Source organism: Mustela nigripes, chromosome 8 (assembly GCF_022355385.1).
Source record: "Mustela nigripes isolate SB6536 chromosome 8, MUSNIG.SB6536, whole genome shotgun sequence".
Taxonomy (NCBI): Eukaryota; Metazoa; Chordata; class Mammalia; order Carnivora; family Mustelidae; genus Mustela; species Mustela nigripes.
In genome coordinates this window covers 28017092-28299784 of record NC_081564.1, presented here as the reverse complement: position 1 = coordinate 28299784, position 282693 = coordinate 28017092, and the positions used below count along the sequence as shown (strand labels likewise).

Below are 282693 nucleotides of genomic sequence, written 5' to 3'. Positions count from 1 at the left end.
GCAGCGAAAAGACTTGCCAGAAAGCTCCATCTGTAGCTTTAAGTCACCTCCCACCCCCCAACACACACACACACACACACACACACCCCTTTTCTATGCTTGTTAATGCCTCTGAGGAGTTTTGTCAATGGAGTCACGGGGTGAGTATTTTGTAACATCTGCTTTTCAGACTCAACAGCAGAGAGCAACTCAGCCCGCAGCTGCCATCTGGGCGCCCTCGGTGGCGCCGTGTCCCGACTCCAGCAGCCACTGTCCACACACGTTCCTTATTGAACTAAAACCCCTCTTTCTCTACCTCTTTCCTGGGGCTGCTCCTTTTCAGAGTGTTATCCTTAAGCAATTATTAGTGAAGAATTGTAGTCTTGAGGGTGATTCTTAAAATTAATGTGTAACTATTGGCTATGTTATGAAAGCCAGGGCGAGAAGAACAAGACATAAACTTCTACAGCAATCCCAGCGCTCAGTGATGCCACCCTGGGCCTGGACATCCTCCTCCATCCAAAGGGGGCGGTGAGACCCTGCCACAGAGGGACTGGCAGAGGCACACAGAGCTGTCCACAGTGGGGCACCCAGGTGACTCGGAGGTTCTGTGCTCCTCCCGCACAAGCCGATGGCGGAGCTCAGGAGCAGGAGTGCCCGGCCAGCCCTGTACCTCCGAATCCTGGGATCCCTTTCTCCCCCTCAGTTGAGAGCTGCCCCCTGGGCAGGGCTGGAGACTGGAACAGACGGGTACAGATCTGCTGTGCTCAGAGAGGGCAGTGCCTTGCCCAAGGCCACACAGCTGGGAGGGCCGTCTGGCGGAGGTGGCCAGGGCTTGCATTTGGCCCACTACCCATGTGGGGACTCCGGGCAGAGGAGAGGCCCCACGAAGGCCCCTTGCCGACTGCCAGCCCCTGGGCTGCACCCCACTGCCCCACTGCAGCACAGGGTCGGTCCTGGAAGGACCCAACAGCCGATGCCTCCTCCCCCCACTCCCAGTGTCAAATCCCACAGCAGCTCCCTGCCCAGGAGAAGGCCCGGTGACTGCAGGGCTCTCTGGAGGCACAGTGCATGGACCAGGAACCAATCCAACAGACCCCCGTGATTAAGAGGATTCAGAATAATCAATCTGAGTTGCAGACTGGGAAAGGAACCCAGGAGACAGAGGGGAACACTAAAGACCACTGTTTTCTCCTCCCCGAAGCTGGTCTCTAGCTTTCCCCAGCACGAGTCTGCTAGTAGTTGGGGCCAGCACAGGGCTACGGAGTTCTGGGGGAAAGGCAGGCTGGGACTCCAAGGCCACCCACCTGCACCAGGAGCAGTCCTTCACATCGAACCGCAGGAGGTCATTGAGCATGGTCTTCCTGAAAGACAGCCAAGGACAGGTTGGGGTCGGTCCTGGGTTGGTCCCGGTCTGCTCTCCAGGACCCAGGAGATGGACACTGCAGCCCGGGTGGTGGGGGTGGGACCATCATGGGGACTCAGCCCAGGTCAGGCAACCAGCTGATGCCTGAGGGACCAGGGAGGGACCACAAAGGGCGCGCCCCCACTGGTGCGGGTACCAGGGCAGTGATGCATGTGGGACCCGCCTGCCTGGGGTCAGATCCAAAGCATGATCCTGACTGCTTGAGGGCCCACACCTCACGACAGGCTCCAGGACCCCCTACTCTCACTCCCAAGTCTCAGCGCCCCCTTCTCTGAGGTTGTGCTACAAGGCAGAGCTTCCCACGTCTCCGGGGAGGCCCTTTTGCTCCTCTCTAATCTTCCTTCCTCCTCTTTATTGGAAAACCAATGTAACTACATTCAAGATACAATAAAACAGGAAACAAATCCACTGGCCATGTACCAGGACCTGCAACGTTACCACCGCATCTGTGTCAGTAAGAAAGAAAAAGGGAGTCAATTAACAGGGGCCTGGCACCCCTTGCAGGCCAGGCCGGTACAGGATCCCCCCTGCACCCCTCCCTCAGTCTATAGCAGGGGGCTGTGCTCCCCACCTGCATTTACAGAAGAGGAAAGGGCCTGGAAGATAAAGGGTTTGTCTAAGGCCATGCAGTCCGGAAGCCAGGAGCCAGGAAGCAGAGATGTGACTGTCATTTCTCCCCTCTCCCATCTGCCCCTCCTCCCCCTCCCTTTCTCCCCCCTCCCCCTATCGGACACTGCAGGAAGCCATCTTCCTTTGTACCCAGTCCATCTTTGCAAAGTTGCACCCAGAGTGAGACAAATCTGTACCCTGTTTCTTGGTGCCACATTGTAGCGAGTCTTTCTGCTCATTGCTACACAGTTGCCACGACAACGCTACCTGCTACAGAACACTCCTAGGGATGCTCCCCGCTACTGCCCTGGACTGGACCCCCCACCTTTTCCAGTCTGGGGGTTGTCATTAAGCCTGCAGTGAACATCTCTGAGCAGATGCCTCTTCCTCTTTCATTCCTTCATGGAACACACATTTACTGAATTGTCCATGTACTGGGTACAGGTCCTGCCCTGGTGGAGGACAGAGTTGTGTGCTTTGAGATAACACTGAGATGATCCCGTGAGATCTGTGCTCTTACCATGGAGCCAGCAAGAGGTGCAGAAGGGGAGAGAGGGCCGACAGCTGGCCCAGGCGGTGGGGAAGGCCTCACTCACAACATATTCTGAAGAGAGGTGGGAAGGGCGGGAAGGAGGGAACCACCAGTGCAAGGGTCCAAGCAGGAGATGCTTGGTTCACTCAGAACACAGCGAGGCAGTGGTGTGGCCCAGCACCATGCAAAACAAGGGCAGAGGAGCAGGGCAGGCACAAGTGTATAGGGCCTTGTTGATAGCCAGGACAGCTCAGGCTCCTAGTCAGAGTGAAGGGAGCCATCCCGGGGCTATGGGCTGAGGAGGAACACAATGAGACTTGCATTTGCAGATCCCTCTGACTGCTCATGAGGAAGAGGCTGTGGGGGAGACAGGATGGAAGCCAGGGCCATTCTGCCTGGTCTGCAGGTCCTCATAGGGTCCTATGAACCCCACCAGCACCAAGTCACACACACACACACACACCCCAGGGAGTCCTGAAAAACCAAGGCTGCAGAACCAATCAGAGGCCAGCCTTTCTGGGCTTCAGACGAAGTCCTATAATTGAAAGGAAGGGATGGACTCCTGAGTAGAACAGGTCAGGTGCAAACACTATACCAGCAGAAAACCTCCATCCGGAGCCCTTCCCAGCTTGGTGCTCACTGACCCCCAGGAGCACGCTGCAAAAGCAGGGCGTATGGCCATCCCTTATACAGAGGAGGAGACCACAATGCAGTTAATGCTGTTAAGCCACCTACCCGAGCCCAAAGTCACAAAGCTTTGACTTAAACTGAGCCGGGTCTATCCAGGAGACCAAAGTTCAAGCCTCAACCCCACATCTAGCAGGCTCCTGAGCCTCCCAGAGCCCTGGTGGGCATCCCCCGCCTTTCCTGACCACATCAAAGAATGAATGGGGGGAGGGAAGCCCTGCCCAGACTCCAGGCCTAGTGCCATTCTGCATTCCCCAACCCCGGGCCATTGCCCATGCTGATCCCTCTGCTTAGAACATTCGTCCTCTTACCCGTTTCACTCCGACTTATCTTTCAGGTCATCAACCCCTCCAGGAAAGCTTCCCAGCCCAGACCAGGCCCCCTTCTCCTCTCCAAGCACGTAGGCTATGCCCACACCCAGTACTTAACAGGGCCCAGCCCATGATAAGAGCTAAAACAGTTCTTTCCCTCTGGGAATGGGTCTTAGGGGAATGCCACCCAGGGGAACCAGCTGCACAGACCAAAGGTTTGTCTCTGCCATTATCTCTCACCCAAGGAAACCAGCCACAACCTAACTGGGAACAGTTCCTGGCATGAAGGTGTCCCAACCAACAGAACACCAGGTCATTGTCAGGAAAGCTGTTGCCCAGGAATTTCTAGCAGTGTGGGAAAACCTTTACAAAAAGTGCGAAATAGGAAAAATAAATAAAACTGTCCTCTAAACGCTGCCATGTGGGGCATGTTGATAAAGCCCAGGGAGAAGGGCAGAGAATGAAAAGTGTCTGGGGAGGGTGGCAGCCAGAGCGGATGTCTTTCTTTCAAGGCCGTGTCCACTCGCTCAGAACAAGAGGCACATTTGTGTGTCCCAAGCATGTGCTACCCACTGAATGCTGTGCAGAGGGCCTTTCTCTCATGTGGAGAAACAAAGGCTGAGGACTTAGCTAACCCAGTTAGAACTAACCCAGTTAGAACCACCATGTTTCTCCCTCCCTGGTCCAAACACCCTGATGCTCACGCTCACTCACCCATTGTCTCCACCAAATACATAGATGGCGTCTTTATAGGCCACCACTGTGTGCTTGCTGCGCCTGGAAAAGAAAAAAGGGGTGGCTGGCAGTGAGGCTGGGACCCTCCTGGGGGCAGCCAACAAATGAGACTAAGCACCCAGGCTGCTGCAGAATTCAGGTATCACCTCCCAACTGCCCAAGATCACTAGAGATCCCCAAATTCCACAAGTACCCCAGGACCCTGTATACAGGGACCCTGACATTGCCCTGGGACTCTCTGGACTCCTTGCCCCACTGCAGAGCACCTGGGAACCCAGCTCCAGACCCATAAACACCCTCTAGTACCCTGCCCCAGGCCACCCCGCTCTGAGACTTCCTCAGAACACCCTCCTAAGGCCTCGACATCATCCAGGACATCACCACTTCCTCCCCACCCCCCATTACCAGATACCACTCCTGGACACCACGCCCCGGCCTCGGCCCCTGGACCCCGCCCCGGGACCTCCTCACACACACCCCCATCCCCAAGCCGCCGTACCGGGCCCCCACGAACTCGTCGCAGGGCGGGAGGCGCCGCCAACGATGCACTGTCTCGAAGGGCCCGAAGTTGAGTGTCAGGTACTCAACACTGTCCGAGCAGCTGTGGTCAAAGTCCACACTCGGGGCTACCTTGGACCTTGCGCTGCCTGCCAGGGCCCCGGCCCCAATCGGGCCTCCCGAGCCCCCCGGCCCAGCCATCCCGGGTCCACGCCCGATCTGCCACCGGGTCCGCGGGACGTGCAGCCACCGCCCCAGGCCGCTCCGAAGGACTACATTTCCCGGTGAGCCCTGTGCCGAACGCGCCGCACTTCCGGCCTGCGCCGCACTTCCCGGCAAGGTTAGCGCCCCTCGTGGCTCCTCGGGCCCCGCAGCCTCTGGGAAGCGGGGAGTGAGTAACCCTCTGGGAAGCGTTCCCCACAAAGTACGCGCGCCAGATTCCCTCTTCCACTGAAGACAGCATCCAGGCTCCAGCCCCGTCCGGACTGGATATCCCCATCACCGGGCAGGCCCACGCCACCCGGAGATGGGCCACACTTCCCGGCATGCCCGGTGTGCCCGGAACTCGGCCTTGACCGTCTGCTGCTCTTGGGATCGTGGGTGGAGGGTTCCGGGCTTTCAGCGGCCTGGGAGGGAGCCCGACTATCCCCTTACTGCCTGCGCCCCCACTTCTCCCCCTCAGCATTCCTCTTGACTGAGAGGCAGAGTGGTAGAGAGGCTCTAGATTCTCGTTCTTACTTAACAGCAGAGCCTCATTTTCTTTACCTGGAAAATGGGGATTCGGGGAGTTCTGACTACCTTGAAAAGCATGGGATCTGTCTCAGGACCCGGCCCCTACAGCCCTCCCCTACAGCCCTCCGTAGGCACATGCCCCCACACCGCCAAGCACCAGCTGTCTCTGACTTCTGAAGAAGCACTTCCCATCTCAAACCCTTGGCATGTGCTATCCCTTCTACCAGGAGCGCTCTTCTTTCAAAATCCAGATTCAAGACTCTGGTTGGAGAAGCTTTCCCCCCAAGCTTTCTACCCCAGGGGCAGAATCAATCGCTACCTCCCCTGAGTGCTCATAGGCCAAACTCATGTCTTACTGAGCATCGTGTGGTTGTGCTTTCTCCCTCATGAAAATCTGCCCAGTTACAATGGAAGTCACACAGATCTGCAAATGTGTGCGTTTTAATTTTAAGAGAATATCTAATATTTTTCAGGGTCCTGCAGGGGACCAGTCTCAAGAGAGGGAGAAGAGGATAGGCCTGTCCTGCCTCCATTGCCAGCCCTCAGTGGCAGCTGAGGCCTTGGGGGGTAAGCATCTCCTGGAGGAAGCAGGAAGCCTCACTGGAGGTGAGCCAGGCAATCGAAGGCAAGCACTGGGAAGGCTCAGGTTCTGCCCTGGGAGATCCTGGGAAATTGGAGGTTGGCACCTGCCCCCAGGGCTTGGCCTCTGTCCCTGGTGCCCAAGCGTGCCTGCCCAAGTCTGCTGCATGCGAGCTCAGGATCCTTTCCCTGTGAGCCAGGACATGTCGCCGGTCCTGCAGGAATGAGGGGAGGAGGAGTCAGGGTAGAAGATAGCAGGTTACCCACTTGGCACCACGAACAGGTGATCCCTGAGGACAGCAGGGGACCTGCTTTGTGCCAGGCCCCAGTGCCCAGGAGAAATGGGTACTTAGGCAGAGAGGGGAAGTCCATGGGGTACAGGCTCTGGGCTGAGGTGGAAAAGGCTCAGAATGGTCAACAGGAGGGACAGAGGACCACGTACTTGCTGTGCAGCACAAACAGCCTTTTCGAAGGCAAGGGAGAGAGAGAGAGAGAGAAGGCCAGGGAGAGGGAGAGAGTATGTCATTCATCATGTTCCCTCTTGGTTCTCTATTGTTTCCATCCCGAGGCCTACTCCTGTTCCGTGACCTCCAGGCTTTCCCCAGTCCCTGGACAGGGGGAGGGGGGCCTCTCTGTAGGCGCTTTGAGCCTACAGGGTGACTCCCATTGCCACCCTCCTGGGGTGAGGGTAATGGCTGACATCCAGTGTCTCCCAGACACCAAACAACCACCCAACATCACTAGCTGCCTGTCCCCCCCCACCCCTAGCTTCTGCCAGTCTCAATATAACCAAATCCAGTTGGGTGTCCCAGGCCCGATGACTGCCCAAAGAGTGGATTTGACCAAGGGCTTTGATCCCCTCCCCATAGCACTGGCTCTGCCCTGGGACACGGCCTCTTTCCCTCCCTCTATCACCCCAAGAACACAAATAACCAGCCCATTCGTAAACTACCACCCTTGTCCCACACCACCCCATAGACCTGATGCCCCATAGACCGATGTGGACCAAGAACAGGGGAAGGGGTCTGTAGGGCTACAGGAGTGGATGGCTACCAAGGGCCAGTCCCTTGGGGAACCTCTCCCTCCCCCCACCAAACCTCTGAAGCCCACACTCACTCCACCTCCCGCTTTCGGATGGCGCGGCCGGAGGCTAGCACCTCAGCTACCTTGGACACGATGGGATCGTAATTCATGCTGGCCACAGCAATCACCTCATCGCCTCTGCAGGGACAGAGTAACTGAGCCTGAGGACTGCCCAGAAATAACCTTCCTTCTTGGAGACCTTCAGGTACTCCTCTTCAGCTGGGGCCCAGGGAGGGATCTTATGCAGGGTAACAGGACCGTCCTGAGCACCCAGCCCTCCTTGCTTTGCTTGGCTTGACGTGGGCTTGGAGATCCTGTCAAAGGCCCATGGAGGCTCTAGCCTTCCTCCTCAGTGGAGTTCAGGGCTGAGCACTTGTCCTGGGATCACCACTCTCTACTCGTGTGACTCTCCTCAGTGTAAAAGTGGGAGTCCACAACCCCTACTCAAAGAGCTGTTCTGAAAATAAAATGTCCTGCCTCAAGACGTGGCTGCTGGACTTAATACTACCCGGGCTCCTCACTTGGCCTTGGAGGGTCTCCTGCCTAGCTGCCTCCTCTGTCCACCTTTCAGGTAGGTCCCTCCACTGGAGCAGAGCTCCTCTGGGATGGGCTCCCCCTTCCCGACCTTCCCGACCGCTGCTTCAGGCCGCCTTCCACCCCGTTGCTCTCACTTGGTGTAAAAAGCCACGAACTTAAGCTCTTCCAGATCCCCCTGGATGATGACGTCGTCGAAGCCTTCTCCGTACCCTGTGGGCCGAACAGGAGAGGATGGGACTCCCCCAGGTCAGCGCCCAGTACCTTCCTAAGTCCTCCCTGGAGCCCCCCACCGTGCCCAGCTCCTTTGTCCTTGTACGTGGTCCTCAGTGCCGCCCCCATCCAGTTTTCGCTCTTCTTACGGCGGAAGAAGTGTGCTCACGCCCCTAGGATGCTCACAGCCACGTCCTAACCCCCAGGCTCCGCCCCCGCACACACCTTAGCCACACCCCTAAATGCCCTTGGCCCCGCCCCTGCCCAGCGCCCCTCCGTTACCAGCGTAGCGCAGACTCTTGCCAAACATGGCTGTCCACAGGTAGGGTACGGTGCTGATCTCCGCCTCCTGCGCCAGCATGTTCTGCGCGGCCACCCGCCCTGTAGGACCCAGGGTCGTGAGAGCCCCGACCCTAGCCCTCACCACCCCTACATTGCATGCCCGGGCTCTCGGAGGACCTCTGACATGTGGGGCTACTCCCCTTCTCTTACTCCTCACCTCCCCAGAGGTCAAGTAATGCATCATTGCTCAGCCCACTGCCCACCCCCCGGTTGCAGCTGATCGGTGCAGAGGGGACACCTGGCTCAAAGCCAGTCACTCAGATCGCTTCTCTAGAGAATTTGAACCAAGTGCTCCAGACCTGGAAGGTCTGCTTCCTGGGGTTGGGGGATTGCCCACCATTTCTGATGCACACACAATGAAACAGACACACCTGGTATGAAGAGGATATCTATGGATGGCCACAGGGCTTGCTGTGTCAACTGGCTGCTCAGACAGGTCACCCCTGAGCCTTGAAAGGGTAACCCAGAGACCAGGACCCAAGGCCAACAACTGGGGGGTGGGCCTGGGGGAGGCTGAGCCCCTGGGACAGCCTCCCACCCCTCATCCTGCCATGGGGCGGGTCATACCCTGGGCGTGAGCCATCTGCCAGTGTGGGATATTCACTTTCCGGTTGTTCCTCCAGGCCAGGGGGAAAGTGACAGCATCGCCAGCGGCAAACACACCTGGGACGTTGGTCTGCATCATCTGTGGGGAGTGGGCCGGGGTTCTATGTGTGGGACAGGGACCTTGGCCTGATCCTGCCACCACCCCCACTGAGCACCCTGCCCACCCCGCCCGGCCCCACCTTGTTGACAGGAATGAAGCCTCGGGAATCCAGATTGACGCTGCTCTGCCTCAGGAAGCCTGTGGCGGGCACGGCGCCTGACAGGACAGGGCCACCAGTGTTCATTCCCCAGTCCCTCCCTTCTCCCGCCTCATTTGTCCGCCATGACCCATACCCTCCCTCACCAAAATCCAGCCCCAGACCAATAGTCCAAGGAGCAGCCCACCTAGTGGCTTTCATGCATCCTGTCCCCTCTGGATGGACCCCCCCCACCACCACCAGACTGCCCTGGCTCTCACTTCCTCTGAGAGACTCCAGGAAGCTCCCCCATCCCATCCCCCCATGGTTGGCATGGTGTACCTCCCCAGCTCCTACACTGCCATCTCCCAGCTCTGTCCCTCCCCAGGCTGGCACCTGGAGGGCAGCAGGGCCCAGGTAGAGAGTTGTTTGGGTCCTGCAGACCATGTGGGGCAGGCCATGGAGGTATCTGTGGGCAGTGGTCACTGGGCGCGTCCTCCACACCAAACCCTGGCTATGAGCGATGTCCACACCCCCCACCACAGCCCTGCGAAGTGGCCCTTTTGTGGATATGGAGACCGAGGCTCAGGGAGGGGAAGGGACAGGCCCAGGGTCACTCTGGAGCACGTGCAGGTGCTTGCTGGTGCCTGCCCGCCCGCCCACTCACCGATGCCCACAACACAGACGTCAGCCCGCACAACCTTGCTGCTCTTCAGCACGACCTCCTTCAGCTGTGGGGAGGAGGCGGGTGAGCAGGGCGGCCCAGCTCCTGGGAAAGGGTGAGTACGGAACAGGGGAGCAGGAAGAAGGGCTCACCTTTCCCTCCTGGGCCCGCAGCTCTGACACCTCCGTCTGCATGTAGAACTTGACCCGGTTGTTCTCAAACATCTGTCAGGGCAGGTGGGCAAGGCCATGAATGAAAACATGGCGGGGCTGGCCATGTGCCTGGGGTTCCAAGAGGTTGGGTGCTGGGGGCCAGGGTGCACTCACCTTCATGAGGGCGCGACCAACACGTTCCCCCAAAAATCTCCTGAAGGGTGTCTCCTCCAGCTCCACCACAGACACCGAGTGGGCTTTTTCGGTCAGATAGGCAGCCACTTCCATCCCTGGGGCCAGGGTGGTGGATGGCAGGCTGGTACCCTGTGCCTCCCTGGGACCAGCCGTCACAGACCATCGCCCCCACCAGCCCTGGCTGCTCACCCAGGAAGCCAGCTCCCACGACCACCGCGTTGCGGCCCCGGGCCAGCCTCACCACACGATTGGCATCTTCAGGCGTCCGGATGGTGAACACGTTCTCTACCTCTTTGCCTTTGCAGCTCAGTGTCTTAGGGCTGAGTCGTGGCCAGCATCAGTGAGGGGCTCCCGGCACCCCAAGCCCTCCCATCCCGGCTGGTGCCCTGCCAAGCATCCGGGGTGGGGACAAGGGGAGACACCTTCCCACCTGCTCCCTGGCGCAAGCAGCAGCTTGCTGTACTCCAGCTTGAAGCCATCCTTGAACACAACCTTCTTGTTTCTCACATCCACTGTGACCACCTGCAACCCACGTCGGGCAGAAGGTGGGCCTGGGCGTGGACTTGAACCAGGCTGCCCCTCCGAGCCCCTGCCAGACCCTCTCAACTGGAATGTTCCACCGGGGCCATTCCTGACACCTGGGTCGTCCTTCCTCCTGGCTTTTCCCCTTTACATTTCAGACACCACCTTCCTCTCAGAGCCATTCTTACGCTCTCCCATCCCAACCCTAAGCAGATCTCTGCATGTGCCCCTAAGCCTGCCGGGAAGGAGATTCAGGGCTGTTTTCCAGGCCTGGAGTGCGCCAGGGTGCCTGGACAGCAGGGCCAAGAGGGCAGGACACACTCCCCCCACAAGCTTCCAGGGGCCCTCATGGCCTCACGTCATTGGTGGTTCCCACTAAGCCTTCCCTAGCCTTGGCCCCATACCTGGGCCTCAGTGAGCACCTCGATACCATAGGCTCGGAAAAACTCCTTGGGCCTCAGGGCCAGCTGCTCCGGCTGGGCGTCCAGGGACTGCAGGAGATAGCTATCTTGAGATAAAGCCAGGTGGCCATTGTTCCATTTTACAACAGAGGACCCAAGGCCTGGGGAGGGTGGCACTGGGCCCCATTCACAAAGGGGCTGTGGATAGAATTCAACAAACCCGCATCTTTTTGGAGGTACCACAGATAGGACTGTTGTGAGCAGAGAAATGCCAGACGCCCAATGGGCACTGAGAGGGCCTGACTGTGCCCAGGGGGCTGGGGGCTGGGCCCTTCCTGGGCCTCCTCCCACCTTGCTGAGCTTAGGTCGGTCATAGGGGAGGTGCCGGTCCAGGGTGCACAAGACGATCCTGTCTGAGAACCCCTCTTGCCGCAGGGTCTCTGCACACACTAAGCCAGCTGCACCTGAGGGGAGGGTGCTGTGTGTCAGGGACCCCCCTTCCCCCCCTACCCCCACCCCTCATAACCCCACCACCAACCTGCGCCTACAATGAGCACGTTGGTGCTGCTGCTGTGGCCAGCACTCGTAGAGATACACTTGGCCATCACCTTAGTTCTTCGCTGGAGCTGCAAGGCCTAGGGATAGCCGGAGAGCAGAAGGCAGCTGGGAGCTAGAGTTGTGGACATCTTCCTTGTGCCATCATCCCAGCAGGCCAGGTCCTGTGGCTGCAGTCCAGCCTCATCCCCACCAGGTAGCCTTTTACTCTGTTCCCCAGCCACAGGGCCTTTTCACATGCTAATGCCTGGGTCAAGATGCTATCCTCACTTCTCCCTTTTGCCTGAGCCCCAAGCCACACCCTCACCTGCTTGCTGGCCCGGACGTACACCTTCTCCTTCTCAATCTTCACCTGCAAGGGCTGTGTTGCTCAGGACCAGGTTTTCGGGTGCTCCAACCCCTGCCCTGCACTCCCAGGCTCCCACCCCACTGCCCAACTAGCCCCACCTGGAATTTGTGCAGACTGTCTAGGCCAGGGAAGTCCTCCAGGTCACCAGTGCTGATGTTGAAGCAGGCACCATGCCAAGGGCAGCGCACCCGGCCACGGGACAGCACGCCTGGGGGAGGGAGTTGCCAGGTTGGGGCCACCAGCAACAGTCCCTCTCCCCTGTGTCCCAGCAGCTGCTGGCTCTTCCCCACAGCCCAGGCGACCCCACTGATAGATGAGACCCTGAGGGTCCAAGGAGGACCTGAGCACCCTTCAGGGAGGTCCCGCTCCACCACCTGTGTGGACAGCTCACCTTTCACCAGGGGTGCGCCATAATGTGGACACTTGTGGCCCAGAGCGTGGAACTCCCCGTTGTCCTTCACCAGCAGCACCTTCCCCCAGCCCAGCTCCACTTCCCGCATCCTGGGGAGGGGCTGCGCTCAGACCACAGGCTACACACCAGGCCCCACTTAGGGTGGGCACCTCTTCCCAGAGTCCAACTTTCTGGGGAGCAGGCCCAGACCAGGAGAGGCCATGATGGTGGGAGCTGGTGCGGACGCCTGTGAAGGCCCCTTCCAGGCCCCCCGGCCCACCCCTTCCATGGCCTGCATCTTGCCTTCCCATCTTGGGCCCCTGGGAGCCCCCGCCCCCCAGGCCCAGCACCCACTGGCCATTCTCGAGGTCCTTGACATGGCAGACAGCGGCCTCCACACAGTCCTGAGGGCCGGGATAGGGGTGAGGGGCGGTCAGGCGCTCCTCAGCGTGGAAGTGGCGGGCTGTGCCATTGCCCTGGTAGGCCCGGGGGCTGCCCTTCCCGCTGGCTGACAGCTCCTCCTTGCCTCGCTCCTTCTCCGGCAGCACCACCTCGATCTTGAGCTCCACTGTGGGTGGGCAGGGCAGCACAATGAGCCCCCAGCCTGGCCCACTCCCTTCCCCACCCCACCAGCTCCAGGGCTGGCTCCTTTGAGTGAGTTTCCTCCCATGCCTCCACCTTTCCAGAAAGCTCCCTGCACCAGCTTCAGAGAGCCTTAAAACAGGTGAGAAGGAGAACAGAGACAGGAGGGTAAGCTGGGTTGTCTTGAGTTCATCTCTGCATGTTTTCTTTTTCAGTAACAAATGAGGTGGGGGGGGCACGAGGGGGCTCCTTTGACCCTGACATTGCCTTTTGTACAAGAATCTATGTGGGAAGAAAGAACCCTGGTGCCCTGAGCCCTGCTCAGACTCCAAACGCGTGGTCCCGGATGGCGGGGGACATCCCTAAAGGGTCAGGTCACGTGTATAGTCAGACCCAATGAGAGCAGGATGTCCAAATCTGGGTGCGGCTCATTTCCTGGCCAGTGAATCTGGGTGATGGCAAACAGAAGGTCTGTTGGTCTGTTTGCAACTTTCCCATAGGTTTGAGAGGTTTTTTTTTTTTAATTAAAAAAAAATGTACACAATTTATTTTCAACCTCTTAAAATAGTTATGCTCACCAATGTAGGAACCCATCATTTGCCAAGCCCTGGGTTTTCCATGTTTTCATGTGCAGGGGTCTGGGGTCTTGGGTGTGAACCCCACCCAAAAAGGGTAGGTGCAGGGGCGCCTGGGTGGCTCAGTGGGTTAAAGCCTCTGCCTTCGGCTCAGGTCATGATCCCAGGGTCCTAAAGCCTCTGCCTTCGGCTCAGGTCATGACCCCAGGGTCCTGGGATCAAGCCCCGCATCGGGCTCTCTGCGCGGCAGGGAGCCTGCTTCCCTTCCTCTCTCTCTGCCTGCCTTTCTGCCTACTTGTGATCTCTGTCAAATGAATAAATAAAATCTTTAAAAAAAAAAAAACAAAAACGGTAGGTGCAGAGGGTGCGCGGGGCCCACCTCTCGAAGCTTCCACGCAGAAGACCCTTCCCCAGAGTGCCTATGGGACCCGTTCTAGCAGGCAGTTAGCTGGTTTTCAGTCTTTATATTTCTTTGCATTTTCTAAATTCCCTACAATGTGCCTGGGGTGTTTTTCTAATTAGAAGGGAACAATAAACAGAATTTTTAGCAGCGATAATCCGGCCTCCTGGGCCGAGTGATGGAAGCTAAGCCCTTGGCCCAGCATGGGACCAGGAGGAAGCAGGAGGGGCTTCTACCAACTCCCAAGGCACCAGAGCCTCCAGGCCTCTCCCCATTTTACCTCTCGTCCCCTCCACCGCAGACCTGGCACTCCAGAAACAGAGAACACGGAGTCGCGCCTCTGGGCCTTCTGCCTATGCAATTCCCTTGGCCTGGGTTGTCATCCTTCCCGGCCCTGGCTCACCCCTACCCATCCACCTGGACAGTTCAGCTGCTGCGTCCTCCGGCTGCCCATTCCTCATCTCACGCTGTGCTAATCTCCCACCCTGGCCTGGCCCAGAGCCGGGGAAGGCAGGCCCACACCCCTTATCCTTGAGTCCCAGCTCTTAGCCTGGCCCAGGCACAGCAGGGGGCAGGGGTGAAGGTCTGCTCCTTGATTCCAACTGCGCAGGAAGGGCCCTAGAGCCCACCACCATGCTGAAGCTGTGGGGTCAGGTGGTAGGGGAGAGGGAGATTGAGGGTGGGGTGGGTTCTTTGCCTCCACTTTCCATACTTTATGTAATGGTGTTAGAATGTTTTGAAAAGAATTAAAAAGGAAAATACTCCCAACTCAGCTGACACCAGCTATGTGAACTGTAGAGAGGAAGCTCACAGAACAGCCTGGCAGGGGCCCAGATAACAGCCAAGCCAGATTGTTTGTATCCTCCACGTCCTTCCAGAAGGCTCCAAGGGGCTTGCCAATGCAGTCTAACGGGAATCCATTAAGTCAGAGGCAGTAGTGGAATGGTGGATGTAGAGGGGGGTCTCTGCCCACCCACAGAGCCAGATCAACCCTAGCCTCATGATTCCCGGGAGCCCATGTGACCATGCACACTTGCCTTACCCCTGTGGACCTCAGATGCCTTCATTATAAAACAGAGAGAACAGTGCCTACTTCCTTGGTGGTAGGGAATGCTGAAGGATTTAATATATGTAACTCAGACTAGAAACTCAACAGATGAAGTTGGGGAATAGCATTGTATTGTTAGCTCTGAGCCTCCTGGCAGCCATGGCACAAAGGGAAAGCCTTTAAGTGGCACTTGTGGCCCCAGAAGAGGCAAACGACTAGATGCTAAGAGAGCTGTGCTTCTTCCTAGTTCTGAGCTTGGCAAGGGTCTGGCCCAGAACACTTCTTATCATGGACCCAGAGCCAATGGAACATGGGGAGTATAGAGCGAGCTCAGGAAATGTGTGCTGATGTGGTCCAACCCAGAGTCAAGCAAGATGGTAGGTAGAGTTTGCACAAAGACCTTTGGTTTGCTCTGGTCTCCCTGTAGACCCTCTTGACCCCAGCTGAACTTTTATGGCCCAAATGCTCCCATTCACACATGCTGACATTCTCTGAACCTCACCCTTGACCTGCCCAGTGTAGGTGCCTAGGGGTCTAAGCTCCAACCTAATAGCCATAGCCCCACAGGGGAGTCCTATAAGCAGGGAGCCTACCTCCAAAAAGAGGAGTAATAATGTTCTACACATACCCCTTCCTGTGTGCCAGGCCCTGTGCTAAGCAAGACAGTGTGCATGGGGCAGGACAGGGGAAGGGGCAAAATTGCCCCCTCTTAGCCCCACTTATACATGAGAACGCAGAGGCTCAGAGAGGTGAAGTCACCTGCCCAAGGCTACACAGCCAGAAAGCGGCAGGGCTGGATTTGGGCTCAAGAACATGTTCTCACCACTGCCTCTGGGACAGTGAGATCTGTCAGCTCCTGACCTGGGAGCTGGGGGCCAGGGGTCTCAGGCAGGCCAGCCTGCTGAAGTCCTTTAAAGGAAGCTGCAGGTGGCATCCTCTGCTCTTGGCCTCCTGCCAGACCAGCTAGCATTTTCCTGCCCACTTCTGATGGGGGGGAAGGCTGAGGTCAAGACAATGGCCATTATTCACCCAAGTCATACATGGAGCCAGGAAGGGTGTCAGGATTGGGCCCAGAACTGGGTACCCACAGGATGGGCATGGGGGGAGGGATAGGTGGTCCCTGGGACAGGTACGGGGCGGGGGGGGGACGTCCATTCTGCCTGGCAGGGCATTAAAGGTCTCCTCTTGCCCCCAAGTTCTCCCTCAGACCCAGGAAAAGGAGAAAAGTCTCATGTGTTCCAAGGTAATGGAGCCGATGGGTATCAGGTATAAGGGGAGCTGGCCAGGGAAGGGTGGCCTGGGTGGCAGGTGGGCGGGGCACTGACTGGGCACGAGAGAGAGAGAGAGAGAGAGAGAGAGAGAGAGAGAGAGAGACACCTCTCTGGGCCTCCATGTCTTCACCTGTGACAGGCCTCCATTCTTTTGCCTTCCTGAGTGTTGTGAAGAGAGAGAGGGAAAACGGGGGCTGGAGAGAGCCCAACAGGCAGAAGTCTCCGTGGAGAGCACATCCAGGCCTCCCTTAGCACCGGGGAAGCCCCCACCTCAGGCCGGAGCCCCTCTGGCCAAGCAGGGTAGGATTTCCTGCACAAATGGGGCAACTCAGTTCAAGGTCACACAGGGCATCAGAAGAGGGCTGTGATCTGTCCACCCCACCCTCATGGCAACTTTGATGGGTCAGGCTTATTTTGCAGAGAGGGAATTGAGGCTCAGAGAGGTAACGTGCATGCCCTGGGTCACACAGCAGCTAAGGGTGTCCTTGGAGTCCCTCTACCCCAGCCCTAAGGGGAAGGCCCCCCTGCCCTATCCTGGAGCAGGAGGAACCCTAAATTCTACTTTCTGAGAGAGGTTCAGCTGCTATTTCCCCCAGAAGCACCCAAAGCCCCAGATAAAGAAGGGGACCCATTGGAGGGGGGCCAAGAGAAGGCTCCAGGCCCCCCACCCCCTCCTGCCTACAGGGAATTAACATTCTGAGCAGCCGGCCGCCCAGCCTGACCTACTTCGGAGGCAGAGGGGGGAGGGGGAGGAGGAAGGTGGCTGGAGGAGGGAAGGAGGGAGGGAGAGGGGAGGGGAGAGGGAGGGGGGAGGGTGGGGAGAGGGATCGGGAGGATGAGGCAAGAAGAGAGGAGGTACCTGGCTTGGGTTTGGAGAAGCACCCACCCATGGCGAATGGCCCACAGCTGATGGGGGGGGCAGGTACACAGATGGTGGGCTGTGGGAGGCCTAGGGTGCCCCCGGAGGTGGGGCTGGACTCCCCATGGCCCTTAGAGATGCTGGAGCTGCCATCCGGGCCGGAGCTGCCTCCAGGACCTGCAGGGGAGACAAGGGGCATCTGTAGGGACCAGGGCTTTGATGGGGGTTGTGGAGAGAGATGCAGAGAGATAGAGATAGATGGGGGCAGCAGGGGTGGGGGGGCGCTTCGGGAAGACGCGCACATTTGAGTTGGGATCCACTGCCTATGGGGGACCCTGGAAGTCACCTCCCCTTTGAGGCCCTCCCGCCTCCCTACTCTCACTCTCCCCTCCCATTTTTGCCTGTGGGCTGTGCTTACTGCCTAGGGGGCCCTCTGCACTGATCTCAGCCTTTTTGGTCCAGCCCCACAGCTGCCTTGTCTGATAAAACCTGATTTCTGTAGCCCACTGGAAAGCCAGCAGCCTGGGAGCCCCCACCATGCCTGGGGTCCAAACCCAGGTCCTCTCAGGCAGATCAAAGCCCTCCTGATTCTGTAGTTTCTCCTTCCTACAACGGGGATGACATTTAGTTCTCCTGGGCCCTGGCCCCCACTCTGGCTGGCAGTTCCTGGATACCCACCTCCCCCAGGCAACCCCTGGTTCTTCCTCCTGGCCCAGCAGTGGATGGAGGCTTTCCAGCCCTGGAAGGCAGGGCAAAGGGGGCAGGGGTCCAAGAGGTGGCCCAGCCTCCAGCCTCTACCCCTCCTCCCAGGGTGAGTGAGGCCAGGAGACACTGGAGGGTGTGGGTGGGTGGGGGTTGGGCTGGGCCAGTCCACTGGTCCCCAGGGAAACCCAGCTCCATGGTGAACAGAAGTAGGCGGCTGGCCCAGGTCTGATGAGGTTGGGGGAAAGGGAGCCCAGGCACACAGCCCATGCCCAGCAGCCATGAGCTCCCACCCTGTACACAGGCCCCCCACTTCGCAAATGCTCTCCAGGCCTATGGTGCTGAGATGACATCCAACAGCAGTTGGAGAAACTGAGAGGCCAAGGGCTTCCCAAGGTCAAGCAGCAGAAAGGGGCATCCAGGTGACCTCCCACCTCCCCCCCTGCCTTGGTTAGTTTCAAGATGGGCAGGGACCCAGGAAGCCCCCATATCTCCCTGCAAGCCACAGGATTGGGCGAGAGGTCACCAGATCAGAGTCCTCAAGGCCACAGGGTCAGCCTCCTGGAAGGTTCGGCTTATAGACCGGACTTTGGAAGCCCTGGGACAAAGGTGTAGCAGCCCTGTTTATAAATGATCTCCCCCCAGTCCATTCCACAAGAACTTCCCCCTTGTTTCCCTGGAAGTTCTTCCTGAAGTCTAACTTGAGGTGGGGCTGAGGCCTACTTGGTCTTGCCCAGATCCTAGCAAAGGCTTTGAGTGGGTGCCTGAGAGCAAGGGGGCCAAGGAGGAAAAGTTGGGAAGGGCCATCTACGGCCTGGCATCTGATCTTACCAGCCCTAGAGGCGCGCACTTACAGTTCGGGAGATGGTGGCAGCCAAAGGTCACTGGCCACATGGGGCATACTGGTACTTGGTCCCCCACTCATCACCAAGGCAGATCAGTAAGACTGAGCTACCACCTGCCCTGCCTGGCCCCTCCCTGGGCACAAGGGGCCCTCCCCAGTTCCTGGCTTCTCCTCGGGCTCAGCCCGGTCCACCTCCTTCCTGCCTGGCCTCAGGTTTCACCTGCTGGGCTACAGATGTCTGAGAAGGTGGGCCCTCCACTTGCTGTTCAGTCCCTGTCTGGGCGGTTTCTCCCTCCCTGGGGTGCCTGGGGGTCCTAGACCCTCCAGAGCCTTGGGCCTGGAAAGAGATTTGCTGGGGATCGAACCTTCTCCAGGCCTACTGTGTGCAGGCAGGCTGGGAGCCCTGCTACCTCAAAGGCAAAGGTTCTTGCTTGTGGAGCAGCAGGCGGCATCCCCAAGATTTTGTGGAGTGCTGCCCCTTTCCCAGAAATTAACCCAGTGCTGAAAAGTTCTAACTTTCCCACCAGGAGCATGTGTCCTCACTCACCAGGACACGGTCCCCCTAGGCCAGTGCAGGCTGGGCAGAAAAGGGAGCGGGGTGGGGGGGTGCTGTTCACTTGGGACCCTCAGTGGCTTTCAGCCTTCTTCAGGATAGCAATCAAGTTAGAGGGGTGCCGGCCCTCACCTGCTCCGCGGCAGGGCCCGGCCGCAAGCCTCCCGCGAACTCTCCCTGCTTTTGCACGTGCAGTCCCCTCTATCTGGGAAGACCTTTCTAGCCGCCTTCCAGCCGTCCAGATGTCCTCACCACACCGGGCGGGGAGGGGGGGCGGAAGGGGGACAGGCACACAGTGGGACGCCGAGGGTAGTGGGGAAGGGCCCCGGGCCGGGTAGGGGAGAAGGAATAGAGGCGCTTCGGCCCCAGCTTCTCTCTCTCCCTCTCCCGCTGTCTGCCCCAGCCCCCACCGCGCCGGCCCAGGGTCCGAGACCTGCGAGCGCGCCCGCTGGCCCCGGGGGCGGAGGCAGCGGGGCTGGGACCCGGCAGCAGAGCCTGCGTGGCGGGGTCGGGGTCCGGGGTCCTGGGGGCTGGGGTTCCTGGGGCGGGAGCTCACCTGGGCTCGGCGTGGGCCTCCGCTGTGGAACCGCTCGGGGCCGCGGCCGCGGGGGGGTGGGGTGGAGCGGGCGGGGGCGGGGCCGGCGCTGCGGCGACACTGCGGCCGGGGAGCCCGCGGCGCCCAGCACCGCCCCGCCGGGTCCCTGCTGGTAGAAGGGGGTCGGTCCCGGGTCAGGGACCGGGCCGGTGGCCTCGGAATCCACATGCGGTTCGTGGGGTGTGGGGAGGTATTGGGTGGTCCTTCTGGCCGTGGACGGCCCCAGCGGGGTCTGGGTTCCCGGGGATTCTCTGGACCCTAGAGGTGTGGCCAAGTTGGGCTGCGCACCGGGTCTGATTCTTGTTTCTGTTTTTTCTTTCCTAAGTCTTCGACTCCTGGGCGGCGGAGTGACTTTTGGGGTGGGAATTGAATCACCCGGAGTAACCTCCCCAAGAAGAAAAATCCCAATCACTCGGGACTGTCCCATAGATAGCTTGACTGCCTTTGGGGGCTCAGTCTCCTCTGTCTCCTAGCTCCCTCCCCTTTCCCCACACTTCACAAGATGTATCTTAAATTATATTTTATGATATTTTCTTTTTCCCACCTGTCATTATATCAGGAGGACTTCCTGGGTCCCTCTAAATCATGACGCACCCTGGTGTTATGTCCCCTCCTCCAGGAAGCCCTCCCTGACCGGCCTTCCTTGACTCAGAGGTGATCGGGCACAGAAATTCTGGATCCTAGTTACCTCTAGTATCACTGTCCTGACCTTCCCAATCTTTGCGCTCTGTTCAGGTAGAGCTTATACCTGTGGCAAACCGGGACTCAGTGACTATGTAGGAAATGAATGAAAGACACTTTTCAGGGAAGCTGTGTCACATCTATAATTAAACAAACACATCAGGGCCCACCAACTCTGTCCTATTAGCGCCCCTTTAGCGGCTCCTGTTGGCTTCTGTTTTGGGCCACTTCTCCCCTTTCTGGGCCTTGCTCTCCTGTAAGGATGACAAAAAAGACAGCAGTGACAGTCACCTGCACCAGGCAGGTCCAGCCTTCAGAGAAAGTCCTTATCACCCACCCTGCCCAGAGGGACAAGCACAACTCCCCCCCATCTTACAGGTGTACAACTTCAGAAGGCAGAGTCTTACCCAGGGGCAGGACCAGGGTCTGCATGGGTCACTCCTCTGCAGGTGGGTGTGGGGCCCAGACTTTGAAGGGGACGAGTGGTTCTGCTCAGACCATCCCTCTGTGGCCATGTGTGTGGTTTCCACAGTGTGACTGTGGTCACTGCCACAGGAGAGGCCCCATCAGTGGACAGATGGTGTATGGGGCCTGGTGCCCTTGGCCTCCAAAACCAGGCCCCATTCCACACACTTGCTGACCTTGCAGCTCCAGCCCCCTTAGCCAGGCAGATAGTGCCATGGCTCTGGCTTCACACACATTGATTTCTTTTCTTCACAACTGCTTAAGAAGGAAGTTTCTCTGTGCATCGTCTCCATTTGACAGTTGGGAAAACTGAGGTTTCGAGAGGTTCGGAACTCCCCCCAAGGCTACCAGCTGGTGAGTGGCAAAACAGAGACTTGAATCCTGGCAGGCTGGCTAGGCTATGCTGGGCTTACCAGTGGAAGGGTAGCTAGCAGTGGGAGGGGAGAGGCCTGCCAGGCCTGGCCAAGGCCCCATAGTCTCCAGGGCAGAGTTTGAGTCCTGCTCAGGGACCCATCTGCATCAGTGAACCCCTGTGCCCAGGTTCCCCAGAAAAGTGGGGGTGACTACAGTGCCGTCCCGAGGAGGTTGCCAGGTCACCATGCAGAACCATAGGAAATAGAGGACGCTCAGGATATGGGGTAGGGGGCTGCTAAGTGTGGGGTGCCAGAGATGAGATTGGGGAACAGGTCAATGTGGGGGCTGTGCAAAAGCCAACAAGCTGGGGATATGCCCTGACATGGGGCAAGTGCTGCCCTGACATGGGGCAAGCCCACTGTGGCACACTTGGCATGAGAGATTGGGCTCGAGACTCCAGCTGCCCTGTAGTGGGGCAGAAACTGCAAGATCATCAGGGAGCAAATGCTAATACCTAAGGTAGGTGAGGAGTGCTGCCTTGGGGACGCCTGGGTGGCTCAGCTGGTTAAGTGGCTGCCTTCAGCTCAGGTCATGATCCCAGGGTCCTGGGATTGAGTCATGCATGGGACTCCTTGTTCAGCAGGGAGCCTGCTTCTCCCTCTGCCTGCTGTTCCCCCTGCTTGTGCTCACTCTCTCTCTCAAGTAATTTTTCTTGAAAGTTAAAAGAAGATTTTATTTTATTTAATTTATTTTTTTTAAGATTTTATTTATTTATTTGACAGACAGAGATCACAAGTAGACAGAGAGGCAGGCTGAGCAGAGAGCCTGATGCGGGGCTAGATCCCAGGACCCTGGGATCATGACCTGAGACAAAGGCAGAGGCTTTAACCCACTGAGCCACCCAGGCGCCCCTAAAAGAAGATTTTAAAAATAAAAGGGAAAAAAAAGGAGTGCTGCCTCATAGAGGCCCTCAAATTTGGGGGTGGTGCATATGAACAAGAGGACTTAGGGAGATTCAGGAGGCCTCTGAGCCTTGGACAGTCTGAGGTCCTGATCTTGCCCCAAGGATGATTCTGACAAGGCAAAAACATCTGATCTGGAGAATACCCACAGGGCTGATAGTGAAGAGGGAAATCGAGCCCTAGGTTGAGATGTAGTGAGGTGACCTGGGGTGGCTGAGAGACCCCTAGACCCAACAGACACCCCAAAGGCAAGGAAGGGGGTTGCCAAGGTTTGAGGAGGTTGGTGTGTGTATGTGTGTGTAAGAGAGAGGGAGAGATCCCTGCCCAAGCTTGTCTCTGTTCTCCTTTCCTCTGCCCCCTTCTGTCAGTTTCCCTTGTTCCCCATTCCCCCTCAGCCTAGGGCCTGGATTCCAGGGTGTGTGTGATGATGAAAGTGACACAGGCTCCTCAATGCTTAACATTGGGATTGACACTGGCGCCCCCTCGAGGCCAGTCTGAGGGCCAGCTGGGCCTCTGGGAGCTTTGGGATTCTGAGGGCAGCTGCTGAGACAGTAGAGCCCTCTTCCCTGCCAGATTTAAATAGATTTTCAGATCCTGAGACCCGAGTTTAACTGATTCCCAGGAAATACTGGAGGGGGGGCGCGGATACAGCACAGCCAACACCAAAGCTGAGGACAGCTGTGCCCACAGCTGCACAGTGATTCAATCACATGGAAGCAGAAGTTGGAGGATCCTTAGGTTGAGGAACCTGGGCCAAACCTTGCACCCTAGCCTCATTCCTGACTTGCTCTGGCTACTGCAGCCCAGCCTCCCCCAGCCCGATTCGGTCTACACAAACCGTGTCTGAACCCTATGTTCCCAGCACCTTCTGGGTTCTCTGTCTCTACAGTCAGCTCCAGTTGCCTACTGACTTCTTCAGCCCCTATCTTGCTACACTGACCTGTTCCCAGGTTGTGGGGTAACCAGTTCTACTTCCAGTGTAAATGGAGGGAGGGAGGTTCAGAAGGGTTTTCCTAGGAGGTGGCAAGGACTGAGGACAGACAGGTCCTTAGGAGTTCACCAGAGAGAACAAGGGCATCCAGGCAGAAGGAATGTCCAAGCAAAGGCAAGGAGGTGAGATGGCAAACTCCACGGAATTCAGAATGGGCCAGTCCAGTCTGATGTGAGTGCTGAGTTCTGGGGAGGAGCATAGCACAGAGGTATGTTATGGGCCCAAAGAGGAGTTGGGTGAGAGATTTTCATCACAGGGTCTTTTGTCACCATACCAGCAACTAGGACTGTTATTGGACTGGAATGAGGCAGATGGACCAGGAAGTCAGGAGACACCTGGGGTAAGGACTGGGCCAGAGTCAGCGGAGGGCTGGAAGGTGGGCCCTTAGACCAGAGGGTTTTCTCTCATCAGAAGATTGGCAACAACTTCCACACCCTCAAGACAAATGTGCTAGTTTAAGCTCCCTCAGCCACATGAAGGAACATTGTTCAGTCACAAAGGGTGTCTTCAGAGCATTTGTACAAATGTTATAAATATTTTCTTATCTGTTGCTGGCAAAAGTGTAAATTAAGGCACTCCCTACAGAGGGCAATTTGGCAACACTTTTCAAAATTGCAAATGCCCAGAGCCTTTGATCTGACGATTCCACTTGGAGCAGCTCATTTTAATGCATCTGACCACCTTGGAAAGGACCTACATGTCCATCACTAGTGGACTGTTGAATGAGTGGGTGGTTCAGCCATATCATGGAGTACTATAGATTGGTGAAAAAGAATAAAACCTCCACACACGCATTCACGAAAATCTTGAAAACAGATTGGGGAAATAAAGCGAGGTGCACAACAGTAAGTGATCCATGCTACCTTGGTGTAGAGAAAACATTTAGAAAGGATATGTACAGGGGTATTTCAGTATGCTTGTACGTTACAGAATAACTGTGGAAATGTATATAATATATAATAAACTGGAAACAGAGAGATGCTGGAAAGTGGAATGGACAGTGGAAGGATACATTTCATCAGATACCTGTCTTTTGAATGCTGCGTCTTACGGATGTTCTTCCTCCAACCCTGATGCCATAGGGGAATTCCCCAAACTCTTGGAGCTGTTGTGGGGAGCTCAGGTGGGCTGCAAACCACCATTCCCGAAGGGCTGGCACTGGGACTTGCGTCCCTTTCCTCTGCTCACTGGATCAGGTGTACCCCTGCCCAGGTCTCCCCTCCTCTTGGTGCCTGTCCTCAACGCAGTTACTGGACACAGCACTCCTTCTCTCCCTCCTTCCAGGCCTTGGCTGCTGGGTAGCTCCTGGCGCCACTCAGAGAGCCGTCCCCCTTGCCCCTTCCCGGAGCCACTTCCTCACACCCTTAGCCTACGCGGCAGGTTCCGCGGGGCTCTCTCCGGCTGGTGGTGCTGGCTGTCCCGCCCGCGCACCACCTTGGCCACGCCCCCAGCCCGCCCTCCTCCGCGAGTGCCCGCCCCCACTTCCGCAACCAGGGTGCTGAGACGCTGCGGTCCCACTCCTCCGCTCCCGGGCCGCCAGGACACAAGTTACCTGTTAGGGCCCAGAGGCCAGGAGCACTGGGAGCCGTCCGGAAACGGGCAGCGCTGGCGGCCATCGAGCCTCACGCCCGTCTACCCACCTCCAGCCCGCCACCCCACGCGAGCCTCGGTCTCGCCAGGAAGCCCCCGACCGGCGCCCGAACCTCGCAGCCAGCTAGCTCGGCAGCCGTCGGGGCCCCGCAGAGGGAGGGCTCACCCGGCTCACCGGGGAGCCATGCGTTCTGGACAACGTCTGGGAAGGGGCAAACCGTTTCTGGGACCTGAGCGAGAGGGAGCCTCCGGGGAATCCAGAGCTCTAGGTCCTCCAACTTCACCCCGCGCGGGGTCCTCCCTCTCTCCATCCCTAACCCGTGTGATGGTCCGCCTGCCCCGGGGACCAACGGCAGCAGCCCGGCGTGGGGAGCAGTGAGACCGGGTGTAAGGGGTCTGGAGGACGCGGCGGTAGTGGTCCCAGAACCGGCCAGCGAGGCGGTGGACTGGGGTCTAGGTGTCCGGGCTGGGGGGCAGCCGGGCCTGGCATCGAGGACGCCTTCTAGTTCCAGGCTTGTGGCGGCCGCGCCTGCGCACTGCTGGACGGTGCTCGGGGCCCTCCACCCCCCCGGGTCATCCCTATAAAGGAGGGAAGGTGAGTGCTCACAGACCCGCAGTACTCCTGCCCACTCGGGTCCGCGCCCCGGCGGACTCAAGCCTCGTTCCTATTACAGGCAGTCAAGATAGACCACAGCAACTTGGCCTGGAACTTCTGAGAGCCGGAAGCCCAGGAGTGAGGGGTTCACTGGCACAAGCAGTTCTCAAACTTGACTGCGTAACAGAACTCCTGGAGAATTTTAAAAAGAAGAAGAAGAAGAAGAAACCCTGGCCTCCAGACCCATGAAATTAGAATCTAGGATGGGATCCCCGAGGTCTCCACTCTGCAGCGCGGGTGGAGGGCCAGCGGTGTTGATGAAGGATCGAGGAAGGGCTGGTCTCAGATCAGCAAGGGATCACAGGCAAAGACAAAGGCAGGCCCGCTCCAGCCGCCCCAGAGCTGCTCCCTTGCCCCGTATTACGCTTATTTCCCTTCTCTCAGGCAGTCAGGAAGGCTTCCCGAACCTGAACGTGCCCGGGGCTCCACAGTGGCTCCCATTGTTGGGAGCCATCCTCACCACGTCTGCAGGATAGGGATCCCCTCTGTGTATCAGCTCAGGTTGCCAAGACCCGGGAAACCAGGGGTGTATGTAGACTGCAAGAGCAGGGTCAGGTCTTTTTTTAAGACTTTATTTGTTACAGATAGAGACAGTGACAGTGGAACACAAGCAGGAGTGGGGGAGAGAGAAGCAGGAGAGCCCCGGGCTCCCCACTCGTGGGGAGCCCCACTTGGGGCTCAATCCCAGGACGCTGGGATCATGACCTGAGCCAAAGACAGACACCTAATGACTGAGCCACCCAGGTATCCCAGGGTCAGGTCTTGACAGGGAGCTGGGGGTGAGGGTCCATGACTAGACAAAAGAAGGGCCTCCCAACAGGAGCCAGGGAGGAGACTGTGTGCAGAGCCCAGTGATGTCCTAGTTTTTGCTGTTTCCTGAGGTTTCAAGATCTGGGCAGTGGCCTCTGTCGGCCTGCATGCAGGCTAGACTAGCAAAAATGTGGAGGGTTAGCCCCCACACCTGGCCCCATTTCCAAGGGTTTCCCTGCAACGGAGGTACCCAGCTGGTACTGCTGATCAAAATGCACCTTTTCAAAGTATTCTTCAAAAGTGGCTGCTTCTAGGGCACACTTTCTTCTAGAATGGCTTAAGTTTTGGTATTTCAAGACAAACTTTTCTTTTGAAATTCTGCAGAATCTTGAAAGTAGGAGCCAGAGAGTACATTTTAGCAGCATAGTTCTATATACATATGGATTGGTGTCACTTCCTGAAACTCCTTGTCAGAGGTTTCACTACAAGGAAATGTGGACCTCTCAATACACACACAGAAATATGCATGGGAATGGGGCTCTGGCTGAGGCAGATGTCAGGAAAAATGTGTTGCCCCCCCGCCCCCCAGCTGTCTACCTGCAAGTCCCTGGAGTTCAGGGGGAAGGCAATATACAGACAGGAACAGAAAATAATGTAAAAAGTTAAGCAGGTATCATGCCCCTAACTTGTGATGAGGCTGCTTGTTTTCCAGGACTTTCACTCAAAACCATTTACCTGGGGTAGCTTGTGCTGAACAAGTATTTAACAGAGGCCTTCAGAGACAGGTGCATGAAGGGAAAACACCCAGGTTTTCCTTGGTGGTGTAAAGCGTGGAAACTACCATTCTGTCTTCCAAAGGCCAAGACTGAGCACCAGGACCCCACAGCACCCACTGCACCTGCACACTCTTCTGCAGGGGGGCCCCAACTGTGGGGAAGGGCCAGTGTACCAATGCAAGACGCAGCATCCCCAGAGGAATTACCAGCTGTTTGTGTGTTTCACAGGCATTCACCAGGTATTTAACTGTTTGGGAGGCTGATGTGGACTGAGGAGCCTGCAGGCAGCACTGAGGAGACACCGAAACACCAAAGCCGCCGCTGCCACCACCGGCTGATGCAAGTTTTATTGAGACAATGTACAAACAGGCCAAGGAAACAAGGGTTCTGATGCCGGGACCAGTAACGTAAAATGAATACAAAAATAAAAAGGCACTAATCTGTTAAGAAAAGACACTCGATGTTCTAAGAATATAAGTCATTTAATACTGTTAATTTTATAGCACAAAATAAAACAAGCTATGATCCCCAAAAATAATTTTAAAAGCTTACACAGAAAATATTATTGCCTGAAGTTTATGATCTTTAAGTTACAGGTCAAAAGTTTTGTGTTGTTGTTGTCATTTTAAAACACACAGTGAAGACCGTCTAGAAGCAAGGCCACTGTTCCTCCTGCAGAGACAACGACCCTGTCTCAGGGAACTGTCCTTCTACTCCTTTAGAATATACAACCAGCTCAGTTTCCACACTGATAGCAGTTAACCAGGGACAGAGGTCTCTGGTCCCAGAGGGTGGAGTTTGAGGCAGAGCTCAGTGGTGTCCACAGAAAGCATTAGTCTTAGGTACTGTGTTAAAACAATCAAAAAGTCACTCATTTTAAGAGGTTAATGAACATAATATTAAAGGATTAAATTATAAACACCTGGCACAAAAACACATCATCCCTTTTCAAAAATAAAATGGTAATATTCCTCTGAGCAAACATTATAAGAGCAGTGGCCGTCTGCCTTGGCCTGTCTTGTCTGTAAACAGCTGTAAAAGAAAGTCAGCACGGAGCCAGGGATCCTTGAGCTCCAAGGAGGGAGCAGCTGTCTTTCCCCTCTTTCCGTTTTCCAACAGTGAGCACAGAAGGTGTCTTGTCCGGGTGACCAAAGTTGTCAAATGGCAGCTTGTGGACACGTGCTCCTCTTCCACCGTGCCATCAGGTGGTACCACACCACAAAGAAATGACAAGGATGACTCCTGTGTTGGGAGGTCCTTCTCAGGATAAATAAGTTTTGAGTTAAACCACCAATGCCCTAGAGTTCATAATTTGTTCAGTTCCCAAGTGAGTTAATTTAACATCCAAGTATTTTCTTAAGTGACACACAGTAGACCAGAACAATTAGCAATAATGAACAATCCTTAAAGGAGACCAACCAAGGAGCAAAGGCAGCTCCTCTGAAAGATTCGCATCACTTTCTGAAACAGGAAGTCTTCCCCAATCACTGGGGAACCCAGGCACGAAGCTGAGGCGAGGATTTTTTTTTTCTTGTATATTTAGTGTGATGAAGAGAATCTCCCTGCCTGATAAAAAAAACTAGTAAGGTCCTAAGTCAAAAAGGTACTACTTTTGGCACATATCCCAAGAGTTCAGAACTCAAGGCTCACCTTATTTTGGGCTCCCAATCTCCTGGGCAGCCCTGGAGACATGCACACGGGCTGAGTGACAAGCAGGCTATTATGAAGCCAAAGTAGGTTTGCAGGTGCTCGGATTCTGAAGTGGTCCACGTGAGGTGGGTCTTGCTATGGGTCCACAGACATGGATGAAGGGAAATCGTCCTTCCCAAAATGCCCATACATTTCTTGTACTCCAAACCAACTACTGTCACCAAAACGTGCCAAGCCCCTCAGTTAAACTTGGTTTTAAAAAGTCTTAAGGTTTGTGTCCTCTTTGAGCAAGGCACAAACTCCACCTTCTGCTGGCCGGCTCCCTCAGTACCGGGTCACCAGCTGCAAGGTGAGCGCTGTGTCCAGGTGGACAGCAGGGATGCCACCATGCATGTGCCACTCGCTGTGGGAGCTGGGCTGGGCCTGAACTCAGAATAAGAGGCAACTACAATGGAGAGGCAGCACCTTCAGAGCAAGAGGTGGCCACAGTGCTCACTGATTAGGGAGAGCAGACTGCATTTTTCCCAGGAAAACCACAGACAGGCAGCCACAATATTTTTCTCAACTGATTATTAACTTTGTCACAGAAACACTTTCAAGATTCTTTAATACGGTAGTTACCTGCCTAATGGAATACTGATTTAAAGAGAGATTGAAAAAAATGGTTGCTCTGCTGGTTCTGTCACCACAAAAATATACATCACTCTAACTCAAAACCCAAGACCTCTGGGAGACAGGGCCATGGTTAGAGCAGACGCTCAGCAAACGATGCAATCACTCATTAGATGGCTGCTACATTTCTAGGTCTGCTGTATTCATTCTGAGCTGAGGCCTGTCTTCAACAATTTCTAGAAGGGAGAGCAGACTGAATTGCATGAAGGTTCCAAAATCCTAAACTGCTATATGCACCAGACAAGGGATCAGCCACACCTTTGTACCAAGCTGGCTTGTATGAACAGCCCTCTTTTAGCTAACAAGGAAATGTTAACATCAAATTGCTAAATGGTTAATGGTTCTCGTAGTCACTAAAATTTTAGACATCAAATGCATGAGTCAATTTCCAGAGTCTGCATTTTCTCTACCTCGGAGCATCACGGATACAGAGACCGGGGAACCAGTATTAGCAGCACCATCTTTCTCTGGCAGCCTTGTGAGCGTGGGCTGCGGCAGTGAGGAGTGGGCCTCAGTGAGAAGAATTTTTAAAGTTTCATTAATGAATTCAATGATTCTATGAACAACCTTTTTAAAGAAACTTAATTCCTATACCTTAAAGGGGTGTATTCACTAAAAAGCTGTACAGAAAACTGGCCATGTGCTTCCCCCCATTGCTCCTGTCGTCACGGCCAACAAGGTAAGCAAAGCTTTCCCCAAATCACCCCCCACTCTGATGCTTTTGAGGACAACGTAATCCAAGAGGCCACGCACACAAGCTTGGCACACTATGACTGATTTTTCTGTGTGTTGTTTGCTATATGGCAAAACAGGTACAACTGGCAACCAAGGGCTGGTGTTTTTGTTGTTTGTTTTCATATTCCTTTAGTTACAGCAGCTTCAGTTTGGAAGCTCAGAGGCACGTGTCATTCCTTACAATATCACAAAAATCCAACCTGCTACTTAAAAACCTGTTCAGAACACACAAGTCTAATTAAGTCTTCCAAAACCAAACCAAAAAGGAAAAAAAAGGAGCCAGATTTGGGGAGTTTAGGACAGAATTCCCTCTTCTTTAAGGTTCATTTGCTCTGTTCTTCAAAGGAAAAACAAAGTGGTGCCTGAGCCACTGCTTTGTGGAACAGCGACGGCAATACCTCACCACGGCCTCAAGCTCCATTTGGTGAACGGGACAGAATCAGTCACAAGAACAAACAGGGCAGTGATGAGAAGACAGACCCCTTCCTTGTCAACTTCTCTCCACTTGTGTGCTTCCACCAGTATTTCCAGTTTATGATCCAAAAGAACTCTAAAATCTGCTACTCTTTGACAATACAACTATGATACAAATGCCGAGGCAGCCACTGTGTGCATTCCAAATGTGTATGAGAGACCGCCACTCTGCAGAAAGCTGGACATCGGCAATGCAGTGTAACTTGCCTATGAGAGAGAATGCTTTCCCACTTCAAAGGAGACTATGACAGGCAGAACAAGGAAGCAGCAGAAAACAGGCAACAGCAATCACTCGTTTTCATCAGGGTTTTGAGGGTCAATGATTTTGACATGTGTAAAGGGGAAGAGCCCTTTGCGCCCGTTCACTTCGCCTTCCCACTGGCCATTTATATTCATCCTTGTGACTTTCACAATGTCACCAACCTGTAAGGATGGAGAAAGAAGACAAAGTCAGCATTTTCTCTGCAAACTAAAAAAAAAAGTTTACTTTATCTTACTTATTTATTGAAAGGCTTACTTTAAGCCATACCCACTGTTCTATCCAAAGGAACCTACAGATTTTTTTAAGGATTTATTTTTTTCAGTGCTCAAACCAAAATCAAGCAGTGCCAAAGACACAAGGTGCTACCAATAAGCCTAGTGTTGTTCACAGCTGGTGAGAGTGTGTATTTAAAAAAAAAAAAAAAAAAAAAAAAGGTTTTATTTATTTATTTGTCAGAGAGAGAGAGAAAACACAAGCAGGAAGAGTGGCAGGCAGGCAGAGGCGGAGAAAGCAGCAGGTTCCCCGCCGAGCAAAGAGCCACATACAGTACTCGATCCCAGGATTCCAGGATCATGACCCGAAGGCAGCGGCCCAACCGACTGAGTCACCCAGGCACCCCTGAGAATGTGTATTAAATGAAGCAGCTTCTGAGCACAAAAGCAGCTTTTTTTTCCTCCCTATATTGGTCACTAACTCCAACAGGAAAGAAATGAACACAACTCAGAATGGTGAAAGTGAAATCGCACAAAAAAGTGTAAAAAAAAAAAAAAAAAAACCCCACAAAACTAGGGGCACCTGGGTGGCTCACACGGTTAAGTGCCTGCCTTCAGCTCGGGTCATGATCCTGGAGTCCCAGGACAGAGTCCCACATCAGGCTCCGGGCTCAGTAGAGAGTCTGCTTCTCCCTCCACCCTCACCGCCCTGCACCCCACTCCTGTGCTCTCTCTCATTCTCAAATAAATAAATAAAATCTTTAAAAAAATTTTGAAAATCTATCTCCACCCCAATTTACATGGGGGTGGAACTGCTGTCACCAAGACCTCACTCACCATGCCATCTCCCCCAATGCCCAGCAGCAATAATGTCTCCCTGAGTTGTTCATTCCCTGGCCTCTCTATGGGGCCATCACAGGGGAAGGAAGCCCAGGCCTGAGCATCTTTTTAGGACTTTAAACTGCAGGGTGAAAGAAATCCTAGTTATTGTCAGAGGACAGGCACCAGTTAGGGGCTGCTCAACTCATCAAAGGGAAGGCAGGAATTCTGTTTCGGAAGTGGTTTTCAAATTGTTCTGCAGACCCACAGAGCTTTAGAGAGGTGTTTTCAGGGCCCAACAAATGTCTGATTGGGATTTCAACTTAAGCCTGTATTTTATAAAGTTATAAGAGAAGACAGTACATGGGAATGCTCTACTGCTACATTAAACCGTGCTGCCCCAGCTGCTTTCCATGCACATCTTCCTTGGGATGAAGCTGCCTGTGCCATGTGTCTGACTGAAGACTCCCCAGATGACAAGGTAAAGGCTAAAAAGGCTAAAAGAGACCTATCATTACTTGCAACAAAACACATTCAGAAATAAGCTGGACGCTGAAGTGGATAGCAGACTGCATCTGTCATTCATGTTATTTCCAGTTTTTTCCTTCCCATTCTGTCAACTGTCCCAATTGCCTTTCTAGCTATTTCTTATAAATCTCAACTAAAAAATACATTTATACTTATAAAAAATGTTTAATCTCACAACTAGGTTTCACACATTATCTCATTTGGAAAAAAAGGGTCTTCTTTCTGCTAAAGCTACTGTCCTTGGGGCACCTGGGTGGCTCAGCTGGTTAAGTGTCTGCATTTGGCTCACATCATGATCTTGGGAGTCTCAGGATCAGCCCTGCGTTGGGCTCCTTGCTCAGTGGTGAGTCTATTACTCCCTCTGCCTTTCACCCCACTTGTGCTCTCTCACTCTCCCTTTCTCAAATAAAATCTTACAAACAAACAAACAAAGCAAGCTAGCTACTGGTCCAGCAAGCTGACTGCTGGCCTGGAATGACCACAGATCCCAGAGATGACAAGGCAGCTTTATAAGTCTACCTGTACACAGCTCTGGGCTCTAAAGCCAACCTTGGAGCCCTATCTGCCTCTCTTGGTTACTAGGTGAGCCACTGCCTTGTGAGAAAAGGAGGTATGTTTTCTGAGGAGAACCCAGAGAAGGGAGGCTATGTATGAACTAATTCATTTGAATTAGTATGTAAGATGGCATGAGGCTAGCATGTGGGGTGCCTGGGTAGCTCAGTGGATTGAAGCCTCTGCCTTTGGCCCAGGTCCCGCATCGGGCTCTCTGCTGGGCAGGGAGCCTGCTTCCCTTCCTCTCTCTCTGCCTGCCTCTCTGCCTACTTGTGATCTCTGTCTGTCAAATAAATAAAATCTTTAAAAAAAAAAAAAATGGCTAGGACGAGCAGAAACTCTAAAACCTGGTGATACGGTCTATAAAACAGAAGTAAACAAGAAACAGAAAGCCAAAGAAAAAAACAAAAGGGGCTCCTGGGCAGCTCAATTGGTTTGGGGGGGGGGGCGCAGAGGGTGTCTGACTCTTGGTTTCAGCTCAGGTCATCGAGCCCCCGTGTCAGGCTTCCCACTCATTAGGGAATCTGCTTTTATCCTCTCTCCCTCTGCCCCTCCTCCAGCATATGCTTTCTCTAAAATAAATATATCTTGTGGGGGGGAGGTGGGGAGTAAGGTGCCTAAGATGAGAAAAACTTCAGAGACCCAAACTCCAGACTTCAACACTTATTTAGACCATGGCCCAAACAGAGGATAGCCATTTCTTTCTTTCAAGATTTTATTTATTTGAGAGAGAGAGAGCAGGACACAGAGAGAGAATCTGAAGCAGACTCCACACTGAGCACAGAGCCTAACACAGGGCTGGATGCTTAACCAACTGTGCCATCCAGGCACCCCAAGATCACCCATTTCTTTCTTTTTTTTTTTTAGATGTTATTTATCTCAGAGAGAGTGAGAGCGAGCGAGCATGAGAGTGGGGTGAGGGGCAGAGGGAGAAACAGACTCTACGAAGAGCAGGGAGCCCAATGTGGGGCTTGATCCCAGGACTCCAGGATCCTGACACCTGAGGTGAAGACAGCACCAAAAAAGAAGTCCCTTTATAGGGAGGTTTGGAGATATGTTGCTTAGATGACTGAGTGCCTCTCTACACAGGCCACTGGGAAGCAGACAGCTTAAGGTTTTGTCAATGTCTTCCAAGTTTGTAAACTTTGTGATTTTGTTCTGATGTAACTACATACCAATATGAAAGTGGTTCACGCTGCTTAGAGCCAGTGGGAAGGTCCAAAGAGGACAGAGAAGGAAACATGCCCCTGTGGAGTATGCTACACAGACCTGGTTTCCAATTCAATGGATAGCAGGAGTCGGGACCTGTTTTCACAGAGGTTTTTACCTGCAGACCTTCTTCAGAGATGTTACCACCTCTCGATCCCCAAGGATCCCTCCTACAAGGCAGGCTGGGATAACAGATCTACAGTCTGGAGCTCTCCAATGTCACAGGCTGCTGGTTCACTACAAAGCAGAGGTAAAAGCCAGCAGCATCCAATCCTGGCCATCTGTGTCCCTGCCACCTTGCATAGTGCAAAGGCAGCATGCCCAACTGTGCCTGGGACCACTCGACCTCCCGCTCTCAGTCTCTGCTCACCAAGACAGCCACTGTTTTTCATGCTCTATCTTCACAACATTCCCCCTTGTGAACCTAGACTGGCTGCTCTGAGTTGTCTACCTCTCCATCCTCCAGTTTTTTATTTTACCATTTTACTTGTGATTCTCCAAACCTACTGAGAAAAATGCAGTCACCACATTTAGGTGGAAAACAGCACTATTAACAAATGAAACTTCTCACCTTGTGGAAACCAGCCTTAATACTTGGTAAAATGAGAAAATAAGGCTCCCTGATTAGAACACAGTATAAATAAGAAAAAACAAATTGCCCTAAGTTCCTGCCTAAATTCTGACTCAAACTCTATTATTTAGGAGCACCATTAATTCAACTCAGTGGTAGGATGGCTTATAAAGAGTTAATCTGATGGGCGCCTGGGTGGCTCAGTGGGTTAAGCCTCTGCCTTCAGCTCAGGTCATGGTCTCAGGGTACTCAGAGCCCCACATCGGGCTCTCTGCTCAGCGGGAAGCCTGTCCCCCCCACCCCCAACCCGCCTGTCTCTCTGCCTACTTGTGATCTCTCTCTCCCTGTCAAATAAATAAAATCTTAAAAAAAAAAAAAAGTTAACCTGGTAAGTAAGAATTAAGATTCTAGGGCGCCTAGGTGGATCAGTCTGTTAAGCACCTGACTCTTGACTCAGCTCAGGTTGTGATCCTGGGGTCATGACATTGAGCCCCATGTCAGGCTCCACGCTTAGCACAGAACCTACTTCAAATTCTTCTCTTTCTCCCTCTGTGTGCCCCCCTCCTGCTCACGTTCGCATCCAACTCTCTCAAATAAATAAATATATTCCTAAAAAAATTCGACTCTTAAAAATTTTTATTTTTTAAAGTAAGCTCTAGGTCCAGTGTAGGGCTTGAACTCATGACCCCAAGACCAAGAGTTGCACTTCCACAAAATAAGCCAGCCACGTGCTCAAGAATTAGACTTCATATGATGAAAAGTTCTGAGACAAAAATAAAATGCCAAATACTAGATATGTAAAGGAGAGAGTGTGTAAAAAGCAACTCATGTATTTACAGATTACATTATTGTAATTATTTTCAAATTTATGTCACAGGTTCAACTGAAACACTGCAGTTGGTTGAACAATTAAAATTACCATTTTTTTTTATTTTTAAAAAAGATTTTATTTGTCAGAGAGATAGAGGGGAGTGTGCACAAAACAGGGGGAGTAGCAGGCAGAGGGAGAAGCAGTCTCCTCACAGAGCAAGGCGCCCGATGCAGGACTGATCCCAGAACCCTGGGATCATGACCTGAGCCAAAGGCAGATGCTTAATGGACTGAGCCACCCAAGTGTTCCAAACAATTAAAATTTAAAGGTAAAGACTGAGAATTCTATTTTTGAGATCTGCATTAAAAATAAAGTTAATAAAAATTTGTAAAATACCCAGTGGAAAAAAATTACAACTAAAAATACATTTTCTCAGGCACCTGGGTGGCTCAGTGGGTTAAGCCGCTGCCTTTGGCTCAGGTCATGATCTCAGGGTCCTGGGATCGAGTCCCACATCGGGCTCTCTGCTCTGCAGGGAGGGAGCCTGCTTCCTCCTCTCCCTCCCTCTGCCTGCCTGTTTGCCTGCTTGTGATCTCTGTCTGTCAAATGAATAAATAAAATCTTAAAAAAAAAAAACAAGAAAAAAAACCCCCACATTTTCTCTGGTGTTGCCTTAAAAGGAATTAACAATTAGAGGGAGAGAATCAACAGATTTAATAGTAAAAACTGAGTTTTAATATATTTGGGACATATTAAAGACTTTTGAAATATAGGTTGTTAACAGATAATTAGTGCTTGGAGTCCAAGTACTGCTCTTTCTCCAAGTCATAATATTTTCATTTATAGATAGTAGAAAGAGAATGTCTTTTTTATTCCTATCTGGGAAAAATCATACAAATGTTTTTGATAATTATGAAAAATTTCATGTTCTATAAAGTGGACCAAGGAATTAGTTTTATTATTATTATTTTTTTTTTTTGAGAGAGAGAGAGAGCGCGCACGCATGGGAGTGGTTGGGCAGAAGGAGAGGGAGAGAGACTCTTAAGCAGGCTCCACATCCATGCAGAGCCTGGCACAGGGCTCCACCTCACAACCCTGAGATCATGACCCGAGTGGAAATCAAAAAATCAAAATCAAAAGAGTTAACTGACTGAGCTACCCAGGCAAACCCAAGGAGTTAAGTATAACTTAAATATTCTTCTTCTACCTTACAGAAATCACAAAACAGGAAAACCCTAATTATGTTACTTGTTTCTAATAATGAAAATTTTCAGATCTGTTTATAAGGGAATTTCTAATGTGAATAAAGAACCTTGAGTTATAGTACAGACTTTGTAGAAATCACACAGCTGGAAGCTGAAGTTGATGGAAACCTGGAAAAATGGCTTACAACCAATCTTATTCCGTTAAAAAGTAGTAATGTGGGGCACCTGGGTGGCTCAGTGGTTAAGCCTCTGCCTTCGGCTCAGGTCATGATCCCAGGGTCCTGGGATCGAGCCCCGCATCGGGCTCTCTGCTCAGCGGGGAGCCTGCTTCCTCCTCTCTCTCTGCCTGCCTCTCTGCCTACTTGTGGTCTCTGTCTGTCAAATAAATAAATAAAATCTTAAAAAAAAAAAAAAAAAGTAGTAATGTTTAAGCACAAACATAAGATACAGTAAGAGTGAACATGCAAATTAAAATCAGGTCTGCTCAGCGGGAAGAGAAAAACCTGCAAGCAGGAGCTACTAGGATGCTACAATCTAGACCCCTGCATAAGGGCCACATCTCTCAATTTCCTCGAACTCTTCAGTTCACCTGTTCTAGACCCTTGGCCTCTTTGAGCCTTTCAGTGCAGGAACCTGCTGTCTCATGTCTGGAGCTCAATGAAGCTGATAAGATGAGGTACTTCACTGTCTGGCCTTTCCCTCCACCGTACAATTCCTTCCTTATCTCCCTTTCATCTAAGAAAACATACTGCCTCTGTCTTTATTTTTAAAATAATGAAATGGGCGGCGCCTGGGTGGCTCAGTTGGTTGGGCATCGGGACTCTTCATCTCAGTTCAGGTCATGATTTCATGGGTCATGGGATGGAGCCTGCCCAGATCTGGTTCCCCTCAATCGGCTTGAGGATTCTCAGCCTCTATCACCCCCTGCACTCACATGCACTCCCCCTCTTTCTAAAAATAAATACATAAATCTTTAAATAATGAAATACGAAAGAAAAGTCATGGACAGAAAACCATTGGTATCATTCTAAATTGACTTCTAGTTGTTATTATTAATATCACAAAGAAAATACAATTAATGCATTAAAACAGACAACAAGGCAAGGACAAGTAAGAGGATGTGTGAGTATATAGCTGTAGAGAGAATTCTGTGAGGAAAGGGAAGGGGAACCAGGGGAGCAAACACCCAGGTGGACTCTGCTATACAAAGGGACGATGCCCGGGGCACCTGGATGGCTCAGTGGGTTAAGCCGCTGCCTTCGGCTCAGGTGATCTCAGGGTCCTGGGATCGAGTCCCGCATCAGGCTCTCTGCTCAGCAGGGAGCCTGCTTCCCTCTCACTCTCTCTGTCTGCCTCTCTGCCTACTTGTGATCTCTGTCAAATAAATAAACAAAACCTTAAACAAACAAACAAACCCCACAAAGGGACGATAGCCTTAGGGCATCTGTGCAGTATGTAAGTAGTAGGCTGGCACTCAGAGCCAGATCAAATTCTGCCAAGGTATTGTAAAAAAAAAAAAAAAAAAAAGGCTAAGGCCAAGAATGAGCGCAAACTGAAAAGAAACAAAGCTACAGTTTGGGGCCAATGAGTGTTGTTGACAGGTACTGGGCCCTGCAACTTCAGTTTTTGTTTGCTCTACTCATTTGATGTCCTACAAAAAATACTTTGGAATTCTGTCATTTCTACCTATGCTTTCTCTATCTTCAACTGGACTCCAGATGCCCAGAGAGAGTATATTTTGCCTGAAGTCTGCAATCCTAGCTTGCCCTGGCTGACATTTAATAAATGTGAAAGAAAACAAAGTCTCACTTTCCTGAAAACCTGGCCTGGGGCAGCCCTCTCCCACATCTTGGGTGAGCGCATCCCTCAAGCCTGGGGGCGAGAAACATGCTCTGACCCTCTGCTAATGCCCCCCTCCTTGGTTTCCCCAGCCTCTTACTACCTGGCTCTAAGTATAGCCATCCTGCCCTGATCTGCCTTCCGGCATCTAATGTTACCCCAGCCTAACCAGCCCAGCTCCCAATCACCCTACTTTCCTACAGCCAGACCGTACCTACCACATTTGACTACTGCTCCCACCATTTCAGTGAGGAGCACCTGATAGTCCGAAGTCAGTAGCGCAAGTCCAGTTCTCTCCCTCCAATGCTCCAAGGCATCTGAAGTAGGAGACTTCACTTGCCCCTTCTCACTCCCTGCTGCTCAGCTCTTCTTTTTTGTGGTATTCTATAAAATAACACTACTATCAGGTGGGTACTTCCCATTTGGCATTTGTGGAAAGCAAGGCTTTGTGATGCCAGGTGCCTTATTCTCCAAGATTCTGGCAGACTCGCCCAAGGAGCCTCCATTCTCTGCTCTGCCACGGTCACCTCTCCACCCCTAATACACACCACACAGTACTCTCTGAAGGAGGACATTTGTTTTGCTTATTTTGCACTCCATGTCACAGGTCTTTTGTAAACTACTTTCTGGAGAAGTCTGCAGAATCACAGTTAAAGAGACAAGAGAAAACTATAGGTTGATGTCCCCCATCTGATAGATGGCCAAGCAGAGAAGCAAGGTGTTGGGAGAACCGAAGTGATAGGCACAGGATCTAAAGACAGTAAAAGACCTTTAAAAAAGACAAACAGAACTGGGTCACTGCTTTTAAACCTCCAAACACCTTTTCTCTGCCTAAGAGCAACATCCCAACTCCAGTCTTCAAGGCTCTGCCTCATCTGGGTCCTGACTCCTCCCATCTCTGACCTCAATTCATGCCTCTCTGCTCCTCTCCTCCAAGCTACACTGGCTTTGTTTTAATTTTTCAAACTTGCCAATCTCTGCCCCAGATATGGACTATACGACAGACACAAGGACATGATGTAAATACAATTCTACAACTCCACATCTTTTTTTTTTTTTTTTGAAGATTTTATTTATTTATTTGACAGAGATCAGAAGCAGGCAGAGAGGAGGCAGGCAGAGAAAGAGAGGGAAGCAGGCTCCCCACAGAGCAGAGAGCCCGATGTGGGGCTCGATCCTAGGACCCTGGGATCATGATCTGAGCCAAAGGCAGAGGCTTTAACCCACTGAGCCACCCAGGCGCCCCCAGGAGCTACTGCTTTGATCCAGGGAACCCTGACTAGTAGAGATAAGTCAGTCAAGGTTCAGGCTAGGAAGAAAGAATGAATAGGAGAGACATCTGAGGGTCATCTGACCATTAATGTTCATTCTGGCCTTGCAAGAGCTCTTACATGTCAAAACATAACATGTCATTCCTCATGCTATTGCTAGCTTAGTCCAAGGCCCTTCCCATGGGGAACAAGCCCTAGAACACCAACACAGGAAAGATGCCCTGGCTGTGTTATGTTACCAGCTGCCCACAATTACAGGCCTGGATGTGGACCAGCTTCTTCACAGATCCACTAAAGAATGCTTAGGCTCAGATCCTAAGATGCCATCTTGCTGCTCCTTTCATCACTCCCGATTCTGGTACCATGCCTTCCTTTGGCTTCAGAGTAGGACTGAGCCCACAGAACCACTCACTTCTGAGAGCAGATTGATCAAACTCTGCTCGAAGTTGGTGGATATCAACTCAGTTCAAGGAGCACTCTAGGCCTGAACAGGAACATGTGGCTGATCCTATCAACAGATCAAGAGGAGACACATACCTTACTAAATGTCACCCTATGACAATCCTTATCATTACAAGAAATGCCACACTATTATCTTTGTGCCTGGCTACACTCAGTACTTGTGAAGTACACACATCAACTCTAAAATTAAGCACATACCAGTAGAACACTAACCAGTCCCATTCTGTGTCTAGTGAGACCACGCAAGAAGGCAAGAGGGCACTTCCTGAGGCTAGCAATAATTTCCTATCTTTCTGTTTGTCCAGAGCATACACAGAAGGGCTCTGGCAAAAACTCTACTGCTTGACTTTTGGCACCTGATTCCAAGAGCAGTCAAAGCCCTGGAGGGCCCAAGCGCTGGCTGTCAGTAGCTTTTTGCCTCCCCAGTCTCCTTTCCCAATTAGGGTATCTGCAGATTATACTCTCAGGTTACATAAAAATAAAATCAGGAGCACAATGGATTAAAATGGAATCAGAAGTTCTAACTTGGGGGGTGCCTGGGTGGCTCAGTGGGTTAAGGCCTCTGCCTTCGGCTTAGGTCATGATCCCGGAGTCCTGGGATTGAGCCCCGCATCGGGCTCTCTGCTCAGTGGGGAGCCTGCTTCCCTTCCTCTCTCTCTGCCTGCCTCTCTGCCTACTTGTGATCTCTGTCAAATAAATAAATAAAAATCTTTTTTTTTTTATTAAAGATTTTATTTATTTATTTGACAGAGAACACAAGTAGAGAGGCAGGCAGAGAGAGAGAGAGAGAGAAGTAGGCTCTACACTGAGCAGAGAGCCCGATGCGGGGCTCAATCCCAGGACCCTGGGATCATGACCTGGGCCGAAGGCAGAGGCTTTAACCCGCTGAGCCACCCAGGTGCCCCAATAAATAAAAATCTTAAAAAATTTTTTTAAGAAGTTCTAACTTGGGTGACATGAATATATCTCAGAAATCAAAGAACATCCTGAAAGTATACACAGAATTGTACGTAAGTGCATTAATGTATGTTGTTTTCCTGTAGAAACTTTCATCAGATTCTAAAAGGGGTCCATAACCCACAAAAGGTATAAAACACAACAATCCATGTCCTGCAACCACCAGGCAGTTTTAATTCTGTGATATGTGGCTTTCATTCATTTACTTGTTCAGCAAATAAGAGGGCTGCTTACCAGTTAACACTTCTTATGAAAACAGGGTTTTACTTTAAGATGGGCCAGGGGTTAAAGGCCAGTATGCTGTGATTCAAGAGAATGTGGGCTATGGGAAGAAAGAAGTAAAACTTATCTTCATTTGCAGAAGATGGGATCCTATATATAAAAAATTCCAAAGATTCCACAAGAAAGCTATTAGAGCTAGTAAAATTCAGCAAAGTTACAGGGTACAAGATCAACACACAAGTACCAGTTGTGTTTCTATAAACCAGTAATGAACAATTCCATTTAGGGGCACCTGGCTGGCTCAGTTGATGGAACATGTGACTCTTATTGATCCTGGGGCTGTGGGTTTGGGCCCCATGCTGGATGTAGAGATTACTTTAAAAAAAAAAAAAAAAAAACGTAAGCAACAAAAATACAGGGGCACCTGGGTGGCTAAGTAGGTTAAGCATCTGGATTGAGCTCAGGTCACCATCCCAGGGTCCTGGGACTGAGTCCTTTATCATGTTTCCTGGCTCAGCAGAGATCCTGTTTTTCCCTCTGCCGTCCATTCCCCCTGCTTGTGCTCTTGCTTGCTTGCTGACAAATAAAATATTTTTTAAAAAAACCCCAAAACACAATTCCATTTACAGTGGCATCTAAAAGAATAAAATAACTGGGAATAAATTAATAGTGTGTTTTTCCAGAGGAAAACATGGAACACTACAAAATGTTGCTGAAAAATATTAAAGATTTAAGTAAATGGCAAGACATCTTGTGTTCATAGACAAGAAGCCTTAGTATTATCAAGATGTCAATACTAATCAGAGATCTACAAATTCAACACAATCTCTATCAAAATTCTGTTTTTGCAGAACTGGAAAAGCTGATCTTCAATGTGTATACATGGAATTCCAAGACACCCTGAACAGCTAAAACAATCTTGCAAAAGAACAAAGTGTAAGACCCATACTTCACAACTACTACACAAAGCTGTAGTAAACAGAAACAGTGTGGTATTGGCATACAGACACATATATAGACTAACGGAATAGAGAGTTCAGAAGTAAACACAAACATTTATGACCAAATGATTTTTTTTTTTTTTTTTAAAGATTTTATTTATTTATTTGTCAGAGAGAGCGAGCACAGGCAGACAAAGTGGAAGGTAGAGTCAGAGGGAGAAGCAGGTTCCCTGTGGAGCAAGGAGCCCGATGTGGGACTCGATCCCAGGACGCTGGGATCATGACCTGAGCCGAAGGCAGCTGCTTAACCAACTGAGCCACCCAGGCGTCCCAATTTAAAAAGATTTATTAGAGAGACAGCGCACAAGCACTTGAGTGTTATGTGGGGGGAGGGGAGGGGCAGAGGGAGAGAATCTTCAAGCTGACTCCCCACTGAGCATGGAGACTGCCATGGGGCTCATCCATGAGATTACAACCTGAGCCAAAACCAAGAGTCAGTCATTCAACCAACTGAGCCACCCAGGCGCCCTTATGACCAAATGATTTTTGACAACAGTGCCAACTTCATTCAAACGAGGAAAGAATAATTTCTTTTTTTCTCTCTCTCTTTTTTTTTTTTAAAGATTTTATTTATTTATTTGACAGAGATTACAAGCAGGCAGAGAGGCAGGTAGAGAGAGAGAGGAGGAAGCAGGCTCCCTGCTGAGCAGAGAGCCCGATGCGGAACTCGATCCCAGGACCCTGAGATCATAACCTGAGCCGAAGGCAGCGGCTTAACCCACTGAGCCACCCAGGAGCCCTAGGAAAGAATAATTTCTTGAACAAGAGGTACTGGTGGCTCAGTGGGTTAAGCCGCTGCCTTCGGCTCAGGTTATGATCTCAGGGTCCTGGGATCGAGTTCCGCATCGGGCTCTCTGCTCAGCAGGGAGCCTGCTTCCTCCTCTCTCTCTGCCTGCCTCTCTGCCTACTTGTGATCTCTGCCAAATAAATAAATAAATAAATAAATAAATAAATAAATAATCTTTAAAAAACAAAAACAAACAAACAAAAAAACTAACTCACAGTGAAAAAACAAATTACCTATGAGAGCCATACCCATAAAACTCTTAGAAAAAAACAATGGGGTAAATCTTTGTGACCTTGAATTTGGTAAGACATTCTTAGATATGACATCAAAAGCATAAGCAGCAGAAGAAAAATCAGGTAAGTTGGATTTCATCAAAATAAGAATACGCATCGGGGCGCCTGGATGGCTCAGTTGGTTAAGTGTCTGCCTTTGCCTCAGGTCATGATCTCAGAGTCCTGGGATTGAGTCCTGCATCGGGCTCTCCTCAAGGGGAGCTTCCCTCTTTCCCTTTTCTTCTCCTCCCTGCTCATGTGCATGTTCTCTCTCTCTCTCAGATAAATAAAATCTTAGGGAAAAAATGTGCATCAAAGCACACTACAAAGAAAATGAAAGGAAAACTTACAGAAGGGAAAAAAATTTGGAAATCATGTATCTAATAAGAACTCAATATCCAGAATATATAAAGAACTTTTCTTAAAGCTCAACAACAAAAAACAATCCAATTAAAACATTAGCAAAGGGGGCTCCTGGGTGGCTCAGTCATTGGTCTGCCTTTGGCTCAGGTCATGATCCCTGGATGCTGAGATCAAGCCCGGCATCAGGCTCCCTGCTCAGCAGGAAGCCTGCTTCTCCCTCTGCCATTCCCCCTGCTTGTGTTCCCTATCTTGCTGTGTCTCTCTCTTGTCAAATAAATAAAAATTTTCTTTTAAAGATTTTATTTATTTGACAGAGAGAGATCACAAGTAGTCAGAGAGGCAGGTGGTGGGGTGGGGAGCAGACTCACTGCTGAGCAGAGAGCCCATTACGAGGCTCGATCCCAGGACCCTGAGATCATGACCTGAGCCTAAGGCAGAAGCTTAACCCACTGAGCCACCCAGGTTCCCCAAATAAATAAAATCTTAAAAAACAAAACAAAACAGGGTGCCTGTGTGGCTCAGTTGGTTGGACAACTGCCTTTGGCTCAGGTCGTGATCCTGGAGTTCCAGGACTGAGTCCCGCGTTGGGCTCCCTGCTCAGCGGGAGTCTGCTTCTCCTTCTGACCTTTTCCCCTCTCATGCTCTCAGTCTGTCAAATAAATAAATAAAATCTTAAAAAAAACAAAAACAAAAACAAAAACTAAAATATTTAAAACAAAAACAGAAACAAACAAAACACGGGCAAAGGACTTGAGTATTTTCCCAAAGAAAACATAAAAAATGGCCAAGAAGCACATGAAAAGATGTTTGATATCATTAGTAATTACAGAAATGCAAGTCAGAATTTTAAAAATGGAAAAACAGTAAGTGTTGGTGAGGACATGGAGAACTGGAACCCTTGTGCACTGCTATAAAATGGTGCAGCTACTGTGGAAAACTATGGTGGGTCCTCAAAAAGTTCAGTATGGTTACCATATGACCCAGCAACTCCTCGCTTAGGTATATACCCCAAAAAACTGAAAACAGGTATTCAAACAAAATATGTACATGAATATTCATAACACTATTCTCAACAGCTAAAAGGTGAAAATAACTTTGAGGTCACCTAAAGAATGCATAAACAAAATGTGATGTATTGGGACGCCTGGGTGGCTCAGTTGGTTAAGCAGCTGCCTTCGGCTCAGGTCATGATCCCAGGGTCCTGGGATCGAGTCCCACATTGGGCTCCTTGCCCTCCGCAGGGAGCCTGCTTCTCCCTCTGACTCTGCCTGCCATTCTGTCTGCCTATGCTCGCTCTCGCTCACTCTCTCTCTCTGACAAATAAATAAATAAAAAAAAAAATCTTTAAAAAAAAAAAAAAATGTGATGTATTGATACAACGGAATATTATTTGGCCATAAAAAGAATGAAGATACAGGCTACCACATGGATGAACCTTAAAATATTATACTAAGTGAAATAAGCCAGTCCCTTGGGGTACCTGGGTGGCTCAGGGGGTTAAGGTTCTGCCTTTAGCTCAGGTCATGATCTCAGGGTCCTGGGATCAAGCCCTGCATTGGGCTCTCTGCTTGGCAGGGAGCCTGCTTCCCCCCTGCCTCTCTGCCTACTTGTGATCCCTCTCTGTCAAATAAATAAATAAAATCTTAAAAAAAAAAAAGTTAAGGGAAATAAGCCAGTTCCGAAGGACAAATACTATAGGATTCCATTTATCTGAGGTATCTAGAATAGGCACATTCATATATACGGAAAGGTTAGTGCTTACCAGGCCCTCAGGAGATGAGTAATGGGGAGTTATTATTTAATGGTTACAGAGTTTCTGTTCGGGGTGATGAAAAATTTTGGAAGTAGACAGTGGTGACAGTTGCACCATTATGAATCTAACTAATGCCACTGAATTGTACACTTAAAAATAAATTCCAGGGTGCCTGGGTGGCTCAGTGGGTTAAGCCACTGCCTTCGGCTCAGGTTATGATCTCAGGGTCCTGGGATCGAGTCCCGCATCGGGCTCTCTGCTCAGCAGGGAGCCTGCTTCCTCCTCTCTCTCTCTCTCTCTCTGCCTGCCTCTCTGCCTACTTGTGATCTCTCTCTGTCAAATAAATAAATAAAATCTTTAAAAATAAATAAATAAATAAATAAATTCCATTATATATATTTTACAATTAAAAAAAAAAAAAAGAATGTTACATGCCAAGACCAGTAAATTGTATGGTTTAAAATGAGCAAATTGTGTAATATAAAAATTATATCTCAATAAAGCTGCTTAAAAATAAGAATGTGGGGGGGGGGCGCCTGGGTGGTTCAGTGGTTTGGGCTGCTGCCTTCGGCTCGGGTCATGATCTCAGGGTCCTGGGATCGGGCCCCGCATCAGGCTCTCTGCTCCGCAGGAAGCCTGCTTCCCTCTCTCTCTCTCTCTCTCTGCCTGCCTCTCTGCCTACTTGTGATCTCTGTCTGTCAAATAAATAAATAAAATCTTAAAAAAAAAAAATAAATAAGAATGTGGGCTGAGTCCTAGCTCTGCCACATATTACCTGTGAGACTATCAACAAATTTACACAAACCTTAAGTTCTAAGGGGGTAAAAAGGGACTGGTGCCACCTACCACATAAAACAGCCATAAAGACTAACTAAAACACTCTCTGGGAAGCCCCTACCTGATGGTTCTTCTTACTCAACAGCTACTATCACATACAGAAAACTAAGTAAGATCAGCATAATGACCAGGCTCAGACAGGCCTTGCCTGAACCATGCCAGGGCCTTGATTTCATGATATTCTCACCTAATTATACATTAAGGAAGCAGAACAAAAGTCTTTTAGAGATTATCCTCTCTAATTCACAACCCAATGAGAACATGATATGTTAGAAGAAAAAAATGTTATTAAAAATACAAGAAATTTCTAAAATTCTAAAGGATTTTCTAAAGATTCCTACTTTTGATAAAGCATTGTGACTAAGGAAAAAAGACACTTTTGGTACACAGGTAGAGTAAATCGAATTCATAAAACTAGGTATTTTTTTTTAAAAGATTTTATTTTTTTATTTGATAGAGATCACAAGTAGGCAGAGGCAGACAGAGAGAGAAGGGGGGAGGGAAGAAGGCTCCCTGCTTAGCAGAGAGCCCCATGCAGGGCTCGATCCCAGGACCCTGAGATCACAATCTGAGCCGAAGGCAGAGGCTTAACCCAATGAGCCATCCAGGTGCTCCAAAACTAGATATTGTTAAGCAAAACCAACAAACAATGACAGAAGGGTGGAGAAGGACCCTGCCAGTCATAATGAAAAGCCGAGATTCTTACTTAACAGATGAATATGAGCTTGTGGGCATCTCTAACAAACCGTGGTGAGAAGGGAGATTATTGCTAGAATTGACAGGAGGTAAGACAGAGTGGCCTTGTTATGTTAGGAGGCTCTGACCCTGAACAGATCTCCAGAGCTGAGTCAGATGTTTGATGATGAACATGTATAGACCTGACATCACTGTGGATATATATATACTACAGGTGATTAAGCCAGAGGAACTCACAGATGATCCCTGACAGGCTGAAAAATACAGCTAGTACTACTGAAATCTAGTTTTGCTTTGCACATAACTTGATCTCAGCTGGTAGAACTATCAATGAAGAAACTGCTAATGTGAATTTAATTCTAACCAATGAAGCAAAACCAACTGGTTGAAGTAGAAACCTGAGAACTCCAGGCCAGTCAGTGAAGGAAGTGGTGCCATGGGCCTTAGAAAGATTCAAAAGATCTGGAAACCAGATGTAATCCAGCGACTAGGGGTTTCAAAATGGGGAGAAGACAATCAAGAAGAAATATGAACACAATCACAGATGACCCCAATAGGAGTCAATAGAAAGTATCTTGCGAATGCTGGTGAACTCACACAAAGAACTCTGAGCATCATAAAAAAAGAACAAGCACCAAAGATGAAAGGATGTCCTTATACTGATAAGACAGATATCTAAGTACAGACCAAACACACCGGCACGCAGGAATGAGAGTCCAACTCTGGTCACCTGCCACAGAACATTACAACACAGGACACTGGTAGACCTACAAAGGGTCAAGTTTCCTGGTTTTGTTAAAACAGGGACAATGATGGATTCTATAAAATGTAAAAGGCGAGCATGAAATCAAACCTGGACAAAATTCTGAATGTAATTAGCAAACAGATGGTATCTAGAAGGCAGTATGGGCTCAATCAAGAACAAGTCATGCCAAACAAGCCTCATTATCTTTTTTTAGATATGCGACGTAGATCACGAAGGACTGCAGAGGAGGACTTGAGTACAAAGATCTGGATCGTGCTTTTATGAAACCTGCAGTTAACATGAAACTAAGGGGGGTGATTAATATGCCAGATGACATAGTAACGATTTTAAAAGATTCAGATAACTGTACAGATGGTGTATGACAAAAAAAGAAACGCAACCTCCTCCCAAACCTGAAAAGGGATAACCTTAGGGTCACACACTGGGCTAAGCAAACACAGGAACTGGACTCATAGTTGTTTCTCCCTGATGGGAGAGCTAAAAGGAATCACACATGAGACTATATTCTAGAACTTGCACAAGGACAGAGACCTTTGTTTCTTTCACTACTGAACTCGCATGTCCTTAACAATGTTTGCCACAAGGGTGCCTGGGTGGCTCAGTGGGTTAAGCCTCTGCCTTCTGCTCATGGAAAGTCATGATCTCAGGTTCCTAGGATCGAGCACCACATCCAGCTCTCAGCTCAGCAGGGAGTCTGCTTTCCCCCCGAACTCTGTCAAATAAATAAATAAATAAATAATCTTTAAAAAACAAAAGCAAGGGGCGCCTGGGTGGCTTAGTGGGTTAAAGCCTCTGCCTTCGGCTCAGGTCATAAACCCAGAGTCCTAGGATCGAGCCCCACATCGCTCTCTGCTCAGCAAGGAGATTGCTCCCTGCCCCGCCCCCCGCCTGCCTCTCTGCCTACTTGTGATCTCTGCCTGTCAAATAAATAAATAAAATCTTCTTAAAAAACAAAAACAAAAAACAATGCCCGCCACATTGGTAAGTACTCAGTAAACCTTTGCTAAAGAAGTGTTTTTGGAGGTGCCCAAGCTGAGACCAGAGGGCCAATGGATTTAGATGCTGCAGAAAGCTAAAAGCATTAGGAAGCTGGGTGGACTGAATGATCCATTACTTCAACATGCCTTTCTTCCTCTTCCTGAGTCACCTGAAGTTTCACTTGAAGCCAAGAAAATGTTATTCTTCCCCCACAGAATCTGTTCCACCAACTCTGATTCCCACAGATCCCTACTGTCACCAACTTTTTTTAAAACTAAGTAGGCTCCATGCCCAGCATAAAGCCTAATGTGGGGCTCAAACTCACGACCCTAGGGTTCAAGACCTGAGCTGAAATCAAGAGTTGTATGCTTAACTGACTGAGCCAGGCACCCCTCACCAACTGTTTTCTTAAGCCATACCACAGGGGAAAGTTCCACCAACGTTCCATTTAGATGCTTGGATACAGGGGCACCTGGGTGGCTCCACAGGTTAAGCAGTTGCTTTCAGCTCGGGTCATGATCCCAGAGTCCAGGAACCAAGGCCTACACTGGGTTCCTGGCTCAGCAGGGAGCCTGCCTCTCCCTCTGCCTGTCCTTCCTTCTGGTTGCGCTTGCTCTCCCCGCGACTGCCATGTCAAATAAAATCTTAAAAAAAAAAAAAAAAAGATGATGCTTGGATTCAAATTTTCATACAGCAAATAATCATACAGGTGTGCAGCCCCAAAGTTAAGGACAATGCTAAGAAAGCTCCTTCCATTCTTTTCTAGTCAGGAAAGTGTACTGGAATTCAAGTGTGTGAAAATGATAATGATAGGGAGGGAGATTCAAGGATTTGCTTTAAATTATTTAAAAATCAGTAAAAAGGGGGCGCCTGGGTGGCTCAGTTGGTTGGACGACTGCCTTCGGCTCAGGTCATGATCCTGGAGTCCCAGGATCGAGTCCCATATCAGGCTCCCAGCTGCATGGGAAGTCTGCTTCTCCCTCTGACCTTCTCCTTGCTCATGTTCTCTCTCACTGTCTCTCTCTCAAATAAATAAATAAAAATCTTTAAAAAAAAAATAAAAAAATAATTTAAAAAAAAATCAGTAAAAAGGGGCGCCTGGGTGGCTCGGTGGGTTAAGCCGCTGCCTTCGGCTCAGGTCATGATCTCAGGTCCTGGGATCGAGTCCCACATCGGGCTCTCTGCTCAGCAGGGAGCCTGCTTCCTCCTCTCTCTCTGCCTGCCTCTCTGCCTACTTGTGATCTCTCTCTGTCAAATAAATAAATAAAATCTTAAAAAAAAAAATCAGTAAAAAGGTAAGTAGTTTGCAAACTTCAGAACTGCCATCAGTTGTGAGAAATTGGCTATTTTATGCCTCGGTGAAGGCAACATAAGAAAACTGTTCATCTCCTCAGCCTAGCCCTTTGATGACATGTCCACAGCCCCCTTCCTCTCCTTTGTGCTGCTTTTGCCCAACATACTGCACACTTACACCAACCTGCAGCTACTTGGAGGTATCAAGTCTTGTCCGCATAAGCTCTTCCCTCTGCCAGGAATGTCTCTCTGCACTTCACCCAACTGACTTCTATTCATCCTTCAAAATTAAGTTCAAGGGTCACCTCCTCCAGAAAGGCTTCTCAGACAAATACCCACACTTCCATCTTCTACTCCCCCATTACCCACTCTCCCTCCTACTCTGTGTTATTAGAGCACTTACCACACCACTGTCTCTAGTCTCTCACTAGGTGGTAAGAACCTTGGTGGTAGAACCCTACAACAAGATGTCCCTCACAGGCTGGTTGCATGAATGATTAATGAACCAACTCACTTCAACTTTTAGAACAAGGATGCCTTTAGACTCTAAAGAATTTAACTTGCCCAAGATCACACCACAGAAAGCCACTACTTGAATGCAGGTGTGTGATCATTCCCTGGCCATCTTGCTTTTCTGCACCACAGGTACCAAGTATTCCTTTTCAAATTAAATCCCAAGGGTCAACTCACTTCTTGAAAAGAGGTAAGCAAGAGAGAAAAATAGCTAAACACAGACCTGTTTTACAATCTCTCTTTATGGGCATCTGAGTGGCTCAGTCAGTTGGGCGTCTGCCTCTGGTTCAGGTCATGATCCTAGAGTCCCCGGATCGAGCCCTTCATCAGGCTCCCCACTCAGCAGGAAGTTGGCTTCTCCATCGCCCCTCACCCTGTCTCTCATGTGCGTGTGTGCACTCTTTCTCCCAAATAAATAAAATCTTTAAAAATAAATAAAATCTCTCTTTACTTGCAGGAATGTTCTTTTCAAAGTCAAGTTTTATGAAAAAAGTGTGAAATAATTCATCAAATAAAGTTCACCTAAGCCCTCATCGTTCTCACTAACACCATCAAGGGAAATAAGGAAGCTTCAGTTACTGGCACATTTTGTCCTACTTATTTCACCTTTCTTATTTTAATACTTTTCCTGGTAACCTAATTGCAAAAATCTCAAGAGAGTTGTTTTTAACAAGATCAGACAAGCATTAAGTTCTAGAAGATAATGTAATTCACAGAACTATTTACTTATGCTACAGCCAAAAGTCTCATTTAAATATACAAAATAAGAAATACCATTAAATGGAATTTGGCAAAAGTATATTTCTCAGGTCCTCCTTACACTCTTTGTGAAACACCAAAGCAAGTCTTTGATGAGACTTACACAGCTGGGGTAGTGTCACGAAGAGACTCAGGTATGGAGACCTCTTTCTGGAGTCTGAGAAACAAGGAGAACTGCCTAATGGCCAAATATGTGGGTTATCTTAAAATATACATCATTAACCGGGCTCTTAATCCTCATCTAGTCTAAGGCACCTACCCACATATCTGCTCACCAAGCTCTGAATGATCTCCTTTATGGGCACCTGAGTGGCTCATTCAGTTAAGCAGCCAACTCTTGATTTCAGCTCAGGTCATGATCTGAGGGATCTGCGATCTCCTGGGATAGAGCCCCATGTTGAGATTCCCTGTTGAGTGCAGTCTGCTCAATGATTCTTCCTCTCCCTCTGTGTCCCCGTCCTGCCCCAGCTTCTGTACATGTGTGCACTCTCTCAAATACATAAATCTTTAAAAAAAGGAAAAAATAAATGAAAGATCCCCTTTATAGTACCTGGTCTCCCACTCTACAACCCCCCTGCCCCCATGCACAGTCTGAGCAAGGCAAAGGACATACAGGTTTTCTTTGTTTTTTTTAAAGATTTTATGTATCTGACAGAGAGACAGCCAGAGGGGGAGTGGGAGAGGGAGAAGCAGGCTTCCTGCATGACAGGGAACCTGATGCAGGGCTCAATTCCAGAACTCTGGGATTATGAACTGAGCTGATGACCGACGCTTAATGACTGAGCCACCCAGGTGCCCTGAGATACAGTTTCTGAAATGCGCGCACATCTTAGAGTGGAGGTCAACAGGCAGGTGACCTAAATGGAGTAAGGCTTTAAACCCTAGCTCAAGTAAGAGCCCAATTCCTGGATTTCTCTCTGAAACCTGGAATTCTGTCTGGGTGCCTTGACCCCCATGTGTCTAACACATGTGAGTCACAACAACTCTCTGAGTCCTAGCTCTCTATTCCTACGATGAGACAAGAGATGTGAAAGGAAGATTTTTAGAGCCCAGAACACCCCATGTAATTTTAAGGTGCTGATGTATGAACTAGGCTAAAGGTGTATACACGTGCAGGGGCAGGTCTGTGTGGGGATGAGAAGCTGGAAGGCTTACTCAGCCAGGATTCAGCATGGTTTCTTTCCTGTTCCTCCACTGGGAAGCACTGAAAGCATGTGGGTCCTCCCTAGACGTGGTTCCTTGCCAAAAGCCTCGGTAGCTCACTCCTCCTTTACAGTCAATGTGAGAAGGAGAAGTAATCAGACTCTGAAACAAACCTTCAGGTGTAGTTCGCTTGGACATTACTCTTCATCCAGAGAAAATGGAGGATAACCAATGAAAAAAACACACACACAAAATCAATGCTAGCTTTTATCTGTGGACAGCCTGCTCTGTGGGTTAAGTTTTTTTTTTTTTTTTTAAAGATTTTATTTATTTATTTGACAGAGAGAGATCACAAGCAGGCAGAGAGGCAGGCAGAGGGGGAGGGGGAAGCAGGGTACCCCACTGAGCAGATAGCCTGATGTGGGGCTCTATCCCAGGGCCCTGACATCATGACCTGAGCCGAAGGCAGAGGCTTTAACCCACTGAGCCACCCAAGCACCCCTAAGTTCTGCTTTTTTGAGGCAACAGACTCCATTACTTCATCCTTCCATCATATATCTAAGCTGTCTCCAACCCTGCCCTACTCTGACCTTGGGGTGAATACAGAGAGAACAATCCCTAGCTTAACCTCAGCTTCTCCAACATATATGCAATTTGATAATACCAACAAAGAGTATTCAACTGTAATTTTATGATACTTATTTACCTAGTAGTCTGCAGCTCACAAAGCATTTTCACAACTTATCAACAAGTGAAGAGCTAGGATTTGCGGCATCAAATTCCATGTTTTGACACGTCAGTATTTAGGGCCCATCCCACTGCACATATTTTATACCTTACAAAAATAATATGAAAAATATACTGGACTGTTCTAAAAATACGAATTTTTTTTTTAATCTTTTTTTCCCCTTAAATTGGCTCCACACCCAGCATGAAGCCTGACATGGGCCTGAGATTGAGACCCAAGCTGAGATCAAGAGTTGGACACTTGGGGTGCCTGGGTAGCTCAATTGGTTGGGCGTCTGCCTTCAGCTCAGGTCATGATCCCAGAGTCCCAAGATTGAGTCCTGTATCAGGCTCCCAGCTCCATGGAGAGTTAGTCTGCTTCTCTCTCTGACCTTCTCCTCTCCATGTTCTCTCTCTCAAATAAATAAAGAAAATCTTTAAAAAAAGAAAAGAAAAGAAAAAGAAAAAAGAGTTGGGACATTTAACCGAGCTATCCAGGCACCCAAAAAAATCCATTTTTCAAATCCTTCTGTTCTTCCTCTAGGGTTTGTGCTCATTTATGGCCGTCACTCTAGGTTTATTAGAGGTCTCATCAAACTTCTACTTTCTGTGATACAGTTTTATGCCCTCAACAGGCTTATCAACATTGATCTTCAGGACTTCTTGGTTCAGAAAGCCACAGTTATATGCTAAGCTTTGCAAGAATCTCCAAAAAAAAAAAAAAAAAATCTAGTAAGTAAGGTCTGAGATGTTTTTATCTTATTTATTTATTTTTGGTGAAAGATTTTATTTATTTATTTGACAGTGAGAAAAGGAACATAAGCAGGGGGAGTGGGAGAGAGAGAAGCAGGTTTCCTGCTGAACAGAAAACCGGATGCAGGGCTCAATCCCAGGACCCTGGGAATATGACCTGAGCCAAAGGCAGGTGCTTAACAACTAAGCCATACAGGTGCCCCTGAGATATTTTTTTTTTTTTTTAAAGATTTTATTTATTTATTTGACAGAGAGAAATCACAAGTAGGCAGAGAGGCAGGCAGAGAGAGAGAGAGAGAGGAGGAAGCAGGCTCCCTGCTGAGCAGAGAGCCCGATGCGGGACTCGATCCCAGGACCCTGAGATCATGACCTGAGCCGAAGGCAGTGGCTTAACCACTGAGCCATCCAGGCGCCCAGCCCCTGAGATATTTTTAATTAAAGATTTACTTATTTATTTGAGAAAGAGTGAGCGTGTGGGTACAAGCAGGGGGAGAGGCAGACTCCCCACTGAGTGGAGCCCCAACATGGGGCTCAATCCCTGGAATCGTGACCTGAGTAGAAGGCAGACAGGTAACTGACTAAGCTACCCAGGCACCCTGGTCTGAGATATTTTAAACTTATATCTTCTGCCTAGCCGAAGAGGAATTCTAAGACACTTATTTGTATTTCTCCTCAATTAATCATGGTGTTAGAAATATGGAACTTTCAAGTGGCTATATGTACACCTGTATGCTGATTTCATCTCTATGTCATGCGTTTCTATTAACCATGATCTATTCTTACTGGGAAGAAAACCAACTACTACAAGAGACTACACCTTGGGAGAAACAAGGAATAGGAAAGGACAAAAGAGTCATGTGGGACATTCATAGTCGATCTTCCAAAATCACCCAGCCATCTTACTCCCCTGAACAGAACTTTAAATGAGCAGTTGTAACTCTGCAGAAACAAAATTTAAAAAAATGAAAACCGAATGTCAAAGGACCCAAAAACCAACCCTGTAAAATTTACCTCTAATGCCAACGCAGTCTTGTCATAAGCACAGGGTACTCTTTTCTGGATGGCTTTTGCAAAGACAGGTCCATTCTGTGTGGATGGCAAAGGGTTGATCGCTGCCCCAGGAGTATTGGAAACTGCAGGTAGAGGAGTTGTGGTCTGAGGTTGAGCATAGGCATGAGCAGGTTCCGGGATCCCGTAACTATTGGAATTCCTATTCCCATGCTTTCCATGTGGTGAGGATCTCACAAGCTTTTCAACATAAGGAACAGGAATCATCCCAATCCGGCCATCCTTGTTCCGGGCGCTCCACCACTGTTCTTCGGGCTTCTCTATTATCACCAGGATCTCACCCTTTTTAAAGGGCAGGTCTTCAGCATCGTTCCCAGGAAAATCATAGAGAGTCCGTACATATTCCAAATTTTCTTCTGCTGTAGGCAGGTTGGGTGCTGATACAGATCCCATTGGTGGGCTTGGGTACCTTCAGAGAGAAAGAAAATTAACTCTAATAGGAAAATCTTAATACCAGTGTTTGTCAAACTTTTATGTAAACCTTTCTTCTCTATGATGAATTATTTCCCTATCTTCTCAGTAGTTAAGAAGGTTCTGACACTTTCATGCTCTGAACAGACCTTGTTAAATCACATATGTCAAGTACACACACATACACACCATCTCTGTTTCACACTCACTTTTTGTTTACACAGAGATACAAGTGATCTGAATTTATTTTAAAAATCCTGAATAAGTTCAGTAGCTGCCCTCCTTAGGACCCTGTCAGACATTTTTCCTCCTGGTTGTAATCTATGGCATGCTTCCTGCACACTTTCCTGGGCATCTGTGTCCCTCAAAATACAAAAACCAGAAAAGGGTTTATACACCATACTGCATTTTATGCATAAATCATCTGAGCAAAAACACAGGGAACTTTTCACAGCAGAACTCACCAGCAAGAGCTCTCATCAAAGCGTCAGTCCATAGACACCACCACACCACTCTGCTGTGCTCAGAAGATCAGCATGTATTTGCCAAGTAAGCTGCAGAATGCCCTCCCAGGGTCAGTTATAAAAGTGCAGTCCCTGTTCTCCAGTACACCCTTTCGTAATGCCTCTTCTTCAAAAGAAGTACAGAAGTCTCTATTCACCTAAGAAATGTTCTGAGAAGTTGCATATACATGAACTTTTCGGAAGAAAAAATTCTTTACCATTTGGTCCCTCCCACCACTTAACTTTTCTAAAGCAGAGAATCTACACCAGAGTTATAAACCCTGGGCTTCATCCAAAGAGTCTGCACCTCTGAAGGGACTACACCTGCAGAACCATCACCAGAGCCCAGTTCTAGAGTAGTCTTGAGAGAGAGTAAGCCAGGATAGGAAATACATATTTAACCACTGACCATGCTTTCCACTTTATCTTTTTTTTTTTTTTTTAAGATTCATTTGTTTATTTGACACAGAGAGATCGATCGATCACAAGTAGGCAGAGAGGCAGAGTGGTGGGAGAAGCAGGCTCCCCGCAGAGCAGAGAGCCCAATGCAGGGCTCAGTCCCAGGACCCTGAGAACACAACCTGAGCCAAAGGCAGAGGCTTAACCCACTGAGTCACCCAGGTGCCCCAGTTTTATCTTTTTTAAAAAGATTATTTATTTAAAAAAAAATCATTTATTTATCTACTTACTTAAGAGAAAGAGCCCGCAAGCAGGTAGAGGGGCAGGATTATGAGAATCCTCAAGCAGTCCTCCTGCCGAGAGGGGAACACAACACAAGCCTCAATCCCAGGACCCCGAGATCATGCATGACCTGAGCCAAAATCTAGAGTAGGCTGCTTAACCAACTAAGCCACCCAGACACCTGTTTTATCGTTTTATCGTCTATTAGCTCATGTCCAGTCTTTTCCTTCCCTCCAATTAATGATCTAAAAAGTTACTTCATATATCAACATGATCTCTTATGTTTAAATACTTTAATTAATGTTTTATTCTTTATAAAAAAAGCTACCATGTTACAACATTCAGCAGAAAAGGAAAAACAAGGGATGCCTGGCTGAATCAGTTGATAGAGCATACAACTCAGTCTCCTGGTTCTGAGTTTAAGCCCTGTGTTGAGTATAGAGCTTACTTTAAAAAATAAAATAAAATCTTGGGGCACCTGGGTGGCTCAGTGGGTTAAAGCCTCTGCCTTCATCTCGGGTCGTGACCCAGGGTCATGGGATTGAGCCCCACATCGGGCTCTCTGCTCAGTGGCGAGCCTGATTCCTCCCTCTCACTCTGCCTGCCTCTCTGCCTACTTGTGATCTCTCTCTGTCAAATAAATAAAATCTTAAAAACAACCCCCTTCCAACAAAAGAGAAAAAAAAAGTCCTACAGCTCCTGCCCCATCATAGCTACCTTTTCATCCCTTCCACTGGCCAAAATTAAGATTTATTCATTTGAGAGAAAGTGCTCGCACTCAGGGAGAGGGACAGAGAGAGAGAATATCTAAGCGGACTCCCACTGAGCATGGAGCCCAAAGCCAGGCTGAATCTCATGACCCTTGAGATCAGGACCTGAGTTGAACCAAGATTTGGACGCTTAACAGATGGAGCCATGCAGGCACCAAACTTTATGGCTTTCTTAAAAAAGAGTCTTGTGTATGCACATGCTGGTTTTTCTGCCAAATACCACACCACAGGTGTCTCCTTGTATCACTGGTCTACATGATCATTTATTTACCTCTGTCAGGATGACATGTCAGTCTGTGAGCCTGCAGGAACTAAGCATCCCTGTGTCTCTGGATATTTAGTTTTTCTTTCTCCCTATTTGATCATCAACATCACAAAGTCTTTTTAACATAGTTTTTTGATATTCAATTTTTTAAGGGGTGGGAGGGGGAGACAGAGAGGGGGAGAATCTTAAGCAGGCTCCACACCCAACACAGAGCCCAACCTGGGGCTCAATCTCAGGATTCTGAGATCATAGTGGAAGCCGAAACCAAGAGTCGGATGCCCAACCAAATGAACCATCTCAGTATTAGATTTTTTGTAAAGCCTAGATTTCCAGATTAAAGAACAGAGCCATTTTCATGGCCCTTGGTACACACTGCCACACTATTTTCCAAAAGGCAGTCTTCATAATTTGGCAAAACTTCAATCTTTTAAATGTAAATGTAGTTTAATATAGTATACTGACAACTGAATTAACAACAGTCTATGTATTATGCCATGGTGATTAGGAGCTTGATCTAAAACCTCTAGAATCTCTGGGGGGGTCTGCTTCTCCCCCTCCTTCTGCTGCTCCCCCTGCTTGTGCTCACTCACATTCTCTCTGTGTCAAATAAATAAGTAAATAAAATCTTAAAACCAAACCAAACCAAACCAAACAAACAAAAAAAAACACCTCTGGTGCAGCTGGGCATTAAGCATCTGCCTTTGGCTCAGGTCGTGATTCCAGGGTCCTGGGTCCAAGCCCCACATCAGGCTCCCTGCTTGGCAGAGAGCCTGCTTCTCCCTCTCCCACTCCCCGTTTATGTTTCCTCTCTGCCTACTCGTGATCTCTGTCAAATAAATAAATAAAATCTTAAGGAAAAAAAAAAAGAGATAGCAGGAGTAGCAGCAGAAACAACAGTAATAAGAGTTGACACTTACTACCTGTACCAAGCACTGTTTGCAGTCCGTATAGATTTTAAATTATTTCATCCTCTCAGCAATCCTGTGATTGCTGTGATTGCTGAGATCCATCTTACATATGAGGAAGCCAATGCAAACACAGAGTTATTAGATTTGCACTCAGGCAGTCTGGTTCTAGAGTACTCACTCATAACCAGAGAGCTAGTCAGCCTTAGGAATAAACCCTGCGTGTTTTGGGTGCATGGGAATTAACGTCAGATTGTGCGTGAAACATGCACAACAGTTCCTGGTTGTTGCTGAGCACCCAGATCAGCTCCCTACTCCTACCCTCTTTAAGGTACACCTTACCTCTATTTCAAGGGCCACAGACAATCTGTAAGAAGTTTGGGTAATACTGCATAAATCTCAGATACTTTACTAAAAGCACTATCAGTTCCATCTCAGACCCCATCCAAGGGTATTTCATTGTTCGTATACTTAAAAAGTTAAAAGCAGTTAGGTTTTGGGTTTGTTTGTTTTTTTTTAAAAGATTTTATTTATTTATTTGACAGAGAGAGAGATCACAGAGAGGCAGGGAGAGAGAGAGGGGGAAGCAGGCTCCCCGCCAAGCAGAGAGCCCAATGCGGGGCTCAACCCCAGGACCCTGAGATCATGACCTGAGCTGAAAGCAGAGGTTTAACCCACTTAGCCACCCAGGTGCCCCCAAAGCAGTTAGTTCTACAATACAAACTAAGAGGACACTAGTACAGTTTCAGTGGGGATTAAGAGTAATGAAATTAATCTACCCAGGTATCCACTAGAATCACTACATACTGAGAACATGGGAGACAATGAATTAAAACCAAGTTCTTGCTCTTAAAAGACTGCCAATTTAGCATAGTTAGAGACTGGAAGACAAAAACACAGCAAAAAGAGTAACTAATGTACCATGACAGAAGCTGAAAGGGTTGAGGAGCACTCAAAGGAAGGAATGAGTTCTGTTAAGGAGCAGGAAAACAGGCAAAGAGGCAATGCACTAGAAGCTGAAAACTAGCCCTCTTTGGAATTGAAAGATTTTGTTGAAGACAGGCTTACATATATTTGGGTTCTAAATCAGAACAAGACTAGAGGCCCAAAGGTTCAAAATGCTCCCTTTCCCAGGCTCCCCACAACTCACAGGGCACACTGCTCTTTCCTATAAGCACAAACTGGTAAGGCCCTCAAGGTTGACAAACTTTTTAAAAGATTGGTCTATGTTTGAGGTTTTGCGGAATACACATATGGCTTATGTTATATATTCATCTTTCTTTAAAATACAACCTTTCAAAAATATAAGAACCATTCTTAGCTTCAGTACACTATACAAAAACTTGAGTCTGGCCTAGGAGTCTGCAAACTACGGCCTGTAGGCCATTCAGCCTACTGTATAATTTTATTAAGTTTTATTACACCACAGCCAAACTCACTCACTCATTTACAGTATTGTCTATGACTGCTTTTGTGCTGTTAAGGGCATAGTTGAGAAACTATGAGAGACTATATGGTCTAAAAGCTTAAAATATTCACTATCTGCCCCCCTTATTGAAAGTTTGCTGATTCACTGTCTAGATTACTGGGTTAAAAGAGCAGAGCATGCTTTTCAACTTTCAATACATCCCTGGTGAGAAGATGTATGCAAATCTGACAACAATGGAGGGATAGCTTATACTTTCTCCATCATTATACTGCTATAATGACAATAAGGCTCATTTCCTGATTTAGTACATGCACAGATATCCCTAAATTTCACATCCATCTCCCAGCTGCACATCCCTGACATAAATTCCAAAGTCTTTCACCTGATACCCTTAAACTCCTGTATTCATCAAAATTCCCTGCAAATTACAAATAAATTCCACTGCAGACATGAAACCATGATGCCAGGGCAGATTATCTTGCCCTTTCTATTAGGTCTCACAGCCCAAAGTAATATGTACATAAAACTGTAACAATTCATTGTTTCTCATTTTGACTTGTTCAAGACTGTAAAAGAGCACCTGTAAACTCCTCTTTAAATTTTACATACAAAGAGGGGTGCCTGAGTGCCTCAATCAGTTAAGCACCTGCCTTTGGCTCAGGTCATTATCCTGGAGTCTTGACACTGAGCCCCACGTCAGGCTCCTTGCTCATGGAGGAGTCTGCTTCTCCCTCTGCCCCTCACCGTGCTTGTGCTCTCTCTCTCAAATAAATAAATAAAATATTTTTAAAAATAAAATAAATTTGACAGGGCGCCTGGGTGGCTCAGTGGTTTAAGCCGCTGCCTTCGGCTCAGGTCATGATCTCAGGGTCCTGGGATCGGGTCCCGCATCGGGCTCTCTGCTCGGCAGAGAGCCTGCTTCCCTCTCTCTCTCTCTGCCTGTCTCTCCATCTACTTGTGATTTCTCTCTGTCAAATAAATAAATAAAATCTTTAAAAAAATAAATAAATAAATAAATAAATAAATAAATAAATTTGACATACAACGAGTTTTCTAAGCCCATTCAAATACTCTAAGACCCAGGCTTCTCCCTGTCTTATGCCTACAGTCCACAGCGTACTGAGTAGGAAGGCCCTGGATGATTAACTGGAAATTGGCTTTTCCTACCTCATCAATTAACCTCCTCTCCTTTAGGTAAAAAGCACTCTCAGCTTCATGTATGAAGCACAGATAAAACACTGTCTTTAAACCTAAGCGTTAATATCTTCTAAGCCTAAAATTTCCCTCATGCAAAAGAAGGAATACAACCTCTGAGAAGAGAATTTCAAAGGTACTGGTAATCTAGTTTTTTAAAGGGATCACATGGGGGTGCCTGGGTGGATCAGTGGGTTAAAGCTTCTGCCTTCGGCTCAGGTCAGGATCCCAGGGTCTTGGATTGAGCCCACCATCGGGCTCTCTGCTCAGCAGGGAGCCTGCTTCCCTTCCTCTCTCTCTGCCTAATTGTGATCTCTGTCAAATAAATAAAATCTTTAAAAAATAAATAATAAAGGGGTCCCATGGGTATTGGTGAATTGTATTATATACACGTATATACATATTCTCTTGTATGTATGAAAGTATTTCACAGTAAAAAGTTGGAAAACAAAATTCTTTTTAAAGATTTATTTATTGGGGTGCCTGGGTGGCTCAGTTAGTTAAGTGCAGACTTGATTTTGGCTCAGGGCATGATCTCTCGGCCCTGGGACTGAGCCCAGCATCAGGCTCCCTGCTCACTGGAGTCTGCTTGTCTCCCTCTCTCTCTGCTTGCTCTGTCTCACTCTCAAATAAATAAATCTTAAATATATATATTAACATATATTTATATTATCCTTATATATAATACAAATATATAAAATATTTTATATAATATATAATATAAATACATAAAGCTTATAATATAAATATGTATACACATAAATATATAAATATAAATATACAGACTTGAGAGAGTGTCACAAGTTGGGGGGGGCAGAGGCAGAGAATCCTCAGACAGAGCTGAGCCCCCACCACCTTTTTCTCCCCTCCTCATCTCTTCTTTCAAGCCTTCGCTAACCCCTCAGTTGATCATTCTTGCTTTTAAGCTCCCAAGGTATTCTATTTTAACTTGTTCAATATACTGAACTTTTCAAGAGCTAAAACCCAAGATAACTCCCATTACATGCCTTAAGACTAGTACTAGGCTTTGGTTTAACTCTGGCTCAAATACAGTGAAATTCCTGCTAAGAAAAATAAAATGCCAAAGACCTAGGGAAGCATTTCCCACTCCTGTTTCTATCCTTTTTTCCCCTCCTTCTGAAAACACAGAAACTTCAGCACCCCAATTCTCTATATCCGGTTTAATTCTGTTATAAAGACAAAGAAATCCTGTATGCTGTTCGGTTTGCTGTCCAAGCCTCTTCAGCTCACCACTGTTCCATCCATGCTCTCAGTCATCATTCCAGACTAGTTGCCACATGCCTAATGGCCCCACCTTACGTGGTGTGATCTTAGCTCTGATTCTAAAATAATGTGAACTCCCACTAATAAGCACTGTCCCCTTTTACTTATCAGGAACAACTAAAATATTTTAGCCTGAAGGAAACCTAGAAATAATCTAGTCCAACTCTTTAGGTCAAAAGAAAAAATTCTTGGGGCGCCTGGGTGGCTCAGTGGGTTAAAGCCTCTGCCTTCAGCTCAGGTCATGATCCCAGGGTCCTGGGATCGAGCCCCACATCGGGCTCTCTGCTCATGGGAAGCCTGATTCCTCCTCTTTCTCTCTCTGCCTGCCTCTCTGCCTGCTTGTGATCTCTGTCTTGTCAAATAAATAAAATCTTTAAAAAAAAAAAAAAAAAAGAAAGAAAAAAAGAAAAAATTCTTTCTACAGTTAAAAAAAATATATATCTGCATTTGAGTTTTAAATAAGAGAAAAGTCACAAATCAAATGGCTACCAGTACTTTACATACCCTGGGAACACAACTCTTAACTGGGCAAGCTTCCACTCCCAGCATAATGACCATGTTCTTGTATCTTATCTGAATCAAATTCAGATGATTTAAACTACTGGTAAGAGGAAAATCAAAGGTTTATTCACAGTGCCAAATTCTATGCTAATCAAAATTACTGGTAATCTCCTCCACTCCTAATTCTAGAAGTCCAGATTTGAGTTCCCTCAAATATTTAGAAAAGGTGATGTGGGTGGTATGAACATGTGGTCAGTGGCATCCTCTGGTCCATGCAGGGTTTGGCTTCTGCTTCACAAGTGGGAGGGCCCTCTTCTGCGCACTCAGGTTAAGCTGGGCATCCTTTTTCAACTATTCTATCATAGTAGACAGCATGGAAATGGCCTTTTAAAAAAAAATCTCAGCACCAGGGATGTCTGGGTGGCTCAGTCAATTAAGTGTCTGCCTTCAGTTCAAGTCATGACCTCAGGATGCTGGGATTGAGTCCCACACGGGGCTCCTTGCTCAGAAGGGAGTTTGCTGTTCCCATTGCTTGCGCTCTTTCTCTCTGACAAATAAATAAATCTTAAACAAACAAACTCCGCACCAGTAACCTTCTCAAGAATATGACAGGGATTGTTGAGTCAACGTTAGTTCCGTGTTACTAAGTACACGAGATTTGCAATGTCTGTTGACAAAAATCAAAGATTTTCTCTAAGGGTCCACCTGCCTCAGTTAAAAAACTTTACTTTTCAGCTTTTCCTCCTAGCCTTCATATAGTTGCATAAGCTAAAGCTAGAGAATTATATAAACAAAGCAAGCTATGCAAAACACAGCTTCTAAAACACAGGAAAATGGCTTTCATATCTAAACAATTTACTTAGGAAACTTCTGAAACATTCTGTTGTTAAACTGGAAATCACCTCCATTAAATAAAAAACACCAGCACTTACCTAAATGTTTTTTAAAGAAGATTTTATTTATTTGCCAGTGAGAGAGAGAGAGAGAGAGAGAGAGATAACAAGCAGGGGAGCACCAGGCAGAGAGGGAAAGGGAGAAGGCTCCCTGATGCGGGGCTCAATCCCAGAACCCTGGGATCATGACCCCAGCTGAAAGCAGATGCTTAACCAACTAAGCCACCCAGGAGTCCCTACCTGAATATTAACTGTAACTTAGTGAACAGATCTTAAAAATATTTATAGTCAAATAAATTGGAAGTGAAAACCACCACAGGTTTTATCTACCAGAACTATAACAGAAAAATTACCCCTACATCTGGGATGCCTAGGTGGCTGGGCTGGTTTAAGTGCCGAACTCTTGGTTTTGACTCACGTCATGATCTCAGGGTCTGCCTGTCCCTCTCCCTCTGCTCCTCCCTGGCACTAGCTCCCCCTCTTATAAATAAAATTAAAATCTTAAAAAAAAAAAATTACAACCACATTCTGCAAGAATCCTTTAGGGCCATTCAATCAACAAAAGCCATCTGACATGATATTTGACACTTTTTTGGGGGTTAAATTTAAAATCCACCACAGGAACACCACAGACAAATACAAAAAGCAATTAATAAGATAAACTGAGAGGACACAAAGTTACAAATGTACCAAGTCATCTTTGTTTCTTCCTTTCTCTTCCCTCACCATATTCCCTCCCATCAGCAACATCAATCAACTCCAAAACAGGCACCTCCAAGTCACAGCTCTAGATCAGTCTATATGACCTGTGACAAATACATCATCAGCCACCATCCTTTTGCACCCAGATAACAGTGACAACTCCAGATCACTCCTGTGCTTCAAACTCCTTCAATGGCACCCACTGCATCTGAAATAAAATCCAATTGCCTTGGGGCACCTGAGTGGCTCACTGGGTTGAGCCTCTGCCTTCGGCTCAGGTCATGATCTTGGGGTCCTGGGATCAAGTCTCGCATCCGGCTCTCTGCTCAGCAGGGAGCCTGCTACCCTCTCTCTTTGTCTGCCTCCCTGCCCACTTGTAATCTCTCTCTCTGTGTCAAATAAATAAAATCTTAAAAAAAAAAAAAATCCAATTGCCTTATCTTCACCATTACATCCCCTAACTCTTCTTATAGAACCCCTATATTTAAGCACCACACTTCCAACCCAACAGCTATCTTTCTGACCTCAGGACTTTGTGTAAGCTTTTTCCTATTACTGGAAGGCTCTTCCCCCCTTCTTAGCCCAGACTTTACCAAGGCTTGCCTCTTCTCTACCCTTAGATAGATAGCTTCAGGCTTTCCCTGACCACACTGTGTCAGGTAGGTCCCTCCTATTATATTCTCTCTGCTCAGCCTCATTTCCTTCACAGCATTTATTAATGTTGTATTTCATTTATTTTCCTATTTTAGTTTGTCTATTCCAATAAAAAGGAAGTTCTATTGTGGAGAAAGTACGTTGGCCATCCATTGTTCTCAGTCCCCATCACTGGGATATAACTCTTGTAAATATCTGAATAAAAATATAAAACTAGGGGTGCCTGGGTGACTCAGCTGGTTAAATGTCTGTGTTTGGCTTGGGTCATAATCCCAGTGTCTGGGGATAGAGCTCCACACTGGGCTCCCTGCTTAGTTGGGAGTCTGCCTCCTCCTCTCCATCTGCCTCTCCCCCAGCTCATGCTCTTTCTCCTGCGCAGGCTCTGTCTCTCTCAAATAAATGAAAAAAATTTTTTTTAATTCATTTGACAGAGAGAGACACAGCAAGAAAGGGAACACAGGCAAGGAGAGTTGGAGAGGGGCAGAGAGACAGAATATCCAAGAAGGGCACCTGGGTGGCTCAGTGGGTTAAAGACTCTGCCTTCAGCTCAGGTCATGATCCCAGGGTCCTGGGATTGAGGCCCACATCGGGCTCTCTGCTAAGCAGGGAGCCTGCTTCCCTTCCTCTCTCTGCCTACTTGTGATCTCTCTCTCTAATAAATAAATGAAATTAAAAAAAAAAAAAGAATATCCAAGGAATATCCCCAGGACCCCAGGATCAACAACCCAAGCTGAAGGCAGATGCCCAACAACTGAGCCACCCAGGCACCTCTCAAAATCTTTTTAAAAAAATATAAAACTAAATGTTGCGGAACATTCCAATAAAAAAGATCAGACTGGAAAACAAACACCAGTCCTTAAGTTCCAAGAAAGTCATACAATTCTAATTTTTCAATAAGCAATATTTAAAAAATGAACTTTTAGCAAAAGGGTACGAAACTCTGGCCTAATGAGCTCAGTTTTGATGCCTAAACCACTTAAAGTATCTTGTTTGAGGTGTGAAGAGGCATTAAACTGACTTCCATTTGGCCAAGACTTTACAAGGTACCTCTAGTTTTCTATAAAGTCTGAAAACCTATCAAACCAATCTTCGAATTTTAGGCTGGGGGAGAAAATCCAAAGATTAAGAAAGTAAATTCAGTCCAGATTGAATTCAAACAGAATTGTGATCACAGTCCTGAGATACCGGTGGAATATAAAAACCTAAATTACAGCAACATGCCTGGGGCAGAAAGTGAAGAGGAGGAGAAACAATTACAGCTGCATGTAAGTGGGAGGGTCAGGGAAAGGCCCTATTATTTGAGTGGCCTGGAATGGCACTTAAGATTTCTTTTTTTTTTTTTTTAAGATTTTATTTGATAGAGATTACAAGTAGTCAGAGAGACAGGCAAAAAGAGAGGAGGAAGCAGGTTCCCCACTGAGCAGAGAGCCTGATGTGGGGCTGGATCCCAGAACACTGAGACCATGACCTGAGCTGAAGGCAGAGGCTTTAACCCACTGAGCCACCCAGGCGCCCCAGCAGTTAAGATTTCAATAGGTGAGGTGAGGGGTGGGGTGGGGTTAAGCAGTCAACCTAGAGCCAGGAGCCCAACCAACAGCTGGAGCAAAGGTACAAAAGTGTGAGAAGGTAGGCAAGAACTGCTACCAGGGATTAAATGAGTTGCTTAATGGGACTGCACTAAAGGAAGAACAAGGTGGGGACAGGGAGGAGGACAGGCATCCAAAACAGAAAAGTTATGTCTGGTATCTGGAAAGGCCCATGTATGAAAAATGTGGAGTTGTTTTTGTTGGTAATGAGGGCCACCGCAGCATACTCCTTTTTCTCTCTAGAAGGAGATCAAATAATTTACTCGCACATTCTGAAACAGCAGTAATACCTGTCACCTCAAAGCAAGCACAATGCCTTGCACATAGCATGGCTTAATAAATGCCTGAAATTAATGCTATTAATTAATCTCCATGAGTTGGAAAAGTAATTCACTGAAATATATTAAAAATCTCATAGCTGGTTCTAATCTTTTCTCCAACCCCTCATATTAGAATATACTGTGCTCAAAGTTGACTCCAATTACCAGCATCTCTGGGGACCTGGAGATTTCACCAATCAGATTCTTGATGCCTAGGTCTTTGTTATACACTATTTGATTTATATTCACTTTCTCCCAGTTTTTAAAGTCCATTTAGTTCAGCAGTTAATCTTACAGTCATTATACTGTCATGGCTTTTGTTTCCTCTTATTCCATGGAAGCAACACTTACCCATCTAGTGGGTGCTCCTTAATTATCATAGCTCTTAATGGTTAAAGCTCAGAGGACTATCTTCTCAGCAAATCTATAAAGTCAGAAACACCTCATTCCAAAAATGAGCACCCTAAACTTCAAAAACATAAGTTCAAGAAGCAAAATGGGCAGTAAAATACCTTTCATTTAAAAAAATTCCAGGAAATTTCTTCAGTTCAAATTTGGCATAATTTAAATAAAAGAAACGTAATAAAACACTGAAGACAAGTTAAAGCAAATCATCAAATAAAATAATGCATTCTACTTGGAAAAGAAGACCTGGATGCTTAACTTTACTAAATCATTTAGACTTACAAATGTACAAAACGTACGTCTTCAACTAGGATAGAATTAAGAAGGTGTAGCTCAAAAATTTCCCTTTGTTATTAACATTCTAGCTTTATTACTCCTTAGAACTTAATCAAATGGATTTCTGGCCTATTAATGGTCCAGCTTGGGGTCAACTACAAAATAAAAACTCAAAAATATATCCTCGCTGAAGCCGGTGCACCTTCTGTAACTACAAAACAAAAGGTGTCTGGTGTAATTCAAACCTGGCACCAAGGTATCAATATACAGTTCTGATATTTAAATTTTTTTTAAATACAGTTCTGTTATTTCACCGTTAAAGGTTTGTATCTATAAAGACTCAGGCATTTCCATTTGTTGACTATTTGTTCCAAAGGCTGCAGACCAAGAGTTCTCAAACCGGAGCAGGGAGCCCAAGAACCTTGAATGGTGTGTAAAGTTGTGTGTACGTGCATTTTTAGGGAGGGGGAAATGCCACGGCTACCTTAAGAGAAATGCCACAGCTACCTTAAGATTCTCAAAGAAGTCTGTGGTCCAAAAAAGGTTTAAAAACAAAAACTCTTTAGTAGGATACCCAATAGATAACGTGACTAAAGGCAAAAAGCGGGCATTTTAGCTATGCAACCGCCGTTTAACAAATTTAAAACGCATCCCCTCATCCAGTGACCCAGATCCTGACACTATTCTTCCGTTCAGAACGCCTTCTGGAAAATCATTTGGTTCAGAATGGGGTGAAACGGGTTCACTCACCCCCCCCCACCCCCTACTCTTCGATCCCAAGCGAACCGTTCTTTACCCTCCTCGGCGGTCGGAGCCAGCTGTGCGCCCGGGGAAGCGCGGGCGCTAGCGTACCTGGGTGCGGGCTCTATTAGCGTGGTGGTGTCCAGGTAGTGAATCTTGTAGAACTCCAGCAGGGCCGGCAAGTGATCAAACTCCTGGTCCCCGATCTTAAAACGACGGTTGGGCAGCGAGTTGATGATGTAGTGGGAGACCCGCGAGTTCTCGGACACCGACAGCACATAATCCCCGGGGCAGGTGGAGGAATCGCGAACTAGGAACATACCGTGGCGCTGCCCCTGGAGCCGGGTCTGAGCCTCCTGGCGAGACACCGGCCCCATGTACCAGGCAGAGCGGTCTGAGGAGTCGAACCTAGCGGAGGACATGGTGTCGGACCGCGGCTCTGCGGCGATTCGGGGCGGCGGCTGCTCTCGTCTGTTCTGGACGCCTTTGCCCGACAGACGGCTTTGCGGCCAAGGAAGGGCCTTTTGGCACACCTCGAGGCGCAATTACAGGGCCGAGCCAGCACCTTCCTCTCGGCTCCGGGCCCGCAGCATCCTCCACCGCCGCCCGCTGCGCCGGGACCGCCTCACGGAGGGAACCGGCCCGGGGAATGCAGGGCACAGCCCGAGGTCGGGACGGGAGAAGCCGAGCCGCAGCGGAGGCCGCCCCGGGGTTCTCAGGCTGCCTGGCGTACCGAGGGTGCTTTCAGTCACTCCTGGCCCGGAACGCGCCGACTTCGCGCCCCCCCAAGTCTCTGCAGTGATCCCCGCCGCCACACGAAGCACCGGACTCCCAGGAGCGTCGCGCCTCCGGGGCGGTTTTTGCCCAGCCCGTTCCCAGGAGCCACAGCAACAAAATGGCGGACGCGGGAGAAGCTGCCGGCCACCTCCCCCTCCGCCCAGTGCTCTCGATCTGCGCACGCGCGGGTTCTGGCTCCCAGCTGCCGCCCGGGCCCTCCCCGTGACGTTACATGGCGCGGCCAATCAGGAGCACGGTAGTGACGGTCGGGGCGTGCGCCGCTTTCGGCCGCTCCCGCGTTCCGGCAGCAAGGGAGGAGGTGGAGGAGGCCGAGGAGGCGAAGGAGGAGGGGGAGGAGGCGGAGGAGGCGGGGGTGGCGAGGGTGGCGGGGGTGGCGGGGGTGGTGGAGGAGGAGGTGGCTGCAGCCACTCCCTTCCTGGGCTGCGGTGCGCCGCCGGGGGCGCTGACGCTGCGGGCTGGCCCCGCTCTGGCAGGAAAACAGCTGGAGTCGAGAGGCAGCGGCATTTCGAAAACCTGATCAGCGAACAAAGCATAAAGAGCATGCCGAATCTCTCTGGCCTTGGAGGCGTGGCACTGAGGTGACTTGGCTGGCAGAGGGGCTCAGGGGGTCCCGTGCCGCGGGAGACAAACGGGCGGACAGGCCTGAGTGGGTCCAAGGGGCTCTGGTAGGAGATGGCCGTGGGGACTGCGGGGACCAGCAGATAAGGACCAGCTGACCTAGACCCGAGGTGGCCTGATGTAGGCCAAGGGACCCAGAGTGGCCAGGAGACTCAACAAGCACAAATGGTGGTTTGTGAAGGTTGGATCAAAAGGATTAAGTGATCTAGGAAGTCTACCGTAAGCTGCAATCTGGCTATCATTAGCTCTTAAGTGATAAGTAAAATGCAGACTCCTCTGGGCTTGGCCTGAAGACCTAGTAGGCTCCGGATTCTGCTGTTTCTCTAGTTAATCTTCTCGCATTCCCCCTGGCTGACCCTGTTCCCACCAGGTCCGTGTAACCTGTCTCCACGCCCTGCACCCCGCACTAGAATGAAATTACCAGAGAGCTGGGATCTTGTCTGTCTTGTTCACTGCTGGGCCTAGCACAGCGTCTGGACCTGACCTGATGCTGAAATATTTGTTGAATGATTGACTATTGAGAAAAAAACACCAGGCTATTGGTGCCGGGTTATTGGTAGCACCACCCCTGGAACTGGAGAGACAGGAAAGCATGTCCAAGAAGGGAGACGCAGGCAGTACAAACCTATACTTAGGTTCCTTTGTCAATGGAATTTCGTTTTGGCCGTTTGCATCCCTCACGTTGGACATATACTAGATTCTAGGTTGGTGGGTGATATCCATCATAGGGTAAGCTAAAGGAGAAATGTCAAGGTTTAGTGCCTTTTTGTGGCTCATCCTAAGTAGATTTTCATCCCCCACCCCTATACTGTCATGTTGTATTATTCTGAGGTATAATTTGAACAACTCAAAATTTGAAGCTGACTGTTTGGATTCAAATCCTGCTCCCAGCTGACTACCTGGGTTACCCTGGGCCAGTTACTTAATCATTCCATGGCTCATATATTAAACAAGCTAATACACATAAAATGCTTGGAATAGTGCCTGATACCTGCCCCCCTCACCCCATCTCTCAAATAAATAAAATCTTAAAAAAAAAAACAATGCTTGACATTAAACATCATATGAGATTTTTTTATTGCTCTCTCTAAAATAAATAAAATCTTTTTTAAATAAAAAAATAAGATTTTATTTATTAGAGAGAGTGTGAAATGAGTAAGGGGCATGGGCAGAGGGAGAGGAAGAAGCAGACATGTTGCTGAGCTCCATGTAGGTTCATCCCAGGACCCTGAGATCATGACCCGAGTGATGATCTTAAGCAGGTGCTTAACTGAGCCATCCAGGAACCCCCAGGAAGCTTATTTTATTTTTATTTTTTTTAAGCTTCTAGCTCACTAACATAATTTCTTCTACCTCTCTAAATACACTTTCTTGGGGCGCCTGGGTGGCTCAGTGGGTTGAGCCGCTGCTTTCGGTTCAGGTCATGATCTCAGGGTCCTGGGATCGAGTCCCGCCGGGCTCTCTGCTCAGCAAGGAGCCTGCTTCCCTCTCTCTCTCTCTCTCTCTCTCTCTGCCTGCCTCTCCATCTACTGTCAAATAAATAAATAAAATCTTTAAAAAAATATAAATAAATAAATAAATAAATACACTTTCTTGGTTTTTTTGTTTTTTAGATTTTATTTATTTATTTACTTGTCGGACAGAGAGCACAAACAGAGCTACAGGCGGAGCAGGCAGAAGGAGAAGCAGGCTGAGCAGGAAGCCTGATACAGGACTCGATTTCTGGACACTGGGATCATGAACTGAGCCAAAGGCAGATGCTTAACAGACTGAGCCACTCATGGGTCCCTTTCTTGGTCTTTTTTTTTTTTTTTTTTTCAAGATTTTGTTTATTTATTTGACAGAGATCACAAGTAGGCAGAGAGAGAGGAAGGGAAGCAGGCTCCCTGCTGAGCAGAGAGCCTGATGCGGGGCTGGATCCCAGGACTCTGCGATCATGACCTGAGCAGCGGCTTAACCAACTGAGCCACCCAGGCACCGCTCTCGGTCTTTTTGATAGCACCTTTCTCTCCAGCCTTTCTGTGTAGAAGCTCATCCCTTAATCTCTCTACAGCTTCTCCTTTGATAGGCTAATCATGAACCCTTTAGGAGTCACCTATTGGTGACTCTGAAACACATATTCTAAAAGTAGAACAAAATCTGACCACCCCCTATGATTTCTGTGCAAACCACTGTGGTCATAGCTTAAGTTCTTACCGCATTCCATTGTGATTGCTTATAAGCTTCTCTCTCTTCCTAATTCGAGCATCTGGAGGCCAGCCTACTTTACTATTACTTTTTGTATTCCCGGTGCCTAACACAGTGCCCAGCACATATTATATGCTTAATAAATAGTGTTTGAGGGGTGCCTGGGTGGCTCAGTGGGTTAAGCCGCTGCCTTCGGCTCAGGTCATGATCTCACGTTTCTGGGATCGAGTCCCCCATCAGGCTCTCTGCTCAGCAGAGAGCCTGCTTCCCTCTCTATCTCTCTCTGCCTCCCTCTCTGTCTACTTGTGATCTCTCTCTCTCTGTCAAATAAATAAATAAATAAATCTTAAAAAAAAAATAAATAAATAGTGTTTGAATGTAGGTGGATAAGGATGAGAAGCCAGGGAAAAATGAAGATTGATTGTCGTGAAGGTAAAGAGAGGGTGTTACTATTTCCTGTTAATTAACATAATAACTATATTTCAAATAGTTATTTGGACCTGATGTTTAGCTCTATATCAACCCCTGTGTTCAAGGCAAGCTTCCATTTGGATTAAATTGTGCCTTTCAGCTTCTCCTTTCCTGTCAGTTGTGTCAGTATTTTTCTAATTTGCAGGGTCAAATCTGAGGCATCTTTTACTTAACTGAAGAACTCAATAATACCTAATTTATATAGTGCTTTCCAATTCACTAAAGTTCACATAATACATTATCTTACTTACTCCAACCAATATCCCATGAAGTCCTTTTTTATAAATGTTCCAGAAGCTCAGAGAGGTTAAGTGACTTGCAGCCATAAACTGTTATAAATTATGTAATTTGCAGGGGGCAGAGCTAGCACTCTTTTTTATTTTTTTAAAGATTTTATTTATTTGGCAGAGATCACAAGTAGGCAGAGAGGCAGGCAGAGAGAGAGGAGGAAGCAAGCTCCCTGCTGAGCCGAGAGCCCGATTCAAGGCTCGATCCCAGGACCCGGCTCGATCCCAGGACCCTGGGATCATGACCTGAGCCCAAGGCAGCGGCTTAACCCACTGAGCCACCCAGGCACCCAAGAGCTGGCACTCTTAAGGCAGGTCTTCTGACTCAAAGTCTGGCTTTACTGTCACACAACTGCCTATAATTCAGTCCATTTTCTTTATTTCACCTATCAGGAAACTGAAGTCTTCCCAAAGTAAAGTTTAGTACCAGGAAGGAGTATCAGTCTCAGAATATCAGTCCCAGAATACAGAAGGGTGGTTGGATTTGTCCCCAGTTTGGATTTCAGATACCACCATCCTTCTACTGCCAAAGTGCCATGATCCCCTCTTTTTTTTTTTTTTTAATTTATTTATTTGACAGATAGAGATCACAAGCAGGCAGAGAGGCAGGCAGAGAGAAAGGGGGGAAGCAGGCTCTCCACTGAGCAGAGAGCCCGACGTGGGGCTCGATCCCAAGACCCTGGGATCATGACCTGAGCCAAAGGCAGAGGCTTTAACCCACTGAGCCACCCAGGTGCCCCCCATGATCCCCTCTCGAAAATTTTCTCTTACAGATGGATCAGATTCTCTCCTTTTGCTTCAGAAAGTCTACTGCGGAATGGACTGAATAAAGGTAGAAACAAGAATGTCCCTGTGTTGGAGGACGCCTGGGTGGCTCAGTGGGTTAAAGCCTCTGCCTTCGGCTTGGGTCATGATCTTGGGGTCCTGGGATCAAGTCCCACATCAGGCTCTCTGCTCAGCAGGGAGCCTGCTTCCCTCTCTCAGTCTCTCTCTGCCTGCCTCTCTGCCTACTTGTGATCTCTGTCAAATAAATAAATAAAATCTTAAAAAAATAAAAAGAAAAAGAAAATGACAATCTAGACTCAAAGGACTGACAAGACTTTTCAAGCACCTTGTTCAGATTCACTAAGGCTCCCTCTGTAGAGAGGGCGCAACCTCAGGACCTACTGTTGACTTTGTTCTGCTCTGTCTGGGCAGGTCTAATCCCTCTAGTGATGGTTAAGGCCAGGCAGTGTTCCTATGTTGTTGCTTTACCAAGTTCATGAGAACAAGTGTCTGTCCCTTTGTCCTGCCCTCGATTCTTTGCCAGCAATAATTCTGAGAGTAGAAGAGACATGACCATGTAGGTGTAGATACTTGATAAATTTACTTCATTGACTTCATAAGGTTAGCGGTTCTCAGATGCTTTCTCTACAAGGACTGGTTGACCTGCTGAGTTTCCTTTTTTTTTTTTTTTCTTTAAGATTTTATTTATTTATTTGTCAGAGAGAGCTCATGCACGCAAGCAGGGAGAGCGGCAGGCAGAGCAGGCAGAGGGAGAAGCAGGCTCCCTGCTGAGCAAGGAGCCAGATGTGGGGACTTGATCCCTAGACCCTGGGGATCATGACCTGAGCCAAAGGGAGCTGCTCAACCGACTGAGCCACCCAGGCATCCCACCTGTTGAGTTTCTACTGGATTTATTAACTTTTTTTTAAGCTCTTTTCTTCCTATGCAATAAATTTTCTGTTATCAATTTTTCTCAGTCACTCTTCTCCCTTGTTTTACATGTATTTCTTTTTTGTTAAGGTTTTATTTATTTATTTGACAGAGAAGATCACAAGGAGGCAGAGAGGCAGGCAGAGAGAGAGGGGGAAGCAGGCTCCCCGCTGAGCAGAGCGCCTGATGCAGGGCTCATCCCAGGACCCTGAGATCATGACCTGAATGGAAGGCAGAGGCTTAACCCACTGAGCCACCCAGGTGCCCCTTTACAGGTATTTCTAAGTTTACCTCCCTAAAACAAAAAAGGAGCTCATTGATGATTTCTCCCTCCTATTACTTTGCTACTACAATGTTAATAATGTTCATATCCCCATTATAATTTTCTATACCAAGCTATTTAAAATATCAACTTAATCATCACTTCTTTCCAAAAGTGATCTCTCTGAACTAGGCTTAGCTGCCATATCCAGAAGCTCTACTGACCACTACAGAAAGCATTGTCCCACTTTATTCTAGTGATTTTTTTTAAGTTGTATTTTTATTTTTTTTAGTAATCTCTACACCCAACATGGGGCTCAAACTCATGACCCCAAGATCCCAAGTCACATGTTCTTCTGACTGAGCCAGACAGGTGCCCCTATTCTAGTGTTTTAAAGTGTGGTCATGTTCTCCTTGCCATTTTCTTTTCTTTTCTTTTCTTTTTTAAGATTTTATTTGACAGGCAGAGATCACAAGGAGGCAGAGAGTCAGAGAGAGAGAGGAGGAAGCAGGCTCCCTGCTGAGCAGAGAGCCCGATGTGGGGCTCAATCCCAGAACCCTGAGACCATGACCCGAGCCGAAGGCAGAGGCCTAACCCACTGAGCCACCCAGGCACCCCTCCTTGCCATTTTCTAATGTAGTTGTAATTGCTCTGTCACCTCTTTTATATAAGTTCACTTTCTTATCATTTAGTTACTTGTGGGCTGGATGGCATATTTTCTTGTTTCCTCTGGATTTTAGAGCACTCTGGAATGTCGTTAATAATATTCTGAGCAAGATGATCCTTCCACGAGAGGACTTAGCTTAGTTCAAAGAAATCAGTTCCATTCAACTCTATGGCATGGGGAGTGGGGGGGTACCATATTTTTCTGTAAAGGGCCAGATAGTAATAATTTAGGCTTTGCAGGCCAAGAGGAAAATCAACAGTATTATTTATGTAGGTACTTGTATAACAAGAGAAAAAATTCCTACAAATATGTTAAATCCAATTCAAAATATAACAGTAATTGAGGGGGAACCTGAGTGGCTCAGTGGGTTAAAGCCTCTACCTTTGGCTCAGGTCATGATACCAGGGTCCTGGGATCCAGCCCCAGATCGGGCTCTCTGCTCAGCAGGGAGCCTGCTTCCCTCTCTCTCTCTGCCTGCTTCTCTGCCTACTTGTGACTGTCAAATAAATAAATAAAATCTTTTAAAAAAAACAGTAATTGAGTATAACTTTCTTATCATCCATGTATGTAAATGAGAAGAATGAAATTTTATGGGATGACATTTTGCTTAATTGGGTTCAAGGTTGGTGTTCCGTATGATCAGATATTGAGCTATTAATGCCGATCTGTAATGAGACTTTACATATATCATCTTTGAAAACGTCTCCATCCAAATGGTACAGCCCATATTGCTATCAGTCCATGAGCATGATTTTAGTTGAGCATATTTATTGTTGAAAGGCATGTACAGAATTCTGTTACATTCTTCTCCCTGTGTTTGCCTTTTAGGCTATTATTACATTGCAGATTAGTAATTTGCATTTGAAGGTTAGGTGGAAGCTCCTCAATTGCACAATTAAGTGGATTTTGAAATATGGAAATTTCCATTGCACTTGACATCAAGGTCTGGAGATATTGCTTCTTGTTTTAATTTTTGACATTACAGGAAGTGTATAAAGCTGTTTCACATTCTTTGTGATTCAAAACATTATTGGCAAAATGATTGCTAATGTATACACTTCACATATGAGCACTCTTCTGCTCTGTAATTTTAGTTTGAATTCATTGACAAACACTATCAAGCCTGTAGCAAAAGCCAATTTCCAGTTATTCAGTAATGATGGTTTGGAATATTTCTGTGTTTTGAAAAATTTCAATCTTGGCTCTGAGCTGGGGGAAGAAAACTGCAATAAAACTTTATCACTGCTAAGCCATCAAAATGCTATAGAGTAGAGCAAGTCACAATATTCAGCTTCTATCTCTGACAAAACTTCATAGACCTGATGATGGATAAATACAACAGCAAATGAAGTTCAGTGTTGATAATTCTAGTTCAATAACATATGATAGATTCAAATATTTTCTGCAAGTTAGTTCCTGATGAGTAATTTGAGTCCAGTGAAGAACCATAGGCTCTAAAGTTCTTATCTCTTCTAGACCTTCATAAATTTATCCAGCTAAGCCTTCTGCTTCACAAAGTTTTACCTCCATCAATTAACACATCTTAGCAGATTCCCCTTCAGGTTATATCTTATTAGTGTTTTCTCAGTTTTTTCAAAGGTATTCTTGCCTGTTGTTGTTCCATGCAGATTCCTCAAAGAGCCTTACTTTTCAGTGACTTCAGACTTGGCATTGACACCTCAAACAACAGCAACTGAGCACTGTTGGTAACATCTCTCATCCCATTGGTAATCATCAAGGAAAATCACTTAATATCATTGGTTTTTTTGGTTTGGTTTGTTTTGGTCAGGAACATCTTATCTGTGTCCTTCCCTTGCCCAGAAGGACTTCAGTGTTGCTATAGCTGAATATAATCTAGATTTACAGATGACTTCACCTTTCCTTCTTGTAAGCAACATATTTTGTGGGGGGGGGGTTTAAAGTTTTCTTTTCTGATACTGTCAGAGTGACAATGTGAATAATTGTCTCATTTTTCCAATTTTTAAAAAATTTATATTTATATTACTTATTTAAGTAGTCTCTACACAAAATATGGGGTTTGAACTCTCAACCTCAAGATTAAGAGCCAACTGAGTCAGCCAGGCACCCCCATGTTTTATGTTTTTGATGTCATATTTTACTTTTTTCCTTAAATTTATTTTTTTAGAGGGGGAGGGGAAAAAGGAGAGGGAGAAAGAGAACCCAAAGCAGGGTCCACCCTTGGATCCTGACATGGGGCTCGATCTCACAACCCTGAGATCATTCCCTGAGCTGAAATCAAGAGCTGGACGGTCAACCAACCCAGCCATCCAGGCAACCCACATTTGACGTCTTTTTATCTTGTGTATCCCTTAACCAGTTATGGTCATCATAGTAATTTTTAATACTTTCCTGTTTTAGCCTTCATAAGTGCCCTTACTATATATATTTACCTTTCCAGTGAGATTTCTTCTTTCATGTTTTCTTATATTAATTAGGGTCCTTTCTTTTCATCTTAACATTCCTTATAAGGCACTTTTTAGTGGTGGTGCTTGTGCTTTAGCTTCTGCTTGTCAGGAAAACTCTTCATCTCTCCTTCAATTCTGAATAACTGTGCTGGGTAGAGTGCTGTTGGCTGAAAGGTCCCCCTCTCCCCCGCCCTTTCTTAAACATATCATGCCAGTCCTTTCTGGCCTGCAAAGCTACTGCTGCTGCTTTTTTAAAAAAAAAAAGTTTTTATATATTTGAGAGAGAGCGAGAGGGAGCATGGGCAGGAGGAGGGGCAGAGGGAGAGGGAGAAGCAGGCTCCCTGCTGAGCAGAGAGCCCCATGAGGGGCTCAATCTCAGGGTCCTGGGATCATGACCTGAGCCGAAGGCAGATGCTTAACCAACTGAGCCACCCAGGTACCCAGGCCTGCAAAGCTTCTTTTGTAAAATCCGCTGATATTCTAATGGGGTTTCCCTTGTACAAAACAAGTTGTTTTTCTCTTGCTGCTTTTAACATTTTTTTCTTTAATTTTGACATTTTAATTATAATGTGTCTTGGTGTGAGTCCCCTTGAGTTTATTATATATGGAATTTTTAGGGCTTCTTGAATCTGGATGTCTGGTTACTTTCCTGGGTTAGGGAAGTTTTCAGCTATTATTTCTTCAAAAAATATTTCTGCCCTTTTCTCTTCTTAACTCCTTCTGGGAGTCCTACAATGCAAATGTTAGTCCTTTGATGTTATCCATAACTCCTTATGCTGTCTTTACTTTTTTCTTTTTTCTTTTTGCTGCTCTGATTGACTGAGTTCTGCTGCATTGTCTTCCAGTTGACTGATTCTTTCTTCTGCTTCATCTAGTCTGGTGATAAACCCTGGTGTAGTTCTTATTTCAGTTATTGAATTCTACAGCTATTTGACTTCTATTTGGTACCTATATTTTCCATCTCTTTGTTGAAATTCTCACTGTGTTCATCCATTCTTCTCCCCAGTTTGGTGAGCATCTTGTGACCCTTACTTTATACTCTTTATCAGGGAAATTACTTCTCCCTGTTTCATTAAAGTTTTTCCCCCCTGAGGTTTTTTTGTTTTGTTTTTTTTTTTTTTTTTTTAAAGATTTTATTTATTTATTTGACAGAGAGAAATTACAAGTACACTGAGAGGCAGGCAGAGAGAGAGAGAAGGAAGCAGGCTCCCTGCTGAGCAGAGAGCCCGATGCGGGGCTCGATCCCAGGACCCTGAGATCATGACCCGAGCCGAAGGCAGCGGCTTAACCCACTGAGCCACCCAGGCGCCCCCCCCCCTGAGGTTTTATCTTGTTCTTTCATTTGGTATATATTCCTCCATTTCTTCATTTTGCTTGACTCTGTTTTTGTACAGTAGATGAAACAGCTACCTCGGACAGTCTTGAAACAATGGCCTCATGTAGGAGGTAGTTCTTGTCATTCAAACCTGCCCCAGTTCTTTGTTGTCCCCCCAAACCTTTGTGCTTGGACAGGCAATGTATTATATTTCTAATAGCCCCCAGTAGTTGAAGCTGTGTCAAGACCTGTCAGTGTCTCAAACTGAGGGAGATCTCAGTGCCTAGATGCAGGTTGTTTGAAATCCAGACTCTCAGGCAGCAGCTTTAAAAAATATGCACATATATATATATGGTCTCATGGGACTACACCCATAAGTGCTACTGGGCAGACAATCTGGCAGTGACTTCTGGGCATCAGTTGCAAAAATCTGATGATTAGCTACTAGGCCTCCTTCACAGGAAGGCAGCTCCTGCATCCCTTGCCTCTTGCTGTGCCCAGGGTGTGGTAATTTTTTAAGAACTCTTTCTCCATTGGTTACAATCCTGTGGGATCCTGCACCATAGGTCTCACCAAAGCCAGGCAATGTAGAGGTGTCCCTGACAACAGAGACAAAAATCAGGGTGCCAGATGGGGCTACAAGCTCCTTTCTGAGTGACCCTGATTATTACAGTCCCATAGGACCAGGAACGCAATCTCTCTCGGCCTCCAGAGCCAGAGCCTGACATATGTAAAAGCTTCCTTCTGGAAGATACTAGTGCTCTGGAGCATGGCAAAGGGTGAGTGCAAAGATGGCACCTACCAATCCATCCCAGAGAATACTCCAGCATGCTCCTAGATGTGTGTGGAAAATTACTTAGATGCCTGCCCCTCTGGCCTACCCTTCAATATAAGCAGGTGGGCCTCTCTCACTTTGAGTCTGGGCTGTATGGGCTGCCTCTGAGCTGGGCTCTGGGCTGTGGAAGTCCAAGCTTCCAGATCCTTTAAGAGCCATCATCTCTCCGATTGCTACAGTTGTGTGGGTTTGGGAAGGGGGCCACACTGCTTTTCAGAGTGAGGTGTTCTGGGGGCTTGCCTCTCAGGTGCAGGTCCTAAAAGTTGAGGGTTCACCTCAACTGACATGGGGTTCAAACCCTTTACTCCTCAGGGAGTTTTGAATTTTCTATCAGTTGTGGGTTGCTGCATTAGGAGTAGAGATTATGGTGAGACTGTTTCTCAGCTTCTCCTAGCCACTTCAGTGTGGCCTTCTCATTTGCCTGAAGAATAGTTGTCATTTCACAGGGCTTTAGGGTTGTTGCTTTTTTTAAGAAGAAATTGTTCCATTTGTTGCTGTAGACTTAATGTGTCTGTGGGAGGAGATGAGCTCAGGATCTTCCTGTATCACCATCTTGAACTAGAACCTGTCTTGTTCTTAATTGAGTGTTGATGATACCCCCAGTGGCCTCTCATCTTTGAACAACTGTTCTCACTAAATGACTAAGAGTCCAAAATAAGTATATTTTCTGTGGACACAATCTAATTACCTTAGCATCAGTGAGCAGCTTTCTTTGGCTAACAAATGAGCCACTTGGAAATCACTTTGATTGCAACTTCATTTTCATTTATTTTTGTGAAGAAATTCTGATGAGCTATGAGCCATTCCATCTTGAATTTTTTGTCTTTTTCTGGCTGTTGTTCTCCCGCGAGTTGGGGATACCATGATGATGGATTAGCGTAATATATTAGTGATATATGTTGCATTCTTTCAGCACAGATACGATGTCACTATATGATAAACCCAATGCACTGCCATTTAATTCAAAACCAAAAAAATTCTACCCTCCACTTTGCCTTGGAAGTGAGTTTGCTTTTCTTCTTTTCACAATGGACGTGCATGGGAGTAAAAAACTGAAATGCCATGGTGCAATGACAACATGGCATTTGGAGCTCTGTTGAGTTATAAACTGTGTCACTGCAATCTGTAGGGTGCACAGTAGAACAGCAGTGCAAAAGGAGGAAAGATCCACAGATAGTCTCTATCACAACGATTCGACTATGCCACCATAGTAGGAAAGTGGCCATAAACAACATGTGGCTTTCTTCCGATGGGTGTGAGTGTCGATTTCTTTTTTTTTTTTTTTAAAGATTTTATTTATTTATTTGACAGAGATCACAAGTAGGCAGAGAGGCAGGCAGAGACAGAGAGGAGGAAGTAGACTCCTGCTGAGCAGAGAGCCCGATGTGGGGCTCGATCCCAGGACCCCAGGATCATGACCTGAGCTGAAGGCAGAGGCTTTAACCCACTGAGCCACCCAGGTGCCCCTGTAGATTTATTTCAATAAAACATTATGGATCCTGAAATTTGAATTTCATGTAATTTTCATTTGTCATGAAATATCCTTCTTTTCATTTCTTCCCCCCAACTCAGCCATTTAAAGATGTAAAGCCATTCTTGGGACATAGGCCATACAAAAAGTCAGGGGCTACGTTTGGGCTGTGAAACATTGTTTGCCATCTTCCATATGGAATGTGTGCTCTGTCCCGTTCCCAGTGTGACTTAGGGTTTTTTAGGGTCACTACCACAACCTCTACAGACCTTCTGTCCCCTGAAAAAGCCCCTTATTACCATCTCTGACCATCTACCCCTGATAACTAAATACAGTGTTTACTTGCATCTTACTCCATCTCTATGTCTGACCAGCTCCATATTTCAGACAGCCTGGCACACCATCCCTGGTTACATCCCACAGCACCATCAACATTTATCATTTAACCCACCCAGATGGAGCTCCTTCATCTAGGGATAGTAGTCCATCCATAAGGGGGGGGACTTTTTTTTTTTTTTAAGATTTTTAAATTTATTTGACAACGAGAGAGAGAGAGAACACAAGTAAGGGAGGAACAGGCAGAGGGACAGGGAGAAGCAGGCTTTCCACTGAGCAGAGAGCAGGATGTGGGACTTGAACCAAGGACCCTGGGATCATGACCTGAGCCAAAGGCAGCTGCTTAACCATCTGAGCCACCCAGGCACTGCTATAACGGGGGACTTGAGCCACCAGAATTAGGTTCTAGAACACAGAGCAAAGACCAAAAACTACCCACGCCCACAACACAAAGCTGCAGTTGACCCTTGAACAACATAGGTTTGAACTACAGGAGTCCACTTACATGTGGATCTTTATTGATAAATACACTACAGTATTACAAATGTATTTTCTTTTCCTTTTTTTTTTTAAGATTTTGTTTATTTGAGAGAGAGGGGAGAGAGCAGAGCAAGAGAGAGAGAGCAAGAATAGGGTAGCGGGTAGCGGTGAAGGGGCAGAGGGAGAGGGAGAAGCCATTTCCCTGCTGGGCATCAAGCACACATGGGGCTTGGTCCCAGGACCCTGACTGGGATCATGACCTGAGCCGAAGGAAGACGCTTAACCAAATGAGCCACTCAGGCTCCCCTTCCTATGATTTCTTTCCCTCCTTCTCTTCCTTCCTCCCTTCCTTCCTTCTTCTTCCTTTCAAGATTTTATTTATTTGAGAGAGAACAAGTGAGGGAGAGAGAGAGTACAAGCTGGGGCAGGGGGAGAGGCAGAGGGAAGGGAGAAGCAGACTGCCTGCTGAGCAGGGAGCCCAGTGCAGGGCTGGATCCCAGGACCCTGAGATCAGAACCTGAGCTTGAAGGCAGTCACGACTGACTGAGCCACCCAGGTGCCCCAATAGTTAAGTTTTTGTGGAGTCAAAAGTTACATGTGGACGTTTTTATTTATTTTTTATTTTTTATTTTTTTTAATTTATTATTTGACAGAGAGAAATCACAAGTAGTCGGAGAGGCAGGCAGAGAGAGAGAGGGAAGCAGGCTCCCTGCTGAGCAGAGAGCCCGATGCGGGACTCGATCCCAGGACCCTGAGATCATGACCTGAGCCGAAGGCAGCGGCTTAACCCACTGAGCCACCCAGGCGCCCACATGTGGACGTTTTTATAAGACTATTTATTTTTTGTATTTATTTGAGACTGAGAGAGAACATGAGTGGGGGAGGGTGGCCAGTGGGGAAGGGCAGAGGCAGAGGGAGATCCAGGACCCTGAGATTATGACCGGAACTGAAGGCAGATGCTTAAACAACTGAGCCACCCAGGCACCCCTACCTGTGGAGTTTGACTGCACAGAATTTTTTACTAACCCCTGTGTTGTTCAAGGGTCAACTGTACCTCTCTGACCCCGTGTTTCATCTGAGACTGAGGCCTAAAACAGTGATTTTTTTTTTTAAGATTTATTTATTTATTTGTTTGAAAGAGAGAGAGAAAGAGGAGAACACGAGAAGGGGAGGGTCAGAAGGAGAAGCAGAGTCCCTGCCAAGCAGGGAGCCCGCTGTGAGACTCAGTCCTGGGACTCCAGGATCGTGACCTGAGCCAAAAGCAGTCGCTCAACCAAATGAGCCACCCAGGCATCCCTAAACTTTGCTGAACATTTGATCACTTGAGCAGCATAAAAACAAAAAAAATAAAATAAACCCTCCCCAACCCACCCAGGCCCCATGTTAAGAGACTCATGTAATTGACCTGTAGAGTCCTGAGTTATATTTAACAACAACAACAAAACAAAAACAGGTAATGCATTCTTATGGTTCAAATAAAAAAAATGATATACCTATCCCATCTATCTTGGAGGCCACTTTAGTTCCCCACTTTTATTTGCCCTTTGTGTATTACACAAGTGATTCTTTATGCAAGTAAAAATAATAAGAATGTTTTATTTTCTTGGGCGCCAGGGTGGCTCAGTCGGTTGAGTGTCTGACTCTGGGTCTCAGCTCAGGTCTCGATCTCAGGGTCGTGAGTTTAAAATTAAGCACTGCATTGGGCCCCAATGGGTGTGGAGTCTACTAAAAAAATATTATTTTCCCTTTTCTTACACTAAAAGCAGCCTTATATCCACACTTATGCATCTGGCTTTTAAAAAATCTAAGAAACATTTAAAAATTATTAAATTTAAAAAATTAAAAAAATCTGGCTTTTAAAAAATCTAAGAAACATATCTTAGAAACATTTCCATGTCAGTATGTAGAGATCTCTTTTGCTGTTGATTTTTACATTTGCATACTATTCTACTATGAAGATATACCATCGTTTATTTAACCTGTCTCTATAGGATTCCCAAACTCCTGTTGTAAACTGTGCCTTGAAGTATAACTTTGTATGCATATAATTTCATATATATACAGGTTTCTTAGCCAGTTGAGGCTGTGATAATAAATTACCAACAACTGGGTGGCTTATACACAGAAATTTATTTCTCATAGTTCTGGTGGCTGGGAAATCCAAGGTCAAGTACACCTGCATATTCAGTGTCTGGTGAGAGCCCACTTCCTGGTTCCTGTGTCCTTAAATGGCAGAAGGAAGGGGAGAGGGGCCTCTTTCTCTCCACCCCCCCCCCCCTTTTTTTTGAGGATGAGTCATGCAGGCAGGAAAGTTTATTAAGGAGAGAGTATACTCGACATGTGGGAGCAGGTGGGCTTAGGGGAGAGCTGCCTGGGGTCTCTTTGAAAAAGGCACTAATTAGGGGCACTTGGGTGGCTCAGTGGGTTAAAGCCTCTGCCTTCGGCTCAGGTCATGACCCATGGTCCTGGAGTCAAGCCCCACATCCGGCTCTCTGCTCAGCAGGGAGCCTGCTTCCTCCTCTCTCTCCCTGCCTGCCTCTCTGCCTACTTGTGATGTCTGTCTCTCAAATAAAAAAATAAAACCTTAAAAAAGAAAAAAAAGGCACTAATTAGGGATGCCTGAGTGGCTCAGTTGGTTAAGTGTCTGCCTTCGGCTCAGGTCATGATCTGAGGGTCCTGGGATTGAGCCCCACATTGGGCTCCCTGCTTGGCAGGAAGCCTCCCTCTCCCTCTCCAACTCTCCCTGCTTGTGTTCCCTCTCTTGCTGTGTCTCTTTCTGTCAAATAAATGAACAAAATCTTAAAAAGTAAAATAAAATAACTTTCAGTGAATAACCATAGCATTCATGCTATATAACTTACATTGCAGGAGGCAGGATGGTCATTCTGTAATAGTAGGAGCCAGAACTAGAAATCTTTGCCTAAATACAAGACTCCATGCTTACATGTTATGAGACTTGCATCAACCATCTCTATTTGAGGAAGTATCTTTTTTAAAAAAAATTATTTATTAGAGAGAGAGAGAGAGTCCATGAACGTGCATGGAGAGGGAAGGGTAGATGGAGGGAGAGACCAAATCTCAAGCAGACTCTGCCTTGAGTGGAGCCTGACCTCATGACCCTAAACCAAGAGTCAGGCGCTGAACTGACTGAGCCACCCAGGCGCCCCTGAGGGAGGAAGTAGCTACTAATTGCTCTTCACTGTATTCTCATCTCTCTAAGGATAAAAATCTCATTTTAATGATGTAGGCAGAAGACAGGAGACTCAATCCCAAGTCCCCCTTCGTTAATACAAGACTAAAATCTGAAAAGCTGCTATAAAATCATGAACATTATTTTCCCCATGTCAGTCCCTGTTTCCACGTGTTTTATTTCCTACCCATTATAATAGTGGCTCCTCTGAACATCTTTGCTTCTGAAAATGAAGAGTTTGGTTGTGTTGTTGTTGTTGTTTAAGATCTTATTTATTTGGGGTGCTGGGGTGGCTCAGTGAGTTAAACCTCTGCCTTCAGCTCAGGTCATGATCTCAGGGTCCTGGGATCGAGCCCCACATGGGGCTTCTCTGCTGAGCAGGGAGCCTGCTTTCCCCTTTCTCTCTGCCTGCCTCTCTGCCTACTTGTGATCTCTCTCTCTCTGTGTCAAATAAATAAATAAAATCTTAAAAAAAAAAAAGATCTTATTTACTTATTTGAGAGAGAGGGAGAGAAGGTGAGTGGGGGAGATACAGCACGCTCTCTCGAGCACTAGGGAGGAGCAGACAGAGAGAGACAAGCAGACTCCATGCCCAGCATGGAGCCAGAGGTGGGGCTCTATCCCACATCCCTGAGATTGTGACCTGAGCCAAAATCAAGAGTCGGATGCTTAACCTACTGAGCCACCCAGGTGCCCCAACTTTGTTTTTTTTCAAACCCCAGATCGCCTAGGATCGTCCTACGCCATTCCTCATCCAAAACCTGTTCAAAAAGCAGTAAAAATTCAGAGCACCTGGGTGGCCCAGTCTGTTAGGCATCCGACTCGGTCTGCCTCAGGTCATGATCTCAGGGTCACAGGATTAAGCAGGAGCAGGGAGTTGGCTTGTCTCCCTCTCCCTCTGTCCCTCTGCCCTCCCTTCTCACATGAGCACAGGCTCACTCATTCTATCTCTAAAATAAATTTTTAAAAATATTTTTTTTAAATGGTAGTGACAACTCAGGTCAGTCTAACCTTCCTGGGATTAGGTAATCAGATCAATTGGTCTATACCTGCAACACCAGAGCGACTCAGGATCTTACAAAAGTTTACTCACCAGCCATTCATGGTATAACCATCTTAGCCAGGCAAGCTTTCTGTTGCAATAATTAGAAACTGCTTCAAAACAGCATGAGTGGTTAAGGGCATTTGTCATTTCCCAGAACACAAAGTCTGTAGTAGGGCAGCTCAAGACGTAGGATCTCCAGACCCTAGGTCTGCTTCTCTGTGACTGTCTTGGTTCTAACCACATTCAGATTTTGACTTCATTCTCTCACTGGTGTCTAGATGTCTGCAACCACCCCAGGCCTCACATCCAGTCATGAAAATGCCCAGTGGAAGAAGGAGTGTTATTTTTTCGTGTGTGTCCCTTTTAAAGAGCAAACAGCACTTCCTCAAGGAACCTGCCAAGAGATTTCCCCTTCCCATCCCCACCCCATTGGGTCACATGTCCCTTTCTAAAGCAAGCACCAGCAAGAATGGGGCAAGCCATGCCCAGCCTAGACCAAGCAGGACTGTGGCTTTGTCTTCAGAAAGAAGGAAAAATGCCTCCTGTGAGCCGTTCAAGCAAATGTGGACTGAAATTTCGAAAAAGAAAACCTTTCTAAGATCCTGAGGTAATGGACATTAATGTGATGACTAAACTAAGCACTCGTGATGTGCTGAGCATCTTCTGGAAACTAGGATTGGGGACTCAAAGGTGAGTCCTGCATGGCTCTCTCTGGTGGTGCTCAGTCTAAGGAAGGAATCAGAACTTCCCTAAGCCATCATCAGATTTTAACCCAGTTCCTCAACAGCATTCCTCTAGAGAATGGGGCTTTCGGTTATGATGAGAATTTCATTCCCCACCCCGAGTTTTATTGAGATATAATTGACATATAACATAGTATTAGCTTCAGGTGTACCTGATTGCATACATATATATACTGCAAAATGGTTACCACAGTAAGTTAGGATCCATCATCTCACAGAGTTATGTTTTTCTTGTGATTTAAATACAGTATTGTTAACCATAATCACCAGGCTGTACATGACATCCCCAGAACTTATTTATCTTGTAACTAGAAGTTTCTATCTTTTAACCACCTTCACTCATTTCACCCATCTCCCACCCCCACCTCTGGTAACCCCCAAACTGTTCTCTGTGTCTGCATGGGATTTTTTTAGATTTTATACATAAGTGAGGTCATACAATATTTTTCTTTCTGTCTGATTTGTTTCATTTAGCGTAATGCCCTCAACACCCATCATGTTGTTACAAATGGCAAGATTTCCTTCCCTTTCTTGGCTGAATACTATTCCATTCCACATATATACATATGTATGTGTACACACACACACACACACACCACATTTTCTTCATCCATCCATCCATCCATCCATCAGTGGACACTTAGGTTCTTTCCCTGTTTTGACTGTTGTAAATAATGCCGCTATGAATGTGGGGGGTACAAATACCTTTTTCAGTGACTTCATTTCTTTTGGATAAATACCCAGAAGTGGAATCACTAGATCACATGGTAGTTCTATTTTTAATTTTTTGAGGAACCTCCCATACTGTTTTCCATAGTGGCTGTCCCAATTAATTTACTTTCCCACTGACAGTGCAGAAGGGTTCCCTTTTCTCCACATCCTCGTGAACACCTGCTTTTTCTTGTCTTTTTGATAATACCCATTCTAACAGGCAAGAGGTCATATCTACCTCACTGTAGTTTTGATTTGCATTGCTTTCACTACCTGTTAGCCAAGAATTTCACTTTCTTACCAGTGAGGGAGACAAACCTTGAGAGACTCTTAATCTCAGGAAACAGACTGAGGGATGCTGGAGGGGAGGGGGGGTGAGAGGGATGGGGTGGCTAGGGGATGGACATTGGGGAGGCTCTGGGCTATGGTGAGCGCTGTGAATTGTGTAAGACTGATGAATCACATGGGCTCCTGGGTGGCTCAGTGGGTTAAGCCGCTGCCTTCGGCTCGGGTCATGATCTCAGGGTCCTGGGATCGAGTCCCGCATCGGGCTCTCTGCTCAGCAGGGAGCCTGCTTCCTCCTCTCTCTCTCTGCCTGCCTCTCTGCCTACTTGTGATCTCTGTCTGTCAAATAAAAAAAAAAAAAAAAATTAAAAAAAAAAAGACTGATGAATCACAGATCTGTACCCCTGAAACAAACAACACGTTATATGTTAATAATAATAATAATAATAATAATTTCATTTTCTTGCTCTCTCCTTGCCCTTTTCTTTTCTTCTTCTTTTTTTTTTTTTTTTTAACCATTCACTTAATCAAAACCTACGAGTGCCTCCTCTGTGCCAGGCACAATGCTCTCGAGTCCTATCTTCAAAGAGCTTATACTCCAGCTTAAATGCTTTGATGACTGTATTTCTTGTTGTAAATGAATAGTTATGGGCTTCCTTCTCGTTTTAAAATTCTTTGTGATTTTGGTTAGAAACCGCATGAAACAGCCCCCTCTGGGCCTGTGGACTCGGGGGCCGCCATATTTGCTGCCATGGAGGTTTGTCATGTGTTGCCTCAGCTGGCCAACTGGCTTTTGTCATAACCACAGTGGGAGCCAACAGAGGGTCTTTTTTTTTTTTTTTTAAGATTTTATTTATTTGACAGAGAGAGAGATCACAAGTAGGCAGAGAGAGAGAGGGGAAACTGAGGCTCCCCACTGAGCAGAAAGCCTGATGCGGGGCTCCATCCCAGGACCCTGAGATCATGACCTGAGCCAAAGGCAGAGGCTTAACCCACTGAGACACCCAGGCACCCCCAATAGAGGATCTCTTAAGTGGTGGAATGACAGGATCAGCATTAGCCTATCTCCGAAAATGGGAAACTTGGAAACAAAACACATTAAAGAAAAAAAAAAGTTGAATCAACCCACAGCAGAACTTGGATTTTAAGTTAATTTCTAACTCGCCTGTAGGCACTGTTGGTCTCAAAGAATCATCTCTGGCCTTGGGGAGTCCCTGCCAGGTAAGCAGTTTCCTGCACATTTGTAATAACTTGCTTTGCTCCCTGCTCTGAGCCTCATTTCGAGTCAAGACCTGCCAAGGCTTTGGGTTATTCTTCCGGGAGAATTTAAAGTCATTCTTCTGGGGAAAGGTCAACCTCGAGTCAGCTTGGCTTCCAGTTGTGCTCTGAGCCGAGCACTAGTTCTAACACCCAGACTTCTGTCTTGTGAACCTGGTCAAGGAACCAGACCTTTGCCTTGGGGCTCGACAGAGTTTTGACTTTTGACTTGCCCCTGCCAGCTGGCTCTGGGGTGGAGGCCTGCTCTTGAACTCCAGGGGCATCGTAAGGAACCTTCCCTACCTGCTGCCAAGCAGCCACATAACGTTCTGGTAGTTCCAGGGCTAGAAACCCCACTACTCTAGTGGTTGTTATTGACTTTTTTTTTTTTTTTTTTTTTTTTTTTTTAGGATCCATGGTATGTGTTAATTGCCAGGGTCCTTCTGAGTCCCCAGTGTCAGCTGGGTCTTTGACAGTCTTTTCCTTGATAATCTACCCCTTCCATCCTCTAGCTCAGCCCCCACCTATTTCAGCGTCACACAGAAAAGGCGATTAGATGTCAGCTCCCTCCCAGCTGTGTGGGCCTGTGTGTACAAGTCCCAACCCACAGTAACACAGAAGGTGACATTATTTGGAGATAAGGTCTTCACGGAAGTTATTAGAGTGGACCCTGATATGTCTGGTGTCCTTCAAAACAGGGTTAATTTAGGGGCACCTGGGTGGCTTGGTCAGTGAAGCATCTGCCTGCCACTCAGCTCATGATCTCTGAGTCCTGGGATTAAGCCCTGTGTCAGGCTCCCTGCTCAGTGGGAGTCTGCTTCTCCTTCTCCCTCTGTTCCTCCCCTGCTCGTGCTCTCTCTCTAATAAAAAATCTTTTTTTAAAGGGTTAATTTCTTTTTTTTTCTTAAGATTTTATTTATGTATTCAATACATAGAGACATAGCGAGAGAGGGAACACAAGCAGGGGGAGTGGGAGGCAGAGGGAGAAACAGGCTTCCTCCTGAGCAGGGAGCCCGATGTGGGGCTCAATTCCAAGACCCTGGGTCATGACCTGAGCTGAGAGCAGACACCCAACGACTGAGCCATCCAGGTGCCCCAAAAAGGGTTAATTTCGACATAAAATGGTTGACAGAGGGAAGATGATGTGAAGATAAGGGAGAATGTCACTTGAGCCTGAAGACAGCCATCTACAAAGGAGAGATCTTTCCCTCACCACCCTCAGAAGGAACCAACACTGTCAACGCCTTGATTTTGAACTTCTAGCTTCCAGAACCGAGATAATACATTTCTGTCACTTATGCCACCAGTTTGTGGTACTTTGGTAAGGCAGCATGAGCACACCAAAGCTATTTCCATGTCCCAGTCTTTCTTTACTTCTTTTTCTGGAAAGAAGTATCTCTTCTTGGGTCTGTGGAACCTTTCTCCTCATCTGCTCTTTCTCCTTAACCTTCACATAAGGTCCAGTTTCTCTCATGGTCCTGTCTTCTACCCCCTTCCTAGTTTACCACCCTGTCTTTCTTCTTCATAGTCCCAAGTTTAAGAAAGTAATCTCAGGGGGAAAAAAAAAAAAAGAAAAAGAAAGTAAGTAATCTTGGGGCGCCTGGGTGGGTCATTCGTTAAGCATCTGCCTTCAGCTTAGGTCACGATCCCAGCCTGCATCGGGCTCCCTGCTCAGTGGGAAGACTACTTCTCCCTCTTCTGCTCCCCCCGCTCGTGTTCCCTCTCTTGCTGTCTCTCTCTGTCAAATAAATAAAAAAAGAAAGTAATCTCCTCCTTTGCTGCCTCTTCACTTCATAGCCCTTATAATCTGGGTTCCCCCCAAGCCACTCCATTGAAACCACCCTTCTGCCTTAATGTTCTTCCCCTACAGTATTTGAGGACACTGATCGTTCCCTCCTCAGAACTCTGCCTCTGCTTTCTGATCACTCTTCTCTTCCCACCTTTTGAGCTGGGTTCTTTTAGAGGCTTCTGGCCTCTAGACTGTTTCAGGTTTCAGTTGTAGCTCCCTCTCTCTCTTCTGGGACAACCTCCTTCACCTGCTTGGCTTCAGTTACCACCTATAATCTGACAACTCACAGATCCTTTCCACCTGTCTCCCAAGCTCCAGGCCTGCACGGTGAATTCTAGTATACTAATTGTTTTCTTATGTATCATCTTCTTTCCCATGAGAATGTGAGTTCCCTGAGAATAGGGCTTTTGGCCTGTTTCGTGCACAACCATTGGCCCAGCACCTGCATTCTGTCTGGATGTCCCTCAAACTCTTCATTTTCCTCTGCCCATCACCCCAGACTTGTTTGGGTTTTTATATTCCTTAAAGCTGTCTGCAACTAGATCCTGTGGGCAGAAATCTGAGTGCTATCTTCACCCCCTCCCTCACTTGGCAAATCCATCCCTAATACCTGCCCTGCCTAAGGCTCTCTGAGGTCCACCCCCTCCCTCCCTGCCACACTCTAGTGTGGTCCCTTCTTCAGCTTCTGCCCGAACCATTACTGAGTTCTTCTCTTGAGCCCATTCCCAGCTTGTTCTCCTCACTGACCTAAGGGTGATATCCCCCCTTGAAATATACACATTGGTTTGCTTTTCCCACAAAATTGGGACCACAGTGCAACATCAGTTATGTCCATTCTTTCCCCATAATGTAAATCTTGCAAGCATCATCCTGTATGCTCTGGAAGCTTTCTGTAACTTCAACTGTCTACTGCAGCTGGGTATGAGCCACAATATAGTCTACCATTTCCTTAGTGAGGTTGTTTCTCAGCCTTTTTGTTCTTATAAATAATGCTGTCATTCATCTTTACGGTCCTTCCAAAACGCAAATCTGGCCATGTTACTCTCTCACTTAGAATCTGTCAGTGCCTCCCTGTCATGGAAGGTCAGTGTTATCTGACTCCTTGAGATGGCCCAACAGGCCTTTCATCTGGGACTTGCCTACATCCCTCATGTCCTCACCCTCCTACAAACCAAACTTTAGCTGTTCCATTACTTGCAGCTCCCAAATGTGAGCCACCTGGATTTTTTTGCTTTTGCTTTTTTTTTTTAAAGATTTTATTTATTTATTTGACAGAGAGAAATCACAAGTAGACAGAGAGGCAGGCGGAGAGAGAGAGAGGGAAGCAGGCTCCCTGCTGAGCAGAGAGCCCGATGCGGGACTCGATCCCAGCACCCTGAGATCATGACCTGAGCTGAAGGCAGCGGCTTAACCCACTGAGCCACCCAGGCGCCCTGCTTTTGCTTTTATGTAGCATCTTGCCCTTGTCTTCCCAGAGAAGTCTGCTGCTATGTTCAGATCCTAGCGTTCCTTATCTATAATGATGCCCAGAGATGATATCCACTAACCCAGAGTAGCCTTCGGGATCCAGGCTGCCAGTCCACTGACATATAAGATTTTCAAGATGGTCTAGTCCAGGTTCCAGGTGCCTTCTCAGAGTTTTCAGATCTAGAAGGAATTGCTATGCCTGTGGTCAGATGGGAAGGTGGAGCCAAGAGAGTGGGGCCAAGGCTAGGCTGGTCTGCTCTCCTTTCTTGGTGAACTGTGGTGTTTAGAGTGGCCACGAGCCCTGATGGGATCCACTTGCAGAATACAGTGGCCAACCATCCTTCCTCCTTCCACTCCTAGGAGTACCTTGTGGCAGTCTAAATGGGATGGCCAACTACTACAGCCCATGGGTCAATTGCAGTCCACCATGTTTTGCACCTCCCATGAACTAAGTGATAGTGACATTTTTAAGTGATAGAAAAAAAAATCAAAATAATTGGATTTTGTGACATGTGAAAATATATAAAATTTAAATTCAGTGTCCATAAATAAAGCTTTATTGGAACACAGTCACTCTCATTTATACATGTCTTTGGCTGCTTTTGTGGTATGATGGAAGAGCTGAGTAGTTGTGACAGATTGATTGGCCCATGAGTCTGAAACATTGACTCTCTGGGCCTTTTCCATTTGCAGAGCCCTGATCTCAAAAGTGGGGCAGTGTGGTCAGGGAGATAGGAGACAGATCAGAAGAGTACTCTGAAAGATGAAATGAGAGGGTTTCAAGAAGAAAGCTGGTCCACAGGGCTTGATGGGGCAGCAAGGACCAAATATATGAAGGCTCAACATGGAGGAGCCCCTCCACCCGCTTTTTGAGAATGACTACGTGGGAGACAGAATCTGATTTAAAAAAAAACTTCACATTTTATTTTACAGAATATGGTCACTTGTTGAGTTGAAGGCATGGAACTTAAGAGCTGTTCCAATACAGCCTGAACAAAAACGCCTCCCCTCCACCCCTGCCCCCAGCACATTTAATGACTGGCTCATCATTGTGTACACAAGACATTTCATTATCAGACCTGAAGATGCTAACAGTGGTAATTTACAAATTCTGAGAAAAGGCCTATATATAGGCAAAGTGTAAGAATTTTTTTTTTTTACTAAATCGGTGTAGTGTACCCTTAAAATGACATTCACAAACAGAAGTTAGAAAAAGAGAAGTTAAAATGCACTTATGAATTGTTTTCTTGCTGCCCGAGTTAAACTCATGTCTCCTTTCCTATAGAATGCAAAAAAGACAAGGCAGCTTCACTGGTGTTAAGTTATATAGATCACTAGACGTTAGAAACAGTTTCCTCTGAAGGAGAATGCACTTATGTTTAAGTTAGTAGCACACTTCACATATAACCAACTTAGAGTTAGAAAAGCCACTTTTTTGAAGGCACAGTTTATGTTTCCAGCTCGATTGTGAAAATAAAAATCTGTCTTATAGACCCTATCTGACAGAAGGGTGAATTCACTGGTCTTGTCTGTGCTCTCAAAGCCCAGCCACAGCCAGCTCAGGCCTGGGCACTTCTGAGTGTCTCTATGAGACAGATGTGTCTAATCTAGAGGACAGAATGTTTTCATTTTGAACGTAATCATCATGTGTAAGGATTCTGGAGGCTCCAGGCTTGCCTCTGCTCTCTGAAAATGCAAACAACTTTGCTCTATCAAGTAGAATCAATAATTGGTCCTTCATGGGCATGGGAGAGGAGGGGGAAGACCCAGCAGAAAGAAGCAGCTGGCTAGTGTGTAGCTTGGAGACAGCTCCTCGGTCAGGGCCTTTGGGAAAGAGGGTCTAAACAAGAGTGAATAAAGCCTATGTGTCAAGTGTCAAAAGACGCATTTCTAGAAAAGTGGCTGTGCTTTCCTTCTATATGCTTGGGGGAAAAAGGAAAAGGAGGGGCAACTGGGTTCAGTGATCTAAGAAAAGACAGGGAAGGGGTATGATTCCCGCGCTTCAAGTCAGTGAAATCACCACTCTCGTTAGGCAAACAGCAGGTTGTGGAAGAGAATGTCTGGCAGTGGCCTTTGCATGTATAATTGGTTTGAAAAAAATAAGCTTACATCTGAGGTATGATGACTAATCTACATGAGTCTCTGCCTGATGATGACAGGCAGAAACAGCTATCATGACATACTTGGAAGGTGTTAGGAAAAGATCAGCAACGATGAGGAGTGGAAATGTACACATGGGCTGCTCTCCGGCTTCATGCTTGTCAGCAGCCTTTTTGCTGAAAGCCCTCCAAACTTGTTTTGTTTGGGCTAGGTATAGGTTTAGAAGTTTTCCTTTTACCTGCTAATAGAATAATCACGATGAGCTTATCTGATAAATGCCTAATCTGACTACCTTTGTGTTCTCACGTAACTGGAATATTCATAATGATGGTCACCAGACTCCGCGAGGCTGGAACACGACAGAAAGCTGTACTTGCGGAAGGAAGCTGTCAATTTTGAGCATTGGCACACATCACGGAATAGAACTTCTACAAATAAATTGCTACATAAATACTGATGCATGGTTGCAGCATTTCAGAGACTTCCTTTCCTTTAAGAGACTTTGTTTATAGGCTACAGAACCAAAGTGGTGAAGGTCACATTAACAGCACCATGTTGTCAAGGTGGAAACACGCTGTTGTTTTGCATTTTCTGACCTAACCTATCTTATTAAAATCAGCTCCTTTCACTGTCTTCACAATATTGTAATTAATTTGCTTTTTACAAAGACAAAGGTCTTGTGGCTTCAATTATTCTGCTGGAGGTACCAACACACAGATGTTAATCTCATTTCAGAAATCACTTTTAATGCATCCCACTTAACAAAGAATCACTTAAAAGCATTCATTAAAATTGATTTCTGTAACGAGATGAATGTCTTTGTGTAGAACAAGCTGGGCCAGTTAAAATGATAATGTCTGGGCTTTTTTTTTTTTAAAGCCAAGTTGTTCTAGATATTCAGCATCATTTGTGGTGTTCCAGTCCTCCAACTGGGGTGGCAGAGAACCAAGAGATGAGTCAAGTCATCTTGGAAGAGGTCGAGAAGAATGGGTGGGAATCCAGACTGGTCAGGAGACCCCAGACATCGAACAAACACTGCCATCCCCAAGGCTGGGTCAAGGTGCTCTCCAAGGGGGCAGGGGAGCACACAGTGGGGGTACTCTCTGTATGATGCTTCATTCCCACAAACTGTAGAGGGGCCCCCCCAATAGGCCAGCTGGGCAGCCTTGAGACACTGGCACATCTAGCCCTAACCTTGAACAGCTACTTAGAGGTGTGAATGCCTGGGGAAGCAGGGCTTACACAATTCCCTGCGCGTTTCCAGTTATCACAATGAGCGGTCCTGATCTGAATGCCTCCTACTATGCCAACGATGGTGGTCAGAAGCGGGGAGGTGACATCTATCAACCGAAGAGCAAATGCGGACATTTTCCATTTCTGAACACTGATCCTTTTCCAGGGTGTTGAGAGAATCACAGTGTGAACCTATTTCTTTTTCTGGGGTTTGAGAGAATCGCAAATGTGCTGTGTGTGTGTGTGTGTTTTGGGGTGGTGGTGACTGGCAGGCCAAGGTGTGGGAAGGACCACCTCTCATAAGCATAGAGAATGGTGGTCCCAGGATTGAAATTCTGCCCACATCCTTCCACATGCTTGTGAAAGTGAGAAACACAACTGTTCCTCTCATGCCGGAACGCTCCTCAAAGGCCCAAGATACTCAGGGCCAGGCTACTGTGCTCAGACTAAAGCTCTAATCATTCAGTTCAGAGAACGGAGAGGTGATGGCTCTAAAAAAACGTGGGACACACACTTCTTGGAATGACATGTCCTAGGACCCGCTCTATAATTATAACATTTGGAAACACGTATTATGTTACACACTAAAACAATATAAATGAACTTTTGGGGAGTTTGAAAGAAGATCTTTGGGCTCTTCTCATCACAACGGAGTGGAGAGAGCCTTCTCTGTGTTTAAAGTTGCCTAACTTTTCTTTCTGTGCTTTTTATATTGACATCTAACTTGTCCACTTTGGTTGTGAGGCGGTCAAGAATGTCATCTTGCTCCTCGATTTCCATCTGCATTCCCAGGGCTATGTCCTTCAGCCGGCCTAGTCCCATGGATAGCTCATCTGTGGGGGAGGGAAAGGAGACACAGGGCTGAGCCAAGACAAATCAGGAGCTGCTGCTTGCTTGTTCCGTGCCTGGTGCTCAGCAACATTCATGTCACCGAGTCCTGTTTCTCTTAAGATGGTAAAACTCCAGGGCTTTGGTTACGTTTTCCAAAATGTGTGCAAGCGAAAAGAAAATCCACTGACTCCATATAAAGTAATACGTGCTTCATGCAAAAGCCACTCCTCCCCCAGATGTCAGCCCAAGACAACCGCTCTTAATATAGTGGGGTTTGTTCTTCCTGTGCTTTAAAAAATGCATAGAGTTCTACGTGATTTTTCAGCTGCCTCTGAACATTTTAGAGGGTTACGGCACATTGCAAGATCAGTTAGTACTCAAGAAAAAGAGAAGTTCAGAGGGGTCTGGAAAACATATTCCCTTCCCAGACCCCATGGCAAGTATCTGGTAAGTATGGTAAGTATGCAGGTAACCAATAGCCAGACCCACGGGCCTGCTCTTCAGGAGCAAAAACCCGTCAGCAGGTAGAACTCAATAGTGCCAGCTTTCCATCCTTACATCTCCCACTCCCTAAAGCTAGATCAAGCAGAGATTTGGAATAGTAAGTGTGAGGATCCCTATTTGGAAACACATCTGGGAGAGACCCAGGAAGCTCCCCGCACCCACATTGCTCCTGCCCTAGGCTCCCTCCTGGAGAAGGCCGTATCCCACCCCTCCTTCCACTCTGCAGGTGGCAAGAGAAATGGGTGCTTTGTCCCTGCCTTGCCACCTAGGGTGCTCTCCCAGAAAATACATGGACTACAGATGTTCCTGCTGGACCCAAATGCTGTGAGGTCTTGTCACCTATGTTATGATAATTCACATTTTCCTATGTCCATTCATTCATTGCTACCACTTCTCAGATCCATGAATACACCCATGCTGTGAATGTCCTGGCACACGACACAACCTGAATCGGGCTGGCACTGTTTCCTCTGCCCACTCTGCAGCCAGGAAGAAGCTGGCCACGGAGATCCCTGCAGTCCAGGGTCCCCATGTCAGAAGGAACAAAGGGCTGAAGGTACTGGGTCCCTTCAAAGATGTTGTCTGAGGCAAGCCCCATGGGGACTGTGGAGCACACAACTTTTGGCAAAGGTTCAGCCCTAGCGATAGGTTATATCACTACTGCCAAAATTCAAGTTCAAATGTGAGGCCTGAGTCCCACGTCTATGCAGGACACATACAGTATGGGGAGGAACCCAGGTCAGTCCCACGGGGTCTGAGTTCAGATTCTGGCCCCCTTCTTAATCCATGCTCCCAGATCACAGCTGAGGGGAATTCCCTTCGAGATGATAGTCCCTTCAAGAGTGACTAGCCATTCTGGTGCCAGCTTCCTTCTGAGCTAATTCTATTTCCCTCATTAAGCTTTCTCACTCTTTGTAATAAATATTTTCCCTTTGTTTCGAAAAGTTTTAAAAATCAACATCACCTCTGTTTTTAAAAGGGGTAACATCTGAAAGGACGTGGTCAGTCCTAGCAGTATGTAAAGGGCACATTGGGCAGAGGTGACATAAAGAGACCTAGGGTCATTGCGGGGGAAGAGATATGCTGGAGGCCCTCTGGGGTCCCCTGATGGGGCTCAACCAACTGCAGAGGCAAGCCTTGACTTCACTGATTCTGCCAGGGTGAACTTAGGTAGTGAAGTGTCTTCTCAGGCCTCAAGACAGTGTGTGTGTACGTGTGTGTGGGTGTGCGTGTGTACATATATGTGCACATGTAAACAGTGGGGGGGGGCATGCACAGAGCTGCCTTCTGCCCTTTCACTAGGAGCAGCAGGCTAAGAAAGAGCCAGATGAAAGAGAGAAGAGGAGGCACCTCATAAGCCTTCTTGCAGCTGAATTAAAGATAAAACATTAAGGAAAGAGAGGTCAGAATACACAAATACTTGGCACTAGCACCACAAACTTAAGCAGAATCCAGTCTGTTTTTTTTAAAGTTGTCTTCAGCTCTATGCTTCTTGAATTTACTGACACGTGTGACCTTGCATTCCACGGAGAGTAAAGTCTGTGAGGTCACCCCAGGCCTCAGGGAGTGTGCTGGCAATGGGGACAGAAAAGGATAAGCCATAGGTATACTAAGATTAAAAAAAAAAAAAGTGTGATAGAGTAAAGCCACCAGACAAGGGAGCTGGCGTCAGAGGGAGACTTGCCCTGGTCCCTGAGATAAAGGCAGGGGTGGGAGGTGCGGGGAGTGTGGTAAGAAGGTAGGAGCGAACTTGTGAAGGGTGGCCAGGCACAGCCTGTGTCAGTGGGCCCTGTGGCTCCAGGGTGCCACGCCAGCCCTTCTCAGCCTGCCACACTGCAGAGGACTGCCTGCCTAGGCTGTAGGCATCATGCTGACTGGTGGTGTTCACATGGAGGGCAGCAGTGGTAAGCTGCAGGGGGGGCAAATCATGGTTTTTATTTGACCTTGCTTATGTCTATTCTCTCCGACTGATGTCTCATTTCTATGGAGAACTCTTTTAATGCTCAGAAAGAGAATTCTTTTCCCTGACTGTGTAACTCCATTTCTAGCAAATCTAGGTACAAAATGAGGCCAAGGATGTGCTCACAGGAATGACCAAGGGATTATATGCAGGAGCGAACGATGGGAATGACCTGAGTGTCCACGAGCAGGGCGTGGGGCTGCTGACATGGTGTTTTTCAAAGAACTTCGCAGAAAGGAAGTTTAGGGAAGTATTCAAAATATAAATAAAAAAGCAGGGTATGGAAGTGTATGTACTGACAGAGGTACGTGAAAAACAGAAGGAATAACACCAAATCAGAGACTACCGTTGGAAAATGGTATTCCAGGTGATTCTTTCCTCATAGCATTTACCTAACTTCATAGTTTTCTGTGATGAATCTGGTTACTCAGACACAAAGGCTAAATGTTGTTAAAAAGAAAGAATATGGATTTGCCTAACAGGCTATCATGCTATTTGCTCCGGGCTGCTGGAACGGCCACTGCTCTGGGCAAACCACAGAAGGGGCCTGCAGGATCCCTCCTGGGGAGAGAAAGGAGGAGGAAGTCTGTGCACAATGTGCATTGTCATCAGCCTTAGTGTTGTTTCCCTCCTTTAGAGCAGGGAAAATTTAACCCTTGGGTCTTACCCCCTTTGCAATCTCCCAACAGGGCTGGGAGACTGACTCCGACCCAGGTCACTGTGGGGGAGGTTCCCGTTCATGGGGTGAAGGTCAGAGGATGTAGCACATCTCAGATGCCACCTAGAATGAACCCACGGACACCACTCCCGTGCCTGCTTCTACTGCCCACACATACTCCCCAGCCCCGCACTTGAACTTCAAGTAACTAGCTTCTCTCTCTCTGTTCAAAAATGAATCAGAGAGTTTGCCAGCTAGGCCAGGGTACAGACAAACCTGAGATAGCCCTGGGTTCCCTGGAATTTACAGTGTGGTCAGAAGCCATCAGATAAACCAGCAGGTACATGACTCCAACAGATTAAAGCCAGGCCCATAGCTGGAGGAGCCAGCCTTCAAACAGTAGGGAGGAAGGACACTCCAGGCAGAGGTGGGCAGGGCTTTCTGGAAAGCACTCAGAGCCACATGTGATGAGGGCAGGAGGGGTAGAGAGGTAGGCGGGGCCAGAGGACGGGCAAGGGCCTTGGGAACACAAGGAACCCAGCTCTGCGGCCCGTGTCTGCTGCAGTGACTACGTGAGTGTGCAGCACTTACCGGGTCAGGCCGTTCCCTATGGGATATTTGGGGTTGCTCATCTAACCCTCTCCCCCATCCTCAGAGGCAGGCTCTGTTCCTGGGCCCCATTCACAGAGAGATAATGGGGCTCTCACTGCCACACTGTGTGGCCCCGCAGGGTCTCCTGGTCCCTGCTGCTGTCACAGCACAGATGAGAGGTGGGGAAGGACAGACATGGACAGACTCCGGAGGGAGAGAGAGAGAGAAGGGTGAGATGGCCGTGACCATACTGGATTTGACATGTGGGGAGGGAGACGCAGACACCAACCATGGTTTGGTCCTGGGAAACCACTGGCTACTGGTATACTGGCTGGGCCTGGCACAGGCTGTTGGGAGCACAAGGGTCCAGAGTAAGGGACCTGCAGAGGCTGGCGGAGCTTCAGTCTTACCTAGATTATTGTCCATCTTCTGGTGACAGGCTCGAAGGTGTGGGTTCTTCGGGTAAGCCTCGCTGCTCACGGCAGGACCCGCTCCTCCAGTGATGGCATCTGAGTTTGGAAAGAAACACCAGGAGAATGGTTAACGATGTCTCTCGAAACGCTGCTTCACAAAATTCATCTTAATCTGGAAAATGGCGGGGAAGGAATGAGGCGGTTAGTTGTGAGGCCATCCAAAGAGATGAGTGCAGGGATGGACAATGTGCAGGAGGGAGGAGCACTGGGCAGGCTTGTAAGGGAGGGAGAGGGGGTCAAAGACCCTCAGCTGGCGGGTCAGCCGGACCTTGGCCATGTGCTGGGCAAAGAGACAGGGACTCATTTGAGTGATGATGTGGTTGTGGAACTACCATGAGGCACAACGACATGGGGCTGTGAACAAGGTCTACAAGGCAAGGTTTAAAAATCAAACTAATGGGGCGCCTGGGTGGCTCAGTGTGTTAAGGCCTCTGCTTTCGGCTCGGGTCGTGATCCCGGGGTCCTGGGATCGAGCCCCACGTTGGGCTCTCTGCTCAGCGGGGAGCCTGCTTCCTTCTCTCTCTCTGCCTGCCTCTCTGCCTACTTGTGATCTCTGTCTGTCAAATAAATAAATCTAAAAAAATAAAATAAAATAAAATAAAAAAATAAAAATAATAAAAATCAAACTAATTATTCATGTTTCAAAAAAACCCAAGCGGGATCTGAGGTTTTTTTGTTTTCCTACACTACATACTTTTAAATTTGTTTTCTTATTTTTATTTTTTAAAGATTTTATTTATTTATTTGACAGAGAGCACAAGTAGGCAGAGAGGCAGGCAGAGAGAGAGGAGGAAGCAGGCTCCCTGCTGAGCAGAGGCTTAACCCACTGAGCCACCCAGGCACTCCCATACTTTCAAATTCAAATTCAATGAATTAACATATAATATATTACTTTTTTCAGGGGTACAGGTCTGTGATTCCTCAGTCTTTTTTTTGTTTTGTTTTTTTAAAGATTTTATTTATTTATTTGACAGACAGAGATCACAAGTAGGCGGAGAAGCAGGCAGAGAGAGGGGAGGAAGCGGGCTCCCTGCGGAGCAGAGAGCCCGATGCGGGGGCTTGATCCCAGGACCCTGGGATCACGACCTGAGCCGAAGGCAGAGGCTTCAACCCACTGAGCCACCCAGGCGCCCCTGTGATTCCTCAGTCTTATACAACACCTGGTGCTCATTATAACACTTGCTCTCCCCAATGCCCATCACCCAGTTACCCCATCCTTCCACCGCTCTCCCCTCCAGCAACCCTCCATTTGTTTCCTATGATTAACAGTCTCTTATGGTATGTCTCCCTCTCTGATATCATCTTGTTTCATTTTTTCCTCTCTTCCCCTGTGCTCCTCTTGCCTTACTTCTTAAATTCCACGTATCAGTGGGAGCAGATGATGATTGCCTTTTTGTAGAAAGCAAAAAACTTTAAACGATCACTGATGTAAAAATAGAACTGCACAGATCTTATTTATTCCTTTCTTCAAATGCACACTTCAGTTCTTTCAAAGTGAAAGAACCTCAATCTTACCTAAAAAAGTTTCAACTGACAGAAACTAATAAGCAAATTATTGATTATAAAAAGTATCAAAAATCAAAATCAATTAGAATTGATTTTGGAAACCGAAGCGGGATTTGTTTTGGAAACAGGATCGTGGATGACTTTCTCTTCTAGAAATGTATTTACATGCTGCTTTCTGCTTCAAATACAACAAGCAAGGAAAGAAGAAATGCTAATAATGCACGTTTGCCTCAAATCTTCCTTGAACTAGTTTCTAAACGCACACAGAAAAGCCCTATCATTCCCAGTTTCCATCTTTGGGGGAACTTCTCTTTCCAGACTTGGTGGATTTCCTCAGGCACAGCCTACTGAAACCATTCCACACACACAATGTCAGTTTTTTGGGTTTTTTTAAGGCTCTTCAGTTACTACACACTGTACAAATTAAAACTCCTTTTAATTCCTTAAATTCGTGTCTTTTTGGGTATAGGCTTCCTACTCTACTTCCTCAGGCTCCGCTGAGCTCAGACTTTGCCTGGCCCTCACATATTTTAGTTGTCTCTCATGTCCTCCCATGGCTTTCGCCTTTCCAGATTGAACTGCGGTGATATCCCTCTTTCCTGACCACCGGCTCTTCCTCCATCAGGGTCTCTCCTTAGTCGTGTCAACCATGAGAGTGGTGGGTTCTGGAGCATCAAGAGTGTATCCTGCTTTCCTCAAAGGGAGCATAGGAAGCATTTGATTCCTGGCACCGAATAATGTGCCTGGCCTTCCAGGGGTCTGCAGGGACTTCCGTGGGGCCGAAGTTCCTTTCCAGATAAAGGGTATTTCTGAGCTTATTGTTTGATAACAAGAGGATGACACCACACACAACCGACTTTGCACACCTTGTTCACGCTGCTGCTTCTCTGGCCCCTCGGGCTCTGGGGCTACACGAGTCTCCCGCTGCTGTGAGGCAACTATCACAGACTTATTCTTCTGTTCCGGGGCCCAAGAACTTAGGACAGAGCATACTGGCCTAGAGTCGAGGCATCGTGTTCCTCCCGGAAGCTGATTCCTAGCCTTTCCCAGTTTCCAGAAACTGCCCGTGTTCCTCAGCAGGTGGTCCCTGCCTGTGTTTTCCAAGTCAACAGTGGAGCATCTTCCAAGTTTTGACCATCTCTCCTTGGCTTCACTTTCCACTTACAAAGGGGCCTTTGTGATCACACTGGGCCCAGCTGGTTAACTCAGGATAGTTTCTCCATCTCAAGATCAGCTGGTTAGCAACTGTAATTCCCCCCCTGCCACAGAACTCAATATACTCATTGGGTCTGGGGAATGACAGGTCATTTTTGGGAGGCTCTATCCCTGACCACAGAGGTTTTCCAGCCGTTATTGTTTCACTGCTGGAAGAGTTCAGAGATTCACGGGGCAGGAACTAACAGTGGGCAGGCTCCTTTCCAACAGGACACAGGCTCCCACTTCCTTATTCCATCCGCCACGGGGTGAGGGATGAGCTGTGCCATTAACACACACATCCTCCAGCTCCCTGGGAGTGGCACTGGGTCCCTGACACCCTTTAGCCACGACAGTAGCTGGAGTCCCTGCTGCCCCCCAGTGCTCCACCCCAGGGCCAACCTGGAATCCAAGTATGGTGGAGCACAGGTCCCCACTGACCTGAGTCATTCAGCTTCCTGAGGTTTGGGTGGCTGGCCTGGTACTGGGCCTCCTGTGCTTTACTGGTACTTATGGCTTCTTTCAATCTGTGGATAGAAGTTAAGAAAAGAGAACATTTAGAGAGAGGAAACACCTATGACAACTCAGTCCGTCTTTTCAAGCAATGCCCATGGGCAAAAAGCAAATGCCTCCTCTGACCAAAGCAGGGATATTCCTCAGCGGCTCCTGGGAGTCCGGCCCGCAGCCCGGGGAACTTCTGAGACACCTGCTTTAGAAGAGCAGCAGCTGGTTCAGCGGCCCTCCTTCAGGAAAAGGAGACTCCCAGGACCAGGGGAAGAGAAGCACATAACAAATCTGATTTTGTACAGTCACAGGCCAAGAACTGCCTTTATAGTGACCACTGGCAACTGACCGGATGATAGACTAACTCTGAATCTCCGTCAATAATTGCTTTCTTCTTGGGGCGCCTGGGTGGCTCAGTGGGTTAAGCCGCTGCCTTCGACTCAGGTCATGATCTCGGGGTCCTGGGATCGAGTCCCGCATTGGGCTCTCTGCTCAGCAGGGAGCCTGCTTCCTTCTCTCTCTCTCTGCCTGCCTCTCCATCTACTTGTGATTTCTCTCTGTCAAATAAATAAATAAAATCTTAAAAAAAATAATAATTGCTTTCTTCTCATTAGGAGACCTATGTTACAAAAAATTGTACTCGATTATTCCTCTTTTCATTTTTTAAAAATGTCATCATTAAACCTTTGTTTTTTTCTTGTTTAAATAAGTCCCTACAAAACAACTCTGATTTTGTTTCCTGGGTCAAAAGCTTAGTCTGCCCACCCCTGTGACAGACAGGGACTTCTCTAGGTAATTCAGGAGATGCTCAGACTGTTCTTGACTCTCCGTGCATCCCTGTGGGCCTGGCAGGGGCTCCCCCGGCCCCCAGAAGCTGGGCCTTATGGCATAGTCTGCTCTTTTCTACCCTGCTGACTGGTGCCTTGGCCACTTATTGGCCAAGCTGGAAACCAATCATTGTCCATGTCTGCCCTCTCTCTGCACAACTCCACTCCCAGTAAGCCATACAAACATCCTCTCAATCTCCTTGCAGATCCCCAAAATCCAGCCCCTCCTTCTGCCTTGCTTCTTTATCTTTACATGGGTGAGCGCCTGCCTCTCCAATCCTTACCCAAATGTGCCAGGCATCTTTCTAACATCCACTGCATGAACCTCTCCAATTAAAGTCTTTGTTTTTTTTTTTTATTTTTTGAAAGATTTAAGATTTTTTTTTTTTTCTTTAAATTTGAGAAAGCGAGAGAGGGAACATGACAAGGGAGAAGGTCAGAGAGAGAAGCAGACTCCCCATGGAGCTGGAAGCCCGATATGGAACTCAATCCCAGGACTCCGGGATCATGACCTGAGCCGAATGCAGTCGCTTAACCAGGCACCCAAGAGATTTATTTGAGAGAGAGAGGGAGGAGAGAATGTGCATGTATACGAGTGCAAGTGGGAGGCGGGTTGGGGAGGGGCAGAGGGAAAGAAACTTCAAGCAGACTCCCTGAGAGCAGACCCTGATGTGGCAGTCCATCCATATCCTGTGAGATAATGACCTGAGTCAAATCCAAGAGTCAGATGCTAAACTCATGAGTTTATTTACTCATGAACTACACAGGCACCCCACTCTGGTTAAAGTCTTTTTAAAAAATTTTTGGGGTGCCTGGGTGGCTCAGTGGGTTAGAGTCTCTGCCTTTGGCTTGGGTCATGATCTCAGGGTCCTGGGATCAAACCCCACATTGGGTTCTCTGCTCAGCAGGGAGCCTGCTTCCCTTCCTCTCTCTCTGCCTGCCTCTCTGCCTACTTGTGATCTCTCTGTCAAATAAATTAATAAAATCTTTAAAAAAATTAAAAAAAAAAGATTTTATTAATTTATTTGAGAGAGAGACAGAGAGAGAGAAAGAGAGCACAAGCCGGGTGGGGGGTTGGGTGGGGGCAAAGATAGAGGGAGCAGAACTCCTGCTGAGCACGGAGGCCAACTCGGGCCTGATCCCAGGACCCTGGGATCATGACATGAGCTGAAGGCAGATGCTCAACCAACTGAGCCACCCAGGCGCCCCTGGTTAAAGCCTTTAATGTCTCCCCACTGGTGTAAGCATGCACCCCATGAGGCTAAAGGTGTCCCTGATTAAAGCCTTTAATGTCTCCCCACTGATGTAAGCCTGGACCCCATCAGGCTAAAGGCATCATAGGCCCCCAGTGCTCCAGCAATGTGTAAAACAGAACAGAGCCTCCTACAATCTGAGGATTTCATTACTCAGAAGCCGTGACTGGAGAGGTGCCTGGGTGGCTCAGTTGGTTAAGCATCTGACTCTTGGTTTCAGCTCAGGTCATGATCCCAGGGTCCCGGGACGAGCCCTGCACAAGGCTCCATGCTTAACATGGGAGTCTGCTCGATATTCTCTCTCTGTCTCCCTTTGCCTCTCACACTCATGTTGTCTCTCTCTCCCTCTAAAATAAATAAATAGTATCTTAAAAAAAAAAAAAAAAGCAGTAGCGACTAGAGGTCTAGAACACACTGCTAGTTTCCCTGAGCACAACTGTGAGCCCCATGTGCTGCCAGGCCGGTGGAAGCAGCAGGTGCTTGCAGCTGAGCACACCTGGCCATCATCCAGCCTACATACCCCAAAGCTGACTTTTTTCCTTTGTGCCCAAATGTATATGGTAGTAATACGTAAATGACAAAAATTTGGCTTCTTTGTCAAAGATGGCAAAAAAGCCAATTCTAGGGAGAGTGACAGAAATGGTTAAGGAAGAGAACTAAAAGAAGAGTGGTGGCTCTTGGTCAGCAACCGAGTCTTGAATAAGTCAGTGTTTCAAATTTAGGGAGTGGTTAAATCTATGATCTGAAGGGACATCTCCGTGAGTTTTATTATTTTTATTTTAATATTTCTTAAAGATTTTATTAATTTATTTGACAGAGAGAGATCACAAGTAGGCAGAGAGGCAGGCAGAGAGAGAGAAAGGGAAGCAGTCGACCCAGTGAGCAGAGAGCCCGATGTGGGACTTGATCCCAGGACCCTGAGATCATGACCTGAGCCAAAGGCAGTGGCTTAACCCACTGAGCCACCCAGGCGCCCCATTTTTTTTATTTTAGTATTTTTTTAAAGATTTCGTTTATTTATCACAAGAGATAGAAACAAAGAGAGAGGCAGAAGGAGAAGCAGGCTTCCTGCAGAGCAGGGACCCTAAACCAGGACTTGATCCAGGACCCTAGGATCACGACCCCAGATAAAGACAGATGCTTAGGGGCGCCTGGTTGGCTTAGTTGGTTGGGCAACTGCCTTCGGCTCAGGTCATGGTCCCGGAGTCCCGGGATTGAGTCCCGCATCGGGCTCCCAGCTCCATGGGGAGTCTGCTTCTCCCTCTGACCTTCTCGATTCTCATGCTCTCTCTCACTGTCTCTCTCTCAACTAAATAAAAAAAAAAAAAAAAAAAAAAAGACAGATGCTTAAATGACTGAGCCACCCAGGCACCCCTCTCCATGAGCTTTATTATTTTTTTTTTTTAAAGATTTTATTTATTTATTTGACAGAGAGAGAGATCACAAATAGGCAGAGAGACAGACAGAGAGAGAGATGAGGAGAAGCAGGCTCTCTGCTGAGCAGAGAGCCCCATAAGGGACTCGATCCCAGGCCCCTGGGATCATGACCTGAGCCAAAGGTAGAGGCTCAACCCACTGAGCCACCCAGGCGCCCCTCCAAGAGCTTTAAATGCAAATGGGAACCAGCAGCTTATGAAGCTTTGTCAGCAAATCCAAAAATGGCTTACCAAGAAACAAAACTTCAGAGAAGGCTGAAGGGTTTGTGTAACAAGGATAGACACAGGATACATAGGATTTGTTTGTTTGATTAAGAGGAACTTATTTTAAAAGCTTTTATATCAGAATATCGCTGTATTTATGGAGTAGGATTTTGATAGGATTATAAAGATTTACTCATTTTATAGAAGTCATTACACATTACAGTGATTTTTGCAAGAGTAAGGATTTAGGAGCTCACAGATGGCTTTGCAGGCCACTCCTCCATGTCAAAGAGTTTGCTGGGCTCCCATTTTAGAAATAGCCAATGCCTTTCACTTGTCCCAGCTTCTTCTGTGCTTTGACTGCTACTCGCCTGCCACCTTCCCCTCCTTTAATTGGCAGGACCCCATGTAATCCTAACTCCACTTGAGAGGTCGGCGCCTTGGTTCCCAGGGCAAAGCCCCACCTCCTCAGGATCTCTGCTGCATTCACCAAGAGATAGGAAGAACGCTCCAGCTGATTGGGACTGATCTAGAGGCAGAAGGCTAGGCGGGGGCAAGTGACATCAGGCACCAAGAGGCCCACCTCGCTGAAGCTGGTCTGGCTCCTTCACTCCTGGGACACCTTTGTTAAAAAAGGCCTTGAGTTTTCAAGATGCTTCCCCCCAAAAGTAAGGTGCCCTGGGAGCCCTAGGACTTGAAAGACTTTTAAAGGATGACCAGGGTTGGGTGGGTGGGGGCGGGGTACAGCACTAGCCCCAAGAAGCCTTTGGGAAGGGACATGTGGGACACAGGAAAGTGCCAACCAAGGGCTGTCTCTGCTGCTGAGTTCATGTGATGTAGATGTCTTAATCCAAGGTGACAACAGACATCTCAACTTCCCCTAACATATAAAAACCCAAAAAGGGGGACACAAAACATCCTTCCAATTTATAAATGGCAAATCAAACCAAACCACAAAAAAACATAAAACCCAACCAAACAAACAAACAAACAAAACCTGACCAAATGAACAACCCCAGAAACTACCCCAGTTGGGGGAAAAAGGTGACAGGTATCTGAAATCAGGGCCAAGCTGGAAAATCAGGGATGGATAGTGATTATGACTGAGCCACAAAACCAATCAACGCTCCTAACTTTGGCCAGCGTATCTGCAGGGAATAGCCCCCAGGCCCAAACAACTGCCCGTTCCCCTTCTGCAGTTTCCTCTCCGTAAATACCAATGATCCACCTGCCTGGTCTTTCTGCTACACCCTCAGTTCCTTCACCTGCACTTGTTTCTCCCCAGAGCCACTGTGAGCTGGAAACAAGTTTCCCAATTTCTTCCCTCCCACATCCTGGGTCCTAATCCAGGTGGTGGCCACACAGGTATATCCACAGGTAAGCAGTCACCTGTTGAGTGGAAATGTCAACACATACTTAAGATGTGTGCACTTTACATCAGTTACGAACTTAAAAAAATGCCTCTTAAAAATTGTTCTAGGGGAGCCTGGGTGGCTCAGCTGGTTGAATGTCTGTCTTCGGCTTAGGTCATGATCCTAGGGTACTGGGATCAAGCGCTACATTGAGCTCTCTGCTTAGCAGGGAGTCTGCTTCTCCTTCTCTCTCTGCCTGCTGCTCTGCCTACCTGTAAGCCCTCTCTCTCTCTGCCAAATAAATAAATAAAACCTTAAAAAAAAACCGTTCTGTGTTCCAGATTTAGAAAATAAAAGATAAACAGAGAGGCCTGTGTAGTAACATTATATCAGACCTTTCTCTGGGTTAAATGAAGTAGGTTACAAAACCAAATGAACATTGTGATTGCAGCTATGAGAACACTGAGTAAGGGGGGGAAACTAAGTTTTGAGTTTTTGTACTTTGGTAAGTAAGATGTAGATTTTCTATAATATGGTTATATTATTTTTATTTTTTAAAGATTTTATTTATTTATTTGATAGAGAGTGAGAGAAAGCACGAGAGGGGAAAAGGTCAGAGGGAGAAGCAGACTCCCCATGGAGCTGGGAGCCCGATGCAGGACTCAATCCTAGGACGCTGGGATCATGACCTGAGCCAAAGGCAGTCGCCCAACCAACTGAGCCACCCAGGTGTCTGACTGTATTATTTTTACAATAAAAGATAAATACAGTGGTCTGAGATATGAACAGTAATCTACTTTAGCAGAAACTTGACTCTTTTATCCTTGTACACTTCTGAGAAAAATAATCACTCATTTTAAAATGAAAGTTAAGGGGCGCCTGGGTGGCTCAGTGGTTTGGGCCTCTGCCTTCGGCTCGGGTCGTGATCTCGGGGTCCTGGGATCGAGCCCCGCGTTGGGCTCTCTGCTCAGTGGGGAGCCTGCTTCCTCCTCTCTCTGCCTACCTCTCTGCCTGCTTGTGATCTCTCTCTCTCTATCAAATAAATGGATGAAAATCTTTGGGAAAAAAAAAATGAAAGTTAATGGCCAGATTGCATTAGATGTAGAAATGTTGGATATAAAGACTTTTTTAAAAAATATTTTATTTTTTAATTTTTTATATTTTTAAAGATTTTATTTATTTATTTGACAGAGATCACAAGTAGGCAGAGAGGCAGGCAGAGAGAAAGGGGGAAACAGGCTCTGTACTGAGCAGAGAGCCTGATGCGGGGCTCGATCCCAGGACCCTGAGATCATGATCTGAGCCAAAGGCAGAGGCTTAACCCACTGAGCCACCCAGGTGCCCCAAGACTTTTTTTTAAAGACTTTTATTTATTTGAGCAAGCGAGCGAGAGATTGAGCTTGAGTGAGAGCGCACATGGAAGGGGATCAGCAGAGGGAGAGGGGGAAGCAGCCTCCCTGCTAAGCAGGGCTCAATCTGACAACCCTGGGATCGTGACCTGAGCTGAAGGCAGATGCTCAACCAGCTGAGCCACCCAGGCACTCCAGATATAAAGACTTTTTAAAGAATTTTTAAGATTCTGTGAAGGGAGGAACATTTATACTGATTAAGCTTTCTGAGGTGAATATTCTTTCAAATAATAATTACTGGAGCAGTAATTTAATTTTTTGGAGACCCTATTTATTCAATCAAATGAACAGCATCAGGAGCACTGAAAAAATGTCTCTTGTTTCAAAATGTGTGAGGATGAATCCCTTCCAATGAGTAACTTACGCAGATCTTGGGTCCCTTTAAGACACTAGAAGTGGCTTCAAAGTCTTGACCATTTGCATTAAACCCTGTTTTCAGCTATTTCATTTCTGGATGGCTGAAGACCCACTCACCTACTATTGGCCTGGGAGGTGAGGGGGCCATTCTGTTCCGGTGGAGTCTCTGCTGGTTTCGATTTGAAGTAATTGACGAATCCCCCAAACATGCTCTTAATGCTGTTAATGTGCTTCTGGCTGGTCTTCAAATCCTGATCCATCTTGTCCACCATCCTCTCTGTGCGTTCTAAGACGCCTCGCTGACGATCGAGTTCCTGGGGAAAATGAGAGGTGATGGTGTTACACCATTTTGTAACTTTCTCCTCTCCAGGGGACACACAGCAGGCTTGTCATGAGCCCTCAGAGAACACATATGGGGAGAGATGCTGCCATCTTCCTCTGCCCTTCCTCTGCCCTTTCCCGTCCTGCCTCTACTGGCTTTCTTTCGTATTTGCTCTCAAGTTCTTCTCCCTCATGCCCACAAGAGGCTGGCTCAGAGGACCATGGTAAGATGCGCAGGGCCTGGACTGGCAGCACATCCTCTAGCTCTTCCCCTTTCCTGGCCCCCGTGCACCTTACAGGCTTTGACCTGGCACTGCCCCCATGGACTCTGGCTCTTGTACTCCCCCTTTTCAGATATGGGATTTCTGTTGGGTCACTAGATCCACCTGGCCCTGGTCACGCCTTCAAATTATTTCACAGGCTAGGTCCTGGGTCATTTCTGGGCCCTGTTAATATCTGATTCCAACTCACTCACAGTTTCACCTTTAAAACCTGTAACAGGAAGGTGATTCTGTCCTGGGCCTTTGTGTACGCCACTCTGTGCTTGTAATAATCCTTGCCCAGATAATTGTACAGCTCTGCTCCTCATTCAATTCAGGTCTCTGCTCAGAGGCCACCTCCTCAGAGAAATCTTCCCTGAATACCTTCTCTAAAAGAGAACTTTGGAGCACCTGCGTGGCTTCATTTGTTAAGTGTCTGCCTTCAGCTCAGGTCATGATCCCAGGGTCCTGGGAGCAAACTCTGCGTTGGGCTCCCTGTTCAGTGGAGAGCCTGCTTCTCCTTCTGCCCCTACCCCTGTTCACGTTCTCTCTCTCAAATAAATAAATAAAATCTTAAAAAAAAAAAAAAAAAAAAAGGAAAAGAAAAAGAAAAAAAAAGTAGAGCTGAGAGTTCTGAAGGTGGATGTGAATGCGCCACCATAGTAACATTAAAACCTTCCTTTGTGCCAAACTTGCTTGGGCCCCTATCTCGGGCCATTCCAGCCGTGTTCCTTTTCCGTGATCCACCTTTCCATCCTGGAGACTCTCAAGCTTTCCCTGTTTTACTTCATGAGGCCATCCCTGCCCTCTACCACCTTTTCATTCTTCCAACCCTGCATCTGTCTGTGGCTCAGCAGTTATGTTGCCCATAGCAGATAATAGTTAGAGATTTCTCTCTCAATACTGTAAAACAGAATCACAAACAAGTTTTAAATAAAGGCCTCTGACAACTGAAGAATAAAAACAAAAATATACACAATGGGTTTATTAGAGCCCATTTCAGTTAAAAAAGCATTAGGAGAAAGGTTTTATTATTTATTTATTTATTGTTTTTTTAAGATTTTTATTTATTTATTTATTTGACAGAGATCACAAGTAGGCAGACAGGCAGGCAGAGAGAGAAGAAGGGAAGCAAACTCCCTGCTGAGCAGAGAACCCCATGCGGGGCTAGACCCCAGGACCCTGACCTGAGCAGAAGGCAGAGGCTTTAACCCACTGAGCCACCCAGGTGCCCCAGAAAGTTTTTATTTTTTACGTTATTTGTGTTTTTAAAGATTTTATTTATTTGACAGAGAGAGACACACCAAGAGAGGGAACACAAGCAGGGGGAGTGGGAGAGGGAGAAGCAGGCTTCCTACAGAGCAGGGAGCCAGATGTGGGGCTCAATCCCAGGACTCTGGGATCATGCCCTGAGCTAAAGGCAGACGCTTAATGACTGAGCCACCCAGGTGCCCCAGTAGAAAAGCTTTTGAACATTTAGGGAACCAACATGTAATTTGAGCTCTCAATGTTTATAGTGAATGAACTTTTAAAACATAACGTGTTGGCAGAAAACAAAAAATCTTGTTGGAAATAAACTTAGAACTGCTGAGATTTATAACTTCAAATAGTTTAAATGTTTTTCACCAGCTTCTGAGATGTGTCTGAAGAAGCTATCAGGTTCTTTTAAACAAAAGGAAACATCTTTACCAGACCGTGTCATCTGGGTCAAAACTTCTAAGAGCTCAGTTTTAGAAGGAAAAAAAAAATGAGTTCCTAATTTATCTAGAGTTTCTTCTTCCAACATCTCAGGTTTGTCATGTTCATGTCCATTCTGGGATAAGTCTATTCTTGAATAAGGCAAGGCTCTAAATTAGGATTAAAATTATTTCCTCCAGCATTTACATGGTTTTTGAGTTGATATATTGCCAACAGTCCAGTCCCACCAGCTTAACTTCCCCTGCGGCAGAAGATGAAGAACAGGAAGCAGGACAGGCACCCAGCTGCTTGGGGTGGGTGCTGGCCCGGGCTCTGTCACACAAGGATGCAGGTCCTTGGCTTCCCTCACAGCCACGGCTCTCCTGGTGGCTCATCTCACCAACCACCTGCTTTCTTGCTTCAGCCTCCCGACCTCAATTTGGAGAGTAGCAGCAGTAACAAGTAGCTGACAAAACCTTCCCCAGTTGACAGTGAGATCTTACTTTCGTCTGTTCACAAGTGACACAGTCTCTCAAACTCCCAAGTCTGCATCACGGTACTGACCCAGAAAGGAAACCAAATGTCTTAAGTTAGATGTTATGATCGAAGTGAAGAGAAATCTGTCGGGGTGGCTGGCCAGGGAAGTGAGTGCTATTCTGGTCTCTGGAAGTTTCTGTGAGCTGGAAGCTGGTGTTCACTCGAGGTGATCTGCTGGTCAGGAGGCCAGCAGAGGAGGAACTTCTGCTGAAATCATCCTCTGAGGCAGATGAAAGGACCCGGCTCCAAGTGCTTGTGACCTAGTTCTAACTGACAAGGAAGAAGGGCTTGGAGGAGAAAATACCAGGAATACCAGAACAGGAAGGACAAGCTAGGTGGACCTCAAACACCCCAGTTCCCAGGCATTCTCCTGTCCCCCAAAAGGGAGGCCATGCCGATCGTCATGGGTCCCTGGGAGAATGGAGGTTATGGATAGACAAGGGCGGCTACGAGGGGAGGGAGCTCCAGAGAGTACCGCTGTGTAAAGGGCAAGCATGCAAAGCTCAGATGTTAGCATTATAAGTGATCCGCGCCTCCCCCACCTTGAACTCTAAAAGGAGTTTTCTACAAGTTAAACAGGAAAAAAGAAAATGGTCAGAGAAAAGATCTGGTTGGGCCAGGGGTACTATGCTGAGCAACAGCACAGAGAGAGGGGGTGTCTCAATTTCCCTTAGGTTTTCAGCTCTTTGTCAAACAGGGCTTATTGATAAAGCAAGAGAATGCAAAAGACAACTGAAGGCCCTGTGAGGGTATACTCTGTCCTATGGGGGAACAACTTCTGGCCAGATGGGTTATGTCCCTGGGCCCCATGCAAATGTGAACATATCAGGGAATTCCTGCTGACAGAAAACACACATAGAAGGAAAGAAGTGCCACAATATATCCACTTTGCCGTCCACTGTTCTAGGCACTAGGGACCCAGGGATGAACTAAGCAGCCCCAGATCTCTGCCCTGCCAGAGCTTACAGTCTTGGCAGAGGGCTCAATGAGTCAAGTTTCATTTCACTTTTCATTTATTGACAACACTGTGGGGCTGGGAACTCAAAATGGGGGAGGCAGAAAAGCAAGCTATCCTACACATACATGATGGACACTGCCAGGGTCAGCCACTCGCAGGGACCCCTTACCTGGCTTAAGAGGGAGTCAGGAAGGCTCCCGGATGGGGCGGTGTTGAAGGGGAAACTGAAAGGTGAGAAGTTAGGAAGGCAAAGGGTGGGGGTAGGGTAAGGGACTCTGGGCAGAGGGAGCAGCCCATGTGTGCAGAAGCCCTGGGCCGCAGGGCCCACTGGGGGAACTGAGAGAAGAAGAGGAACGTGAGCATGAGATGAGGAAGCAGGCAGAAAGCCAGGCAGGACCCAGCAGGCGTCACAGAGGGCAGCAGTGACCACCAAATCCCAAGTCCAATTCAGAGCTGATACATCCCATAAGCTCAGTTGGGCCTGGCTGTCTTCCCTGCCCCAGGCAGGCCTTGAGATTCTGAAGGAAAATGTCAGGACTAAGGTTCCTGTACTGAGCTCGAAATTAAACTCAGGTATTGAATAACCTGCTTAGGTGGAGGTCAGTCTGGAGTCAATCAGCTGAACCTAGAAACTAGAAATTCATCTCCTTCATGTCACTCTCTTTTCAGGGGAATGTACCTGCATGAGCGCTGGTGGCGACACAGGAGAATGGAATATGCTCGAATTGCAGCTGTGTCTCACTGCAGTAGTACGGAATGGACTCCGAAACACAGAGTCGTCAGTTGCAGGAGAAAACACCAAGGGCAAAGGCTGGTGCTCCTTACTGCCTACAAGCTGGCTGAGCCGGGCTCACTAAAGACTAACTCAGCAGGCCTGGGCTGTCTGCGCCCCGCATGTTCCAAAGACAGGCCTTGCCTGGCTCCTGGCCGGTATATTACCCTGAAAAGAGGATCTTTGTTTACCGGAGTCCTTAGGCTAGGCCAGATAGGTCATTCTTCACAGCATGATTTAGGTGGGGGCCTTCAGCCACATGCCTGACCTCTGAAAAGAGGTCATGCCTACATGGTTGTGTGCTGGCCTTCCAAACACCACTCCCGTCCCATTGATATTACTGTGCCAGCCACTCAGGCCCCAGTCTAACACTGATTGCTGGACTCATCTCAAATGAGATCCCAGGCTTTACAAAAGGAGTGAATTACAGGAGCATATGCTCAGTGCCAGAGGGGACAGGGAACTCTGGGCAGGCATGTCTCCATGGGCTTGCCCAAAGGTGCAAACAACCCAAATGCCTATCAGCAGAGGACCGGCTACATAAATACAAGCCACCCACTCAATGGAATAGGACACAGCCATAAAAACAATAATAACAAAAAGATCAGTGCATTATATATTACTAAGAAATAACCTCCAATCTTATTTAAAAAAAGATACAGACTAAAATACATAGAATGCAACCACTCAAGTTAAAATTAAAAAAAGAAAAGAAAGAAAGAAAGAAGGAAGGGACTATAGCTTTGTTTCTATCCACAGAGTATCTCCACAAGGACACTGAGGGGACTGACGGTGGCTGGCTGCTGCAGGAGTAGGGTTGGTGGGGGGATGAAACTTCTTACACTTTTGTACGTTTTTAAGTTTTGAACTATGTGATTGGATATCGCTTCACAAAAGCTAAATCTTAGGTAAAAGAAAGAATTAAAAAAAAATCAGACTTGTGAAACAGAAGAGCTGAGTGGCCTACGAGTCTCTCCATGGTTCTGGACTGTGCTTACCAAGCCAGTTAAGTACAAACTGCTCCTCTCTAATTCTGTCCCTTGGCAGTCATGACCCATGGCTAGACTCCTGGTGAGAAATAAACCCTGTCCAGTTTCACAGGAGGATGGCTCTCCTTCACTAAGGGTGACCTAAGTGATTTTCCTACTTCTGCCAAGCTGGGACTGAATGACAGCTTCCCAAACTAATATTTGCACATTCCTAACCCTCTATAAAAACCTATCATGTTTTTGCACAGCTCAGCATTGTGTCTCTAAGTAGGGAGGTTAGCAGGTGACTTGGGTCCGCTGCCACAGAGTGGCAGATGAGCTCACTAACCCCAGCCTCACTGCCACCCTCATTCGGACTGGAATCCAAGACTGATTCCAAGGCAGTCTGGACAGCACAAAGTGGGAGGGGAGGGGGTGCTGACCATTCCAGCCTCCCAGGGCCTCTGTTGACTGGGAACTGACTCAATCCAAGAAAAATTCAGTGTCACCATACTGATGATGACAGTGCCTGTCACCTGCCCAGTCATGATCATCCTATACCTCTCAGAGCAACACCAACTTGGCCTGGTCCAAGCCTCACTGGCCTGAGCAGCTGGTTCACCTCTTTTCTCACCATTCCCCTTGCACAGAGAGAAGGGCCTTTGGGGGCAGCTTGGAGAGGGGGTGTCACCACAATCCACGTGAAACCACTCACCTCTAATATGTTTTTGACTCTCCTTCCCTCTGAAAGACAGACTTTCTCTTGACCATGAAAGGCTCCTAAGGTGCCTCTTCTGGGCCTTTTCTTTGAAAATATCCTGTGTGTCACTTCCCTACTGGAGTCCAGGAACTCTGGTGGTGGGCCAGTGTCTTTGCACTGCTCCTCTCTGCACTATGAACATTTCTCCTACCTTTCTTCCTCTCCCTCCTCCTCCTTCCCGTCTAAATCTTAGCCTTAAAAGCCAGATTCGAGTTTCTCCTCTGCCATGACAACCTACTTGGTATCATTCTGATTTCCTGTTCTCATGCTTTCCAGAGATGTCCCTTCAAACAGTTCTTACTTGGCTTCCTTGGACCTGGGACCCTCAAGAAACTCCTCCACTAGGGTCCTAAGACCTTAGATAATCTTTCCAAATCTTAGTCAACACTTGCCACTTAGGCTCAAACATAGGAATTCAGTGGATATAAGATGTAAGAACTACAGTTAAACTTCCTTAAGGAAGCCACAGACAGGAAAATGAGCCAATGAGGGATACTCTAACAGCGGGAAGTGGGGAAGGAAAAGGAAGTGGGGAAGGAAAAGGAAGTGGGGAAGGAAAATAACCACGAAAACGGCAATGGGGATAAGACCAAGATGACTATTTGAGAAATTAACCAACATATCTCAAACTGCCCAAGACTGTAAGTGATCAGGTCAGAATGAACTCTGTCAGAGATAAGAGTTACAAAGAGACCCAGAGAGGAAGACAACACTTCAGCTTCCAGTACTAAGATTCAAAGCTACAAATCCTTTAGATTAATGTTAGCTGATACACCAATGATCTATTATTACATTACCAAGAACTTAAAAAACAAACAAACAAACAAACAAACCAAACATTAGTAGGCTGAGGGAACAAACATGGTGCCTAAGAAAGAACAATCCTCCCTTAGGGGGTTCTGAAATCTCCCATGGGCAGAAAAACCAACTGACAAAGGTGAATTAGAGAGAAACCGAATGTCACAGACCATATGCTATCTAGGACATCTTCATTTGGATTTGGGAAGTAAAAGTAAGGCCCTAGACTTGACCACACTTGGGCTATGGCTTATTCAGCAGCTGTCCAGGCAGACCTCTCATCACCTTTACCAGAGAGATGAAGTGGTCAGTGATAGGAAAGAACTTAAGGCCCATTTGCACTGACGCGTCACACACACACACACACACACCAGCAGACACAATGCTCACCCATTCTGGGTCACTCGGGGAGGGAAGGTTGAAGCTCTGGATCTGGGATTCTGAGCAGGTAATTATATAAAGAAAACAGACACTCCATTTCCCTAACCCGAGCTCTGCTAACAGCTAAGGAACATTACGGTGAGCAAACTACCGCTTTCAAGCACTCAAGACACACACCTCTTTGTACAGCTAACGTTTCTTGACCTCGTGTGACAATTCAGATTGGTCGGGCCCTCTTGCCCTGCTCCAGACTCACCTCGGCAGAGGCGACGCCGACCCTCTCGGACTCGTATACAAGGGACAGGGACCTGTCGGTGCTGGCGACCGCGGCCTGGGCCCTGCGCATCACCTCCTGCCGCAGGTACTGCTGCCTGTCCATGGGCGCGCCGGGTCCATCGGGGAGGTCGCCGTCGTCCTTCCACGGCGTTGGCCGGACACCCTCATCCTCCGCATCGTCGTCAAATGGGTTGTAGCTTTTGGGGTAGGCCGACATGGTGCAGGGGCTCGTCTGGGTCTGGGCAGGAGAAGGAAGAGCGTGGCCAAGGCAAGGAACGGCCTTTTCAAGCCCTCAGGGCTCCAGGCCGACCTCCCGAGGCCCTCGGGAAGCGCCCACCGCTCTGCAGCACAGCAGCTCCACCGCCCACAGCCCAGCGCCGCGCTACGCCCCTCCACCCGCCGGGTCGCGGAGAGAATTCCTTCCGCCAGTCTTGCGCAGGAGGCCCCGCCTCCGGAGCGGACCATCTTGCTCCGCGACTTGGGGGGGCGCCACGTCTGGTGCGCGCGACCGCAGCCTACCGCTCGTCTTCTCTCGCCCCTGCAGAGGTGGAATCGTCCCACGGCCACGCCCCAGCCAGTGTCGACAACAGAGGTCACGTGCCGGGGAGGTCGGCTGCCGCCGCGCGTGCGCCGTGAGCTCTGGCGCTTGCAGGCGGGGTGGGGGAAGCCCGCGGGCAGCGCCGCCGCGCGCTCGATGATGGCGGCAGCCGCGGCCCGGGGAGGGGGCGGCGGCAGCAGCGGCGGCGGCTCGGGCTCCAGCACCTCGCGGGGCTTCTATTTCAACACAGTCCTGTCATTGGCCCGCTCCCTGGCCGTGCAGAGACCGGCATCTTTGGAGAAGGTAGTCTTGGCCGCTCGGGCCGCGGGCTGACAGGAGAAGGGGTATGGGATGTCGAAGCGGGTAGGCAGGGCGAGGATCTGTGGAAGGCCAGAGGTGCTCTAGAGCTACCTGCGACAGGAAGGGGTACATGAGCGGAGGGAGCTGGGGTTGGGGCGGTGAGGAGGCCCGTGGGCGGAGGGAGCTGGTGAAGAGAGGGGCATAATGGTGTTGGTTTAGGCGAGGAGTGGACAAGAGCAGGTGGGGACTTTGCGGGTGGGTGGCGTGGGAGGGACGTGAGCTTCAGGCCGGGCTTTGAGCCGAGGGGGCACCTTGTGATGCAGCAGGGGCGGGGGCGACAGGCAGGGAGAAGCAGTGGTGGGAACGACGGAGGACCGGAGTCGAAACCTGGGGCTCTGCTCCCGACTTCTTTGCTTTTTATTCCGAGACCTTGGAGACATGCTGTTCTCATAAAATGGGGGTGCTTACCTACTTTGCCCGCTTCACACTGTTGTGAAGGGCAAATGAAATAGTACATCTGACATCGCTTTCTGAAATGAAATCTGCGTTTTTCTGTGAATCTAGAGGGGGCGTCAGACTGGGGAAAAGATTGTGTTTCGAAGAAGGGACATTGGTAGGGAAGGGGAATGAACTGTCATTGGCAGAGAATTGAACTCAGGATTGCTTCAGAGGAGGAAGGGGAACTTATACCGGAGGAATCTTTGCCTTGGGAGAAAGGTGAAAGGAAACTCAAAAGTGTCGCTTGGATGGTGGAGAGAACAGATTTTAGTCAGACATGTTTGGTCCCTGCCCTGTCATTATTTGTACTCTTAGGCAAGTTACTTCAACTCTTAGAGCCCTGTTTCCTTATGGGTGAAATGAAGTGATTCTTGAGAAGTACGTGGATTCAAGCATAAAGTGTCTCCTGTAGATAGGTGAACAGTAGAAGTCAGCTTTCTTCCCCACCGTCGTGTGATGGGACTCATTATAGTATGTAGCACTGTAGGGGTGATCTTCCTTCCTTCCTCTCTTTCTTTCTTTCATTTGGGAGAGCGCGCGTACACGTGCGTGTGCACGATGGAGAGGGGCAGAGGAAGAAGAGTCTTAAGGGGACTCCGGTGCTGGGCTGGATTTCACGATCCTGAGATCAAGTTTGGAGCTGAAATCGGGAGCCGGCTGCTCAATCGACTGCACCACCCAGGCGCCCAAGGATGGGATTCTTTTTTCATACAGTTTCTGGCAGGTGAAAAGAGATCTGTTGTCTAAGAGTAGGAGAAAAGGGTGGAGACTGGAGACCTGTCTAGGGGCAGTTAAGAGTAGTTTTGTGGGGGCGTCTGGGTAGCTCAGATGGTTAAGTGTCTGCCTTCTCTTTGGGTCATTATCCCAGGGTCCTGGGATTGAGCCCTGCCTGGGGCTCCCAGCTTGGTGGGGAGCTTGCTTCTCCCTCTCCCTCTGTTGCTGCACCCCTGCTGTGCGCACTCTCACTCTCTGTCAAATAAAGAAATAAAATATATATATTAAAAAAAAAGAGTTTTGTGGCTCTGGTGAGGGTTGATGTTGAAATGCTGTGTTAGGCTCTCTGGCATAGTGTACTTGGCTTTGTGGATTCTTAAATCTGATTTCTCACTTAACTGCAGGGTGAGCAGGTCCTGGGAGATTGATGCCAACCTAACTTCTAATTGAAGGAGGAATTCAAAAGAATGGAAAGTATATGATTTCTGGAGATAGGAATACCTCACTTTAAATCCTGTATCATTTGCTTACATTAGTGTGACTCTGGGTAGATTAGTTCCCCAGTCTGACCTTTGCTTTCTCCTGCAGAATACAAGGACAGTATTATGTTAAGAGTATTTTGAAGATCAACAAAATGACCCATGAGTCCAAGATGACCCATGATTAAGAACTGTTATCATTGGATGAGCCTAACTAATGGACTGCAGTGCTAACTTATCAAATCAAATTCATGCCAGCTAGTTAGCACATTCTTTTCTTAGTAGGAGGGCTAAAAAGCATATCAGAAGTTTGCTTGCTGGACTTGGGAACAGCAGAGATTGTAGGGAATTGGGCGAATACAGTCCTGTGGCTCTAGTAGGGCACCCTTTCTTACCCAGTAACTCTGAGAAATGCACCTTAAGCACAACTGGCCTTCTTCAGCTTTCTCCCATGTCCTCACAAGAACATTCCATAATTGTAACATTGTTAGCTTTGTATCTTACAATAGCAGTTTACTGTCCTCAAGATTATGGTGTATTTTACAAGTTAATATAGCTTTTAGGTTGGCAGCTCCCCATTACTATCTCTTAGTTTGGGAGGTCAATATCATTGGTAACATTTACAAATCACTTTAGAAGAGAGTTAACAGAGCTAGCCCGAGGCTGCAGTCTTTAGAAGGGATTGCTTGCAAGGTTGGCCCTTGGCTCACATCTGGGAACTTGATACTTGAACTGTTTCCTCCATTTTCTAACTGATAAGGATGGTTCATTGAGCCTAGACTCTGAACAAACAATATAATTATCTGCTTTCCTCTTGGGAAACTGGAATTTTGATGGCTGCTAGGCAGACATTGCCTGTGTCTGTCAATAAAATCCTTGGATGCTATGTCTCTAAAGGACTTCCCTAGGTACAATCATAGCATACATGTTACTACATTGCTGCTGTAGAAGGGAGCACGCTCAGTGTATACCTTCACAGGAGGGAGAGAACAGGAGGAAGCCCATGCACAGGTTTCTTCAGAGTCCACTTGTCTTTTTCTCTTGCTGACAAATTCACTGTCATACAATGTAATTTAGCTACAAGTATAACTATGTATGCGTGGGTGGTCTTGGGGACCCTGAAATAATTTCTGTCTTAGGGAAGGCTTCTGTAGATGGCTGATTCCATCAGATATATGTGGTGGTTTCCTCTTATCCTCACCTGGGGTCTTGAGACTTCATTATGCTAGGGATCATTGTTCACTACTTATTTTTTTTAAGATTTTATTTATTTATTTATTTGACAGAGAGCAAGAGAGAGAACACGAACAGGAGGAATGGGAGAGGGAGAATCAGGCCTCTGGCAGAGCAGGGAGCCAGACGTGGGGCTCAATCCCAGGACCCTAACCTGAGCCAAAGGGAGACGCTTAAGGACTGAAGCACCCAGGCGTCCCTCATTGTTACTACTTAGTCCTATGATATATGGCTGTTTATTACATTCTGCTACTTTATTTATTTTTTTTTTTAAAGATTTTATTTATTTATTTGACAGAGAGAAATCACAAGTAGATGGAGAGGCAGGCAGAGAGAGAGAGAGAGGGAAGCAGGCTCTCCACTGAGCAGAGAGCCCGATGCAGGACTCGATCCCAGGACTCTGAGATCATGACCTGAGCCGAAGGCAGCGGCTTAACCCACTGAGCCACGCAGGCTCCCGACATTCTGCTACTTTAAAACAATTGATAATAAGTCCTCAGAATTCCTAGGGAAGTATTCTTGAGGTTCTTAAGAGTAAAGGAATTTCTGAGTACCCACCAGGATAATGAAGGTGGGGACTTAAGTAGGGAGACGAGTGTTGAAAAACCTCTTTCTCATTTATTTGTTTCTGGGTTGTTTTTTTTTCCCCCCTATTCTTTTTTTCCAGAGAGAAGGTAGAGGGCTGAGTGGGGCTTGGTCCAGATAGGCTCGAGCTGAGGACGGCTCAGTTTTCTGAGCTAGACCTGACATCTCAGTTCAGACATTGGTTACTCAGGCAGTCTTGATGTGCTTTTATGGCACTTGGGGCACATTAACAATATTCCTTTCCCTGTCTTTGTCTACCTACACGTCACAGTGGTGTTTCCTTACTCCACTCACCCATTCTGATCCCAGGCTGTGTAAATTTTACTTTTCCTTTAATTAATTTACTCTTTGATTTAGGAAACATTTGTTGAGCACCTACTGTTAATTAGTATGCACTAGATAGGGCAGATCAATAAGAAACAGCATTAATGAGATTGTTCAGGTGATCAGCATCAAGTCAGACTTGCTACAAGTAGCCCATCTAATCTTATGTCACAGGTCTGGTGATCAGCCCCCTGCCATGTTCAGATAGTCAAACACAAGACTCCTTGATGTCAAGTCTCTGATTCATCTCTGAGCTTTGACCTTTTCCTGTTATGCCGCCCCTAAGACTGGAACCTCAGCCCTAATACCCCCAGGATTGTGGGCCACCCTGAGGATATCATCTGTATTCCTCGAGATCCTATCCCACACAGCCCTCAGCCCTCTCCCTCTGGGAGAAAGGTGAGAGGAGAGAAATAGAGAAGAGAATCTTGTCTACAGTGGAATCTCCATGTATGGTCAGCTTCCATTCTCTGATTCTGCCTGCTAGTCTTGTTCTGCTCTTCTCATCTGTCTTCATTCTTCTCATCTCTCTTCAGAATGTTACTGAGCTGCCCCTGTCAAGCTGCCCCTGGATCTGCCTGATGATACTCCTCTGTGTCTAGGATATTGGTGACCTGTCTATACATAGTAATGGACCCTCAACCCTGGGACATAGAGAGTTCCTGGCAGAATTGAAAAGTAGGCAGCGTTCCTTGCCCTCCCACTCATTTTCCTATCCGCAGGAGGCTTTGATCAGAATCTTTTTCCATGTCCTACAGTATGCTCTCTTTTCTTCAGTTACAATGCCAGAATCTCGAGGTGTCTTACTAACTCGATATGGTGTTTAAATGGCACTGCAGCATTAGGGACAGGCCAGAACCTCCTTGGTGGACAGACATGCTCCAGAAGATGAGCTGGTTAACTCTGACCTCTAATTGGAGGAACATACGTTCTGATGCTCAGGGCAGTAGTCTTTGTGGAGTTCTTGGTTATCCACTCCTTTAGAGTGGTTTGCCATGGAGTTAAAAAATCATGGTATTGGCATTTTTTTCCAGCATCGCGAAGTTGAAAATTTCCATCCTCACTCCGTTTCCTTTGTGAAGCCATGTTAAAAACAACCATCTAAAGAGTAAGGGTAGAGAAAATTAGCGTCAGTAGAGGGAATTCATGATGCTAGAACCATTGTTGTTAAAGCAGCTCTAAAATACTTTTTTCTTTTTTAAAGATTTTATTTATTTATTTGACTGAGATCACAAGCAGGCAGAGAGACAGGGAGAGAGAGAACGGGAAGCAGGCTCCCTGCTGAGCAGAGAGCCCAATGCAGGGCTCCATCCCAGGACCCTGAGATCATGACCTCAGTTGAAGGCAGAGGCTTAATGCACTGAGCCACCCAGGCACCCCAGCTCTAAAATACTTTAAGAAGAGGGCGCCTGGGTGGCTCAGTGGGTTAAGCTGCTGCCTTCGGCTCAGGTCATGATCTCAGGGTCCTGGGATCGAGTCCCGCATCGGGCTCTCTGCTCAGCAGGGAGCCTGCTTCCTTCTCTCTCTCTCTCTGCCTGCCTCTCAGTGTACTTGTGATTTCTCTCTGTCAAATAAATAAATAAAATCTTTAAAAAAAAAAAATAAAATAAAATACTTTAAGAAGAAATCGGAATAAGAAGAAATCTTTACCTATAATCATGCCACAGTAACTGTATTAGGTTGCTAGGGCTGCTGTAACAAAGTACCACAACAACTTAAATAGCCGAAATTTATTTTCTCATAGTCCTAGATGCTAGAAATACAAGAAGAATGTGTCAGCGTTGCTGGTTTCTTTTGAAGCCTTTCTCTTTGGCTTGTAGATAGCTGTCTTCCTGTGTCTTCACATAGTCTTCCCTCTGTGCCTGTCTGTATCCTAATCTTCTGTTACAAAAACACTAGTCAGATTTCTAGAACTGGCCCATCCTTTTTACCTTGTGTTAACTTAAAAACCCTATGTCCAAATATAGTCACATTCTGAGGTACCTGGGGATGAGGAATTCAATATATGAATTTTGGGGGGACACAATTCAGCCCATAACACTTAATGCATTAGTATTTTAATTTCTTAGATCTCCTTTTTCGTCTTTAGCTATGTTCACTTTTTTCCTTTTATCAAAAATAGCCCATATTTATTATGTTAATGTCTGGATGTCTTATTTTATGTTGATAGATCCTAATTAAGCATTTCTCTGTTTAGGCCGTCTAGATTTTTCCTTGCAAAACAGCATGTTTGTACATCTAGAATTTTGTCTTCTTCTGCTAAATGGAGGGTGGGTCTTGACCTTTACTGCCCAGCTGTTTTCAGAGGACTCTACTTAGTTATGGTGGATAGCATCGGCAAGACATCTTGTGTGCATTTATATGTAGTTTCATGTTGTTGGATTTTATTTACTTTTTCGTGCTAACTCTGTAAACATAAAAGGGGACCTTATTCTTTTGATTCTAAGATAATGATATTTGACCATGGTTGGCTATGTTCAATAACGAATTAAACAAACAGCCAAAAAACCTACAAGGTGGAATTGGCCATATGATATTGTGCTCTTGTTTTCTGGTATGCGGAAGCTTGAATTCAGGTTTCTCTTCACACTTGGATACTGGCTTCTACCTGTGCTTGCTCTTCGTCTCTTTCTTTCAAGAGTTGGGTCTAGGGGCTCAGTGGGTTAAAGCCTCTACCTTCGGTTCAGGTCATGATCCCAGGATCCTGGGATCGAGCCCCGCATCCGGCTTTCTGCTCAGCAGGGAGCCTGCTTCCTCCTCTCTCTCTGCCTGCCTCTCTGCCTACTTGTGATCTCTGTCTGTCAAATAAATAAAATCTTTAAAAAAAAAAAAAAGAGTTGGGTCTACTAGGTGTGCACACAATTCTGACCCTCAATTAATTTATGATAACTAGAAACAGTGATAGGTGGGAGACTGGCCAGCTGTCTGTCCATAAAGGAAGTGGTGGGGGACCATATGGCTTTTCAGAAAACTCCCCTGAGAAGATATTTAGCCATTTTGCACTTTGCTGGCATGGGAATGGGAGGTACAGATCATTTTCTTTGGGTTTTTCCAAACCTTTTCTCTGTGGCTCTTGACAGTTAGTGAAAAAGTAATAAAGGTAAAAAAGTGAAACATGCTCTAAGAAGGTGGAAGTATTGTGCCTACTTGCTGGGAGGTTACTTTCAGCTGAAATTTTTATTTTTTTTTAAAGATTTTATTTATTTATTTGACAGAGAGAGATCACAAGTAGATGGAGAGGCAGGCAGAGAGAGAGAGAGAGGGAAGCAGGCTCCCTGCTGAGCAGAGAGCCCGATGCGGGACTTGATCCCAGGACCCTGAGATCATGACCTGAGTCGAAGGCAGCGGCTTAACCCACTGAGCCACCCAGGCGCCCTCAGCTGAAATTTTTAATAACAAAGGCCTAGAATTGATGGGCATGGACATTTGTAAATGCCAAGAGTGGTTGGCAAGGGAAGGCCATTTCAGATAGAACAGAAAACAAAACAGAGTAAAATGAGGAACAGCAGTAATAGGGTTTGGCAGAAATACAGTATATTTAAAGGGACGAGTGTAGATGAGAGTGAGAAGAAAGCAGGTGGCCTCATACGTAGTCCCAGACTCAGAGTTTGGGTTGTATTGATGAGACAGGGAAGAGCCCTTGAATATTTCAGGGCCATGAGTTATGTGCATTAAGAAGATTATTATGGCCACATTGTTTATCCCCATGCCTTTAGAGATTCTCAGAATTGATGTGTCACTAGCTGTTTGCTCCCCCAGAGGGCAGAAATGTTCTATTTTTGACTCTTTACTGCCGATTTTATGTTATGCTGTCTGTGTTTGCACTTTGCACCTAGAAGAGATGTGGTTACCTCCAGTCCCGTACACCAGCAGCCATTCCCATCCTTGATTTAAATTGCTGAAATGTGTCTGTGTACTTCATTTTCCTCATTATTTATACACTTGTTTTTCTATTGCTTCTCTTGTGTATCTTGGCATTTTGGAAAAAGGCTTGGCCTTTTGTGAACATTGCCAAGCTGGCCAGAACACTACTTTCATTTATGTGATAAGAACAGAGTTGAGACAAAAATCCTCAAATCTCACTTGCATTTACTCACTTAGTTCTGAGAGGCTCTATCTTTGCTGCTGAAGCTATTCTCTTTTCCTGAACGTTTCTATGTGTAAAGCAGGGCTGAAAAGCTGGATTCAGGGCAGCCAGGTCTATCTGTACCATTATAAAAGCAAACGAGTGTGACATTTGTTCATTTGTTCATTCATTCATTTATATAATAAGTCTTTTAGTGCTTGCTGTTTGCCAGGCGTTGGAGGGGCCCATTAGAGGGATGAATGAGTAGATGTAGTCTCGCTGTCATGGAGTTGTCATGGAGGTAGACAAGCATTAAACAAAAAACTGTAAGTAAATATGATTGAAAATGCTAACAAGTGCCAAGAAGCAAAAGTAAATGGTATCGGTGAATACACTCGTAATGTTTTACTACCATCACTGCCATCCCTCTTCAGAATTTTCATCTTGTAAAACTGAAACCCTAATTGCCATTGATTTTTGTATTATATTGATCTTGTATCCTGCAACCTTGCCCAACTTGTTTTTTTAGTTCTAATACTTTTTTAGGTTTTTCTATATGCAAGATTATGTCATCTGCAAATATAGTTTTACTTTTTCTTTTCCAAACCGAATGCCTTTTATTTAATTTTCTTTTCTCATCGTCCTGGCTAGAACCTCCAGAACAATACTGGATATAATGGTGAGAGTGGACATCTTTGTCTTGTTCCTGATTGGGGGCAGGGGGCAACTTTCAGCTTTTTACCAGAAAGTATAATGTTAGTTGTGAGTTTTTTATAGATGCCCTTTATCAAGTTGAGGAAGTTCCCTTCTATTTCTCTCTCTCTCTCTCTTTCTTTTTTTAAGATTTTATTTATTTTAGAGAGAGAGTATGCACATGCATGGCGGGGAGAGGTAGAGGAAGAAGCAGACTCATGGCTGAGCAGGGAGCCTGACCTGGGGCTCAATCCCAAGACCCTGGGATCATGACCTGAGCTGAGTGCAGATGCTTAACCAACTGAGCCACCCAGGAGTACTTTAGAGGGTGCCTTTTTTTAGAGGGTGGATAGGGGCAGAGGGAGAGAGAGAAGGAAAATCTTAAGCGGACTCCACACCCAGTGTGGAGCCTGTCACGGGGCTTGATCTCAGGACCCCAAGATTATGACCTAAGCCACAATCAAGAGTTGAGACGCTTAATCAGCTGAGCCACAGGTGCCCCCATTCCCTTCTATATCTAGTTTGTTGAATGTTTTTATCATGAAGCAGTGTGGAATTTTTTCAAATGCCTTTTCTGCATGTATTACAAAGCTAATTTTAAAATATTGTTAGGGCAAGTCTATAGTAGCTCTTGCTACAAGGATAGTTTAACTCCACTGCTAAGGTATGGCCCCTTTGAGGTCTCTACTGAATGCTTTAAGGCCTTTCTTTTTTTTTTTTTTTTAAGATTTTTTATTTATTTATTTGACAGACAGAGATCACAAGTAGGCAGAGAGGCAGGCAGAGAGAGAGAGAGAGGAGGAAGCAGGCTCCCTGCTGAGCAGAGAGCCTGATGTGGGACTCGATCCCGGGACCCCAAGATCATGACCTGAGCTGAAGGCAGAGGCTTAACCCACTGAGCCACCCAGGCGCCCCAAGAGCTGGGAGTTTTTAAGAAAGGCCTTTAAGAGGCCTTTAAGAAAGGCCTTAAAGGGGGCGCCTGGGTGGCTCAGTGGGTTAAGCCGCTGCCTTCAGCTCAGGTCATGATCTCAGGGTCCTGGGATCGAGCCCTGTATCGAGCTCTCTGCTCAGCAGGGAGCCTGCTTCCTCCTCTATCTCTGCCTGCCTCTCTGCCTACTTGTGATCTCTCTCACTGTCAAGTAAATAAATAAAATCTCAAAAAAGAAACAAAAAAAACCCTCCCAGCTCTTGCTGGGAGTCACGCAGACATGCCTCAGCTCTGCGTGAACTCTGGGAGCCTTTTAGCTCACTGTTCCCTGGTTGTTCTTTTTAGGATTCATCAAAGACTTAGAGGAATTCTGTTTCGATTTCTGGGGATTTTTTTGTTGTCTCTTCAGAATTTCCAACTGCTTTTGACTTCCTGTACTCTTATTTCTGTCTCCTCCACTTCGACCATCATGATCTGCCTGGAATGCCTTTTCCTATTCTGTGGTCTGAGATGTGTCTTCGGGCAGTCATAGGATAGGGCTCATATCATTTCCTCCGTCTCTCATGTATCATAGACCTGTGCTACTTGTTTAGGATCTGAAATTAGTCGTTTTATGTATCTGTCCATTTTCCTAGTTGCTTTATGGCAGGAAGTTAAACCCAAGTCCTGTTACTTTCTCATGACTAGAGGAGGAAGTTTTTGGATCATAGGATTTTAATGCTAGAGCAGACATTGCAAAAAGCTATCTGATCATCTTCTTATATGTGAGGCTTGAGGGAGATGACTTGCCAATATTGGCATAGTTTTAAGACATTGGCAAGATTCTGCAGATTTCCATATGTACACACAGTTGGTGTTTTGTCCACATTTTACAGAAGGAAATACAAAGTCAGAGATGTTCAGGTAGGTTTTGTCAGTTATCTTGGGTCACCTAGGTAAGAAGTGGCAGAGTTGGAGTGAAAATCACAACCTCCCAACTCTATGCAGCTACCCTGATCATTGCCTTTTGAAACAGTGTCAGGAATTGGAGACATGCATTTGTCTGTGTTGTACCCTGCCAGGCACATGAGCAGGGCTCAAGACATGGAGACTCATGCATTGTGTATAAGGGCACATATAGTGCTAGGTGTTGGATGTTGTAGAAAGCTATGTTAACTGGTCACAAAGCCAAGCACGAGCATCTCTCGTGAAACTCCCATCCAGGACTGCTTGTAGGAGTAGATGCTGTTCCACTTGCATCTGCAGCTCTCTGCCCACCTTGTCACAGTCACCTTTGTTTATTGTGATAGCTCTGAGTCACTTAGAAAAGGTTAGCTTCTATTCGGTGTTCTCCATGGGGGCGGTACATTTGAGAAAGACAAAAATGGATTTAACAAAACACTGTCACTAATATTTAAAGCCTCTAGTTCTCAGGGAATTTTGTTTCTCCTGAAAAACTATTCCCAGAAGTTTCAGATAACAAAAGTTGTACTCTTAAGAAAAAAATCGTTTAATTAGCCAGCTTGTAATACTATTATAGTAGCTTTATTTTGACCTATATACCTTACCAAACACTGTTGTGTTTGACTTTACATCTGCAGTTTTCTGCCCAGTCATCCAGACTTGTGAGGGCATCTTGTTTTCTCCTTGGTGTGGCATTTCCTTTCCTTGGCAGTCTAAATTCACCTTGTGGTCTCTCTCTCTCTCTCTTTTTTAAGTAGGCTCCACATTGGGGCTTGAACTCATGACCCTGAGATCAAGATGTGAGCTGAAAAGTTGGATGCTTAACTGACTGAGCCACCCAGGTGCCATGGTCTTTCTCTTTTAATACCCTTGGATTAAAATATTGCCAAAAGTTCTTAGCAAAGCCTAAGCAAGTTACCTTTGTTGCTTCTTCCCATTGACTTATTGATCTCCTCAAAGTGTTGCCCAGAGCCCCTCTGGGTCCTTTTTATAAGTGGGAGTAACCTTGGCCATCTCTGTCAGATTTTGAATTTAATGACCTTTTATAATGACAGGATCTACTCCTCTCTACCCCCTAAGAATAACAAACTTGTTAGTTTATTGTCAAATTCTGAAGGAAAATAAAGTAGTTTTTTTTTTCATTTTTTAAAATTATAGTTTACTGCTTTATTCTGCATTAGGACTGTGACCTCTCTGTGTCTCAATTTTTTTATCCTTAGAATGGAGATAACAAATAATATCCACTCAGTGCAGTGTTGTGAAGATTAGTTGGGATCATACAAACCAGCACCTTGCATGTGATAAATGCCCAATGACTGTTAGCTCTTAGTATCTGGAGACCGGCCCCCACTAGAACTGATTCTCCCTTATCTGACATGTGATGACTGCTAAAGGACTTAAGTTCAAGTCTTCACTTTTTCTTTTCTTTTCTTTTCCCCACAAGAGTCCCAATTTCCAAGGGCATTTTGCATCAGAGCCTGGACCCAGTGCCAGGCTTTCCTGGGTAAATCCAGGATTGGATTACCCTTAAGGTAAAGGGACCCTTTACCATTTGGTTTCTGACTTGCGTTCTTCACTAGTTGTGTCATTTTTTTTTTTTTTTTTAAGATTTATTTATTTATTTGACAGAGATTACAAGTAGGCAGAGAGGCAGGCAGAGAGAGAGAGGAGGAAGCAGGCTCCCTGCTGAGCAGAGAGCCCGACGCGGGACTCGATCCCAGGACCCTGAGATCATGACCTGAGCCGAAGGCAGTGGCTTAACCCACTGAGCCACCCAGGCGCCCTAGTTGTGTCATTTTTATTGGTTGTATAACTCTGGCTATATTTTAAGGATTGTGAGGGTGTGACTGTATACTCTACCTGACTTCATTTGACTGTTCTTCCATCTCCATTCATTTGATGATGCAGCAAATATTTGTTCAGTGCCAATTGCATGCCAGCACTGTGCCCAATACTGATTATATGACAAATGTCACAACATAGTTAAACCTTATAATAGGAAGGCTAGGTTCTAGTGGCCCTCTTTCTTTTTCCTTTCCTTCTCATCCCACTAAATCCCTGTGACACCAGCCTCTTTAGTTCCACTAAATAGTTAAGTTTCTGGAACATGTAGGGTGCAGTGGATACAGGATGAAGGGGACACAGTCCTGTCTGCAGTGAGTGGAAGATAAGTATACAAGTAGAGGCACCTGGGTGGCTCAGTGGGTTAAAGCCTCTGCTTTTGGCTCAGGTCATGAGCCCGGGGTCCTGGGATCGAGCCCCACATTGGGATCTCTGCTCAGCAGGGAGCCTGTTCCTGCCCCACCCCCCACCCTGCCTGTCTCTCTGCCTGCTTGTGGATCTCCGTCTGTCAAATAAATAAATAAAATCTTAAAACAAAAAAAAAACAAAAAAAAACAAGTATACAAGTAATTCCAAAGCAATATTTTTAAAAAGAAAGTTATTGAGAGGTGTGATGGGAAAGATCATAGCATATTGCTGAGGTCTGGCGAAGCTTTGAGTAGCGAGAGATGGTTGACATGGATCTTGGAAGGATGGATTGAATTTTTATAGGGGAGATAAGGCAGATTGAATGAAATGTCACAGATGGGTGAAGACTGTGGATGAAGCCATGCAGGGACAAGTGAGCACTGTATTTGGAGCCTGAGTGTTCACGGGAAGTTGGGAAAGACCTTCTTTGCCAGGTTGGGAGTGTGCATTGAGTGTTCACAGGAATGGGGAGCCATTGGAGGTGTGGGCCTGGAGTGATGGTATTTGAGTAGGGAGAGACAAAAGTCAGAGACAGGGTCTAGATAAGAGCCTGTTGTCTAAGACTATACTTAGCCTGTCTGGGCCTAGTTGCCTATCCTATTAAACGAGAATAAGATTATACACAATCTGCCTGAAAGGGGGCATTTGGCCAGGTGAGTGTGCAACTTCTTCCAGCTCTCCATCTCTGATTCTGTGTGTGTTTGGGAGTTGTTAAAGGGCCTCAGGTCTGAAGCCCAGGTGAGCATCTTTTCAGTCTAGTGGTCCAGCTTGCATGGATTCTGGATGTTTTTAGAGAAATTATACCAAAAAAGCTCAGTGTTTGCATTCCATTTTTCTTGTGATTTTTGTTGTTGTTGTTAGTGAAGTAATTTAATAAGTTTGATTTTTATTTACAGAGAGCTGTGAAATTTTTTCAAGACCATTTTGTGAAGTTAAACTTTATGTTTGGGTCTCTTGTTTCAGGTGCTACCTGCTTCACTTTTTGCTGTGCCTATTGTCTTGCGGCTCCAGGTGTCTTTGTCAGGGCCAGAATAGCTGCATCTCTTGTTCCTTCAAAAGAGAAAAACTTTTCTGCTTGGATTGAGACTCTTGGGGAAGTTGTAGTTAAATAGGAGTTGTTTTGGGATGCCTGACTGGCCCAGTTAGTAAAGCATGTGACTCTTGATCCTGGGGTTGTAAGTTTGAGCCTCACCTTGGGTATAGAGATTAGTTAAGAATCTTTAAAAAATAGGGGCGCCATTGCTTCTCAGCCTTTTGGCTAAGATCAAGTGAAAAAATAGGGGCCCCTGGGTGGCTCAGTCGTTAAGTCATGATCCCAGGACCCAGGAAGAGAGCCACATCGAGCCCCACGTTGGGTCCCTGCTCAGTGGAGAGGCTGCTTCTCCCTCTGCCCCTCCCCCTGCCTGTGTGCATGCTCACTGTCTCTCTCAAATAAATAAGTAAAATCTTTAAAAAAGAATAAAAATTAAAAATTAAATAGGAGTTGATTCATTGATAGTAAGTTGTTGGAATTAAAGAAATTATAAGACCGTTGTGTGTAGAAAACATCTGTTTAGCTTATTTGACCCAGGTTTTCTTTCAGTTTTACATTACTTCTTCTTGGATTATTCAGATTCCATTCATTAAAATTCTGTACTCTTTTCTCTTATTTTCTGAGATCTAAGAGTATAAATATTATCGTCCTTTTAAAAGTAAGATATGCAGGGGCGCCTGGGTGGCTCAGTGGGTTAAAGCCTCTGCCTTCGGCTCAGGTCATGATTCCAGGGTCCTGGGATCGAGCCCCGCATCGGGTTCTCTGCTCAGCAGGGAGCCTGCTTCCCTTCCTCTCTCTCTCTCTCTGCCTGCCTCTCTGCCTGTTTGTGATCTCTGTCAAATAAATAAAAAAATAAATTAAAAAAAAAAGATATGCATTGGGGTGCCTGGGTGGCTCGGTGGGTTGAATGTCTGACTATTGGTTTCAGCTCAGGTTATGATCTTGGGGTTGTGGGATTAGGCTCCGAGCTGAATGCGAAGTCTGGTTGAGCTTCTCTCTCTTCCTCTTCTTTTGCCCCTCCCTGTCTCTCTCTCTCTCTTGCTCTCGCTCTCCAGAAGAAAAAGAAAAGAAAAATATGCATTAATGGCAAAGCTGTTTCCACTATTTAAAAATTTTTTTTTCTAATTCTGAAGTTAACAATGTTCCTTATGGAAAATACAGAAAAAAAATAAAGAAGTAAATAAGTATTGCTTATAATTTGATTAATAGTTTTTGTATCTTGCTGGATAGGCAGTGCAGGTTTTGAGATTTGTTTAATATTCTATTTGTATTAATTTCTTATCGCAGCTCTAACAAATTACTACAAACTTAGTGGCTTAGAACAACGCAAATTTATTGCTTTGCATTTCTGTAGATTAGAAGCCCAACACTGGTCTCACTGGACTAAAATCAAGGTGATGGCAGGGCTATGTACCTTTCTTGAGACTCTAAAGGGCAACTCATTTCCATGTCTTTTATAGCTTCTAGAGAACCCTCCATTCCTGGATCATGGCAATCCTGGATCCCAGCAAGGGGACTCAAGCTGTCACATCCCATCATTCTCACCTCCTCTTTTGCCTCTCTCTTACCCTGGTCTCACTGAAGTCATCCAATATAATCTCTTCAATTCAAGGTCTTTTTATTTTTTTTTTAATTTTAATTTTTAAAAACGATTTTATTTATTTATTTGAGAGAGAGGCATGAGCAGGGAAGAATGGCAGAGGGAGGGGGAGAAGCAGTCTCCATACTTAGGCAGGGAGCCTGATGCGTGGCTCAGTTCCACGAACTGTGAGATCATGACCTGAGCCAAAAGCAGAGGCTTTTTTTTTTTTTTAATGTTTTATTTATTCATTTGACAGACAGAGATCACAAGTAGGCAGAGAGGCAGGCAGAGAGAGAGGGGGAAGCAGGCTCCCCGCTGAGCAGAGAGCCCGATGCGGGGCTTGATCCCAGGACCCTGGGACCACGACCCGAGCCAAAGGCAGAGGCCCAACCCACTGAGCCACCCAGGTGCCCTGAAAGGCAGAGGCTTAACCGATTGGGCCACCCAGACCCCTCAAGGTCATTTTAACCTGTTTTTCTCTGCAACCAATTTACATACATTTGCAGTTCGAGGTAACATATTCACAGATTCCAGGGATTAGGACACAGACATATTTGGGCAGGCCATTGTTCTGCCTGCTACACTGATAGGGTTCGTGTGTTCCTAAATTATTATATTGTTCTCTAAATTGTTTATTGGTTCTTTTTGGTATCTTTCCTTCACATTTTAAAACCATGTGCCCAGCTTTTAGAGTAATCCTGAATTGTCAAAAATTATTTCTATTTAAATATTTTTAATTAAATGGGGTTGCAGAGAAAGGTCTGAAGTCAGAGTAGCCCAGAACCCCTCTGGGGTTGGGGGACAGGGACAGGCAGTACAGAGGAGACAAGGATGGTAAAAACTGTGTTTCTTTCAGATGTCTCTACCAGGTAGGGGACAGCTATGTGAGCAGCAGGGTTTAATCATGTTCCTGATGCTGAATTCTTACCCTGAGATATTGCTAGAGCTCATGTCTTTTAGTTTCCAGAGTATAATGCCTAAAAAACAAAGGAATAAACAAATAGGAAATCAAATCCAACCCAGAACATCTGTTCTGTGGGGAGAAATCCAATTCTTACGCTTGATGTAAGTGAGGAGAACTTGGGGTTTGCCTCTGCCCTGTAGGGCAAGTGCCAGGATGGGCTGGCAGCAGCCCTGAAACGGGAGGGTCTGGATTGAGAAGAGAGCTTACATCCAGGTAAAAACTAAGAATAGACAGCAAGCCTGCATCCTGGGGGAGAATGAGTGTCTTTTATAGTGCCTGTCCACAGTGTAGAAGATGGAGATACGGAGATAATAGATGATTTCGGCCCCTGGGAAGCTTGCAGATTAGTGGAGAGACAGACAAATGCACCAATAACTGTCACATGAACAATGGGGTAGATGTTGCCGATGACGTTACTGAAGCCCTTCAAATACATGAAGACAGTGGTTTTGTCTATTTGTAGCCTGCTTGTCTCTGGGCTAGATGTTCCTTTTCAATGGCTTCTGGTATGGAATATTTCTTAGACCCCACATCACCCTGTGTGGCCATTTTTGGATATTTTTAGAGTGGCAGAGGGACAACTCAGTCTTTCCCTCACTTCCACATGTCCATCATCAAGTCCTGTAGTCTTCCTGTGAAACATCCTGAGCTGGACTGCTTCTGTCTGCTTTGGTCATTACCCTCTTTGCTACTGAAGCATCTCCTGACTTCTCTGTGGTTCCATTTTTGTCCTTTCAAACCAGAAGGATTCTTCTAAACCTCAATTCTAAACTCAGCTTTTTAAGGTCTCCAATGTGCATCCCCTTGGCACCAGTTTGCATTGCTATTAGAGTTCAATCCAGGTTCCCAGCCTCTGCCTGCACTTGGACTTCTGGGAATCCTCACTTTATCTTTCCATTGTGCTGCCTCTCCAGTGGCCTCTGCCAGAATGCTTTTTCCTGAGTTGTCCCTGCTGGTTCCTTCTTAATCAGATCTCAATTTAATGGGCGCCTTCTTAGAGAGGTCTTTCCTGATCACCCCATTACAAATAGTCCTTTAGGCACTATTGCTGGGGAATATAATTCCCTTAGATAAGAAGTCTTTGTGTATATCTTTCTATATTAATAATGAGGTTGTGCCAATTTCGATGAGCTTCTGAGTCTCCGTTCTATCTTGTAGCACATTGGCTTCACCAGCCAGGTATGTGGCATTGTGTATTTCTGTGTGTTTGAGCAGAATGTTGATAAAGTATTGCCCAGGACAAAGTACATAGATTTTCACAGGGCCCCAGACTCCTCCCTTTGGTTCCAGGGTTCTTTGGATCTCATTGACTCATTCTGCTATAAATCCACCTCCTTTCTATTTCTTATTTACAGGGCTGTTTCTTTTCTTTTCTTTTTTTTAAAGATTTTATTTATTTATTTGACAGACAAATCACAAGGAAGCAGAGAGGCAGGCAGAGAGAGGGGGCGGGGGAAGCAGGCTCCCTACTGAGCAGAGAGCCCGACGTGGGGCTCGATCTCAGGACCCTGAGATCATGACCTGAGCTGAAGGCAGAGGCATTAACCCACTGAGCCACCCAGGCGCCCCTACAGGGCTCTTTCTTGATAGACTTTACTCTTTCTGTCAGGTTGCGTGATTCACTGATGGAAGTGTCTGGAGTCTCTGAAATGATAACTTTATTGTGGTTAGTTTGCAACTCTCTTTGTATTGTATTTTTTCACTCTGACTGTGAAGTGGAGGAATACTGAAGAAAAGTGGGAATTTAGTATTTCTGTTCCTCTCTTGCTTGTTACTTTATGCTCTTTTAACAATCATGAAAGTATGGATTTTCCCCCATGTATTTATTTTTTAACTTACTCCATATTTTTTCTGGTTAAGTAACATTTTCTCCTAGAACATATTTTGGCAAATAGAAAAAAACACAGAGAAATGTAAAACCTTGGGGCGCCTGGGTGGCTCAGTTTCTTGAGTGTCTGACTCTTGATCTTGACTCAGGTCTTGATCTCAGGGTTTGAGTTCAAGCCCCACATTGGGCTTAAACTTGGAAGCCATTAAAAAAAAAAAAAAAAAAAGAAATGTAAAATCACTGGTAATTCTACCCCTCCGTAACTGTCAACATTTCAATATATTTTTCTGTATATGATAATCCACATCATTCCTCACGTGATTTACAGAACATTTAGAACATTGTTCATGCTGTTGCTTAGTCTTAGGAAAATACCATTTTTCAAGTCTGTATTAGGTTAGATTTTATGAAAGCACTGTTTTTGTAGGTCCAAACTTTGGTTGACTATCATAGTTTCATATGGTTTAACCTAATGTTTCACCAAATGGTGGAATCATTTATTTTCTTAATTTGTCATTTAAATTGTTTCAGATTTTCAATTAATATACACAACACTATAATGAAAGTCTTTTACATCATCTTTGCCTTAAGATTTCTAATTCTTTTTTTTCTTTTTTTAAGATTTTATTTATTTATTTGATAGAGAAAGAAGGAGAGAGCACAAGCAGGGCGAGTGGCAGGCAGAGAGAGAGGGAGAGGCAGGCTCTCCACTGAGCAGAGAGCCCAATGTAGGACTCAGTCGCAGGACCCTGAGATCATGACCCAAGCCGAAGGCAGTCGCTGAACCAACTGAGACACCAGGCACCCCTAATTCTTTCTTTACAGTCATTCCTAAGAGGAAAATGACTGAGACAAAGAATATTACCTCTCTTCAGGTTAGAAGGTGTTTCTTTTTCTGGCTTGTGTATTTGTCCTTTTAAAATCTGCTTTCTTTTTTAAAATTGCAATGGTAGTTGATATTTTCAGAGCAAATCTCAAGCATTATACTTGATGACCTTTGCCAATAAAAGAACACATCAGTATGCCTGGGTGGCTCAGTCAGTTAAGCATCTGCCTTTCGTTCAGGTCATAATCCTGGGGTCTTGGGATCAAGTCCTGTGTCAGGCTCCCTAATCAGTGGGGAGTTTGCTTCTCCTTCTCCCTCTGCCCCTCCCCGCTGCTCGTGCTTGCTAGCTCTCTCTCTCTCAAACAAACAAACAAAATCTTAAAAAAGAAGTCCCACCAGACCATATAAATGTTAACGAGCAACTTCTCCTTGGGTCCATTAACAGAACAGCAAGGTTGGGGCCTCATGGTGTGTCTGAATGCTCTGCTAAGAGGTTCTTGTGGCAGGGATTTTCAAGATTGGCATCACCTCTTTTCCTATTCATATATCATCTAGATTTTTAGTTTCTTTTTTTTTTTTTTAAGATTTATTTATTTATTTATTTGAGAGAGAGGCAGTGAGAGAGAGCATGAGCGAGGAGAAGGTCAGAGGGAGAAGCAGACTCCCCGTGGAGCTAGGAGCCCGATGCGGGACTTGATCCTGGGACTCCGAGATCATGACCTGAGCCAAAAGCAGTTGTCCAACCAACTGAGCCACCCAGGCGTCCCAAGATTTTTAGTTTCTTTATGTCAAACGTTTACCATTGTTTTGTTTTGAAAAAATTTGAATTTTTCCATATATTCAGTAAATTGCTGACTTATTGCTCATTTGCTTCTGCTGGCCACTATTATGGCATATCCAGTAACAACAGGTACTGTTTGTTGAGCACCTGGTATGTACTGTGTGTAGTTCTGAGTGCTTTACACACATTTGATCTTCTAAAGAACCCTATGGGAGGATTGTAATTGTAGGTGGGTTTGGGTAAACTGCTTTTGGGTGCCATTGGGCATTAGAGACCCATGACTGTTATGACTGAATTACAGACATTAGCTAGTGTGTTTTACCACCTCTGTGTATGCATCATTTTAACTCTTGGTCCTTGGCACATGTATGTTTTGTGTATGATCAATTCAGAATGTAGAGATGATCTTTCTGTGATTTTTGAATGGAAAAAAATGTTTTACTGGTTATATAGACTCACTGGGATTTTATACTACTGGTTTATGCCCTATACAGTCATATATATGTATGTTTATATATATATGTGTGTGTGTGTGTGTGTTTATATTTTTTAACTTATGGGGGTTTTTTGTTGTTGTTGTTTATTTTTGGTCTCATTGTCTAGGTCCAAAAGCTGCTCTGTATGTGCCCAGTAGACTTCCATGGGATCTTCCAGTTGGATGAAAGACGGAGAGATGCAGTGATTGCGTTGGGCATTTTTCTCATTGAATCTGATCTTCAGGTAAGTCTTTACTAAAAGTGTTTCTGCAGTGTAAAAGGGAGAGTGCAATTAGAATTTAAATTTGTACCTGCTTATATTTACCTAAACCAGTACTAAAAGAATGCATATGAACCCAATAAAAGCAGCTAGTGATGGTGAGGCAGAGTGGGTGGAACAGGTGGGAGTAATTTAATTAATTTAATTAATGTACAGCCTCTTAAGAAATTTTGGTTTTTGAACTGTGTGAATAATTAGGTTGTTAAAGTGGTTATTAGTTGTTGTTACTGTGTTTTGTTTGGCTAGAAAGTTAATTAAAATGCTTTGTGAAGTAATTGTGTGCCCTCCAGAGTAGACTTGATTTTCAATCTAAGGTCAGATGTTTATTCAGATTGAGTAAACATTTTTTTTTCCTTCCAAAAGGACATTATTCTTTTAGATAATTCTGACATAATACAATCTTTTTTCAGATCTGTTACAGATTTCAGGTACAGTCAGTGGAGCATAGGACTTTTGATCTTGGGGTTGTAAATTCAAGCCCCATATTGGGTGTAGAGATTACTTTAAAATAAAAAAACTTAAAAAAAAAAATTTTATTTGTCTTATTTGAGAGAGAGTGAGCGAGTGAGAAAGCCTGAGTTGGGGGGAGAAGAGGGACTAGGGAAGCAGACCCCCGCTGAGCAGGGAGATCCTAGAGGACTCAATGACCTGGGTCCTGGCCTGAGCTGAAGGCAGGCTTTTTTTTTTTTGGTTATTTATTTATTTATTTGACAGAGAGAAATTACAAGTACACTGAGAGGCAGGCAGAGAGAGAGAGAGAAGGAAGCAGGCTCCCTGCCGAGCAGAGAGCCTGACGCGGGACTCGATCCCAGGACCCCGAGATCATGACCCGAGCCGAAGGCAGCAGCTTAACCCACTGAGCCACCCAGGCGCCCCAAGGATTAATATTTTTGACAGAGTATTCATACATTTGAAATAAAAATAAGCATTTCAATTTTAGAGCCATAGTTTGAGAATTAAATAGGTTGTTTGATCAAGGCCATATCAAAAACCAAAATTAGATGCATATAAATGGCATTTTAATTATTCTTTTCTATTTTTTTTTTAAAGATTTTATTTATTTATTTGACAGAAAGATCACAAGTAGGCAGAGAGGCAGGCAGAGAAAGAGGGGGAAGCAGGCTCCCTGCTGAGCAGAGAGCCCGATGCGAGGCTTGATCCCAGGACCCTGAGATCATGACCTGAGCCGAAGGCAGCGGCCCAACTCACTGAGCCACCCAGGCTCAGTGGGGAGCCTGCTTCTTCCTCTCTCTCTCTCTGCCTGCCTCTCTGCCTACTTGTGATCTCTCTCTGTCAAATAAATAAATAAAATCTTAAAAAAATAATAAAAATAAAGGAAAAGTTGTTTTGTTTTGTTTTTAAAGATTTTATTTATTTATTTGACAGAGAAATCACAAGTAGGCAGAGAGGCAGGCAGAGAGAGGAGTAAGCAGGCTCCCCACTAAGCAGAGAGCCTGACTTGGGGCTTAATCCCAGGACCCTGAGATCATGACCTGAGTCATAGGCAGAGGCTTAACCCACTGAGCCACCCAGCCGCCCCGAAGTTGTTTTGTTTTTGCTAAAGAAAGTTCTCTATTTGCTGTGGTTATGTATTGTGGTGTAAAAAACTACTCCTTAATATGACAGGTTGGTTTTTGGTTTTGCTTTTTTCTCATGAATCTCCAATTTAGATGGCGTACAGAAGAGTCACTGTCTCTGCTCCATTCAGTGTCACCTAGAGTGGCTTGAAGGCTAGGGGCTGGAATCACCTGAAGGCTCATTGATGCACATGTGTGTGGGTTGATCCTGGCTATTGGCTGGGACCTAAGCTGGGGCACTCAGCCAGAGCACCCCTATATACATGGCCTCTCCATGTGGCCTGGGCTCTGTCACTCCATCACAGTGTAATGTCTGGGTCCTGAGGGCATGTGTCCTGAGAAAAAGCCAGATGGATGCTGTACTGTCTTCTTTAGCCTGGGAAGTTAGTCTCTTGAACTACAGTTGACCCTTGAACAACATAGGATTTAGGGGCACTGACCCCCCTGTGCAGCTGAAAATCCACGTATAATTTTTAACTCCCCCAGAACATAACTACTAATAGCCTACTGCTGACCAGAAGCCTTACCAAAAACAATAAAGCTAGAGAAAATGGTTTTTTTTTTCTATTTTTATTTTTTTTTTAAAGATTTTATTTATTTATTTGACAGAGAGAAATCACAAGTAGTCGGAGAGGCAGGCAGAGAGAGAGAGACACGGAAGCAGGCTCCCTGCTGAGCAGAGAGCCCGATGCGGGACTCGATCCCAGGACCCTGAGATCATGACCTGAGCCGAAGGCAGCGGCTTAACCCACTGAGCCACCCAGGCGCCCAGAAAATGGGTTTTTAAAAATATTTTATTTATTTGACAGAGAGAGATCACAGGTAGGCAGAGAGACAGGGGAGGCAGACTCTTCCTGCTGAGCAGAGAGAGCCCGATGCAGGGCTCAATCCCAGGACCCTGAGATCATGACCTGAGCCGAAGGCAGAGGCTTAACCTTCTGAGCCACCCAGGCGCCCTGAGGAAATGTTATTTAGAAGACTGTAAGCAAGAGAAAATACATTTACAGCACTATTAAAAACCCATATGTAGGGGCGCCTGGGTGGCTTAGTGGGTTGAGGCCTCTGCCTTCGGCTCAGGTCATGGTTCCAGGGTCCTGGGATCGAGCCCCACATCGGGCTCTCTGCTCGGCAGGGAACCTGCTTCCTTCTCTCTCCCCCTCTCTCTCTATCTCTCTCTCTCTGCCTACCTGTGATCTCTATCTGTCAAACAAATAAATAAAAAAATCTTTAAAAAAAATAACCCATATGTAAGTAGACCTGTGCACTTCAAACACATGTTGTTCAAGAGTCAACTGTACTTTTTTTTTTTAAGATTTTATTTATTTATTTGACACAGAGAGATCACACATAGGCAGAGAGGCAGGCAGAAAGAAAGGGGGAAGCAGGCTCCTGATGAGCAGAGAGCCTGATGCAGGGCTCAATCCCAGAACCCTGAGATCATGACCTGAGCCGAAGGCAGAGGCTTAACATGCTGAGCCACCCAGGCGCCCTCAATTGTACTTTTAAACAACACAGCAAGTCACTAAGGCAGCCCATTTTCCAAGGGAGTTGAATTTGACTACATTTCTGTGGAAGGAGTGTCACAGAATTTGGAACTATGTTTTCAGTATTACCACATGTTTTGCTTTGTTTTCAGTACTTCAGAACATCAAATAGTATTCCCCTTCTCAGGAGCACACTTACCTAACCCTTAACTGGAATGGTTATAACTAGGAAAACAACCAGAAGAGTCAGTCATGGAAGGTTCTGAAGTGACATGTTAACTGGCTAGTTTGGAAACTAGAAGGAAGTAGTTTTTTTATTGGCAAATTATGGCCATAAAGTCTAATGCTTAGTTTGGGAGAAGCAAAAGGAAATATTAAATAGAAAATTAAAAAAAGAAAAGAGGACAAGGACCATGAATAACAGAAGCATCACTAAGTTTAGAAGCTTGTGGCTGTGACCCTCCCTCAGTCTAGAGGATCTGAGCCTGGGACTCACTGTAGGGTTTGGGGGCTCTCTCTGAACACTCTCACTGAGGGCGTATTTGAGAGTGTGTGCGTACATAAACCTTTTCCTGCAGAGGCCATCATGGGGTCCCAGCCCCCAGTAAGGGCCAGAGCAAGGCTGGACATTCAGGGGCAGAAGGGCAGGTTTTAGCCCTTCCTTAGGCACCTCTGGTGCAGGCTGGTGGGATAACCTCCAGACCTCCAGATGCCACCTGCTGCTGCTGCCACGTGGAAACAGGAAGGGTGCCCTGCCATGCGAACATCCATCTTTGAGATGGTGAGGATGCAAATGCTTTGCTTTGGGCTTAGTACAAAAAAACTACCAGCTGCACATTGTATTAAATGTATTTTTTTTCTTTTTTAAGCACAAAGATTCTGTGGTTCCTTACCTTCTTCGACTGCTTAAAGGACTTCCAAAAGTGTATTGGGTAGAAGAAAGCACAGCTCGGAAAGGCAGAGGTAATGTGTAAATTTTCCCCTCAATTCAGGGAATGGCATGTATGCTCACAGTCTGTATGAATCAGCTGTTTAATGATATTAATGCATCAGGTACAATGTTTCTAGCTAGTTCCACTCTTGGCTGTGAGACAACTGCCTGTCTGTAGCAGCATGGGCTGTGCTTACTCCTTGTTGTCCAGAGCCCATGGTCGAGGGGAGGTGGGGGCAAGGCTGAGAAAAACGGCTTTGCATTGCATTCTAGGAGTGAACAGGAGCTTGGAGACCTTCAGGAACCTTTTCTCATGTCTCATGTCTCCTTGCTAGAATTGGTTCCCCTGCCCATCCCTGTTTATTACCCTTAGACGAATAGGTTCACTCTTGGAGTGAATCCATTTCTCCAAATTGCATTGCTGCTACTCTAAAAGGAAGGATGTGATGGATGTCCAGGACTTAAACACCATGTTCACTGTAAATAGTTTATCATTTTGTTGCTGTTGCTGAGTTTTATTTAAATTTATTACCTTTAAAAAATGGTATATAAGTCCACTATGTGCCAGGCATTGTGCTAAGCACTTGCAACACTGATGTTTTTAGGTATTGATTTCCCAAGACTCCCATATCAGTTTGGAACACCTCCAACATTCTAGAGATCATGACCTGTGTGTGGCTGAGGCCCACCTTCAGGCATAGCAGGGGGTTGGAGCCTATAAAGACGGCCTTGTCCTTTTCATTGGTGGCATGGCCCCAATTTGTTGGATGGGCTCAGCCGCTATAGATAGGTTTTACTGTTCTCATGAACATCCTGCTTGTGCCTAATTCTCTTGTCCTTTGGATTTCATCATTTCTGGTAACCTCCTGTGCCTAAAACTGACAGACCCCAGATTATGCATGTATCCTGGCATTTAAGGGGCTACAATTTTTTTCTTTTTAATTAATTTATCTTTAAAGATTTTATTTATTTGCTTGACAGAGAGAGACAGAGAGGGAACATAAGCAGGAGGAGTGGGAGAGGGAGAAGCAGGCTTCCCACTAAGCAGGGAGCCCGATGCGGAGCTCAATCCCAGGACCCTGGGATCATGCCCTGAGCCAAAGGCAGACGCTTAACGACTGAGCCACCCTTACAGTTTTTTTTATTGAAAGGTAGTTGGCAATACAATATTCATATCATATTATATTAGTTCCCGACATGTAACATAGTGATTCGATGTTTATATACATTACAAAGTGATCACAATGATAAGCCAGCTTTCGTCTGTCAGTCTGTCACCACACCAAGTCATTACCTGTTACTGACAATATTCCCCATGTTTTACATTGTATCCTTCTTTGCTTTAGAACTGGAAGTTTGTACCTTTTAGTCCCCTTTAGTTTGTACCTTTAGTCCCCTTTCTCTATTTTGCCCATCCTCCCACCCTAAAGGACGACAGATTAAATAGAAAGCATTGCTAGAAAGTCAGACATCTCTGTCCACCACTGTTGTCTAATTTGGGGAGAAGCAGAATACCAGCAGAAGCTGTTTCTGTTTTCTTTTCTTTCAAAGAAAATATCACTTCTATGTGCATGGACTTTCACTAGAATGAAAGTTTTAGCACTGTTGGAAACATTGTTAGAGATACATAAATCTCCAATCATTAGGCAGCATCTCACTCTTTTTTAGTTTTTTATTAAGGCAGTATAAATTATGCTTTTAAACTCTAGAGGAGTAGTTCTCAAAGTGCCATCCGGGACTAGCAGCACCAGCAACACCTGGGAACTTGTCAGAAATGCAGATTCTTAGTCCCCACATCACAGCTACTGAATTAGAACCCAGGGGCTAGGGAAGCTGGCAGTCTGCCTTTTAATAAGCCTGCAGATGATTCTGATCACACTCAAGTTTAAGAAGAACCTAGAGCTGCATCTTAAAATTATAGGTACAGAAGTGAATGTGTAACAATCTTCTGCCATGTACTATGAATAGATCTTGGTTAAATATTCAATATTCAAAATTGATTTAGTATTTAATAGCGATTAGACCTATACAGGAGTGATTTTTTTTTTTTAAAGATTTTATTTATCTATCTGACAGACAGAGATCACAAGTAGGCAGAGAGGCAGGCAGAGAGAGAGGAGGAAGCAGGCTCCCCGCAGAGCAGAGAGCCCGATGTGGGGCTCGATCCCAGGACCCCGAGACCACGACCCAAGCCGAAGGCAGAGGCTTCAACCCACTGAGACACCCAGTACAGGAGTGATTTTGATATTTTTAAGGTGCATGCCATCAAAGCACTGGTTAGCTTTTAGTCTTTGAGGTACAGTGATCCCTTCCCGACCCTGAGGCCAGGCTCTGGAGAACCTCTCTATGAAGAGGTCGGTAGCGGAAGGGCTTAAAAACCTATTAGGAATAGAGCAAATCTTTGGAAGCTCTTAAGATTTTCTCCACTTGTCAAAATAAAGCAGAAAAGAAATATAAACATATAATTCAGTTTAAAGTGGTAGTAATTGGGTAGCCTCCATATACCATCTCTTATACTCTACCAAGATTGGTTTCTCATCCTTGGTAGAAATCTAGGTCAGGAATAAAAAATGGAGACTGTATAATCTCAAGCTATAAATTGGCCCAGAAACATTTAAGTTTATTGAACCAAAGCATTCTATTAAAAGAAATGTTAAAGGTATTTCTCAGCAACCATGTTGGGCCCATAGCTATTCTTTTGAGGTTCACCTCAGTGAGGGCAGCCATCCCTGTAAACTGGTCCCTTAGCAGGCCCCGTGAGAGAGGGAATTTACAGATCACATGGCCAGTAGGGGTGGCCCGGTATCTCAGCGGTAATGATCTGACTCGCGTCTGTGTGCCTTCCAGCCACCCTCCCGGTTGCAGAGAGCTTCAGCTTCTGCTTGGTCACTTTGCTGTCTGATGTGGCTTATAGGGACCCCTCCCTTAGGGATGAGGTAAGTGCATGGTGAATTGGAGTGCATTTCTTTCTTTTTTTTTTTAAGATTTTATTTTTTTTTTTTATTTGAGAGAGAGAGAGAGAAAATGAGCACAAGCAGGGGGAGGGGCAGAGGGAGAGGAAGAAGCGGAGTCCCTGCTGAGCAAGGGAGCTCAATCCCAGGACCCCAAGATCATGACCTGAGCTGAAGGCAGACATTTAACTGACTGAGCCATCCAGGCGTCCCTGGAGTGCATTTGTACACAATCAAGAGTCCCAAAGTAACGAAAAGAGTAAAAAAACTTTTGAAGTGATCAGGTTGTTTCAGTTGATTTATTTTGTACTAACACACCTAAAAAACATTGAATACTTGCCTACAGTACTTTGCAGGTTACCCAGTGACCTCATTGACTGTTTCTCATTAAGCTTTCCCCGTGGTCCTGTGGGGTTGGCAGGTCGGCAGCCAAAAGCAGATGCCCCTCACTTTCCTGACTCTGTTGGGGATTCATTCATGGAAGGGAATTATCTAGATAGTTGAAATTATATTCAGATTTTAAGTGCTCAGATTTTTTTTCATTTTAGTTTATTTTGTTGAAATGTTACTTAAATGCCTTTCAGACTCTTCTTCTTAAAGAATACAATCAGAATCTAAACTTTTTCTTAATCAGATTTTTTTTTTTTGAAAATCAGTTCGTATATGCTGTTATCCTCAGTTCCTGCCAAGGAGTGCCAGGTGCTTATCTATATGTTAAATGTTCCCAGTTAGCTATGCTTTTTGAGTTCTTGTATCTGTTTTTTAATTTTTAAAGTCTCTTTACTTAATAGAACTGTAAATTTTGTTGAGAGTATTTCTGCCATTAATGTTCTTTTCCATCTTTCTTTCCTAGTTTAGGTTCTTTATTTATAGGTTGACCAAAGAGATAACTAAATATATTAGAATTGTAGATCATTATTTCAGAAGTTAACAGGCTGTAAGTTAAGGGCTTTTTTATAAATAACATTTATCAAAACATCAATACTAAAGATGATGGCATAACTTTAATATATGAAATGGAGAAAGTCTTGCTTTTCAAATCTTCATATATTATTCAGCATCGTTTAACATCAGCAACATGTCAGAAATTTACCTTGATTGGGAACACATTATAGGAGAACAATTTTATTCTCTTCTTTGCCTGGGGTTTCCTCCAAGACTGGTAGTAGAGGAAAATAAGGTAGATGGAATCTAGTTGATCTTCAACAAGGCATTAGAGAAACACCCTCCTGAAATCCTAGATCTAGAATACGGGCTAAAGGTCAAAACAATTTGGAAGGTTTGTGGAGCTGTCTGGACTACCCCAGAGGGTGCTGACCCAGCAGAAGCCTCCCCTAGCCTCCCCTTCACCTCTTACTATTGAAGCAAAACAAGCCAGGGCCATAAATGAAGATTCAGAAAGCAAGTTGGTTTCATTTGTAGATGACACAATGCTGGGAATCAGAGACCAGAACAATGAATGAAAGCTAATCCCCTGAGCTTTGGTGGTGTCAGTGACAGGCAAAAAATGCCAACAACATCAATAGTGGTGTAGAAAAGATTCAAGTATTTTAGGTATCTGTAAGCTCATTGAGCCAGCAGAGTGAAGCAGCTGGCTAAAAGCTGACGTCATGTGGATGGAAGTCTAGAATATGTTTAGAGTGTGGTGATTACTCAGGATGAGTCCCAACATCCTGGAATATGAATGTATTTCCCTGAACACCACAATTTGAGACTGTTTTTGACACATGGGACTACCGTGAAATCAGAAGCAGACACTCAGCATTGTAAAGTACGTGTAGTCCTAAGGAATGGATTGAAAGAATTGGGGGTATTTGCCACAAAAAGAGATTTGGGGGCCTATCACCTGTTTCTGGAATATGGAAAAAGGAGTGGCTCCAAGGGCCAGAGGTCACAAGCCCCACAGGACAATATTGGCCCACAGTTAGGGGGCACTCTGGACCAACCCAGGAGGGCCGGTTTCTGTCCCTGGAAGTTCAGCTGATTGGCCACTCACCAGAGCTGTCATTCAGGGATATATGTATCAGATATGGGTATGAAGATAGTGTGTAAAGCTCCTTCTAATTCTGAATGAATTTTGTGAGACTTACCTGATTTTGTTTATAAATTTGTCTTTTCTGTTTCTGTGGCTATTACAGATTTTAGAGGCACTTTTGCAGGTTTTGCATGTCCTTTTGGGAATGTGCCAGGCGTTGGAGATTCAAGAAAAAGGTATGAATGTAAATCTGAGGCTTTTTTTTTCCTTAATGACTTTGTGATTACCTTTTTTCCTTTGCTTTTCCCAGTGTTCTTTTTTGTGCTTTACTGTTTGTGTACCTGATGGATGAAACCTTCCTGTATTAGTTTGCCTTTGTTGTGTATTAGCTAAAAGGCCACCTGGGAGTCATGAGCACAGCTCTGCTCCCTGAATACCAGGTGACCTTAGACAAGTCACCTCACCCTTTTTGGGCCTCAGTTTCTTCGTTTATAACATGCCCAGCTGCCTCTAGTGTAAGGCTACCAACCTAATCCGAGGAGGACAACATATATTAAGTATAGTAAAGGTACCTGATAATAGAACTACCTGTGTTACTGATTTGGGTGTACCATGCCTAGACTGAGACCTCCCAGAGAGAACAGCTGTGTGTGACAAAGATGTAGTCTGAAGTTGTTGTTCATGTCAGCCCTTGGGCTGACCTGTTGATGTGGCTTGTTTTGACCCACATTTGCTAGGGGGTGGGTTGTGAGATGTCAGCCAGTGTTACCAGCTGGTGCAGCACAACTCGCTCCCGGGCAGCCTTTTGATACTGGAATATTTTCACTTTGTCTTCTAGAATATCTTTGCAAATACGCCATCCCATGCCTGATCGGAATCTCACGAGCATTTGGGCGTTACAGCAACACGGAAGAGTCTCTGCTTTCAAAACTGTTCCCCAAAGTCCCTCCTCATTCCCTCCGAGTCCCTGAGGAGCTTGAAGGTGTGCGGAGGCGATCCTTCAATGACTTCCGCTCCATCCTCCCCAGCAATTTGCTGACAGTGTGTCAGGAGGGCACCCTGAAGAGGAAGACCAGCAGTGTGTCCAGCATCTCTCAGGTGGGGCTGTGCGCCTGGGAGGCAGGCTTAGAGGTCAGCTCTTCTTAAGTGCTCACTCGAAGAAAATCTCACTGGCATGCTCTCTGAGGAAATTCATGAAACTGGAAAGGTTCTCACTAGAATTCTGTGTAATAATACATGGGCTTGCTTTGGCCTTTTAAGATTTATAAGTGATTTCATCTCCTAGTCATCTCCTAGTATTTTTTTCCCTAGCAGTTGGGTGCCAAGCTCTATTCTGAGTAGGAGACAGTTGGTACCTTTAAGAAGTACGTAATTGACTCAGGGAGACAAGCTAAGTGCTAAGGGAGACAAGACACCAAGTGCTAAGAATAATTCAACTCACTAAAGAAGTATAAAATCTATGGCTAAGCACGAAGAAATTAGGGACATGGTATACAGTAGAGAACACTTAGCTAAGGTGGGCTTCAGGGAGGAGGTAAGGTGTGGACCAGGACTGGAGGTACAAACATTGGGCTGGCAGGGAGAATCTTGTCTAAGGAGAAACTGACAGCAGTTTGGCCTTTCCTAATCTGTAAGGTGGTTTTGTGTTTCAGGTCAGCCCTGAACGCGGAATGCCTCCTCCCAGCTCCCCTGGAGGATCTGCCTTTCACTACTTTGAAGGTGGGCTTCACCTTTCTGACAGGAAAATTGATCTGGTACTTGGAGAGCAGGTTCACTGTGACTTACCGTGATGTAAAAGATGCTAATAATAACACTCTGCTGTCATGCATCTAGAGAGTCAAACTTTTAGAAAGCATTTACTCTCTATTTTTGTTTAAACTTCTTAATTTTAAAATATTTCAAGGGTGCAGTAAAGTGCAGATGATAATATACAGACTCTCAGGGTGCCTGGGTGGCTCAGTGGATTAAAGCCTATGCCTTCAGCTCAGGTTATGATCTCAGGGTCCTGGGATTGACCACTGCATTGGGCTCTCTGCTCAGCAGGGAGCCTGCTTCCCCCTCTCTCTCTGCCTACTTGTGATCTCTCTCTCTCTGCCAAATAAATAAAAATCTTAAAAAATATATATATATATACACAGAGCTTCATGTGTCTATCATCAAAATTTTAATAAATTAATCTGTGAAAGCACTGGTTTTCAGTTGGAAGTCCTCATGGTAGGACCTGCTTTTTTTTGTTTTAAAGTCATTAATTATGTAAATAATATTTTTTTAAATGTAATAATGATACAAGTAGTACTTTTTTTTACAAGTAGTACTTTTTTAATAGAGCTTTGTGGATCACAAAGCATTTTCACATAATTTACTGAATTAGATTCATAGGATAGCCTTGTACAGTGTCAGCCATGTGGTAAAATCGCCTCTGCCTTATTTTTGAGAGAAGTAAGACTCAGTTAAGTGATAGATTAAGTGATAGGAAGTGGGGAAACCAGAATGTTATATCTATTACATTTTTGGATCATGCTAATTACTAAAAGAGCATTTCTCAATAGGATCTTAAAAGATGTGAGGGGAATTAAAAAAAAAAAAACGAGAGAATCTGAACTCAAATAAATGTGGGCAGCTTTGCCTAGAGTGTCTCTTAGCTGTGTGAGAATGTACCCTGTGTTATAGTCTGTGTGTATGTTGGAATGTAAAAGCCAAGCTCACTCGCTCAAAATCCTGCTGCTTCCAGAGAGAACCACTTGTGGTTGAATTATCCCTCTAGGCTTTATTTATTTATTTATTTTAAAGTTTTATTTATTTATTTGACACAGAGAGAGACAGTGACAGAGATAGCAAGAGAGAGCACATGCAGGAGGAGAGGCAAAGGGAGAGGGAGAAACAGGCTTCCCACTGAGCAGAGAGCCCGATGTGGGGCTTGATCCCAGGATCCTGAGATCATGACCTGAGCCGAAGGCAGACGCTTAACCAGCTGAGCCACCCAGGTGCCCCTCCCTCCAGGCTTTAAACAACCCCTGCCACCTGTCTGTCCTTGGGGCATCTGAAGACAGCCATGGTGTACCCTTGAAGGCTTTGCTTTCCCTGGTGAACAGCTCTTCTGATCTCTCTACTTATGGGCCCCTCTTCATTGGGGCAGCCCTCCTTGGTGCACTTCCAGAGAGTGCCCAGGATAGGGGTGCACCTAGGTGTGGGCCACATGTGTGAACTTTCTGCACTCATCCAGCAGAGACAGACTGAGCAGGACTCTGCTGGCCTCTTTGCTTCAGCAGTGAGCTCTGCTCCTGCTCTTGAAAGTACACCTCATTGTCAAGACAAGCAGGCCAAGACACTGTTCCTTCCTTTTCTGCTCCAGTACCTCCTGTTCGACTCTGATTTTTCTTTTGTTTTCAAGATTTTATTTTTAAGTAATCTCTGCACCCAACATGGGGCTCAAACTCACAACCCCAAGATCAAGAGCTGCATGCCTTACTGACTGAGCCAGCCCAGCACCCCAAGTCTGGTTTTTCTTGCAGTTGGTCTTTCTTCTCTTTCCAGGGCCTTTTCTACGGATCTGTAAGACTGTTTTTAAAGAGTTTTTTAAAAAAATGTTTTTAAAGAGTTATTTCTTAAAAGCACAAATCATTTCTACCTTAAAAACTTTCAGTGACTCCTCCCTCATGAATCCCACTTCTTAGATCCTTGACTCTGCAGTTGCTGTCTTTTGCCTCCATCTCTACCTTAGTCCCTATTTCATGGTGTCTGAGAAGTGTCCTCTAATCACAAACATTTTATCTTCTTTATTATTATTTTAAAAATAAGCTTGTATATACTTAAGGTATATAACATGATGATTTGATATACATTTACATAGTAAAGTGATGACTCTAAACATGTTCTCAGGGTGCCTGGGTGGCTCAGTGGGTTAAGCCGCTGCCTTCGGCTCAGGTCATGATCTCAGGGTCCTGGGATCGAGTCCCGCATCGGGCTCTCTGCTCAGCAGGAAGCCTGCTTCCTCCTCTCTCTCTCTGCCTGCCTCTCTGCCTACTTGTAATCTCTCTCTGTCAAATAAATAAATAAATCTTTAAAAAAAAATAAAAATAAAAAAATAAACATGTCCTCACCATTATCATTTTTTTCTTTTTTTTAACGCAGTGATATCACCTGAAATCTGCTTTCTTAGCAACTTTCCAGTATTTGTTGCCATATTATTAAATATTGTCATCATGCTATACATTAGCTCTCTAGACTTATTCATACTATTTAACTGCAACTTTGTACCTTTGACCAACATCTCCCCATTTCCCCCATCTCCCTGCCCCATAGTAACGATTGCTCAGTTCTGCTCCCATGTATTCGACTTTTTAAAGTGTGCACATATAAGTAAGATCATGCAGTTTATTTTCTGTCCATGTCTGGCTTATTCACTTCACGTAATGTCCTTCAGGTTCATCGATGTTGCAAACAGCAAAATCTTTCTTAAGGCTGAATAATACTCCTTTGTGTGTGTGTGTGTGTGTGTGTGTGTGTGTATCCAGCACTTGTGAGTGAATATGAATAAATAAATACTTATGAATAAATATACATATCTGTGTGTGTAAATACATCTATTTATAAACATTTGACATACACACAGACACATACTTCTTACCTTCTTCCCTACCTATTTAAACCAGCTTTGTTCTCACTCTTTCCTCATTCATTCCCTCCTTCAGTGATCATTTATGATGTTGGCCTCCAGTGTCTCAACTGCTCTCCATATTATTGCCCATCCTCTTTGTAAGTTGCCTGTTTGCTCCCAGGGGACCCATTTGCCTGTATTCAGGTCAGCAGAACATCACTAGCATCATAGAAATACACACCAGTTTTGACACAATCAGGATAAACCCAACTCTTTGCTTTTTCTGTGATGTAGGGCTTCAGGAAGCAATAAAATTTATTATTTGTTTTTTAATGGGCTGGTAATTGTCTATCACTATTTAATATGAAAATACTACAAACTTAACTATTTTCTAGTCATAGTCTTGTTTTGTAGATAACTTTCAAACAATTATAGACTTTTGGGGTTCATATTTATTCATAAGTATTAGACGATTGACTTTATTTTTGTTCTTATTTTGAAACCTCTAATAATGTACATTTTTGTTCTAATTTTGGTGGTGAAATATCTTGGGGTCCTGAGGACCTGAAACTTACATATGTCAACCTTTAAAAAGATGTAATACTTAAAAAAAAAAAAGGAATACTTTTTTTTTCTAGCTCCATAAAGTTATATTGTCTGTGTTGAAAGTACTAGGACACGATTATATCTGAGCTTTGATGTGAAACACTCTCATAAGAGGTATCATTCTCCAAAGATTTGAAATCCAGCCTTTACTTGTTCATTAAAAAAAAAAAAAAAAAAAGAATTGGCATATAAACAAAAGCAAAATCTATGCCTTTGTTGGTTACTGAGGGAAGCAGCTTGGGGAAGTATCCTGGTCATGTGACCGTGATTGACTTTCTGGTTTTCTTCCCTACCAGTCTCGTACTTACCTGATGGGAGTGCCCTGGAGCCTGATTACTACTTTTCCACCATCAGTTCCAGCTTCTCAGTTTCTCCTCTTTTCAATGGCATCACCTATAAGGAGTTTAATATTCCACTAGAAATGCTTCGAGAACTCTTAAACTTGGTAAGGAAAACATCGGTGGTTAAACAGAGCCTGTGTACCTCAGTCAGTAAAATCACTAGTGGTATAAGCATGGCTTTTGTTTTGGTTTTTCTTTTTGTTTTGGTTTGATTTTTCATGGAGAGAGAGAGATCAGTGAGTGGTCGGGGAGGGGCAGAGGTAGACAGACAGAGAAAAGGAGAAAAGGAGAAAGAATCTCAAGCGGACTCCATGCTGTGTGTGGAGTCCAACACAGGGCTTAATCTCATGAGCCTGAGGTCAGGACCTGAGCTGAAATCAAGAGTCGGATCCTTAACTGACTGAGCCACTTGGATGGCAAACCCTGGTTGGTTGTTTGTTTTTCCAAAAGAAAAACTAGGAGTTTTTCAGTATTTCAGAATATGACTTAGAAGTCATAAATTTTTGTTGGAAGAAGGAGAGAGTAAGACATGAAGTCATTTGTGTAACGTTTTCATTGAATCATTTTAGTGCTCATGTGGGAGAGGCGGGGATTCATCCCCATTTTAGAGGTGAGGCAATCAGTGCCAGATACATCAAGGATCCATCAGCCAAGGGCAGGGCTGGGACTCAGCCCAGGGAATCTGACCCCAAGTTTAGTTCCTTATTGCTCTGGACTCCCTCCCATTGGCTGATATTTTTAGATCAATACAGAACCTTTTTTTTCATATTTGGATACCTTGGGCTGACCTCTGAGGTAGCATCAGAGAAGGCATTGGTGCCTTTGTCCCAATTCTGAAATAGATGGGTCTCTGATCCAGGGACTCTGAAGTTGTTATGATTGAGCTGAGTTGCTTTGAGACAGATTCAAGTGGGTAGATAAGGATAAAGATGCTATCATGGACAGACTCTAAAAATGAGACTTTCATCTTTGAAAAGAATGAGAGGGTCTCCCTCAGTGTGGAGTGTGAACAGAAATCCCTGCAGGAGCTGGTTTTAGGCTGAAGATGAATGAAGACATTAAAGCAGGGGCACCTCTCTGGGTCAGTCAGTTGAGCATCCGACTCTTGATCTCAGCTCAGGTCTTTTTTTTTTTTTTTTTTAAGATTTTATTTATTTATTTGATAGAAGACATAAAAAGAGAAGGAACACAAGCAGGGGGAGTGGGAGAGGGAGAAGCAGGCTTCCCGCTGAGCAGGGAGCTTGATGCGGGGCTCCATCCCAGGACCCCAGGATCATGACCCGAGCTGAAGGCAGACGCTCAACGACTGAGCCACCCAAGCGCCCCTCCGCTCAGGTCTTGATCTCAGTGTCATGAGTTCAGGCCCCCGAGTTGGGCTCCATACTGGGAGGGGAGCCGCTTTAAAAACACATAACAAAGCATGAAAGCATTGGCATTAATTATTGAGGATAGAGCCACAGTGAATCACTAAATAGCCTACAAATGTTTTTGAAGTTGCCCTCAAGAAGGAAAACTCTCCCTAAACTGCTCCTCCCTGTTAGTGTCCCAGACCAAAGGCCGGGGTGGCCTTCTCAGGTGGTCAGGTAACTCTTCCTAGTTTCATGTCAGAAATCCCAATTGAAGGCCGCGTGTTTCACACTCTTTTATAAAGGCGGTTCTTTTTCCCATTATGTTTTAACTTCTCAAGGTTAGCTTTTCTTCTTGGCAGTTTTTCATTTCTTCTCCTTTCATTTCTTCTATCATTGTCTATACATTTCGAAAGTCAGCTTCTTTAAGAACTACAGTTGGCATGGCAGACAGTTTTATCAGGAGGCTCTGCGGTTACCAGAACAGTTCATTCCTGTATTAAATGCTAGTACAGAGCCTGGGTGGAAGTAAGTGCTTCTGTTAGAAATCTAGAATGTGTACTGCATTCGGAGTACCTAGGCAGCTTCCAAAGGGCTGGAGCACCAGGCCTGCAGCAAGAGGAGGAGGAGGAGTCATCAGGGCTGAGGACTGGCTGGGAAGGTGTCCCTGATGTCTGGGAGGAGGTTTGGGTGCATTGTCAGTGATGCCTAGAGTTTGAACACTTTCACATCTTGGAAATGGAAATCTAATGTTAGCAAATTTGAGGGAGTTGGTTCCTTTCCCGTTTTCATGTTTTTCCACTCAATGGCAGGAAGACAAGTTCAAAGTGATGGCAGAATTGAGGACATTTTCTGTGTTATAGTTTGATGTGAAGCCATAATGGGTATGTTGTTGATCTGTCATTTCCATCTCATTTCTCATCTCATGAGCAGTGTGGTTTCATCTGTTAACATGATTTGTTCTTTATTAGAGGGAGCCGGCATCTCTGTCTCTCCCTGTGTTCATCAGGTGCCTCACGAGGTCTTGTTTCCTCTGACAGGTGAAGAAGATCGTCGAGGAGCCTGTTCTCAAATCCTTGGACGCAGTCGTAGCCAGCGTGATAGAGGTACATCTGTTCGGGTCACCATCCTGAGATCAGCCTGATGTGAGCCTGTGCGTAGAGAGAACAGGAAGAGTTTGTGAGTGGGGACTTAAGTGACAGGTTGTCAGTCAGCTTTCAGCTTAGTGTCCCCATAGTGGCCACACAGTCTCCCCCTGAGAGCTTGCTCTGTGCTGCTGCTTTTAAATCGATCACCTCACGGTGGTCTGACAGCTGCTTGGCTGTCTTTCTCCTTCTCCAGTTCCTGTAAGACAGCCAAAGATGGTGAATTTTCAGTGAGAGGAGGGTGGTTCTTTCCATAAGAACAATATGTGGAGGTTTGGAGGGTGCAGTGGTGACCCCCCACAGGCATCTCTGAACAGCCTGAGTCTTTTGTTTTCCTCTGCCTGATGCTTAAGAGAAGGAGGAGAGGAATTCAACTGTTCCAAATGGTGAATCATGATAAACGGTGACTCCATCTCTCTAATGCTACATCAGGAATATAATACTCACTCAGCTGGGCCTCACCCTAGAAGGCAGAAGGAGGTCCGGGAATTTCCATGGTGTAGTCACGTGTCTCTGTTCCTTCACAGGCCAACCCTAGCGCTGATCTCTACTACACCACATTCAGCGACCCTCTCTACGTGGCCATGTTCAAGATGCTGCGTGACACTCTGTACTACATGAAAGGTAGGGACGGTTTGCGCCCACATGTGACTGCGGTGACACGGGGTTCCAGGCCACTGCCGCAGGTCTGTTCTTCCTTCTGCCATGGCTGCTTAAAAACACGCAAGTACCATGGTCACATTACTAAAATTTGGGGGAAGAAGCAAATAAGAAAGAAAAAGATCCGTCCATGATCTTGTACCCGTGATATCATCAATGATGGCTCCTTTGGTGGGTTTATTTCCTCAGAGGCTTTTCTGACATGGCTGTGTTGGTCTTGTCCTGATTGCCCGATCTTGTATACAATTTAGCATGTCTATTTTAGATATTTCAAAAAGGTAAAAAAATAAGAAAACGAGGCATTTATTATAATCTGATAACTCAGAGAAAATAGTTACCAGATTATTTATCAGATTATTATAGTTATATAGTTATAGTTACCAGATATTATGGTTTAGCATGTGCACACACACAAATTTAGCCTTTCCTTATTTTATGCATTTTTAAAATGTGTTTCCTGCTTTCTTTTATGTTATAGAATGTTCTCCATCAACGTAAGTTTTGATGATTATGTAGTATTCTGTCAAGGAAAAGGTGTACTATACAAGATGTACAAGACGTACTCTAATCTAGTTAGCTGTTTTCCTAATTCGGTTCCAGAAACTCCTGGGACTTTGTGTCAGGCTGGAGACCTAGCAAGTGTTAGGTTCACAAAGAAGGGTGGAAGGGACTGGCCTGTCCAACCTGACCTTCAGGTGCCCTGAGGCTTCTCTCCTCACCTGAACCTCATGTTGCCAGCTTCCTTGGCTTTTCTGACTTGTTCCCATCACAGGGAGTCTCCTGATTTTTCCAGGCCCCAAAGATGAAAGTTGGAAGAAGCTGTGAACTCTGGGTGCCCCAAAGATGCAGCCCTGTACCCAGGGAATTCTCATCTTCAGGCAATAGCCAGTTTTCCCCTTAGCTGATATAGCCCACAACCTTTTCATTTAAAACAACAACAACAACAACAACAAAACCACTAAAGTATTTCTCACTGTTAGGGGGACCAGTTCTAGCAATGGTACATCCCAGTTTCTGTGTTTCATACATTCAAGTTTTAGAATATTGACTGCTTAAAACACAGCATGGCTCTCACTTCCCTGGGAAATGGTCATTTCTCCTGAGTGCCCAGTAGTGTGTATGCTGACAGCCAGCATAACCTATTCAAATTCTTCCCAGTGGGCATTCTTTCCTTTCTTTCTTTCTATTTTTCTTTTTATTTTTTTGAGAGAGTGCAGCATGCCTCTGTGTATGTATGTGAGCAGGTGGGGAGGGCCAGAGGGAGAGAGAGAATCTTAAGCAGGGGCTTGACCTCATGACACTGAGATCATGACCTGAGCTGAGATCAAGAATTGGATGCCTAACTGCCAGCCACCCAGGCGCTGCCCCCTCAGTGGGCATTCTTACAACCAAAAGAGCCGGCAGCAGACCTACTCCTTTCGGGTTTCTGTTAGAGTGGGAGAGACCATAGGGTTACTGCTTGAACTTTGGTGGTTTGTTTCCACCCTCAATGCCTGCTGTCTTTCCCACAGACCTTCCAACCTCCTTTGTGAAGGAGATCCATGATTTTGTGCTGGAGCAGTTCAACACGAGCCAAGGGGAGCTCCAGAAGATTCTACACGATGCCGACCGGGTCCACAATGAACTGAGCCCCCTCAAGCTTCGCTGCCAGGCAAACGCTGCCTGTGTGGACCTCATGGTGTGGGCCGTGAAGGACGAGCAGGGTGAGCATCGCCCCTGCCGTGCCCAAGATGTCCGGTGTCCTGTCCTCAGGTTGAGGAAACTGGACACGGGAGGAAGTGATGGCCAAGGCCACAGGGACTGTGTGTTCTCTTCCTTATTTCATGATGGTTCTTTAGGCTTTTATGTGGAGAAGTGGGAGGTCTGTGCTGGAGGAAAAGGTGCTTGTCTAGGGTGAGTGAATAGCAGAATGGGAAGTGTGTGGCAGACTGTGGATGGCTGCCATGTGCAGAGCACTAGGATGAGAGGCTCAGGGCCAGCAGAGAGGAGAGAACAGTCCCTCACCACATGGGCTGGTATTTTCACAACAGCAGAGATGGAGCAGAGATGAGGTTTCAGTTAAGGATGCCTGACTGCCTGTAAATACTTTCTGGTGTAGCCACTCATTATTAATAAAGTCTGCAAAAAGTATGCCCATGGGCATTTAATTGTATGATTAATTGGTGAGCAAGTATTTTGTAAATATTGGCCTTTGCTAATCGTTCATACCCTCCTCTCATTTTGACGTTAGGTGCTGAAAATCTTTGCATCAAGCTCTCCGAGAAGCTGCAGTCTAAGACGTCCAGCAAAGTCATCATTGCTCATTTGCCCTTGCTTATTTGCTGTCTGCAGGTGAGTCTCACTGACACTGGTGAGGCTTTGGTCCCATCAACCAGGGGAATCTTCTTGTTATATCTTTTAGGCTCTGGTTGGCGTACCAGCAGCACAACCTGAGCTGTTGTCTCCAGGAACTTGAACCAGAGCCTGCTGTGGACACAGTTCATCAATGAGTGGGGGGCTGCTGCTGACAGTGTGCCAGGGATTTCTGTGATTTTCATGAGCAGCTGAGTCTGTGGAGAGGCCACCCTGTGTGGGCCATTCCCAAGACCACAGGCTAAGTGCTGAGGACACCTCCCAATGTCTGCAGTGCTGACTCTGCTCTCAGAGATTCTTAACCTGCCAACTGACCAATCCCAATAACCATATCTGCCCTTGTTCAGAAATCATGTTGTGTATCCTTTCTCCCCTAAATTTGCTTTCAAAAGAAATGGACACAATTTAGCAATATATCTCCTGTTTAGGGTAAGCAGAGCCTAGACCATGCTCCTTTCCTCTTTTTCTGCCCCGTGAGCAAAGTGGCCCTGAATGTTTTGACCTTGGAAGTTTCTGGTCCCCAACTCAGGTGTCGGAAAGGTTGGGCATCTATTGCTTGGGCCTGCTCAGCTGGCTACAGCCTATGTTGTATGATGGCTTGATGGTGTGTTACAGGGTCTGGGCCGCCTGTGTGAGAGGTTCCCGGTGGTGGTACATTCAGTGACACCGTCTCTGCGGGACTTCCTGGTTGTCCCGTCCCCTGTGCTGGTGAAGCTCTACAAGTGCCACAGTCAGTACCACACAGGTAACAGATGGCTGTACCCAAAGCCACCTCTCCAGCTCCTAAATCCCATGTGTCCCTGAGGGTCCAAGAAAAGGACCACATGACCTTGTGTGCCAGCCTGCTATGGTTTCGTGACTAAGAGATTGTGGCTGGGCTGTGCGCCCTGCCCTGTTCTTGGGCTCATTCTTCCTTTATGCCTTTCTTCATGGCTTTCCATACATGACCCCATCTGGCTACAGTTCTTTCCTTCCTCCACCCTCCCTGGCATATACTCCTGCCACCACTGAGGGGTCTTCTAGTCCCTCTTGGTTTTTGGCTCCTTCTATCACTGAGACAGTCTAAAGTGAGAGTCCAGCATGTTCCAGACACTGGTCAGGAGCTCTCCATGCTGGATCTCAGCTGGGTCTCAGCTAGTCCCTATTCCTGCCTCATGAGTGTATTATCACATTTCTGTGACAAGGACATGGGCTCAGAGCAAATCTGGCCACCCGTAACCATTAGCATTCATTAACACCTGCTTCCTCCTGGGGCTCTAATGCTGTATTGCTCATACCATCCTGTCAGTCCTGTGAAGGTGGGTGCTTTGTCCTCTCCCTTCAGATGAAGAAACCCAACTTCCAAGCAGGTGAAAGACTTTTCCCTGGACCCCGGGACAAGGAGAGATTTCTGTGGCTCTATAGCTCCTGCTCTCTACTCACCCCCCACCCGTACTATTTTTGTGCACATCAGCTAGGTAATCCTCAGGGACAGGACCATGGCTCACCCTTGGGGCTGAATACCTGTGGGTGTTCATCAGGACTTTCAAACCATTTCTTAAGAAATCTCTGTGTTACTCATTTATCACTTTGCAACCTAAACATTCTTCCTTTTGTTTAAACATGTTAATTTCATCCTTTCTGTTCTCACTTTTGTTGCTGAAATGTTTGGTCAAATCATTTTAGAGGGGTTGTTTTATAAGGTAAAAGTGATCAGCATATATTTTGGTTTTGAATTATTGACAAGGGGATGGAAAATGACAGGTTTAACCAGATACATACTTGAATTTTTACATTTAGTTGCTGGCAATGATATAAAAATCAGTGTAACCAATGAGCATTCTGAGTCAACTCTGAATGTCATGTCGGGAAAGAAGACCCAACCCTCCATGTATGAGCAGCTCCGGGACATTGCCATTGACAACATCTGCAGGTGGGAGACCGGCCAATGGGATGCATAACCTGGGGAGGAAGGGAAAAAGTTTCAGATAAAATTACTAAAAAGTGAGAAATGTTCATAATTTTTTAAAGCTTGTTTTGGACTATTGTAAACCTACACCCGATTTTAAAAGAGAGATTATTACATATTTTTTAATGATATTTTTAAAAAGATTTCTCGGGCACCTGGGTGGCTTAGTGGGTTAAAGCCTCTGCCTTCGGCTCAGGTCATGATTCCAGGGTCCTGGGATCAAGCCCTGCATCGGGCTCTCTGCTCGGTAGGGAGCCTGCTTCCTCCTCTCTCCCTCTGCCTGCCTCTCTGCCTACTTGTGATCTCTCTCTGTCAAATAAATAAATAAAATCTTTAAAAAAAAAAAAGAAGACTTTTAAAAAGATTTCTCCATTTATTTTAGAGAGAGAGAGCGCGCACACACGTGTGCACAGGAGGGAGGGGCAGAGGAAAAAGAGAGAGATTCTCAAGCAGACTCTGTGCTCAGTGCAGAGCCTGATGTAAGGCTCAATGTGGAGCTCAATCTCATGATCCCAAGCTCATGACTAGATCCGAAATCAAGAGTCAGATGCTTAGCTGACTGTGTCACCCAGGCACCCCACTTTTTTTTTTTAAGATTTTATGTATGTTGGGGCACCTGGGTGGTTAAGTGGGTTAAAGTCTTTGCCTTCAGCTCAGGTCATGACCTCAGGGTCCTGGGATCAAGCCCCGCATTGGGCTCTCTGCTCAGCGGGGAGCCTGCTTCCCCCTCCTCTCTCTCTGCCTTCTCTCTGTCTACTTGTGATCTCTGTCTGTCAAATAAATAAAATCTTAAAAAAAAAAAAAGATCTAAATGTTTATTAAAAAAATTAAAAAAAAAAGATTTTATTTATGTTGAGAGAGAGAGAGCATAAGCTGGAGGGGGTGTGGGAAGAAGGGCAGAGGGAGAGGAAGAAGCAGATTCCGGGCTGAACAGGGAATCCGATGTAGGACTTGATCCCAGGACTTACTGGGATCATGACCTGAGCCGAAGGCAGATGTTTTAACTGACTGAGCCACCCAGGCACCCCTAAATTTTTTTTTTTAAATAAGGTTTGTTTTTCTTTTCCTGATCATAAATGTAATTTAAAAATGGGAATATGGAAAAAATGGAAAGAGTTATCTCTCAGCCAATTATCCAGAGCAATGACACATTGTCACATTTTCTGGGTTTTTTGTAATTTTTAGCATAAGGGACGGATTTTATATGATTGAGTGTCCTTGCTGCCCAGGCTTCTGCTATGTGAACTCTTGTACTCCAAACTCAGAAACCACTTACATTTTAATTTATATGAAAATGTATCTCTCCCTCTGAATTCTGGCTCCATGCTCTCAGAAACCCCATCAAGAGAATATGACGGCCCTTTTCTGTTAGCCAGATGCTCTTCTCTGACTCTGGCATGGGAGCCAAACAGACACAGAAAGCGAGAGATGCCTGAAAAGATTTTGTGTCTTCATGGGCTTTTAAAATTACCCCTTTTCTTTAGAAAATAAATTTTTCTTCATACTAGTAAAACTTTGGTATATCATATAATATTCCCTGAGGTGTTTTGGGACCATGTATCTTGAACCAGTTACTGTAACTTGTAAAGGAACAGTTCTGGAAATTTTAAATTGGAATCAGGGTGAGTGTAACTGTTCTGGTCAAATAATGAAGTTACTGTTTCTGACTGAGATAGTTATCAAATGGGCAAAATCTGCAGCAATTCTTTGAATTCATTCTGTGTAATGATTTTCATTCAGATTTCTGGGGAAAAAATGCTCAGAGCAGTTTTTTAAACTCTGTAGACCTGACAAAGAGACAAAAACCAGAAACAGAACCCTCATCTGTTGTTCTGATGCCCCATGCCATGTGGGTTTCCTCACTCTCCAGGTGCCTGAAAGCTGGCTTGACAGTGGACACGGTGATCGTGGAGGCCTTCCTGGCCAGCCTCTCCAACCGGCTCTACATCTCCCAGGAGAGTGACAAGTACGTCTCATCCCCAAAGGGCAGCCTGTTGTTCTCAGCAGGCCTGGCAGGGGGGTAGGGAGGGGCTGGTATCTTGCACTTCTGTGCTTCTTACTTGCAGAGCGTGGAGTCATGCATCAGATCTGTCCCCCCATTTAAGGTGAAACTCACCTTAGAATGTTGATCCTGGACCACTGTTTGGGAGCAGAGAAAGATCTGTGTCATACTGAGTAGAGCCTTACTTCTACTGGAAGTAAGGATTCCAGGCAGCCGCTGTCGGATGACCACTTCATCTGACAGACTGTGGTAACCTTGAGGTCCAGGCTGTAGCTTCTGGGCTTCATTTCACAGAGGACTGTTCCCAGGATGCTTCTCTTTCTCCCCTCACAGGGACGCTCACTTGATTCCTGACCATACCATCCGAGCCTTGGGACACATTGCGGTGGCCTTGAGGGACACCCCAAAGGTCATGGAGCCAATTCTGCAGATCCTGCAGCAGAAATTCTGCCAGCCCCCCTCCCCCCTTGATGTGCTCATCATTGACCAGCTGGGCTGCCTGGTTATCACCGGAAACGTAAGGCAGGACCTACAGTAAAACCCATTACCCTCTGCAAGCATTGTTACTTTGACTATCAGGAGTGCAAAAATAGATTAAATTTACCCTGCAGATGAGTTAAATTCTCACAGCTCTCCTGACAGTGAATAGGGAGATTTTTTTCCAAGTAACAGGGAATAGTGATGGCTCCCTAAGTGCTGGGAAAAGGAGGTTTAAACTCATTTCTTGCTGATGTTAATAACATGTAATAGAATTTAAGTTGAAACCATTTCCCTTTTAGCTTGTGAAGTTTGCTGAAAGCTTTAGGAACGGGTGCCCTTGATGTTCTTTTGGGCCTTTAGGGTCCATACATTCCAGAAGCTCTTTCTCTGAATGATGGTAGAGGGGCCTTTTTCATGTTCCAAGGAAGGGCTTTCATGGAAAGTCATGCCACGGTAACTGTGTCCCTCACTGTCTTCCAGCAATACATTTATCAGGAAGTATGGAATCTCTTCCAGCAGATCAGCGTGAAGGCCAGCTCTGTCGTGTACTCAGCCACTAAAGATTACAAGGATCATGGCTACAGGTAATTCACTAGACCTCGTTGTCACTCTAGATCATGACAGTTTTCAGCACCCTTTAAAAGTGTGAGGTTTGGGGATTTGTCTTTTGAATAAACTTTTTTCCTACAAAAGCAGTATGTGCTACAAATCAGCACATGCACAAGCAGGAAATGAGCGAGTGCCACTAGGAGCTGAGCATCTCAGTGTCATTACCCAGACCCTCCCTGACAACGAAGTGTCCACCCAGCCAGTAGGCTTTTTTATGTACCAGTGCATCAGCCATGCCGCTAACCTTCTACCATGTGCCACCTTTAATGGCTGCGGAGTGTCCCATCATAGAGCAGCACTGAGATCTAATCAGTCCCAAGCTTGGAGGTGTGGTAGTTTGCCAGGTTTCCCACTGGTAAGCGCTACATCCAATGATCTAATAGCTGTATATCTGTGAGTGTCTCTGACGCTTTCCTCAGGATGGATTCAGAGAGGTGGGATTTGGAGGGTCGGAAGGAGTGGACATTTTCATCCTCAGATGTTTGATATTTGTGTAAAGTTTGGCCAGTTTTACTGGCAGACTTAAGATATGCTTCCTTGCCTGTTCCTTGCCCCTACTGTGAACGCCTTGAGGGCAGGGTCATGTTTTTCCACATCGGGAGTATCTCACAAGAGTTTGACAGACCTAGGGAAGAAAGGGGCAGGGAGGAAGACATGTGCCCCTTTGTTGGCATTTCTTTTCTCTCCTTCTGACCTTTACGTGCAGGGCTCATTCTGAGCTTCTCTCCAACTCACATTAGTGGGTGGAAGTGTGGCTGTGTGACCTTTGAAAAAGATCACCCTCTCCGTGCCTTCGTTTCTTCTTCTGTCATCTGTCAAATGAACACCTGTCTCCATTTGTGTGGGTAATTTAGACCACCTACAGGAAAGCTCTTGATAAATTCACACTCTTGTGGTGTCATTCCTTTGCCTTCTTACTGCCTCCATTTCAAGCCCAGGCTACTAGAACAGCCTGAGGACTGGTTTAGGGAGGCATTCAACTCCTTTCCCCTTTATCTGGAAAGGGGATGGATGGTCCATCCATCTCTGGTCTCTGTGAAGAAACTGACTCACAGACCAAAACACCTCTTTCCCTCACTGCTTCCTTGTCCCGAAGTGACTTCTGCACCTCCTTGGTCCTCACACCTTCCCCTCCTTGTCTTTGCTCCTGCTGTTTTCCTTCTGACCCTTGCCTCCATCTTGCTGCCGTATGCAGTACTTGGCCTTCTCCATGCCTACCAGTTCTTCAACTTCTGACTCCACCTCCATAAAGTCTTACCGCTACCACAAGTGGTTTGTCTTCTTCCTCACCAGTGGAGGCTTTTACTGCCATCCGTTTGCCCTTACCTCCCAGGATTTCACGTGTCTGTGAAGGGTGTGCTGTTTGCTGGGAGATTTCTGCGGGCCAGGCAATGAGCCCAGTGCTTCATGTGGAGTGTTTCATTCATCCTACACCCTGTGAGGAGGGAATTCTATTATTCTTGTTTTATTTGGTAGGAAACTGAAGCTCAAAGATGAGCCACTCTCCTGAGGTCATCCAACATAGAAGTGGCAGGTGCTGGCTGCCCCCACAGAAGTCTGGCCAGCCTTGCTGGTTTGCTGTGACTCTCTGGGCAGGGGGCGCATTGTCAGCTTTGTATCCAGGGCTTACCTTTACTAGCACTGTCCTAATGCAGATTGTCCCAGGGCCACTGAGTGCTTCCTGAGTGCCTGATGTGAACTAATACTAGCATCAGCCCTATGGTGGAGGCAGTGTGGGGAAGAAGCTGATCGTCACAGGAAAGTTTCATGGGTGGTAATAGTGAATTAAGGCTTCCTATAATTGAGGATTTATAGGAATTTAGCTATGTAGTAGTCTTTCAACACTCAGAAGTGTCCTAAGATCTTCACAAGTTCTATAAGTGTGGATTTCTGGACCCTAAGCAGTTCCCCGAGGCCCTTAATGCATGTCAGGAGAGGTTAAAGCCATTTCTGTAGCAGCTGACTGTCCTTTAGGGAGCTGGTGTTCACAGAGACACTCATCCCCCCTGGAGGGCTCCTTCATTCACAGGCACTGAGGGGCGTGATGAGGCAGGAGTCAGCTGGCCTCACCCTTGCAGTCCAGACCCTGTGTTGTAGCAGCTGTCATTTCTCTCCCCACCAGGCACTGCTCCCTGGCGGTGATCAATGCCCTGGCCAACATCGCAGCCAACATCCAGGATGAGCACCTCGTGGACGAGCTGCTCATGAACCTGCTGGAGCTGTTTGTGCAGCTGGGGCTGGAGGGAAAGCGGGCCAGCGAGCGGGCCAGTGAGAAGGGGCCTGCCCTGAAGGTAGGGAGGGAGGAAGGGCGGTCACCCTGGGGCATCTGGTAAACAGCAAGAACAAAGGTTCTTTCTCGGGGCTGCTGGCAAGTTTTCGGAGAAGGTGGCTTTCTTGTAGAACCATGTCTGGCTTGTGACAGCTACCTCCCCCAGCCCAGGGTGGTAAGTGACAGCAGCCTAGTATGGACTCCCCCAAACCTCCTCTCTTCCTTCTTTCCGCCATCATGAAGCCAGGGGGTGGAGGCCTTCATCAGAACACAGTGACAACATGAGAAGGGCCAGATCTGACCTAATCTGGGCCATCCAGGGAGACAGGTCCATCGGGACAGATGGGGAAGAGACAGACTGGGGAAGTTGAGGCAGGTTAAGCTCCCTACCCCATCATGTCCTCTTTGACCTGTCATGTTGGTGCCATTCTTTCTACCAGATCTCCACCACCTTCATCCTCCTTTGTCTTTTCCTCCCACCTTCCTTCCCCAGACAGTTACTGTTTACCTACTGTGTGCCTAGTCAAGGGTCAGCCAACCTTCTCTAAAGGGCCAGATTATACTTATTTTATGCTCTGTGGGCTGTAGAGTCTCTGTTGCAACTACTCAGCTCAGTCCTGGTAGCATAAAGCCAGTTAAAGAATGGACGGCTGTGCACCCATAAAACTCTATTTCCAAGAACAGGTGTGGGTCAGATTTGGCCACGGCCAAATCTTTCTTCACCCTTGTTCTAGGTGCTGGGGTTACGGAAGTGAACAGGCAGACAAGGGGCCTACTCCTACAGACAGCAAAGCCAAAACAGGGCAGTGTGTAGAGGAGTGCTTTAGATCAGGCTGTGTGACGACCTGAGGAGGTGACAGCTAAATTGAAAACTGAATGAAAAGGAGCTTTTAGCCCTCTGTGTGAAAATCTTGGCTAAGGGGGAAATAGCTGGTGTGAGAAGGGGTCTTAAGAGCCTTCGCTCTAATTCAGATTTGCTCTGCTAAACCCCTGGACAGTGATCTCCCAGGATGGTGCACAGCCAGTCCATCCTGATACACAAGGGACAGAGGCATCTGTCTTGCCCAGTGGGGCCTTGGGCATCGGGAAGTGAGGGCTGCTCAGAGATGAAGGGAGACACTTGGCAGCCGAGAAAGCAGAGGCTGTGATGTGTCCAAGGAGTGTTTCAAGAGTCATTCTTCTTGCCTCCCCTGGAAATTGTATTTCAGGGCCCAGAAGGACGCTCCTGGACTCAAGGGCTGCTCCTCTCTGTCTGCTCTTGCTACAAATTTACTTTCTCCAGACTCAGGATGTAGTGCTTCATTCATGGGCTGGGAGTGAGGGTTGTTGCCCTGACAGTGCAGGGATCCCTTTTCTACCTTCCAGGTGCAGAGCTGTGAATCCTTTTCTTTGCAGAATAGTTCCTGTTTGCGATCATGCAGAGAACAGCCCAGTGTTTACTGAGCAACTGCTGTGCTTTCCCCCTAAGATGGGGCCTCAGAGAATAAGGGGACTTGCCGAATCTGTGAGAGGGGGTTGGCCAACATGTGCCCCAATGAAGACAAAGAGCCATGATTATAAATTAAGAAATGGCAATTCTTGGAATGCCTGGTTGACTCAGTCGGTTAAGCAGCTGCCTTCAGCTCCAGTCATGATTCCAAGGTCCTGGGATCGAATTCTGCATCGGGCTCCTTGCTCAGCAGGGTGCCTGCTTCTCTGCCTGCTGTTTCCCCTGCCTGTGTGTGGTCTTTCTCTGACAAATAAATAAAATCTTTTAAAAAAGAGAGAGAAAAAGCAAGAAACAACAATTCTTCCCAGTCATCGCATATCTGGGAAGCCGTTAGTTTCCAGAGAGGAGGAGGCAGGGCTTGAGATTCTGTCCCCATGGCTGAGTGGCTGTAGGGTTTTGGCAAGCTACTCACACCCCGTTTTCTCCCCCAGAGATTTAGTTATTACATATGAAATGCTTGGAATTGCCCGGCATGCAGTGGTGCTCAATGTACTTGGCTGCTGCTATTAACAGAAAAAATAAACTGAATGTCCTGAAGTGAGTGCTTCCAGAACTGAGACTTATCGGTGTGCACTATAGTTTATAGCCTTATTTGTGTGTCCAACCAGGGAACCTACCTTTTAATAGTTATTTCTTATGTAATGCCCAAATTTTCCATAACTTGAAAAGAATATATGTGTATTATAGAAAAGATCAGAAACTGTTAACTGATAAAGTAAAAAGCACCCGTAATTCCTCTACTCAGATGTACTCATTACTGACATTTTTAAAAAAGATTTTATTTATTTATTTGAGAGAGAGAGAAGGAGACAGAGAGCACAAGTGTGGGGTAGGGTGGGAGGAGGCAGAGGGAGAGGGAGATGCAGGCTTCCTGCTGAGCAGGGAGCCCAAAGCAGGGCTCAATCACAGGACTCTGAGATCGTGACCTGAGCTGAAGGCAGATGCTTAACTGACTGAGCCACCCAGGCGTCTCTCATCATTGACATTTTGATAGACTTCCTCCTAGATTTCTTTATAGAAATATATTTATTTTACATGATCAAGATTATATCATTGAATACTCTGAAATCATGATTTTTTTTTCCCATTTAAAATTTGCTGTGGGCACTTTCCAAAGTGACTAGATATTTTTCAGAAAGGTGTCTTTTTTTTCCAAAAGATTTTATTTATTTATTTGACAAAGAGAGACACAGCAAGAGAGGGAACACAAGCAGGGGTAGTGGGAGAGAGAGAAACAGGTTTCCCACTTAGCAGACAGCCTGATGCAGGACTCTATCCCAAGACCCTGGGATTACGACCTGAGCCGAAGGCAGACGCTTAATGACTGAGCCACCCAGGCACCCAGAAAGTTGTCTTTTTAATACCTGTGTGGTATTTAATTTTACATGGGTACTATAACTTGCATAATCATTCTACTGTTTGGCATGTTTCCATTTTTTTGATATTAAAATGATGTTGGGGCACCTGGGTGGCTTAGTCAGTTAGGCATCTGACTCTTGATCTCAGCTCAAGTCTTGATCTCAGGGTCATGAGTTCAAGTTGGATCCACACTGGGTGCGGAGCCTACTTTTTTTATTTTTTTTTTTAAGATTTATTTATTTATTTATTTGACAGAATAGAGATCACAAGCAGGCAGAGAGGCAGGCAGAGAGAGAGGAGGAAGCAGGCTCCCTGCTGAGCAGAGAGCCTGATGTGGGACTCGATTCCAGGACCCTGGGATCATGACCCAAGCTGAAGGCAGAGACTTTAACCCACTGAGCCACCCAGGCACCCCGTGTGGAGCCTACTTTAAAAAAAAAATTATATTGAGTGAGCGTGTTTATATATTGCTATCTATATATCTCATTATTTCTCTGAAATTAACATTATGTCTTTTTTTAATGAAAGGAACTCATGCTTTCAGTGACTCAATTCTTTTACTTTCTAGGCTTCTAGCAGCGCAGGGAACTTGGGTGTACTCATTCCTGTAATTGCTGTGGTGAGTATTAATTAACTGAGTAGTTTTAAACTTAAGATACTGTGCTTATATTTTTAGTGTTGCCTAGTGGTACACAGCAAATTTCTTAGCAAAATGCTCTTTGGAGGCCCAATGATTCTGTACATGTGGCTGTGTTTCTGCTGCCACCAGCTGTTCTATGACCATCTCACTTGTATGTGCCTGCTGTGGTCACACCCTCACTCCCATTCTCCATGCTCTGCCTGAACCTCCTCACCGGTTGACTAGGAAACCCACTTTGGTTCTCTCTTGTGTGGCTCCCAGAGCTGAGGTGTGGCTCCAGGTTCGCCCTGTGTCTTCTGCCCTGCTCCAGTGCCTCTGAATAATAGTGGGCAGGCTCTGCTTCTATCCCCATCCTGCTCCCACAGGGGACACAAAGGGCTGGTTATACTTTGGAGCACAGCCCCACCCACCACCATGGTGGCAGCTCACAGTCTAGGCCCTGTCTTGTGCCACAGCGTTCTTCATCTTGCCTTGTCTCAACCTGCAGCCTTTTCTTCCCAAATGACCTTTGTAGAAGTTGTTTTCCCTTTTCTCAGTTGTGCCCAGCTGCCACTCTTTTTTTTTTTAATTAATTAATTAATTACTTAATTTATTTATTTGTCAGAGAGAGAGAGGAGTGAGAGTGAGCACAAGCAGACAGAGTGGTAAGCAGAGGCAGAGGGAGAAGGAGGCTCCCGGCTGAGCAAGGAGCCCGATGCGGGACTCGATCCCAGGACGCTGGGATCATGACCTGAGCCGAAGGCAGCCACTTAACCAGCTGAGCCACCCAGGCGTCCCCCAGCTGCCACTCTTAAGCCACGGTCCCAGGTTCTAATATTTGTTTTCATCTCTGATTCTCTAACTTCCACTAAACCTACCTTCTGGTTAAGTCTTCCTTCTGCCTTCCAGTTCCTTCCCACCTTTCCCCAACCTCCGTAGTTTGAGTCTTGAACACTCACACATGTGTCCCTTCACATAGAACATCAGAGGGGTTGACCTCTGAGCTGTCAGGGTGACCCAGGGCTATAGAGGTCAGGCAGGTGGACAGAGAGGCACCTCTCCTGATCTCAGCTTCTGTTCTTACTGCAGTCTGCGTGTTCATCTTTTGGAATCGGTGGACTTTAGGGGTCTGATTTTAGCTGGCCAAGGTGGATGAAAATGGGAGCTGACTGGTTTATTATCATTTGCCTTTAAGATGTCACAGGTTGCACTTTGTGGAGCATTCTGCCTCCATTCACCTTCCTTCAGCTTCTCCTTTTCTTTCCCGATCCCCTGCCCTGTAAGCGCTGATTGTGGAGCAGAAGCCAAATTGCTTGTTCCCCTGCTGCATCTGTGTCAGGATAGTCTCCTTTGCCTGCGTGTGCTGGAGGTGGTGGGGGGCGGGCTTCAAGTCTGCCCGAGCCCTCGCTGCCTTCCTGTACTGGTGTCTCTTTCCTCTCCCTGGGGACCTTAACCACCTTCACACCTGCGATCAGGTGCCTCCCATAGGCTGTGAGGATTTGAGAACGGCCAGGACTCTCTGCTGCGGTATTTTTCATCACTGTGTCCGTTGGTTTTTAAAAACATAAACTTTTTCACTTTATACTTAGTATTGGTTAGTGTACAGTTGTGTTTTAGAAGTACCATGCTACATAGATTCTTTGTTTGGCCTGGAGGGAAAAGTGAGGGGCATAAAGTCCATAGCACTCTCTCAGACCGTCGGAGGGGAGAGGGGCCAGCAGCAGGCTCCAAGAGAGAGTAGATTTTGGCAGCCTGGGGGCTTGTCTGGGGTGACACTCAAATCCCTGAATTCTCATGAATTCGAACACCAGAGTTCTCTGACCCGTGTGCCTGTGAGCTTTCAAGCATGTGTAGCTGTTGTCATTTAGAGTTTAATAACTGCATAGAAGAAATTGCAGGGGGCACTTTGCACTTTCTGGGAGTAGTGACCGATGAGGTTGGCTGGGAACACATAGGTGTTCAGGTCACGGAGGCCAGGGTTGGACTCCTGGTCCTGTGTGTGGGATCCTGGGTGAGCATCACAACCTCTCTATGCCTGCTCTGCCCATAAAGCTTCTTGAAAAGATGAAGATGATCCTCTGAAGTGCCCATCTGGGTCAGTGTCAGCATGGTTGTTAGCAACATAGGCAAGCACACACTGACTTAAAATACTTTGTTTATCCGCTGCAGTGACCTTTTACATGAATAGAATAAGTATTGTAGTCTTAACAAAAGTTAATGGTTATATTATGGGGGAGGAAACAAATATTTGATTCTATTGCTCAACAAAGAGCACAGAGAATCATGGGATCTTACATTTGCCTTCTGGTTTGCCCCTTGGACCCTCTAGGAGAAACTAGTTTCTACCTTTTTTTTTTTAAGATTTTTTATTTATTTATTTGACAGAGAGAAATCACAAGTAGATGGAGAGGCAGGCAGAGAGAGAGAGGGAAGCAGGCTCCCTGCCGAGCAGAGAGCCCGATGTGGGACTCGATCCCAGGACCCTGAGATCATGACCTGAGCTGAAGGCAGCAGCTTAACCCACTGAGCCACCCAGGCAACCCCTTTTTTTTTTTTTAATCTTTTCTTTCTTTCCTTTCTTTTGGAAGAAGATACTCCGGTTTGAATCTTTTGATGATTAATTGTCTCCCGGTATTTTGTTCAGTGGAAGTGCCAGTGGGTTTGAGGCAGGAAGCCCGGGTGTCTGTCCATATGCAGCTTATCAGTGACTTCTCAGTGACTTTAGGAGCCTGGAGGGCATCACAGGAGACTGAGTCATATGATCTATAAGGCTCCTTCAGTAGGTTTGGTGATCTTTGACCTGCAACTTTGTAGAATAGTGTCTCTTCAGGAGTAACACTGATTAAATCGCTTTTCTTAGTGTCTAGCCCTTTAGTTAATCAAGCACCAGAAAGAGTGTCTAATGCTTAAGAGTCCTGTGTGTTCCCCTGCTGTAAACTAGTGATTTGCCAAGCTGTGCCTCCTGCTCAGAAAACACTTGTGCACTTCACTTAGAGCTCATTTACCTGTGCCGCTCGTAATTTTTGTGGCCTTGGACAAGTTACTTATTCTCTCAGTGCCTATAAAGTTAGGTTTGTGGACTAACAGGGTTTAGGTCATGGACTCCTTTGAAACCCTTGCCCTCTCCTTCCATAGAAATGCATCTCTTAACAAGGTTTCAAATTTATTCTCTGGAAGTTGAGTGGGAGAAACCCCCCCAGGGCCCCCCAGTCAAGAGCCCCTGGGCTAGATACTCTCTCAAAGATAGTAACAAGGGACACCTGGGTGGCTTAGTCAGTTAAGCGGCTGCCTTCAGCTCAGGTCATGATCCCAGGGTCCTGGGATCAAGTACTGCATTGGGCTTCCTGCTCAGCAGGGACCCTGCTTCTCCCTCTGCCTGCTGCTCCCCCTGCTTGTGCTCACTCATTCTCTCACTCTTGCTCTCTCTCTCTCTCTGACAAATAAATAAGTAAAACCTTTTAAAAAAAAAAAAGATAGTAACAAGAAGCCTTTATCTAGCTTATGCTAAGCACCAAGCACTGATGTAAATCACTTTCAGTCATTAACTCACCTAATCCTTACAACAGTTCTGCAAAGTAGGTGCTGTTATTATCCCTATTTTTCTTTAGACTTTTTTTTAAAAGATTTTATTTATTTATTTGACAGACAAAGATCACAAGTAGGCAGAGAGAAAGGAAAGTAGGCTCTCTGCTCAGCAGGGATGTGGGCCTCCATCCTAGGACCCTGGGATCATGACCTGAGCCAAAGGCAGAGGCTTTAACCCACTGAGCCAACCAGGCGCCCCTATTATTATCCCTATTTTACAGGTGGAGAAACTGAGGTACAGAACTTGCCTCAGAGTCCCACAGCTACTAAATGTCAGAGCCAGGGTTGGGACCCAGGAAGCCTGGCTCAGGGCCTGTGTTCTGAATTAATACACTAATGCCTCTAAACCTGGATCAGCTAGTTCCTGAAAGAGAGGGTCTGGGTGCATTCTGAGCAGATGTAGGTGAACGAAAAGCATGGAGGCTAGAGGGCCTTGGCCTGGGCCAAATCACAGAGGAGCCTGGGCTGGCTCCAGCAGAGGTGGGGCGGGCCACATTGGAAGGGAGATGGTCACCTTTTGGGTAGGGGACAGACATGGCAAAGAGCTATAGGCCGGGTTTTTGAGAGAGCCACATTTAGGAATAGGAGGAACACGAGAAACCAGCAGCAGGACCAGAAAAGCAGGAACAAGCACCAGGAAAGGATAGTGCGGAAGTGCACTGGAGAAGGAATTCAAGAAGTGGGGTGTCAGCCCGCTCAGGGCTCCTCTAGAGATATGGAAGTGTGATAGGCAAAGACGTAGCCTCCACCCTGCACTGGTCAGGAGATACAGGAGGCAGAGGTGCGGGAAGTTGGAAAGGAAGCAGGTGGAGAGGAGTTACCAACAAACAGCAGGGCCTGGGGCGGATCATGTCTCCTCTGAGACCTCAGCTGTTTCTTCTGCCAAAAAGAGGGGATAACAGTGTGAACGTCTTAGTGTTGGTGGGAAGACTCAGTGATAACCTGCAGACAAACCCATCACAGTGGCCCCCTACAGTGGGGAGTGTGAGGTGCTCTCCTTTCTCTGCCACCATGACTAGTATTGGTCTCACTGAGTCAAAGCTCTCCGTGACAAGACTCTGTGGGTGACTCTGGAGTCAAGCCAACCTGTGCTCAAATCCTGCTCTACCCTGGCTGCAGAGAAGACAAAGCCTCTCTTGCAGGGCTCCGGGGGTCATAGTTAGCTGCACACACAACATTTATGATGCTCTTAGTGTTACTGCCCATAGTGCACAGCACTGCAGAGGCACCAGGAGCCTAGAATTCTGAGCAATCTTTTTGAATTTCACTCGTTTTACCCAAGTAGCAAAACATCAAGACATCTGAATGTCGCTTGCTTTCTCATAACAGACCCACTATGGGAGCTCGTCTCAGGGTCTCCCTGGTCCGGGGATGAAAGCCAAAGCATGTGCCCCACATGAAGACTGGCATTTCAGGAATTTCTACAAAGCCCCATCCACAGCATCTTTTCCTCCAGGATTTAGCAACATTCACCACGTCCTGATTCCGAAGAATATGCTTGCTGTGTAGCATCTGAATCACTGTGAAGAACTCAAATTGTTTTTTGTCCACCTCTGTCATTCCTGGGAATGTCAGCTATTTTGAATTTGACTTTTCTTAGTTACCTGAGCCTCAAAAAGTAGAGAATTATAGCAGACACACAGTAAAAGTGGCAATATTTATTTATCTCTAAGGTGGAAGGCATGGCCATGTGTACACACTGTCCTCTGGGCAGCAGTGAGGTGACAGCAGAAGTATAGATGACTTTTAGCATCAGTTCACAAGGTTAGGCCTTGAGAGAATTAAGCCCTAACACCCAGGGCACCCCGTAAATGTCATGAGGTTGCTTCTGTCTTGGGCACCATCCTTGGGAGAGGATGAGAGAAATTAGTCCTGCAGCTCATTTCTGTATTCTGTGTCCAGATGAGCGCTGGTAATTTGAGTGATAGAGCCAAAAGTTCAAGAATGGGGACAGCAGGGAAAGGAGGTACACAGGTAAGCCCTCTATAGCTTTGCACTGAGGAGGCGGGAGGAAGCCGGTCTGTATGTTGCTGACACACCCTATGTAACAGCTGACTTATCACAGGTACGTTAACCTCTATGAACTGCTGGCCTTGTTCACCATGCTGAACAGATTCCGATGAGCTTCTCAGTCATTTGTAAATTTCTTCTCTGCTGTGGGCGACGATTTCAGAATGGTAGCATAAACCACGAAAGCCATGATGCCAAAACATCTCCATTCTCTTTGTTAGAATGGAACCAGGATTACAAGGTGCCCCCCGAGACACTTGAAATGCCCAGACCTCCACCTTAAGACTTGGTGGGGTTGGCAACTCTCCCCATGAAGAGCAGGCAGCTGGTACGGCGCTCATAGATGAGGAAGAGGAAGGGGCGGTCGACAGTGAAACGGACTTGGGTGGTCAGCGGCATGAACCCCACCGTGGTCATGGCAGCAGCTTGGGTGCCCTCCTCGTTCACCGTGATGGTTCCTTGGTGCTTGAACTATTTCAAAGTGGAAAGGAAAGTTGTCAGATAAGGTCAGTGGGCACACAGAGGGATAGACGATATAGTGGAGTCTCCTGTCATTCAGGGTGGAAATGCCACATACAAGGCACAAACCATAGCTGGCCAGAATGACCCTTGAAGGTCTCTCTCACCTCCTGCCAGATGCAGTAATTGCGCTCAGAGGCTGTGTCATATAAACAATGCATATCTCTAAACTCCAGCACCACAGCCGCTCCTGGTGGTCGTCATAGTATGAGTGGTCTGCCAGCAGGATGGCAGCTACAGGCCCCGTCTCCTTCGCACATTGTAGGAGCACTGCCAGGAGGGTGGGGCCTGGATCTGCATGGGTTTTTTGGGACCGATACTCTCTTCTTTTTTTGTGGACTATCTATTGTTATTTCAAGTTCAGCGTACAGGTCATGCACCTTCTCTGCATATATTTTAACGGGTCTTTCATGATTCAGCTGGGTGTACCTGATTCACAGATCGGGGCACACCTCCTCTCTTTCTGCAGTCAGCAGGAAAGAGGCTCACTCCCATGCTGCTTCCTAAAACAGATTACCCTGCCCACTCAGTGTCTGGTAGACTCAGCACTGCTGATATGTGAAGTCAGATGAGGCAGGAGGGAGGCTTTGCTGGGGGCAGACGCTGGTGAGAAGTGTGGAGGGTGGACAAGGGGAGAGCATACCAGATCAATGGTGATCCTGTGGTCTGAGATTCCTGTCATATTGCTGTCTTTGTCAAACAGTGCCGTGACCCCCATTGACTTCAGGGCCTCCACCAGGTTGTAGTTCTTCTCCAGCTTGAATTTTGGCAGAAGCACTTCTCGAGTTCTGGGCAGAGAAGAAGTTTTATTGAACCACAAGTTCCAAAAGAATCCTGTTTTTCCCTCAAATGTCCACAACCTTATTTTCCCCATCAACCCCAGGTTGCTTTTACCACAGAATGGGTGCAGCACTTCTTGAAATTAATATCCTAGTACTGTCAATTGAGTTTTTGGGAAAGACCATCCATTATAATTCCGATTCCTTAAAATGGAGTGCTAGGTAGTCATTTCCTCCATACTGTGGGGTTCACGGCCCGCTTTCCAGGTGAGCTCCAGAACTATACTGGTTTGTGGTTTGAAAGATATCTGAAATAATTATCTTGTTTGGGTCCTTGATTTTACACATTTCTTATTTTGTCAAATAAGCAGTTGAATATCTGATCAGTGTACAGAAAAAAGAACCCTTCGCCTGCTGGAAAGTGCTAAACTTTAGTTCTCTGTCCTTGTCTCAGCACGTTCAGTCCTTATGGATAAACAGCAACTACACTGCCCATGGGGCCAAGTCCAGCACACAGAGGGGATAAAGAGACATCAGACACAGCTGAAGAGTTTGCTTTCCTTTTGACAAGGAAAGCAAACTGTGTGCTTTACACACAGGAAACTTTTCCTTTCCTGTGTGTGAAGCAGCAAAATGGTAAAGGTGGTAGGATAATGTCTGCACAACCAGGACAGATCTAACTACTGGAGCCATCCAGCAGGGGTTGAGGAGGAGGGGGTATTCCTGGGGCTTAGAAGGCTGCCCATAGCTTGAGAGATGGCCTGAGTCAAGCCTGGAGGGAGCTTGAGCCGTGGTCCGGCTGGCATGCTGAGGGGCACTGGGCAGTGGGAGGAAAAAGGAAGAGGGACGAAGCAGGACATTTGGGGGACTGTGTCTGTGGGCCTGGCCAAGAAGCGGGGCTGTATCCTGTGGGGAGGTGGCCCATAGAGAGCTTCTGAGAAGAAGAGCTGGAACCAGTGGGGACGCTATTTGGAGGCCAGTGCCATGGGGCTTGAGGAATGGAATGGGCAGGCTGGTTAGGTCTTCCTGGCTCAGGGTGGAGGTCACAGTGAGGTTAGGAAGGAGGTGGGTCCTGAGGGGACATTTCTAAGGAAAAATTGACAGGGCCTGATGACTCATTGATTCCTTGGGTGAATACCTCCCTCTAAGAGCCCTCTTCTGGGCTTGTTCCATTTCTCTGCATTCTTGTCACAAAAGGAGACCTGAACCAGATTCACATCTTAATATGGGCCTAGCCAATTTCCAATAAAACAGCAATGTTACTTCTCTATATTTTCTGCCATGTTCCGCTAATAATCATAGTAACTACTTAAAACCTGTAGTTTTGACTCTGGAGTAATGAGAGAGGAAAATCATGAACAACATGTCCTGAATAGATTATGAGGCCTACAGCATTTCCTGCACAGGGAAGGAAGAGCTTATCGCAGGCACCAGGCACTGTGGTGGGTGCTCGGAGTCATTTTTCTAGGTCTCTCTGCAATCCTGGGAAGTCAGAATCGTGCTGCTTCTATGAGTGATGAAGCCAGGGCTCAAAGCTCTAGAGCAAGTAGGTGGCAGGGCCAGGATTATTTCTGAGCTGGCTCTAAGTCACCTGCCCCCCACATCTGAAACTGTCATATGGTGGGGTGGGGGGCAGATGTGTCTCACAGATGCTGTCTGATTGCTTCTCACTGAGCAGGATATTTGGGCTGAATTAAGAAGAGTGGCCCAAGATGGCAGTTCTTGGGTTTTTATGCACACGTCTCCCTTCTTGAAATGACCAAAATTCCCAGTGTTTCTGGTCTCTCCTGCTTCCCAAAGATCAAAAGAGCAAACATTCAACCTCAAGTACCTGTTTGTCATGCTTTTCTGCCATCTCTCCACCACCTGGGGCGTCAGCTGGGTCTCGAGGGTCTTCATCCCAGAGAGCTTGTGCGGGACCACGATGAGCATGCTGATGCCCCCGACATATTCCAGCTGCAGGACATCGCAGTCCAGCTCCTGGTCATTTGCTGCCAGGAAGTTCCCCTTGGTCTGCATCATGGAAACTTTGACCACCTCTCGCTCATTCAGCCGGAAGTTGTGGTTGTGTGTCATTTCTACAGGGAATTTATTCACCCAGGATCCTGTAAAGTCAACAAGAACAGGGCTTTTCTTAAAATACTATTTAAAAGCCGAGGTCCATACATGTGAGCATGCATCAGAAACACCTGGAGGGCTTGTTCTGACTGCACCCCCCACCCCCGAGTCTCTGGTTCTGTAGGTCTAATTTGAACCAAGAACTTGCATTTATAGCACATTCTTGCTAATTCCTGGTCCGGAGACTACACTTTGAGGACTGCTATTCCAAATGATTCCAAGGTCAGAATGCTGACATACTCGTAGGAAGTATGATAATGGTAGAGAAGTTAGACTGGAATGAATTCTGGTTTAGATGAGGGAACTAACTAGTTGTTTGACTATAGCAAGATGCCAAATGTACCTGGACCTTTACTTGTTGACCTGTAAAATGGGCAGCTTTTTGCTCATGGCTGCTGTTTGAGCTTCTTTCCTCCCTTTCCACTCTGACTCCATCGGGACTAGAAGGATACACTGATGATGCCATCAGATCATCATGTCAGATTTGGGAATAATGCCGTGTGTCCAGGAGTAAGTGCACGTCTGTTTTGTCTCTCAGATGCTAGTAACTATGATAATGGCTGCTGACTGACAACTGAGAACTGGCAGTGAGCCAGGCATTTGTCCAAGCATCTTTCCCATATCCTTCATTTCCTCTTCCTAGCAACCATATGAGATGCGTGTTTTTTTTTTTTTTATAAGCCTTGTTTTACAGAGGAGGAAACTGAGGCACAAAGAAGCAAAATAACTTGTTCAGGGTTTCTAGCTAGTAGGTAGAGCCACTGGGACGAGATAAGCCTCCTCCACGGCTTCTGGGGAGCAGATGCCCAGGGTCCTGGGATCGAGCCCTGTGTTATTAGGCACCCTTCTCAGCGAGGAGCCTGCTTCTCCGCTTCCCTCTGCCTGCTGCTTCCCCTGCTTGTGCTCACTCGCGCGCTCTCTCTCTCTCTCTCTGTCAAATAAATAAAATATTTTTTAAAAAATCAAATTAGTAACACATTGAGGAACTAGTGATTAAAATTATATTTCTAGACCATCATTTCTTTTGATAAGCATCCGTGATTTAAAAAAAAAAAAAAAACCCCTCCGTGAAAGATTGGGTGCTATAGGTATTTCATCCCTCTGATTCCAGTGGTAAATTAACTGACCATCCAACATAAGGGGAAAAGAATACACGTATGTTTGCCACTTTAACCCCTTGGCGTGGCACTGGTTACAATGTACCAGAGGTTATAAACCGACTATCCTCATCATTCTGCAGTCCTTGATGGCGGGAATGGCTTGTTGCTGTGTTTCTCTGCCTGCTCCTGATCACTCGGCCAGCCTAGTGCAGAGGCACTCATGTCTGGGGCACTCATCCACAGACCAATGGATCAGGTGCTGCCCAAGTAACTTATACTGGCTGTTCTAAAGCTGTTCCTAAACATAGGTTAGTTGCTCACAGAAGCAGAATAAATGTAACTAGCAGTATCATACCTACCTAATAGATGACGTTGACATCTGCAGTTTTACTCCTTCAAGTTCATTGAGCTCTTGCCACAAAACAGGCTAGCACTGCATCACTCTGCCTTGCAGTGCTGCACACAACCCTGTCAGAGCAAGTGTTATCATCATCTCTAATAAAGGTGAGGAACCTGAGTCCCAGACACGTTGAATGACATGCCCAAGGCCACATGAATAAGAAGTGGGGAGGCCGGTGCTTAGTTTGCTCACTTCCATGTACTTAAGATCAGTAATAAAAAGTATATTTGTGGGGGGGGGGGGCGCCCAGCTCTTGATTTCAGCTCAGATCATGATTTCAGTGTGGTGAGATGGAGCCCCACTTCAGGCCCCGTGCTGGGTGTAGAACCTTGTGATTCTTTCTCTCCTTCTCCCTCTCCTCCTCCCTGCTGCCTACATTCACACTGTCTCTCTTAAACACATATGTGTGTTCACCATATGCATGCATATATGGCATGTGTCTGTGTGTCTGTCACAAGCCTATTAGAGCCCCAGCCTTTGAATACCCACTACAAGGCCAGCAGTGCGCCTGGCATCTGAGAGGGAAACCCAGGGGTCTGGCTCAGCCTCCATGCTCCTCCTTTGGTCTTGGCCGCTTCAGCCTTACTTTGCCCATCTGGCAGAATGCCTGCCTGGCTTAGCTGCTGGAAGGCCTCGGGCCTCCCTCGGCAGCCCCACCACCCCAGAGTGGCAGCCAAGAGAGGATGCCTGTCCTTTGCCTCCCTGGGCTGCCATAACTAGTGCTAGGCTAACTAGGAAGGCAGCATAGCCTCCCAGGCCTCAGGGACTGATTCTAGCTGGTGCCCACCAGGTTTTGGTGGCAGAGAGGAGAGTGGTTATATGTCACCATGAGTCATTGAGATGTGGACGTGTTTCGAGTGTCTGCCCTTTGGCTCTCTAGGCTTGTAGAATGAGGTAGAAGTTTCTTCCAGTTCAAGTCCCAGTGAGGGTGCTGTGAATGAGGTCTGGATTTTACAAGTCCATTGCCCATTTACTTCCAGGATCCCAGGGGTCCTATGTCTGTGTAGTGGCTTGGGGGTAGGGAATGGCCTCCTTGCTTGTCTGGCCCAGAATAGTTGGTCTGGAGATAATAATTTATTTCCCCACCTCTCCTTCCCATTAGTGCACAAGGGTCCTAAAAGGAGTTGCAGGTATTAATGTTAGTCAAGCTGAACAGTTTTCAGACACCTGTCTTCAGCCTCTTGTCCATATTCCTGCTTACTGATAACTGGGAAAGGAGATGGGGAAAAACCCAAATCCAAGTTGGCCGAATGCTTAAAACATCTTTCATTTTTTTCTTCCAATTTAGCAAAGCGCTAGAGATGGCCTGCAACCTTGGCTCTGCCTCTTACTGGCTTTCACCATATATACATAATGTGCCCTGGGAGCATCATTTTACTTCTCTGTGCCTTGGCGGCTCTGTCTGTAAAATGAGATGCAAATAACAAGTTTCTGTGAGCATAGAGCACAGAGTTAGGGCTCAGTGTCAGCTGCTGCCATCGCCTCATCCTGATCTTCCTTGTGAGCTGACCTTGTGACTTGGTTTCCTGGATAAATCGAGCTAGAGAATATAGTTCTTGATGCTCAGTCCAGCTGCACACTAAAAGAATATGTCACAAGTTTGTTTTGAGAAACTTAAAGCGATTTCTTACCTTTAAAGTAGATGCAGTTTAGAATCATCATCTGAGTACCTGGGTCTATACTCTCCAGAGCGTCTTTTATGAGCCCCTTGGTGATCTTCAGAATGTGGTTATTGGTTTTCGATATGAAGGCAGGGTCTGAGAAGTCAGCCGCCTGGGCCTCTGCAAAGTAGTACTCTCTTACTTTTCTTTTGAAGTCATCCAGGATTGGAAATTGCTTCTGGACATAAAGATCATTGACCGACCGCAGTGTGTACCCAAAATTCCTCCTGAAGAGGCGATGAGTCAGCTTACGGAAGAGATTGTGAATGGTCATGATCTCATACTTGCTGCTGGCATTGACAAAGTCTTTGAAATGCAAAATCGAGTGCACTTGTTCATAGGTCTCCCCCCGCAGGCCGAAGGAAATCATACCCATGGCTGTGGAAATGCCCACTGGGGCTATGAAGATGTTGTCAGAAGAACGGGCCTGCTCCTTCAGTGCGCGGTAAAGGTTGAAAGCGAACTTGGCATTGAGGATGTTGAGACGCTGGATCCGGCTTTTGCCTTGGAAGAGCTGGAGGATGTTCCCAGCACCGGCCTCTGAATCAGTTGGCAAAACCGCATCAATGATGTCAATATAGTCATCATCTTCGCTGAATATCTTCTCTAGGTCCAGATAGTCCTCATCCTCCTCCCCCTCTATGATCCAGTCGTTGGTGACCGTGTTTTCCTTGTGGAAGTCGGCAGGGAGAAGGGGCATGCTCAGGTTTTTGCTACTTAACTTCCCCCATTGGGGGTCTGTGGATGGAGAATCTTCCCCTCCTTTATCAAGCTGACTGGTCAGGCTGTTGCTCCCACACATGGACATTAGGATGAGAGAAACGAAGAGGGGTTGGAAAAGGTGTTTCATTTTGGCAGAGCTAAAGCTGGGAGAGAAAACCAGCGACAGGGTCAAAGGTGGGCTTGCAGACCAGCCACCGGCGTGCTCAGAGGGCAAGCCTCATAGCTTTGACCCCAGAAGATGCCCTGGGAGTGTCAGTCCTTAACCATTTTACCATCACACATCTTAAGAGAAGCTGGTGAAGATAAACAGATACCTAACATTTGTGTCGCTTTATAAACCTACCTGAAGGAGCTGTGGGCCCCAGCTTGAGAATCTTTTCTGCAAAGATTTACAACACTGCGACCATATAGATTCCTGCAGACTCAGTGTTCCCAGGGAGTTTCTTTTTCATTCACTCACTGAACTTTCTCTCCTGTTTTCCAAACGACTTATTAGGCACTGGAGGCACCCCCACCAAGGGGCTCCGCCCGCTAGACAGGGAACAGACATGCAGTAAAGCAGGGGGGTTCTCATAAGGACACTACCAAAGCAGGGGTGCAGAGCTGGGGTGTGGCCCTGCCTCCTGTGGTAGGAGCAGGCTGCCAGGAGAGCCTCACCAAGCTTCACTGGGAGGTGGGGCCTGAGTGGAGAGAGTGAAAAAGGCGTATAGGCCAGGCTTTCTGCAAGCAGGTATTCTAAAGATACGTGAAATTTGTGTCATTATTTGGGGTTGTGCAATTTGCATAACATTTGGAATTTGTCATAATGCAGAGAGAGATCCTCTGAGTGCCCAGTGAGAGGTGGCTGGCAGCCTGTCTTTCCCCTGGAGCCCCAGAGGCTGTGAGGCTGTCTGGCTTACCACAGGTGTCCTACCTTCTCTCCATCTGTTCTTTGACTCCTGATGCTGTCAGGAGGACCTACTAAATCTTTTTTCCTTAACTGCTTTGAGCATGGGGTTGGGAGTAATCTTACCAGCTCTATAAGGTCTGTGTGAGAATGATGTTGGAAAGCTCTCGCTTGAAGGCCTGAGGGGAAGTCCCTTTATTTAAATAAGATGAATTCTGGGCTGCCTGGGTGGCTCAGTCAGTTAAGCGTCTGCCTTTGGCTTAGATTATGATCCCGAAGTCCCAGGATCGTGCCCCATGTCCTGCTCCCGGCTCAGCAGGGGAGTCTACTACTCCTTCTGCCCCTCCCACCGCTCATGTTCTCTCTCTCAAATAAATAAAGTCAAATAAATAAGGTTTTACTACATATACTGTGGTAAGCCTGTCTTTACCCATCCCCTGCCTTATTCCAAGGAAGGACCTGTCATGTCTTGTCAGAGCAGTTTTACCTGCCAAGTGGCTTTTTCTCTCTTTTGCTTACTTCCTGCCTATAAATTGCATCCTGGGTAGATGAGCTATTATTTGATGTTTCTGTGTTTCACCAGGACAGCAATGGTAGGCATTTATAATGTTATACCATCGTATGTGATCCCAGTGTCACTTCTGAACAACCTGGGAAGAAGAACTGTATCTTGTCATGTTTGCTGTGTGTGTGGAACCATCTCCCGTTATCTAGATATTGGAGGACCAGAGTATCTGGTTCCAATCCAGGCCAGATAAGAATTACTGGTGTCTGTTCAGTAAACATTTGGACTTGTTAGTCTGAATTTGGGCCTGGGTATACAGATACCCAACTTGTGATGCTCTCAGTTTTGTTGATGTTGATGACAGCAGTGACTCTTTTTTTTTTTTTTTTAAGACTTTATTTATTTATTTGACAGAGAGAGAGGCCAGCACAGAGAGAGGGGGAAGCAGGCTTCCCACTAAGCAGAGAGCCCGATGCGGGCCTTGATCCCAGGACCCTGGGATCATGACCTGAGCCGAAGGCAGAGGCTTTAACCCAACTACCCAGGCGCCCCCAGCAGTGACTCTTGATAGAGATTTGCTGGATGCCAGGTGCTGTGCAAGGAATTTAATCTATGTAACTTTACATCATCCGTCCAGCATTTTATATACCAGGATCCTGAGCCTTATGTCACTGTATGACTGTTTGTGGCAGTGGAGCCTCTGCCTTTTTGCCTCCGAGCGCTAGAACTGGTTTCCCTGCCCACCCACCTTCACATCACCCCCATCTTCCTCCTTGGGTCTTTCCCAGCCGTACCATGAAAATAATCAGCTCAAATGCTGTTCTAATCACCACTGAAAGACTTACAAATCACAAATTACACTTTGGAGGGAGCAAGTCACCTCAGTTTCTGACTTTGAATGTCTGTTGTCTTTTCCAACCCCACAGCCTCCCTCTAGCATCCAGCCGAGGCTGCGGTGCTGTACACTTGGCCCAGGCATGAAAAACCATTTCTGACGTGTCTGGCTGGAGGTAGAACTGGGCCAGTTTCCAGATAGAACTGGGCATGGATATTGACAGCAATACACTGTAAAAAGTTAGAAAAGAAGAAAGCGAGCAACTTGAAGTCTCCTTGCTAGGTTGCACTTAGGAAGATCCTTCTCAGGCAAAGACAAGGTTAAAAAAACAACAACTTGAATAAATAGGAGTTCAGGAAAAGGAATCTGAGACCAGATAAGGAGGCAGAGGTGAAGATGTTCATGTTTTTTATCCTGTGTTTATATAGTGTATTTAGAAGCTTCTTATACTCTGTATAAGATGCATTATGTGATGAAAAGCCAAAAATAGTTCAGTATTCCCTTTTCAGAGGAAAGAGAAAAAAACTCTTATATTTTCTCTGAACCGAAATTAAGGATCTAAAAGGTTAGTGTTGGTGCCTGGGTGGCTCAGTTAAGCATCTGCCTTTGGATCAAGTCATGATGGTCCTGGGATCGAGCCCCACATCAGGCTCCCTGTTCAGTAGGGAGTCTGCTTCTCCCTCTCCCTCTGCTTCTCCCCCAGTTTGTGCTGTCCCTCTGCCACATTAAATCTTAAAATAATAATAATAAAAGGTCAGTCTTCCTGTCATTCTGCCATTTAGTTTAACAATTTTATAAGACACTTTATTTTTTTTTAAAGATTTTATTTATTTATTTGACAGAAGGAAAGAGATCACAAGTAGGCAGAGAGGGGCAGGCAGAGAGAGAGAAAGGGGGGAAGCAGGCTCCCTGCCGAGCGGAGAGCCTGATTCGGGCCTCGATTCCAGGACTCTGAGATCACAACCTGAGCTAAAAGCAGAGGCTTAACCCCCTGTGAGCGTCCCAGGTGCCTGTATATAAGACACTTTAAAACTATCACTAGGTTATATTTAAATCCTGGTGACTACTTTTGAAGAGAAGCAATATTTTTTAAAGGAAAATCATTCAAAAGTTTGCCTTTCTGAGAACTTTATATGGTGCTTTCTCATGCCAGTAGTATGGAGCAAGGTTGGCCTTTTTGGTTGCACATCAAAGCATAACACCTGGATATCTCAGTCCCTCCTGGCTATGTCTTCAGGCCCAAAGAAGGCAGATATGATAGGGGAGAAGAGACTGCTTGAAGTTTTAAAAACCTTTCATTTTGAAATAACTGCCAACATTAGAAAAGTTGAAAAACCGACATAAGTGTTGCCTAAGTGGCTCAATCATTAAATGTCTGTCTTCGGCTCAGGTCATCGTCACAGGGTCCTGGGATTGAGCCCTGTGTTGGTCTCCCTGCTTGGCAGGAAGCCTGCTTCTCCCTCTCCCACTCCCCCTGCTTGTGTTCCCTCTCTCACTGTGTCTCTGTCAAATAAATTAATAAAATCTTAGAAAGAAAAGAAGGAAGGAAGGAAGGAAGACCGACCTAGAGAACAGCCCCTGTACGCCCTTTTCCCAGATTCACTAGCTTTTGTATTTTGAACAGTTGCTTTATGGCTTTCTCTCCATATATACACATCTGTGCGTATGGGTGTGTACACAGGCAGGCACACACATAAACTTTTTTTTTCTGAAACCTTTGAGAGTAAGTCACTTTTGGCGTATCGCTTTAACTTTTAATTCAAATATATCACGGAAAAATGTCTAAGGACAGGGATATTTCATGTACCATCATAACACCATTACATACTTAAGATAATTTAACATAGGTACAATACTTTCCTATTCTAGTTCCTATTTCAATTTTGTCAGTTGTGTCAGTAATGTTACTGACAGAATGTTATATTAGGCAGACTAAAAAACGAAACCATTTTTCCATTTTTAAAACAGTGTAGAAAGCTTTTGAATTTGTAGTTTGATAGAGAAATGCATGTTATCCATCTCTAACCATTGCAAATAAGAATTTAAAATCGGCAGAAATGTTAAAAACCAAACTCACCTCTGTGCTTCTGAGAAGTGGTGTTGCAGAGATGAAATGAGCCAAGGTCACCAGCGGGGTTTCAATGTGAACTTTGGTGCTGGGCCGGTGTTGGGTATTTTTCAAAGTAAATATGTCCCAAATCAAATACCATTCAACTAGCTTTGTCAGCACAACCCCCCTCGGCTGGGTCTTTGATCTCTGCTGAGTGACTTCTGACTCCTCTGCTCTAGTTCTGGTACAGCTGGTGTTTTGAAGGCATGACTGTCATTGTGTCAACGTGCTTGTGGGCTCAGTCCTTGCTGAAGCCACCACATAATGAGGCACTCCTCAGAGCTGTAGGGGCTGGGTTGCATTGGGGGTAGCTGTAATGTTCCCCTAAAAGCAGAGGCCCACTCATCTGCCTTCCAGCTTTGGATTCTCCCACTCAGGTGATCTGGCCATGGTCTGGTCTCTAGGCCTGATGCGGCTGCTAGGCAGGTGTCCCCATGCTTCCATGATGTGTCCCTCTGTAAAAAGTGGAAGGGAGAGAATGTGATCAGTGATCTCTAGTATAAGGAAAACTTGGTACAAAACTTTCTTCAGCTAGGTCTCACTCAGAGACTGTGCCAGGCTGCAGTCCAGCTTCCTTAGCTGTTACAGGACAGATAGGGTATTACTAAACAGAGCTCCCCAAACTCCGGCCCATCTAGGCATTCATAGGGGTCTGTGGAGCTAATATCACCCTTCTTTTTTTTTTTTTTTTAATATTTTTTATTTATTTGAGAGAGAGGATGAGCACGAGGCAGGGAGAGGGTGGAACAGAGGGAGAGAGAAAAGCAGGCTCTCCACTGAGCAGGGCGCCTGATATGGGGCCGATCCCAGGACCTTAAGATCATGACCTGACCCTAAGGCAGATGCTTAACCAAATGAGCCACCCAGGTGCTCCTGGGATCACTCTTTAACATTCATTTTAAATTCTGTAATCTAAAACATTATTACTAGAATATTCTGGATTGTTTGGAAGACCAGCTTATCACAGAGCGTTCCTCCCTGATTTTGGTACCCAAGAGTGTGTGTGTTACCCAGAGTCCCTCTGATGGAGAACAGGACTCTCTGGGGACTCTCTAAGTGTGTGAGAGGCCTGTAGGGGGCGTCTGTGTGTTGTTCATTTTGAGAAATTTCTGGCGTGTAAAGAGGACTATCCGTTGTGTTTAAGAGTTGACAGGTGTGGCTGGATTTGGGTCCAGGTCAGCCAGCATTCAGTAGCTGTGGTCACACACCGCTTTCTCAGAACCTCCACTCCTCCTGCTCAACACTGGGACTTCAGCATGGGCACCATCATGCAGGCTCAGAGAGGCCCTTCCCTCTGCACAGACTCCTCCCGGGCCTGATAAACCCCATGTGATCTACTCTTGGCCCCTCCCTCCATTTCCACCTTGTTCTCACACACTCTGAGCCCGGCCCTTCTTGGAGCCTTGGCACTGGGTGCTCTTTCTGCAGAGTCTTCCCTTAGGCCCACCGCACAGCTGCTGTGCTCCCACCATCTGTTCTGGGTTTCTCCGAGGCTGTGCTGGCCACGCTGGTGGGAATCCCACCTCCCACCCTCTCTGTTCTCTCTGAGCTGAGGACAGTAGTTAACCCTGCTGCATAAGGTTGCTGTGAAAATTAGATGAGATGCTGAGATAATGTGCAGAAAGCACAGAGAGTTGCGCCCAGCACTTGGTCAATGCTAGTAAACCTTTGCTATTGTCTCTTTCACCATATGGAGTTTATTCACAAAAAATATCTGGAAGGAGATGCAGCCAACTCTTAACACTGGAAATGGGAGGCAGGTGAAAAGTGTTCATTTTTTCCTCTTTATACTTTGCTGGAATTTCTTTTCTATGAGTATGTATTGCTTAGGTTATTTTAAGCGAACTGGTAATGTTTTTTACATATCTAGATTTCTGAGCATGTAACCCACTGTTGAAATAACTGGATTTCAGCCCTTCCTGAAAATTAGCTCTCCTAAATTGTTGGGTGGGAGGTGCTCGGCACCACTGTTACATCTGGGAAAACTCACTCCTTCTGTCTTACATCATACCTCTAGTCCCAGTCAGATTTCTCCACGACTTCTTTGACAGCTTTTTAAAATCTAGGATCCAGGGGCACCTGGGTGGCTCAGTGGGTTAAGCCACTGCCTTTGGCTCAGGGTCCTGTGATCGAGTCCTGCATCGGGCTCTCTGCTTGGTGGAGAGCCTGCTTCCCCCTCTCTCTGGGCCTGCCTCTCTGCCGGCTTGTGATCTCTCTGTCAAATAAATAAATAAAATCTTAAAGAAAATTTTATTTATTTATTTGACAGTGAGAGAGAGATCACAAGCCGGCAGAGAGGCAGGCGGATTGGTGGGGGTGCAAGCGCCCCACCGAGCAGAGAGCCCAATGTTGGGGCTCAATCCCAGGACCCTGAGACCACACCCCGAGCCGAAGGCAGTGGCTTAACCCACTGAGCCAACCAGGTGCCCCAATAAATAAAATCTCTAAAAATAAAAAATAAAAGAAAATAAAATCTAGGATCCTACACTGCATTTGGTTATGTCTCTTTGGACTCCTTGATCTGGTTCAGACTTTTCTCTGACCTTGATCTTCTTAGGGGAGAGCGGGTCAGTTATCTTATAGCCCTTTCCTTTACCCTTTGCCTGTCCTGTCTTGGGGCCAGACAGGATCCGTTTGTCATCTTCTAGCCATTCTCTGGTACCTCCTCACTGCTTTCTGTCTCTCCTGAAGCACAGGACTATGTCTCAACCAGTCCTAACCAGCCTGGGTATACTGCGTCCTTATCTTAGGTCGCTTTGGAGCACTTCTGGGGCCTTTTGTGATTCCACCACAGTTTTCCCTTCCTGGGGACCAGAGCCATCTCAGCTGGTGTGATGGAGTCATCAGTACAGGGAGAACCTATAGGGCACTTCCAAGCCCTAGTTCTTAGGAGGGAGGCAGGGCATTCTCAGGGTGAGGAGTAGTAAGATCACAAAGTGGAGATAAATTTTCGACAGTCACTTTCTCAGTGTTCTAAAACCATGGGGGCCCCTGATCCAGTTGAGAGTGAAATATTCTGAAAGCCTGACCATAACCACCAAAGGCAAGTTCTCTTTACAGGACATCAGAACCTCTTAGCCACATTGACCTTGAATACCAAGCCAAGGCTTTGGTCTGGGAGCCCTGTTATGCCTCTACCATCTCTTGCAACCTTATCTTAGGGAGCTCCATCACCTCAGAGTCAGTCCCAGAGCTTCTTTTCTTCAGACCCTCATCTTTGGCCACTAGCAAGTTAGAAGCCCCTCAGGTGTGCTTTAGTGGCAGTGTCCTTTCTACCTTCAGACAGTGCTGTCCACCAGTGCCCTCCCCAGTGCTTCTCCACCTCCTTAGCACCTTCCCACAGGCCACCCTGCAGCCCCCACCCTATCTTGACTGACACTCTCCAAGGGCACAGCACCCTAGTGGCTTTCAGGGAGGGCCTGCTTGCCTCTCCTTCACAGCATGTTGTCAGCCCTAAGCCAGTACCTGTACCCTCCCTGTGATTGTGGAAGCAACATATCTATGGCAGAACTCCAGGAAATACAGGCAACATTAAGGAAGAAACTAGAAGCTCCTGCCAACCCAGCTACCCAGAAATAATCATTATTAAAATGCAACTGGAGATTTCCCCTCTTTTTCTATGTACATGTATTTATATACATATACCTTAAATCTATGTCATGTTATATGCATTTTGCATTTTTTTCACTTGATGTAAGTTCTACCTGTGTCACCAAATATTCTTAGAAAATACAGTTTCTGATGTATTGTAACTTATGTAAATGCCCCGTTCAGGTAATCATTTAGTGTTTTCCTCTTTATTTTTCTGTTCTAACAAATGTTGCAACATTTTTGTACCTAAATCAGAAAAAAAAATGTTTTTTATAGATCCCTACAGATGGAATTTTAGGTGAAAGGATGGGGCTATTTAGAATTTTTGATGCATTTTTCCAGATTGCTTTCCAGGAAATAGCATACCAGTTTATAGTCCTACCAGCTACAGGTGCAGGCACCCCTCTCACTGTCCCCTGCCCTCCCAGCAGTGGTGTCATCATGTGCCCCACCTCTTTGTCCTTGGCCTTCATGACTGTTTGGATAGCAGAGACCCCTTGTTGTAGCTTGATTGTCATCTTACAAAGCTTGACATCCTCTGGGGGTTCTGTGAGGACCAACTTGTCCAACAGGCGCTGTGCACAAGTTTAACATTTTTACACAACCTACAAGCCACTCCCTGCTTCACACTGGGCACAACACCATCTGGAGCAAGGATGCAGGGACTTCAGCCTCTCACTGCTGCGCCTAAGCAACTCTGCCTCTACCTATTTTAAATCTTGGAATTCTGCCCAAGATGACTGTTGGAAAAGTTGTGCTTCTCAATCTGAAAGCCATTTCTCCGTAACCCACAAATTTTCTCATGATCACCCTGTCTCTCCAGGCACAGCTGTTCACCTAAGCTTCAGCCTCCCCAGGCCCAGGCTTTGGGCCTGATACCCCTATGGCTGGACAGCCTGCTCCCCCTTCACTGCCTGGCTAGGGTTACTTGCACGGTAACACTGAGACCTGTGACACCTTCTCCAGGAACTGCCACACTGTGATGATTTCCTCACCTGCCTCCAAACTCGGCAGAAAGGTCTTTATAGAATGGGGCTTTTCACCTCCCAGGCGTGGTGCCTGGTGCACATTAGCTACTCAATAAATGTTTGCTGAATGGGGGAGTATTTACTAGTGAATTGATCAAGAATTGTTGGTCACTGCTCATTGTGTCTTTTCCTACCCAAAATGACTGACTGATTCTTGGAGAATGAATCTGGGATTGATTTTACATCTGTAGGTTTTACGGCTTGTGAGCAAATAACCTTTTCTCCCTCTGTTCTCCACGCATCAGCTCACCCGAAGGTTACCTCCCATCAAAGAAGCCAAGCCTCGGCTGCAGAAACTCTTCCGGGACTTCTGGCTCTATTCTGTGCTGATGGGATTTGCAGTGGAGGGCTCAGGTAAGAGGGTCCTCGCTGCCCCGGGGAAGACAGAGTGCAGCGTGAATAAAAAGGTGAGACAGAACAGTCCCTAATTATGAATGTGCATGCACTCAAAATTCGCCCAAATTCAGCTGCTTTTCTGTGCATTCAGCTGTGATTGTAAATGTTACACTTCCCAGATGTAGTTTAGGGTTCTGACAGTGCTCTGTATCTTAGGAAAAACCCGTTTGAGTTAGGAAACAAGTTCATTTCTGTGCCGCATTTAGGCGAAAATTGGCGCAAAGGACCCAGGACTCCAGAAATGGTCAGTGTCACCTGCCCCTCAGTGCTTCTGGAGTAAGGTGGTGGTCTCACTCATGTGTACTCTCTTGCAGGACTCTGGCCAGAAGAATGGTACGAAGGGGTCTGTGAAATAGCCACCAAGTCACCCCTGCTCACGTTTCCCAGCAAAGAGCCCCTGCGCTCTGTTCTCCAGTATAACTCGGCCATGAAAAACGACACAGTCACCCCCGTAAGGATTCTCACCCTTCCAGGGAAGGATGATGTGGGGCGGGTTTCACTAAGCTCTCTTTCATTGTCCTTGTTATCACATGCTTTCCGTGGCTCCTGGGGGGAGGGTCACCTTCCCCCTGGGCGCCTGTGTGAGCCCTCGAGTGTTTCTTTCCCCCCAGGCTGAACTGAGCGAGCTCCGCAGCACCATCATCAACCTGCTGGACCCTGCTCCTGAAGTGTCCGCCCTCATCAACAAGCTGGACTTTGCCATGTCTACCTATCTCCTGTCTGTTTACCGCCTGGAATATATGAGGTACCCAGGCCTTTGCCTCCCAGCACAGCCACGCTGGAGCTAATTTTTAAACTTCTCTGCCTTCTGGGCATGGGACTCTTTTCACTTCCTCCCAACACATGCAAGCTTTCTTAAAAAGCAAAAACCAAAACCACTCTTCTTGTGTGCTCCTCCCTATTGGGCACCAAACACTGCAACTTATAAATCCCCAGGTATCTAAACTCCCCTATCATCTTCTCCTTATAAGGAACAGCCTTCTGAGCAGTCAATATAGACATCGCAAACAGTCCATTGGACTGTGCAAGAGCCCACATTAGGAACTGGCCCTCCCTGAGCATGTTCGAAGACCTTCATTGCACTGGTTTGTAGGACCACAGCTGAGTACAAACAGCAAATGGGAAGTGGGAAGGGGCCTGTCCCAAAACAGTCCCACAGGTGCCTGGCGCTCAGGATGCATGTGTAATCACAGCAGACCTAACAGTTCTAATAATTGTCATCGTGACAATACCAGTATTAACATGGATTGAGTGCTTATGCCACACCGGCACTGTGCTAAGTTACATGTATTGACACATTGTCCAACAATGTATTGGTAGGTTACATACCTACCAAGGCAGTGTTACATACCATTTTACAGGTGAGGAAACTGAGACACTGAGCCATTTAGTTAATTACCTAAGATATAATAATCCATGACTAGGACTGAGATCCAAGTAGTCTGTTAAGCACTGTGCCATGCTGCCTCTCCTAAATGATGGCTGGAAGAAGCAGCTAGGGCGTTCAGAACACTGCTGCCTGTGTGAATGCTCCAGCTCCACCGTGGTAAGGCCTGAGGGCCCCTCGGGCTGCAGCTGAATACACTGGCTACAGAATGATACGTCCCTGTCATCAGAAAAGATCAGGTTACATGTCGCCCATTTGTTGAATCATAGGATAGGTGCAATAAGTTATAGAAAAAGTTTACCAGTGGTTTGAAAAAGAAAGTGTTAGTTCATAACAGGGGAATATTTGGTGAATGCCACCATTTTTTTAAAAGATTTTATTTATTTATTTGACAGACAGAGATCACAACAAGTAGGCAGAGAAGCAGAGAGGGAGGAGGAAGCAGGCTCCCTGCTGAGCAGAGAGCCTGATGCGGGGCTCCATCCCAGGACCCTGGGATCATGACCTGAGCCGAAGGCAGAGGCCCCAACCCACTGAGCCACCCAGGTGCCCCAGTGCCACCATTTTAATTTTTATTTGGTGCCATGAAACCCTCTGGTAAAAGAACTCTTGCTCAGAAGCTCAACGTATAAAATAGATTAAATCTGTTTTGGGTGAGTGGGGGTGAACACCCACCTTCCTGCCCTGTCCCTTCCTCCCTGCCTCTTGGTAGCCTGAGGGTGCCACAACAGAGCAGAATTTGAAAACTAGTGACCCATTCTCCCCCAGAGTACTACAGAGCCATGAAATGAAACTGCAAATGCTTTTCATTATAATTTGAAAAAAATGCTTTTTCATTTTTTTACAAAAGTAATATAAGAACATTACACATTAACTTAGAAATAAGTAGAGAGGAAAAACCACTGATCCCACCACCATTCCCTATGTGTGTTAGTATAGTTCCCTCTTGTCCTTTCTATAAGGAATATATTTTGAAAGAGTAACCAACCAAGGCAAAACAAGCAAGCCAACACAGACCAAAAACCTGGTTTGCTCCGAGGTTGAATGGCTACAAGAGATGTCCCCGGACCCTCTCAGCCTCATGTGCCCACAGGCAGGGCTGTCTCCTGCTTCCCCACAAGGGTGCCCATGAATGGAGTTCTCAGGATCTCAGGACACACTGTGGAGTGGGCTGGTAGAGCAAGACCATCAGGGAACAGCCCCCAGGAAGCTCTCAAGAGCCCAACTCCCATCCCAGGTTGCCTGCCAGGCCTCTGAGAGCATTGTCAGCATGGAGAAGCAGCCCTGAAGCCTTTATTCAGGAGGCTAGCTTCGGGTCCCAGCCACTGGTTATTACAAGAGCTTTAAAACAGTAAAGTGGGGGCTTGTAGTGGCATAGTCAGCTGAGTACTCGACTTCAGTTTTGGCTTGGGGTGAGATCGAGGCCCAGCTTTGGGTGAGATCGAGGCCCAGCTTGGGTTCCGTGCTCAGCAGAAGTCTGCTTTGTATGCTCTCTCCCTCTCCCTCTGCCCCGATCCCCCCCACATGTGCACTTTCTCTCTCAATCTCTCTCGCTAAAATAAATAAATAAACAAACAAACAAACAAACAAACAGCAAAGTTGGCAATACAAGAAATCATATAAAAGCTCTGAACCTAGGGGCGCCTGGGTGGCTCAGTGGGTTAAGCCGCTGCCTTCGGCTCAGGTCATGATCTCAGGGTGCTGGGATCGAGTCCCGCATCAGGCTCTCTGCTCAGCAGGGAGCCTGCTTCCTCCTCTCTCTCTCTGCCTGCCTCTCTGCCTACTTGTGATCTCTCTCTGTCAAATAAATAAAATCTTAAAAAAAAAAAAAAAAGCTCTGAACCTGAGCACTCAGGAACACATGTGCTTAATGCCAGCCGGCCTGCCCTACTAAGGTTTGACTCACCGAAGGTCAGTGCAGAAGCCCACAGATGCACTCCACCAAGCACTTGCCTGTGTACACACGGGCCGTGCTATCTTAGTGGAGCCCCTCAACTAAGTAGTCCCAAACAGCTACTATAAAAGTGAAAATGGCACATAAAAAAGAGAGGAAAACATTGGGATGGTGCAGAAGATGCTCAAGATGAAAAATACAAATCTCACTTTCCTGGCTCTGAATCCAGAGATCCCCACTCTTGATAGTTTTACTTTCCCTTTTAGAAGTTCTCTAGAAATTGTCTATAAATGCAGACATACATATCCTACACATCGAAGGCACATGGAGGCCTTCCGGAAATCTGTCACTGACATCGTGCTGTCCCTGTTTCCCCCGCATCTTGCTGTCTCATGGAACGGTGCATCTTGGGTGTTTTTCTGTAGCGGTGCATATGGAGTCATCTCTCGTTTTGGTGGCTACGTGATGTGCCATTAAATGAGTGTACTTTGGTGTAGCCAGCTAGTCTCTCGATGAACATTTAGCCAGCACTCTTAATCCTTATGGACATAACCCTTAAGATCTATCACTAGTGGTGGGTTGCTGGTTGGAACGATGTGGGAACGTTATGAGAGAGGGTGGGTAATTCCCTCCAGAAAGTCAGCGTGAGCACATGACCCTCAAAGTGGCGTGGGTTATTGGTTCTTCGCAGCCTCACCAGTTCTGGGCAGCACCACATCTGTGACAGGGAGGGGCTGGATTTCTCAAAATTTATTCCAAACTGTTCTCTTTGCTAGGGTACTGCGCTCAACAGATCCTGACCGCTTCCAGGTAATGTTCTGCTACTTTGAAGATAAAGCTATTCAGAAGGACAAGTCTGGTAAGTTCCTTGTTGTGGTACTCCGATCAGGAGATGAGCTTTAATAGTCTAATAAGGAATACTACTCCCAGTTTTCTGTCTACATGAAGAAAATAGTTGTATGAAGTTACATGCTACATTGGAAATATTTAAGGTTATAAGGTTATAACCTTATAACGATACAGCCTTAAGGAGCATCACTCTTGTCTACCCTCAATACTTGTACGCTCCAACCCCCAAATTTCAGTCTCTAATACTATCCCATGCGAAAAGGATCCTGGGCTCCTCACATAGTCGTTGATGGACCTAGAGCATCTTTTAACTTTTTATGCTTTTTAAATGTCCAGAACAGGCTAGGAGGACAAAGAACCAATTTCAAAAGACTCTCAATGGACAGAGTATCACAGTTTGAACATGAATAATATTTTTATTACTTTGCTTAAAGAAGGACAAATAAATAGGATAATGGTGTATATCCAAATACACTAAGATATATATAATCTACATATTTTAGCAAAGCAACAGATATAATATATAATATAATTACTGTATAACATTAATACAGAATATATTGGATATATGTGTTTATATGTATAAAATGTTTGTTTTTTCCACTAAGTGTTTGTGAAATAGAGACAAGTAGTTATTTCTCTTGTACAATCAGGAAAGAGTGAACAAGAGGAAAGAGCCACACAGTCCAGGAAGAGGCCTAGCACCAGCAATAAAGTCATGCCTGGCCTCCAAGAGTGACCAGGTAGAAAGGGTGCCCAGCAGGTGACAGGTCAGAGGTGTCCCACAGAGTAGCCAGTTAAAGGTACTCTGTTAGCTGAAAGTAGCTGTTAGAGAGTTTGCTGGGGGGTAGATTCAGACCTTCTGTGTGGGGCTCCATGCTTCACTAGTCCTGCCAGCCCTAAGGAGACCCCACTCGGGACTATGGACACTTCCATAGTTCTGGTCCATAGTTCTAGGCCAGACTATCAGGACCTGTACACCAATGATCCACAGTCCAAACAACTGCATCATTTCTGGGGGAGTTTCAGAATAAGGAAATCTATATGAAACGCAAAGACTTACAAGTCCAATGATGCAAATGTCCTCAAATCCTGAATGTGCAGAGAGTCTCAGATGCAGCCAGTCCTAAAAGCACCAGACTCCTAGGAAAACAAATAAATGAAATTCTCCGGTGGTATAAAAATATTAGAGTTTGGGACGCCTGGGTGGCTCAGTTGGTTAAGCAGCTGCCTTCGGCTCAGGTCATGATCCCGGCGTCCTGGGATCGAGTCCCACATCAGGCTCCTTGCTCCATGGGGAGCCTGCTTCTCCCTCTGACTCTGCCTGCCACTCTGTCTGCCTGTGCTCGTTCTCGCTCTCTCTCTCTCTCTGACTAAATAAATTAAAAAATATATATATATTAGAGTTACTGAAATGCTAGTGAGGCAAACCTAAGATAAGAATGGCAATAAAAATGAGAAGAGTTATTAAAATTGAGACTGCAAAGAAAAAAAATTAAGCACATAATATAGTCACTGACCAGTTTTAGTATAAGGTTGCTGATGGGTTTTAAGCATCCTTCTGTTGGTCTATGTGTTGATTTTTAAAGTGTTTAAAAATTTAAGAGACTTTGAAATATTAAACACAGGTTTTAATTAAATGCTTATGGGGTGCCTGGGTGGCTCAGTGGGTTAGGCTGCTGCCTTCGGCTCAGGTCATGATCTGGGGGTCCCGGGATCGAGTCCCACATCAGGCTTTCTGCTCAGCAGGGAGCCTGCTTCCTCCTCTCTCTCTCTGCCTGCCTCTCTGCCTACTTGTGATCTCTCTCTGTCAAATAAATAAATAAAATCTTTAAAAAAAATGCTTAGAAAAATTTGATCAGTTTTGTAATTGTGCTTAAATATTTGAGGGAATTGAGTACAGTAGATCTTTGAGTCTTGATTAATTGTGTGGGTAAATATTTCGAGGAATGCTAATGGAGAATTCTTAAAATCAATAAATTTATTATTAATTAAGTACAATTAGTAGTGAGGAGTCCTTCCCATGTTTAGAAGTCATTGGCACTGGGAAGAATCTATCAATTTGTTCTTGCCAGTGGAGAATTAATCCCCAGATAATTCTGGTGCTGTTTTTTCTATTATTGAAAAATCAGTCCTTCAAGAATCTTTTCTAAAATCACCCCGGGGATTCCGAGGTACTGTCTCATGTAAGACCTTTGTCCAATAAGTCCTTTAAAGGGCCCTTCCTGCTATTGCTCGACAGTTGGGAAATTGAGTGGGTAAACATATTTTGGGGGTTTGGCAGAGAAAGACCCTTTGAGGGGTTTGCAGGCTCCCCCTGCTGGCAGTGCTGGGAAGGACTGGACTAGGAGGAGCCCTTTAGAGGCTAGGGTGGAGTTATGTGGAGGCAGTTTGTATGCTAGGAGACCTCTTCCACTGGTGCAGGATACAGGAGAGGAGTCCCACACTCAGAGGGTCCCACACACATGCCCCACCAATGAGCTCCCCATGCTGGCAGTGCTGGGATCCTTGCACTTGGGGGTATAGTAAAGACACTGTAAACCACGGGCTGAGCTGTTCATTGATTTGCTCTCCTCGTCTGTCCATCCATTGTCTATTTCACAGCTATTTTGTGCTAGACAGTTGGGTCAGTCTGAGTTTCTTTGATTCAAAGAGGGAGGGTAAGCAACAAAAAGAAATTGAGACTGCCAACCCCTAGGGGCCTAAGAACGTGCCACATTTTGCCAGTCTCCTAATGAGAATATCTATAGACAGAATCAGTTACCTTTCTAAAGCTAAATTATAATTCTCTTCTGAGCTCTGTTTCTCTGTCGCTGTGTTGTAAGAGGAAATTAAATTGTGGAAAACAGTATGGAGGTTCCTCACAAAGTTAAAAGTAGAGCTACCCTGCGATCCAGCAATTGCACTACTAGGCATTTATCCAAAGGATACAGACATAGTGATTCTAAGGGGCATGTGCCCCCCAATGTTTATATAACAATGTCCACAATAGCCAAAATATAGAAAGAGCTCAGATATCCATTGACAGATGAATGAATAAAAAAGATGTGGTGTATATACATGGAATATTGGAAATGGAATTGGAAATGGAAATGGAATGTTACTCAGCCATCAGAAAGAATGAAATCTTACCATTTGCAGTGACAGGGATGGAACTAGAGGGTATTATGCTGAGCGAAATAAGTCAAAGAAAGACAAATGCCATATGATTTTACTCATGTGGAATTTAAGAAACAAAACCAATGAACATAGGGGAAGGGAAGGTAAAGTAAAATAAGATAAAAACAGAGGGACGGGGAAATCACAGAGAGAAAGGCAAACCGTAAGAGACAATGAAACTCTAGGAAACAAACTGAGGATTACTGGAGGGGAGGTGGGTAGGGGATGGGGTAACTGGGTGTGATGGGCATTAAGAGGGCACTTGATATAATGGGCAGTGGGTGCTATGTGCAACTGATCAATCACTAAATTCTGCCTCGGAGATTAATAATACACTATAGGTTAATACAATTGAATTTAAATAAAAATAAATTTTTAAAAAGAGGAAATTAAATTGCCATGGGGCCTGATGTCCACTTTTCCAAGACTTAATATTCACAGTACATTGTACTCTTCCACCTAATTTCCGAATGGGTTATTTTTGTCCTAAATATGGTACTGAGGGATAAGCTGATAAATGTGTACCTACTGAGTGTACTTTCCTCTTCCTTTTCTCTCCTAAAATGTGGGAGGTGGGAAGGAGATGTCTTTGGAGATTGGTTATTGATGAATTTTCAGAACCAAGCAGGAGAGAGGTTATAAGAAGCATCTAGCAGCCCCCAAAGGGGATGGCTGGGACTTCCTCTGTGTGGTGTGAGCCAAGCCCCCGTGTGTTTCTGCATAGCCTGCCAGCTACAGTCAGTCAGGATAGACTAAGACCAAGGTAATCCCAAGCTAACTTTGAGCACAAAAAAGAAAGTGGCTGTTTTTAAGTAAAAATCTCCATAGAGACTACTGCGTGATCATCATTGGCATCTTACCACTCTCTGACAGTTTTTCATTAGGAACTTACACTTTCAGTTTCCTAAGAGCTACATGAGAAGATATTACACTGAACACACCCCCAAAACAAATTTCTTCCACTGAACCCAGCTTCTTAGAGATCAGCCTCTCCCTGCTGGAGCATCTGTCCAGGTCACACTAATCACTTTCCAGGTCTCAGAGTTTCAGGGGCCTGTTTTTCCTGATGATAAACACATACGTGATACCTCTTTATGTTTCAGCCTCTGGCTGGGCCTGGAGCACTGAGGTGCAGTACCTGCCTGCTGTCCCTGCCCTGCTGCCCTTGCAGCCCTGTCATTTAGCCACCCCGAAGACCCTGCATAAATGGGCCAGCACTGCAGGGCCAACGGCATTTAATGACATCAGCAAATGATGTTTGTGCCCCACTGTTGCTTTTTTTTTTTTTTTTTAAGATTTTATTTATTTGACACAGAGATCACATGTAGGCAGAGAGGCAGGCAGAGAGAGACGGGGAAGCTGGCTCCCTGCTGAGCAGAGAGCCCGATTCGGGACTTGATCCCAGGACCCTGAGACATGACCTGAGCCAAAGGCAGAGGCTTAACCCACTGAGCCACTGTTGCTTTCTAAAATCTGCTTTGCACCCTGGGAGCCACAACCGCACCCCGTGCTCGGATCCTGGTTTCTAAACACCATCCTGCAGTAAAGGGAGCAAGGCTGCAGGGAAAATACAAGATGCACCTAGGACAACGCACAGTGCCAGAAAGGAAGGTCTTGTGAAGGGGAAAAAAAGAAAAAGGAGAGGAAGAAGAAGAAGAAGAAAATGAAAGGAAAGGCCTGTGGGCATGTCACAAGGACACAGGAGCCTGCCTGAAAGAGCTCCTAATGACCAACCCTGGAACAATTTGAGCAACAAAATAATGACAGTATCAGATTATAACCCAGTGAAAGGAATAAATATCCATGAGTCCATAGTGATTAGATGATTGAACAAATGATATGGGGAAGAAGGGACTGACTTTCCATAAAAAATTCCAATTACTAAAACTAGGAAGAGTGAAGAAAACAGGAAATCCCAGTGAGACCAGAGTACCTGCTGCAGGCAGAGCCCAGTGACAGGTGCAAAAGCCACGGGGCAAAACCTTAAAGAGAAATGACATGTCTGCATAACCTCAAAGTATCTTCCCTAGAGCATTTCCCAGTGACTGTGGTGTTTTTGACTTATACCCACGTGCCCCTTCAGGAGCTGCTGCTTAATTCCCCTCCCCGAGTGTGGGCTGGATACAGTGACTCCCTTCTGAAGAGTAGAGCATGGAAAGGGAGAAATAGTAACTGCACAGTGGGAAACCTAACATACACCACTGTATCTGAGCAATCAAGGTCAGCCTCACCAGCAATGGGAGATACTGATTTCACACACCCCCACCCCACCATATGGCAAGAAGGCCACTTCACATCTGTGGGATTACCTTAACATCCTGTAACCTTAGTCTAATCATGAGCAAGTATCAGGCACACCTAAGTTGAGGGACATTCTGCATAATGCCTATGCTCTTCAGAAGTGTCAAGGTCATGAAAGGCAAGAACAGACTCAGGAATCAACACAGATTGTGGGAGACTAAGGAGATCTGATTGGCAGTGCCATGTGGCAACCTCTTTGGATCATGGGACAGAAAAGGGGCATTAGAGGGGAAAAGGGGAAATCCAAATAAAGCCTGAAACTTAGGTAAGAGTATGGTATCATTGTCAGCTTCTTAGTTTTGACAAAAGAGCTGCTAAAATCAGGAGAGGCTAGATGCTTATGTGGCAACTCTTTGCTCTCTCTGCCACTCCTCTATTAGTCCAACATCTTTTCCAAACAAAATATTTGAAAATGGCTGGGATTATTCCCTTTCCCTTGCCACTCCTGACCTGTGGAAACCTCCTCATTTCAGGCATGATGCAGTGTGTGATCGCTGTCGCAGACAAAGTATTTGATGCCTTCCTGAACATGATGGCAGATAAAGTAAGTAAGCCTTGTTGGAGTGTGAATCGGTGTCTGCCTGAGGCACGTGGAGGGCACCTGTTGTACCTGTGTCTTTGGGATCTCTAGGCTAAGACCAAGGAGAATGAAGAGGAGCTCGAGCGACACGCGCAGTTTTTGTTGGTGAACTTCAACCACATTCACAAGAGGATACGGAGGGTGGCGGACAAGTATTTGTCTGGTCTGGTGGATAAGTAAGCTCATTTTCCTTCTAATGCTCTGTGTGTGTGTGTGTACCTCTTGATTTGGAACGTGGGTAAGAAAGTAAGCTCATTTTCCTTCTAATGCTGTGTGTGTGTGTGTGTGTGTGTACACACCTCTTGATTTGGAACGTGGGTAAGAACCATTCTTCCAGGGGCGCCTGGATGGCTCAGTGGATTAAGCCGCTGCCTTCGGCTCAGGTCATGATCTCAGTGTCCTGGGATCAAGCCACGAATCGGGCTCTCTGCTCAGCAGGGAGCCTGCTTCCCCTCTGTCTCTGTCTGCCTCTCTGCCTACTTGTGATCTCTCTCTCTGTCAAATAAAATAAATAAAATATTAAAAAAAAAAAAAAAAGGAACCATTCTTCCACTATCGGTGTAGAAAAATTGGAGTCAGAATTTAAACTCTCTAATGGCAATGCAACCTCCCTCAGAATGTCATGGAATTTGCTACAAGGTCTGAAGTTTAGTCCTGAAACCTCCACTCATTCTGAGCTATTGATGTTTTTATGTTTTGTTTTGTTTTAAGATTTTATTCATTTACTTGACAGAGAGACAGCTAGAGGGAACACAAGCAGGGGGAGTAGAAGAGGGAGAAGCAGGCTTCCCACCAAGCAGGGAGGCTAATGTGGGGCTCCATCCCAGGACCCCAGGATCATGACCTGAGCCAAAGGCAGACACTTAACAGCTGAGCCACCCAGGTTCACAATGGATCTCATGACCAGGGCATCACCTACTGCCTGTGTCTCTGCATCCCACCCTCCCCTGCTGCAGGGCCTCCCTGGGCTGACTCTGGGAAGCTCAGAGTCATTGTAGGTGACGTCTCCCACCCCAGAGCCTAGCCAGAGGACCCTGGTTGAATCAGTGTCTTCCAGGCTCATCAGAGAGGAAGGAGAGCCCACACAGATCCTTTTCTATTCCAGGCTCTCTGTGCTGGGAGCCAAAGCAGACTCATGGGACATGGCCCCACATGGATGAGAACCCTCAAAGGTGGGCTGGGCCAGCCTGTCTGCAGGATAAAGGTGGGAGGCAGCAAGCAGCCATGCTGGGCTTGCCCACACATCCCTACAAGGGTCCATGAGTTCTGGAGCCTGATGCAGGTGCTGTGTGTCTGGTCCAGGCGGGGCCAGAAAGCAAGTGCATGTGTCTGAGTGCATGTGTCACATAGGACATGTGTCTGAGCTGGACCTTCTAAGCAATGGGCCACGATGAGTCAGAGCTGTGCAGAGTTGGCTCCCCTCAACCCTGACTGCCACATTTAGGAGCAGCTTCTTCTCTTTGCTCCAGGGTGTCCTACAAATACTACCATTTTCTATTTGTGCCATCTTGTGAAAATATTACTGAGGCTTGGTCAGAAACAAGGAGGGACACTTTGGGGAGTGAGGGAGCATGGCTCGACCAGTGTATAACCAAGACGATCAGTATCTGCTTGACACCAGGTCACATGGGGTCACGCTTGGGCCCTGAAGTGTGGGACTGGCAAGAGTCTGGGGATGTTTCTGACTGAGTGATCTGCCTGGGAGGCCTCTGATCCTCTGCTGGGCAGCAGGAGGTGGGGCTCCCACCTCACCCCACCTGCCCCTCAAGGCAGCACTTTAAGGAGCTGAGATTCCTTAAAGATTTGGCCCCTGACCGAGACATGGCTCTTGGTGTAGGTTTCCCCACTTGCTCTGGAGCGGGACGGTGCTGAAAACCATGCTGGACATCCTCCAGACCCTGTCGCTGTCGCTGAGTGCTGTGAGTGTCCCTGCCTTCAGCCTGAGCCTCATTTATGCTGCAGGTAGCCACATTGGGGGTGGGGACTCTAGATCCCACCCTGGCCTTTCCCAGTGAGCTGCAGCAAGTTTGGAAGTCTGTCACAGACCAGACAAGTGTGGGGAAGGGAGCAGTTTGCTGCCCAGTATGACCTGGAGGCCCAGCTCAGCAGAGGCAGCCCAGGGAAGGCGGTTTGGAAGAAGGAACCTTGTTGTGTTTTCAGGACATTCACAAGGACCAGCCTTACTACGACATCCCTGATGCCCCCTATCGGATCACTGTTCCTGATACCTGTGAAGCCCGGGAGGTAGGCTGGCAGCTGTCCCCTTGTTAAGGGACGTTCTCATTGCACTCTCGAGTATCAGGGCTGGCGCATTACACACATGGGACTCTAAACCCTTCCTTTGTTCAGCTGCCTGTCAGTTTATAGTGCCTCCAAGCTGCATGAGCGAGCATGACTGTTAGACAAACTTCACTGCTGTGGGGTGTGCAGACTGTCATTGTGGTAGTTGAGTAACATGACTTTGGCTTTGTGTGGCACTGTGGGAAGTAGATGGAGTGAGTGGCTCCGGGTAAGGAGGACGTGCCATGTGAGGTCTGACTCGGAACCCCCACTGTGGCAGGTTGAAGCTCATTCACACCTGGGCCAGGTCATGTCCCAGCCTTGGGGCCTCCAGCCAGACCAGCTGCCAGCAGGGAGAACCCTGCATGGTGATAAGGCGCCCCCAGTGGACGTGTGAGGATCTGTCTTATGCCAGGATTACAGACTGTGTCCTATACCCAGAGACTCAGGGTTAGAACATGGTCACTGTAATCATTTTTTAGGGTTGCCATGATTAAATGCCACAGACTGAGAGGCTTAGACAACATAAATTTATTTTTTCACAGTTCTGGGGGCTGGAAGTCTGAGCTCAAGGTGTTGGCAGGGTTAATCTCTTCAGAAGCCTCTTACCTTGGCTTTTAGATAGCTTTCCTGTTCTCGTGTCCTCACATCTTCCCTCTGTGCCTGAGTCCTAATCTCCTCCTCTTTGGAGGACACCAGTCAGATGGAATTAGGACCCACCCATATGATTTTACCTTAGTCATCTCTTTAAAGGCTCCATCTCCAAGTACTGTCACATTCTGAGTTTCTGGGGGCTAGAGCTTCAACACATGGGTTTCAGGGGATGCACTTCAGCCCCCAGCAGTAGCTAACTACAGTCTGCAGCTGGCATCCTCTGATGCCCTGCATACACTGACCTCGGCTTGATCACACTCTCTTCCAGAGCATCGTGAAGGACTTCGCTGCGCGCTGTGGAATGATCCTACAGGAGGCAATGAAGTGGGCACCCACAGTCACCAAGTCCCACTTACAGGTACTCTCTTGAAATCACCGAAAAGCAACTTTGTTATGCTCTTTCAAGTGATCCAGAGAGCTTTCACAGAGGTAGCAAACTCGAAATAAGACAACACAAGTGGGAATAAGCAGACCAAAAACATCAGTCTAGTGCCTGAGAATAACGGAAGCCTCAGAGGCTGCTCTTTGGTGGGAATACCTTGGGGGGTTAAGGGTACAAGTCATAGGTGAGGGAGGCAGGTGTAGTGGGATCCCTGGGCAGGCGGGCCTCAGGAACCTGACCGCTCACACTGGTAGTTGCCAGGTTTATGGCAGGACTTGGGGCTGCTTTCAAGATGGGCATGGGCGACATGGTACATGGGGAGGCCTCAGTCCAGCAGCAGCACCTTGGCCAGATTCTGGAGCTGGAGGGAGGCTGCTGTCCCAGCAGAGCCCTATCCGGGCTGCACGTGGAGGTGCACGTGAGCCTTTTCAGACCAAATAACTGGCTTGTGAACACAAACGACCACAAGGTGAGCCATTGTTCTGGTCAAGCAGAGAAGAACCAGAAATACCACAAGATGAAATACCGCGAGAGGAAAAAGTCACCTCAAAAGGGATCAAAGATAAGAAAGATCCTGCTAGAGGAAATCTGGCTTAATAAAGAGAAGGTGCATTGAGAGGGGTGTGTGAAGTTGCTCTCAGCAACACGTGTCAGGACAAAGCTAGTTCCAAACTGTTTCTGGATCTGGAATCCAGGAAGGACAGAGCAGCTAGCCCCAAGAGCCTCGGAGGCTGTTTGGAAAAACATTTTGTTAGCGCCCATGAGTGGTACTTAGCGTTGCCATACAGCTCCTCCTTCCACAAAGTGATGGAACAATGAGGTTAGAGGAATTGGGGAAATGGAAAATAAATAAATAAATAAGCCCTCCATTAGGCACTTAGCAGCTAAGCTGCGCAGAATGCAGCCTTGTAAGAATTCATGCCTTGTAAGTCAGCCATGCCTGGAACTTGATAACAGTTGCTGTCTAGTGGATACATTGGGCCTCTTCAGGCTGGGGTACTTTCTCAAACTGTTCATATTTAGGAACCAATTTTTTTGTTCATTTGTTTGTTCACATGGAGAAGAGGAGCTTCAGTTCTCAAGGCTAAGGTCTAAGGAGGGGAAGCCACCTTTCATTTCTAAAAAGGTTCATTGGGGCACCTGGGTCACTCAGTGGGTTAAGCCACTGCCTTTGACTCGAGTCATGATCTCGGGGTCCTGGGATCGAGTCCCACATGGGGCTCTCTGCTCGGCGGGGAGCCTGCTTCCCTTCCTCTCTCTCTCTACCTGCCTCTGTCTACTTGTGATCTCTCTCTGCCAAATAAATAAATAAAAATCTTTAAATAAATAAATAATAAATAAATAAATAAAAATAAAAAATAAAAAGGTTCATTAAACAAAAAAGCCTACAATAGGGAGAGCTATGTATTTTTTTAAGTGTGGTCTGGGAGGGGAGTGGAAAATGCAAAGGCTTGCACTGGTCTCGGTGCTTCTACCAGCCCTCCCCTTGGTATTGCCCCAGGCCCTGTTTCCCTTCCCCCTGCACATCTTGTCCATCTGAACGTCACCCGACCTGCCATCCAGCCCTCACTGCCCAGCCGTGGTGTTCCCATCCCACCTGGGCTTCCTGCCAGCAGCCTGTCTGTCCCGAGTCATCCTCCGTGCTGCCCACCACAGTGGGCCAGTTCACTAGCAAATCTGCTCAGTGCACTTCCCCACTACCTCTGCTCATTAGCCTCTCCCCATCACCGTAGGGTCCATGGTTGGGTTTCAGGGGCTCCGTGAACCCTCCAATACCACTGACACAGTTTTGTAAGTTAGTGCTCACGCACTTTCCCAAGGGGAGTCCTGTGGCCCGACCTAATCTCCCTCACCTGACAGACAAGGTTTTTCTGGACCTGGCCTATCTCTGGCCCAGGCTTGCCGCCTACTGTCTAGCTCCTTGTATTTGCTGTTCCTGCAGTGCTGACCCCAGACAGTCCCCAGAGCAGAAGGCCTTCTCACATCTCCAACCCTGCCACGTATTCCTTTGCCCTGGCATCCCCCTCCACGGTTGGCAGGAGACTCAGGCCCTTGCTCTGCCCTTCTGCTGCCGATCAAGCCCCTTCACAGCAGAGTGCTCTGGCAGGAGAACTGCCCAGATGTTGACAGCACGACCAGGACTGGGCCACTCTGTGTTCTGGGGTGCACAGGACCTGGCAGGTGGCAGATGGTCAACAAGGATGTGCTGAAAGAATAAGCGGTGTGTGCTGGCTGCTCTGAGCAGTCGGCCTTGTTCATGCATGAGCAGTAGCCAGTTGGGGGGCACTCTAACTTACTGAGGCTCCCGCAGAAGGGGTTGGACCCAACATTGGAACCAGGGTTTGCTCTACTACCTCACATACCTTTAAAATAAAAGAGGCTATTTTTGTTTCTGACTTCAGGAATATCTGAACAAGCATCAGAACTGGGTGTCAGGACTGTCCCAGCACACAGGGCTGGCCATGGCCACTGAAAGCATCCTTCACTTTGCCGGCTACAACAAGCAGAACACCACTCTCGGGGTAAGTGTGTGCCTCCCAGGGAGCAGGAGTCTCCTTTAGCCCCAGGAGCCACAGGGTGAGGGAAAGGCCAAAGCTGATGTAGAGCTTTTTCCAAAAGCACCTGGACACCCACATGCTGCACACGAGGCCGTGCTGGCAGTAGGCAGATCCGAGTCCCATGTACGATCCCCACGTTCAGAGAGAACTGGGCAGTAGAACCTTACTGTGTTTTCTTGACTCATTAATGATACCAGATTTGGATTTCTGTGTATCCACAAGGTAGAAGACTGAGCTCTGGGAGACACAGTCAGCATTATCTTATATCACATTGATTGGAAGCATTTGCTGGATTTTTCTGTTTCAGCAGGCACTAGAATGCCTGTGCACACACATCTTCAGCTTCATTTGTTCTGCTTAGGATTCCCCGTAGCATCCATGTGTCGAGAAGTGGCTAGGTTGTATTGGTTTATAGTAAAAGACACTAAAGGGAAAGGTGAAAAGGGTCATCCTCGCTGCATGTTCGTAGTCTTTGGTGATGATGGGCAGCGCGATAGCCCAACAGCATGGTATCAGTGACCAGCCAGGGTCAGGGAGAGCAGTCCTCACAACCCCAAGGCAGGAGAGGTGGGCTGGGGGGCTGAAGCTGAAGCAGAGGACATGGGAGGGTGTGGTCTGCAAATTCTTTCCCTTTCTGCGGGCCTCCTTTGTACTCAAGAGTGAGCCCCTTTTGTCTTCTGCTGCTAGACCTGCCATAGACTGGTAGCAGCTATTGGGTGTCTTTGAGCCCCTGCTGGCTTTTGCTCCCTCTGACACCATGCTCTCAACATCACCCTTCACCATCAAGTCACGTTTACACACCAGCACACACCCACAGGAGACAGCCCAGGAGCACTGGGTGTCAGGACTGTCCCAGCACACAGGGCTGGCCATGGCCACTGAAAGCATCCTTCACTTTGCCAGCTACAACAAGCAGAACACCACTCTCGGGGTAAGTGTGTGCCTCCCAGGGAGCAGGAGTCTCCTTTAGCCCCAGGAGCCACAGGGTGAGGGAAAGGCCAAAGCTGATGTAGAGCTTTTTCCAAAAGCACCTGGACACCCACATGCTGCACACGAGGCCGAGCATTTTCGTTGTAGGTTACAATGATTGTCACAACGATCTGGTGATATGTCTTTTGCAAAGGTCTTTTCACCACTGGGGATGAAAGCAATCAGGGCAGCATATTGAAGCTATATCACAAGCTGTCTTCCAGAGAAAATTTTCCATACTGAGATTTTTTTTATCGTCTTTCTTCCCTGGGATGTATCAGACTGGGGGCTGTTCTAAAATATTTTGTTTTATTAGCTTGCCAGCAGTGAATATTTTTAATAACCCCTGGATCCAACTTGACTTCTTAATGGGACTCAGGCTTAGCCATGGTGAACATGAGAAAAACATGTGGCAATGGCCTGAAGTAATTCTTGGCGTTTGTCTGTAGGCAACTCAGTTAACAGAGCGCCCAGCCTGTGTGAAGAAAGATTACTCCAACTTCATGGCGTCCCTGAATCTACGCAACCGCTATGCGGGCGAGGTATTTCTCCTCCCCTTGTGTCCCCATGCCATGGGGGTGTCCTCGTGCTCCAAGGCCAGTCAGCTCCCTCCCAACAGAAAATGCACCCGGGGGTCTGGAACTCGCTCATTTTAGGTAGACTTGAAGGCATGGGCCCTGGGCCTCCCTAGCACAGTCTGGACCATTTATGGCAGCTACTCACCCCCTCTGCAGAACAGTGATTGCACATATGCACATTCTGGCCATTCTGAAGCGTTTTCTGTTTCTTTGACTATTTTTGTTTGTTTGTTTGTTTTAAGTGGTAGCAAATATTCACTGAGTGCCATGCACTATCTGGGGCAGTTGGTGAGGTGTATATGCCATTGTTCCAGCTTTACAGATAATGAAACTGAGTCTCTGGAAATAAAGTAACTTGCCAGAGTCACAGAGGCAGAGTGGGGTTGGGAACTGCATCTCCCCGTGAGGGCCGCACTTCAGCCCAACCTGGCAAGTTGCTTCACATCTTGGGACCTCAATTTCTGAATCTATAAAACACAGAAGCTCATCCACACCATTTCAGAGATCCCTGCAAGTCCATCAGTGCCCCATCTGAGTGAGGTCTCCCCTCCCCCCTTCTAGTTCCTCATTCTAGTAATCACTCTTCCTCTTGCTGGAGGCCCTAGGCTGCCGCTGACCCTAGGCTGCCACTGAGCCGATGTTCCCAGTGCTGGAAATTGCTCTGAGGTCCTGTTCCACCTATTTTGAATACCCCACTGGTGATAGAAAGTCTGTCTTTGGCAGTAGGTTTGATTTTGAAAGGAGTCAGATCCTTTCTGTATAGTCAAGTCTGGTAGATAAGAGAGAAGCATGCTTTTGTTGGGGAGGCGGGGGATATGACGTACAACTTTAAAAATTTTCTCATTTAAGTCATTAATTGACTCCGAAAGAACTGTATTTAATCAGTCTACATCATGCAGCGCTACTGTGGTTCAGACCCCGGACTCAGTGCTGAAATGTAAAATTGACAAGACTGGGTCTCTGCCTTCAAGGACCATCTAGAATGAAGGGATTGCCAACATACATTGCTAAAAGAGAAATTCCCTCGAAATGTGAGCAGTGGGAGCGTCATTGAAATGATCCTGTCACTCTCTCCACACACAAGCTCTAGTTTAAGACCATGAGGCTCTGGTCAGGCCTTGTCCATGTGCATGGATTACGTGTGACTCTCTTGACAAGTGTGCTTCTTGCAGGTGTATGGAATGATCCGGTTCTCAGATGCCACAGGCCAGATATCTGACCTGAACAAAATGATGGTCCAGGAGCTGAATACAGCATTAGACCTCAGTAATGCTCAGCACTACACGCAGGCCATGTTCAAGCTGACGGCGATGCTGATCAGCAGCAAAGGTAATGGACAGAGCCACTGCAGAGCTCTGGGCCCATTTGGAAATGAGTGTTTACCTTGTTTTCCTTAGTGAGCTGGGGCTTCCCCAGTAGAGATCTCTTTCGTGTCTCTCAGGGGGTAGAGGAAGTAAATAAAAGACCATCATTGGCCCACCTGGTGCTCTGTCTTATTGACTTGCGGAGGCAGGCAAAGGGTTCAGCCCATGTTCAGTGCTTTTTCTGAACAGTGTGTGTTTGCTTGCAGATTGTGACCCACAGCTCCTTCATCATCTATGTTGGGGTCCCCTCCGGATGTTCAATGAGCATGGCATGGAGACCGCCCTGGCCTGCTGGGAGTGGCTGCTGGCTGGCAAGAACGGAGTGGAAGTACCGGTAGGACACTGGCTGTGTTCAGTTCCTGAGGGTAGGGCTGGTGAGAGAGAGAGCTTGACCTGGCTGCTCAGCTGACAAGCTTGGAAACTCAGGCAAGCCCCTTATCCTCTGGGCCCTCGGTCTCCTTATCTGTAAGATTGTGATATTAATGCTTGACCACTGGGCTATCTCAGAGAAGACAGGGAATATATGTTAAAAGGATCCTAGTGGCTCCTAGACATTGTTGTTTCTCAGAAGCTCAGTAGAGGGAGCCATTTCTCTGAGTAGAACACTTGGGATAGGTTTGGGAGCAGTGGTAGTTGTCCACAAAGGTATTTCTCTTGGCCTGCTCACTTTGGGAGCGACAGTCTTCCTGGTGACCATATTTCTAAAGTTAGTTCTTGAGGAAGTCCCGACTCAAGATCATATATGCCCTTTCAACTGATTGGATGAATATCCAAGAACTGTTGTGTTTTTCAAAGATCTCGTTAATTTTCATAACAACAGGGAATTTGGCATTTTTTTCTTCTATGTCTTAAGATGACTTGAATTAAGTGGTCAAAGGGAGTATTTTCTTTTTCTTATTCCCTGAGGAAAATGGAATATTCCTGAAGATGAAATTAGAATGTTCCAGGCAGGTGATGGTGGCAATAATCATCATACCTCACAGTTGCCTGGGATGTTCTAACGGCAGAGGGTTTGTATTGGGCACACCATTCAGAGTTTGGGGAAATGTTTTGGTCAGGTGGCGTTTCTGGGAGATTACCTGGTCAGGGATAAGCACTGACAGCTGCCTCTCAGAAGAAGGAGTCAGCTGAGGCCCTGGGCTTACCAGTGGCTCCTGGACCCTTTCTCCGTGGATCTAAGTTAGGCACTGGGTTCTCAGCCTGGCCAGCTCTGCTCATATCAGGGAGCATGCAGAAGGGCCTGTGAGTCCTGCTGCAGCCTCTAGGGGCTCTGACTTCTGGGCAATGCTCCTCATCTGTATAATGAGGATAATAGCACAGGCATCCTTGACATAGGTTTTATTGTGGAGATTGAATGGCTTAATGCACCTCACGGGCCAGGAACAGTGCCCAGAATAAAGCGATCTGTGAGTAAATACTAACTGTTGTTGTAGTGGTGGTGGTTGTCGTTGCCAGGTAGAGGATTCTGCATCAACAGCAATCTGCCATTGTTGTCACATACACCCATATACCATCCCCCCCTTTTGGGGATCATCTGTTTTACTGCTGTGTATGTTATATGCCTTATAGTAGTGTTATTTTTGTTCTAAAAGTCAAAAGCCAGGGCACCTAGGTGGCTCAGTCAGTAAAGCATCTGACTTCCGCTCAGGTCTTGATCTTGGAGTTCGGGGATCAACGTCCACCTCTGGCTCCTCACTTGGAGGGAAGTCTGTTTGTCCCTCTCCCTCTTCCCCTCTCCCACTCATTCTCTCTCTCTCTCTCTCTCTCAAATAAATAAAATCTTTAAAAATAAAACTAAAGGGCACCTGGGTGACTCAGTTATTGAGCGTCTGCCTTTGGCTCAGGTCATGGTCCCCGGGTGCTGGGATTGAGTCCCACATCGGGCTCTCTGCTCAGCAGGAAGCCTGCGTCTCCCTCTCTAACTCTGCCTGCTTATGTTCCTTCTCTCTCTGTGTCTGTCTCTATCAAATGAATAAACAGGGTCTTTAAAAAGATAAAATAAGGGGTGCCTGGGTGGCTCAGTGGGTTGAACTTCCACCTTCGGCTCAGGTCATGATCTCAGGGTCCTGGGTTCAAGCCCTGCGTCAGGCTCTCTGATCAGTGGGGAGCTTGCTTCCCCCTCCCCCTCTGCCTGCCTCTCTGCCTACTTGTGTTCTCTCTCTCCCTCTCTGTCAAATTAATTGATTAATTAATTAAAGAATTAATTAAAGTCAAAAGCCTTTCAAAGAAGTTAAGAAAAGGACTTTTTTAAGAGCCTTACACATTTATCCAGATATTTCCCATTTCTCACACTCCTCAGGTGTTTCTGTGGACTCAGATTCAGTTGTTCTCTTCAGCCCAAAGAAATTCCCTCAGCATTGCCTATAGTTCAGCTCTGCTGGAGTAAATTCTCTGCTTTAGTTCACTTTCTTTTTTTAACCTCTGCTGAGATTCTCTGTATCTTCATCCAGTTTTTCCATCTTTACCTAGAACTATTTGGTCATATTTACAATATTTATTTTATAATCCTTATCTGATATGTTCTAGTATCAGGGTCATCTGTGCGTCTGTTTCTGTTGATTTCTTTTTTCTTTAGTGTTTCAAATGTTTTCATTGTGTTGTAGACTTTGTGCATAGAAAAGCAGTGGAGGGGCGCCTGGGTGGCTCAGTGGGCTAAAGCCTCTGAGGTCATGGTCCCAGGGTCCTGGGATCGAGCCCCACATCGGGCTCTCTGCTCAGCAGGGAGCCTGCTTCTCTCTCTCTCTCTCTCTCTCTCTCTCTCTCTGGGGCCTCTGTTGCCTGCTTGTGATCTCTGTCAAATAAATTATTTAAAAGAAAGAAAAGCGGTGGAGACTGAGGAGCACTGCTATTTCACTTTCCTAGGAAATAGGTCTTTCTTTTGTTGGGTGACTAAAATAAAGATCACAATCCCTACCCCTGAGGGATCAGTCTTGGCAAGAAGGATGGACTCTTCCTACTTTTCACCTCACCTTCACTTCCCTTTTTTCTCCCCCATCAAAATTAGAAAAGGGATCATGGGAGGATTTTTATGCCAAACAAACTGATGTTTTGTCTGGGGTCTTTCAGACTCCAATCTATTTCCCCTGCCCCTGCCATCAGCAGTAGCTCTGCTGGCTTCAGGTCTTTCGGCCTTTGGCAGGCCTTGGCCACCCACTTGTGTCCAGACCCAACACTGGCCCATGAGCTGCTAGAGCTTGTTGCTTCTTATGTAAAGTCTCTTTAAATCAGTTCTTTATGGCTTTCTCATCTAACACTCAGCAGTCCAACAGATAAGCCTTTTTTTTAAATTTTGTCCAGACTGTTCTTGCCGTTCACTTGGGACTGAAGGTCATCTGTGTCCTCGCACTCCCTGACCCTGCCTGTGTAAGGACCTCTTGTCCAGGCCCAGCAACATCTTGGGGAGAATTTTGACTTTTGTTTTTGTGTCTTTCATATTGTTGGCTTCTGGTTTTTAATTTTTTCTGTTATAAAAACCATGTATGTTCTTTACAGAGAAGTTGAAAGATAAGAGTAGAATGAAAAAAACCAAAAACCCTTCATAACTCCAACTTTAGAGACAATTGCTGATGGCATCCTGATGCTTCTGCATCCCCAGAGAGATAGAGTTATGAGTTTGTTGGGTTCATCCCACCTTGAAAACCCGCTTTGTGAGATTCTGGGGCCTGTATGCCACTAAGATGGAAAAGACCTGTGATCTCTTTGGTGTGGTGCTCAAATTCATGACCCAAATCAAAGGAACTAGCCCCACACTGACCTCCACCCATCTGCCTCCAAATCTCCATGGATGCCAACATAGTCCTTCCCTCTGCTCAGACAAAATCCTGATTCCCCTTTTTGCACTTCTCACAAATGATCCTCAGCAAATCCTATCGGACTTTTCCTTCTACCTTTAAAGTATATCCAGAAGCTGGCCACTTGCCAGCATCCCGACTGCTGCCCCTGGCCCCAATCTCCTTCATCTCCCCTGGACTAGGGAGGCAGACGCTGCTTCCACATGGGCCCTCTCTGCCTTCTCCACACATACACAAAGTGCATCAGTAAAATATGGGTCACATTAGGTCCTTTCTGTGCCCCAGACCTGTCAGTGCTGCCCATGGTCACTCAAAGTAGAAGGCACACTTGTTTCTATGGCCTACAAGCCTCTCTGCCATCCCAGCTTTCCCCCCTCTGTCCCTTGTCTACCTTGCTTCATGCACGCTGGGGTCCCTGCTGCCCCTGCCCTCCAGGCATGTTCCTGCTTTAGGCTGTACCCTCACTTGGCAATGCTCTTTTCAGGCAGCCAAAAAGCTGCATGCCTCACTCCTACATCTCCTCCATGGCTTGTCTCCACTATCCCCTGCCCACCATGTCTAGAATGTCATGCACATACGTCCATTCATTCTTCTAAGCCCCCTCATGACTCTGTTTCCCCTTAGCTTTGATCAATGTCTGATATCTAGATCTCACTTCCCTTGCCATCTGTGGCCCTCCCTTGTAGACTGGGTGGCTGTTTGTGTCATTCACTGCTCCATTCCCAGAGCCTGGAGGGTCTATGTTGAGTGGAGAAAAGGACCTGGGCTCCAGAGCCAAAATCCAGCCCTGCCTTTGCCAGATTAGAGGCCGTGAGCAGGCAGCCTCACCTCTGCAACCATGGTGCTTCAGGGTTGTCAGAAAGATTCAGCCAGGCTGCTTGGCAGAGTCTGTTGAGGGCCCACCCAGCACTAGGCCCTTCCCAGGCATGCTGGGACCACACCACAAAGCAGGAAGCCAGCACCTGGCCTAGTGATAGTTCAAGAATGGACTTTTTGGTAGAAAACGGCTGGGATATTAGGTCATAAGTGATCTTTACTTTTTTGTTCATGCTTTCCTTGGTTTTCTAAGTTTTGTTTGTTAAGTGTGTATTCTTTTTTTTTTTTTTTAAGGGGTGGGAAAGGGCAGAAGAGAGGAGAGAGGGAATCTTAAGCAGACTCCACCCCCAACACAGAGTTTGACGCAGGACTCAGTCTCAGCCCTGAGATATGACCTGAGCCAAAATCAAGAGTCTTTTTTTTTTTCCTTTTAAGATTTATTTATTTATTTATTTATTTGACAGAGAGAGTGTGTTCACAAGTGGGCAGAGAGGCAGGCAGAAAGAGAGGGAAGCAGGCTCCCTGCTGAGCAGAGAGCCCAGTGTGTAGCTCAATCCCAGGACCCTGAGATCCTGACCTGAGCTGAAAGCTGAAATCAAGAGACTTAACTGAGCTTAACCGACTGAGTCACCCAGGTGCCCTGAGCATGTATTCCTTTTATGTTCCTTTACATAGTCCTCAGCTTCGCAGAGCCACTAACCTTCATTGCATACTTGCAGTTTATGCGGGAGATGGCAGGGGCCTGGCAGATGACAGTGGAGCAGAAGTTTGGCCTGTTTTCCGCGGAGATAAAGGAAGCAGACCCCCTAGCAGCATCAGAAGCCAGTCAGCCCAAACCCTGTGCCCCCGAAGTGACCCCTCACTACATTTGGATTGACGTAAGTGCTTCTCCATCTTTTTCCCACTATAGCTGTGAGGTCAGGGATGCCCCCGAGCCAGTGGGCCAGTAAACGTGGAACTCCAGGTTTAAGACTGCCATACCTGGGGCTGAGGGGATGGCTCTTCCAGACTCGTCCCCAGCCCCTTGCTGGAACATCGTGCTTCCCCTAAGATCCCCACCTGCCCTTCTGTTGGCCCAGAGCTCCACCTTAGCTGGCCATGCTGGCTCCATGCTGGCTCCGTGCTGGCTCCACGGGCGGGCAGGCCAGGCTCCAGCAGAGCAACACGTTCTCCTTCCCACTCAGTTCCTGGTGCAGCGGTTCGAGATCGCCAAGTACTGCAGCTCAGACCAAGTGGAGATCTTCTCCAGCCTGCTACAACGCTCCATGTCCCTGAACATCGGTGGGGCCAAGGGGAGCATGAACCGGCACGTGGCAGCCATCGGTCCTCGCTTCAAGTGAGGGGCTCTCCTCTCATGGTGGTGGCAGGGTTGGGGTGGGGGGAGGTAGAGCTGCTGGTATGGGAGGCAGTCTGTGTGGGAGGTTCCCAAGCTTGGTCTGGTTTATTTTGTTTTGTTTTGTTTTTATCAGAAATCAATCAAGCCCTAGTATATGCAAGGCCTTTGGAGAGGGGATCTGAATGGAATGATCTGGCCGGCCATGCCCAGGGCTGAGGAAGTCAGCCAATGGGCTGTCCATAGCGGGGGAGTGTTCAGGAAATGGCTCATTCAGGAACCTGGGGCACCCAAATGTTGGGCAGCCTTTCTAAATTGGCTGGGGATAGATGGTAGTGAAAGGATTCTGGTGTCACAGTGGTGAGTGGAAAACAGCAGGTGGTGTAGTGGAGCTCAGGTGTGACAAGCTCAGACTGGGGGGCTGGCAGTGACTTTGGGCTGGTCTCTTTACCCCTCAGAGATGTTCACATAAAACTTCTGATCATGCTGACTACACCAAGTCGACTTTTGCCAAGTCCCATGCAAAATACCAACCACACCAGGAGATACTCCCTTTTGGGGGATATGTAACCTAATAGGGAGGCTCAGGCCTGGTGCTACGGTCACAGCAGGCTGGGTGAATCTGGCATGGGGAAGGCCTGAAAGTGCCTGGGTGGTCAGTTGTAAGGAGACTGAGCGGCCCCCCTTTCAGGGTATGCTGCTCCTGCCCGTACCCCTTCCTTCCGCCCACTGCCAGCACCAGCTCTTTCTACTCCCCTGAGCTCCAGAATTATGTTCCTGCAGCTCCCAGGCACCCCTGGGATGGTGCTTCTCAGACCGCTGTGGGGAAGGGCTAGTACTCTTTTCCCTTCATTTCTAGTCCATCACAGACCTGTACCTTTATAAAAGGCATGAGAATAAATTACTAGAAAAGGCTTCACACTGGACCCCTATAGCAATGTGAAATTGCTGTAGAAATGAGCAGGATCCCCTCTCAGTTTCTATAGTACCTTGTCACAGACCAACACCATCTGTAGATGCCCATCGAGTAGCCCTGGTCTGGCAGAAACCAGATGCTTGGTAAATGTCTTTTTCTTTTAGCTTGAATTAAATGTTCCACCTTTGTAGCCCTAGAGGTGACTGCGCTCAGAAGGTAGTTGGCAGGTGGTGTGCGATACGTGCTCTGGCCAAGGCAGATGAACACAAATTGTCCGTTTACCCCCAGTTAGAATAAAGGTTTAAAAAACAACAGCTAAAAACAAAACAAAACAATAAAACAACCTTTCCTAAGACATTTCTGGTCCAATAAACCTGAGGAGTGGCAGTCACCTGGCTGGGGCCACAGTCCTGGCCTCCAAGAGCTCTGTCATCCAGAGACGTGCCCCGAGCCCAAGGTCCACATGGTTGGTACAGGAGCCAGAGACGATGCAGGTGTCCCTGGGCAGCGTGCTCTGACTGGGTCCCGGTGTTCTCTCGCAGACTGCTGACTCTTGGGCTGGCCCTCCTGCACGCCGACGTGGTCCCAAATGCAACCATTCGCAACGTGCTTCGAGAGAAGATCTACTCAACCGCCTTTGACTACTTCAGGTACTCCCCCAGCTGTGCTGCTCGCAGGTGTCCCACATCCCCAGAAGTCATGGCATAAAACAGTGTGGCCTGATCCATTCACTCTGGCCTCCCTGGGTTGGAAAATGCTCAGCCTTGTGCTGTGTTTCCACGTGTGTACTCAGTTAGAACTAGCCTCCCTACACAGTGTACGCACGTTTCCCTCCAATTCAGTTGACTGAAGAGATTAATCGCATCCATTTAACTTTCCAGTTCCTATGAATGGTAATTGCACAAAGGTTTGCTTTGCGAGTGCGTAGATTGTGTTGTCTAGAGACAGCTGCAGCTGCACGATGCTCCACAAGGACACCATTCCGCCGAGGGCTGTCGACAGCACTGGGGTTAGTGGCAGAGGTGGTCATGAGAGGACTCAGAAAATCATTACTCTTTTTTCCATGAGAATGAATGAGACCGTTGTTGCTGATGACTAGTTCTGGGCTCACCTTTTGTCATTCAGAGACCACTCATGTCACCTCTCATGTGCTTTTATAATATGCATGGCTTCTAGTCCCAAAGTCTAGGCACTTAACTCTTGTCTTCTTGTGGTTGTTTGAAGTTGCCCCCCAAAGTTCCCTACTCAAGGAGAAAAGAGGTTGCGTGAAGACATAAGCATAATGATTAAATTTTGGACAGCCATGTTCTCAGACAAGAAGTACCTGACTGCCAGCCAGCTTGTTCCCCCAGGTAAGCCTTGTCCTCAGCTGGGCAGCTGCTCCTGGGTGGTGGGACCAAGGCATGGGACAGTGGTGTGAGGTGGGCAGCCCTGCAGGAGCCCAGTCGGAACAGTGAGGGTCCCGCCAAGTCCTGGACATGGCCCTGCTGCACGCTCACGAGACCCAAAGCCTGCCTGTCCACCACGGGTCCTCCAGCCTCAGCTGACAAACATGAATGAGCACAGGAGGCCCTGAGCAGAGGCCACATGACATAATGTCCCCCAGCCCCAGCCAGTTCACCAGCCTTCACAGCCTATCTGACAGCCCATCCTGGGGTAAGGCCCAGGTGCCAAGATGAGTAGGGCACTGTCTGCTGTCACCTGGTTGGTGATGTCAACATGAGATTGTGGGAGCACCCCTCAAGGACAGGCCCTTGCCCCCCTCCCTGGAGTTGGGGAGCCAGGGAGAGTTTTCTTTCCTTTCTGGAAGAGGTGACATGTGAGCCGAGTCTCCGAGGATAAATAGGAGCCAGGAGCCGACAGGGTTAAAGAAAAGGTGCTACAGTGTAAGCAAGCAGCAAACCACAAAGAAACATTCTGTTTCTCAGAGGAGCATGCATAGTTTCTGCAGGCAGACCCCCAGCCAACAACCTGACTACAGGAAAAGGAAAGGCAAATAAGATTTTCTGAGGCTGTGTCCTGGCTCCACAGAGAGCAGGGCCGGCAGCGCTCCTTGCCTGCCTGTAGGGCCTGACTCACTGCAGTGCTGATGGGCGGCGTCACGATGGCCATGAGAGAGCTGTTTGTAATTGATCAGGATTGCCACCCACATTTTCTTTTTTCTATTTTAAAAGCTAGGAGTGGGGCGCCTGGGTGGCTCAGTTGTTTAAGCATCAGACTCTTGATTTCAGCCTAGGCAGGGTTGTGGGATCAAGCCTCATGCCAGGCTCCACGCTGAATGGGGATTCTGCTTGAGATTCTGCCTCTTCTGCCCCTCTCCCACACCGGCATCCACACACACTCTTTCTCAAATAAATAAATAAAATCTTTTTTAAAAAAGAAGAAGAAGAAGGAGCGCCTGGGTGGCTCAGTGGGTTAAAGCCTCTGCCTTCAGCTCAGGTCATGATCCCAGGGTCCTGGGATTGAGCCCCACATCAGGCTCTCTGCTCAGCAGGGAACCTGGTCCCCCCCCACCCCGGCCTGCCTATCTGCCTAATTTTGATCTCTCTCTCTCTCTCTGTGTCAAATAAATAAATTTAAAAAGAAAAAGAAAAAGGCTAGGAAGAATAGAATATATTTTAGTAAGCTTTCTCTGTAGAACAGTGCAAAAAACTTCCCCAGGGTACCTGGCTGGCTCAAGCAGTAGAGTGTGCCTGTGCCTCTTGATCTCAGGGTGGTGAGTTCAAGCCTCACCTTGAATGTAGAGCTTACATTACCAAAAAAACAAAAACAAAAACAAAACACTTATTCTGCAGATCCATCAACACCATGTCTCTCCCTCCTTGCTCTTGCACTGACCCCCTTATCTGTGGTGAAAATCCAGACACCTCATTCTGGAAGCAACAATGTGTTTCCCTACAGATAACCAAGACACCCGGAGCAATCTGGACATAGCGGTCGGCTCTCGGCAGCAGGCCACTCAAGGCTGGATCAATACCTACCCCCTGTCCAGTGGCATGTCGACCATCTCCAAGAAGTCAGGTCGGTTGAAGGTTTGCTAGTCCAAGTCATATCCTGGCAGTTCAGACTGTGAGCGGAGCACTGAAAGGCAGCTTCCTCTGGGGTTCTAGAAGTGAAGGATGGGCCAGTGTACTCACAGACATGCACTTGGGCCTTCTCTCTCCCTGCCCAGGCATGTCTAAGAAAACCAACCGGGGCTCCCAGCTGCACAAGTACTACATGAAGCGAAGGACGCTACTGCTGTCCCTGCTGGTAAGGTGACCCCTGTGCTATGGCCACAGCACCAGGAACGGGAGCAGAGTGGCATGTGAGTGCACACAGAAGGCACACTGATGTCTCATCTCACCAGGCCACCGAGATTGAGCGTCTCATCACATGGTACAATCCACTGTCAGCCCCGGAATTGGAGCTGGACCAGGCCGGAGAGAACAGTGTGGCCAACTGGAGGTCCAAGTACATCAGCCTGAGTGAGAAGCAGTGGAAGGACAATGTTAACCTCGCCTGGAGCATCTCCCCTTACCTGGCCGTGCAGCTGCCAGCCAGGTAGGCCACGGTCTCACCTGCCTCATGAGGGCCTTGCCAGAAGCACGGTAAAAGGACACCTGAGTGGGGAGGAATATGATGTGGTCACTGCCAAGGAGAGTCAGGGAAGTGATATTAGAGGCCTATTCCTCTGCCCCAGATGTTGACCCAGTGTTTCTGTGCAGTGGTTACACAACACAGATGCCTGCCTGGAGTGCCCCAGTACCCGGAGCCCAGGCACGAGACGTCAGAGCACATTTGTAGCCCCAGTCTCGTATCTGAAGAGGATAGGAGCACATGGAGGCTGTCGCTCCAGGGTGGCCAGCCTGGGGAGCCTTTGGTTTGTTCCCACAGGCCTTTCAGTGACAGGCTTCTCAAATTGGGTGGCCAGCAGCCAAGTGTCCTGTGAACTCTCCCCTCATTGCTCTCCACACTCAGAGCTCTTAGACCAGTGGTAGCCAAGAGGGGTCTCCCAGGACCCTGTTACCTCCGCCAGAAGTGCATCCACCCCACATGCAGGGGTGGACATTTCTTCCCCATGAGCCCACACTTGCCTATTTACCGTCCTCTGCATCAGGACCGCAGCCTGATAGTGTTCGTGGAAAGTCTACCTCGTGTTAGCCTGAGGCGGCACCCCCTGAAAATGTACCCATCCTCCCCTCTGCTGACCTACCTTCCGGCCCATGGGCTGCCACTCCATAGATGGTCTGCTTCGGCACCAAGGCAAGGGTGTGTTCTGAAGGCAAGGACTTCAGAAAGGGGGGATGTCCTTTGGGGAGTGTAGGATAATTCCTGTTGGAGATCATTCTGTCATTCACGTTGTAGCCAGTCATAGTGCTGCTCATTGTAAACACTCACGGTCAGAGTTACCAATATGTCAGTAGCATCGTGTTTCAGTGTCACTTGGCACTAATCTGTATCCCTCCAGTTCAGGTCTCCCTCTACCTCCCTCTCTTCTGGGGAGGTGGGAGAGGCCCCTCTACCCATACCCTGCGTGTGCCATAGGTTTAAGAACACAGAAGCCATCGGCAACGAGGTGACCCGTCTCGTTCGGTTGGACCCAGGAGCCGTTAGTGATGTCCCCGAAGCTATCAAGGTAGTGACGCACGTGGGCTCAAACTGCACAAAAACAAATGCCCCCAGGGGTGCCGGGGTGGCTCAGTCGTTAAGCAGCTGCCTTTGGCTCAGGTCATGATCTCAGGGTCCCGGGTCCAAGTCCCACATTGGGCTCTCTGCTCAATGGGGAATCTGCTTCTCCCTCTGCCTCTGCCTGCTGCTCCCCCTGCCTGTGTTCCCTCTCTTGCTGTGTCTCTCTGTCAAGTGAATAAAATCCTCAAACCAAACCAAACAAATGCCTCCCAAATGCCTGGAAACTAGAAATGTGACAAACCTGGCAACCTCGGTGGGCTAATAACTTTTCTAATTTCCAGTGTTTTCCATTTCTCGAGTGAGGCATTTATTATGCTTGCAGTAGAAAAATATTGACTGTACTTCACCCAAGTTAGAATTATGCTACTTTGCATCATGTATCAGAACATTTCCCCACATTGTTGTAAATGCTTTATCATCATCACCTCGGGGCTGCCCCTGATATAACAGGATGGGACTGGGTGTTTCCAGAGGGGCCCCAGGGACTGCCTGTGCCATACCATCTCCCTGCTTCCTTCCCAGTTCCTGGTCACCTGGCACACCATCGATGCCGATGCACCTGAGCTCAGCCACGTGCTGTGCTGGGCGCCTGCGGACCCGCCCACAGGCCTCTCCTACTTCTCCAGCATGTACCCGCCACACCCTCTCACTGCGCAGTACGGGGTGAAAGTCCTGCGGTCCTTCCCACCGGTGAGCTCCCGTCCTACCTGAGTCAGCCTTGGTGGAACCACAGGCCGTGTTGAGGTGGAGACAGGAAGGACGGGCTTTATCTGAAACTTGATATGGGCCTGATGAAACGTTGATCCATCTTAAGCATGCTTCAATCCCGTTTCTGTTCAGGCAGTCACAGAAGAAAGATTTAGTTGACTCAGGTATGTTGGGAAGTTGACTTGAGTTTGGTGCCAGTTGTGGCTGCGTGGGCAGATCGCCCAGCTGTGGACTGCTGGGAAGGCTGGGGATCCCATGTGACAGCCATAGTGACAGGGGTTTGGTAGCTGACTTGCGGAGGCCCCAATACATGAGACTGCTGTAACCTCAGCCCTTGTCTCTGCATAGGCCCCCAGCAGTGAACACACATGGGCCATAACCCCTGTCCTTAAAGATACGGGAGCCTCGTTCCTTTTGCTTTTTCTCATCCATCCTGTGTTTCAAGCCATCGCCATTTTCCTTGCTGTCCTCTGGTTCTTTCCCTGGTTCTCAGTCTCTGTGATCGCCAGCAAGACACCTCCAGCAAGGTGTCCCATTGGCTGAGTGACAGCAGAGCCATTCCAGGTTGGAGTGGGGCCCTGGGACAGCCATCTGTGTTGCCTTTGTTTTCACTGTCCTGGAGGTAAGGAATTATTTTCCCTTCCTGGAGGTCATGATCGCTTGTCCTCCTCCTTTACAGGACGCCATCCTGTTCTACATCCCCCAGATTGTGCAGGCCCTTAGGTATGACAAGGTAAGACTGTGCCTGCATGTACTGTCCCTCCCTCTGCAAGCTGTGCTGGTTGATGGGGAGGGAGCCCTCAGCAACAGGGATGGGGCCTGGGGAGCAGAGCCGCCAGGCTCTGACCTGGTCCCAGAGCTCTTAACACACACCGGAGGCTGTGGCTGGTGCTCATGGCCAGGAGGCCCACCTCACCCCGCCTCACCCCGAGGCCCTGTCTTGCTATGCCGGGTGGGTGGGCTCTAGAAGTATTGCCAGCCGCTTCCTCTGGCCCTGAATCCAGCTCCCTTGTCTCTTCAGTGGGAAGCAAGGAGGGTGAGACAAGATGACATATGTATTAGTGTGCTCGGGCTGCCATAGCAGAGAACCACAGAGCGGGGGCTTAAATGTATTTCTGACAATTCTGGAGGCTGGAAGTTGGAGATCAAGGTGCCCATGGGGTTGGTTTCTTTTGAGGCTCCTCTCCTGGGCTTACCGATGGCTGCCATGTCCCTGTGTCCTCATGTGGTCTTCCCTCTGTGTGTCAGTGTCCTAATCTCCTCTTATTATAAGGACCCCACATTGGACTAGGCACACAATCAGCTTTTTTTTTTTTAAGATTTATTTATTTGGCAGAGAAATCATAAGTAGACAGAGAGGCAGGCAGAGAGAGAGGGAGAAGCAGGCTCCCCGCTGAGCAGAGAGCCCTATGCGGGGCTCAATCCCAGGACCCTGAGATCGTGACCTGAGCAGAATGCAGAGGCTTAACCCACTGAGCCACCCAGGTGCCCCATTAATCAGCTTTTTAAAGGCCTGTCTCCAGACACCATCACACTGAGGCATATGTATGTGACTTCAACTCATGAATTGTGGGTTGGGGGGCACAATTCAGCTCATCATGTACAGCACACCTGTACGTGAGTTGCCTAGCCTGGGGCCTGGCACAGAAACATCCCCAACACAGGGCTGACCACAACCCTGAACCCACACTGCCTGTGCTCCATCCCAGCAACCGCTCTCTACCTGTGCTAGAGTCACACTGGGAAACCCATAGCGAGGAATTATTTGAAATCTGACCTGCTTAGTAAGCCCAGCTAGCCATGTTAAGGACATCTGTCCAGAGAATACTTTACCAGATGCAGGGGCCACAAACTACTGGTCAGGGGAGAGGCCATTCTTTCAGAAGTCTTCCAGAAAAGCCAGCCCTTCATTTTTAACTTTAGGACAGCGCAGTTAAAGCTGGAGTTAGAAGTAGGAGAACATGACTAAGAAGGAGAAAGAGGAGAGTCCTTAGGATAGTGGCTGTGGTGTATCAACTCATGAAGAAGTGTCTGTGTGTTAGAATTTTCTGGAACCTGCCTATCACTGTGGAACATTGTTCCAGACAACCAGTTTATAGCTGAGTTTTAGTACCCAGCCTACTCATTCCTATTGCTTGACAACAGCAGATGCTGGTTGGAGAGTTACAGTTCTTAGAGTCCAGGGGGAAGCACAGAGGAAATAAAAGCTGGCTCCTTCCTGTTTTGCAGACCTCACCGCCTGGGGCCCCACCTGCCCCACCTGCCCCACCAGCCAGCTAGCAAGCTGGAACTTGGCCTAACCCCTGCACTGGGCTCACACATCCCCAGGCAAGCTTCCTCACACAGCCGGAAACCACTGGGACTCACTTCTTGCTAGGTCTGCAAGTGCTGGGAGTCCACTCCCACACTGGGTTAGTCTCTCTCGGCAGAGAGGTGTCCAGCCTGCTCTGATGGTGACCTTGCTCTCCTATAGATGGGCTACGTGCGAGAGTATATTCTGTGGGCGGCATCCAAATCCCAGCTTCTGGCGCACCAGTTTATCTGGAACATGAAAACTAACATCTATCTGGATGAAGAAGGGCACCAGAAAGACCGTGAGTATTTACTTGTACCTTCCCTCAGGCCTCCCCTCCAATCTTTAAACCTCCAGAGCCCTCCCAGGGCCTGTGCTGCCCCCGCCCATCGTTCTGCTTCCCATCCTTTAGTGGAAACATCTTATCTTTAACACCTAGCAGGAGCAGGACCCACTCCTTCTTCAAGCCTTTGCTAACCTCACCTGCAGACTCCCTGCCTACCCTGGCACCATCCTGCCGCTCCCCAAGCCTCTGTGAGAACTTCTCACCCTGCACTTGACCTAGCAGTTCCATGTGGGGACGAGATGGCCACTCAGAGCAATGGTTCTCAAACAGAGCTTGTTTGAGAGCTTGTCTTCACACCCTTCAAAACTAGTGAGGCCCCCAGAGAGCTTCGATTTACACAGGCTTTAGCTCTCAATGTTAACCGGTGTTGGACGGTAAAACCAAGTCCTTTAAAAAATATAAGCCCATTACATGGTAACGTAAATAATGTATTTTTGTGAAACATAACTCAAAAAGGAGCAAGAAGAGTGGTGTTGCTTTACAGATTTGCAGATCTCTTTAATGTCTGTAATGTCATAACATCTTTAATGTAGTAAAAGACGGCAAGATTCCCACTCCGCTTCTGTGTTTAACCTGTTGGAATATGCTGTTTTGGTTGAAGTCAATGTGGAGAATTCAGCTTCACACAGACCCGGAGCTGGAAGAGGAAGGAGGGTTTTAGTCGTCTTTCTGGTCACTACATATAGTCTCAGTTGATACTGCACCAAACCACAAGTGATAGGTTCTTAACGATGAACTGTGATGGGGATTTGAACTTACATGAGCGAGTTTCTCGTTGTGATGGTGTCTGGAGACAGCCCTTTCTTTAAAGTCCATTGGTCTCCCCAGCGCTCTTACCCACCCCCACCACCAGCAGGACTTCACAGCATTAAAGATCACATTGGTGAATGCCCCACCGGTCTTACAAAACAGACATTTTCAAGTGCTGGGAAGCTGTCAAGCTCACGGTCATAGACGCAGGTTTCCTAAAACTTAGCAGTTTTCCTCAAATGGCAGATTCACCTTGTTCATTTTTCAAGGAAATATCTGCCATATACCTAAGTCCAAATAAGTATATTTTTGTCCACCAGTCAATCTCTTAAGTAAAAATGGTGTTCCCTGAAACAAGAAGTTAGTTGAGTTGGAAAGTCCGTCGCAAGGCGCTTCTACATACTTCCCATGCGGCCGACTGCCGCGTGACTTCCCATGGCGTCACAGTAGGTATCCCAGAGATGGCTTCGGGGTAGAGTGTCATCAAGTTAGTCCTTGCTTATCGCCTCACCAGAGACATTCTTAGTGACACCACGGGAGCAGAGCCATGAGGATCCAGTGACCACTAGCACCTCGGCCAGCTGCTTGCGCCTGGCCTTGCAGTTGTCTACACAGCAAGGAAGGCAAACAACCTGTCAGTGTAGTTTTGACTGGGGGGTCTTGAAGGGTCCCAGAGACCCTCCAGGTAGCTGCAGACCACATTCTCGAGGCAGTTGAGCTGGCCTGGGTGCTGGGGAACACCTGAACACCTGGACTGCGTATCTGGCAAATGTGTGGGGTTTCCCTGAGGGCCTTCGGTGGCCCAGCTGTAGGCTGTCCCTCTTGGTTTCTCTGTCAGCTGACATCGGTGACCTCTTGGAGCAGTTAGTGGAGGAGATCACTGGCTCCTTGTCGGGCCCAGCCAAGGACTTCTACCAGCGGGAATTTGATTTCTTTAACAAGATCACCAATGTGTCAGCCATCATCAAGTAAGTGGCACCTCTCAGTCCTGGATCATGGAGATTGCCTAGAGGGCCCCCCTGATTCTAGTGAACAGCCAGGATTGGGAATCTCTACCCTGGCAAGTCTCTTGAAAATAGAGCAAAATGCACAGCCATGTGAATTTCAGAAAACCTATGTTGGTTTCATTTTGGATAATGTCCCATAGTTTGAAGCCACTCTGCTCTCTCCAAGTTCTGAAGCATCCTGGGGTATTAGGAAAACCGGACTCCTTTGCAGCTTCCAGTGTCTTTTACTGATTTATCTCCTGGGCCATCTATGTGCGAGGGCTGACACATTCCCTGGGCATTGGGGGCCCTGCCTGTTTGTGTGGGATGGGGCCCTGGAGTCATCAGCTGACCAAGGACATAGGGGAGGCCCCAGGCCGCCTCTCCTCCCAGGTGCCTCATTTCCCTAGGCTGTCCCTGGTGCTCAGGCTTCTCTCACCTTGGTCACCTCGTGGTTTCACCGTACGTCCTGAGGGCCTTTCCTGGACCCAGTACTAAATACAGCGGTGATGCAGCTTCTAGCCCACAGAGGCCTGAAGAGGTGGGAGGGGTGTTCCTGGGCATCCCTTCAGGCGCCTGATTGTACTCCGCACTGTCATCCTCATCCCAGGCTTGCAGGAGGTCTCAGGGGCCTGCCCAAGGCCAAGATGCAAGGAAACAACAGAACTAGCACTTGAACGTAGGCCCCAGAGCCAGCTCTGTCCCCTGAGCGTCTCTGAAGCAACATCACACACCCCACACAAGTGAGGGGGAAAGACAACCAGAAAATCCACCTTAGTCCCCCGGGGCCTCCTGGCCCCTGATGAGTGTGGGGCAAGGACCCCTCAGGGTGGCCTCCTGGAAGAATTGGGCCTAATAGGGCCCTCAGTAGTAGCTAGAACTAGGAGGAAAGGAACAGAGAGGCAGACGGGAGGGGCCCTCCATTGCCCCCCGAAACTCCAGAGGCCAGTTCCTGCAGCAACAAAGCAAAGCATCTCTGTCCTGTTTCTCAGGCCCTACCCTAAAGGCGATGAGAGGAAGAAGGCGTGCTTGTCAGCTCTGTCTGAAGTGAAAGTACAGCCGGGTGAGCAGGCCACATGGTTGGCTGATGAGCCGGCTTCTTTCTGCAGGCGGGCAGGGTGGGCATGGGGACCAGGGAGGTGGCCAGCCCACGTCAGCCTGGGGCCTGGGGCGCCCAGTGTCCCTCTCCACAGAGCCACTTCTCACCTGACACTCTTTATCTTCCTTGTCCCAGAAGAGGATTCAGAAGCCCTGTTGGGGGTAGGGGGAGGAAGAGGTCACAGTTGGGCTCCCTGTGACTTCCGAACTGTCCCTCAGGCTGCTACCTGCCCAGCAACCCTGAGGCCATCGTGCTGGACATTGACTACAAGTCCGGGACGCCCATGCAGAGGTGAGAGGCCGCCTGCCGTCCAGTAGCTCCCTTGCACCAGGCTCTCTTTGCTCCCACACCCGTGCCATGCTCCTTCTGTTGTTTTTCAGTGCCGCAAAAGCCCCATATCTGGCTAAATTTAAGGTGAAACGATGTGGAGTTAGCGAACTTGAAAAAGAAGGTCAGTGAAGAATCTTTGACACGGTTTGGGATCTAAGTGATGGCAGTTTCCTTGAGCGTGTTTAGTTTATGACCAGCTCCCCGTGAAAGGTGACATCCCTCTGCTCTCAGTCTGAGCCCTGGTTTAGGGGTGGCTGGCATGGAGCTGGTGTAGACTGACAGAGACTCCTGGAGTCCAGCCCTAGGTCAGCCATTGAGTCCAGGAGGCACCTTCCTGAGGCTGAGTGGCCCAGGGCTTCAGGGGGTGCCGTGCAAGTGACACGGGCCCAGATTGCTTCAATGGCTGAGATATATTACCCCACAGTTCTGGAGGCCTGAAGTGCGACATCATGGTGTCAGCACGGCCGTGCTCTTTCAGAAGGGTTCCAGGGGAGAATCTGTTCCATGTCTTCCTCCCAGCTGCCGGGGCTTGCGGCAAGCCGTGGCCATCCTCCGCAGCTTTGTCACTCCCACCTCTGCCTCTGCCTTCACGAGGCTTTCTTCCTTTGTGCCCATGTCCTGCTCTGATAAGGCCCACCCTAATTCTTATGAACTTGACTATGTAAGCAAAGATCCTATTTCCAAATAAGGTCAATTCTGTGGTTTTGAGTGGGTAGGAATTTTAGGGGATACTGGTCAACCCAAGCAGAGAGCTTTGTGCCCCCCTGCCAGTATGGGACAGACCTTCCATGGCCTTCCCTGCACTCTGGCCCCCAAGTCCTCCCCGGTACCCTAGGGTACAGATATATGCACTCCTGCCCCCTAGTTCATAGTGCCCACCACTGGTCCTGGACACGCCTGGGTCCCCTCTTCCTGTGAAAAGGGGGCTTCATCTTCAGTTCCATTTAAGCCTAAACATTCTTTGAAAGAGACCCCTGACTCTGTGGCTCTCCCTAACCCCAGGAGCCTGCTGGGCCTCTTTGGTCTCTTTAGGCTTTGCAGAGACAATCCCCAAGGTTCCTAGGGCCCTGGGCCTATGAGCAGGGCTTGCCCCGACCCCTACAGAGAGGGCATCTCCCTGCCTCCAGGCTAAAAGGCTGCCTCTTCGCCCCATGCAGGTCTGCGGTGCCGCTCAGACTCTGAGGACGAGTGTGGCACACAGGAGGCTGATGGCCAAAAGATCTCGTGGCAGGCAGCCATCTTCAAAGTGGGAGACGACTGCCGGCAGGTAGTGAACGGCCAGGCCTGCCCTCCCGGAGGCTCCAGGCATGCTGCAGGGCCGCACCTTGTGCACAGACCCAGAGCTTGGCTTCCCACATTGGGCGGAGGTGCCACAGAGGAAAGCGGGGCTTTCTGTCTAACCCAGGGGCCTCTCCAGTAGGTCCCACCCACTGTCCATCCCCTGCCACCCAGAGGGAACTGCCCTGGGACAAAGGCACCCCCATCACGTCCCCCACTAGACAGCGCGGCCTCAGTTCAGCCCAGTGCTTGATGGTCCTGAGAGCCCAGCCCAGCATGAGGAGCAGTGAGACCAGACATTTCAGGCTCCTGCCTGGCCATGGCCTCCTTCCTGCCCGCCCTCCTCACTGCTGGGGGTCAGGTGAACTAGAGCATGGCAGGCGGCCTGCTGACCATCCCATGCCTCCCTGGTCTCCAGGACATGCTGGCTCTGCAGATTATTGACCTTTTCAAGAACATCTTCCAGCTGGTTGGCCTGGACCTCTTCGTTTTCCCCTACCGGGTGGTGGCCACCGCTCCTGGGGTAAGTTCCCTGTGCAAGAGCCCGGGGGAGCCCCCGATGCCTCAGGCCAAGAAGAGTCTCACCTGCAGGCCTCGGCATCTGGCCCTTCCTCCCCAGTGTGGAGTGATTGAATGCATCCCCGACTGTACCTCCCGGGACCAGCTGGGCCGCCAGACGGACTTTGGCATGTACGACTACTTCACGCGCCAGTATGGGGACGAGTCCACCCTGGCCTTCCAGCAGGTGAGTGGCAGGGCGGCCCCAGACCTGAGATGGCTTGCACATGCCATCCCGCCTACACCCAGCACTGCCTGTGGGCCAGTACCCTGCTTCCTCATTGCCCTTTTCTGAGTCTTTATACATTTGGGGGTAAAACCAGTGTACCCCATAACCTTCCTTGGGATTCAAAGGAACCTTGAGATAGACTCCTCAGGAGAAAGCAAGTTCGTGGGTGTGGGAGAAAGGGTTTGCTGCTCCTGAACCCCCAGATGTAGTCACTTGTCCCTTCTGTTTCCAAGATCTGGCTTGCTGATTTGGTCTCTGATTGCAAGGCTGGGAACAAGAGCCCAGAGAACAACTGCCAAGCCTTGGGGTCCCAGGCAGGGAGGCAGGAGAAAGCTCGCAAGGCCCCGGGAGGTGCAGCCCTTGGGGTACCATCCATGAGCACCTGGGCTCTCTCCATGCAGGCGCGTTACAACTTCATCCGGAGCATGGCTGCCTACAGCCTCCTGCTGTTCCTGCTACAGATCAAGGACAGGCACAACGGGAACATCATGTTGGACAAGAAGGGCCACATCATCCACATCGGTCAGCTACGCCCCAGGGCCGCCCTCTTCTCCCTTCACCCGCTAGAGGCCAGGGCAGGACAGCAGTCCCCACCCCCACAGAAGAGCCAGACATGTTGGGGTCACCCAGCCAGGAAGGGCCTGGGCCAGGGTTTGAGTTTAGCTCTAAGGCCCAAGCTATTGGCCACCAGGCTGTGGGGGTAAGTAGTAGCAGCAGGATGGCAGGGTGTGGAGTGCTCTAGGGTCAGAAACCAGAACCAGGCAGAGCACGGCTCACCCAGCCCCACGTCCAGCGTTTCTGCTCCAGCCTGGCTCCCCAACTCCACTTCCTCTTTTCTCTCCTGCCTGCTTGCCACCGCCTGCCCCACCTTCCCCAAGAAAACACGGCCTGGGGCCAGCTCATGGGGTGTGGGAGCCAGTAACTCCACCCCGTGGCTGAAGCATGCCCACATTTTGCCCTGGCACCCGATCCTATCAAGAATGGCTTTGGGGGTTTTGCAGACTTCGGCTTCATGTTTGAAAGCTCACCCGGCGGCAACCTTGGCTGGGAACCAGACATCAAGCTGACAGATGAGATGGTGATGATCATGGGGGGCAAGATGGAGGCCACGCCCTTCAAATGGTTCATGGAGATGTGTGTCCGCGGCTACCTGGCTGTGCGGTGAGCCCCAGGGAAGGGCCAGTGGGGTTACCAAGACCACAGGGAGGAAAGTGGCAGGTTGGCGCTGGTCCTGGTTGCCACTTAATCTCACAAGGCCAGCCTTCGGAGGTCCCATGGGCCCTTCTCAGGCCCCTTTGTGGATGGAGGGGCCGCAGTTCAGAAGAGCAGGCCAGGTGCTAGGGGCTACCTATTGGCCTGGGCAGCCTGGGCCTTGCCTTCCTGTCACTGCTCTGCCCATCTGTGCCAGCAACTTCCTGCTCTGAGCGACAGTGTCCTGCCATATTCTGTAGTCTCCAGGCATGGCCTTGCCTGCCAGCACCTTGGGCTCCCTGCTCTGAGTACCCCATTCACCCGTTCACCCAAGCCTGAGATCTGCCATCCCCTGGGCTACACGCTGAAGACTTACTGTCCTGGCTTCAGAGTGTCACACGGCCAAGGCCACCCAGCAGTGTTGTGGCACCTGAACTCCAGTCCTGAGTCTGTCGGGGCCTACATCAAGGCTGCTCAGAGGGTCAGGCTGTGTTCACGCTGCACGCCTGCACTTCCTTAGCCAGGCACAGAAACCACGCTGAGGCCTGGGGTGGGCGGACCAAGGCACGAGGCTCAGCCCAGTCCAGGGTGTGTGGGCATCCCGCGTCCGGCCACCGCAGGGGCTGCCCCACTGAGCCACAGAGGTGTGGGTAGGTGGGCCGCTGTGTGTGGCTGTCATGTGTGGGCTGTGCTGCAGGACGGCGGTGAGCAGGGTCAACCTGCTTAGGCCAGCCTTCTTCCCCTTCCTTCCCTGCCCCTCCCCAGGCCCTACATGGATGCAGTCGTCTCTCTTGTCACTCTTATGTTGGACACGGGCCTGCCCTGCTTCCGTGGCCAGACAATCAAGCTTTTGAAGTAGGTCCTGGGCACATGTGCAGGCCATTTGGGGGGCAGTTGTCCCCTCCGGGTGGGAGCCTCCTTAGTGCTGGTGAATGTGATCATTATCAAGGCCACGCACTCTCTTGGGAACCCCAAAGCAGACAGGGTTCCTGGGTGAGGCCCTCTCACCACACCCGGGCTGCAGACATCCCAGGGGTCCCTTCATTTCTCAAGAACACAGGGCCGACCCTGCCCCCAGGCCTGAGGCTGCAGTAGCTTGGCCTTGGGCTGGTCCTCCCCCAGTCCAGGGGTCACACAGCGGGGGTGGTGCTGGAGAAGGGAACAGGCCCTCCAGAACCAGCTGGGGACAGTGTTCATGCCCCTTAGAACTGTCCCTAAGAGGGAGCATTCCCTGGGCCAGCCCTCCTGAACAAATTCCCACAAATGCTGAGTGCAATCTCTTAGCAAGCCCTCATCCCCACGGGGACGGTGGCCTCGAGGGGGTGACAGACCTGACATGGCCCTCGCCCCCAGGCACAGGTTCAGCCCCAACATGACTGAGAGGGAGGCTGCGAACTTCATCATGAAGGTCATTCAGAGCTGCTTCCTCAGCAACAGGTGAGTCCCCTTTCCTCTCCTCTCCCCCGCCTCCTGCCGCACAACAGTGCTCTCTGGGCACCTTTGCAGGGCCACCACGCCCAGGCTAGGTGGCAGGGATGCTGGTGTCCCAGGGGACTCTCTGTCCCACAAGTCCTGAAGGGAGTCCTCACAGAGTGACAGGGTGCTGGGATAGAGGGGCCAGGGATATGCCAAGGGGAATACCCAGCAGAGGCCTCAAGGCCCAGTTTCCTGTCTGCCGCCCAGCCTGTGAGGCCGGGGGAGCTCTGCGTGCAGAGGGCACGGGGCTGGGGGGCAGGGAGGTGAGCACAGCCCAGCAGGCTGGATGAAGAGCAGAAAGAGCTCGGGGAGGCTTCAGCCCCACCCCTGCTTCCCCACACCTTCCTCAGGCTGCTGCCTGGGCCCCAACAGCAACCCCACAACCCCACAACCCTCGGGCCTGGGGGAGGGGCTGGCCAGTTGGCCATTGTGACAGGAGTGGAGAGAAAAGGTGGTGGTTCCGAAAGCAGAGCCGGGGCTGAGCACCTGGGAGGAACTGGAGCTGAGCTTCCCCACCCTGATTCCCTGGAGGGGCAGAGGTGGAATCTGAGAGGAATGCTGAGTGCCTCCCAGGCCTGATGGCCCGCAGAGAAACAGGAAGTGGTTCAAGGGCAGCATGGGGACCTGACCAGAGGGGTTTAGAGGGCAGGACAGGGGAAGTCTCTTCTGATTGTTTTGTTGGCAGAGTAAGGCTTGTGCTGGGAAGTATGACAGGGGAGGAGGACAGGGTCTCACTTGTGTACCACATGCCAGGCCAGGGGCCAGAGTGTCCCCTGACACAGGGACAGCTCCTGTGGTTGGATTCCCAGGCCCAGGACAGAGGGCAGGCTTCCAGCTGAGGAGGCCTGGCAGGAGACAGAGCAGAACGGGACTCACACAGCCTTGGTCCCTGGTGGGGGAAGGTGTGTCCCCTGGAAGATGGGCTGGCAGGAAGGCCAGAGGGTCTGCGATCTTGCATTTGCACCTTTAGGGAGGGGAAAAGGGACACCTTCTAAGTGCAGCTTTCCAGGCAGTGGTGAAGGACTCGGTGGGGTGAAGGGGCCCAGAACTAGACGGTCTCCTACAGCCTCCCTCCACTGTCCTTCCAGGAGCCGGACCTACGACATGATCCAGTACTATCAGAATGACATCCCCTACTGAGGGAGCAGCGGACCAGCGGTTGAGGCCACCCCACCACCACCCCTCCCCCGCCGAGCCATCCTGCAGTCGTGGAGCTGAGCGAGCACACCCCCACAGCCCGGCTGCTGCGTGTGGTCGAAGGGGGTGAGCTGCCGGTGACCCCGTCATCCCATCCATTGGAGTTATTTTTATAGGATAAATAGGACAAACGTACACCATGCAGAGCCTGGCAATCTACTCCTTCCTGGCGTGACCCACATGTGACGTGTGAGGCTGGAATGACAATCATCTGAGGACACTCTCGGCATGGGTGTGAATACATTTGCACTGGACACATTCCCAGCACATTCCCTACCTGTCTTACTGCATAGGTACATGAAGTATTTTCTTGTGTATAAAAAATTATATTCAACTTAAGATTTAACCAATGTGAACAAAATAAAAACCAGCAGAAGTGTGGTGTCCAGGGGCATGTTCAGCTGAGGGGGATTCCTAGATATGCTGGGAAGGGAGCACGGCTGTATAGGGACGGGGGGATGAGTGCGGCTGGCCAGGAAGCCTCTCGGGGCCCGGGCGCACCAAGAACACTGTTCCAGCTCTCGCACGGGGCCCCAACTTTCCCACCCGCGTCTCTCCATCTCTTGTCAGCACAGGTGGGGCTCCGTGTCCTGCCTCTGCTCCAGCCTTTTCCTGTTTCCACGTACTCTGCTCCGAGACTCCGAAACCCTCATGCAGCCACCCCCAGCAGCTGTCTGCCCCCACCTACCACGGCCTCTAGACCCTTCCACGGACAGGAAGCAAAGACCCCGAACTAAAACAGATGACACAGAGCAACTAGAAAGAAGTCACCGAAGTTAAAAATGCAAAAGAGCAGTTGAATAGAGCGGACAGAGGTGAAGAGAAATGCGACCGAGGGAACAGAAGTACCAAAAATGAAGCGAAAAGGAAAGCTAAAGGAGAAGCTCCAGTCAGCTTCCAGCAGGATTCCAGAGATGATGAGAAACGCGAACACTCAGCTTCAGGAAGCACAGCTGAGTCCTGAGCAAATACGAATACAAGTAAGAACAGAAAAAAGAAGCCGATGGGGCCAGGGTGGCGCAGTCAACTACATGTCCCACTCTTGGTTTTGGCCCAGGTTGTGATCTCAGGGTCTGGTCGTGGGATTGAGCCCCAAGTCCGGCTCTGCGCTCAGTGGAGAGTCCGCCTGAGGATTCTCTCTTCTCCCTCTCCCTCGGCCCCTCCCCCTGCCCATGCTCGCTCTGGCTCTCTCTCGAGTAAATAAACCTTAAAAAAAAAAAAAATTTTTGTAGCAACATGGACAGGACTGGAAGAGATTATGCTGAGTGAAATAAGTCAAGCAGAGAGAGTCAGTGATCATATGGTTTCACTCATTTGTGGAACATAACAAATAGCATGGAGGACAAGGGGAGATGGAGAGAAGGGAGTTGAGGGAAATTGGAAGCAGAGACGAACCATGAGAAACTGTGGACTCTGGAAAACAATCTGAGGGTTTTGAAGGGGCGGGGGGTGGGGGGTGGGTACGTGGGGGAGCCTGGTGATGGGTATTAAGGAGGGCACGGATTGCATGGAGCCCTGGGTGTGGTGCATAAACAATGAATTCTGGTACATTAAAAGAATTTTTTTTTTTTAAAGCCAGTATGTAAGTTTAAAAATCCAAAAGAAAATAAAAATAATTTTTAAAAAAATCCCAAAGAAGGCAGGAAAGGAAGAGGAAGGAATAACAAATGGGACAGAGTCCTCCTGTGACGGCCGACCTTAGTTGCATCTTTAATATGTTACGTATCAAGGGACTAACCATTGCAGTTAAAGGATTGCGACATGGACAAAGGACGAAGAACCACCGAGATGCTGACCAAGAGGCACTTTGACTCTAAAGCCATACCCCTAAGGTGAAGAACACCAAGAAAAAAGGATTTACTGTCTACAATTGTGTGTGTATGAAGGAAAATCTGACAGAATTCAAACGATTCTACGGTTAGAGTTGGAAATTTTAACAGCCCTCTCTCCACAGGTGATAGAACTGGAAAGAAAGTGAACACAGGAGATCTGAACATTCCTCCACTTGCCTTACCTGAAGACCATGTGTAAACCCCACTCCAGCCCCAGCAGCAGGGCACTAGGGTGCCCTCCGCCACCCCAGGCTGGCGGCCTGCTGGGCCTCAAGGCAGCTCTGAGCATCCCACAGCACATGCGTGTTCTCTGGTTACGTGGAATTGAGTTAAGGATCAGTAACCATAAAGCTCTCTGGAAGAACCCTCAATATTTAGAAATGTAAAGAGTAGAACTAAAATGCAAAGTTCAGGGGCCCCCGGGTGGCTCAGTGGGGTAAAGCCTCTGCTTTCCACTTGGGTCATGGGGATCAAGCCCTATATCGGGCTCTCTGCTCGGCAGGGAGCCTGTTTCTTCCTCCTCTCTCTCTCTGCCTGCCTTTCTACCTACTTGTGATCTCTCTCTGTCAAATAAATAAATAAAATCTTTAAAAAAAACAAACAAAAAAAAGTAAAATAAAATGCAAAGTTCATGGAAGATTCAAGGCAATGACCAGAGCAGCAGGCTTTAAGGCAGTGGCTGGGGTGGATGGCAGAGATAGCCAAGTTCAAGAAGAAGAGATGAAGAGATACCAGAGGGGCACCTGTCTGGCTCAGCCGATACAGCATTTGACTCCGGATCTTGGAATTGTGAGTTCCAGCCCCAAGTTGGGCCTAGAGCTTCCTTAAAGGGGGGGGGGGGGAGATTCCATAAAATAGGGTATAATTTGGGGAAAGATCAAACAGAAGATAAGAGTGGGGAGAGCATAAAAAAAGACAGGATACACACATTATAAAATGGTAGAAATATTTTCAAACGTAGCAAAAATGTTTCCAAACCACAATCCTTAAAAAGACTTGTCAAATCGGCATTAAAAAGGAAGTCAGTCAGATGCTACATAACAAGATTCTGGCAATGTGGCAAATAGTATATCTGGAAAAATTAGAAGTGCTGTTTATAATACTGGGGAGAAAACCTAAATCCATGAACTGACAAGAAGATAAGGTCCCTTTAGAGACTAAAGACAATGTGAAATTTATTTTTTTTTTAGAAGATTTTATTCACTTACTTGACAGAGAGGGAGGGAACACAAGCAGGTGGAGTGGGAGCAGAAGAAGCAGGCTTCCCTCGAGAAGAGAGCCCAACGTGGGGTTCAATCCCAGGACCCTGGGATCATGACCTGAGCTGATGGCGGATGCTTAATGACTGAGCCACCCAGGCGCCCTGACAAAGTGAAATTTTAAAAAAGAACAATAACGTTCCTGTTGTTTTTGTTTTTAAGATTTTTTTTTAAAGATTTTATTTATTTATTTGACAGAGAGAAATCACAAGCAGTCAGAGAGGCAGGCAGAGAGAGAGAGAGGGAAGCAGGCTCCCTGCTGAGCAGAGAGCCCGATGCGGGCCTTGATCCCAGGACCCTGAGATCATGACCTGAGCTGAAGGCAGCGGCTTAACCCACTGAGCCACCCAGGCGCCCACGTTCCTGTTTTGATGACCAAAAAAAATGTTCCTGTTGGTGACAAAAGACCAATCCAAGAGCCTGCCTCTGAGGAGCTTACTAGAGAAGCTTGGTCTATACTTGTTGTCGGGTGCACTAAAAATAAAGCCATCCCCAAAGAGCCGAAACTTCCTTGATACATCTGCAAAACACCCATCATGCTTAAAGGTGAGATATCAAAGAACAAAGTCTACACGTGTCTGCTCTCATGGCCTCTGCTCAGCTTTGTGCTGGAGGCCCTAAGCAGCCCTGCTGAGGAGTAAAAAGAAACAGTTTCAGAATCTGGAATGGAAAGAACAAAACTCAGAAATGGTATTTGTGTACATGAAAATCCAGATAATCCATAAATACTATCTCTAGTCAAGGTGATCAGAAACAGATTCATACACGAAAGTTAAGTCGTGTGTGTATGTGTACTACATATAGCTCACAACGACAAACAAAATAGCATCATTTACAGTTGGATCCTAAAACGTCAAATAACAAGAAATAAATCTGATTAAAGGGTCTTAGGAAATAATGAAAACTACCAGTGTTGAGAGAAGACCTAAACAAACAGTAACATATTCATGGATTGGAAGACAACATCATACAGAGGTTTGTTCTCCCCAGACTGATCTGTAGTTTCACTCTAAATGACAATCGAAATAGGAAGTTCTGTGGTGGGAATTGACACATCTAAAATTTATAGACGTGGGGGGGCATCTGGGTTCTGGGATCGAGCCCTGCGGTGGGCTCCCTGCTCAGCAGGGCCCCTGCTTCTCCCTCTCCTACGGGCTCCTGCCCTCTCACTCTCTCTCTCTCTCTCAAATGTCTTTTAAAAAAATTTATAGGGGCAGGGTGCCTGGGTGGCTCAGTGGGTTAAGGCCTCTGCCTTCGGCTCATGTTGTGATCTCAGGGTCCTGGGATTGAACTCCACATCGGGCTCTCTGTTTAGTGGGAAGCCTGCTTCCTCCTCTGTCTCTGCCTGCCTCTCTACCTGCTTGTGATCTCTGTCTGTCAAGTAAATAAAATCTTTTTTTTTTTTAAAGATTTTTTTTTTTTTTTGACAGAGATCACAAGTAGGCAGAGAGGCAGGCAGAGACAGAGGGGGAAGCAGGCTCCCTGCTGAGCAGAGAGCCCGATGCGGGGCTCGATCCCAGGACACTGAGATGGTGACCTGAGCCAAAGGCAGCGGCTTAATCCACTGAGCCACCCAGGCGCCCCACAAGTAAATAAAATCTTAAAAAAAAAAATTTTATAGGGGCATACAAAGATAAAATACAGCTATTTTTATTGTAAAGACCCCCAAGCCTAAATATCAAGACATCCTCAAGCTACACTAGTTAAAACAACGTGGCTCATGACAGAAGAGAAGTCCAGGAACAAACCCGTACACAGAGACACTGCATGGCAGCAGGGGAAGGATGGTCTTTCCAATAATGGTGTTGCATCAGCTGGATACCACTACAGAGAAACAAATACAACCCTTGCCTACCTCACCTCAGACATAAAAATTCCATGGACCATAGAGGTGTATGTTCAAGGTAAACTTTAAAGACTTGGGAGAGTGGCGCCTGAGTGGTTCAGTGGGTTAAGCCGCTGCCTTCCGCTCAGGTCATGATCTCAGGGTCCTGGAATCGAGTCCCGCATCGGGCTCTCTGCTCAGCAAGGAGCCTGCTTCCCTTTCTCTCTCTCTCTGCCTGCCTCTCTGCCTGCTTGTGATCTCTGTCAAATAAATAAATAAAATCTTTAAAAAGAAAAAAAGACTTGGGAGAGGGGCGCCTGAGTGGCTCAGTTGGTTAAGCATCTCTCTTCAGCTCAGGTCATGATCTCAGGGTCCTGGGATCTGTCCCCGTGTTGAGCTCCAAGTTCAGCAGAGAAGCTGCTTCTCCCTCTCCCTCTGCCCCTCCCCCCAAGCCTTTTCTTTTCCTCTCTCTTGCTCTGTTCTCTCCCCTCTCTCTCAGATAAAATCTTTTAAAAAATCGTAAGAGGAAATACATTTGTAATACTGTACTGTATGTATCAGTAAAGATCTAAGTAGATCTCTCTCAAAATCTTTAGGAAAAAAAAAAAAAAGACCTTTAGGAGAAGATACAGAAGAAAATGGTTTGATGACCTTGGGATGCACAAAGATTTCTTAGAATCAAAAATAGCACTAATCATAAAGGAAAAATTAGTTTCAACTGTAGGAAAAAGCATGACAGGGACTACTGGCTGACTCAGCAGAGCATGTAACTGTTCATCTTGGAGTTATGGGTTCAAAACCCACATTGTGTGCATAGATTACCTAAAATGAATAAATAAGCTTTTTAAAAAATATGTGTTGTGGGGCACCTGGGTGGCTTTGACGGTTAAGTGTCTGCCTTCTGCTCAGGTCGTGATCCCAGGGTCCTGGGATCGAGCCCCCCATCAGGCTCCCTGCTCAACGGAGAGTATTCTTCTCCCTTTCTCTCTTCCTCTGCCTCTAACCCTGCTAATGCTCTCTGTTTGCTCTCTCAAATAAGTAAATAAAAGGGGCGCCTGGGTGGCTCAGTGGGTTAAGCCTCTGCCTTTGGTTCAGGTCATGATCTCAAGAGTCCTGGGATCAAGCCCCGCATTGGGCTGCTTGATTGGGAGCCTGCTTCTCCCTCTCTTTCTGCCTGTCTCTCTGCCTACTTGTGATCTCAATCTCTCTATCAAATAAATAAAATCTTTTTTAAAAATAAGTAAATAAGGGGCGCCTGGGTGGCTCAGTGGGTTAACCGCTGCCTTCGGCTCGGGTCATGATCTCAGGGTCCTGGGATCGAGCCTCGCATCGGGCTCTCTGCTCAGCAGGGAGCCTGCTTCCTCCTCTCTCTCTCTGCCTGCCTCTATGCCTACTTGTGATCTCTCTCTGTCAAATAAATAAATAAAATCTTTAAAAAAAATAAAAAAAAAATAAAAATAAGTAAATAAAATCTTAAAAAAAAGAAATGTGCATTGAGGCACCTGGGTTCCTCTGTTGGTTGAGCGCCCGAGTCTTGATCACAGCTCAGGTCTTGATCTCAGGGTCATCAGTTCAGCCCCACGCTGGGCTCCATACCTGCACATGGCACCTACTTAAAATGCGTGTGTGTGTGTTAAAAACAAAAGTAAAAACAGCATGCCACATACCCTGGAAGATATTTGCAATCAGTTAAGATACAAGTGACTAATACAATAGACGGAGTCCTGAAGAGGCATTTCACAGGACGCCTGGGTGGCTCAGTTGGTTAAGTGTCTGCCCTAGGCTCAGGTCATGATCCCAGGGTCCTGGGATGAACTCTTTGCTCAGGAGGAGCCTGCTTCCCCCTCCTCCTCTCCCCCTGCCAGCTGCTTCCCCTGCTTGTATTCTTTGTGTGTGTGTCAAATAAATAAAATCTTAAAGAAAAAAAGACATTTCGGGCGCCTGGGTGGCTCAGTGGGTTAAGCCACTGCCTTCGGCTCGGGTCATGATCTCAGGGTCCTGGGATCAAGTCCCACATCGGACTCTCTGCTCAGCAGGGAGCCTGCTTCCTCCTCTCTCTCTGCCTGCCTCTCCGCCTACTTGTGATCTCTGTCTGTCGGATAAATAAATAAAATCTTAAAGAAGAAAAAAAGACATTTCACAAAACAGACTACCCATAGCCAATGAATAATAATAAAATGTGTTCAATGTCACCAGTCATCATCAAAATGCAAATTGAAGCCACAATGTGATCCCTCCTCACCCACCTGCATGTCTGAAGCATAAACAGACAGCAAGTGGAGCCGCAGGGACCCCCGGCAGCTGCAGGTGGGTGTGTAAACTGGTTCAACACTTTGGAAAACCAAAGCGTTCACTAAAGCTAAGCATCTCCTCCTTTCCGCCCCAGTAATTCCACTCCCAGATGGGTACCCAACAGAGGTACAGACACAAACAGGAATGTTGTGAGGCACATTATTCATAACAGCCAGAAACCGTAAGTGACCAAGATGCCCTTCCCACAAGAGACAAGTAACCGTGGTGACTCACGTGGCAGAATAAAATGCAAAAGAAGTGTGCACAGCAGCGGGCAGTATGGACTACTCTTCCCATGGGTTTGTTTTTTTTTTTAAGATTTTATTTATTTATTTATTTATTTATTTATTTATTTATTTATCAGAGAGCGCGCACAAGCAGGCAGAGGCAGAGAGAGAGGCAGGCTCCCTGCTGGACAAGGAGTGTGATGCGGAACTCGATCCCAGGACTCTGTGATCATGACCTGAGCTGAAGGCAGCGGCTTAACCTACTGAGCCACCCAGGTGTCCTGTACTCTTCCCATGTTTATCGAAAGAATCTAGACACAAAAACATACATACTGTGGTTTTCTTTTCTTTTTTAAATTTTATTTATTTGTCAGAGAGAGCGCAGAAGCCGGGGAAGAGAGAGCCAGAAGGAGGGGGAGAAGCAGACTCCCTGCTGAGCAGAGAGCCCAATGTGGGACTCAATCCCTGGACCCTGGGATCACAACCTGAGCTGAAGGCAAACGCTTAATGGACTGAGCCACCTAGGCGTCCCCATACTGCATTTCTCGATTTGAAGTTCAAGAACAGGCATAATTATTGATGGTATCCAATATCAGGGTAGTAGTTACTTTTGGAGGGAGCAAACTAGGGAGGCATGAGGAAAAATGAAGGCACTGGTTAACATTAACATTCTGTTTCTTATTCTATAGAGGTGTTCCCTTTGGGAAAATTCACTGATGATTCATACAATTCTCTGTGTTAACAACAATTATTAGGGGTAATTTTCCCTTTCATCATAAAGCCAGGATGGATCTAAACATTTAAGGAAGAAAAATGCCAATGTTACACACTTTCCCAGAAAATAGAGAACACCTCCCCAAATCATTTTTATGAGGGTAGCATAGCCCTAAGACAAGGATATTCTGAGAAAATATAATTATGGTATGGCATCTCTCTCCTTAACATCCAGCTTCTTAAGAATGCCTTTCCTGGGGCACCTGGGTGGCTCAGTCAGTTGGGCGTCTGCCTTCACCTTGGGCCATCATCTCGGGATCCTGGGATTGAGCCACGTGTGCAGGAAGCCTGCTTCTCTCTCTCTCCCACTCCCCTGCTTGTGTTCCCTCTCTCACTGTGTCTCTTTCAAATAAAAAAATATTTTCAAAACACGTGTGAGACTTCTACACTAAAAAAATACAAATCATTGTTGAAATAAATGAAAACCATACACTGACATCGTGTTTGAGGACTGGAAGACTAAATTCCCTACAAATTAGTCTCTAAATGTGCTGGACTCACATTCCCATTCTTACGGAATTGACAAGCTGGATCTAAAACTACTACCTACAGAAGTGGAAAGGATCCTCACATCATAAACCATGGTAAGTCTAAAATAGACTAGAGGTTGAAATGTGAACTAAGAAACCATGCAAGGGGCACCTGGCTGGCTTGGTCTGAAGAGCATGCTACTCTTGACCGCGGGGTTGTGAGTTTGAGCCCCGCTTTGGGTGTAGAGATTACTTTAAGAAATAATAATGGGGGGTGCCTGGGTGGCTCGGTGGGTTAAGCCTCTGCCTTCAGCTCAGGTCATGATCTCAGGGTCCTGGGATCGAGCCCTGCATCAGGTTCTCTGCTCAGTGGGGATCCTGCTTCCCCCTCTCTCTCTGCCTGCCTCTCTGCCTTCCTATGATCTCTGTCAAATAAATCTTAAAAAAAAAAAAAAAGCAATAATGGAAATAATGGGGGCACCTGGGTGGCTCAGTGTGTCTAAGCCACTGCCTTCGGCTCAGATCATGATCTCAGGGTCCTGGGATTGAGTCCCACATCGGGCTCTCTGCTCAGCAGGGAGCCTGCTTCCCTTCCTCTCTCTCTGCCTGCCTCTCTGCCTACTTGTGATCTCTCTCTGTCAAATAAATAAAATTAAAAAAAAAATAATGAAATTATGCAAATGCTAGAAGAGGAGGTGGGTGAGTTTCCTCAACAACCACTTAGAAGTGAGAAATTTCCTACCAAAATCCAGAACCAATACAGGAAAGTAAATTGTTACAAAACAATGTATGAATGGCAAAAGAACACCATAAACATAGCACAAGGCAAACAGTAAATATTTACAAAAGATCTCAAAATGCCAACTGAGAGAGAAGAAAACCCTCAATCCTGTATTTTAAGCAAAATGATAAGCAAATGATATTTACAGAAATAGGCAACTGGCCGTGAAATATGAAAATATCCTTAACCTTGATCATAAGATAAATGCAAATGGGAAGTACACTAAAGTGCCGTTTCTCACCCATCAGACTCTCAGGGTGACAATATGCACCATCACCCAGGCTGTGGGGAAAGGGGCCATCGTACCCAGTGATGGTGGGAATGGAAAACAGTCCAAGTAGGACGACGACCTGGGCAGTATCTGGCGCTATTGTGTGTGAGATCACCCTTTGACCACAATCCAGCTTTCAGGAATTGATCTCAAAGACTGTCTGGCGAAATGCAAAGGTGTTTGCAGAAGGCTCCTTGTTGAGATACTGCTTGGTTTTTGTTTTGTTTTGTTTCCTAAAGATTTTATTTTTTAAGTAAACTCTACACCTGATGTGGGGCTCAAACTTACAAACCCAAAGTCAAGAGTCACATGCTCTACCAGCTGAGCCAGGAGCCCCAAGATACTGTTTGTAATAGCAAAGTGTGGGAATCCACCGCATCACTGCAGGTGGGTAAGAACACAGCTCCTCTGACACTGCTCAGAGCCCTGTGCTGAAAGGGGAGCAGAGAAGTCCACCGGGTACACCCGTGTTCATCTAAGAAACGGAGGAGGTCCTCACTGTATATTTCACTTAGTTAAGAGGGAATAAAGAAGAGTCCATTACAACAACCTAATTTTTAAGATTTTATTGGGGCACCTGGGTGGCTCAGTGGGTTAAAGCCTCTGCCTTCAGCTCAGGTCATGATCTCAGGGTTCTGGGATTGAGCCCCGCATCAGGCTCTCTGCTCAAGCGGGAAGCCTGCTTCCTCTCTCTCTGCCTACTTGTGATCTCTGTCAAATAAATAAACAAAAATCTCTAAAAAAGAAAAAAGATTTTGAAAGAGAGTGAGAGAGCATGAGAAGGGAGAAGGTCTGAAGAAGCAGCAGACTCCCCGCTGAGCTGGAAGCCCATTGTGGACTGGACTCGGGGATCATGACCTGAGCAGAAGGCAGTGGCTTAACCAACTGAGCCACCCAGGCGCCCCCTAATATTTCTTCTAAGGGAGTGCAGGCAACAGGGTAGAGAGAGCTGGGATAAAAGCTAGATGTCCCTAAAAAGTCTTATTTCACAGATTTAATTTTGTAGTTATAGAGTATAAAAAATAAGAAATTTAAATAAAAACTTGGAAGAAAAAAAGTAACACAATGCCTGGGGCACCTGGGTGACTTGGTTGAGCACTTGACTTGGTTTCAGATCAGATCATGATCTCAGGGTCCCCAGCGCACAGTTCACTTGAGATTCTTTCCCTCTCCTTCTGTCCCTCCCTGTTCCTCCCCAGCTCATGCTCTCTCTCACTCTAAAATAAGTGAAAATAATCTAAAAAAACAAACAAACAAAAAAAACCACCCAAAGTTAATCCAATGCCTAAACATTGAAAGAAAAAAAAAATCACACTCGTGAAAATGGCTATTATTTTTAAAATTTTTTTGAAAAACGAAATGGGGGAGCCTGGGTGACTCAGGTTAAGCAAGTGACTCTTGGTTTCAGCTGGGGTCAGTCATAGTCATGGTGATTTAGTAAATAAAATCTTTTTAATAAGGATTTAATAAATAAAATCTTTTTAAAATAAATAAATAAAAACAGATGTTGTTGAGAATGTGGGCAAATGAGAGCTCTTTTGCACTGCCCTGGAGATGTAAAATGTGGAATGCAGTCGAGCCCTTCCTCCTCAAAGCATTAAACACAGAAGTCCCAATGATCCAGCAGTTCCAAGTCTGTGTATTTACCCAAAAGAACAAACATTGATACACCAATGTTCACAGAAGCATTACTCACCACAGCCAAAAGGTGGAAACAACCCAAATGCCCATTTATGCATGAAACCATAAAGTGGTTAGCAACAAAATGTTATAATGAATGTATGAACAAAATGTTTACACCAACTAAAGGTATTTACCGTATGTATTACAATTTCTGGACTGGAATGGATTTTTATAGGACATAGCACACAATTTCTAAATTTGATGAAATTTTATACACAGGATTACATAAACAAATTTAACCCCAAAAGGACTTAAATACCTACACATCAATAAGAAAACGATTGTTTGGAGACCACTGTCAAAACCTGTGTGTTGCGGGGCGGGGGGAGGGGGGCGTGTCGCTGGGTGTGTGCACGCGCGCCCGCAACAAGGAGATACACGGAACAATTTCACTACCAAAAACCGTAAAGAATAAAAGTAGTATTTGTATCAAAAAAAAAAAAAACCCACAAAACTCAAGATTCATCATTTCCACTAAGCAGAACAGTCTACCTTTAGGTAGACTTTTTATTTATAAAAAGACGATTCCCAACGAAGACCGCCGCGGGGAGCGCGCGACGCCAGCAGGACCAGCACGTTCCGCAAGGGGACCACAGGAGACCAATGCCCAGGCCGGTGCCCTGAAGAACCTGCCGCAAGAAAACCAACGGATGCTGCGGGGACCTCAATAACCCCCCACGCGGCCGGGGGAACCACCAACCTCCACCGACCAAGACCTGACCCGCCTGCTCCCCCGCCCCCCACCCCCACCCCAGGCTCACTAGCAGGGAAAAACCAAGTTTAGCAAAAAGATACTGACCAACTTCCGAGGTGGCTCTGGTGCGGCAGCAGGCGCTGTAGGAAGAGGGATCCCGGGAGTTCTTGGTGCGAACCCCCAGTCCCTACCCCAAGTCTCGGGTGCCGGAAGAGGGCGCGCCGGGCTCCTGCGCAAGTCTAGGGCTCTGCCAGCTGGAGCCCGGGGCAGCCTCTCCAACCCCAAGAACCGCCTGGAAGGCCTTGCACCCGCTGAGACCAAGGTGCTAGGACCGCTGGGCCAAGGAACACATGACCCACCCCCGAGAGTCTCCCCTCGGCCTCCACCCAGGCTCCCAGAAACCACACCGAGACAGAGGTGCAGGCGGCCGCGGCCGGCGTGATGCGCGCTAGGTCGGCAGCAGGCCGCGCGCGCGCAGCTCGAGCAGCGGGGACAGCGTGTAGCGCAGGCGGCGGAAGGTGGTGTCCGAGATAAGGTACCGGAGTCCTCGGCGGAGGGCCGAAGGGTTCACTAGCATCAGGTAGAGCAGCGGCAGCGCCAGGAAGCCGAGCAGGAGCAAAAGCAGCGTCTGCAGCGCGCCCAGCGCCCACAGCCTGCGGACCGAAGGACGGATGGACAGACAGGGGAAGGGGGCGGTGGAGAGTAAGTCGTGGGGTGGACCCGAGCCCAGCGCGCCCGCCGCCTGCCCGCTGACTCACCTGATGCCAGCCCTGCCGGTGCCCGTGGAAAGCCGCATCTCCTGCGGACAGAGGGAGCGGCTTCTAGCTCGGCCCCGGCGCGGGGGCGCCACGAGTTCCGGGTCCTTCATGGAGGGGGCGGGAGTCGTAAGGGACCAGAACCCTCATCCCCCAGAGTACGGGTCTGGGTAGTCGCGGGCCCGTCAGGGGGCAGGACCTCGAGGGGAGGCGGAGCCCCGTGGGTGCGGGTGACCCCCGTGAAGAGCGGGTCCGGGTTCGCGCTCACACAGTCAGCCTCGGCCACCTCCTCCATGAGCGAGCCCGCGCAGTCCTGCCCCCGAAGAGGATGGGAGTCGCACCTGCAGGGAAGGGCATCGAGGTGAGCGATCTAAGTCAGCCCCACTGCCGCCCCACCGTACCACCACAGTCCTGGCCCCCCTTACAGATCCGGGTCGTCCCGCGAGGCGTCCAGCGCAGCAGTTGCCTCCGCCACCTTTGCCTGCAGCTCCTGGAGGGAGTGGGAGTGAGGCCTCAGGACTGGGGGAGGAGACACCCGGGGGAGCGGGCACTGGGGGTCGCCGCAGCTCCGGGGTTGGAGGGGTGTCGGGACGTGAGCGGCTCTCGGTACCTGCAGGACTCCGCTCTGCTCCTGAAAGCTGGCCCAGGCCTCCTCCGTCCGCTGCGCGCCCTGGGATGAGGGGAGCCCTGATGAGACTCCGGGTAGCGCCAGGCCCTCCATCCTCCCGCACCTGCGCACCCACCCACCCACCCACCCAACACCCGAAGCCGACCTTCGCCTTCAGGCCCCGGCCCCGCCCTCACCTGCCGCAGGTTCTCCGCCTGCCTGGCGTGCTTGGCCTCCACCAGCTCCAGTTGTTTCTTCAGACGGATCCAAGGAATGTCAGGAGTCCAGGACGCCCGGGACTCCCCCGCAAGCCTCCTCTCTACCCACCCCCGCCCCTCAGGGAGCCTCCGCGCCCCCAGGTCATTATGGCCCCGCCCGCGCCTCCGCTCGGATCTTGGGGGCCCCACCCAAACAACCTGCAACGCCATCAGTTGAGTCCCCAGTCGCTGATCTGCGCGCTGCTGACTCAGTTGTTCCCCTCCGTAGTAGAAGAGCTAGAGATGGGTTTTATGAAGGTGGAGTTTGCGGGGCTTCGAGGAGAGGGGAATGTCCTGAGAGGAGGGGACAGGGCACCAAAAGGGGGGCGAGGACGACAGTGGGACTTCCTAGGGGAAGCTAGAGACCGAGGCCGTCTCCTTAATGTACCTGACTCGACAGCTCTTCCCACTGCTCCTGAAGCTGCCGGTTACGTTGCTCCTGCGGAGGGGGTCGAGGAGGCTGCCTGGGCTTCTCGGAGACCGCAGCCTCGAGGCCGGCCTTACCCACCCAGGGCCCCGCCTCCGCCCTCCCCGTCGATCCCGCCCCATCCAGGGCCTGGTCCCCACCAAGTCCTGGTGGCGCCGCTCCGCGGCTTCCAGCAGCCCGCGAGCTCTCTCCGCGTGCTCCCGCGCCGCCTCGCGCGCCTCCCCGCACAGGGTCCGCGCCAACTGGCTTTGCTTCCGCTGCAGGCTGCAGAGGGGAAACTGAGGTGGTGCCACCGCGGAAGGCGGCAGGTGCTCAGGCTCCCGCAGCCCCCGGGAAAGGCCAGCTGCGAATGGGCCCGAGGAAGCCCAAGCTGGGGGTCCGCCCCCTCCCCTTCGTGGGTCTCCTGAATAGATGGGGACGGGGGTTTCGGGCCCCGGCGAAGAGGAATAACCGACGGGCCGGCGGGCGGCTCTGCCTAGGCCCGGGTGCCGCCGTCGGTGGAATCGACCTTTGCGCGACTGCTTTTCCCCATCGAGCCGCCCTTCCTGCGCACCTGCGCTCGCGCTCGCGCAGGTCCTGCAGGCGCGCGGTGAGGCTCTCGCTCTCGGCCTCGAGCCCGCGCACCAGCTCCTCCAGCTCCTGCTTCCGCAGTCGCCCGTCGCGGTTGTCCTTCTGCAGCTGCAGCAGCAGCTCCTGCGTCTCTGCCATAGCTACAGGGACTGTGTCCCGCCGTTGCTGCCCGCCTGGGAGACCCGGCCCGCGGCTGGCGTCACAATGAGCGGCAGGGGGCGGCCACGGCAGACGGGAGTGGGGCAGGATAGCACTTAGTCCCTCCAGGGGCCACCATGAGAAAGACCAAATATCAAACATCAAAGGTCAAAGGGTCTGCTGGGCATTGCCCAGAGGGGAGAACTGGAACGCCCAGGAAGAGTCTGAAGAGACACCACATTTTCCATCAAGCAGAACAGCCAACAGAAAGACGGTTGGGTGACATCAAATATAAGCAACCAAGTGAGGGAACAGGAACCTTTGTGCCCTGCACCATCTGTGGGTCATTTGGGGGAGCTGCTGGGGATGAACAGTGACTGGGCATGGTGGTCCTCCATGACCCACAATTTCACCGCAGGAGTACACTCCCCAGAGGAACTTTCTTCCGTGTTTGCAAAGCATTAGGAGCAGTGTAAGTGTGGCATTAACGTGTAATTAAACTCAGAAATGTGATATATGAGACAATTGATAAAGGAATCCAATGAAGCACTTCAAATGAGCTACGATCTTTTTTTTTTTTTTTTTTTTTTTTTTTTTTTTTTTTTTTAAAGATTTTATTTATTTATTTTGACAGAGAGAGATCACAAGTAGGCAGAGAAGCAGGAAGAGAGAGAGAGGAGGAAGCCGACTCCCTGCAGAGCAGAGAGCCCGATGTGGGACTCGATCCCAGAACCCTGAGATCATGACCTGAGCCGAAGGCAGCGGCTTAACCCACTGAGCCACCCAGGTGCCCGAGCTACGATCTTTTAAATCAACATGAAGAGACCTGAAAATAATGTTGATGGTAAAAAAACAAAACAAAACAAAAAAAACCCACAACAACAACAACAACAACAAAAACAGCAAGTAGAATGAGATGTGCCCATGATAGTATTTACCTAAACTAAGTATGCAGGGGTGAGTCCCAGGGGGTAAGGAGGATGAAGAAAAGGGGGTAGGAGGTTGCAGGGGGATCTGCGCAGGGACCTGGGCTGAGGATGAAGGCAATTCCTGCTACGCCCCAGTGGGAAGTCACCAGGAGGCAACACCTTTGCAGATATCAGGGGGAGCTGGGTTGCTTCTCATTAATTCTGAGAAATGTGAGCAAGACTGAAGTCATTTCGAGTTACTTACACAGTAAATTAAAAATGGCCATGGCTTCCCTGCAGGCCTGCCACCAGGAAGCAGAGCCTGCCTCCCTGGGCCGCTAATCTTGGAGAGGCCATGGATTCTGTCACCAGGGTGGGCCCTGAATGGGGACAGATGGGGGCAATGGAGAGATCCTGGGACAAATCACAGGGCCACACGGGGGTGAGGCATCATTTGGGAGAGTGGTGGGTGCCTTTCGTTGGCTGTCTGGTTCGGAAGCCTCTTCCGGACTGGGGCTTTCGAGAACCGACCGAGCAGTGGTGGTGGTGGCGTTGGAGCAGCCTCAGGCCCTGCTGCCATCTTGCCCTGTACCCTGGCACGTGCCCAGCCTCTCCTACACCCCTTGCAGCAGCCAGTCAGCCAGCACCAGCCCCAGCAGGAAGCCTCCCTGGGAGCGGGTGGGAAGCCTGGGTTAGAGCCCATGAGGGGCTGGTGGGGGTCACGGGCATAAAACCCTCCAACTCTGGAATGAGAGAGCCTTCATTCAGAGCCCTGGCTTCCTCCCTCCCGGTCTGCGACCTGCAACAAGGCTCCTAAGCCCCCGGGTCTCTCAGTTTGTTCACCTATTAAGTGGGGCTTGTTGGAGACTTTCCCTCAAAGGACTGAGGGGAGCAAATGAGTTCACACACGAAGCCTCTGAGAGCTGAGCCTGGCACCTCCCAGTCCTGCAAGCCATCAGCTGGCTGTCGGCACTAGGCCTTCAGTCTCCACTTTGACATCTGCGGTCCCAGATGGTGGAGGAGCAGCTGAGCCACTGAGCCACCCAGGCGCCCCTACATATTGAAACATTTTGAATGTACTGGGTTGGATAAAACATTAAAACTTGACTTGATTGTTCTTTCTACATTTTCCTGTGGCTCCTAGAGAAATATTCTATCGGAGGGCACTGCCTAAGGTCAGTCCTGCTGGACAGCACTCTGTCTCCAGAGTTCCCGCATGGCCACTTCTCCCTTCAGGCTTAGCCCGCCCCCTGTCCCCTCATTGCCCTATAGGGTCCCAGGGATGGCCACCACTTCCACTGGCTAGGCTTTGTGATCCCGGTTTATGGATGGGGTAGCCAAGGCTCAGTGATGACCATCACCAGGCAGTAGTAGCATTGGCAGCCCCTGTCTCCACCTATGTTCAGGAGGGAAGCCAGCGGCCAGTGGCCAGCCAGGATGGGCAGGTGACAAGGGCCCACTCTCTGGGTTCCCTTTCTGCCCCGCCCCTGTATCAGGACAGGAAAGTCTCTTTGGGGGAACATCCAGGACTATGCCTCTTAGGAAACCTAAGCCACTTCCCCTCCACAACCTGAAGGTCAGGAAAAAGGCGCAGGGAACCCTCCTGGCCTCAGTGCCCAAGCCCCACAGGCCGCTGGGGTCCAACTCCTGAGAACTTCTCTCCTGCACCCAGACCCCTGCAGGAAGCACCTGCCTTTCTTCCCCCTTGGTCCATTTGGCCCATTTCTGTCCTTTCTTAAAATGCAGGTTCAAAATCTTCCGGACCGTGAGCCTTCCTCCTCCACCAGACTGGGTCAGGAGCCACCTCCTCCTTGCAAAGTCCAGTTCCGGGGCGGGGGCATCAGTGCGACACTGGGCAAGCTCCACCCATCCCACGGATGGTGGCATAGAACGGGAAGGGGGGGCCGGTGTGTGCACTGCACACCACCCTGCGCCGCCCTTGATTTTTCTTAACATTTTGGTACTTTAGAATTTATCGTTGATTATAATCTAGTATGTGTAGGCCCCATTTTCTCCAACATTTATGAGTTTATGCCCATCTCCAAATATGAAACAGCTGGGAGAATTTTAACATGAACCCCCATGAAGCCAGCACCCGCATTCCACTGTTGGCTCCTCTTGCTTCCTCCTCCTCCCCACCTTCCAGGGGAAGCTGCAGTGTCGCTGGCTTTCAGCTTCCTGGGCCGCTCTGCCCTCCTCTTCAGGGCTGAACAGTCATTGCATCCAGATGTGCTAGGAGCTCAGTAAATGTCAACTAAGAAAGAAAAATAAGAAAATCTACATCTGTTGTGCAAAACCCCTTGTTTTATATTTACAACTTTTATTTCTTGCCCAATAATCGAAAAAGGATGTAGGTAACTATGATCTATCAAATAATGAAGAGTTTCCATGGAAACAACTATTAAAAAAAGTTAGGTGGTGTTAAGCAGCCACCACCACAGAAAGCATTCCCTTGGAGAGTACAAAGCCAGAAAGTGCTTTATGGCATACGATGTCTCCCAGGGCACGGGTCCTGCCCACCGGCCCATGTGAACCCCACTCCAATAGGAGGGATTTTTTTTTTTTTAAATAAATGAAGCATATCCTTCAGTGATTGACCTGCATGCAGCAGTATCAACCATCACCTAACCAAAAGAGCTTTTTACTAAGGACCGTGTCAGGGTATTGTGCTTGGTTTGCACATGTGGTTACTGCCTTAATTCCAATGTTATTTTTTTCTCTATATACAATCAATTTGAAGCCATATCACAATGATGTACTAATGCAATGGTTGTAAGGCATAATTCGCACTGTTCTTATCCTGAGAAAATCATCTAGTTCGATGTCTCACTGTTTTTCCTATGCTGTTCCCAACACATGGAACAGCCTTCCTCTACTGCGCCCTTTCCTGTGAAGACTTTGGTGACCACAGGGGTTTCTGTGGCCCTCTTTGACCTATTCCTCCCCTGGCTCTTATTCGTGAGGGCCCATTTTTTTGTTTTTGTTTTTGTTTGTTTTTTAAGAGCCCGGTTTAATGGTTAGCCATTCAGTTAGCTGCGACAGCAGACACTCTAAAAAAACACAGCAATGAGCTTTCTTATTTGCTCCTTTTTTCATATCTGGGTTTTGAGGGTTTTTTCCATGGTCAAACTTTGTCGCCTTTTTTTTTTTTTTTGACATTTGTTGTTTTTCTAATGAAAAAATAAGTATTTGGCAGAAGAAAAGCATTACGGCATGTAAAACAGGTGAAAGCCAATTACAGCCTGGGGACAAGGATGTGCTCTGCCGGCTGAGGCCCAGCGCAGCTGGTGACAGAGACTCCCAGCTGGTTTTCTTACAGGGCAGTCAAGTCTCAGATGGGTGCCATTCAAAGACGGATACCTGGCCACCACTTCCGACCCATGCCAACCTGCCCTCCATGCAGCTCACTTGCCAGGGAAGGCCTCTAGAACTCTCTTCTCATTCTGGGATAAGGGGAGTGGCCCGATCCCAAGGGCTCACTCAAGGAAAGCAGGTCTTGGCCCCCTGATTAAAGCCCCTTCCCTGCACTGGGCTCTGGTCCTTTCTGGTCCCTCTCCTTACAGCTGTGCCTCTTCCGTTCCCTCTCCCCCTCAGAGATCTCATGCAGGGTCCTAGGGTTGAGCCCTTTCCCTGTGGTGATGCTCAATGACCACCTTGAGTGGTGACCCCCTGCCCGTGGACCATCACCAGGAGGTTCACCCCCAAGGCTGCCCACATAGCCTCTCCAATTAGTCCTGCCCCCTCTCCTCCAGCTGTGGCCCTAGAAATCTCAATGCTTTCCCTGCTTTCTTGACCTCTCCCACCCTGAAGTCTATCCCCAAATACTGGGGGCTCTTCTATGGCTAATTACTGCCCTATCTGTACCTCCATTTCTACTGTGAATGGAGAGACCACCTATCTCTTCAGTGCTGTTATGTAGAATAAAGAAGCTGATGTTTGCACAGCACTTAGAACATGTCTGGTACCCGGTTAAGTGACACAGAAGCACTTGTTAAATAAGCTTAAATTTAAAAAAATCAAAATTTCAAATTCTGACCTCTAACCATGTTCAATGTCATTGTTCCAGACTGGATCATTCCCAGACTTTCTAAGAAGTCAGCCTGCTCTCACTGCATCACCGCACAGAAACCAGAGGATAATTCCCCCCTCAACCCAACACAGACAGACACACACTCAACCCTCTGGCAGCTTCCCACAAGTCCACAGCCTAGACTGTCCTCCAGGCAACTGGCCTTGAGCCCAGGAATCTGTCTCCTACTGCTCTTTAGACTCACCTGCCTGCCAGAGGGCCTTTGCACCTGCTCTTCCCCCTGCCCAGTCCCTCTCTCACATTCTTCAGCCCAATTCCAGATTCCCTATTTTCTTTTTAAGATTTTTTAAAATTTATTTATTTATTTATTTATTTGAGAGAGAGAGAGAGAGAGAGAGCACGTGCTGGGGCTGGGGGAGGTAAGGGCAGAGGGACAGAGAATCCTCAGACTCCCTGCTAAGGCTGGATCCCAGGACCCCGAGACCAGGATCTAAGCTGAAATCAAGAGTTAGCCACTCAACCAACTAAATCATCCAGGCGCCCCCTCCCCTCAATTCCAGCTTCTTAAGAATGCATTTCCTGGGGCACCTGGGTGGCTCAGTAAGTGGGGCATCTGCCTTTGGCTCAGGTCATGATCTCAGGGTCCTGGGATTTGAGCCCCATATCAGGATCCCTGCTCAGGGGTGCGGCTGCTTCTCCCTCTCCCTCTGTGACCTCTCTCACTCTCACTCTCTCTCAAATAAATAAATAAAATTTTAAAAATTAAAAAATAAAGTACTAAAACAAAACAAAAGAAACTACCTTTCCTGGCGACTCTACCCCAAACTGCAATCCCCTCCCTCTGGCATTTTCCCTGTGTCTGCCAAGTATGTATTATCTACTATTTTTTTTTTTAAGATTTTATTTATTTATTTGAGGGAGAATGAGTGAGAGAGAGCATGAGCGAGGAGAAGGTCCAAGGGAGAAGCAGACTCCCCAAGGAGCCGGGAGCCCGATGTGGGACTCGATCCCGGAAGTCCGGGATCATGACCTGAGCCGAAGGCAATTGCTCAACCAACTGAGCCACTCAGGCGCCCTATTACCTACTATCTGTACCATGTCCCCCACCGGAACAGGAGCTCAGCTAGGACAGGGCTTGGTGCATATAGAGCTGCTGATTGGACACAGGGACAGCCTGTCTCCACTGCAGAGTCTTATCCAAGGACAGAAGCCACAATCCAGCCGTGACCCAGAAGGGCTGGAATCCAAACAGCTGGCAGGTGTCACCCAAGACCACATTCTTCCTCTGACCCCACGGCCTTAAACTTGGAGAGCCTGTAGTGTGAACACAGACAGATGGAGGGCTGCCTGGGACTCCTGTGCACCCAAGGCCTCACGTGGCACACCCCTGTGCACCCCGTTATGGGTGGAGTTGTGCCCCCAGAATCCCTAGGTTGAAGTCCTCAGACTCAGTACCTGAGAATGTGGTTGTATCTGGAGGCGGAGCCTTGAACGAGGTGGTTAGGCTAGTACAAGGCTGTTAGGGTGGCCCTAAGCCAATCCGACTGGGATCCTTCTAAGAGGAAATCTGGACACAGACAGAGAGCGAGGACAGCCATTTATAAGCCAAGGAGAGAGGCCTCAGGAGAAACCACCTGTTGAGACGTGGATTCAGGCTTCGGCCTCCAGAACCCTGAGAACTTCCTGTTAAGCTCCAGAGGGTGTGGGGCTCTGTTATGGCCGCCTGAGTGCGCACGCACACCCCCTTCCATCTCCAGAGAAGGGCCCAGGCCCACCTGCAGACAGGATGCCAGGGATGGGGGGGTAGGCCTCGAGGGCAGGGCCCCTTTGGGGAGGCAATGGCAGCGGTGGGAAGTTCCCCATGGCTCCTTCAGCTGGGGGGCAAGCCCCGGCCCTCTGATTGGGCTTTGGAGGCCCTTGGGGAACTGGCTGGAGTCTGTGCGCTGCTCTCCCCACACACAGCCCTGGCCACAGGGAAGCTGCTTCAGTTCCAGCAAGACACCGACTCCTCCCCTGGCCTTCGTGTATACTGCTCTGGCTGCCTGGGACAGAACACCTGGGCCCACCGCCGCCATTGCCTCCAGTCACAGCCCTGGGATGAGTCACCACCAGATGGCCCTCTGTCCCAGAGCTCCAGAAACTTCTTGTGGACAGGGCCCTCCTCCCCTGTGAGCTCCGGGTTGTGTTTCACCACAGACACTCCAGGCGGTCCCACCATGTACCCCCAGGGTTAGCGGAAGAGCTAGTGCAGCTGAGTGCTGGGCACCAGGCTGGCTATGGGGCCTCAAGTCAGCATTAGTGTCTACCTGCCTGTCTCCTCCGCAGAACTCAAGGATCTGAGAGGTCAGGGGCCACATTCATGCACCGTCAACAATAGGGCTGTCCTGGGCTCCTCAGAGATGAACTGGACACATGCCCACCTGACACAGAGAAACCACTCTAGACACCCCTTTGGTGCTGCCTCTGACCTCACATCAGGGACACTTGCAGGTGGTGATCAGCTTTGTCACCTGTGGCCAGAGAGAAGGGCTGACCACAAAATAGGCTACCAGTGAAACTGTTTGGTGACACTTCCTAAACTCACTGGTCAGGGGCACTGGCAGAGACCAGCGCAGGTGGAAGGGGAACTGCGGGCCCTCTTCCCAGAAGGCCAAGCACCCAAGACAGAGGGTTCTTTATGGCTGGTTGGTGAAGGGTAAGACTTCCAGCATCTCAGGCCCTGAGGGTGGGTCAGCTTCCTGCACTCAAGCCAATGCCTGTCCCACTGCTGGTCTTTCCCAAGGACTCAAACCCTTTCTCTCCCCTATCTGGTTTCTATAGCATAGAGACCAGCATTCAGCTGGTTGGAAGCAAAGGCCATGTAGGACACATGGCCACCTGCTCTCCCAGGGAGCCTGTGTGTGCTCTCTCCACTGGTCACCCTCCTCCAGCCAGCTGTTAGAGGACTGCTCTCTTCAGGGACAGCCTTCCTCAGTGTGAGGTTTCTGCAGGTCCTAGGTTGAGGGGGTGCCCCACTGCCTCCCAGCAGCCTTCTTCCTCCTCAAGGCCCAGGGCAGTAGGAGGGCCAACTGTGCCGAGGGGTGGGCAGAGCGAACCGGGTACCCAGGCCACTCAAGCATTGGTTTCACACATGTTCTCACTCAGACTCTGGATGTTCACGTCCCCTACAGGTGGCCTACAGAAGCCGGGTGGCACTTCAGAATTACCAACGGTTAACATTTTGTGGTGTACCTCAGACTTCAGTGACATGTCCTGGCTCTTACCATGTTTGAGGAAGGAGCCATTGCAAAGTTTCCTCTCCATTTGGTATACAACTTGGCAAATGCCCTTGTAGAAGGTCTCATGGGAAACAGTTCTTAAAATATTTAGATACTTCCTCCTGCAACGAAGTGGAAACAGCCTCTAGTTCCCTCACCCTGACCTTCTCCTTTTCCCCTCCCTCCTGGTTTGGACACACAAAGCTGATTATGACTCTCACTCACAACTTTGGGCCTAATGACAAAAGAGTTTTCTCCTACTCTTCCCTGTTCCTTTTTTTTGGCTCACTCTTGACTACACAGAATTCCTTCACTGCTGTCGACCTCAAGTGGCTCTGGGAAAGAGGCATGTTTTAAATTAAACCCTTTATGGAAGGAAACAGCAGTGCCCACAACTCAAAATCTGTCTTTCATTTCTAACCATGTAACTCCTACCTAATCTAGCCCTGACTTACAGTCAGCTGGGAATAAGGTTATTTCATCTCACCTTTCACCCTTCTCTAGAAGGCTCTTCAAGCTCCTGGTACTAAGGGGGCTTTTGCATAAGGCCTTCTCTGTCAGAAGCACCATAGCCAGCCCAGCACAGGCATAAGCAGTGTCTCATCTCCTCCATCCCACACATTTTAGGTGACCACTGGATTGATTCCAAAAGGCTTTTCAGGGTCTCATTCTTGAATATCAGAGCCTGCAAGGTCATCCCACATTCGAGGAAAGCCTTTAAAATTATTTTTTTTAATGGATAAAAACTAACCTAATGTGGGCATCTAAAAAGGAATTAGATACAAGGAACAGAAGAAAATGTCAAAAAATTAAACTTTCCTTAGAAAGTAAGTCTATGAAAAGATAACAAAATGCAATAATCAAAGAAGGGAAATTAAAAATAATGCTGACACATCTTAAGAACCAGTAAATTCACATCTTGCAGTAAATCTGTAAGAAGAGATCCCCTGAACGAAACCAATCCATCAGGTACCCAGCCCCCTGAATGGACAAACCACCGGAAATAGAGACAATTCTAAAAGCCTCCAGAGAAGGTTACAAAGGGAACTAGACTTCTCATCACATTGGAAGGTAGAGGCCAATGAAGCAACACTTTGCAAATTCAGGAGGAAAATACCTAATCTACAATTCTATACCCAGCCAAACTATCAATTCTGTGTAGTTCAAAAGCATTTTCAACGTTCAAAGTTACAAAAAACCTACCTTCCATATTTCCTTTCTCAGGATGGTACCAGAGAAAACATACTTCCCTAACAAGCATGTAACTCAAGAAAACACACAGGATCCAGAAAGCTGGGCTTTCAAAGCAGGACAAACAGGCAAGAAAACTTCCCACCCAATCTGTGCAGGAAAGCAGCAGTTAATGCCAGATGCATTAACCAGCAGTTAATGCCCCAAGGATGTCCCTTGGGGGCAAAAATAACAGAACAGATAGCATCTGATTCTGTGGAAAACTATACTGGCAAGGATTTCACAGAGTTTAAGTGTGGAGGAAGACAGAGACACAAACCAGTCTGAGTAATGAAAACATAATTGACCTCCACAAGAACAGGAAATGGTACAGAAAGATACACTACACCACTCGGTTCAGCAGTGAACAAAGACACATGGTGGTCGTGGCAAGTACTGATCAGGAAACGACACACTTCATCAGGTCTCATAAATGAAGTTCAATGGAACATAGCCATGCCCACCTACTTACATTGTTAGTGGGCACTTTTCTTTTAAGATTTTATTCGATAGAGACAGAGAGAGATCACAAATACAGAGAGGCAGGCAGAGAGAGGAGAAAGGAGGCTCCCCACTGAGCAGAGAGCCTGACGTGGAGGCTCCGTTCCAGGACCCTGAGATCATGACCTGAGCCGAAGGCAGAGGCTTAATCCACTGAGCCACCCAGGTGCCCCGTTAGCACTGGGACAACAGGGTTGAGAAGTCACTGCAAAGACTCTATGTCCCACAGAGCCTAGAACAGTTATTACCTGGCTACTTTATGGAAGTCTCCCAAGCTCTAAATTAGGGTTGATTGGACGGGAGGAGGAGGGGTCTTGCTGGAACTGAAGCAGCTTCCCTATGGCCAGGGCTGTGTGTGGGGAGAGCTGTGCCCAGACTCCAATGGGGAATTTAAGGAAAGTGGAAGAGGGTGTAAATGCAGTAAAATCTTCGTCTATAGGTCCAGATTCTTCAAAGGATGAATTAAGACAGCAGGGTACTACTATTTAGAAATGTGGAGTTAAATACAGAAGAAATGCTATAAATAGAAGTGGGTACCTGTGTATGTTGTGATCGGATTAAGAGAACAAAAAACTACTGTCCTATGACTTTTTTTGGTAATTGCCACACCCAACATGAGGCTTGAACTTATGATGCTCAGATAACATGTCACATGGTCTTCTGACTGAGACAGGCTCAGTGTCCGTTTTAAGCCTTTTAAAGAAACTTGATTATTTAAGCTAGGGTCACTTATTGCTTTGATAAAACAACAAAAAAAAAGGTTTTAAAAGAGCTGAACAGGGCACCTGGGTGGCTCAGTTGGTTGACTGTCTTCAGCTCAGGTCATGCTCTGGGAGTCCCAGGATCAAGCTCCACACCAAGCTCCCTCCTCAGTGGGGAATCTGCTTCTCCCTCTGGCCCTCCCGCCTCTCATTCTCTCTCAAATAAAAAATAAAATCTTAAAAAAAATAAAGAGTAGAACAGAAGGTACCTGGCTGGCTCAGTAAATATAGCACGTGATTCGATCTCAGGGTTAAGTTCGAACTCCCAGTGGGTGCAGAGATTACTTAAAACACATACACACACACACATTCAAAAACATAAAAACAACAGAACGAAACTTACCGTGTATTAGAGCAGCGATGCTCTATCCTTCTGGGGTCCTGGGCTCATCTGCTGCTGGCCTGGAGCCACTTGGACATCTGAAGCCCACCGTCAGAGGTCTAGGCTGGCTGACCACCCTCCTGGCCCCATCCTTGCTCCTCCTCCTGGATTTTCACTCATCCTGAATTCCCACTCCAGTGGGTGGGTGGGACAGTCCCAGAGGAAACTGTAACTACTGTCCCTGGAGACTAAGATTATCCTTTCCTTCCTCTCCTGCTTGACCTCAAGCAGGAACAGAAGCAGTAGTCAGGAGAGAGCCGTTGCCCTGCCCCGGCCTGACTCTGCTACTCCAGCAGGTGGTCCTGAGCATGGGCCAGACCTCTCCTCATCCAGTTGACCAAGTCCCTGTCCCTGCGACATATCCATTGCTCCCTAAACCCTCTTAGCTAACCCAGGCCAGCATCACCCAAGAGGATGGTGACTCCAGAGTACTGGGTCCCTGGACCAGTGCCCAAGCCCCGGATGCACACATGTGGCCAAGTGTGGTCCTAGCCCCACCTGAAACCCACTCTTAGGATGGTAGTGATGCCCACCCCAGCTCCCCACCCTTCTAGGTCTTTGAAGTGTAGGACACAGGAAAGCAGTGTGTCATTTAGAAAGAGAACACCAGAGAACACAGAAGCCCCACAGAAAGTAGTTTTCAATCAAGCTTTTAATGAAAAGATCATAAAATAACAGTTTCTCATCACTGTACATTAAGACTGCACGCTTCTGAATGGAGAGATCAGTCGTCGGTGAAATTGCTTTTCTATGACACTTGAGGGCTGCATATCTGCAGCTCTGACCTGAATTTATCCCAACTCTTAAAGGAAGTGAGCTCAATGTGATGACTGACAGCGGCGGTGGCCAGTACAGGAGTGCGATCACGGTGTCCCTCCCCCTTCCGGGAAGGGAAGAGAGTAGGTCGTGATCCCTCTTCCAGTTTTGATTAAACAAAACAGCTATAATCCCATCCCTCCCCCTCCCTCTCGAGGTATTTGCGAATGGGCAGGTGCCCAACCTGGGGTCCCCCCAAGGGGGGAGGGGGAAAACAAGTGATGGGCGGGACACAAGAGAGGTTCCCCTCAGCACCTGGCCCCACGGGGCCCCGCCAAGTGGAGGGGGGGAGCCCTGGGGAATCCTCCCTGCCCCAAGTGAGGTCTGTTATGCAGCATTTTTGAGGTCAATAAATTACAGCAATAAATAGCAAGGTGAGGTAGGGGGACAGGTTCTTGGTAGAAAAATTAAAGTGGTGACTGGAGCTGGGTGGGGGGAGGGGGTCCTAGGAAGGGGGTCCTGGGCAGCCTCAATCTCCACAGTGCACATCCACCCCCCGACCTGGAATGTCACACTGAGGCTCTGGTTAGGTCCCTCTCCACCCCCATCACTCCTGGCATTGGATTCACAGGTTCAGTAACATCTGCCCCAGTGTGACTCTGGGGAAGAGCAAGGGCCTTGGTCCCTTTGAGGGGCACAGCAGGGCTTAGATCCCTTGTCTGTTCTTTGGAGGCCTAGTGCCTCTGCTTCTGCCCCCCTTCCTAGGGGGCGGACGGATGCAGCCACCTCTTCCCTGAGCCCTGCCCTCCTGGCTGCCCAGGCCTCCCCCACTCAAGGACAGCTGTGGGGAGGGCAGCAGGGTCTGCCTGCCCAGCCAGCCCAGCCCAGCCCAGCCCAGATCGCACTCCTGCACGAGGGCCAGTCCAGTGAATACTGACAGGGTGGGGGTGGGGGTACAGCGGGACAGCCCAGCTCCCCCAAGTGGTGACGAACGGGAAATACACACATGGCTGCATGAGGTTCCAAAGTCCGTCTGCGTCCAGATTGTTCATTTCACAGGCTGAGGTGTATGGCTATGCTGCAAGTCTCTGAGATTCTTATTTACTTAAAGGTTTGTCTTTTCTTTTTTACCTTTTTTGCAATCCTGGAGGAGCCCTTGCGGTGGCTCGGTCTGGCGGGAGCGAGCGGTGGCGGCCGCTCACTCACCCCAAGTCTGAGAAATAAATACATTCATCACTGCACAAACATATTGATACAAAAACAACACTGTTCAGAGTGTTTGCACCGTCTGTGTTGGTAAGGACCAGCCCAGTAAGCCCGCTCCCCTACCCCCACTGCTGGGTGGGGGTAGGGGTGTCCCCTGAAGTGGGGACCCACTGGAGTCAACGGAGCTGTGCAAAGGTCCCGGGGCTTTTTGGCTTGATAGGGACCCTCACATCAACCCACCCCAGGGGGTTGCAGGCAGAGCAGGGGAGGTGGGGAATGACCCTCCACCCAGGACCCTAGCCCAGACTCAGGTCCTGAGGCCAGAGCCGACGGCCACCCCCTGCTATGCCAGCTGGCCAGGACCTCCACGGTCCGGCCAGGAGGCCTGGAGGCCGGTCAGCACCGGCCCAAGCTCTTTGGTGCCAGCTGGGCTTTGAGAGGCCTGGGGCTGGGGAGGAGGGCTCAGGTAAATCCGGTGGGGGGCTCCATGCCGGCGCCAGCCCCACAGCAGCCCCTCTGCCCATGAGCCGACTCAGAAGGGCCTCCAGCGGAAGGTGGGGATTCACTGGGACTGGCCTTACAGCTGCTGAGGTCTGAAACTGTAAAAGTTTATGTAAACAATGAGATAAATATATTAGTATCTTTTTTTCTGAGCCCATTGAGGTTCCATACTCATTCAAAATGTGCTTTGGTTTAAAAAATAGGTTTTGTGAATTTGGGTATGAGCTTTTTTTTTTCTTTTTTTTTTTTTTTTTTTTTTTTTGTTTTTTGTTTTGTTGTGTTTATCCTCTTTCCTACATGACATCTGCTATTTTCTCTGTTTCCTGTTTCTCCGAAACATTCAGGAATTAAGTGACTAAAGCAGAGAACTGTAAGCCGCCCTTGGCCTCCAACGGCCTAATTTCCTTGTGAGGCTCTTAACACATGTCCACGCACACACTCACAAGCACACACTCCACATGAAATCAAAAGAAAAAGAAAACAAAACCAAGTGTTGTGTTAATCAGTCCCAACCCTCCCCACAAACCCTTAAAATCTTAAATAGGAAACTAGTGTTTTGCTTTCTTGTTAAAATACAGAAAAGGCTCGATACAATACTCAGGTGGGTACAATACTATGTCGCATGAACGTCGTTGAGTGAGGGGCCTTTGCGCCCAGTCCCTGAAGCTCTGCAAATGAATCACCTGCTCTCACGGGTCACCTCACGGATGCAGCCGCCCATGGCCCAAGAGGCCACACACAGGCATGCGTACAACTCCCGTGCTGTACAGACTTTGTGTCATGTGGCTTAAGTGCTGACGGAGTGAAGTGGGGTCGGGAGGGCAGAGGAACCCTGCCCACCCCCCAACCTGACTTCTGGGAACACGAGACCCTGGGTCCAGTGCTCCCCTCACACCCAGAGGGAGTTAAGACCCAACTTGGGGCTTGGGGCACCTTGAGATGGGCTCAGCCAGGAGCCCTCACTTGCAAAACACACCCTGCACCATTTGGGTCCCTAAACTCAGGCTGTTTTCAGCTGGAGGGTCTCTGGAGGGGTGAGGGTAAAGGATGACTCTGGAATTTTTTGGTCTGAACTTAAGAGTAGGAAGGGGAAAAAAAAAAGAAAGAAACAAAGAAACAAAGAAAAGAAAAGCATGAAGCAAAATGAAGATTCAGCTGCTGGCCCAGCCGTGTGGCTCCAGTCAGCCAAGGATAGTGGGGCCAACCACAACGACCTTGGTCTGGCTTGTGAGCCTGACCCCTGGCCCACAGAAGGGTCCTGAGGCTGAGAGAGAAACCCCACGTTGAGGGGTGAGGGGTGGGGACTCCAGACAGGGCTTAGCCAACTAATGGCATCCAGCCTCTTGCCGGAGCAGCCAGGACCGCCCCCAAGAAGGTGCCAAAGCAGGGCAGGCCTCCTCCCTGTCCCCCCGGGGTGGGGGGGTTTGCATCACTTTGGTCAGTGTCCCTCCATGCCTCTGCACTGGCCTGCTGCTCCTCCAAGTTCTGGCTCTCACGGTCCCAAGGGACAGGATGGGGGGGCTCACTTCCACTTCATCCTGGCCCTGGCAAGGGAGCTCCAAGTAGCTGGCTCCAGCGGTAAGGCTCCACGGCCCGCTCTCCCACGAGGCCGGAGCACACCCCTTGCCCCCCAGGCCCAGATCAGGGGCACACACAGGCTCCCTGATGCTCAGCAACACACTCAGAACACCCACAGGGTGGACATGGCAAGCAGTATGCTCTGGGGAGCAGAGCCCTTCTCTAAGAGCGCTGGGGGTGGGAGTGGGGATGGTGGGGGTGCCCAGGAGGGTAAGCCCAGCTCACTCAAACGCACGTCTTCCTGTGCGCACCAACAGGAGGAAAACAAGTGTCATGGCCTCAGCTGCCAGCCACCAACATACTGTTCTTGTGGATTCAAGAGGTAGCAAAAGGTCAGAAGTCTCTCCACCTTTATCGGTAAGGAAGGAAGGAAAGCTCGATATCTGTCCACATGCGCCACACACACTACATACATACATACATACATACATACATACACACACACGTACATGTACACACACACACACACACACAAAATGATAAAGAAGAGTACCGACGGCTCTGGCATCAAATCCAGCCTCCCCCCTCCCCCCACAAATCCCAGACCTTCCAGTTCCAACATTCACATAAACGTTACACTGGTTTTTCTCTTAATAAAAAAGAAGTACCTCTAAACAAAGAATATTCCTCAGAAACTATAGGAAAATCACTCTCTCTCCTGAGGCAGCCGAGGCAGGGCTCGGGGCCCAGGGAAGCCTTTGGCCAATAAGGGCTTCTGGGGCCTGGAGGGGTGGGCGCCCCTCAGCCCGCAGCCGGGCGGGGGCGGGAGGGGCAGTTGCCCCTGTACATTCAGTCTGCAGACCCAGGCTCAGCCCCGAGGGGCCGGGAGGAAAATAAACTCTTGTTGGTTTTGGTTTAAAAAACAAAATTCAAAAAGAAAAAAGGAACAGATCAGTAGGAATAACAGCAACATAGGCCCAGAGGGCTGTTTAGCTGTGGAGAGGTAGGCGGCGGGGGGCCCCCTGACTGTCCCAGCGCCAGTGAGCAGTGACCCCTGGCTCAAAGAAGGAGGGCTCTGTCCCATTCCCTCCAGCACCACTCCCCAAAGAGCCAGGGTAGCCCGCACACAGACAAGCACTCGTGCACGCACACAGACAGCGCCCCTGGCCATGGGACAGCCCTGCTCCTCCCCAGCGGAGGGAGGCCCCATGGCCCCCTGCTCGGACCCGGCCTGCGGGAAGGGGGCCAGGTCCCAGCGAGACCCCTGTGACCCACTCCCACAGACGCTGCAGTGGCCCTCCCGGGGAGCCGGGGCAGATTCGGGAGGTAGACTGCACACCAGCAATGCGCACCCGGAACTCGGGCCCATCAGCTTCCCTCCTCTCGCTGCCCTTGTACAGACTGTCCATTAAAGCTCTGGGTGTGGGGGGGGGGCTGGCTGCGGGTGCCACCAGGAGCCACCCCCACGGGACTTGGGGGTCCCAGCCCCTCCCGCCCGGCCTCCACGCGTCTTCCTTCCTTCGGTGGGCTCCCGAGGGCGGGTCTGCGGAGGGCAGCCTCAGGCCGGGGAGAAGGGTCTTTGGCTTCTAGGAGGGGGAGGTATGCATGCGCAGGTGGCTGATGAGGTTGCGCTGCTGGGTGAATTTGCCCCCGCAGAGCTGGCACTCATAGGGCTTCTCACCCGAGTGCACACGCATGTGCTCGGTGAGGCGGTACTGGCGCGTGAAGCGCATGCCGCACTCATCACAGGCGAACGGCTTGAGGCCCAGGTGGCTGCGCATGTGGCGCGTCATGGTGCCGCGCTGCGTGAACATCTTGCCGCAGATATTGCAGGGGAAGGGCCGCGTCAACCAGTGCGTCTTCTCGTGCTGCCGCAGCGTGGCCGGGTCCTTGTAGGTCTTCTCACACACCGAGCACTTGAAGGGCCGGGGCTCGGCTGCATAGGCTGCGCTGGGCGCCGACAGGTCCTCGGCCTCCTCCTCGGCACCCCCACTGCCCGTCTCGTAGGCACCCTCCTCTTTGATGAACAGCTCCTCCTCCGTGTGTGTCTCCACATGGGCATTGAGTTGCTCGGAGCTGGGGAAGCCTTTGGCGCAGGGGATGCACACATACAGGTTGTCCCCATAAGACACGGTCTCGTAGCCCTCCTGCCGGTACATGTAGTGCGTGCCGGCATGGCCACTGCCCCCCTCGCTCCCGCTCTGCCCGCTGTCCTCACTCCCGTCCTTGCCGTTCTCTTCCTCCTCCTTGCAGGGGTACGGGGGCTCCGTGTAGGGCCCACTGGGGCCGCCCCCTCCAACGCTGCTGGCCAGGATGCCATTGGGAACCCTGTCCCCTAGCCCCTCGCCCTCTTCCCCTGGGCAGGGGCCCTTGGGCCCCACTTCCCTCCGCTCAAAGGGGGACCCCACCCTGGGCTCCTTCTTGCTCCACTCCTTCTTGCGGGCCGAGTGCCGTAGGCTCTTCCGGGGCTGCCCACCGGGCCCCTCCAGCAGGCTCAGGTGGTTGTCCTCGGCCCCCTCCAGATCCATGGGCTCATTAGGGGTGCCCCCCAGCTCAGCGTAAGAGGCACTGTTGGCAACAGGAGGGGCGGAGGCTGAGAGGGGCGAGCCGTGCTGACTGTCACTCAGCTGGGCCGGGTCCTCAGGGGTCAGGGGAGGACCAGGGGTGGCAGGGGGCAGGGGTGGGCTCTTCTTGGACAGGTCCAGGCCCAGCTCCTGCTCACAGCCCCCGCTGCTCCCATTGGTGCTGCAGCTGCCCAAGCCGGCCTCCCCGCTGGCTGGACAGACAGCCCGGCCCAGGCCATGGACATCCTCCTGGCTGGAGCCTCCGAGGAAGAGCTCATCATCAGAGCCTTTGGCCTGGGGGAGCTCCTGGGGGGTGTGGGCCCCCTTGCGTCCATCCACGAGTGCTGGATACCGTGCCTGGATGACAGAGGCCGTGGACAGCCGCTGGTTGCGGGGTGGCCTTCCCATGCCGGAGGCACCCACCCGTCCAGAGCCGAAGGGCTTGCCGACTCGCTTGAGTTTACGGCGGCAGAGCGCTGCCAACTCGGGCAGCTGGAGGTAGCTGGCGGCAGTGAGGAGAGTGCTGAAGTTGGGCTCAGCCGGCTGGTCGCTGGGCAGCAGCTTGCCCGTGTAGATGAAGTCCAGAATCTGCTGGAACACCGTGGAGCTGACCATGTCTGTGTCCAGGTTGATGAGGTTGTCATGCAGGACCAGGGATTTGAAGTAGATGCTGCTGGCGGCCAGGACATTCTTGTGGGCGCGGAAGATGGAGTTCTCCACCATGATGATGACATCACACAGGAAGCCCTTCGTCCTCTGCTGGTTCAGCTGCAGCAGGAGCTGCTTGGAGTGGCTGGGCAGCTCCATGTCGGGCCCCATGTCCCCACGCCCCGCCCACGCGTACCACCTGCAGGCAAGAGTAGGTGCATGGGCATTAGGCAAGGGCTGACAGGGTGGGGCTGTGGTGGTGCTCAGGGGAGGCCTCATTGGGTATGGCACCCAGGGAGGGAACTCACACTATCCATGGGGACTCATGCTGCCCAAAGAGGGTCATGGGCTCTGGTCCCATGTATACAGAAGCAGAGGACAATAGTCACGTGGTGCTGAGCAGAGAAAATGGGATGTAACTTTGGCTCCACAGCCCAGGGCACCGTCTCCACGCTAAGGAAGTTGGCCGCGAGCCCACAGTGGACTCAAAAATGACAAGCAGTGGACCATGAGGTGCTGGGAAGCAGTAAGGACCGAGGTGAGCAGAAGTTCCCAGGTGGGCTCACTTCTCACATGGGCATAAACTTCCCAAAGTTAAGGACAAGCTAGAAACTGAGATTTTCAGGTTAATCCTCCCAATGCCAAATAAAGGCCCTTTTCCCTTAAATACCACATGAGCCAAATCAAATAAGCAGCCTCCACCGTGATCTCTACCCTGCCCTGGGTGCTTCTCAAACCCTAGTGGCTTCCCAAGCTTTCAGATTTGCCAACGTCAGAGTCCTGCCTGCAGACACTGTGGTCCAGCCGCAGTCCCTTACCAGTGTCTGCTTCCATCCCAAGCGCCTCACCCCCCAGGAGGGCCCTGAACATCCCAGTCCGGGTCTCTAGATGCTGAGCAGAAAAGCAGGCCTGACCAAGCCCCTGGCACCACCGGGCCCCTGGGAAAGGCAGCCAGCTGGCCTTGCCAGACCAGCACAGACACTAACTGACGTCATTAATAAACAGAGAGGCCTCTGACCCCCACGGGAACTGTACAGGTGGGCTTTGTAACAGCATGCACGTGGGTCACTGAGAGTGGGGTGCTCTGACCAGGCACCCACCCAAATGAGCAGCGGGACCTGAGGCACAAAGGTGTGGCTCCCTACTCCCTCCAGCCCCTCAGGGGACATGTACCCTCCCAAAGGCAACTCTGTGCTATGCAGCTGCCAAGGGTGCTTTCATGTCATCTGGCTCAGGGCTCAATCTCTGAAAGTGACTGCTCAGAGCCTTGCCCCACTGGGACCCCTCTGCCACTACCAGTGTACCCAGTCCAGTCCTGCCTCCCTTGGGGCAGTCTAGAGAGATCACAACCCTCGCTGCCTTCCTGTAACACAAACACTTCCCATGACCTGCTGCCCCATGCCTGCCCTTATTTGCAAAGACAGAGGAAAACCCTAATACTCACATACACCCCAAAGGCACCCTCAGAACTCACTGTGAACACACATGAGTAGACACAGCTGCAAGTTAGCTCTCAGCGCCTGATGCTAGATAGTGGGCTCAGAGGCTAGATAAAGCCTGGGTCCTGAGGGAACCTACCCTCTGCTGTTCCCTGCCCCTCAGCCAGCCAGGCAGGACAAAGAGTCGGATGCAGTTTCCACACTGGATGGGACACCCAGCCTCGGGGAAATGCAGTGTCAGCCCCACCAGCACTCAGGATACCTGGTACTCCCAAGCTGGCAAGAGGACAAGCCAAGGGCAGGAGGTCCCATTCTCCAAGAGCCTGTGAGCCACAGCAGCCCCTCCTCTGCAGGCTGAGGGCCATGGGCCCCAGCCTCCCCTCCACGCTATCCAACACTGTGTGCACACAAAGAACCAGGCTGAGAACTGCAGGGCTGAGGGCAGCCGAGCTAGCCCTCCCCCAAGCTCCCCCCTCCCTCCATCCTGCCAGTTCCCCCTACCCAGCCTACCGGAGTGCCAGGGGCCCAGAAACCATGTGAGCAGCAGCCAGCGGGGGTGGCCTCCTTGAGCGCGTGGCCTCCCTGGGGGTGCATCAATGCCTGGTCACCTGTGGAGGAGAAGATGGGACAGAGTCACCCAGACAGACAAGGGAGGGTAGGAGGGACAGCGAAGGGAAGGCACTTGGTGGTCCTAGAGCCCTCACTCCCAGGAAGATCTGGGGTCTCTGTGGCTGGGACACCAGGGGCAACAAGGCAGGGGACAGCAGCCCCAGTACCCAGCAACAGTCAGGCCCAGTGGCAGGGAAGGTCACAGATCTGGAGAGCTTAGCAGGGCTGACACTGTCCTCCCACCCAGGAGACTTAGGGCACTCTAAGGGCTACCTAGGCCTGTAGGGGAGCTGGTGGCAGGAACGGAATTCCTGGCAGGCAGGCATGGTGGCAGGAGGCCTGGGCAAGGCCCTTCTCAGGCTGGCTACATTTACATAACAAAAGGTGAAAATTGGAGGCACTAGTGCAATAGGCTATTTATAAGAACCAGTCTCAACCGCTTCTGGCTCTCCTGCCTCCTTCCCTTCCTGATCTGCTCCCGCCACCCCCTCCCTGCCCAGAGGGCCCAGCCCCCTCCTGCCTGGCCCAGTCTGACCACATGGTCTCCCCTCACAGGAGTTTCTGCAGGCCAGGCCTTTCAATACCAGCCCGCCAAAGCTGCTGGCAGCTGCCGCCAGATGCGAAGGGTCTCCTTCTGCCCCCTACCCACCCCAGAGACACAGGCTCCAGAGAGGGGGATCCTGAGGTTCTGGCTTTTTGCACCCCACTCTAGCCTGGGCTCCCTTGGAATGGAGCCAAGGGTGGGGGCAGAGGCCTCCAGCAGCCTGGAGCCCATCCCTGCCTGCCCTTCCCCCACCCCCAGGGCCAGGGAGGCTCAGCAGGTCCCTCAGGAATGTGACCAGACCCGGGGTGCGGGGTGGCTGGGAGGCCTCAGTTCCAGCCTGCCAGCTGTCTCTCTGGCCCCCTAGCACAGCTCTCTTCTCCTGGGGCGGCTGGAGGGTATGGGGAAGTGAGGAGGGGGAGAATGGTTGGTCCAGGTCCATCCCCCTCATGACCCAGATGGCAGCAAAACCAGCCCTGTTGGTCCAGAGGCCTGAGAGCATCTGCGTCTGCATTTAATGAAGGCCCGGATCCCTTGCCTATGTAGAGAGTCTGGGCTCTCCTGCCAGGTGACACCAGAGGTAGCGAGGTGGCCAGCAGGACAGAATAGAACTCAGGCTAAGAAGGGGTGGGAGGCAGAGACCACCTTAGCATTGGTGAGAGCAACCCTGAAAAATGAACAGGGAGCCACAGTGATGCATTTGAGCCGACCAGATGCCCGCCACACGGCCCTGTGCCCCCTTGCCCACTCCCACCAGATCTCAGGGCAACCCAATCCCTGCCGGGGCACAGCATCCACACAGTGGCCCCTGGTTTAGCCCATACCAGACCCTGCAGATAGGATTACCTGCCTTCATCAGAGATCAGGCCCACAACCACTGACCACCATGGAAAGCTAGAGCAGAATAGGACTCGGGGGCTTCCACAGGTTCCCACTGCTTCAGCCTTGCCACCCACTTCACCAGCCACTGGAAGGCAGGGTGACTAACCAAGATCTCCCAAACTGGATCAGACAGCCTGGGGCCCAGTTTCCCCAGAGGGACTCCATAGGACAGGGCAGAGGGGCCTTCCAGGTGCCCTCCACGGGAGGGGCCACAGCAGGGCTGCCTGCTGGGAGTTCACAGTCAGCAGGATGCCACCATACCTGCCTCCCACCCCAGGCCAGGCCACGCATGGACGACCCCTGCCACATTCTATAAGTCACAAAATGTTAACCTCACCATAGGTGTGGGGGCGCCCCACTGCTGCGAGGCCAACACCCCTACAAAACATTGCTCTTTTCTTCCCAGAAGAGTTAACAGCAGGGAATCCTCTGCCCTAAAGCTCAACACCGCGTATAGGAGCAAAAGAAGCCAATGCCTGAGAGGCCACAGCCCCAGGGAAGGAGGCAGGGTGTCCGGTAACTAGAAATTGGACTGTGGGGGCTGGCCCCATAAGCTGGCAGCACAGTGCCCCACTGGGTACAGGGGCTTGGTGCTCAGTCCTGGCAGGAGCCCAAAGGCTGGGATAAGGACACCGCCTGGCACCAGCTCCTGGCACCCAGCAGCCCCCTGGCAGCAGGCCCAGGCAGCGTGCCTATCAGCCCCGAGGATCCACACCCAGCTGAGAACCGTTGCGCACTGGAGCGCTGGCTCCAAGGAGCCCAGGATCTAGGACAAGGGGATCATCAGGTCCTCCTCTGAGGCAGAGACCTAGCCCATGGCGGGTGTGTGTGTGTGTGTGTGTGTGTGTAAGACTCTAGCTAGGTTGATCCCAGGGAAAGGCAGCAGGAACCCAGTCCCTGGGGAAGGCCAGCTCCAGCTTCTTGTGAACACAGAAGTTAGAGAGAATGAACAGACAGACCTGGCTCTAACACCTGGATTCTCTTCCCAGGTCCTTGTTTACAAAATGGTCTACCTACCCAGCTGGGCTGTTACACAGAGAACCACACAGGTCTCTGCTGAATTCTCATGTCCTTCTCTCCCTCTCCAAGTCCCTGCCACAGAAAAGCCAAAGGTGCGTCCCCCGCAACACACACTCTGAGGGTGAGGGCAGGTCCAGGACCCAGACATCCCAGACTTTTAAGACACACACCCACCAGGCGAAGGCCAGGCCCACAGAGCTGAGCCAGGAGAGCTGGCCGAGCTCCCTGCACCTGTCTACCTCCTCAACTATAGGCATGAAAGGCCTGACCAGGCAATGCCATCCTATGTAAAGAAATATCTTGGCAGCACAAACACCCAATCAATAAATGAGATTATCACTGAGAGTGTGGCGTAGAAGTACAGGAAACCTATAAGTTTCTGTAATATTCAGAATTAAAAATAATCTTGTATTACTTTTAAAATCCTGGGGGAAAAAAGTAGAACTGATGCAAAAATATGGTTAAATCTCAAAATTGTAATATTAAGTGAAGAAAACCTTACACTCAAGAGTAGAGATGCACAATTCTATTCATTTGAAGCTCCAGAAAAGGCTGAACTAGTCCATGGTAGACAAAATTAGGAGACCCTGTAGAGGATGAGGTGAACACTGTTTGGGAAGGAGCATGAGGAACTTTCTGGGCTGCACATGACTCGATTATCTTGGTAGGAGTCTGGGTTACAGAGGATGTCTCACTGGTCAAAATTCAAGGGGTTACCTGAAATTTGGGTACCAAGTTGCATATAAATTTTACCTCATATTGAAAAAAATTCCAACAAGATAAAGAACAGTGGTTTCCACAAGATATGCCCTTCTCAGCAGCTCCCGACCAGCTAACGCTCACGTAGCCTGGAAGAAACTCTCAAGGACAGAGTGGTCTCAACAGAACAAATCTGTGTCCCTCCTGGTTCCATGCTGGCTTGACAGCCCTTGTGGGTCTTCAACAGGTAGTCAAAGCCCAAGGCCAAGGATACTCCTAAGATGACTCCACCCTCTCCCCCCAAAACACCCCAGCCAAAAAGCCAATGAGGGTGGCAGAGGCACGGACCCGTGGCCTCCTAGAACAGTGCCCTGTAAGGAGCCACACTTGCCCATGATCCCAGGCAGTCTACAAAGCTTCAAGGGCTCATGGGAAGGCTAGAATGGGGCCAACCTCCATGCCCCTTTTCCTAGCATCCCACAAAAAGCAAAGCATGCTCTGGCCCAGCCTTTTAAACACCATGAGAGGAGGTTTTAAAACCAAAGTGATCTTTGGGGTGGGTGGCTCAGTCAGTTGGGCATCTGACTCTTGACTTCTGCTCAGGTCATGATCTCAGGGTCATAAGATCAAGCTAGTCAGTCTCCATGCCACACTTGGCATGAAGACTGCTTAAGATTCTTTCACTCTCTTGTCCTTCAGCTCGCTTGTGTGTGCTCTTCCCGCCACCAAAACAAATAAATAAAATCTTAAAAAAAATAGAGTTACATAAAATTAAAGTGATCTTTGCTTAAGCAGAGCACCCAGGAGAACAACTCCAACCACCTATCTGATGGGAACTGCCCCGACTTAGTGTGGACAGCTACTGTATCCAGAGCCTGGGCTCCAGGAGGCCTGGGCATTCAAAACTGCTCTGTTCCAGGGTACCTGGCTGGCTCAGTGGGAAGAGTAGGGAACTACTGAGCTCAGGGTCGTGAGTTCAAGCCCCACACTGGGTGTAGAGATTACTTAAAAATCAAGGGGAAGAAAAAAAAGATAACTGTTCTGCTCATTCAACCTCCAGGGGTGCCCTCTGGTGACCAGACTGACAGCCTCACCTCTATGGGGCCTGCATCCTTCCTGGAAACAGAGTAGCATGCTCCACCCCCCACGATCCCACCCCACACCCAGGAGCCAAACCCAAGGTGTGGTGGCACAGGGTGAGCTCCTGACCCTCCCGAGCAGTATGCTCCAGAAAAAATGCTGTCCTTTCTACCCCATGTCTAGCCTCCTACAAGCAGGAACAAGTACCCCTCCCCACTCAAGAGGCAACTGTGGGCACCTTAACTGAAAGGCCTCCCAATATCACAAAACTTCTCCACCTCCCTCCCAACCAGAAGGGTGGGCCCTAGAAAGGTGAAGGACAGATAATGGGGGCCCACCTGCCTCCCTTCCCTGGGCCAGCTTCTTTACCCAGATCTCCTAGAAATTTCTGCTATCCCACCTCCCTCTGGTGGCCCTCTCTCACTGTCTTGAGCAGGACTTCCCACAGGAGTCTTGGAGCTATGTGGGGGGCCCATTCCAAAGCATCCAACAGGACCTTATCTCCTTCAGGACCTCCTCTGAAGAAATGGTGACACAGGAATCTTGGGCTACCCATCACCCAGCCAGAGCTCCACTGCCAGGTGGGAGACACGAAGCATGCCAAACGGAGGGGTAGTGCTGGGCAAGGTACAGCCAACCACAAGACAGCTTCCAGATCCACAGGGGTTCAGCTCTTCTGTGTCAGAGAGGGTCCTAAACATGCTGGCTACTGTGCCCCCAAGCCTGAACCTGAGGTCAGCATGGGCCCTTAGTCACAGCTGACCTGAATGGTCACCTGGTACTCCAGGTATGGCCCTAACAAGTACCTCTTCCTTGAAGGCCTGGCCCCACCCAAGCTGCAAAAGAACAGCTTGAGGGCATGGCGGAGACAACCTGGAAGGTACAAGCAGGATCCAGAAGAGCCCGAGGCCCAGAGCCCAAGACCCAGCCCCCAAGCCACCAACCAGCCCTGTGTGGCCGGAATCCAAGAACTGCATTCTCCTGGCTCAATGGCCTGGAGTCCTATTGTACATCCCTCCTCTCTCTCTCTCTTTTTTTAAAAGAGAAAGTGGGGAGTGGGGGAGAGAGAGAATCTCAAGCACACTACCTGCTGATCATAGAGCCCGGGGTTGGGGCTCCATCTCACGACCCTGAGAGCACCACCTGAACTGAAGTAAAGAATCAGCTGCTCAACCAACTGAGCCACCCAGGCGCTCCCCTCTGTCTGTCTTCTCTGTATTCCTCCACCAAGTCTATCCATCCCATTCCCTTGGGAGCCTCTCTCCCCTTTACCCACCCACCCAGGCAGCACCACACCCTGCCTCAGTCCACCCTCTGGGGAAGACAGGTGTTATCTCCACATCCAGGGACAGATAAGCACTGGGGGTTAAGGAGCTTGCACAAGGTCACAAGAGCAAGCAGGCAGCAGAATGAGGACTCAAAGCCTGGTCCAAAGCTGATGTCAGACCCTCGTTACCCCATGGACCACACACCTCCCATTCCTTGGCAGGGACAGAGACACCACTTAGAGAAGCACAACCCTCCATGCGTCAGAAAGAGGGTCTTGGTCTCCAGCTCCACCCTCATCTACCCCTGCCCACCACCACCCACCTGCCCATCACAGCAGGGCCCCAGGCGGCTGCGTTCTCCTGACCTCAGTGCATAAGGTCACCCCAGTTCCTTCATCGCCTGAGACTACTGAGAAGCTTGGGGCTTCAAGTGACAAGGTGTCCCCCACCTCCGGCAGGCAGGCTGCTCTGGGTGCCCAGGCTGTGCCTGCTGTTCCTCTGAGAACACCCCTGGCCTCCATGACCTCTCTGGCCTGTCCCTCCAGGCACTGGCTGATGGTGGGTGGGACTCAGTGCTCTGGGCAAGCCCAGCCGCGTAATCTAGCCCAGACCTGGATGCCAGCCAGCAGCTCCTGGCTCTTCTCCCAGACCATCCTCCTGGAAAGCAACAGGCTCTCCGAATGCCAGGAGCCCAGCCCTCCCTCCAACGCAGCTTCTACGAAATAAACATTTGGGTTCCACTCAGTGCACTGGTGATATAATCATCAGGGACCCAGCACTGGCATCCTTCTCCGTCCCTCAGGCTGGCCCTGCTGCTCACCCATCGGCTCCCTCTGAACAGCAAGGGAAGGTGTATCCACCCCAGCCGGACTCTGAGACTGTCCTGAAATTGCTTCAGGCCCCACAGAAGACCCCATGCTGCCCATTATGGGCCAGGGTTGACCACCTTCATCTTGTGCAACTCCCATCTGAGGGGTGGGCCAGCTCATGGGTAACCCAGCACCATGAGAAAGGGCTGGTACGAGGAGAACCCTGGCAGGAAGCCGAACACTGCACAGCCTGCAAACCTTGCTTCTCCAGGGCGGCCTTGGGTCTTCTCCCTCCCATCACTCCTGGCTTTGGAGCCAACCAGAAGCAAAGCCAAGATGGCCTTGGGGGCCTGTAACTGGACTGGGTTACCTGGCACCAGATAAGGCACAAGGCAGGGTGCCACCAGAGGGCGAGGTCTTGCAAGTGTACCCGGCCAGGCCAAGCCATAAATGCCACTGGGGAGAGGCAGGTGAGCGCTAAAGGGGAACAGCAGTTTAAGATTATGATTATTACAGGGGCACCTGCATGGCACAATGGTTAAGTGTCTGCCTTCAGCTAGGGTCATGATCCCAGGATTCCGGGATCGAACCCCACGTCGGGGTCCCTGCTCAGGGGGAGGCCTGCTTCTCCCTCTCCCATTTCCCCTGCTTGTGTTCCCTCTCTGTCTCTCTCTTTCGCTCTATCAAATAAATAAATAAACTATTTTTTTTTAAAAAATTATGATTATTATTACAAAAACTATGCTCACTTCCAGACTCTCCCCCACACTGCCCTCTTCTTGGGAAGGGCCTGAGCTACTGGTGAGGGGCTATCTGGAAACAACAGGGCAGGAGCCTGGAGGCAAGGAAGCACCCACGGGGTGCTCTCCCAACAGGAGAGCAGAGCAGGGGACATCTGCCATTCCCATCAGGCAAGGAACCAGGGAAAACCCAGAAGCTACTTCAGTCAGGAGGAAGAGAGGCCCCAGCCCTGAGCCCTAGTTCCCCGAGGTCTGGCTCATCACAGGGCACGGCCCACGGACCAGCAGCTACAGCAGCCCCACCCTGGCTCTTGCAGGAAGCACAGCTGCCCAGGCCTCACTCCAGACCTCAAACCAGAACTGGCATCCTAATCTCACGGACTCGCATGCACATTGAGGTCTGGGAAGCGCTAAGGTGGGTTCTAAGTTCTCTACTGCCTCAAGAGCCCAATGCTCTCCAAGCAGTAAACGCTCAGCCACTGGGTGTTAAGAGGTAGATAGCGCCCAAAGGGAAGGCATCTTTTCCCAGATAAATGAGCCCAGAGTGATTAATAAAAACGATGGACCTCGGGAGCACCTGGATGGCTTAGTCGGTTGAGCACTCAACTTCAGCTCATGTCACAATCTCAGGATCCTGGGACAGCCCCATGTAGGCTCCCCATTCAGTGGGGTGTCTGCTTCTCCCTCTGCCCCTCTCCCCACTTGTGATGCATGCACACTCTTTCTCTCAAATAAATAAAATCTTTTAAACAACAACAAAGTAAATAAAATAAAAACAACCAACAACGGTGGACCTAGAATGTGAGACAGAGGTGGAGCCTGGTTACCAGGCATCTGCAGAGACAGGAGGTGGCCAAAGGCAGGGGGCGCTGGGTTTGCGAGGCAGGCAGAGCCCTCAAGGGAGGAGACAAGCAGCACGGCACAGTGGTAAAGAGGTGGAAATTCCACCTGCAAGGAGCTAAAAGGGCACCTGGAAAGCCTGGGTAACTCGCTGCAAGAGACTATCACAGCATCTCACCTGCCCCGGGGGACACCCTTCAGATGAGATAATGAAGTCCCAGAGGCAGAGAGAGGAGTCACCGCTGAGTCACAGTGCTATAACTGCCCGCCCATGGCTCCTGTAAAGAAACTCCAACTCCACAATTTCAAAATCAATCCTAGCAATTAACAATTTCTTATGCCAACTAAGGACTCTTAAAAGAATTAAAGCAAAACAAAACTAACCCAAACTCCTACCATCTTCTATCACTGTGATGTCATACAAAAAATATTTCATGACCAAAAACCAGGAAGAGGGGCATCAGGATGGCGCAATCAGTTAAACATCTTGACTCCTGATTTTGGCTCAGGTTGTGATCTCAGGGTCGGCGAGGCTCCCATGTCCGGCTCCAGACTCAGCACAGAGTCTGCTTAAGATTCTCTCCCTCTCGCTCTGCTCCTCCCTGCCTCGTGCTGGTGGGCGCATGCTTTCTCTCTCAAACATAAACAAATAAATCTTAAGGGGTTTTGTTTTGTTTTTACTTATTTCAGAGAGAGAGAGAGAGGGGCAGAGGGAAAAGCAAACTCCCTGGTGAGCAGGGAGCTCCATATGGGCCCCAATCCCAGGACACTGGGATCATAACCTGAGCTGAAGGCAGAAGCTTAAGTGACTGAGCCAACCAGTCGTCCCTAAACAAATATTTTAAGAAAGCAAGGGGCAGGAAGAAACACCTCCCAATGTAGGGCAGTCCTTCCCAAGAAAGGGCAGACAACCCTTCACCCACATGGCTGCTGCAGGCCAGTCAGAATTCTCAAGGCAAGCCGGCAAGAAACATTGCCCTGCCCCATGACACAACTTGACCCTCCTGGCCAGGGTAACAGCGACAGCACCCAAAAGGGGAATTAGAGAAAAACAAAACCTGATGCCAGACAGTAGAGATGAAGCTTCAATTAGCTGGCCGAAAACTAATAGAATATTTCCCAAGGAGGAAAGAGAAAGGTAATATTTTAGAATGAAAACATGCAAACCTTGTGGTCCAGAAAACACACTCCAAGGTACACCAAAACCCACGCAAGCATGTGCACAGCAGCCCTGCTCAGAGGAGCCCAACACCTACCAGACAGGGGAGAGCTGAAGGTACTGAGGCTGTTAGCCAGCCATGAGCACGACTGACCATCTGCACAGGACCATACAAATGTGCCTTTTATAGGTTAAAAATAGCTAATTTTGTTGGCAAGGTCACATAGTTAGATTTACACGCACGTAGACAAGTCTCCTGAGCATACTGCTGACCAAAGAAGCCAGGCCCAAAAGACTATGTGATGTGATTCCAATCATGTAAGTTGGAAAGCAGGCAGCACAAGTCCAAGGGCGAGGGAGGAGAGGGGGAAGACAGGGTGACTTAATGGACTCACAAGGGGGGCCTGGGGTTGTATTTCTCATTCTGGACACTGGTTACACAAGTATGTCCATCTGTAAAGAACCCACAACTGCACGAATTGCCTCTGTACGATGTACCTGAATATGATACAGGGCACAGAAACATTCAGGATGGGTAGCAGGGCCCAGTCTTGGTCCTCATTAGCAAGTAGACCCAGGTCAGGAAATAATCTCCCTGAACCACCAACTAATAATAATAATCACATGACAAGAAGCAGAGCACTGGGGCACCTGAGTGGCTCTGTGGGTTAAGTCTCTGCCTTAGGCTCAGGTCATGATCTCAGAGTCCTGGGATGGAGTCCCACATCAGGCTCTCTGCTCAGCAGGGGGCCTGCTCCGCCCCCCCCACCTCTGCCTACTTGTGCTCTCTGTCAAATGAACTCTTAAAAAAAAAAAAAAAAAGCACTGACAGAACAAAATGGCCACACCCAGAATGGAATGTCCATCTTGGAACAGAGAACTCTGCAGACCAGGCAGGAACCTATAGAACACCTAGAAACCACCATAAAAATCAGTGTCTCAGGGAGCCTGGGTGACTTAGTCGGTTGAGCGTCTGCCTTCAGTTCCAGTCATGATCTCGGGGTCCTGGGATTGAGCCCTGCAGGGAGCCTGTTTCTCCCTCTGCTGCTCCCCCTGCTTGTTCTCTGTGTCAAATAAATAAATCATCTTAAAAAAAAAAAAATCAGTGTCTGGAACCCAAAACAACAACAACCTGCTAGCTGGTACTTCTACAGAGAGAAGCTCCAGTATCAAGCAAGCCCAGAAGAGAAGAGAAAATTCAGAGTGGCAGGTGAGGTACAAACAGGATACATTTCCACCAATGCCTGAGCGGGTCCCAGAGCAGCCAGCTGGGCACGTCAAAGGAAGGAAGCCAAGGAGAAACCAGAAGAGGTCATCCGGAATAGGAGGTCTAAGGGGGCTGCTGCACCAAGGGACAAGCCCCCTTGGCTCCAGTGAGATCAAACCCCCCCAACTCTCAAACAAATGACTCAAGGAACTATAGCCAAAGATCAAAGATGAAAAAAGAAAAAAAAATGTCGAGTAGAAACATTATAGGCACCCAGTTGTTTTCAAGAAGCCATTTTTAGGGGCGCCTGGGTGGCTCAGTGGGTTAAAGCCTCTGCCTTCGGCTCAGGTCATGATCCCAGGGTCCTCGGATCGAGCCCCACATCAGAGAGCCCGCTTCCTCCTCTCTCTCCCTGCCTCTCTGCCTACTTGTAATCTCTGTCAAATAAATAAAATCTTTAAAAAAAAAAAAAAGCCATTTTTAAGGATAAAATTAGGTAACTTCCATAGAAAACCTCACCCTCTATGCCCCCTGTGTCTAAAAAGCCTCCAGGTGTGGCATCTCACAGAAGAGGTCTCATGTGCCCAGCAGGTATCTTGAAGGGTCTAACAGAGGAGAAGTCAACAGCTCAAAAAGGGAACCAGAGAGAGATCCACTCGGACTTGAGGAAAACACTCCGTGTCCCTCTACTTTTCAAATGGAGTCTCAGTGGTACTGAGAAGACTATATAGCATTACGAAACCAGCTTCAGAGACAGAAAACAAACTGAACAGGCATGTATCCGTCTGGAGAAGTGGAGCCGGCCGTGTGGTGAAAACAGGGCTACTCAGGAGCCAACAAAGACCCTCCCCTGAAAACTCCCAAACCCCCACTAGCAGGCTGGACCATGAAATGAAGGACAGCACCACCCTGGACCACTCGAACAGGATGGCAGAAACCACAGCTATCCCCAGCACTTCAATGAATCTCAAAATAGAGATTAGTGGCTGATTCTGAGAGCACAAAGGGC

The 282693-nt window shown here is 48.2% G+C and overlaps 8 protein-coding genes across 14 annotated transcripts in view; 1 reads left to right on the top strand and 7 right to left on the bottom strand.

The window, feature by feature from the left end:
- Nucleotides 1–5084, bottom strand: part of LZTR1 (leucine zipper like post translational regulator 1) — a 16142-nt gene extending 11058 nt beyond the window's left edge. Inside the window, exons 1-3 of the mRNA XM_059409016.1 lie at nucleotides 4779–5084; nucleotides 4259–4321; nucleotides 1287–1343 (exon numbers count right to left, since the gene is read on the bottom strand). Coding sequence (XP_059264999.1) covers nucleotides 1287–1343; nucleotides 4259–4321; nucleotides 4779–4978 — 320 coding nt within the window. The 5' untranslated portion in view covers nucleotides 4979–5084. The remainder of the gene's footprint in view (nucleotides 1–1286; nucleotides 1344–4258; nucleotides 4322–4778) is intronic.
- An 850-nt stretch (nucleotides 5085–5934) lies between these two features.
- Nucleotides 5935–19737, bottom strand: AIFM3 (apoptosis inducing factor mitochondria associated 3). 7 transcript variants are annotated; one of them, XM_059409018.1, is made up of 21 exons: nucleotides 19662–19737; nucleotides 17007–17183; nucleotides 12626–12839; nucleotides 12272–12381; nucleotides 11979–12088; nucleotides 11839–11883; nucleotides 11515–11611; nucleotides 11328–11440; nucleotides 10980–11066; nucleotides 10484–10575; nucleotides 10243–10373; nucleotides 10033–10148; nucleotides 9859–9930; nucleotides 9710–9773; nucleotides 9046–9122; nucleotides 8828–8945; nucleotides 8201–8299; nucleotides 7843–7918; nucleotides 7210–7309; nucleotides 6531–6551; nucleotides 5935–6303 (listed from the first exon to the last, which is right to left on the bottom strand). In XM_059409018.1, the coding sequence occupies exons 2-21, from the start codon at nucleotides 17035–17037 to the stop codon at nucleotides 6052–6054; spliced, it is 2025 nt and encodes a 674-aa protein (XP_059265001.1). In that variant the 5' UTR covers nucleotides 17038–17183; nucleotides 19662–19737; the 3' UTR covers nucleotides 5935–6051. The 7 variants fall into 7 exon arrangements, with proteins under 7 accessions (XP_059265001.1, XP_059265000.1, XP_059265002.1 ...); XM_059409017.1 differs by lacking the exon at nucleotides 19662–19737 and adding an exon at nucleotides 19238–19292; XM_059409022.1 differs by lacking the exon at nucleotides 19662–19737 and adding an exon at nucleotides 19238–19260 and having other exon boundaries at nucleotides 6171–6303; nucleotides 7205–7309.
- A 7509-nt stretch (nucleotides 19738–27246) lies between these two features.
- CRKL (CRK like proto-oncogene, adaptor protein) lies at nucleotides 27247–69564 on the bottom strand. Its single transcript, XM_059409015.1, has 3 exons — nucleotides 68715–69564; nucleotides 55027–55492; nucleotides 27247–30878 (listed from the first exon to the last, which is right to left on the bottom strand). Exons 1-3 carry the CDS (start codon nucleotides 69023–69025, stop codon nucleotides 30744–30746), a joined length of 912 nt encoding a protein of 303 aa, XP_059264998.1. The 5' UTR covers nucleotides 69026–69564; the 3' UTR covers nucleotides 27247–30743.
- A 24270-nt stretch (nucleotides 69565–93834) lies between these two features.
- SNAP29 (synaptosome associated protein 29) lies at nucleotides 93835–119467 on the bottom strand. Its single transcript, XM_059409014.1, has 5 exons — nucleotides 119019–119467; nucleotides 111448–111644; nucleotides 104430–104515; nucleotides 101226–101324; nucleotides 93835–97104 (listed from the first exon to the last, which is right to left on the bottom strand). The coding sequence occupies exons 1-5, from the start codon at nucleotides 119253–119255 to the stop codon at nucleotides 96947–96949; spliced, it is 777 nt and encodes a 258-aa protein (XP_059264997.1). The 5' UTR covers nucleotides 119256–119467; the 3' UTR covers nucleotides 93835–96946.
- A 247-nt stretch (nucleotides 119468–119714) lies between these two features.
- PI4KA (phosphatidylinositol 4-kinase alpha) lies at nucleotides 119715–236652 on the top strand. Its single transcript, XM_059409011.1, has 55 exons — nucleotides 119715–119879; nucleotides 140206–140322; nucleotides 144289–144382; nucleotides 147198–147286; nucleotides 149440–149512; nucleotides 150115–150374; nucleotides 150929–150995; nucleotides 154776–154924; nucleotides 157207–157272; nucleotides 157839–157935; nucleotides 159483–159674; nucleotides 160202–160302; nucleotides 160939–161068; nucleotides 162103–162235; nucleotides 164142–164237; nucleotides 164607–164790; nucleotides 165234–165337; nucleotides 167485–167653; nucleotides 171048–171098; nucleotides 193194–193302; nucleotides 193659–193795; nucleotides 193956–194089; nucleotides 197402–197484; nucleotides 203408–203478; nucleotides 203566–203690; nucleotides 205352–205433; nucleotides 205675–205758; nucleotides 206717–206806; nucleotides 209233–209352; nucleotides 210807–210899; nucleotides 212108–212264; nucleotides 212506–212633; nucleotides 217626–217784; nucleotides 218091–218242; nucleotides 219698–219805; nucleotides 220380–220507; nucleotides 222057–222176; nucleotides 222328–222407; nucleotides 222505–222698; nucleotides 223683–223773; nucleotides 224349–224516; nucleotides 225214–225267; nucleotides 227008–227128; nucleotides 228762–228891; nucleotides 229902–229972; nucleotides 230227–230299; nucleotides 230389–230459; nucleotides 231496–231605; nucleotides 232035–232139; nucleotides 232236–232361; nucleotides 232805–232925; nucleotides 233405–233564; nucleotides 234360–234449; nucleotides 234948–235031; nucleotides 236159–236652. The coding sequence occupies exons 1-55, from the start codon at nucleotides 119733–119735 to the stop codon at nucleotides 236208–236210; spliced, it is 6300 nt and encodes a 2099-aa protein (XP_059264994.1). The 5' UTR covers nucleotides 119715–119732; the 3' UTR covers nucleotides 236211–236652.
- SERPIND1 (serpin family D member 1) lies at nucleotides 176327–188393 on the bottom strand. The gene is made up of 5 exons (XM_059409012.1): nucleotides 188297–188393; nucleotides 183241–184136; nucleotides 179823–180096; nucleotides 177856–178000; nucleotides 176327–177164 (listed from the first exon to the last, which is right to left on the bottom strand). Exons 2-5 carry the CDS (start codon nucleotides 184118–184120, stop codon nucleotides 176973–176975), a joined length of 1491 nt encoding a protein of 496 aa, XP_059264995.1. The 5' UTR covers nucleotides 184121–184136; nucleotides 188297–188393; the 3' UTR covers nucleotides 176327–176972.
- Nucleotides 236653–248256: 11604 nt separating the features above from the next.
- On the bottom strand, nucleotides 248257–251159 carry TMEM191C (transmembrane protein 191C). The gene is made up of 12 exons (XM_059409010.1): nucleotides 250975–251159; nucleotides 250562–250685; nucleotides 250383–250433; nucleotides 250154–250231; nucleotides 249935–249991; nucleotides 249741–249800; nucleotides 249556–249620; nucleotides 249399–249471; nucleotides 249134–249174; nucleotides 248783–249028; nucleotides 248481–248515; nucleotides 248257–248310 (listed from the first exon to the last, which is right to left on the bottom strand). Exons 1-10 carry the CDS (start codon nucleotides 251127–251129, stop codon nucleotides 248824–248826), a joined length of 909 nt encoding a protein of 302 aa, XP_059264993.1. The 5' UTR covers nucleotides 251130–251159; the 3' UTR covers nucleotides 248257–248310; nucleotides 248481–248515; nucleotides 248783–248823.
- An 11673-nt stretch (nucleotides 251160–262832) lies between these two features.
- HIC2 (HIC ZBTB transcriptional repressor 2) overlaps nucleotides 262833–282693 on the bottom strand; it is a 32906-nt gene continuing 13045 nt past the window's right edge. The window contains exons 2-3 of the mRNA XM_059409009.1: nucleotides 271341–271438; nucleotides 262833–269590 (exon numbers count right to left, since the gene is read on the bottom strand). Of these exons, the coding sequence (XP_059264992.1) occupies nucleotides 267766–269590; nucleotides 271341–271366 (1851 nt within the window). The 5' untranslated portion in view covers nucleotides 271367–271438 and the 3' untranslated portion in view covers nucleotides 262833–267765. The remainder of the gene's footprint in view (nucleotides 269591–271340; nucleotides 271439–282693) is intronic.

Excerpts from the sequence above, each read along its gene's own strand:
- PI4KA (XM_059409011.1), top strand. The coding sequence starts at position 119,733 with ATGATGGCGGCAGCCGCGGCCCGGGGAGGGGGCGGCGGCAGCAGCGGC. Across the intron at positions 205,434-205,674 it reads TGTCGCTGTCGCTGAGTGCT|GACATTCACAAGGACCAGCC; the intron begins GTGAGTGTCCCT and ends TTGTGTTTTCAG. Across the intron at positions 225,268-227,007 it reads AGGCCCTTAGGTATGACAAG|ATGGGCTACGTGCGAGAGTA; the intron begins GTAAGACTGTGC and ends GCTCTCCTATAG.
- AIFM3 (XM_059409018.1), bottom strand. The coding sequence starts at position 17,037 with ATGGGTGGGTGCTTCTCCAAACCCAAGCCAG. Across the intron at positions 11,612-11,838 it reads ACGTCCGGGCCAGCAAGCAG|GCCTTGCAGCTCCAGCGAAG; the intron begins GTGAGGGTGTGG and ends GGCTATCCCTAG. Across the intron at positions 11,067-11,327 it reads ACCGACCTAAGCTCAGCAAG|TCCCTGGACGCCCAGCCGGA; the intron begins GTGGGAGGAGGC and ends TATCTCCTGCAG.
- SERPIND1 (XM_059409012.1), bottom strand. The coding sequence starts at position 184,120 with ATGAAACACCTTTTCCAACCCCTCTTCGTTTCTCTCATCCTAATGTCC. Across the intron at positions 180,097-183,240 it reads AAACTGCATCTACTTTAAAG|GATCCTGGGTGAATAAATTC; the intron begins GTAAGAAATCGC and ends TTGACTTTACAG. Across the intron at positions 177,165-177,855 it reads ACAGGATCACCATTGATCTG|TTCAAGCACCAAGGAACCAT; the intron begins GTATGCTCTCCC and ends ACTTTGAAATAG.
- CRKL (XM_059409015.1), bottom strand. The coding sequence starts at position 69,025 with ATGTCCTCCGCTAGGTTCGACTCCTCAGACCGCTCTGCCTGGTACATG. Across the intron at positions 55,493-68,714 it reads CTAATAGAGCCCGCACCCAG|GTACCCAAGCCCACCAATGG; the intron begins GTACGCTAGCGC and ends TTCTCTCTGAAG. Across the intron at positions 30,879-55,026 it reads AGACTGCGTTGGCATTAGAG|GTTGGTGACATTGTGAAAGT; the intron begins GTAAATTTTACA and ends CCATCCTTACAG.
- TMEM191C (XM_059409010.1), bottom strand. The coding sequence starts at position 251,129 with ATGGCAGAGACGCAGGAGCTGCTGCTGCAGCTGCAGAAGGACAACCGC. Across the intron at positions 250,232-250,382 it reads GGGAAGAGCTGTCGAGTCAG|CTCTTCTACTACGGAGGGGA; the intron begins GTACATTAAGGA and ends ACCCATCTCTAG. Across the intron at positions 249,175-249,398 it reads AGGTGGCCGAGGCTGACTGT|GAGATGCGGCTTTCCACGGG; the intron begins GTGAGCGCGAAC and ends CTCTGTCCGCAG.
- SNAP29 (XM_059409014.1), bottom strand. The coding sequence starts at position 119,255 with ATGTCGGCCTACCCCAAAAGCTACAACCCATTTGACGACGATGCGGAG. Across the intron at positions 111,645-119,018 it reads TCGGCGTCGCCTCTGCCGAG|GAACTCGATCGTCAGCGAGG; the intron begins GTGAGTCTGGAG and ends CATTTTCCCCAG. Across the intron at positions 101,325-104,429 it reads CAGGAAGCTGAATGACTCAG|ATGCCATCACTGGAGGAGCG; the intron begins GTCAGTGGGGAC and ends TTCCAAACTCAG.